Raw genomic sequence first — 288358 nt, 5'->3', positions numbered from 1 at the left:
TAAGCATTGTTTCTATAGATTATAGATTAAGTAAAAGTATTCCTTACGGGAAACAAAGGGATGGGTTTGGCTAGTTATCTGCAGCAGGAGCATGTCCTTAAGGCACAGATCACTCATGCTATTGTTTGTGGTTTAAGAACACCTTTAAGCGGTTTTCCACCCTGGGTGGGCCAGGTGTTCCTTGCCCTCCTTCCGGTAAACCCACAACCTTCCAGCGTGGGCGTCATGCCCATCACAAACATGTCACAATGCTGTAGAGATTTTGTTTATGGACAGTTTTGGGGCCAGTTTATGGCCAGATTTTGGGGGACCTGTTCCCAACACCAATGACTAACAATAAAGGATGCAATAATACTTCAAAACATGCATTGCCTACTTTGGCCAGTTTAAGCAATTTATGTAATTACAACTGTGTATATTTTAACACATTATAAAAAGAACAGATAAAACTTACTTTTTATGTTTTACTCCAATTTTATGTTCATTGAAATAAAAGCAACATTCTGATGAAAACACTCAAAGACAATGTGTTGAAAATTGTGTTTATACTGTAATAAAAATGAATAGGTTATCATGCCTTTCATAAATTTTTGTTTCTAGAAATTCAAGAGGGATGAGTTTGTTAAGGACATATTTGATGGTGCTAGTGTTTTTTGTGTGTGTTTCTTTGGCAAATGTATACTGAAAAAAAGAGACAGATATTGCAGGGAAAGAGAGAAGAAATAGGGATGAACAAAATTAATTTGAAGGTCAAATGATATATCTAAGTTACCCAGCACTTATTTTAGTAGCTGATTCATGCTCAATATAGTCGGCTGTTCACCCACACAACTCTGAGAAATGAGAATAGTGAATAGAATAGCTCCATAAGCTGGCAGAGACAGATGAAGAGGGTTATTAAGCAAAAACCTTTAGGAAACCTACATAGGTCTATCATTGTGCGCTAGATAGGGGTTACCTGAAATAATGACTTTAGCATTCTTCCTCTTTTGAAAATTATTTTATTTTTGCAGTTCGAGGCATTGCTGGTCGAGATCTATGAAAAAAGACTCATGATGTGATAAACATACATTTTATTAATGCTCATTTAAAAATATTAACATAGACTATCCCTACTATCATATTCTGTTAAATGAGACAAATACGGGTGATATCTCATTTATCCTCTTTCAGTAACCTAGCAACCTAGTAACCTCTGATCACAAAAGAAGCAAATTCAATCACATATTTTCCAACATCTGCCTTGGGTCTAGCATTGTAGGATTCAGGGTAGGGATAGAGTTGAGGCAGGAGAGAGGAAGCATACTCCTGACAGGCCTAAGAATATAGCATTTTTTAAAAAGTTAACTTGAAGCTACTTATAATAAAAATTCCAAATACTGTAAAATGCAAACTATTAAATTAAGAGAAGGCATAAAATATTCAAGAAACAATAAAATGCTAAAATTGAACTTTTGGAGCTAGATGCAGTTGGAAATCATAGAAAATCAAGATAAATGTACACTGGGGATATAATCCTGTTTTAGACGGGTGACTATGTTTTTGAATTGATATAATAATTCATTTTGTTAAATAGGTTACTTGGATTGCTGCTATTGTTATTATAAACTAAGTGTTTTTAACATTGTTTCACTGTTTGCAAAGACTAAAGGAAGAGGAATATGGATTGAGAAAAGATGGAAAGCAGGATGAGTGAGCTAAGGTGAGAAGTGGATTCAGGATTCTTGTAGCGCAAGCTAAAGGTTTTTATTCTAGATTCAAATCACATTGAGTAAGATAATCAGATGATGAAGTTGGTGTTTTAGCTTTTATTTTTCCCTGAAGCTCTTTGTTCATGATACAGCTCGAGCCCTTGTCATGTTACACTTTTTTTTTTTCTTTTTTTTGTTTTTTGAGACAGGGTCTCCATTTGTCACCTAGGCTGGAGTGCAGTGGCGTGACAATGGCTCACTGAAACCTCTGCCTCCAGGGCTCAAGTAATCCTCCCACCTCAGCCTCCTGAGTAGCTAGGACCACCATTGCATGCCACCACACCCAGCTAATTTTTGTATTTTTGGTAGAGAAGACAGGGTTTCATCATGTTGGCCAGGCTAGTATTGAACTCTTGGCCTCAAGTGATCTGCCGGTTTCAGCCTCCCAAAGTGCTGGGATTACAGGCATGAGCCACCGCACCCAGCCTATGTTACGCTTTTTTGTTCAGGGACGCGGAAGTGTTGTTCCTCTGTGTCCCACCTCTACACTGAATTGTGAGCTACGGAGTGTCAAATAGCACATCTTATTTCTGCATGGATCCCAGTTTCTTAACAACATGTTTGGTCTGTCGTAGATGCTCAATTCCTGGCTTAGGGGGTAAGTCAGATAAAAGCTGGCTAGTAAGTTCTGTCTATTTCTACAATGGATTTAGGTGGATTGGTGGTGGCATTGGGAAAAATCCAATGGTAACCCAATAAATCAAGAGTTACAAATGATATACTAAGGAGAGCCATTTGCTTTCATTTTAATGAGCTCTCAAATATTGAATAAGGAGATCTGTGGTGTGATAAAGAAAATGTCACATGTGCTGCCCATGTTAATTAGTGTCTACCCTACCCACTTTTCATGGGTGGACTGGCCTATCAAAACATTATCACACTGACTACCTTTTCTTAATTTAGCAAAATTTTTATTGTAACTCCTTTACAAGTGAGACAACAAAAGCACTGTTTCTCTATACACTTTGGGTCCTTCTTAAACATGGTTTTAAAAAATCTTACAATAACTTTGAGAAAATTGTTATTAATCTCAACTGAAGACAACTAGAACTCAGAGAGGTTTCGAAACATGTCTAAAGTCTTACATGTGGTAAATTGTAAAGCTAGGATTTGAATCTGTGTTTGTTTTAACATCACGTTCCTACTCTTCCACACCATCTGCCAAGGAAGAAATGATATCTGCAAGGATCACCAGTGGCTGAGTCTGATCCCTATCCTCAAGCACCAGAATGCACCATCCCTGTGGAGAGTCTGTTGCCTGCTTAGGGAACAGCAGGAACACTTCATAGCAGACTTTGGAGGGTGACTGTGAGGTATGATTGATAATCCCTCTCATTCTCTATGGGGAAATGCGTTGCTTGTTCAGACCTCAGCAAGATCTTAGGAAACCTGGTTTTTCACTGAAGGAGCTTGCATATTGCTGTTGCTCACATTTCCTTGTCAGAGTTTATGAGAATTTTCAATACAACAAAGGCCAGAGTTCCTGTCCACAAAGCAGATTACAATCTATCAGTGTGAGAGGGACAATGCAGCTGGTGCGGCACAGACTCGGTCCTTATTCATAAACACTTTGCTGGCCTTCAAGCACTTGTTACCGACAGCAGGGCATGTTTATACAGCTCCTTCCAAAAATAAAATTGAAGGAAAAAAATAAGTAAATTCATAATATAGCACTTTCCCAAACTCAAAAACATAGAGATATTTTTGTTTTGGATTTGGAAACGTTTCCCATTGAGAAATCAGGTCCCAGATACAAGAGAAAAGAATGGATTCTAAGTACAGTAAAAGCTGTGAACCACGGAAAAGAATAAAGTGTCCTCCACAGACAAAGAGAAGCTACGTAGATGATTAGCTTAGGTTTATTTAACTCTAGATTTCTTTATTCTATAACATTCAGGTGCCTGAGTCGTAAAAACACAGGAAGCAATCGAACATTAAATAGTAGATCTAATATTGATCTGAAAATGTGTAATTGACTTGTTTATATGTACATGCTTAAGAAAAGATGCTACAGATTCAAATCAGTTGAACTCATTAGCCCTGTTGACTCACTGGTCAATTAACTGACGTTTTCTCTATTGATGTTTCACTCAATCCTAGACAGAAATAGAGTTCAGTGTTAAAAAAAAAAAATCAATACCTTCCAATGTCACTGAACCAAACTACTCAAATCAGCTTTCTGTTTGTAACTTCACTGATTCTTATTTTTATTTTTCATTATACAAGAAATAAATTTGCCTCGTAATTTTAAAATACAGAAATAAAGAAAATAAAACCAAAATATATTTGATTATACCCAATTTAACTGTCCTCTGCAGAAGGCATCACTATTTGTAGTTTGCTGTGGATCTTTTCAAATTGCGTGCTTTATACATGTTTTGTGTTTTGAATATCTTCATCTTCATAATATATTATTCTGTGACTTGCTTACGTATTCTTAACAACTTATCTTAGAAAACTTTAACCCTTTTAAATGACTGTATGGTCATCTGTATTGTGGGTATACTCTAGTTCATTTTACTATCCTAATAATTAATAGGCATTTAGTTTGTGTCTAATTTTTGCTAGTGCTAATAGTACTACAAGAAAGATCCTTGTAATATCCTATGTCAGAAATTCACAGAAAATCTGATTGTTTAACTTAGCTATAGAAGGTATGTATCATTAACTTAAACTGTAGGATATAGAAAAGTTGTTATAGATAATAATTATAGCTAACTTTTGCTGAGTACTAATTATTTACTAGTTTAAGTTCCTTTCACACATTAACTAATTGGTCTTTAAATGACTGTAAAAGGTAGCTACTATTATTAGCCTTATTTTACATACTGGGAAATTGAGTCATAGAGTGGCTAATTATCTTTGCTAAAAGTCATAAAACTAGTAAATGGTAAAAATGGAGATTTGAACGCACACGAAGCCCTTGTCACTATACTGCTAGCTGTTATGTCGGATTGACCCTCAGTGTGAGTATATAAGGAACTAGTAAAGTAATTTGACACTCTTTTGGGGGAACTTTGGTGTCTACAGTTGGTTTTTGATGGGAAGAGGATCTGTGGGATTCACATGGTGACATTTCACGTATACAAGGAGTGTAAATCAGAAAGGAGCATGAAACTTTAGTCAACCCAGGTGAACAAGATTTATAGAGTGGCTAAGGAAATTAAAATTTTAAAAATATTCATGAATTCCAATGACACAGTTTTATTCTTTACACGTGTGTCCCTGGAAGGTACTTTACCAAACTTACATTTTAAGGATGTGGAGAAACTGGAGTACACCCAGGAGAAAGGAAAAATGAATTAAGTGATAGAAAGTAAGTACTAAGAACAAAAGCCAAGAAAATCAGGCTTGTTCATTCACTCGGTGACTGTTTATTGAGTATTAACCACATACATGGCCCTGTTCCAGATGCAGTGGCAGAAATGAAGTTGAAATGCTTTAAACATGGCATCTCTAGCAATTTGCTTGTTGTACAGCAATGGAGATGAGACTTGAGAATAAATATTGGCAGTATGATGTAGATATTATATAAACAAGATGAACGGATGATATGAAACATTTATGGAACACCTACTTTGTGGTAGACACCATCCAAGGAGTCATCTCATTTTAATTCCCACAAGGAGCCATTTTCACAGCTAAGGAAACAGATGCTCTGTTATTAAATAGCGTGCTAAGACACATGCATAGTAACTTTGATTCAAACTTAGGTCTGCCTCACTCCAAAGCTCAAGTGTTTCTTAGTTCCACTCCCACTCCTAACATTATGTAGAAAAGAGAAGATAACTGGGAAACAATTACTCTTTTAAAGCAAGTGAAGAGTTCTTATAACAGGTCCATAGAACAGAAGGTTATGCCAGAGAGATTTCAGAAGGATACACTGAAGAGCTCTGTGTTAGATGAAAGACACTCTCTAAAGGGAAGTCTCATCCTAAAAAAGCATATGGTTAGGGCTGATATTCGGATGGTATACTCTCAAAGACTTGCATTCCTCATTAAAATATTGAATTACATATTGAGTACTATATACACCACTCGAGTGAAGGGGGTACTAAAATCTCAGAATTCATCACTATATTATTCATTCATGTAACCAAAAACCACTTGCACCCCAAAAGCTATTGAAATAAAAAAAATTTTTAATAAATAAATACCATTTACACTGTCTCTCTCTCTATATATATATGTATATATGTGTATATATACACGTATATAGTGTATATATATACGTGTATATATATACGTATATATATATGTGTGTATATATATATATATATAGAGAGAGAGAGAGAGATCTCCAAACTGCTTGATACGTAACAGCTGTCCTCAGTTCCTTGACTATCTCTCAATACCCCCACTACATTGACCCCATGCCTGGCTTAGCCCCATCCCCTCCCCATTATCCAGCAACAAATGTGCCCTCCAGTATCCTGCTTCAGAGAAACTGCAGAGCCCATTCCAATTGCTGGTGTCCCTGCCTTACCAGTTGTTATCATTTTGAATACTATTCCTGCACATAACCACCTGAACCCCAGGCAGAAGAACTGTCTCATACTCTTGCTTCTGGTCTTTTTCACCTCCATAAACATTATCTTATGTTGCTCAGCAGGCAATTTGTGAGTCTGAATTCCCATTAGGTCCTGAATTCAAGCCACAGAAATTGTATTTTTTGAAACACACATTTTTGTATCATCATTCTGTTCTCCTTTCCATTTCTATTCACATGCCCAAAGAATATTCAGAGTATGGATTCTAATCTTAATGATCCTAAATTTTACCTTAATAGAGTCATATATAAGAGTGATCTGCATAGCCTGAGGGAATCCACTATGACTTAAATCATGAACTATTAATATTTTAGTTTGAAATATACAGAAGACAATAGAAACAATGCCATAAAACATGGAGCATCTTAATGTGCCCAATAAGTACCAAATGTCACATAACTCAGTTTCCCAACTTTTATTTTTTTTAATCCAGTAATAAGGGAAAATGGAAGAACTCTGGGTTTCTCGATAAATATTCAATGAATGATGACTTTCCTCATTAGCTCATATGCCATACATGGAGTATAAGGAATAAAAGAATAGTCTAAGTAGGCGACATGACCAGAAGCAGCCAGTGGAATCCCACAGGGGTTAATTTATTCATCTCTCTTGCCTCTAAGGCCAAGAATCTTTTTTGTAACTCATAAAAGATAAATATTCCCAAAGAGATTGGGGAGGAGAAAGGCAAATTGGCACAATGGAGCCAAAATTTTAACCATTCTGCAGATAGGACTTCTGGAGAATTCAAGAAAGTTTATTGCAGTGTGTTCATGAAAACACATAGCACATGGGTTAGAACACAGGTGTGTTTGCTGGGGCTAGGAAAATCAATGGAAATAAATGCATCTGAACTGAGCTATTAGGCCACCTTGCTAACTTTCTCATATAGAGGAAAACAAATAGTTCTAAATTTCCAGTGCAATCCTGACTCTATTCATGTACAATCACTTTTAGTTACTTTTATCTTGCTCTTACAATACCCTTTAGAATGGGTTATTTGATATTACCTCTTACTCATTAGCTTCCATCTCTGCCTGGCTGCAGAGTGAAATAAACTAAATTACCTGAGCAAGTCAAGACAAAATTGCATAAAACTCAGGAATATAAATGCTGGCTCTACCTGTTCCAGGACACAATGCACTTTCCCTCTGACATAGTATGGAACCTTCTACTTCTCAATTCTGGTTCTCCATATCTCTACCCGATGTGGTAGAAACTATCATTTTGAAATGACTTGTGATTTCTGCTTTTGTAAGCTATTTGGTGGTCCTTTCTATTCTATTCCCCTAATACTCTCACATTCACACGCACATTCATGTAGACACAGAACTCTTTTAACTCTTGTTGCTATCTAGCCTTCTGCTGCCAGTACCTGGTAAAGAATTGTTTCAAGGGAATGTAGAATTAACGAACTCCCTGTTATAGTTCTTGATTTGAACTTTGAATTCAAATTATACATTAACCGGGTGACTTTGGCCAGATATAGAAACCATTTCTTTGTTTGGAGCAACACAATGTGATGACTAGATGAGGCTATTTTAGGCATACAGTCTAGCACAATGCAAGGTACATGGTATTATCCTATAATACTGTCTAGTGCTGCTGTTATTGTCCTACCAACAACAAAACCTTTCATCAAGATGGATATTATATTGTGCATTTAACTTCTCAATAAAACATGAGACAAAAAAAATTATATGTGAAGTTTAAAAGCCCACTGGCTGGGTGCAGTGGCTCATGCCTGTAATCCAGGCACTCTGGAGGCTGAGGCAGGAGGATCACTTGAGCCCAGCAGCTCAAGGCCAACCTGGGAAACACAGGGAGACCCCATGCCCGGGAGGCCAAGGCTGTACTGAGCCATAATTGCACACCGTACTCCAGCCTAGGTGACAGAGTGAGTCTTTATTTTGAAAAATAATAATAAAAATAATTACAGTAAAAAAATTAAAAGCACAATGAAAAGAGTTTGATTTCTAACACAGAGACAACACAGAATCATAGAAGATTATAGCTGGAAGGTAATGTAGATAGAACCTTTCTATTTTTGAGGTGAGAAAATTGAGGCTGTAGATTAAACGAATAAGGATGCTGATTCCTGTATTATTTCAGCTACTACAAAACCAAAATAATCCGCTGCATTCTAACCATCAAGATAGGATGATCTAGAAGAAATGTGACATCCTGAATAGATATCCTTGGCTGCTAGGAAGCTTCTGTCTCATTTTCTCATAGCTGCCTGTCCCTGGCCAGTATGTGTCCAAAGAAAACTAGTTCATTTTAATCTTAGCCAGTGTAAGTCATATCTCAATAAGATAATCAAGACCTATTTTAAAAGTTACATTACATCTGAGGTTTTAAAATGTAAATTACCTTGCATTTAAATTTTAAATCTTAAATTATGTATTTTGTTCATGGCATGGGCAAATTTTATTCCCATTAAGATGTCTACATGGGTAAATGTTTAAATATAAAATCATTTCTGAATTTATTCAAAGATGACCAGTTTTTAGTAGCAGAAAAAGTTGTGTTTCTTTGGAGCACACATGCACATTCTTTATGCATAACCACAGCTCACACATATAGTGTCTTACATAAACATGCATTCACAAGTGTGTATACACATGTGTCCTCGTACATGTGCACACATGCTCACACATTAATACATCCTCACACACACACAGTGATGTATTCAAACACACACACAGTTACACATATTTATGCAGTCATTATATATATATACGTATAATGTCACACACATTTATGCAGTCAAATATGTATATATTTGAGACAGGGTCTCACTCTGTTGCCCAGGCTGGAGTGCAGTGGTGCGATTATGACTCACTGTATCCTTGACATCCCGGGCTCAAGCGATCCTCCTGCCTCAGCCTCCTGAGTAGTTGGGACTACAGGCACATGCACCACACCTGGCTAATTTTTGTATTTTTTGTAGAGATGTGGTTTCACCATATTGCCCAGGTTGGTCTTGAACTCCTGGACTGACTCAAGCAATCTGCCTGCCCCGGCCTCCCGAAGTGCTGGGATTACAGGCATGAGCCACCATGCCCAGTTCATTATATGTTGATTATCCAAGAGCTACTAGGAAACTTAAACCAAATCTATGGTCCATGTCTAACGTTAATACTACATGCTATGGTATTCATTTTTATATTAGTTAACATTATCATTGTTCTTGTCTTTATACTTGATTTTTGGTCTGATTCCTCCTAGTATTTATTATTTTCCTTTTTGTTATGCATCATATTATAAGTTTATCAAGTTCTGTGGAGTAAGACAGTGAATGAATTAATGAAGATCGATAGGGTAGGGCTATAGCACACACAATCTGTCCGACTGCACTTGACTCTTGGTGTTCTGGAAAGATCACTTAATTAGGAGTCACATGTAGCATAAAAGAGTACTGCCTGTCTTCACAAATACAAAGTTAAGGGTCTCTGATTTATAGCATGTCCCCTTCCATCTGCCAATTTATTAGGAGAATCCCTTCCTTTGTTCAATAAACTGTCTTCACAATTAATTATAACCTATAGAACTTAAGTACAAAACAGCTGCTTGTAAATGCACTATAATGAAACAGTTTACTGTCATAAAAATGCTGTTTGAAATGGAATGTGAATATATTTGACAATTTTTTTTTTTTTTTGAGACAGAGTCTCGCTCTGTCGCCCAGGCTGGGGTGCAGTGGCGTGATCTCGGCTCACTGCAAGCCCTGCCTCCTGGGTTCACGCCATTCTCCTGCCTCAGCCTCCCGAGTAGCTGGGACTACAGGCGACCACCACCACGCCTGGCTAATTTTTTTGTATTTTTAGTAGAGACGGGGTTTCACCGTGTTCGCCAGGATGGTCTCGATCTCCTGACCTTGTGATCCGCCCGCCTCGGCCTCCCAAAGTGCTGGGATTACAGGCATGAGCCACTGCGCCCGGCCGACAATATTTTTTTAATAAGTGTGACTCACCTGGACTTTGGCAGTGCAGATTCAGTTGCCTAACTCTCTCAAAAGGGAGTGAGACTACCCCCATCAAGACTCACCATATGGCATTCTGTCCCTGGAGCATCCTAAAATGACAGGGCCCTTACCTCCTTCTTGCCACTGATGTTGTACTTGCTGAGACCTGCCCACAGAATTATTATTTCTCTGTAACAAGAAAACTCAAGACCAGTTTCTAGGAGCCCCAGGGGTTTTCAGAACAGTGTCCACCCTGCTTTCTCATTATCAGTATATGCCCATCTGCCCTAAGTAAAGGAACAAAGTGACCCAGCTCTCTCTGTTCTCTTCATATTCCTCTACTTTTCTTCCTTAGGTCAAGGAAAAAGGTAAGCAGCATTAATTCTTTCTTTTGTTTTTGTCTTAACATAGGAGTCTGTTTTCTCTTCATAAAGACCCATTTATGGGGAATAAAAGAAACCTGATGGATCTACTTTTGAAATCTGAAAAAGAAATAAGTCTTTGATCCAATTAGCACATCCATTAAGTAGCTGAGCAACCTGCAGCAAATCACCAGGACATTCAGGATTGTCATTCCCAAGATTAGTGATCCTCTAGCTAAGCTCTCTTAAATCCCTTCCAGGTTTATTTAAGAATCTGTAACCCTATCCCAGTATCCCGATTCTAATCTAGGCCTTTAGCTTGTAGAGGAAGACAAAAATAATTTCTTTGGAGAGTGTGTCACATGCAACTCTATTCTCAGGAAGGACAAGGGATCTTCCCATTTGAAGTTACACGTCATTTGCTAATGTCTCAACGTACATCCACTGTCAAGAATTACAAAGTGGAGGATTTAAAATAAACCTTAGGAATGACGTCTTCACTCCGCATGTTTCCCAGTGTGAGTCTAAGCTCATTGAGATTTGTCCACTAACTTTTGGGAGATGGCTTAAACACCGGTCTGCACACAGAATCCAAAGAGATAAAAATATGGTCTCTATAGTTCTTCCATGTTTCTGACTTATTTTTCTTTAATTTTGCTTATTTTTCTTTACTGTTAAAAAACACACCATTGCCACTGTTTGATTTAATTATAATTGCTATAAAGGAAGACGACCGCAAACGTGTGACATGCTGTGAGACATTGTCATTAGAGTCTGTTTGAAAGCTATTTTAAATCGTTCACTTTTTGGGAGGGGAATTCAAGATGAGCTTCTTATTGGATGGGCGCCCAAGGTGAAAGACAACATAGGTGATTCCTCACAAAAGAATGAGGGAGCATACCTATTACCAACTCTCAGAAAGCACAGCCTGAGCCTTAGGCATGTTAGAAGTGGGAAGAGAGATCTAGGCCTGGGTTATTCTAGTAATGCAAGGGAAGCGGCTCCATTCTTGTAACTGGACGGGGCCTTGAGACCACTTAGATCTTTATTCAAAGGTCAGCTGCCTTATTCTGCTACTTCCTGCCTCCCATTTCCTTTTTCTTATGGAAGACAAAGCTTAAAACTAAAGGAGTGATTTGAGACTCAGAAAGAAACATGAAAACATATGGCTTACCAAGGCAATGCTTACTCAGTAGCTGGTGATTTTTCCTCAAGTTTAACAGGTCTTTTCACACATATTAGAAAAAGTTTCACATTTTTCCAAAAAAGCAGCAGCAACCTTCCAAGTCTTCGAGTGCTATTGCCTACTCAAGCCTGGGCCGTCTCAGGCTGAAATAGTTGTCTCCTGTTCAGTCTGATGAATGGGCCAGCAGGATGAAACATCCTGGGAGAGAAGTGTGACCAAGAACTCGAATTCTGGAGCACGAGGAGCATAGCTAGTCTTTGTGGCCTGCTCCTATGTGTCTATCACTTTATTCCAAACCCCATGTTAATCCTGAAGGGAGCCAGGAGAACTTTCTGCACATTTGAAGACAAATATGCTGAAATGGAAATCAATCAATTCCTACCCTAGCAACTTGATCACAATTATAGATTTTACACAAAGTCTAGTGAATAAATCTATTTCTTTTTAGAGTGCAATGCCCTGTTGGTGTTTGTTTGATATGAGATGCCATCTAGTCCTTGGATCCTGCTTCCTTATTCCCTGACCTCCTCCTTGAATCTGCCACTGCTTCTTATTTTTCCATGCTATTTTTTGTTAAATTTAAATCTAATTAACTGAATTTTGAAAATATTATAATCATTAAAAGTCACTGAGATTGCCACTTACTGCACTAAGGGGTACCCTAATAGCTATGTGACTGATTTTGAGCAGGGATCAGCAAAGCACAGCTAACTGGCCAAAATCCAGCCCACCTCCTGTTTTTGGATTTCTTGTGAGCAAAGAATGTTTTTACAGTTTTCATTGATTTTTTAAATTAAAATAAGAACAATACTTATTAATATGTAAGAAGTATATGCAATTGAAATATCAATGTACAGAATTAAAACTTATTGAAACACTGTCATCACACTCATTTGTTTAATATTGTCTAAGACTGCCTTTCTGCTACAATAGCAGAATTGAGTAGTTGCAACAGAGACCATATGGACCAAAAAGCCTAAAGTATTTACTATCTTGCTGTATATTAGTCTGTTCTCATACAGCTATAAAGACATACCCGAGACTGGGTAATTTATAAAGAAAGAAGGTTTAATTTTGCTCACTAGTCTGGAGGCTGTACAGGCTTCTGCTTCTGGGGAGCCCTCAGAAAACTTACAATCATGGTGGAAGGCAAAGGGGAAGCCAGGCACATATTCACATGGCCAGTAGGAGAGAGAGAGCAAAGGGGAAGGTGCCACTCACCTTCAAACAACCAGCTCTCATGAGAACTCTATCACTAGACAGCACTAGGGGGACGGTGCTAAACCATTAGAAACAACCCACACGATCCAATCACTACCCACTAGGCCCCACCTCCAACACTGGGATCACAATTCAACATGAGATTTAAGTGGGGACACAGAACCAAACCACATCATGCTGCATTAGGTAGGGTTCTCAAGAGAAACAGAACCAATAGTATATAGATAGATAGGTTGATTGATAGAAATATTTTTTATGAGGAATTAGCTCATATGATTATATGGAGGCTGATAAGTCCCACAATTTGTCATCTGCAAGCTGGAGGTCTGGTGGTGGAGTTCCAGTTCATGTATGAAAGCCTGGAAACCAGGGGAGGCAACAGTGTAAATCCAGGTTCGAGTACTAAAGCTTATAACCGGGAGTGCACATGTTTGGAGGAAGGAGAAGATGGATGTCCCGGCTCAGACAAAGAGCTAATTTGTCTTTCCTCCACCTTTTAGACTTTTTCAGGCCCTCAAGGGATTGGATCATGCCCACCCACATTGGTGACTGTGGTCTTCTTTACATAGTCTACCAATTCAAATGCTAAACTTTTTCAGAAGCATTCTCATAGACACACTTGAAATGTAATGTTTAACCAGGAATTTGGGTATTCCCTAGCCCAGTAAGTTGACACATAAAATTAACCATTACCTTTGTCCTTTATAGAACAAGTTTATTGGTCACTGGTTTATAGATTCACCTATATTTAACTATGTGAGTTGAATACTTCTCAAAAATAAGGGTGTTAAGAACCTGCAGGATTAATGGAATTTAAAGTTACAGTTTGCTTCAGCTCTCGGGTTCTCTCATAATTCTCAGGTGTCTCTGGAGAAAAGCTGAGTTTTGCATTCAGAAATGTATTGTGCAAAAAAAGACACATGGAGTTCCAAGACATGCTGTATCATCTGCCGATGCCTGGGAGTTGAATAGAAAGGGCATGATCATATGTATACTTTGAGGCCAGAATATCTTTGCTCTAAAAAATTGAGTAAAGTCTTGGTTGAGGACATTAACAGTAGAAATGTGTGTATCTCTCCTTATGGTATACGGATTCCTCTGAAAAACATTGTGCTTAAAATGATTGTTTTTAGCGAATTAAGTAATAACTTTTATGAAGCAGAGAATCTATGTATTTAGGTTTCTTCTTTTTGCATTTTGTAGACTGTATTGTCTCATGTTGCACAACAAATTATTACAAACTTAGCAACTTAAAACAACACCCGTTTATTATTTCACATTTATGCATAGCTTAGCTGGTCCTCAGCTTCAAGGTCTCAAAAGGCTCCAATCAGCGTTTTTGCTGGGGCTGCAGTTTAATTCCAAGGTTCATTCGGAGAGGGATCCCATTCCGTGCACATGTGGTTGTTGGCAAAATTCAGTCACTTGTTGAGGGTGGACAGTGGGCCTCAGTTTTTGCAGGCTATTGGCTAGAGGTTACCCTCATTTCTTTCTTGTGTGAGTTTCTCTGTAGGGTAGCTTAAAATATAGCAGCTTCCTTTATTGAAGCTAGTAGTGAATACAGTCTTCTAGCAAGACAACTTATAAATCAGCTTAAATACTATAATTTTGGAAGTGATAGCCCATCACCTTTGCTGTGTACTATTATAAGCAAATCACAGGTTCCCCTCACATTTAAGGGGAAGGGGATATGAAGTGGGTATAGTACCAAGAGTGGGAATAACTAGGAACCACTTTAAAAACTGTCCACAACATAAATGAAAATTAGTTTTGCTTCTGACCAGAGATGTTCTTGATGAGAGGTATAAAAATGTGAGAATTATAAGAGAAGTTCCAAGGAGAACTATTGATTTTTATTTCTCCCTTGTTTGATTAAAATTAGCCTTTGTCAATTTTTAAACATTAAAAATCAAGGACTTTTCTTAAGGTGTTAAAATTTTCCTGACTTTATTTATTTATTTATTTATTTGTTTGTTTGTTTGAGACAGAATCGCTCTGTCACCCAGTCTGGAGTGCAGTGGTGTGAGCTCGGCTCACTGAAACCTCTGCCTCCTGGGTTCAAGTGATTCTCCTGCCTCAGCCTCCCAAGTAGCTGGGACTACAGGTATCCACCACGTCTGGCTAATTTTTGTATTTTTAGTAGAGGCGGGGTTTCACCATCTTGGCCAGGCCAGTCTCGAGCTCCTGACCTCAAGTGATCCACCCACCTCGGCCTCCCAAAGTGCTGGGATTACAGGCCTGACTGGCTTTAATCTGTTCTCCTTAGTTCCCTCATCACACCATGGTACATCCTTCTATCCCAGCATTAACACAGTGATTGCTAAACATCAACTGGCACATCTAGCTCCCTCATTATATTCTGAATTCTTTGGGGGCAGAGTCTTCAAGTTGATCGTTGTGACCCTGCAGGGCAAAAAATAAACCCTCAATAAATGCTTGCCGAATGTTTGAATGAATGAACCAATAAATGAATTTAATTTTCCACATACCTTTTTCTCTTTAATCCAAACTTTACAATAGCCTAGTATGATGTAAATAATAATTCACTTATATATTTATTTTATGTATTCATCATATAAATTTACATATACTTTTCCAAATACTGTATACACATCACATTTGTATTTGCAAATATGCAAATATTATGGAAACATTCTTATTTCCAAATATTGCAAAATCTGGAGTTTCCGGAGATTTCACAGGGCCAGAAGTTAAAACCATAAATTTAAATTCCTTATTTTTTCTCCTAGAGCTGGAACCTGATTGTTGACCTTATCTTTGAACTGCTAGCCAACTGATCTGGATTACAAAGATCATGTATGTCAAGCCACATGTTCGTCTCTAATATGTGGTATAAAGAAATAGGGAAGGACATGTGGTCACAGAGTTCTTTGATGGTGATGGGGGTGGGAAGGGTTGAAGCATTTGTGTTTTTCATAGTTAGAATCCAGAAAGTTCTGAAATGAACAAAAAATAAATTTGTTTTAGCAGCTTCTCCGCTGGGGTAAGGAATGCTGATTCTTAAAAGAACTTGGGAGAGAATGTTTTGGTGAACTTGTATACTGTACCATAAATATTTTTGCTAAAATTATAGAATTGTCTGTTTCCTTTCAAATTGCATCAGGATCCAGGCAAGACCAATGAGTTTTTAATGTGGAAATTTCATGCACACGTTTCAGCTTCTTCCTTTTCTTTTTCAACTTTGCCAAGTTGTTTTATGTTTAGTAAAGACTGATTTATCAGTGCTTTTTTGGCCTACCTGATGTGTTATGCAACTCTTTACCAAATTCAGGGATACAACCATCAGTTTGCAAGCTTGCTTTGTTGTAGCCCAAAAGAGCTTTAATAGATTCGGGCTGATTTATTTACCATGCTGAACAATTTTTGCATAGCCTAAAGCCTGATTCTTCTCTTCCATTTCTTCTTTGAAATTACAGAAAAAATTAATGAGACACAGTCACAGTCTGACTTGTTCTGTTCCTCAGGGTGCAGAATAAACAGATTCTGATCTGCTGCTGTTTGGAAACTGCAAAATGATAGAAATTCCTATTTTGGGTGACTGGAGAGGGGAAGCTCTTGAAGCATGATTTTTTTTTTTTTCTTTCCAGTAAAGTGTGAGTAAGACAGAAAAGAGAACACAGCAGAACAATCTGCAAAAAGTAAATATATTCCTCTTTGGTAACCGTAAATAGCAGAGGAAGATGTTGAGAGGCACTGGTGCTTTTAAGTGGAAGGCACTGCAACCAGGGTCACTATGCCTGGCTTCCACACGGTGGTATACCTTCTGTGGAGAGACTTCAGATGTGGTTTCAATTCTGATGAAGGTAGCTGACAAGAATGCTTGTTGGGTCAACATCTCAGTGATGTATCTATCCTCTTCTTCTCTCTGAGCATTGCCAAGAATAGGATCCAGGTCAGCACTGGAGAAAGCGTTTGCTCCAAGTTCTCATCAAACAGAATTTCCACTTGTTCTCCAAACAATAAATCCTGAAAGGAACATCTCGCATGCACTTTAGTTTACTGAGATGACTGTTCAGCGGCACACATCGTTGCCTGGCATCATTGCAACATGAGCTATATTTATAATCCAATGTTTCATCTAATGTTCAATAGCACATGGTGAGTCAAGAACCTCCTAATGTTAGTGAGAAGAAATATAAAGTTATAAACCCAGACTAATAAATAAGGCATCATTTTGGGGGTGTTATGGGCTGAATTGTGTCCCTGCAAAATTCCTATGTTGAAGTCCTAATTCTCAATATCTCGGAAGGTAACTATATTTGGAGGCAGAGTCTTGAAATAGGTAATCAAGGTTAAATGAGGTCGTTAGCGTGGGCACTAATCTATTATGATTGGTATCTTTATTAGAAGAGAGATGAGGACGCAGAAAATACAGGTGAAGGGACAACTATGTGAGGACACAATGAGAAGATGGCCATCTTCTAGCCATGGCAAGAGGCCTCAGAAGAAGCTGACCCTATGACACCTCAGTCTCAGACATCTAGCCTCCAGAATTCAGAGGAAATTAATTTCTGCTCCTTAAACCACCCAGTCTGTAGTAGTTTGTTATCCCAGTCCTAGCAAACTGATATGGGAAGTAAGTCTTCTAGTGAAGTTACCTTCCTCAGGCAAAATTACTTGTTCTGTGTGAGATTCCAGTTAGATCTCATCGTGCCATGTGGCTTTAGTTTTTCCTATAGTTGCCATTTATTTGTTTAAGTGACTTGACGCATATGATTTTCCTTGACTTTCTGCTGTTTGTCCTGGCATCAAGAAGACTGCATACTGACTCTTCAATGGGTAGAAGAAAGCATTCACAAGCCAGCCATGGTGGCTCATGTCTGTAATCTCAGCACTTTGTGAAGCCGAGGTGGGTGGATGCATTGAGCCAGGGAGATGGAGGTTGCAGTGAGCCAAGATCATGCCAGCCTGGGCTATGGGCCTGGCTAAGGGGGGTGGGGGGAGAGGAGAGAGAGAGAGAGGGAGAGAGAGAGAGGGGGGAAGGAAGGAAGAAAGGAAGGAAGGAAGGAGAGAGAAAGAAAAGGAAGGAAGGAAGGAAATGAAAGGAAAGAAAGAAAGAAAGAAAGAAAGAAAGAAAGAAAGAAAGAAAGAAAGAAAGAAAGAAAGAAAAAAGAAAGAAAGAAAGAAAGAAAGAAAGAAAGAAAGGCAGGAAGGCGGCAGGCAGGAAGGCAGGAAGGGAGGAAGGAAGAAGGGAAGAAAGGAAGAAAGGGAGAAAGAGAAAGAAAGAATTAACAAAAAGATCCACAGGACAATTTTCTTAGAGGGGATTATATTGATGAAAATAATACCAATTCAGGTGGAAAATAACCATTGTTTTAGGACCTACATGGATATGCTAAATCATATTACCTAAGACCCCATGCTCCTAAAAGAAGATGGCTACTTGTCCTATAGTGGAAAAAGCAATAAACTGGAAGTAAGTAGCTTACGTGAAATTTCTTTAACTCTCTGAAGTACCATACAAATGCAGCTCACTCTTTCCCATGGGAGTCTGTGCATTGACCTTGGGATGTAAGTGGGATTTGCTTTATTATTTTCTTCTTCTTTTTTTTTTTTTTTTTTTTTTTTTTTTTTTTTTTTTGAGACGGAGTCTCGCTCTGTCGCCCAGGCTGGAGTGCAGTGGCGCAGTCTCGGCTCACTGCAACCTCTGCTTCCCAGGTTCAAGCAATTCTCCTGTCTCAGCCTCCCAAGTAGCTGGGATTACAGGTGCACGATGCAATACCTGGCTAATTTTTTGTATTTTAGTGGAGACAGGGTTTCACCGTGTTGCCCAGCCAAGGAGACAACAATTTTAAGTATTTAAGGGATTTGTAAACTAAGTACAGTCATGCATTGCTTAATGACAAAGATGCATTCTGAGAAATGCATTGTTAGGTGATTTTATCGTTGTGTGAACATCATAGAGTGTACTTACACAAATCTGTATGTCATAACCTCCTACACACCTAGGCTGTATAGTATGGCCTGTTGCTTTTAGCTTACAAATGGTAATCAGCATTCAGCATGTTACTGTACTGAATACTGTAGGCAATTGTAATACAATGGCAACTATTTATGTATGTAAACAGAGAAAAATTAGAGTAGAAGTATGGCATTATAATCTTATGGAACTTCATTGTATATGTGGTTTGTGGTTGACTGAAATGTTATGTGACACATGACTGTTTTTGAACCTCAGACTCAGGTCTTCTGACTTGAAGGTATATACATTTCCCATCTCTCCACAATAACTCTGTACATTCAGTATATTCAGTGGGGGAAATGCATTAAAAGCACATAGCATATGCCTATCATATAGTAAATGATCAGTAATATTAGGTGAAATTAATATCGTTATTATAGTAAAAGTTTCAATTAATAAGCCAGATATTTGCTAAGCATTAGTCAGCCTTAGTTCATTTATTACTTAATGAGGGGTCTTAATTCTTTTGTTAGATAGTCTTGATAAAAATATTAGAAAAATACACTCACCTATTTTATTGGAGTACAATATCATATGAGTAATTTTTATTTTATTACATTCATTAGTTATAATTCAATTTATAAATCTGCACAGTAAAATATGTCATTATGGAAAAGTATGAGGTGGTTTGAACCTCTTGTGACTAAGAGTTCTATCTGAAATAAGTAGTTTGATTTAAAAAAATAGCAAATATTCTGTAGGCACTGTGTAACCAATGAAATTTGAGGGGATTAATTTTTTTTACATTTAATGAGCATGTATTAGGATCTTATTATGTGCCCCAACCTATAATAGGCATTAGAAAATTGCATAAAAATAATATTTGAGGAAGGTGAATGTGGAGCAATGAGAAATATACATGGAAGGAAAAGATAAAAAGAAATCATTATGAGGTGTCATCTCATTCACGTTTAACATTAGTGTGGTCATAAAATAGCTAACATTTTGCCAATTACCTATGAAGCATCACAAACAAAGGTTATTATGAAAAGACCTAAAATTTTGGTATATAGCAAAAATATTACAAGATCATACAAAAGCATTGTTTAACAGCTTGCTTAAGGGTTATCTGATATTCCAGGGAATATACATGTGCTTGACTTACTCTTTGTTACTGCTTATGTTCTGCATTCTGTAATGTCAAATGTCAACTTGTAAAGAATTGAAAAGATGCAAATATTTTTGTTCTGTAGTCCAGATAGCCTCGAATGCTACCGTTTTCTTCCCCTTTACGATAATCAGTTCTGTATCTAATGTTGCCATCTTACTGCAGCCTCTTTTTCCTCCACTAGTAATATATTTGACAATGTCTCACAGTCTCATTTGAATGAGCATATCATTCCACTGGTTCCCTTATTAGTGATCTAAAGAGACCTAACATTGCTCACTGTTATGCTCTGTTGGACGAGAGCCATGTTTTTAACATTTCGAAAATTATACTTTGTAAATATATATTAGCCTTTCGGAAACTGACTCTACTGATAAATATAATAGCCCCTTTTGTACAGCTTTGGTGAACGTAAAGCAAATCATCTGAAGTCACAAAATTAGGTGACTTAATGGAATATTATAGTACATATCTTTTATTTTTCTCTGCCCAAAGGTGATTATTCTCCCTCCTTGATTTTCCTATGGGGAACCTCTTTCAACCACTTTGATTTATACTGTTTGGAAGAGGCTAACCCTATGCTGCACCTTTCTCCTTAGCCACTAAGGGCTTTACTGCCCAAATTACAACGTTCGAGCATTGCTATGAATGAAGAACAATCTCAGTGTTTATCTCCATGCCAAGTGTCTTCTAGTTACTTTAGAAGGAACGCAAAAGATAGAGCACATGTGTAGTTGAAAACTCTGTGAAAGAATACCAAAATCTAGGACAAGAGTGCTATTCATAGATGTTCTCAAAGCTTCAGTTCTTATCAAGCTGCAAGATACTGGGTTGCAACAACTCTGCCTATATATGCTTGTTTATACCAATTGTGAACAACTCCTTCATTTCCTGGTTTTCACTGCCTGTACCATAGAAGCCTAAGTCCTACTCAATAGAACAGACAGTATAGAACAGTTCCCCTCCTACCACCATCACTATGATTCTCCTGTTTGCCTGAAAGCTTACCCAAACCAGAACCTCTTCCTCTTAACCCATTACTAAGCAAAAGACAGACAGACAACAACTCTCTTTAACTGAAATAGTCCCTATTAGTTCTGGCCTGCAAAATATGCCTTTATGATAATCAAGTGAAATAAGAAATGAGCTATCACATACAGACATTGTATTACTGATTTTCCCTCTGCCTTCATGGATAGTATTGATTTGGGCTGTTTTAGTCAGTATTGAATATGGAATTAATGGCTAAATACTGTATCAGTAGGCTGGATTATGTTACATTGCACTGCAAGCAGGAAGACTGATAACATGTATTTTGTATTCAGGGATCGGGATGTGCTTCAGATCTAACATCTCTGTTCTACTGTGGTCTCCTGAAATTATGATCCCAAGCCTCTGGATATGATAAGAGGTGTGTTTGAGCTGGAGTGAGGAATGAGGAATGAATGTGGCAGCTAGGGCGGCTGAAGGATTACGTCTGCCTCTCTGCCTATTTTTTTTTTTTTTTTTTTTTGAGACGGAGTCTCTCTCTGTCGCCCAGGGTGGAGTGCAGTGGCATGATCTCGGCTCACTGCAACTTCTGCCTCCTGGGTTCAAGCAATTCTCTGCCTCAGCCTCCTGAGGAGCTGGGTTTACAGGTGCCTGCCACCACTCCTGGCTAATTTTTGTATTTTTAGTAGAGATGAGGTTTCACCATCTTGGCCAGGCTGGTCTTGAACTCCTGGACTCGTGATCCACCCGCCTTGGCCTCCCAAAGTGCTGGGATCATAGGTGTGAGCCACCGTGCCCGGCCACCTCTGCCTATTTTATTAGCAATAGCCTGAAATTGCTAGATGAAAAGTGGATGATGAAGATACCTCCAACTTCTTCACATCCTTAAATCCAACAGCCTTTCATAACCATCTCACTGAGGCCCTTTATTCCTCCACAAATGTGAAAGATGGCCGGAGATTTTGGGTGCTCAAAGGAGAGCATTAAGCCAAATGCATTCATAAACCACTTGAAATGCAATTTTTAGCCCCTCTACTAGAAAACTTTATTTAATACCTAGTTTTCTACATAAAGAGTGACTATTTTGAAGAATGGTGTTTGGTGAGCATATCGTGCAATAGAAATCTTGTTTGAATTTCAATGCATTTGTATAACAGCTCGTTTTAAATATTTGTCAGATAATTCCAATATCAGTGTTATCTCAGTGGTGGCCTCTGTTAATTATCTCTTTCCATTTTAGTTGAGATTTTCCTAATTTGAATATGCTTATTAATTTTTGATCATATGCTTGTCATTTTGAATATTATGTAATGAGATGTTGGGTCTATTTTTATTCTTGTGAAAAATGTTGATTGTTGTTTTCTTTTAGTAAGCAATTAACCTGGATAGGTTCAAGCAGAAAATTCTAATCCTCTGTCTACAAACTGTAGTTATGAAGTCAATTTGAGTTTCAAAGTCTTTGCCTTATGATTTGGATATGTCCTATGTGTGTGGTGGCCTTTCTCTTGGTTCACTTCTCAAAGTGATATATGACTTGAATAAGATCTATGAAATCACAGGTCAGAGTTATCCCAGGAGTTTATAAACAGTTTTATGAGGTCACTTTTCTGAGCTCTAACGTCTCTGTGATCTCCTTGGTAATTTTTTTTCTTTTTTTCACTGAGGCTCATCTTTTCAGTCCTCCGCCCAGAAAGCTGGGCTTTAATTCCCGTGTTCTTTTATGCACTTTCATGATTGCCTCCACACTGGTTCTAAAAGGTGGGACAATACATTGAAAGAGAGAGAGAGAAATACAAAGGGAGGTTCCCCACCCCTTTGGGATCACAGCCTGCTAATCAGAGTAAAAGATCCCTCCCTAGAATTTTGGCTCTTTCTTGCCCCCAGTAGATTAACATTGGATTGCTTTTGGACTGAAGGGTGAAAGAATGAAGAAAAAATAAATAAATAAAAATAAACAAATAGGATTTACTGTATTATCTTTCATTAACAATTCTCTTTCCCTTTCCTAAAGCAGAACTGGAATTCTTTTCCTCCAGCTCTCCCTGTCTGTGCCAACGTCCATTCTGGTTTTGAGGTTGTATTGCATTCAGGTTGGGGATTGGAGAAAAAATTGTATACTCACCATAGGTTCGGTGATATATTGAATTCTTATCTTTCCCCACAATTTACCTTCTTCTATTGACTTTCTGTAGTTTTTAAATAACTTCTCCATGCACTTGGTCAGTTCAGGGTTCGTAGTTGCATTAAGTGTAAGAAACAGAGTGTTGTGTAGTTACTACAATTTACCTGGAAGCAGAAACTTAGTTGAGATTTAAATATATTTCTAATTATTGTGTGGATAGAGGGGTTGATTTTTTAAAATTTAATATTGTACTAAGTGTTTACAGTGGAGCAGCTTAGTTTATACTAGTCATATACACATTGGTGATCTTGATCTATATTACACAGCTATGAGAGATGGAATATGGCATGCACTGCCAGTGCCACACCTGTATAACCTTAGCACAATTGAGGTTTTACTGAGAATTACTTTATAACCTTACCTTACTGTTATTATAAACACTTAAGACTCTGCTCAAAGGTAACCTGGGAGTGTCAGAAAGTGAATGGTCCAGAATCAGTCATGAGACAATAATAAAAGTTAGGGCATGAATATCCCTCATCCCCTATTTCTTAGGGTTGGGAAGGGTAGTTCTAAAGTATTCTAAACCAGATTTTAAGAGTTCCTCAGTAAGATCAAACTCGAACCACCTATGGTGGTAACTAGCTGAATAATGTACACTTTATTGGTTTCCTTTATTTCTCTGTCTAATTATCTCTCCTACTAGTGTTTCCCGAGAATGCATCCCAAATCAACTGGTTATATTACATTGGGGAATTCAAACTATCAATTATCCATATTGGTTAGACTATTCAATCAATTTGAATAGGATTTTTAAAGGAAATTTTCCATATGAGTTGAAATCAAATTTTAATTGCATTATGAATTGCTTCAATACAATAATTGAGTAATCTTTTAGAAAAATAGGAAAATTCTTTCTTTATAGAGCTTAAGAGTTCTCAGTGACAAGATTTTCATAGATAATATACGACATAATTTCATTTTTATCAGAGAACAAACACATATATCTTCAAATATTTATATTCAGGCATGTAATCTAGTGTATACATATAGTGGTCATATACCAATAGATTGATAAGAAAAGTAGCTGGTCCAGTGATTCATACCTGTAATCCCAGCAACTCGGGAGGCTGAGACTGGAGGATCTCTTGAGGTCAGGAGATTGAGACCAGCCTGGACAATATAGAGATACCCCATCTCTAAAAAAAATTTGAAAACTTAGCTAGGCATTGTGGTGCATGTCTACAGTCCCAGCTGCTTGGGAGGCTGAGGCAGGGAGATCCTTTGAGCCCAGGAGTTTGAGGCTGCAGTGAGCCATGATCACACCACTGCACTCCAGCCTAGGGAACAGAGCAAGACCTAGACTCTAAAAAATAAACAAACAACAAGAAAAACTATTTGCTAAAGGTGTATTAATTGTAGAATTCTCATTTGGCATAAAAGTACCCCAAATTTGATTCTAAACCAGTCACAACCTAGTTACAAAATAGTACTGTGCGGTGGAGAATCTAATGGTTTAGGAGTCAGACACCCTTTTTACTAGTGTGTTCTTGGGCATGTTACTTTACTTCTCTAGTATTCATTTTATTCACGTATAATGCCAGGGTGTTGAACTTAAAACAAAATTTCTTAGTCTATGGTCCATGGATTTCTAGTGGTCTTATGCATAGATTTCCATTAGTGAACTGCTGAAATTAGTGGATATGGAAATGTTTGCAACCTCCAAAAGCTTCTAACTGCTAGAATTACTCAACATGTTAACATTCTTTTATTCTGTGAGTCTATCTAAAGACACAAAAGACATTCTTTTCTCAAAGTTATCCAGAAACAATAATTAGGGCAGAATATTTTTGATAAAAGTATACACAATGAATAAGACTGTAGAAAAAAAAAGCCAAGAGAATGAAGAGAATGTAAAGTTAAAAAAGGACATTTAAAGTCATGAAACATATTCTTATGAATACTCATTTATGTAAGATGACTTTGGAAAGAGATGTTTTAAAGCAGTTTTTAGGTGACAGTTGTTTAGACAGTTGTTAGGTGACTCAGCCGCAGACAAAAGAATACTCCAAAGATATATTATTTTTTGCTAATGAGTGAATAGTGAGTAAAGTAGTTAAAATGATCACATCTGCAAAATATTCTAGGTGCAAGGACAGAGAAAATGAGTAAATAGCATTAGTGAAATAGTCAAACAAAAAGATAATCCGTGCAGACAGGACAACCACTATAATGGCTTAAGAAGGGAACAGGCACCCCACATGTGAGAAAGAAGGCTAATATGGTCAGGATAGGCAGTGTAAAAAATATGAGAGGTGGACAGGAGCTGGACCACATAGAACCCTGCAATTCAGGATTTTATTCCAACTCCCATTAGGGAATCTGTTTAGAGTATTTTAAGGCAAGGAATGAAATGCTCAGATGTTTAAAAGCTCACTCTGGATGTTGTATGAAAAAAAATGATAACTCCTTATTTTTTTATTCAATTATGATTGATTGAGTGTATATCTTATGTCATACATTGTGTTAGGTGTTCGGAATGAAAGGATGAATGAGTTCTTAAGAGGTTCTTAGTCAGAGGGACAAAGCAGATGCGTAATTATATCATTACTATTTAGGATGATAAAGGCTATTTGAAATATGTAAATAATTAGCTCCCAAATCAATTCCTTCTTCAATGATTTGTGTATGTGTTAGCCATGTTCCTAACATCAGAATCATCTTTGCTTTTACAAATATTCAGCAGTATATCAGAATAGGATGTGGGCTGGGATTTAGGGAGGAGAAGATAAAACAAAGAAAGGAAGGGCACAGACTCATTCGCTCCATTTCCTTCTTTCTGAAGCATGAGCATGGAAGTTTACAAGTCCATTACATCTTATCTAAAACAGAAGTAGTAGCGAAATAGAAAGAGTAGTAGCAGTATTAGTACTATTTGTCATAATAATAGGATTAGTACTAATAATCACTTGTTCATTTGCATGGTACTGTGCAGTTATATGCTTTTATGCACAGCCTTTTTTATTATCCTTTTTTATTCTCAATACTACATGGTGTAATAATAAGATAAGATATTTTTACTATCTCTATTTCATGACTGAAAAAACAGACATGGAAGAGTTATTTCAGTAGATTTCAAATTGTTTAAATGACAACCCAGGGTAAGGAACGCATTTTACTTTGTGACACAGAAAACACACATCTATGTATTTGGAGGCAATGCCTGCAAAATTATCTTAAGGGCTTGATTCTGGCTCACGGGTGCCAAATATCAGGGACTTTTGCTAAGTTTGTGAACCTCAAGAAATGTACCCAAATTCAAGTGCATGTGTATATGTGCACACACAGATATGTAAAATTCAATTTTATTTTTAAAAAATTTATGTGCTTAAATCAGTCACAATATTCCATTTATGTGACTCATTAGTTAATAATGACTGTATTAGTTAATGAGTTAATGTTAAATAAAATCTTTGACATGCATTTATATTTATATAGATGTTAACTTTTTGACATTTTGAAAATTATTTGTTGACAGATTCTGTTTTAATTAACACTGTCATAAGCATGAATATAGAACAACTTCTTCAAATAAAGGAAAATAAAGAACTGGCTTAACATAATGGCTTTCACAAATTAAGGGCTACTTCTAATCAATAACATTTGGCCATAGGACCATAAATGGAACCAGATAATTAGCTTTGCTAGTAGTCCTTTTTGACAGGCCTTACCACATGTTCCTTGTAGGTCATAGATTACATAGAGAATCTTTCCACAAACACCTGCTCATCTTAGACGTCACACATTCCATTGGCTGCCCTGAGATGCAGGGGAATTTTTATTTATAAAGGTTATGATAATTTTCCTTTCTACTCTAGAGCTAACAACTCTACCCTGCCAAATGGTCATAAATATTTCCAAAAGGTTATGTGTACCTCTTAGTCTTATAACCAGCATCCCTGCTTTCACCATTGCCATCTATATTCAATTTCCATAGAAGAGTAACTTTTTAAAAACAAATATAATCATGAACCTCCAAAGCTTCCCTATACACTTAGAATAAAATAATGACTCATAAAGCCCTACATGATCTGACTCCCGCCTACCTCTGACTTCATAGACTTCCCATTGCTCATATTTCAATCACAACAGCTTGTTTCTCTCTCTAACACCCTTACCCCAGTGTTAGGGGCTTTGTCCCAGCTGCTCCAATTACAAACAAAGCTGTGCCATCATTTTCATGGAAGTTTCTTTCTTATCATTCCAGCCTGCATTGGTGTCCTATTGCTGCTGTAACAAATTATCACAAACTCAGTGGCTTAAAACAATGCAAATTTACCATTTTACATTTCTATAGGTTATAAACCAGACACAGGTCTTGCTGGCCAAAATATAGGTATCAGCAGAGCTACATTCCTTTCTGGAGTCTCTAGAGAAGAATCTATTTCCTGACTTTTCACAGCTTCTAGAGGCCACCCACATTCCTTGGCTGACGGTCCCCTTCCTCCACCTTCAAAGCCAATTTAGTTGTATCTCTCCCATCCTCTCCCACAGTCACATTTCTCTCTGAAAGCGAGGGAATGAGAAACCTCTGCTGATTTCAAGAAGGCATGTGATTAGATTGGACCCACATGAATAACCCACGATACGCTCCCTAGCTCAAGGTGCTTATTTTGATGGCATCTGCAAATATCCTTTTGCCATGTAAAGTAACGTATTCTCAACTTCCAAAGATTAGGATGTGTCCGTTTTAAGGTGGGGTGAAGCATCACTGTCCTGCCCACCACATGGATGGAGTCCACATTTTCATCTCTTCAAAGAGACATTTCCTGACAATCACTGTGATTGCCACTGAATCACTCCTTACAGTATTGCTCTGTTTAATCTGACCAGCGCTTTTACTGCCTGATGTTTTATTGATTTTTTTTATTGTCTACCTCCCTTGGCCAGAATATTAGTTCTTCTAGAATAAGAAGTTCATATGTCATACTTACCGATGTGTCTCCAGCGTCTGAAATGCCAATTGCATAGTAAGCTCAACTGATAATTGAAGAACATGCAAGTCTTCACTTCATAGTATAGTTATGAGATTTACAAAAAATAGCATAAAAACAAAGCAACAGTAGCAATAATAGAAGTCAATTCTTGCAACCTAGGAATTCACCACTGACTTCAGCATAGTAGGCTTTGTTCAGTGACCTGGTACATGGCAATTGTAACTAGTATTCACTGCCTTTCATAAGGCAGGAAATGTAATCCTTATTTGACAGAGGAGGATTCTTAAGTAAATCAAGAGGTTAAGAGTATTTTTTCAATATTTCAAAGTCAATAAATGGAGGAGTTGGGATTCTGCATTCAGGCATCGAATTACAAAACCCAAGAAATTAACCAGTAAGGCACAAATATATTGCTGGAGAGAGAAGAGTTTGTCTTTGTAAACTTCAAAACACATTACTTGGTTCTTGTTTGGTGAGTGAAGAATGTTTGTCTGTATATTGGCCTACTTGAATATGAGGCTGAATATGAGACTGACGGATTTTGGGGTTGGGTTTGGTTTGTGTGTGTGTGTATGTAATAGCTTTATTTACTTGTCAATGATGTGAACTAATTGTTTACTGAATTAGATAACAGCTTTTAAGTACTGGAAAATATTTTTGTTTTTGTGCTAGCTGTAGTATAACAGCTACAGGAACAACACTTATGATAGTTTACATTATTAACATTTCTGCTATTATTTTCTTAAATCTGGGAAATCAACAAAACAATAAACCAAATACAGATTTTTTAGTGTTTGCTAATTTTCTTGGGTGATTTATTGCTACCAATGTGGCATCACTGAACATGGCGTCGTGAAAGGGTATGTAAAGCAGCACACTCTTCTTGTGTTTCTTGATGATACAACTAGTTTAATCAAGAAGGCTGCATTTGATTCTGTAATAGACACACTGTAATCCTAAGCATTTTCATGCTCATGTTTAACAGATTTTTCCACCCCTTTTGTGATACTATGTAATGATGCTTGTTTTATAGCTTGTACTAGAAATGTTTCTTTCTTGTGTAACCATCAATTTCATATTGAATGGGTGAGCCTTAACAGTTTTTCAGATAAGTATTACTCAAAATGTTTTGTTCTTTATAGAATAAAAGCCTTATGACATTGTGAAGGATTATAGATAGTGTAGGTTACTGTCACTAGGAAACAGGTGAGTAAAGGAAGAAGAGGCTCGAGGCAATAAGTAGGATTAAGAGTTGTTTGTTTTTAAGAGAGAAAGAGTGGATGTGTTGATTGATAGGTTGTTTGAGTAGTTAGAAAGTGCCAGTGAAGATTTGAAGACATGGGAAAGACAGAAGAAAATTGTTGTAGACATATATAGAAATGGAATAAGGTAAAAAAAAATGGAATAAACTTTTAATGGAAGACTTAAGTTATATAAAAGATGTATAAGAGTACTATTATGTATGTTAAAGGAGTCATGAAGAATAGCAATACTTATAATTTGAAAAAGAGGCAATCAGTTTGATCGTGAATTTTCTTCAGCAGCCCAATATTACCAAATAGAAAAACAGTAAAAACAGAATTTTTCATTTCTAAAGTAAATCAAGAGAGTAGGAATACTTTTTCAACATTTCAAAGTCAATAATAAATAAACATTTATTTAGCTCTTGCTTTGTATTAACACTGGGTTAGCTACTAAGAATTTAAAGACAAATATGGCATGGCCTCTGCCTTGGGGATCAGCTCGGGGAGCAAGCAAGCACACAGACATGGACACCACAAAGTGAGGAAAACCACAAAGGGGAGAATTTTCCACCTTCAATGACTTCAGGGTACTTCCCTAGGGGTCTTGGAACATATCACCCATGGATAAGGGAGGACTAGGATGCATATTTTAAATCCTTACTCTTCACTTTCCAGCTAGTGAAAATTACTTTACCCCTGAAGCTTATTCATCTATTCCTGAAAAAGAGATGACAATAACATTCCCTTCATGCTAAGTACTTATCCCGGTGCCTGGTAGTTAATTTGCACTCTGGGATTGTTAGGTAATATTTATAATTTACAAAGGAGGTCAGCAGAGAGCCAGTGAGAATTGTAGAGCCATATAAGGGAAAGAGCATAGAAGAGAATTGGTGGCTAAGAGTGTTCTGCATCGTGGAATAGAAGAATACTTTAAGAAAGAGATAACATGGGCCAGAATTGAGTAATGCCACTTAGAATGTGGCTGAGTGGGAGGTTGGAAGAAATATTTTGGAGACAGAAGCAACAGGACTTGGCAAATGGATAGTGTGGGCATGTGAGGGAGGGGGGATGATATCTCCAGGCTTTGAACCTCTGTGACTAGAATGGTGATGCCATTGGCAAAAGTAATATTAATACATTTAAGAGAACGTTCAAGCTGAAAAAGGGTCATGGAGAATCAGGGTTTGCTTTTGTTGAAAATGTGGTCACTTGTTAATGCTGGTCAAATATTCAAGTGGAGATACCCTGTGGACAGTTGGAAGGGTGAGTGAAGACCAAAGATTAAGCAGTGTGGCAAAGACCAGCTGATGCTCCCCAGTTCCAGCTGCTCCTCCTTGTTGCTCAGAAAGAGCACACTTGCCAGCATTCTTTGCACCATTTGCAGCCATGTGACCAGGTTGGCCAAGGAATGGGTGCAGAGGCAAGGTACAGCATTTCCAGAGCTGTAGTTAAAACTTATGCATCATTCTACTTTCTCCTTCCTGCACAATTCACATGATTGGAAGTGAAGTATATTGAGAAACCAAAGTCCGACAAAGGAAGCAGCTCATATCCCTGAATCACATTCAGGGGCATTGCCAACTTCAGTACTGGACTGTGATAGAAGCAAACAAACAAACAAGAAACAAGTTTTTCTTTCTTCAAGTCAATGATATTTGGAGGTTTATTTCTACCTAGCCTACTATGACTAAGAAAACAGTCAATTTTAGAGACCTACATTAGAACTACCTTCTAATCAACTATACTACTTCCCAAATAAAAATGTGTGTGCTGGCTGTGTGTGAATTATCTGGTAGCGTGTGGGAGGTCTTTTAGAAATAAATATTCCTGGGTCCCAAACTGGACATGCTGGTTTAGAAGCCCCAGTGAGAGGCCCTGAAATTTTATTAAGAAGCAATCTAGGTGATTCTTCTCTAAGAAAATAATGGAAGTAATTAACTGGAGCAGATTATCAAGAGGGAGAAAATAGGAGTAAAAGTAAGGGCCAAACTAATGACTTTGAAGAATACCTGCTTTTTTGTGATGAAAGGAGGAAATGAGCTAGAGATAATTTTTAAAAATTAAGAAGTCAATAAGGAAAGTGGAAGATAAGAGAAAATTTTAACACTTATATGTGATTGACGATGTCAAATATTTTACCTGAGTGCTTCTCAAACAATAATGTGTATAAGAATGACTTGGGTAGTTTGTTAAACTACAGATTCTAATTCTGTAGGCCAGAGGTAAGTCTAGAGAGTCTACATTTCTCCAGAGCTCCTAGTTGGCAATAATGATCTGGTCCACAGACCACACCTTCAGTAGGAAGACTTTAGAACAATTGATAAGGATTAACAAAGAATGAGCTGTTGGATTTTTTTTTTTTTTACTAGGATGCCAGTGGTGATTGTTAAAAATGAGGGTTTTTTCAGGAGGTGGAGCTTGCAGTGAGCTGAGATCGTGCCACTGCACTCCAGCCTGGACAGTGTGAGAGTCTGTCTCAAAAAAAAAAAAGAAAAAAAAAGGTTTTTTTATTTTTGTTTTTGTTTTCTTTAAGGCAGTAAAGGAAGAAGCCAGATGGCATGGATTAAAGGTGTGGGTAATGATGAAATTGAGGCATTTATTATAGACTATATTTTCTTGAAAATTGAGACGAAAGAGAAAAGAAACAAAAAGAATCACAAAACGGCAGCAGGGTTGTGAACAGAAAAAATATTTAATTCAAAGAATATTGTGGAATGAGATAAACTAGTACCTGCTAATAAAAAGTTAATAAAGTATATTACACATTTACCATTTATTGCTTTGAAAGATATAGAATATATTTTACTTCCCTTAACAAAGTTAAAGATCAATCAATAATATTCCCCCTTATATTATAAAGACCTTAAACTATTTATTGTCTTATATTCATCTCAAATATCATTGTTTTCTAGCACTTTATTTCAACATTGCTTTCCTTAACCTATCAAATTACTTACTGTTGTTTTATGTGCACTTTGGCTTAGATTTACCCACATGTTTACCATCTCTTTTCTCAGCATGTTGTCTTGGTAATTGGTTATTTCCAGGTGGATGCATTATCCTTCTTCCTAAGTAGTCTTGCTACTTGAAATGTGGTGGTTGGGTTGGGTCAACAGTATGGGTATCACCTGGGAGCTCAGTGGAAATGCAAAAATATCACAACCTAGATCTATTGAATCTAGAAACTATGGCTTGGCATGGTGGATCACTCCTGTAACCCCAGCGCTTTGGGAGGCCAAGGCAGATGATCCCTTGAGGCCAGGAGTTCAAGACCAGCCTGGGCAAGATAGTGAGACACACTCCCCCCAACACACATACAAAATAAAAAATTTATCCAGGCATGGTGGTGTGTGCCTGTAGTCTTCACTACTTGGAAGGCTAAGGCAAGAGGATTGCTTGAGCCCAAGACTTTGAATGGCAGTAAGCTATGATAGTGCCACTGAATTCCCACCTGGGTGACAGAACAAGATCCTTTCTCTAAAAACAAACAAAGAAACAAACTCCCACATTAACGAGATCACTAGGTGACTTACAGCCATGAAACTTTGAGAAATCCTAGGTGGGACCTGAGATACTGCATTTCTAACACCATTCAGATAATGTCCATGCTGCTGGTCTTGGTCCAAGAGACACAGCTTGCAGCAAGTCTTGAGGGTCATTTAGTATCATTTGCTAGTAGTAAATAATGTCAGACTTTGATGTTTGAAAAAATCTTTATGTTTATCTTGGAGTTAGTGCTTAATGGGACATGATATTTGAGGTTGAGAGTTTTTATTTATTTATTTCATTTTAGAGATAGTCCTCTTCTGATCTGTTGAGAAATTTTCTTTCTTTTTTTTTTTTTTTTTTTCAAGATGGAGTCTTGCTCTGTCACCCAGGCTGGAGTGCAATGGCATGATCTCAGCTTCGCTGCAACCTCTGCCTTCTGGGTCCAAGTGATTCTCCTGCCTGAGCCTCCCAAGTAGCTGGGATTACAGGTATGCATCAACATGCCTGGCTAATTTTTTTATTTTTATTAGAGACAGGGTTTCACCATATTGGCCAGGCTGGTCTCAAACTCCTTACCTCAAGTGACCCTCCCACCTTGGCCTACCAAAGTGCTGGGATTACAACTGTGAGCCACTGTACTGGGCTGAGAAATTTTCTATTCATATGATTAACCTTCCTTGTGGGTAACCTCTGTTTTTCTCTCTTGATGTTCTCTTTATCTTTGAGATTTTGTTTCCTTACTAATCATTTAATAGTGAATTTCTTTTTATTTATATTGCTTCAAATCTACTGTGATTCTAGAATCTAAAATTTGGTCTGTAAACAATTCTGAAATGTTCTTATTTATTTTCTAGGTGAATATTGCCTTCCCCATGTTTTTCCTATTCTCTCCTTTTAGAATTTCTTTTAAACATTTCTTATATCTTATATAAGATATCTTATATCTTATATAAGATCCTTAGTATCTCCTAATCTCTCTTTTGTATTTTATACAGTTTGCCTGTATGTATTGCATTATAAATAATTTCTTGAGATTTACTTTCTGGTTCACTAATTCTCTCTTCAGCTGTGCCTTATTATGTGTTTAAAATTTATATTGAGTTTAGTTCTTATTATTAAATACCTATGTTTTCCATTTCTCTCTATGCGTATCTTCTTAGTTTTTTTCAATGTTATCATGTTCTGTTTTACCTATTTTAGAACCTTGTATTTTTTTCTCAAATAATTTTGAATGTATTTACGTTTTAGTCTGCATTCATTATTTCCTCTACTAAAGGTTTTTGGAAGTCTAATACGTTCTTTATGCAAGATCTTGCCTGTGGTGACTTGTTTCCTTGAGCAGTATTTAAACTTTAATGTACACAGTTTACCCTTGACCACTACAAGCTTGAACTCTGTGGGTCAACTTAATACAGTGAGTTCTTTTTTCAACCAAATGTGGATAAAAAATACAGCATTCAAAAGATGAGAAACCCATACAGAGAGCCAACTTTTAATATCCACAGCTTCCACAGGGCTGACTGTGGGACTTGCGTATTCATGGACTTGGGTACGTTGAGGTCTAGAAACCAGTGTTTCAGTGTACCAACAGATGATTGTAGTTCAATTATGCAGCATCTCATGAAAGTGAGTATTTTGATTCAGTAGGTCTAGGGGAAGTCCTAGATTCTTAATTTCTAACAAGCTCTCAATTGATGCTAATGCTGCTGATCCATATGTCATTCTTCCAGTAGCAAGCTCTAGAGTTTTTGTTTTTCTATTATTTACTTACTTAGCTTGAAAGAGATTCATGTTGGAGAATTTATTTGTGACCTGAATTTAAAACCCTTCTGAAGAATGTTTTAACCTCTGTCAGGGGCATTAACCTGGGACTGTTGTGTGTATATCCACGTCCACATGCTGATTCTTTTTTTTTTCTTTTTTTTTGGCTTGTGGTTTCTAGGAGCTTTCAAGTAGTATAAATTTGGATGCCAAATTTGCATTAGAGTTAGGTAATTGTTATCAGCTCTCAGAGGAGAGTTTTCTCTGTCCCTTTTCCTCCAATCTAGGGCCAATATGAGAAAGCAAGATGCTGTGCCATATCCCTTTGCTGGTGGTCAGACTCTTTCTATTGTACTCTCTCAGTGAAGGTGTAATCCTTCAAAGATTTTATTTGAGGGTGTCAGGCCGAACTCCCCACTTTGTATGGACCCAAGGACTTCTCTTCCAATTTATTCATTAAACCCAAGTTCTCAGGACATCCCAACAGTAAGTAGAGGCTTATTCTATGGGTTCTAGATTTCCTTTCATTTCTGACTTCTGGTTATGTTTCTTATGTTTTGTCTAGTATTCCTAGATGTTTCATATTGAAATGCATTGTATTTGAAGATATCTGATATTCAGTATCATTGGAATATAAAACTTTTAAACATTTTGGAAGGATTTCTAAATAAAATAGAATTTTTTAAATATATATATGTCTAATATTAATGGTTAAAAATCCTAAGAATCTGGAAGGTCTCAATTCTAAGGGACTCCTAAATAGATAGAATTTTACTTTATTTAGGTTTTTGTTAACTAAACTTTACCATTATTACACTGAATTTTTCCCTTTTTTAACCAGTTGTGTTGGCGTAGTATAGACACAGCCTGAATCATTGTGAGGAATGGAAATTGGGTTTGACTCTATAAAAAGCCAAAAAAAAAAAAAAAAAGAGATTTGATGCCATGGAGACTGGTGATATTTTCTCTCTCTCCTAGGGAGAGATTCAACCAAAGTGATGAACAAATTTAATTTAAAATTACTAAACCCAACTACAGGTATATCAACTGTGGGCATTTGCAAATGTGTCTGGCTCTGGTAACTAAGATACTCTTGAAGAGATTATTCTACCAATGCTTTATTCTAATTTCATGAAAATGAACAGGTTAGTAAAGCAATAGGCACTTTCTCATCTCTTCAGATGCTTTAATTTTTCTTAAATTGTTTTGCAAAAAATAAAATTAAACAAAGTATAAGCAAGAAAGTGCCCCTGAACTTGAAATACCTTGGGCAATCATGAATGTGGAATATGCTGGGATCCAGGCCCATAGAAAAGAAGAAACCTGGGTCCAAGTGATCTAGAAGCTTGGGAGAATAAAATGGATTTAGAGGTTCATGCCTCAGATTGTTTCTAGAATGTCCAGTGTTGTGCTCAAAAGAGACCTTAGACCCAAGGATAATTCAAGTAATCTTTGGTAACAAAGCAGAATAGAAAGGCTGAGAGAGCTACTCTCCAGAAAGAAGAAAAAGTATTAGTAGGAAGGCCATGCTAAGAGTGACAATTTGAAATACAAAAAACAGGATACATCCAAGGTAATTGAGTATTTATGCCTGAATTTCAGGGATGAGCTCATGGAATAGAGATGATACAGTTGAGAAGTTCAATGTGAAAGCTCTAGAGGTAGTCTAACTGGCTTCAAATTCCATTTTCACCACTTATATGTGTGATATTGCACAATTCATTTAACTTGGCTAAATCTCAGTTTCTCCATCTGCAAAAGAGAGGTAATAAACCTTACAGAGTTGTAGAAATAATTAAGTAAGATCATAACACAAAGTGCTTAGCAAAGTGCCTGGTGTCTCGTATGTGCACAAATATAATTTTATTTATTTATTTTTTTGAGACAGGGTTTCACCCTGTCACTCAGGTTGGAGTGCAGTGGCACAGCCAAGACTCTCTGCAGCCTCAACCTTTCTGGGCTCATCAAGTATAATTTAAAATGATGATAATGATAATGGTGGCAGTGCTGGTAGCATTATGGTCTAGCTAGGGTCTGACCAAGAAAGCTGGGGATAAGATATAGCTGTAGTTGTTTGGTTGTCCATTCATTCATTTAATCATTCATCAACATTTAATACATACCAGATACTGTGCTAGGTATCTGGAATTTGGAAACAAACCCCAGGCACAGTTTTACAGACTTGGCAATGGAGCAAAGAAGAATGTATTACAAATGGAAGGCTTTATTACTAGGCACCACTCCTCACTGGTGTAACCTACTCAATCCACCAACTGTAAGGCTACTGTTAGATCACACACGGTATTAAGACTGGATCCACTAATACATTTCCTCACTTGTTACAACTGACTTGGAAATGAAGCAAAGGTTGGTAGCAGTGACAGCAATGTATGGCAGCGGGAAACAGTACTGAAGTCTGAAATAGCTGTGGCTAATTCTGGATTACTCGGTCTTCTCCAGGAGCCCGACTCTTCATAAAGCATATGCTGGTACTACAAAAAAATGCCCCATAGTGTCTTGGAGTCTCATGTTTATGGTTGAGTGTTGGTTTGACCACATTCCAGTTTTAGAAACTTTAGCTTATGAATTATCCTCCCTGATCTTCAGTTCTTTTATTCTATTCAGGACTGTGAAGTTAGCTGAGCTAATTGAACAGTATACAGAAGAGTGGATAACAGTGGATGTGCTGAGTATTTCCACATCCAATCTCTACTGTCTTTTACCTAATCCATATGAATACTGAATCAAAGGGCTTCCTTGCCTCTGATTTCTAGTTGATTTTGGCTAGGAGGAGGCACAGGATGGTTGAGAGGAGGATGATATCAGAATAGTTATCTCTCTACACATTTCATATGGACTATGTCTTTTTAATAAAGTTCATAGTTCCTATCAAAGGTCCTCTCAGTGTAGCTCTCTCAAAATTCGTACAATCGTTTCATTCCTGCATCCCTAAGGTAGTTATGTTTTACCTCTCTCCCTAGCTCCAGGTACTGAAGTATCTTTTGCCATAGATTCTGACCCTATATACATCTTTGTAATAGTCCCTTTGTGAATGCACTCCAAATTCCCTCATTTATGTTTGCCTCTTGTTTCTTGCCATCTTCTTGACCTCACCATATGGCTCTGCCAGTTCAGTCGGGATTTATATTTGCTTCCCTCTCTTACTAGCCATGTGAACTTTGGCAAATTAATTAACCTTTCTTGCCTCAATTCCCTATCTATTGTTTTGAGCTAAGGATCATTGTGAGGATTATATGGAGCATAATAAGAATTTTGTACATGATAATTATTGAGAGGTGTGAACCATTTTGACAGATCTCAACTACTCTGCACCTGGAAGATTAGCTAATGACAACAATTTTATTTAAACCTAGATTGGTGCCCCACTTGCTATTATGGGGGAATTGGGAAAGAATTATTTTGCAAAAGAAAATAATATCCGATTTTAAAATAAATTAAAATTGACACAAACATTTTTGGTAGCCAGCCTCCAAAGTGACCTCCAGAGATTCTCATCCCCTAGTCTTCATGCCTTCCTGCAGTTCCCTCCCATGTTGAATAGGGTTTGTCTGTGAAATCGGTAGGATATTACAGATGATTTGTGAATTTGAAGTCTGGTCATAAAAGACATGGTGGCTTCTATGCTTGCTTTTCTTTGGATCACCCTTTCAGAGGGATGTCAGGTGCCATGTCATGAGAACACACAAGCAGCCTTATGAAGAAGTCCAAGTGGCAAGGAAATAAGTCCTCTTGCCAATAGCCAGTACCAGCCTCCCAGCATGTGAGTGAGCTATCCCAGGCTTCGGCCCCAGCCAAGCCTTCAGATGACTGCAGATGCTGCGACATCTCGACTGCGCCATCATGAGAGACCCTAAACCAGAATCATCCATCCAAATCAGTCAATTCCTGATCTGCCAGACCATGTGAGATAATAAATATGTATTGATACCTTAAGCCACTATGTGTTTATTAATTTATTATACAACAATAAATAATTATGTCCTCTGTATTTGAATGTATCTGTTGAATACTCAGGAATCTGTGATTTTAAAAGGCAAAGCCACGAACTTTGATAATAGTTAATTTTAAATTCCTGAATCATATGGGAATTAAGCCACAATGATCTATTATCCTAATGAGGAAAATAAGCATGGTTTTTCTTTCTCACTCTTGAGTAATAAAATACTTCATCTCGGTCCGAGTTTATTGAGTCTGCCTGTAGTCATAAAACAGCTTCCACTATTACCCCGGAGATCCCCTTTTGTAAAGTAGTAATTCTTGGCCACAGCAAAGCTACATGATGAGTTTAGTATTGTTTTACATTTCCTCATATTCTCTACTGTTTCAGTACTACATTTATTTTATTGTACTATGTAATAATTTTCATTAATGTTTAAACTTTCAGTGACGTGTGCTTCTAATCCTGTCGTGCTCTTACACACAGCTTAGACAAAGCCTATTTATTTGGCCTCTATAATTTATCCTTTAATCTTCATTTATAAATCAGTTGGTTCATCTTCTTTCCTGGTTATTCCAGTTCTTTGAACTCATTCCAACTCTATCAGGAGAAAAGGAGTTCCCTACTGAGAAATGTAGTTTGACCACAACTTTATCTCAGCAATGCACTGAATACTCATTTGTAATAGCTTTCACTTATTTTGCAAGGCAAAGCAACTCCTAAGAATAAGAAATATTTGTATTTTTTTTAAAAACGTATTACTTCTTGTGAAAATGTGCTTCAGTAAAACATGATTGGGCTACCAAATGTTCGAGTTATTGAAAGGTAGCTCCCACCTAGAACTGAAAATTGCTGTTTATGTGCCAGTGAAAAATCAAAAGTAAAAGGTAAACAAAAATAATCAGTTCCCTATGACTACAAGTTTTAATTTTATGGTATCTGTTCTATGGAAGATTTCCTCCAAACATTTACTTCAAAGCTATTTTCCACAAAAAAAAATTTCTTCTAGTATTTTTGTCAAAGATTCTAAGCACGTGGCTTACCAGTATATATTACCTTTGCATTGCTCCACAAACACATATTTTGTTCAGGCAATTTACATCATTTTGTTTTATTCGAAATAGTATGGCTTCATAGCAAAGTGATTTGGAATTCAGGAGCCCTGAGCTTTCATATCTTCATTCTGTTTTTGTTTTGTCTTTTGGGGGTTTTGGAGGTAAATTGTTATTTTATACTGGAAAACAAATATACAACTTGGAATGGATTTGAGGCAAATTCTGCCATAAGCAGATTTTCTTTAAGTGCCTAAACAAAGTTTAAAAAGCAAGTAACAATAAAGCAAAATGTTTCTGGTATAGGACCAGTAATATATATAAAAAAAGTGTATGAGTACCTGGATAATACACCCCTTTTGCAATAGTGCAAGTTTTAGGTACATATTGTTGACTGTCAATTGTGTACAGAGTTACAACTCCACACTTCAACAACAACATGCTGCAGTTTCTAAAGAAAACTAAAAAAAAAAGGCACAACCCAGATGTTTCCCCTTTGACCAACTCCATCTAAGTTTAGCTGTGCAGAAGGGCTTAGATATATCTAGAGTAAGCCACATGTAACATGTTACTTGATCAATTTTCTAAAATAAGTTTTCAGAACAATGACAACAATGACAAGTAAGATAAGAGAAGAAAACATGGAGGAACGGAGTCCTAGTTACTATGCATGCATTTTTTTGACAGTAGGAAGAAACCTTTTAGAGATAAATTATAAACAAAGAAAAAGGAAAATAAACAATTTTGTACAAGAAATGTAACATATTCTGTATAAGGTCTTCACTTCGCTGTCATCGTTTGTACAAACTCTTCCTAGTTTACCTGACCATCACCATCAATACCTGCTTCCCTGATCATTTCATCAACCTTGTCATCTGTTAGCTTCTCTCCAGGGTTTGTCATCACATGGCAAAGTTCTGCTGCACTGATATAGCCATTGCCATCCTTATCAAACACAAGGAATGCTTCTCTAATTTCTTCTTCACTTTGTGTGTCTTTCATTTTTCTTGCCATCATTGTCAGAAATTCAGGAGAGTCCGTTCTATTACCATCAGCATCTACTTCATTAATCATGTCTGGTAACCCTGCTTTCATGGGATTCTACCCAAGAGACCTCATTATCGTTTCCACTTCCTTTGTTGTTATAGTTCCATCATTGTCTCTGTCAAATAGGGAAAAAGCTTCTATGAATTCTGGAATCTGCTCTTCAGTCAGTTTGGTCTGCTATGCTGCAAGTCCTACCGGTTTCCGAGACGTGACCACACAACCACTCCCATATCTTCATTCTCACCAATGAAATCTCTACCCTGGGGCATGTCATTTGCCTTCTGTTCTCTTCAACGTGTTCATAACTAAAATGAAAATGTACCCACTCTTCCTTTCTCAAGGAAATACTGTCGGGAAAATGTAAGACATCTTATCTACACATAAATATTCTTTAAAAAATATAAATACAGTATACTATAAAGTACATTTATAACATATATAAATATACTTTAAATATAATGACAGTTTTCTAATAGTCTAAAATAAGTCAATGATGTTGAAATAAAATCCAGTTATATACAAAGGTCACTTACATTACAATAGAGATAGTTGAGATTAGAATATTAGGAGAAAATAAAGATTAACACACATGTTCAGGTAGATTAACCTTCATGTTCTCATGGTGGATATTTATTAGGCTATAATACTAGGCTGAAGTATCTCAAATTCATATCCTTTTACACAAGAGCATAATTTTATATAACAAGATGAATACAAGAGGTTAAAATAACATGTCTTTGTCATGGTGAGCATTCCACTTCAAAGTTATAAATCTGCATCCATCCTAAGAACATGGTTCCTTAGCTCAGAGAATTCTCCCTGTCCCCATCCAGTGGGGACACTTCGGCATGCTAAACTGAGTCAGTGCTTTCAGGGTGACCTGTGAGACACACAGACAGCAAGTGAAATAACTGCCATTCTGAACTCACAAGCCTTCTAGAAAATGTGTTGTATTCTCTGAGCTCAATGTCTCCTATTTAAAAATAGTACAGGCAAAATAGATTTTTGGTCTCATAATCACATGAGATAACACATGTAAATCTTTACACATCGTGTCTAGAACAGAATAAGTCTCAATACATAATGCTAGTAAGAATCATTGATTTTCTCATGTAAAGACCAGCCTTTCTATAAAATACTGAAAAATAATAAACTAATAGGAAATATCATTTCTTATGGACAACTATGCAGTCATTAACATAGGAAATATTTTTAGTAGGATCAATATGTACCTCCCACTAGTATAATTCTTGTAACTGTCCTTTAAAATCACTTATATCAACCACAACTTGTCACTTTTCTCTTGTTTAGTTTCTCTTGTTTAGTCCACTGCTAAGAGAGACTAAACTAAAATAGAACATTAATATTTTTATATTTTATGTATTATTTTTTAACTCATAATTTCAAGCTTGGTTCTCAAAGGGTTAGAAACAAGTTAGAAACATAGGGGAATAAAACAAAGCAAAAGGAAGAAAAAAAAAACAAAAAAGCCCAAGATATAGATAGGTCTGTACTTAATAGGAGAAGATAAAATGAAACCAGATGGAGATTTTATACCTCTATTTTTGTTTCACTTCATGAAGCAGATAACTTAAAACATGTTTTTCAACATTGGTCTCTTTATCTTCTCTGTCACCTTCCACCAAAATGTTAGACTGGCAAAGGTTCTGTGTGTACCTCCTCCTTTATCACCCTTTGCTTTAGAGAAACGTATGCTTTTATGACCAAGCTCTGAAATGATCACTGAAAGAAGCTGGGTAAATATTTTCAAGATAAGCCTGGAGATCTTACTGTCTCTAAATCATCAACAGACAAAAGGGAGAGAGAGAGAGAGTTTCCTATTCAAACATGTTGCTCAAGAGCTAATGGGAGTATTATTATGATTGATAGGCCAGAATCTTTGTCTTTAGGGAAAGTAGCAGGAACACTTAATGGGATAGGAACTGACCAATATTTACACTGGAGGTGAAGCCACATTTTATTTCATCTGGGGTCAAATATTACTGAATGTGAAATACATTCCTCAGATGAATGTTGCCCTCTCTTCACCCCAGCCAGGGTGTCTGAGATTCCCATGAACTCTTGCAATCAATCTCCATTTGTAATACTCCCAAGATTCAAAGTTTAGCAACTAAGGAGGATTACACGGCTGCTTCATTCTAAGGTGGGTGGATACCAAACTATAGGTAAATAAAGCTTATTACTCAAACTCTAAAAGCAGTGAATATTCTAAGTCGCGTCCCAACCACATGAGTGCACAATGCCTGTTAAAGTAAAATGTAAAATGGTCTCTTCATAAATCAATATATTGGGCTGAATATTTCAGACTTAACATAATACAAATATGATTCTGCCAGTAATGGTTGTGACTGGATAAAAAAATAAGGTGTTGTTTATACAACTATTTTAGCTATTAAGTAGGAGATGATTTTATTTTACTTTCATATTCTGATATTTAAAACAGAAGTTTCAGATCGATAACACTGTCAGCAACTTCTTTTCTTATCTGGTTTGTGACACCTTTAGTACATTAAAGTGAAAAGAACCAGGCAATCCTTGAGATTAAACAGAAAGAGCTTTTTATTCAGGGTTTGCTTTGGAAGACCCCTCAAGGCTAAATCCTTACTTTCAGTTTGAGAATCCGTCACTGTAAGTAAAGGAATGGAAACCTCCTCAGGCTAATGATGCTATCATGTTTACACCAGGATTGAAGATCAGCACCAAAGTGTCGTCTATTCTCCTTTCAGCCTCAGCTTCTTTGCTTCCCATTTTTAAAAAAACCACTCCAATCAGGGTTTTGTTTTTGCCGTTCCACCCAAACTGCTCTTATCATTGTCATCCATGACTTCTGTACTATATGCTGTGGCCAATTATTTTATTTGATACAGTTGATCACTTCTTTCCCCTGGATTTCCAGGACATTATATTCACATAGTTTTATCTTTCTGGGATTTTCCAGTGGTGTTTGCTTATTCCTCCTCATCTTCCCAACCTGTAAATATAGGCAAGCTCAGGGGATCAGACTTTGGACTTCTTTTCTGTCTACACTCACTCACTTAGAAATGCTGATGACGCATAAATGTATACCCCAGCCAAGACTTCCCCATAGACATCTCAACTCATACTTCCAGCTACCTATCTGAAGTCTTCACCTAGACGCATAATGGGAGTCTCAAATTAAAAATGTCTAGAATTGCTCAAGACTTAAATGTAAAATCCAAAACCATAAAAACCCTAGAAGAAAACCTAAGCAATACCATTCAGGACATAGGCATGGGCAAAGACTTGATGATGGAAACACCAAAAGCAATTGCAACAAAAGCCAAAATGGACAAGTAGAATCTAATTAAACTAAAGAGCTTCTCCACAGCAAAAGAAACTAGCATCAGAGTGAACAGGCAACCTACAGAATGGGAGAAAAATTTTGCAATCTATCCATCTGACAAAGGTCTAATATCCAGAATCTACAAGGAACTTAAACAAATTTACAAGAAAAAAAAACATCAAAAAGTGGGTGAAGGATATGAACAGACACTACTCAAAAGAAGACATTTATGCAGCCAACAAGCATATGAAAAAAAGCACATCATCACTGGTCATTAGAGACACACAAATCAAAACCACGAAGAGATACCATCTCACGCCAGTCAGAATGGCAATCATTAAAACGTCAGGAAACAATAGATGCTGGCGAGGCTGTGGAGAAATAGGAACGCTTTTACACTGTAGGTGGGAATTAAATTAGTTCAACCATTGTGGAAGACAGTGTGGCGATTCCTCAGGGATCTAGAACCAGAAATACCATCTGACCCAGCAATCCCATTACTGGGTATATACCCAAAGTAATATAAATCACTCCGCTAGAAAGACACAAGCACACATACGTTTATTGCAGCAATATTGACAATAGCAATGACATGAAACCAACACAAATGCCCATCAATGATAGACTGGATACAGAAATATGGTCCATATACACCATGGAATACTATGCAGTCATAAAAGAGAATGAGATCATGTCTTTTGCAGGGACATGGATGAAGCTGGAAGCCATCATCCTCAGCAAACTAACACAGGAACAGGAAACCAAACACTGGAATTCTCACTCATAAGTGGGAGTTGAACAGTGAAAACACATGGACACAGCGGGAGGGGAACAACACACCCCGGGGCCTGTTGGGGGGTGGGGGCAATGGGAGCGAGAGCATTAGGACAAATATTTAATGCATACAGGGCTTAAAATCTAGATGATGGGTTGATAGATGCAGCAAACCACCATGGCACAGGTATACCTATGTAACAAACCTGCACATTCTGCACATGTATCCTAGAACTTAAAGTAAAATTTTAAAAAAAGAATGTCTAGAAACTTCTGATCTTGTATTCAAAATCTTTCCTACTTCAGTTAATGACAAGTCTCCCTTTGCTTTCATCTAAATATCATGGACTCATTCTTGACTCCTCTCTTTATCCTATATCTCATGTCTAATGGCAAATATTGTTGGCTCCAACTACAAAATGTTCCACTGACTCTGAGTGCTTTTGACCATCTCCATGGTCATCACTGTAGCCATTGACCACTATCTTTCTGGTTTCTGCAAGAGGCCACTCTTTCTGATCTCCCTACTTCCTCTGTTTCTACTTTACAGACTTCTCCAAACTGCAGCCAAAAACATCTTGAAAAAATATGTTTGACTGTGTCGTTCCATATTAATACGTTAGTTTATGCTCTTGCTTTTCCATCCCTTGAAACTTTATGATCTCGTGGAACTTAGATAGTCATATAGGTGACTCAACTGTAGTCTCAAAGTCCACTGACTTTTTAATATTCTAAGTTCCTCCCTTCTTCAAAACACTTACCTTCATCGCAGCATCTTGTGATGCTTCACTTGAAATAGTCTTATTAACTCTGATTCTTTAAACTCCAATACTATTCTTCTTAATTAACAACATTCAACTTTCATTCAACAAACATTTTTTTAAACATTAACAATCTTAACCCTCGGAGATACAACAACGTTCTTAAAAGGTAAGTCTCTGCTTTCATGGAGCAAATTTCCCAGTGGAGGGAGACACAATTATCTAAAATAATATCTTTGCAAAACTGTATAATTAAAAACTGAGATAAGTAAGAAGAGAGTAAAATATAGGGTGCTATGAAAACTTGCAGCAGAATAACTAAACATAGTCTGGAGTGTAAGGGAAGAATTCCAGATTAAGTCATGTATTAGTTAGGGTTCTCTAGAGGGACAGAACTAATGGGACATATATATATACATGAACTTGGAGTCTGATGTTCAAGGGCAGGAAGAATCCAGCATGGGAGAAAGATGCTGGATTCCCCTACTGGGAAGCTAGGCTAGTCTCTCTTTTCACATTTTTCTGCCTGCTTATATTTTAGTTGTGCTGACAGCTGATTAGATTGTGCCCACCCAGGTTAATGGTGGGTTCGACTTTCCCAGCCCACTGACTCAAATGTTATGGGTCTACCTTTTCCAACCCACTGACTCAAATGTTAATCTCTTTTGGCAACACCCTCACAGAAACACCCAGGATCAATTCTTTGTATCCTTCAACAATCAAGTTGACATTCAGTATTGAGTATCACAAGTTATTATTGAATTGAATACAGGATGAGAAAGAGTTAACCAGATAAAAATTATTTGCAGGGAAGAGGGTATCCTCACTCAGAGAACAATGTTGATGAAACCTCTCTCCTCTGGAACATCATGGTCACCAAGAATGGGAAGAGAATCTGGAAACTGTGCAGGAGCACTTGAGGCTTCCTTTCACAGTTTCATAGTTTAACATTTTCCTTTAGGCTGATGAACTTCGCTTTTCTTATAAATCAGTTCTGCTGGCAATGAATTCTACCAGCTTTTCATGCCTAGAAAATCTTTATATTTGTCTTCATTTTTGAAGAATTCATTTTACTAGATATAGGATTCTATGTTGATAGCTATCTTTGCTTTTTGTTGCTCTTCCAACACCTGAAAGATGACAGGTCTTTGTCTCCTGGCTATCATTGTTTCTGTTGAGAAATCAGCAGTCTTTCCTACCATTGTTGTCCTGTATATAATGTGTCTTCTTCCCCTTACTGAATGCCTTTAAGATTTGTCTGCCATAGTACCTTCTTTTTTTTTTTTTTTTTTTTACAAATTTGTTTATGATGGGCATTGCTGTGGTTTTCCTTCCATTTATTCCATGTGGGGAAAGCTGTTGCTTTCCTGAATCTGCTAGTTTATATATTTTTAGCAGATTTGGAAATATTTTCATTGCTATTTCATCAAGTACCTTTTCAGCCCTAAATATCTCTTTCTGGTACTCTGATTATATGTGCATTGGGTTATTTGATATTGATTATTTTGATATTGTCATATGGGCCACTGAGCCACGGTTCAGTGTTTTTGCCAGGTATAGATATAGATATAAATATAGATATTTCTCTTTGTACTTTCGCCTGGATAGTTTTTATTTTTCTAAAGTTTACTGATTTTTTTCAATAGGGTGATTTTTATTATGTAAAAGCTAAACCAAGGAAAGCAAAAGCAAAGCAAAACTCTGATGTACTTCTGGAATCATAAAATTCAGTCACTAATTCAACTAATTCTTTCACATTTTATTCCAACCATATGTATTATCCCTTAGAAAAAATCTTTCCCTGAAATGTAAACCCATATATATTTGGTTTAAATGTTACTTTACAAATTGGGGAGCGGGATAAATATCATAGTACTTTAGTTTTTCAGTTTGTTTGTTTACTTTTTTCTCAATATGTTCATTATAAAAATTTAGAAGATAGAGAAGGGCAAATAAATTGCAATCTAATTACAAAGAAACTATCCACTTAGAATATTTTATTTAAATATAAATAATATAAAATTTATCATTTTAATCATTTTTAAGTGTAAAGCTCTATGTCATTAAGTATATTCATAATGTTGTACAAATATTATCACTATCCACCTTCAAAACTTTTTCATCATTTACAGTTGAAACTCCAATGTCATTAAACACTAACTTCCTGTTGCCCCCTCTGCCCGGTCCCTGGACACCACCATTTCACTTTCTGTCTCCATGAACTTGACAAGTCTCTATAGCTCATTTAGGTGGAATTATGCAATATTTGTACTTTTGTGACTGATTTATTTCACTTAGCATAATGTCTTCAAAGTTTATCCATGCTGTAAATATGTTAGAATTTCATTCCTTTTTAAGGCTAATATTCCATTATATGTATATACCACATTTTGTTTATCCATTCATCCACTGATGAACTCTTTGGTTGCTTCCACCTTTTGGCTATTATGAATAATGTCATAATAAACACGTGTGCAAATATCTGTTCAAGTCCATGCTCTTGTTTCTTTTTAGTATATACTCAGAAATTACTGGCTAATGTGATTTAATTCTACGTTTAAATTTTTGAGAAATCAAGCTTACTTATCTTTTTTTCTGCAGTTTCTAAACAACTGTGCAATATAGTGAATTTTTCACTCCAATACCATATTTTGAAGTTCTAAAGGTTTCATGTTTCTTTTTTTATAATTTCCATTTTATCGATTGTCTCATTTTTCCTGCATTGTTGTTATATTTACTTTAAAATTATTTAGCATATCTATAATTGTACTTTTAAAGCATTTGATTTTTAGTTTTATTGTCTAATTTCTGAATCTGTTTATATTTACTGACTTCTTTTTCTTTGTTAGCATCACATTTACTTGCTTTATTGTAGATTTAATTATTTTGGTTATGATGTTTCTTGCTGTGGTTTTCTTTTTGTTTATCCTGCCTGGGTCGTATTGAGCTTCTGGGACCTGTTAGTTTATATTTTAAAAAAAAATTTACCATTAATATATGATAGACATATGGATGTCAAGTTATTGAGTGTTTGGATTTTGTTCACTCCTTCTTGAATTTTGTTCCAGAGGAGGAGTTAGTTTACGTGCCCATCAGTGTGATTATTTAAAGATTTGCTTTTAAGCTTTGTTAGGGTTCATCTAGAGGTGCCCTTTTCCTAATGAGTGAACTTGCTGGTACATCTACTGAATGTTTATGCTCTTCAACAAGATTTTTCACTCTAGCTAGTAGAAAATTAAAGATCTCATAGCCTTGTCCAAGATTTGGCCATTACAGCTTACAGCTCCCCAGGATCTTTTCTTTACTCAGTAAGTTATTTTTCGCCTAGACTTTTGGAGTATCTTCCTACATGTGTGAACTTACTATTCAGCCAAATACTCGACAGGATGCCTGTGAATATTTTAGGAGCTCCTTCACTACACAGTTCTTTCTTTCTACAGCTGTGCCCCACGAATTCCAGCTGCATCCCTAGCCCTGAACTCCATCCCTCTTTAAGCAAGCCCTTTGTTCTCTAATCGGGCTTCTCCTTCTTGCACTGCACTGCAGAAAATGCCTTCAGGCAGAAAGCTGGGGCCACCCTGGTGGTCATCATTTCCCTTCTCTCAGGGTTCACAGAACGGCTTTACATGATCTAGCGTCTATAATTTCTATAATCCAGCATCTATAACAATCAGATTACCTATAACATCTGTAACAATTGTACAGATTTTGGTCTGGTTTTATGGTTGTTTACAAGGGGAGATTGAATGCAGTGCAGTTACTCCATCATGACCAGAAGCTGGAATCTCTCTGTTTTCATTCTCGGTTTCTATTGTTAGTTTTATAATTCTACTCTCATCTTAAATGTTCTGCAGTGGATTATTTTTGGCCTATTTTTGGCCTTCTCCTCATTTGATTCACTCTCTGGAATGATCTCATCTGCTCCCATGGCCTCAATTTTCGTTAATATTCTAAGGGCCCCTTAAATCTATATCTTCTGGCAAGCTTCTCTTGCCTATAATTCATGATAATCAATCTCCCATTGGACCTTATTATTTAGAAATCCTAAGACATCTCCAAGTCTGCATCCAAAACTGAATTCATCATCTCTTTCCTTAGATGGGCTTTCTTCCTGTATTTTTATTGCAGTGAAGAGAGACACACCATCCATCAGACACAAAAGGAAAAACCTGGGGTTTATTCAAGCCTTCTGTTTCTAAGTTCTTACATCTAATAAGTTACTGATATGGTTTGGCTGTGTCCCCACCCAAATCTCATCTTGAATTGTAGCTCCCACAATTCCCACGTGTCATGGGAGGGACCTGGTGGGAGGTAATTGAATCATTGGGGTGGGTATTTCCCATGCTGTTCTCGTGATACGGAATAAATCTCACAAGATCTGATGGTTTTATAAAGGGGCGTTCCCCTGCACAAGCTTTCTCTTGCCTACCACCATGATTGTGAGACCTCTCCAGCCATGTGGAACTGTAAGTCAATTAAACCTCTTTCCTTTATAAATTACCTAGTGTCAGGTATGTCTTCATTAGCAGCATGAGAACAAATTAATACAGTTACCAACTCCTATAGATTCTACTTATTTAATATTTCTCAAAATCACTTCCCGCTCTCTATCCTCACTGCACTATCAACCTGGATCCGCCTAATTTATCCCATGCGTCACCGCGTTGTTCTACAAGTTTACTCTCATAGAACATTCTCTAAGTTCCAGGCACTGTTCTAAGCAATTTCGCATGTATTCACTCTTCTAATTCTTATAAAATTTTACAGCATTAGTACCATTATTATTACAGAAAAAAAGAACCAGGACACAGAGAGAACTTCTGCAAGGATTGCACAGCTATTATTTAGAACAGCCAGGATAGGCAGTCTTTTCCCCAGTCTTTGATCTTAACTGCTAGGATATACTGCTTCTTAAATTGTTTTTGTTGTTTTGCGTGTGTGTGTGTGTGTGTGTGTGTGTGTGTGTGTTTGCCTTCATTCTATTCATTCTTCACGCTGACTTTTCTGAAGCATGAGTATGATCATTCTTCTCCAATTATAATATTTCACTATATTCTCATTTTGAAGGTAAAATATAACCACTAAATCCTTTATGTACTCTACTTATCCAGGAACAAGAATATCTTCCCTTACTGTCCATTTTTCTTCACTCTAATCTCCTTTCATGACAAAACCACAGTTTGGATATTTAGAGGAAGTATTTCCTCACATCTTCTCCTTTAGCCGTGTATGGGTTTTGAGCTCACATTTCATCTTCCCTAACCCTAAAGGTTTACTGATACTTTACTATTTATCATATTATTTAAATAATCTGCCATACCTTACACTGTCAAAGACCAGGGATGGGTCTTTTACCCTTGTGTTTTATTCCCAAATCTAGCAGAGTTGTTGAAACATTAAGTGCCATTGTAACTTGCCATTAAAGTGAATGAATAACTGAATTAATAAAACAATGCATATAACCAGCTGCACTCATCCTAACTCAAACTTCTCTAAAGACTTAATGTTGCCACTAAGTGAAGCGCTAGAAACAGTGAATGGATCTTCCTTTTAATGAAAAGATGAGTCATCTTCAGTTGAATTGCTTCTAGATTTCCAAATGCCAGTGTCTTGATGCTCCCTGTAGTTGAATGGTATTACATCATTAGTTTTTCTCAGAAAAGCATCTGTAATGATAGAATACTTAAGAGTAACAGTTAGGTTTTCTAGTAGAGAATACTCTTTAAAAATGGAGGAAAAGGAGGTGGCAGAGGTGATTTGAAAGGCAGAGGTCACAAGTTGATTTATCTTTTAGAGTGAAGTTTGGGAAGCAGCCACTAAAGTTCTTCTATTAACATGTGCGTTATCAGGCCGGGCACAGTGGCTCAAACCTGTAATCCCAGCACTTTGGGAAGCAGAGGTGGGAGGATCACCTAAGGTCAGGAGTTCGACACCAGCCTGACCAACATGTGAAACCCCGTCTCTACTAAAAATTCAAAATTAGCTGGGTGTGGTGGTGCATGCCTGTAATCCCAGCTGCTCGGGAGGCTGAGGCATGAGAATCACTTGAAGCCAGGAGGCAGAGGTTGCAGTGAGCCAAGATCGCACCATTGGACTCCAGCCTGGGCAATAAGAGTGAAACCCTGTCAAAAAAAAAAAAAAAAAAAAGTGCATTATCTATCTTCATCAGTCTAAAAAAAAAAAAAAAAAAAAAAAAAAACCCTGGGTGCACAATCCTAAGTCATGGTCTAAAAATCCTTAGATAAAACATGAAGCAGGGTAGACTAGTCTCACAAATCTTTCCCTTTTGACACCTTACCTACACTCTTTCCTATCACCCCATCACTTAACCCCTGGAGTGCAGCATCCCCTCTTCTCTGTTCGTATCCAGGTATGCAGAAAAGTTCAGAAACCGATCTAGCTAAAGAATTAGTAAACTTAAATGTTTTGTGAATCTTATTTTATTTTCTCCCTAGCAGGCAAGATAAGATTCAAGACTATAAATTCTATGAGGCATCATGTTCCTGCAAGGGAAATTCAGCTAACAGGTAACCAAAAGATGTTGCTTCTGCTTACCTTTCTTACATACCTACATTTCTTTCACATACTTCTTTTAAAGTATACTTCCTTAAAAAAATGGGAGAATAACTATCTCTGCTAGAAATTGCCCTGATAAATCCTCTTTTTTAAAATGTATCTATTACCAACAATTTCCTACCATTTATAATAATTTGTTATTAACCTTGTGATTTTATTGGGTATGACACCAGCTTAATGGGGCAGATAAATGGATTTTGTTTGCCAATCCCTATAGTTCAATGTAATTTATTTACAGAGCTGATTTCCCCCTAAAATCTTGATGATTTCCCCTCTGTCTCCAATAACAAGCCACAAAGGGTTCTTTGCTAACATCCTGTCCATGGCTGGATTCAACACATTGGCTTTTGCTCTTTCCCATCCTTTGTGGACATAGTAAAATACACAATCAGTCAGTAGCCACAGGAGAGGCTTCATATAGATAATTTTGAAAAAGAAGGTTGGGCCAGCAGCAAACCAAGCCAAATGGCTGTAAATTCACTCAGCATCCTATATGGCATCAGTCTCAATTCCACACCTGCTAGTAAAAGTCCAGTGAAATGCGCTACATCATGTAGCCATATCTTTACTCACACTTGGATCCAATCTTCTTGATATATGATAGTCTCTCTCTGTCTCTATGGCTCTGTCTGTCTGCTTCTGTCTCTCTCCCTCTCTGTTTCTCTTTCTCTGTCTCTGTGTATGTGTATTTGTGTCTGTCTCTCTTTCTCTCTTTTTCTTTCTCATCTATGTCTCTGTCTCTTTCTCATGCGTACACACACACGCGCTCACACACACAGACACACACTCATCATTGTCTCCTTCTTGTTCTTTCCACAAAACACAAGGTTTCATGTTAGATCTGCCATTTGGCAATGTGCTGTACTCCTTTACCTTTTCCTCCTTTTCTAAGCTTGCTAATGATTGTGAAATGATTACAGTTATGAAACTTTAATCATCATTAATCTAATCCAAAAAAAGTGAAACAATGTGTGACATGTTACTATCCATCTATGTTGTGGTTACATAAACATAGCTTTTATTAATTTTACAGACCTTATCTCTGCTTTTAGAGTGATTTTTTTTGCCTTCTTATAAATTTATAAAGAACCTGACAAATAAATACAAGTGTGTAAAAATATGCTTTTACTTCTTCTTTCTGACACTGGACAAATGGTTATTTCTTAGGGTGGTTATGTCTTCTCTGATATTTTTAGTGTAATGATTATCTGAGGGAATATACTTACTAGCTTTAATGAAGAGGCAGTTGTTAAATCAAAGGATTTCTACTCTTTATTTGCTAATAGAGCTTTCCCCAGTAGTGGTAGAAAAGGCATTCATGTTTTAGAAAATGCTCAGGATTCTCTCTCATCTGCTCCAAAGAGGAAGAATTGACATTTATCTAGTATCCTTTTTCCAGTTCATTTCTATTTTATTTTCAGAGCTTCTGTGAGCAATTCAGAGCTACTTCAGTCAGTATTCTAAAACCAAACAAACCCAGACCAGCCTGGGAAACATGGAAAAACCCCATCTACACCAAAAATACAAAAATTTAGCTGGGCATAGTGGTGCACACCTGTGGTCCCAGCTACTCAGGAGGCTGAGGTGGGAGGAAGGCATGAGACTGGGAGGTGGAGGCTGCAGTGAGCAGAGATCGCACCACTGCACTCCAACCTGGGTGAAAGAGTAAGACCCTATCTCAAAAAACAAAACTATAAAATGTTATATTTTAAATAATTTTGTGTGTGTGTGTGTGTGTGTGTGCGCGCGCGTGTGTGCGCGCCTCAAACAGAAGCTTTTGATCTGAAGAGCAGATGTGTCTTCATGCACATATATGCTCATTGGGCCAAAAGTCAGGAGATCTGAGTTCTACTGGGAGCTCTACTTTTTTATGTGTGTTTCTGAAAAAAAAAATCCCTTAAATTTCATGTGATGCGGTGTCTCCTCTCTGAAGTGAGGGGGTGGAACTCTTGCTTTTCTTTCATTCCCAAGCTCTTTTATACACAACTCTTCCATGGTTTGACAAGTGTTGGCACATGATATGTTTAAGGCACAGATATCATGTGCTATCCTTTAGTATATAATGTAGAAATATGATGTCTTAAGCCCTGCTCAGTATATTGTGTTAAATCCTTAAAACAAAGTTTATCCAGACTCACCTTACTCCTTCTATTTGAACCCAAAATTATAGGATTGTAAGGCTGCGGAGTTAACTTACTCCTAGCCCTCATTTTGGTCACAAGGTGTAATCTAATCCTCCCAAACTGTGGAATACTGAAAATCACACAAGAGCTGAAAAATGCCAAAACAAACATGTTTTTAACAGATTCAGGGAAAGCAGAAATACAGTGGTGTTTTCCCCAGGAAATTATCTGCACTGTCCAAACCCAGTTACAGCAGGTTTTTTCTGGCCTGGCCTTTTGACCATCAAATGGAACTACTTTGCTCCAGAGAGAATTCTGCAGCGGCCAGCGGGGAGGCTGGGACACATGCAGTGCCCCTTCTCATTCTCCTTGCTGAGTTCTGAGCTCAAGCGATGCTGCAAATTCACTCCGATTCCCCTGTCCAAAGAGTTTCTTAAATGATATTTCCTAGACCACTACAGCAGTTTATAGTCTGTTGTTTTAACAACCGCATCTCCCTTTCCCAGGGTCAAGTGCCTGGTCATAAGGAGAAAATGCCAACATCATTTATTTTATTCCCTGGTTCACTCCTGAGTCACACTGGTGAATGAGATGGAAGTGATTTGGTGCCTAAATAACCATGACTGTTTATATGTGAAGATGTCGTTCACGCAGTGGACAAACCTCAGTCAGAAGATTATTTTCCATGTGCTTATGTAAGTGCGGAGCACATATTTGAAAAATTATTCTGAAAAAAACATTTGAATGGAAACATTATATATATTTAATATTAATATTTAATATTATTTAATATTTAATTATATATATATAAAATAAAGATGACAATGAATACTTGGTTCAGCACATGTATTATTTATTCTGTAGATAGTCCAGAGAACACTTTCAAATGCTGCTTGCTGGCTAGGCACGGTGGCTCAGGCCTGTAATCCCAGCACTTTGGGAGGCTGAGGTGGGCAGATCACTTGATGCCAGAAGTTTGAGACCAGCCTGGCCAATGTGGTGAAACCCCATCTCTACTAAAAATACAAAAATTAGCTGGGCATGGTGGCGCGAGCCTCTAGTCCCAGCTACTTGGGAGGCTGAGGTGGGAGGATCACTTGAACCCTGGAGGTGGGGGTTGTAGTAAGCCGAGAACACACCACTGCACTCCAGCCTGGGTGACAGAGTGAGTCTCTGCCTCAGAAAAAATAAATGCTGCTTGCCTTCTGCCCACTCCTCTGGTTTTTGAACACCACTTTTTCCTCCTCTCTGTCCCTCACCAAGCCTCTCCTGTCTCACTCTATAGCTGGTACATGCCTGGAGAACGCAAATTCACTTCAATATTAACATAATTTGGAAGGCAAACCCAGCACCAAAGCATATGTACTTTATAAGCATGAACAACTTTTGAATTTTCTTCTGTTTGAAATTTTCTCCATCAACGTTCCTCTCTACTTATACAGGTAAATAATGGTTGATGTGGATAAGTGTGTGCATACACATGTGTGTGCATGAAGACAAATTGCATTGTTTAAGACGGCTGTACTGGGAAAGTAACATTTAATACTAGAGTAAACATTTAAACCTATTTAGTAAAACTAGATGTGAAAACATATCTTCCAACGGAGGTTACTCTCTTTTCCCAACCGTTCTACCCAAAAAGATGTCCCAGAGATATTGTCAAAAACATGATCAGATGAATCAATAATTGTCCACATGAATGGTTGAATATATTCTGTAGCAGCTGATGAGAGATCATGTTGGTTTTTACCATGCTCTAGAATATGCCTACCTGTGAGTTTTTTAATTATGAAAGCTAATATCCCAAGGAAATTTCATCTATGAGATGAAATTTTTAGGCAGTTGAACTTGTTCTTGCTGTTTGGGATATGGAAATTAGGCAAAGTCAGGCAACCTACTAAGTTTCCTTCTGTTAACAGAAGAGGGGAAGGTGATGAATTGGGACTGTGTGAAACTTTCTTTGAACACGTCCAAAAATGTATCTAAAGTGAGAAATTGAAGAACCTAGACTGATACTAAATGTAATACATTTATTTCAATGCAGTTGCATCATTGGGAATCTAATTAATCAAAAGAAGTGCACTGAACATTTGATTAAGGGATAAAGGCACGTGCCTAGAGTGGTCCCACCTTGGTTTTGTGTTTCTTTCAATTCTTTGATACCTCTTTCAAGACATCATTCAGCCCTGAGCTGGGCGACCAAACCATATGAGAGCCTGCACTTTCTAGTCATATGATTCTAGAACATGAATGGTAACATTCTTAGAAAACATACATTGATATTGTGATTGCAATAGGATATTGAGCTCAGCAGCCTGTGTTTTTTGTTTTTTTGTTTTGTTTTGTTTTCCTGCATACACTTCTGTAATATCAACTGTAAAAATCAACACACTTTGTACTTGCCAAATGGGAAGTTATCAAGACAGAAGCTGGCATTCTTTTCGGCAGCAAAATACCTTATTCAGACTCAGCTCCGCCACTAAACTGGCCAGGCAGGCTTTCTCCTGGCAGACTCTCAGAAATATCAGTATTCCTTTCTCTCTTCGCTCTCTCAGAACTTCCACTCCCAGGAAGGAAATAACCACGCTATTTGCAAAAGATTAAGATGTTCATTTTACTATGTAAAAGATGTCTCCATGCCATAATTATCATTGTAAAAGAAGTATATAATAAGAATAATAATTTCCTGTTTGTCCCATCAATTGAGATTTTCATGTTCTTTGATAAGTAGGGTGAAGATTTTGCTGAAAAGAAAATGATGTTAATATTAGAGGTTACCAGGAGTGAGACTTGTTTTATTTTAATGCTGTTTATTTTACTTTATCTCTTTCCAATTCTGGCAAGGAAATGAGAAATTGTTGTCTTAAAAATTCAATGTCATATCATTTCAGCTCCATTGGTTTTTGGTAAATAACTTGTTGCTGAAGAGAGAGGTTGCTGGAAGACTCTCAGAGTCAGTTCCATTTTAACCAAGAACTGCTAGCCTTGATGTGGGTTGGATCATTTTTGAGTCTGAGGCTAAATGCCTTCTTGGTTCCTTTTGAAAAAATACTGATTTAAGGGGACTGATATTGTGTCATCACTATTCAACAGCTTAAAATAAACGGTTAAGAATCTGGAAGTGTGGTTGAGCATTGCCTGTGCTGGCATTGTGTAAAAGAAGGAGCTGTATTTAATTTGTATACTTGAATTAAAATGAGATCAAGAATTCTCCAAAGTGTAACCAAACAGAATTGCCTACAGTCTTATTTTGATAACTAAATGATAGATGATTTCTGTTATTATGTTTGCCACATTCTTAATAATACTAATAAATTGTGTGCATTTTGGAAATTTCTTTTGGATTAGGACAATGGAAAGCTCTGCATCTTGCTGCTAATGGTCAGCCTCTAAAAATTCAGAGAGAGGAAGGATCACAATCCATGTGTAGTGTATACAATGTATACAACAGTGCAAAGATGAACTACAAACACCACTCAAGATAAATTATTATATGTTTCCACACTGATCCATGCACTGGTCATTATACATCTGAACTCCTAAAGTAGTGTCATAATCAAGGGGTAATTCTTGAAGATAAATATGGTGTCACCAACCTCAAAAGTGGAATGACCACACAGAGGACTAACTTTTGATTAACTTGAGGAGGCAATTTTTTTTTTTTTTTTTTGAGACGGAGTCTCACTCTGTGGCCAGGCTGGACTGCAGTGGTGAGATCTCAGCTCACTGCAACGTCTGACTCCCTGGTTCAAGCGATTCTCCTGCCTCAGCCTACCGAGTAGCTGGGATTACAGGCGTGCGCCACCACACCCAGTTAATTTTTGTATTTTTAGTAAAGACGGGGTTTCACGGTGTTGGTCAGGATGGTCTCGATCTCCTGACCTCACGATCCACCAGCCTCAGCCTCCCAAAGCGGTAGGATTACAGGCTTAAGCCACTGTGCCTGGCCTAGGAGGCAAATTTTTACCCTCCAGCCTGGGCTTAACTTTACCCAGTGGCCAACTTTTTGAGTCCAGCAGAGAATGATTGATTAAACTTTATAGAGTTTGGAATTTTATAAGAAAATAAACAGGGACCAAGTAAAAGCATACTAATGACTTAAAATAAATTTTCTTCACATTTGAAAAAAAACAAAGCAATATCTATAAGCCTCTTTAGTGACAATGTTTTGTATGAGAGGGAATAATATAATTATATCATATATATTATAATAATATAATTATATCATATATATTATAATAATATAATTATATCATATATATTATAATAATATAATTATATCATATATATTATAATAATATAATATCATATATATTATAATAATATAATTATATCATATATATTATAATAATATAATTATATATATATTCCCCAGCTTAAAAAGTATACATAAAACTCATTCATTATAGTGATCATATTAAACAATTATAGTTGCTTCATCAGACAGTCAAAAGAACAGATTGCTCTCCTTTGTTTCTGAAAAGTTATGTGCCATTATTCTTAGTGATTCTAATAAATTAGACATATGTCAAACTCAGTTTGAGGCAGGTATATGTACTCATACAGGACAATTGCCCTTGAGTTAGTTATCATTGGCTTCCTCTGGGTTTATAAAGGCCAGCTCTCAAAACCACTGACTCATTTCAAAAGAGCATCCCATGTACTCTAATTTAGATTTAGGAAAAAGCAGGAAACCAGTGGTTTTAGTAATTTAGGAGCCATAACAGTTTTCCCAAAGCTGAGCTTAAATTAGATAAGATTGTATTGTCATTATCATCAGCGCCAACAGAAATTCAAACACCACTAATTCATTCCATTAGACTCTTCTACGGTCAATTAAATAAGATCTAATTAGCAGGTGATATTGCGGATTTTATGTGCAAATATACCCAGCCAGACATGGTTTTACAAGTTATATTAAATATTTGAATCGTTGCTAAGTTGCTTATTAGGTACCAGATTTTGGAAACTGCTAGAAGGGGGAGATTAACGTTTTGGAACCATATTCTGAAGACTATACCCAGAGGGCTGTCATAACCAATGTTGTTTTATAAGAGTGTTCATAGATTTGTGCCGCCCTTTGGTGAACCACAGAAGAGAATAAGTCATTGTGTTATGTAATACACAGTGGCTTCAACAAGCCATCAAGACAATTCTTAGAAAGGACCTCAGATTTTTGGTCTTATTGAATAACTCCATGATTGGCACTCAAGAACACAATAAGAATACTGCTACATCCTAGAAGAGAGAAACATAACTATATTCTGAGGCCAAAGATTTTGGTCTACTGGGAAAAAAAACAAAAATCAAGAAACCTCATGTAGTAGTTAAAACATGAATTATTAGAGTCATCCAGGTTTAGGTTCAAATCTCAGTTCTACATGTTTTAAGTAGCGTGATTTTGGTCAAATCACCAAAATTTTCTGATCTTCTGTTTCTGTATCTGTTATATGAAGGTGTTCACAGTACTGGTTTACATTGTTATTGTGAGCATTGAATTAGATGTGTAAAGGACTTAGCACACAATAAGGTGCACTCAATAAATTATAGCTATTATGATTTCTTATTCCCAAGATTCCTGGAATAGAATGTGGCTTTAAAAAAAAAATGAAGAACACTGTATTCCTGCAGAAAGGGAAAAATGGAGATTTTAGTTCATTGTGACTTATTGACCTCCAGGGAATCGTTTACAATTTATGTGGGTATGTTGAAAATGAGAGCTGTGCCAGTCCTCTCAACTCAACAAATTGCGGCTGGTCTAAGCTGGTGCAAAAGGAAGGACTGTTTCCTCTGGTAAGAGTCTTAACTCTATTTAAGATAAGTCTGAGTAAGCATTCTACTTAATAGTCAGTCTTACTAGTTAAATACCAGCTATAAAAATATGTATATAACCCAAAATAAAAGTGTTTGATGTTTGGGCATTATCCTTATCATTTGCAATGACATTCATAGGATGCGTTACGAATTATCACTGCCATAGTTTACACGTGAACCCAGGAAAAGTCTAACTTGCTTATCTTAAAGTTACTTGGTTTTATCATCCATCCTTTATATATTTATTTACTTTGTAGCTTTGCTTGGTTAAAAATGTAAATGAATACAACACAGATTAAGTCTATGGATTTATGAGAATGGATATATCATTAGATTCTTTCCAAAGTGAGTGTTGAGTTAGGTATCTGATGGAATAGAAGGGTCATTCAAGGTAAGGGGCTGACTCAAAGTGTTTCCATAACAAGCCCCAAGTTTTATATTTCATTGTAATGTTAACTGTAGAAGTCAGATGCTAAAGTAATTGCTTATCCCCTTACCCCTCAATCAACCTTGTTTGGCAACATTGTAAAATGAAGCATGCGTATACAAATGATGGACCCCATTGAGATTCCGGTTCAGAAGGAAACAGTCTGCCTCAGCCAATGCCTTTAAGATCTGTGAGGTCAATTTTCTGGGAAATTGAAGAATTGTCTGTGAATTGACATTTGTGTCTAGGCACAAAGCATTTCTGTATAATCAGAATGACTTGTAGAGTAAAGAATAGATGGAGAAGATGGTTCAAAAATGTCAAGAGGATCATAGAAAGTGAAGAAAGTGAATAAACTCCAGAGGGCTACTCCCTGAAAAAGCACATGTATAAGAGAGGTTCATTTTGCAGTGAACAGTCTGACATATAAGACATTAGTATGAACGGAAAGAGTCTAAACTAGACCAAACTCACATAAAGGCATGGTATACCACGTACAGAGTATTTCCTAAAATATAATGAAAGGGACTCATTGGGGATGAAGATATAGTCCATGCAGGTTTGACTATGGCTTATATGTAATAACCCATGCTAAATTCAATTTTAAAAAATCATTCAGAAAACAATTGCAAAAGGCATGGGCCATTTGATTTGATCTTATCAATTTAGAACGTTGACCTAAGTTATTACAAAATGCTGTGCAATAACCTAATGGAAGAATGATATTTCCCCCTCCAATTGAGAGTTAAATATTTTCTAGATTATACTTTATAGGCAAGAATAACATGTATGATGGAAGATGGTAGAAGTATGCATTTCTGACGTAGAAACACATCAGTGGTACTACCCTTAGGTTTGAGAAATACTAATTAGTCTCTGTGCCAAGGTCATACTTTAGAGGACCCAATTCTGTCCCTTGTCTGGATGTACCCTTCCTCATGAAGCAGAGAGAATAAGGGAACAGGCCCTCCTAGGAACTATGCTTCTTTTCTAGACTATATATTCCAGGCATCTAGAATCAGTGAATTTCTTGCCCTAAGAGCTACAGCCTAGTTCTAGGTTAATCCTCCAAGACCATCACCCATGGATATACCCCATAACCCTAGGTCCAGGTAGACCAAGGTAGCTATAATGTATAAGGGTGGAGACGTTGAGGAGTGTAAAAGGATCTTGCACCTTATAGGTGAATAGCTGTAGAGGCACACCTGCAAGTACCCTCACGGTTGCCGCAGAACCAGAAGTAAGAGACACACCAGGTGAGCCTACAGCCAGGCCCTAGGGACTGTCACTTCCTTACTCCTATGTGCTGACGGGAAACTGCAAAGAATCTGAGAATTCTAAATTCGAGCTTGATTATCCACATCGTTAATAAGCTATAAGCTATATTTGTCAAGACAGTTGAATGGAAAAGATTTTATCTAATCATTTTGACTTGGTTTATAATTTAAATATTTAGATATACAGTATATGGCCTTCCATATTCTCACCCTGTATCCCACAGATGTTAGGAAACTGCATTCTTCTTGTTTGCATTTGTCTTTGATCCAAGATAATTGATCGTTGGTGCATTCAGAGGGCAGCTAGACCAAGCAGAAGGCTTTGAGGGACTAGAAAAAGCTCAAAACTTATTCATATCTCTCAAATAAAATACAAGAAAAGGCCAATCTGTTCTTTCAGGATGTATCTAGGCACTGAGGAAACAATATTTTCCAGACCTGTGTCTCCAACTCATCATGTCTATTGACGGTAAGAATAACTATTGATAGGAAGTCAAGCAAAGTTGTATATTTCCAGTAATTTTTTTTCACCTCATCTCTGAAAACCAGAGAGTGATATTTTTGTTGATATAGTCTTCACTGATTTAGTGCCAGAACTCATGAGAACTAGTTTCTGTTGCTGAATTTATTTTAGTTTATGTGGCTGAAAATGCCTTAAGGAGTTTGGGAGATTTTTTTTTTTTTCTGATTTTGAGCATGATACACAAACATTTTAAAGTACTCTTTACATTTGAGGTTGGATGTTAACATAATTTCTCCTATAAGAGTCTTGAAATCTGCATGACTGATGATAATTATTCTTGATGTCACCTTCTGAAATGAAGCAATGGAATCGAGGGGCATGTTATGACAATGGTGATTAATGGTTTTTCCTCTGAGCACTACATCTTGTCTTTATGTTTGCTCTGGCAGGGAAAGATTTAACTGGATAACTCACTTCCCTAGAAGGGTTTTTAGTTTTCAAATGAAAAGAGTAGCCATGAACCTGCCTGTGCATCCATTAATATCTTCAAAACACAGGACCTCCATTTTTGTTTTTCATTGTCTTCCCAATGCACAGTATGCTCAGCACTAATAGGGTTTATAAAACCTGTGTTTTGCCCCACCATTGTGCAGCACCTTAGAATCGTAAGCCTTAATACTGTAGCATGAAGAAGAAAATCAATAATAGCATTGGAAAAATTCCCATCATTTTGCTTGCATTGGATTAAACAGATAATTTAGTTGTTCATAGAAGCACAATCCACACATACCCTGCCTCTTATAAATCTGAGACTCAATAATAGAGGTACTATGAGTGAGTATCTGACTCTTCCGCAATTAAGATAATACTAACATCTCATACTAATTTTTGCCTCGTGGTTCAAAATGTGGACTTTGCACATGTTGATTTGTCAAAAGTGGGCTTATTCTCTTCCCTTTGTCAAAGTGGAGATAAATCCTTATTTTGATTCCTCTGTTTGCCCCCAAAAGACAGCCGAGTTTTGATAGCGACTCTGCCAAAATGCACTCCCATCTGTAAAATAAATTGGGAAATTTTTTTCTTGTAAGTCTTATTAAAGAGAAGCATTGAAATATTTAAGGACTTTCAAAAAAATAAACAGTCTAGGTTACTTTGTTCTACGCTTTCATCTGTTTCAACTAGATTAACTTTAAGCTCTATAAGAAAAGTATTTGCCTGCTTCCTAGTTCTAAAACTTTGTAAATATTTGCTAATCTTTGTTGAATAAATCATTTAACTTTCAGCTGAATTAATAGTTGCTGACCATTTATACAAGATATTGGCAACTTTTTTCTTTAAAGGACCAGGCAGTAAATGTTTTAGGTTTTGTGGGCTACATGTGGTCTCTGGCCACAACTACTTAACTACAGCATTGTAGCTTGATAACAGCCGTGGATACCGTGTAAACACATGCATATGGCTGTGTTTCAATAAAATATTATTTGTAAAAACAAGAAATTAGTTTCCAGACTCCTGATATATAAACCTGTAAAACCATAAGAATGAATACTTTATGATCCTTGACTATCTCACTCATAAATTGGATCAAGAACTTTTTAGAACAGTATCCTGAGGCGTATATAATCCTCAGCAATGGCCACTTGAGGGATTTTTTTGAGAAAATAAACATGTTTTCCAATGGATTATATCTAAACTATATAGCCCATAAGGGTAACAACTGTCCAGAAAGCAACACATTTTTCAGTAAAATGTTAATTATTATTAACGATACCCAATTCTAGATGCTGTGCTAAGTTCTTTGCAAGCTTTAATCTGTTAAAAACCCAGCAAGAATTCCATTGGATGATTTTATTAGCTCATACCACACCCTGATACCAAGTAATATCTCAATAAACTATGATTTTTGACTCTTTCATAAAAAGAACTCCATCTGAAAATAGACAAAGTTGGATGAAAATAATACCCTTTTTCTTTTTACTGTATAACGGTATCAACTTGATAACATAACAAAAAGAGGAAGTTAAAGTGAAATTTTCAGTCTGGATACTTGTTGTCACATAAAGGATCTTTTACTCAACTCTTCATCAAAAAAGTAAGAGAAAGAGAAAGAAGGAAGGAGGGAAGGAAGGAAGGGAGAGAGGGAGAGAGAGAGAATGAAGGAGGGAAGGAAGGAAGGGAGAGAGGGAGAGAGAGAGAAAGAAAAAGGGAAAGAGAGAAAGAAAGGAAAGAAAGAAAAGGAAGAAAGAAAAAAAGAAAAGAGAGAAAGCAAGGAAGTTCTATGAGCAAAACTGTTTACTGGGGGCATTTTGAGACAGGTGGGTTGGGGGATAAAAAGAATATAGTTAAGTAGCTCTCCATATTTAAGCCATTTATAAAAAGCTATATTACAAACAAAAATATGTTTGGTGGAGTAGACTGGAGTTACTTGCATCTGAATGGCACTGGGAAACAACTTTTTCATATATCATATTAATGTAATCATTATAATGTGATTGATGGCAATAGAATATTACATGAAGCTATACAAGAGTGCTATTTTATTTAAAAAAACAAAACACTGAACTGGTCTGAAGTAAGGACAAACTGTCCAAAAATACTGAGAAAGTAACCTAACACATGTTATTCAATGGATTAATACATTAGAAGAACACTACCAATTACTGAAAAGTGAACTAAGTTGAATAGATAGAGCAAATACAAAAATTTTCCATGTGAATCACATGTTTATTTAGAACAATTGTCATTTCAAATGGTTTGTAATCTCTAGGATTTAAGGGATCTGCTTTTATGTGTCTCATCTAAATTTCATGTATTAGCTGATGAAACACGGAGGCCTTTTCATAAAGATATTTGTTTTATCCCTTCTTGAACTTGAATGGGAGAGCATCAATACCAAATTTATCCCCTTTTGAATTTGAATGGGAGAGCATCAATACAAAATTTCACTTTCTTTCTTAGATACCTGCTAACAAATGAGCTTCTTTACCTTTGGATGTAAATAGCTTTCCTGAAGAAATTCTAGTTTAAGAATAACTGAAAGCCAAAGACCATGTCAGTGCTGTGAGCTGAAGGAATGGAGAAGTCTTTTCAGTTTAAAACAAAGTTTGGTGAAGAAGGTTTCAGAGGCATCAATTTGGCAATTGCATTGGCTTCAAAGCAAAATCACAAATTTGAGTTAACTATCACACCTTTCATTTTGGAGCAAAACTGAAGTCTGTATAATTCAGAAAATAGGTGTTTATCAAAATCGACTTTTCAAAATTGTTTTTATGTGTCTCTCAGGTTTTATACATACACATAATATTATTCTGGGTTTTATACATGAACATATATAGTAAAATAATAAGTATGAAAGTTAGATCCAACTTTAGCCAAAGGAATTCTTTGATCTAACTTACTAGGCCTTATCTTGCTATTTCTTACAAACCGGAAACTGGATCTCAGTATAAGTTATAGTTAAAACAATAAATAAATAAATAAGTCATTTACATATGTTAGGAACTCAACTATCATTTTTGGTTAATTTGTTGATTTTAATAAATCCTCTGAAGTAATTTGAACCTCATCTAGGTAAGATATTTACTGAAACATTGTGAATCACTTACCGTAATTAATTTAGGAATTTATTTATGTCTTCCTATGTCAACAGGCAAGTCTGGGGAACAGAGAAAGCCATTTTTTTCCCTATACAGTTATTTGAATAATGTTGTATTTTGTGTTTCTTCGTCAGAGTAGAAAAGTGGGGCATGCTAAGAGAAAGAGTATGAGGTAGCCAGCTCAAAGCTCATTTTTTTTCCCCTCAGCCAGACTGAAATATGCACAAATGTGCCTGTTTCTTTTCTCATCTGAACTTTGAAGGCTGACCTTACAGAGCTAGGGAATTACGGACACCACAAAGAATCAGGTAATAAAGCGAAGAGTGTCTGGGTGGTGTACACACACTTAAAAAAAGAACGTGTCACAATAGGAAGAAAATAAAGAAATGTCTTATAGGCATTTCTATTTTTAAATGATGTCGCACTGTGCCATATAATGAAAGATCTTCAGAACACATAAAATTAGTCATAATGGAAACTCCTTTTATTGAATGGCATGGAAAATGGCCTGGGGCTACTACAGAATAGGCGTAGTCACATGTTATCAGACTGCATTGCTGTCAGCTTATCCAAAATCCAGTATTCAGAGCTGACTTTAACTCTCATAAATCACATTGCAAAAATATTTTCAGGAATTAGCACAAATCATCTTATTGAAATAAAAATGCACCAGCCATAAAAATAATCAAATACCCAATCAATGTTACAATGCAGAGGGGTTTCTTGCCATGTTCCTTTTAAGCAATGGGTTCCTCCAGGGTATTGAAAACGAGTCCTCAATTAATGAACACATACAAGTTTATCCTGTAAAATACATGCAAATGCACAATATTTTTGGTAGAGTGATGAGATTCAGAAGTTTAAAAATTTAAACAAATTTTGATGATAAATTTTAACTGTTGATATTTTGTCATATTTCTTCAAGATCAGAGAGCTTGTTTAGATAAAACTTTACCAGCCACTGTAAGGAACCATACATACAAGCACTGAGTCCCACCCTTAAAAATCTTATGCTCCAATAAAAGAAACAGAAAATATATCATTTAATACACACACAGTGTCACATTCATATACACCTTAGAACATAGACAAAAGAAAATAATTACAAACCGGAAACTGGATTTCAGTTTAAGTTAGAGTTAAAACAATGAATAAATAAGTCATTTACATATGGGAGGAACTCAAGTATCATTTTTGGTTAATTTGTTGATTTTAATAAATCCTCCCAATAGCATCCCAATATAAATATCTGAAGATAAATATATTTCACATGCTGAGAAGCCACTACATTCATGGAAACCTTGATATTATGTAACACTTATTACATTTCTTATTTTAATTATAAAATGTTATAATTTATTAATTCATCTTGATAACAAACTATATTAGTCCATTTTCATACCGCTATGACGAAATATGCAAGATCAGGTACTTCATAAAGAAAAAGAGGTTTAGTGGACTCACAGTACCACATGGCTGGGGAGTCCTCACAATCATGGCTGAGGGTGAAGGAGGAGTAAAGGCATGTCTTATATGACAGCAAGCAAGAGAGCCTGTGCAGGGGAACTGCGCTTTATTAAACCATCAGATCTTGTGAGACTTATTCACTGTCATGAGGATGGCACAGGAAAAACCCACCTCTCAATGATTCAATTACCTCCCACCAGGACCCTCCCATGACACGTGGGGATTATGGGCGCTAAAAGTCAAGTTGAGATTTGGGTGAGGACACAGCCAAAACATATCATTCAACCTCTGGCCCCTCTCAATTCTCATGTCTTCACATTTCAAAACCAATCATGCCTTCCCAACCGTCCCCCAAAGTCTTAACTCATTTCCGCCTTAACTCAAAAGTCCAAGTCCAAAGTCGGATCTGAGACAAGGCAAGTCTCTTCCACCTATGAGCCTGTAAACTCAAAAACAAGTTAGTTACTTCCTAGATAAAATGGGGATACAGGCATTGGATAAATACACCCATTCCAAATGGAAGAAATTGGCCAAAACAAAGGGGCTACAGGCCTCATGCAAGTCCAAAGTCCAGCAGGCAGCCAAATCTTAAAGATCAGAAATGATCTCCTTTGACTCCATGTCTCACATCCAGGTCACACCGATGCGAGAGGTGGGCTCCCACAGCCTTGGGAAGCTCCGCCCCTGTGGCTTTGCGGGTACAGCCTCCCTCCCGGCTGCTTTCATAGGCTGATGTTGAGTGTCTGCCACTTTTCCAGGTGCATAGTACAAGCTCTCAGTGGATCTACCATTCTGGGGTTTCTGGAGGATGGTGGCCATCTTCCCACAGCTCCACTAGGCAGTACTCCAGTGGGGACTCTGTGTGCTCCCACCACACATTTTCCTTCTGCACTACCCTAGCAGGAGATTCTCTATGAGGGCTCTGCCCCTGCAGCACTCCTCTGCCTGGACATCCAGGCATTTCTATACATCCTCTGAAATCTAGGCGGAGGTTCCCAAACCTCAATTCTTGACTTCTGTGCACCTGTAGGTTCCATGCCACATGTAAGCTGTCAAGGCTTAGGGCTTGCCCTTCCTGAAGCCAATGGCCTGTGCTGTACCTTGGCCCCTTTTAGCCATGGCTGGAGCTGCTGGGATGCAGGGCACCAAGTCCTGAGACTGCACAAAGCAGCAAGGCCCTGGACTCAGCCCAGGAAACCATTTTTGCCTCCTACGCCTTTGGGCCTGTGATAGGAGGGGCTGCTGGACATGCCCTGGAGACATTTTCCTCATTGTCTTAGTGATTAGCTTTTAGATCCTGGTTTATGCAAGTTTCTGCTGCTGCCTTGAATTTCTCCTCAAAAATGTTTTTTTTCTTTTCTACTGCATAATCAGGCTGCAAATTTTCCAAACTTTTATGCTGCTTCCTCTTGAACACTGCTGCTTAGAACTTTCTTTCAATAGACACCCTAAATCATCTCTCTCAAGTTCAAAGTTCCACAGATCTTTAGGGTGGGACAAAAGGTCACCAGTCTCTTTGCACAGCAAAAGCGACCTTTACTTCCATCCCCAAGAAGCTCCTCATCTCCATCTGAGACCGCCTCAGCCTGGAATTTATTGTCCATATCACTATCAGCATTTTGATCAAAGCCATTCAACAAGCCTCTAAGAAGTTCCAAACTTTCCCACATTTTCCTATCTTCCTCTGAGCCCTCCAAACTGTTCCAATCTCTACCTGTTACTCAGTTCCAAAGTTGCTTCCACATTTTTGGGTGTCTTTACAGCAGCACCCCACCCTACTGTTACCAATTTACTGTATTAGTCCACTTTCATACTGCTATGAAGAAATACCCAAGAGTGACCGGGCACGGTGGCTCACGCCTGTAATTCCAGGACTTTGGGAGGCCGAGGCAGGTGGATCCTGAGGTCAGGAGATCGAGACCATCCTGGCTAACACGGTGAAACCCCATCTCTACTAAAAATACAAAAAATTAGCCGGGTGTGGTGGTGGGTGCCTGTAGTCCCAGCTACTCGGACGGCTGAGGCAGGAGAATGGCATGAACCCGGGAGGCGGAAGGCGGAGCTTGCAGTGAGCCGAGATTGCACCACTGCACTCTAGCCTGGGTGACAGAGTGAGACTCCATCTTAAAAAAAAAAAATACCCAAGAGTGGGTAATTTATAAAGAAAACTGGGTTTAATGGACTCACAGTTCCACATGGCTGAGGAGGCCTCACAATCATGGCTGAAGGCGAAGGAGGAGCAAAGGCACTTCTTACATTGCAGCAGGCAAGAGAGTGTGTACAGAGGAACTGTCCTTTATAAAGCCCTCAGACCTTATGAGACTTATTCACTATCAGTAGAACGGCATGGAAAAAACCTGTCCCCAAGATTCAATTACCTCCCACCAGGTTGCTCTGAGGACACGCGGGCATTATGGGAGCTACAATTCAAGATGAGATTTGGGTGGAGATGCAGCCAAACCGTATCACAAACTGTTTTGAGAATTCTATACATTGAGTCCTCAAGTGAATTTAAAGTAGTGATTCAGGTCACCACAGCTGCTGCACTTTATGAATCTTTGTCTTTCCTTACTTCAAATTAATAGAATACAGCAAGATCAAAGATGAGCTGGAGCTTTCACTGTCACTATGTGAAGAAAGACTTTTAAAGAGGGAATCCTTAGGGCAAGCAAAGGTTTCATGTACTATTTTGGGCCTGCAAAGCTGATGGAGCCTTCCAAAGTCCATTGCTTTTTAAGCTGTGCTTGTGTACCATGAGTGGGAAACAGACATTGCCTGGAATAAATGTGGGTGGTGGGGGGGCCAGTGGGAAGTGTATAATTATAATAATTATAAAGGCGTTTGAAGAAGGCTTCCAAAATTGGCAACCCAGAAATTGTGACATTTGTATTTGACTGGTCATAAAACAAGAAACCAATGAACTCTACTACAATTTACCAGTTGCCTGAATCTTGCTACATTTTCATTATCACAATGGCTTTTAGCATTTGCTAGAGAGATTATTAAATATTTGTCTAGATGATACAATGGCAAATTCAGAAATAAATGATTCATAACCATTCAGTGTAGCAAAGTACTTATGAGCTCAGTCTCTAGTATGCTATATATCCCTACAATACTTAACTAGTGTCTGTCTGTAGTCGAATTCCTACATTCAACCTTTTCACCTGTAAGAAATTTAAAAAGCTTTAATATCATATGGTGTATTCAGTTATTAATGTAAAATGTAAATTACTGTAAAATGACGATAATAAAAGTAGCTAATTCATGCCGTTATTCTAAGGATTAAATGTGAAAATACATGTAATATATTTGACAAGGATCAATAAATATTAATCATTATTTTTAATTTTATTTATAATATTGCCATAACCACTACTATTCAGTGCAATTGATTTATGTACATCTCTGACAGCAAATAAATTTTCTTCTTTTTTTTTTTTTTTTGAGACAGAGTCTTGCTCTATCGCCTAGGCTGGAGTCCAGTGGCGTGATCTCAGCTCACTGCAACCTCCGCCCACCGAGTTCAAGCAGTTCTTTGCCTCAGCCTCCCTAGTAGCTGGGATTACAGGTGCCTGCCACCACGCCTGGCTAATTTTTGTATTTTTAGTAGAGACGAGGTTTCACCATGTTGGCCAGGCTGGTCTCGAACTCCTGACCTCTTGATCCACCCACCTCAGCCTCCCAAAGTGCTGCGATTACAGTCGTGAGCCACCGAGCCCAGCCGGAAATAAATTTTCTTATACGGAAATCCGGTTCCTTGAATTTTTCTCCCATTAATTTTAATGTAGTGCCTCAGGGTTTATATAAATAAATAAAACCAATCTTGTACATGGTGCATTTGGTTATTAACATGCCCCTGGTGCAACTTTTTTGTTTTGGTTCTGCTCTAGGATATCCTCAAACTTAAATACAAAGAGAGAGAGAGAGTGTGTCAGAGGCAAATGGGGAGAGACAGAGAGAGAGAGAGAGAGAGAGACAGTGAGAGAGAGGAGGAGAGAAAGAAAAGGAATAAAGAGAGAGAAGAAGAGAAGCAGGAAGGGAAGAAGAGGGAGAGGAGAGGCTTTCTATTTTACTATTCTCTTATGTTTTCTAGATATGTCTACATTCTTTAAATATCCTTCCATTGACATGATCCCTTCATTATTCTGTTCAGTTTTTTTCTGACGGTATTTTAATTTTTTGCTGCACCTCTTGGAGATGTTACCCTGTACAAGAGAATTACCCTGTACAGAAACAATTTTCCCAGGTGTTCTAAAGTGTTTAAAAATAACTGTGGAGCATGGCCAAGAGCCTGAGAAGGGAGTAATCAGTTGTCAAATCTGGTCATTGTTGTCCTAGCTGTAGAAGTGTTTCTTTTCCAGTCTCTTTGTGCATGGTCATTTTTTCTCTTTAAACGTAAATTATTAAATTTGTTTGCCATGAAAGTTTAATGGGAAATTACATAAAAATTTGTTGTTTGTTTGCAGGGAGGGAGAGATTTTTTTCTTTTAATGTTAGGAACAAGAGCTCCCAGAATGGTGAGGTGTTGAAATGCATATAAGTAAGTAGGTAATGTGGATAAAGTTTGATCGATAGGTTTGCGCATGTGTTTAAAATAAAGAGAAATAGCAAAGTTCTTGGATAACTTATTATGTCAATTTAGTAGTCAGGAAAATTCCAAGAATGATGTAAAAGAAGTGTGAAGAAACTTTAATTTCTGCTATTTAAGGGGGTAATTTATGTCAAAAATTGTTTTAATTTATTAGAATACAGAACATTGCAGAGATATGAAATTAGGCAATGTTAAATTATCAGATTCCCACATACAAGGGAAATGAGGTGATATTATACTTCCTAAGTAGTTTTTGCACTCAATAATTACTGCTCAGTTAAAATGCAAAGTTTAAAATGATATTAAAGTACAATCTAATTTTTTAAACATTATTATTAATAATTTTATGATAATATTTATGTGTATATAGATTCAAAATCAGAGTCATACACCACACTTTTAGGTTACAGTTTTTAGAAGCTGTTTATAGAGGACTTTTCTAGTCCATGCTAGGTTTTTCTGTAATGTTTAAATAGCATATAATGAATGCACTGTATAACACTTGTGTAATCTGAAGAAAATAAAACAGCTAATACATTAAGTGCATGATTAGTCTAGATTTGTAAAACAATGATTTTTTTTCATTAAACTTAGTATTTATCAAAGGAATAATAATCTAAATTCTGAACTATATTATTACATACAGTCCAAATCTCTTAACCATTAAGCTAAGTTAAGCACCAAGGTGCTTAACTATGAAGTGCTGCTATTCCATCAGAGAATAAACACATCCCCAAAGACCATGGCTTGTGTGTAGCCTCAATATTTGGAACCGATTTAGCCACATCAAAGCCAATTTGTTCAGAAAGAAAAACGTTACCCCCCAAGCTGTGGACTTTCAACTCTTGAGCTCTGCCCCAGGAAATACCCTGGGCAACCGAAAGATATAAGGACACCTGGTCTCCAAGCAACCTGAGTTCCATTTAGCTTGTAGCTTCATAAAGCTTAATGAGAACTGGCTATCTCCTCCACGTTGGGAGAGACTAGGTTCAATGAGAACAGGGTGTTCTGGTTTTTGCACTATGTGAATGAAGAGATTGTAAAGCTGTGTGACTCTGAGCAGCTGCCTGAATCAAGCATTGTGGTTCAAAGGAAACTTCTGGTTACCACATTCTGTGGCTATATGGTTTAATGAAGAATAAACCTTAGAAGGCTGATATCCTACTAACTCCTTTGAAGCATTTTCATTAGTCTGAAATTCTACTGATGCGTGTGCCCTGATGACTGTCATTTATTTCAGGGGCATAGCAGAGTGCTGAAGTTGGCAAGGCCATGGATTCAAGAGCTGCGCTGTCTAGCTTCAAGTCCTGGCCTGTGTGAAACCTTAAGCAAGTTACTGAAACTCTCTACAACTAAGTTTTCTTCCTCTATTAGGTGGGAATACTAATAGTACTTATTTCATGAGTTTCCATGAAGATTAAATGAGTTGATCTTTGTAAAACACTTACAACAGAACCTTGAATATAAGTACTATATCAGTGTTTGTTAAATTTAAACAATTACTCATCGTAACTGTTCCAGGCATTGCTGTGTATCCTGAATATCGGGCGCCATTTCTCAGTTTTCAAATAGTGCTATTTTTTAAATTTAGAAAATGTTCTGTGGGGGTGCAAATGAAGAGCCAATTCATTCTACTCAAGGAAGTAAGGAAAATGATTTCAGTAGAGCTAGCATGAATTTCCCAGCATGAATGAAAGGTAAGGGAGGGGCCTTCAGTCAGAACAATCAACATATACAAATGCAGGGACACATGAAAGCACCCATTATAGTTGAAGAAATAGAAAAAATGTTGGAGCACAAACAGAACGGAGGTGAGTGAAGGTGGATTAGTGATAACTTTTGGGATTTATTATGTGGTGATGAGCAGACGCTGAAGGTTTTGTTAAGTAGGAGAGTGGCAGCAGCAGATTTATGTTAAAGAAAATAAAGCTGGCAGCCACAGGGGGAAAATGTGCTGGTTGGAGCAGGGCAGGAGGCAGAAAGAACCTGGAGGAAGTGGCTAAGGTGAGATATGAGAGTCTCTATTCAGACAGTGACAGTGGGAGTGAAGGCAGTGAAGATTCTTGAGATGATTTGGACGTGAAGCTGATAAAATGTAATGACTGGGTGTCGAGGCAGAAGGAAGAATTAAGAATGAATTACAGTTTTAATAGACAATCTGGGAGTCTCCACAAACCACTGCAGTCTTCTTCTGTAGACTCCCAGGTTTTTCATTAAAACAGGAATTCATCTTCAAAGTCATGTTCATACTTTCAGGTACCACCCTTAAAAGACTAACTGTAGATTAACATCATTTCCCTAGACAAGAACAAATTTTGCTCAGTGGCTTCAGCTCTTCTTAAAATATGTCCCATATTTGTAACTACCTCTTTGCCTTTGCCTAATTGCACTGTGGCTTTGTCTTCCTTCCTTGCTATATATCGTATATTACTATGCTTCTGTTGGTTGAAAAGCAGTCCACAGCTTTAATAAATCATTTAGTGCTCTGATTACAAAATTGAGAGTTTCAGACAGAGAATAAATATTAATTGCATATCACTGAGGACACCCTAAGTCTTTATTTATTTCCAATAATGGTAGCATGTGAATCATTATAAAATCTGTAAAATACATACAGTTTTAATGAAGAGCATAGAATTATTCATGACCCCTTTTTCCAGAGATTAGCACTGTCAACATTTTGCTATATTTTTAGAAGAATCTCACACAAACACACACTCACACATAATATATTGTATCTGATATTATATTTTAATAATTTTAATTATAGAACTAACTCAGATCTGTTTTCTCTTTTTGCTCATATGAAGAATTGTGAGGACATTTGAATTGTGTTTATGTACCAGACTACAAAGTACAGAGTCTAAGACTGGTGAAATCATATCCTAAATATAGTTGTCTTGTGAGAGGGCTGGAATAAATAACTGCATTGTAGCTCTGCCCTATAACTCTTCTTGGAAGCTCTGTGTTTAAAGAGTAAAAAAGGCCAAGAGTGCTAGATGAACAGATGATACTAGCTACCTAACGACAAACAGTTACTTGGAACATGAGGTTCTGTCTACACAATCATGTTTTGCAAAGTGAAAATTGTGTATGACTTCCTACAATAATCTAAATATGTAGATGCAACTAATTTCTTACTGTATTAACTAGCGGAAAAACTTAAAACCTTTCAGGATTTTAGTCATTGGGGCTTGAGATTTCCAGAGAACATAAAAAAGAAAAATCAAGCCATGCCTTTGATGCAAATTCTATAGCAATAATGCAAACATAATATTCCTGGGTTGGACAGAATCCATGGAAAACAAAAAGAGAGGAACAGATTGCTATAATTAAGGGTGCTAATATTCTGGTCATTTTAATTCACAGGATCTGGATCTGGTTTGGTTTGGATAAGAAGGTGAAAAGTAGTAATATTGCTTTAAATCTTAATACTTCACTGCTGGAAGATGATACTTCCTCTTTCTTTAATGCAAACTTCTTTACAGGCAAAATATGACACGTTCATTTTTTATTGCAATAAATAAACCCTTATAGGACCAGCCACAGTGGCTCACTCCTGAATCCAAGCACTTTGGGAGGCCAAGGTAGGTGGATCGCTTGAGCCCAGGAGTTTGAGACCAGCCTGAGCAACATGGCGAAATCTCGTGTCCATGAAAATACAAAACATGAGCCAGGCATGGTAGTGTGTGCCTGTAGTCCTAGCTACCATGGAGGCTGAGTTGGGAGGATCACTTGAGCCTGGGAGGTTAAGGCTGCAGTGAGTCATGATCGTGCCACTGTACTCCAGCCTGGGCAACAGAGTGAGATCCTGTCTCAAAAACAAAACAACAACAAAAACAAACCCTTATGCTCACAGTTCAAAGAGTCTCGTTTGCTACCAAATTGGAAACTGTGGTAAGCCCATGACTTCTGTAGGTTTTGGAATACCATAGTTTTAAAATGATATGTATAATCTGAGGGAAAAAGTTGATATACCTATAAATATTTGTTTATAAAAATAGATATTATACTTCATTTAACATTTGAGAAATAAGTCACATGAGGCCAGGCGCAGTGGCTCAAGCCTGTAATGCCAGCACTTTGGGAGGCCAAGGCGGGCAGATCACTTGAGGTTAGGAGTTTGAGACCAGCCTGGCCAACATGGTGAAACCCTGTCTCTATCAAAAATACAAAAATTAGCCGGGAATGGTGGTGCATGCCTGTAATCCCAGCTACCTAGGAGGCTGAGGCAGGAGAATCGCTTGAACCTGGGAGGCAGAGATTGCAGTGAGCCAAGATCGTGCCACTGCACTCCATCCTGGGTGACACAGTGACATTCCATCTCAAACAAAACAAAACAAAGAAATAAGTCACATAAGTCACATTGTTGAGCCCAGAATGCCAGACATATTCTGAGACGTGTGACTAGAACAAAGCAGGAGATGGCAGGCCCCTGAGGTACCCCCAGTTACCCTTGGGTGGGTCCTCCATGTTTTTCCTAATGCCTCTTTCCAGTTAACCTCTCTTCATTAAATTACATCAAAAGCACAGGTTTTTCCCACATGAGATTATGTAGGGGAAGTTTAAATTAGAAACTTTTAAATTTGTGCAACTGGATTAGAAATTTCACAATACGAGTCTTACCTCTAAATACTTCTTGTTTCTGGTAAGGCTAGAACTTGTCTTTCTTGCCACATTTTGGCACTTCCAGTATTCAATAGAACCAGGAAGTGTAACTGAATATGAAAACAGGGTAGAACAGAAAGAGAAAGAAACATGGAACATAATTTCTGATCGTTGATGTAACTTCGCCCAGGGGCATGGGCAGATGTTTGAGTAAATTCTGACATTCTGTGATCTCGGGAACTCCATATCTGCCTTAGAATATGAGTATGAAAATACTGTGATATGTCTAATAAAGAATTTGACTCTGGGGAAGGTAGGCTCATACTCAATTTAAAGACAGTCCTTTTGCTAAAAAGTAAAGCATTCAATTATATGGATACTGCTAGAAATACATGCAAGCATCTTTATATTTGTTTCTCATAAATAAACTAATAATATGTAGGCGAATGTTTGATAATGTATGTCTGACCTAAAAACACCTTTTTGACTGGTTTGGAGCTTTTCAGTTGCTACAATAGATACTCTGAATGACCTGAAAGAGTTTGGTCCATGTTACAATTTCTTCCCCCTTTCCACAATATATGGCTTTCCCAGGAAAAAATTTCTCGTAAGGATCCACTGTTTTTTATTTGTTGTTGTAAATTTTGGCTGGAAGAATCAGACAATGGCATACCACGGCTGGGGAGAATTCATCCAAAACCTCCCTGCTTAGGGACCCAAGAAGGCTATTAAAGAAAGGCTTAGAAATTTCAGCAACATAGCTCTGGGGCAGTGCACCTTTCCAATGACATTTTCACTAATGTGTTGCCATCTTCCATTTTCCCAGGATATAGTTTCCTTCATGTCTGCATGAGGTTAGGAAAAAAGACAAGGTGCTACCAAAAAAAAAAAAAAAAAAAGAGTTTATGTTTCTATAGCATCTGTTTATGACAGTGTATATAAATAAGAAGAGTTTCCACCCCAGTACAGGACAAGGAAAAATACATCTTTTTAGGAGTTGGCTTTCTGCAAGTGCCACTAAATGAAAGACCGTGGGGGTGGAGCCGAATATAAATGCAATGTCAGAACAAAAAAGAACCACCTACAAAAATCTTTCCTTAAAAAGCATCCATTCCTAAAGAAGATGCATGGCATGTAGGCTCACACACAGATTTACTACCTACCCAACCCAAAGTGGCCTCTGACAATGGCTTCTTCGAGAGAGAATTTTAAAACTTGAGGGTTTTCTTTTGTTGTTGTTAAAAAAAAAAAAAAAAGCAAATTACATGACTCTTAGATATTTTTTGCCAGTCTAAATATTTAATAGGAGTTGGCATGGCAGGGCATGTCATACTACTCCTAAGGTGATGCATTTTTGCAGAACAATTTATTTGAGAATCAACGTTCAGCAAGACAAGATTAATTCCTAAGACCCTCAGCTGTTAAGAAGGGCATCAATCATTCTGCATGTTTATTTATATTAACATCTTGAAATAGATATTGTTTTTGTTTTGCACACATATATAAATATTTAAAAATATGACTACACATATGCATAGGCATATGTGAGTATAGTAATATTTTTGAATGCATGGGTGTGCGAATTGGATGGGATGCTTTTCCATTTACAGGCTCCATGGCAATGGATGCAGGAGTATACCATCCCTGGCTCCCTGGCAATAAATATTAGAAATACCTTCCATGGTTGTGGCTTCCAAAAACATCTTCACATATCCCCAAACACTTCCTGGAGAATGGTAACGTCCTGGTTGAGAACTGTTCCATGAACCACTGACAAGCAAGTTGCAGACTGTTTCATTTTGAAGTACAGGTATCTTGAAGCTGGCTTCACTGCTTACAGCATTGTCTCTGTGTCCAGGGGAGGTTTGCAGAGAATTTCTCCATCAGAGAAAAAAAAGTTCAAGTTCGAATTATGGTAAAACTATAAAAAAACAAACTGGAACCTCAAACTTCAACCTAGATAGATGACCCTTCCTTTTTCGGTATTATGTTTTGACGTTTAATGAATTATTTCAAACATTTTAGAAATGTTAGATTTTACTTTCTAAATTTTGTAGATTTCAAATTTCTTTAATGTGGTTTAAAAAATACTCTTCCATTGTATTCTGGGAAAGACAGACACAGAAAATATTAATAAATTAGGGTTGTCTAAAATGGGAGAAATTAGAACCCCTACAATGTAGCAAGCATTGTATTAGATGCTTTGTATAAATTTTTTCTTTGTATCCACATACCAGCCCTGCGTGGCGGATGCTATTATCACCATTTTACACATGAGAAAACTAAGCCAAACGAAGTTTAGGAAACGCTATAAAGTATTAGTAAGCTCTATGTCACTTTTAGAATGCATGGGTTTAAAAGTTAAAGTGTTTCTAACTTTGACACCAATAAAAATATTTATTTTGACACTAATTAAAATGTAAATACATATTCTCCTATCACATTCTCATGGCATCCAAAGATAGCCCCTTCACTGAAATTAGATTTGCTTCGGTTATTTTTAATGATTGCTCAAAAAAGTGTGAAAGAGAAATTATATCTGTTGACTATTCTAGGGCTTTTCAGGAGACTTAGACTATTGCTGTATGTCCTGTGAGTTAAAGATAGAACACAATGTACTATTCTGGCCCAGATGTAGATACACCCAGAATATCACATGGACTCTAGATGTTTGGTAGAAAAACCAAAAAAGGAACAGACTGCATCTATATGTGGCAAGAGTGTAAACACGGTAAAAAGGAAGGGTAAATGATGGACAGCCACTTGCTTGTCACTGCCTGCTCTCCCTCCTCCTTCCCTCCTTTTTTCTTCCCTTCTGTCAATCATTCAAGGAATATTTACTGAGCACCTAGTTAATATCAGGCTTTGTGGTAGTGTCAGTTTGCCCTCTCCCACAAAAGGTTTCCTACTCAGATCATTTTCTCAAATAATCTTTGTCTTCTCTCTGCTCTGGGAGCATGACCTTAGTTTTTCTGATCTTCTCTCTCTGGTCTATCACAAGTTCTGTGCTCCATAAGTACTTTATTGTTAGTTTTATTTTCATTAGTCTGATTTTGAGAACTGCAAAGAGAATCGCTGACTTTCTGCTTATCCTCCGCTACCTCCCTTAAGACCTTCCTCTGAGTTAGAATGTTAAGTCTTGGGAAATGGGCTCGGGTGCCCTTTCTCCCTGCTTTTGTGATACTCTGTGGCTGGAAATGGGGCTCTAGAATTAAGTGAATATGTGATTTTTCCCTTAGTCAGCTAGTACCTCTACATTTTGATTTGCTAAGAAAATGGTCATAGGTTGGGCGTTTGATTTTATGGCTTTTAGGAAGCAAAAAAAATCAGCGACCTTGCTTGAGATCAAGATATAACTTGCTTTTAATGGCCTTCTGCAGAATGATCCTTCTTTCTTTGTGTCTGGCAGATACTCATCACTGTCACTGTCACAGCTGTGTTCATCTTTTCATTTCACTGGGCAAGGTTTTTTGTTTTTTTTTTCTTGTTAATTTTGTTGTTTGGGGTGTCTTGTGAGAGACTGCCACATAAAAGTGTTTTACGCTGCCATTCCTTTGAAAAACACCGATTAGGCAGATTAAATAGATGTAGAGTTATTTATTGCACTTAAATGTTACCCAAGGTAACTGTTCCGCTGCCTATTTACACACAGTAGAATAAACCTAATGACTTAAATACCAGTGTATTAATGAAGCCCTGCTGAGCTGCATACAGCTATAAGAATTATAAGTCTCAACCTAAGAATGTTAAGGGTTCAGCTAATATATTGTCTGCCCTGAATTTAATAGGCGTAAACTGAAGAATATAAAAAAAAAGTTATTTAAACTAAAAATAAAAATGTGTGCAAAACAATTCATTACATATTTCTTAAAGGTTATTAGCCTTTCAGTGATTAATTCTGGCAATTATTTTTAACTTTGTGAACATCAACTTCATAAAAACAGCTGCACTATACATTGGAATTGCAATGCATGTAACATCTCCACTTAGCTGGTGTTTGTAGCTGGTGTTTGAAAGTTTCTTTTGTATGTGTCCTGTGATACTGTGTAATTTATTTATTCCTAGAGACTTTTAAATTGACTTCTGAAGATTGTTTCCTGTATTTATTGTGTCTCCTTTGATTTAAACAAATAATTGTCAATTGTATAACTCACCAATTGCCACAAATTATTTTGAGGGCCAGATATATACACATACGGAAAGTGAGAGTTATTATAGAAGTTTGGTAATAATAATTTTTTTCAAAGAAGACTATACCTTGTAGGACAAGAAAACAAGAAGATCAGGGACTCACAATACAATGCAAAAAATTAAACATGGATCATTATCAACCCAGATAAATTGCAAATAAGAGAATTATCATTTCCCCCATTTAGTGTAGACACACATAGCGGTTCTATACAGTATAACATAGTGGATAGGATTAACTGGAGTCAAAAAGATCTGGGTTAAATCATGGCTCTGCCACTCAGTAACAATTTAATTTTAAGCAGGTTTCTTAACATCTCTCTGACTCAGTTTCTTTATGCAAAATGGTAGTGGTAATGCTTACTTTAAAGGTTTTGTTAAGGATTAAATGAGACTATATTGTATGTAAAATGCTTATAATAGTGTGTGGCACATAGCAAAGTTGTTTTTATTTCATTGCTGTTGCTGTTATAAAAGTTATTTGACTAGGCTGGGCGCGGTGGCTCACACTTTTAATCCCAGCACTTTGGGAGGCCGAGGTGGGTGGATCACGAGGTCAGGAGATCGAGACCATCCTGGCTAACACGGTGAAACGCCGTCTCTACTAAAAATACAAAAAATTAGCCCTGAGTAGTGGCGGGCACCCGTAGTCCCAGCTACTCTGGAGGGTGAGGCAGGAGAATGGCGTGAACCCGGGAGGCGGAGCTTGCAGTGAGCCGAAATCGCACCACTGCACTCCAGCCTGGGCAACAGAGCGAGACTCCATCTCAAAAAAAAAAAAAAAGTTATTTGATTAAATACAGGAAAAGAATAAAAATTATAGTTACCAAAAAGTAGTAAAAGTATTATATGACTATATTTAAATGTACATCCACGTGAGAGGTAACCCTTCATTCTGGGCACCGTAAATAAAGGTATATATATATGAAGACAGGAATAAACAAGGTGAAGCCAATTATTAAAATTTGTGGAAGGCCTAATTTTTGAGTCCTTCATGATTTTATATTCAAACTTTAAAATCACCTAGACTCAAGCCACTGTTAAAATTTAACTGACATTGCACATACATAAATTCAAGTTGTAGTTTTTGTAACAAAGCTTTGTCTTTACCCTGAAATCAGTATTTATTATTTGTTGAATTATTTTTATAAAATAGCCAAAATTATTTAGTTCTCAGTGATTGTTCTACTCACTAAAGAGCAAATGGTCAGGAGTACTTAAAATTCACAACCATGTTACTGACCATACTTTTTCAAAGATCATGGTGGCCCCTTTCACAAGTGATGTTTTTATTACAGTTTCTTCAGATATTATCCAGAATTATCCTGAACAATTTAACCTTTCCTGTAATTCTTTAAAAGGAAGACATAAAGTTAACAAGATTGCCGAATGCTGGGTTGGTGGCCTTGAGTATTCATTTTCCTTGGCATTAAAAATATTTATGTTTAATTACTTCACTAACTCATTATCTGGTGAATATAGTAGATGAAGTTTATTTAGTTAATGTGTATCTTTATCCTAAGATACAATGAATTGTGTAACACGAGACAGTTTAGATTCATTTGGTTTAATTAAGGTAGTCAGGGTCCTTATAAATAGGGCCTGAAATAATGACTCACACTTTCTAATGGTTTCTAGATTACCATAGGTTATTTAAAAATTGCTTTAAAGTCCTTAGGGTACATTGCTTACTAATTATGGATGTCAAATGATAATCGTGTTTAGTAGAAACCTTAGGTAATTTCATTAAATCATGGAATTAACAAATCCCTGTTTGAACATTTGTATACTGTTGGTGGGAATGCTAACTATTTCATCCACCGTGGAAAGCACTTCGTTCCTCAAGGAACTTAAAATAGAACTACCATTCAACCCAGCAATCCCACTACTGAGTATATACCTGAAGGAAAATAAGTCATTCTGTCATAAGGAACACATGGACTTACGTGTTCATTGCAGTGCAATTCACAATAGCAATAGCAAAAACAAATGGAATCAACCTAAATGCCCATCGACGGTTGATTGGATAAAGAAAATGGGGTACATATACACCATAGAATACTATGCAGCTATAAAAAAAAGAATGAAATCATGCCCTTGGTAGCAACATGGATGGAGCTGGAGGAGATTAAGCAACAAAACGCAAGAATAGAAAATCAAATACCACATATTCTCACCTATAAGTGGGAGCTAAATATTGGACTCGCATGATTGTAAAGATGGGAACGATGGACACTGGGGGTCACTAGACAGAAGATGGTAGGAGGCGGGTATGGGCTGAAGAAGCACCTGTTGAGTTCTATGCTTATGGCCTAGGAGATGAGATTGGTAGGGACCCAAGCCTCAGAGTCACACAGTCTACCCATGTAACAAACCTGCACGTGTGCCTTTCAATCTATAAGAAAAGTTGAAATTAAAAAAAAATTCCTTTTCCATTCTTAGGTGAAAATATATGTGACGACATCAAGTAGACCTTTTTCATCCAAGACTGTCATAGGGAAGAACGTGATAGGGAAATTGTTGAAGACAGAATGGAAAATAACACAGACATTAACAGAGCTAATTTTAAGTAGTGTTTCTGTGTATATGTGAGTGCGTAAAGCATGTGTATAGCATGAAAAGTTGGGAAACACATTTGGTGATTCCCAGGAGCAGTCAGACTAGGAGGCTTTTTAGGTACCAACAGGCAAGAGTTCCCAACTCAGCCCTAGTGGTCATTTTCAACAAAATCTGAATAGAAGCACTCACTGGGTGAGGAAGACCACTGAAAATACATGCCATACATCTAAGATATTATTAATGGCATAATTTTAATTTCATCTCTTGAAAATTGTATCATTCTTACAGAATGAGTTTGAAGATGTTTCCAATTGCTGAAACAAGTAGGAAGAAAGAATATGACTGAGTTGGTCTTACATGAAAGAAAGAAGAATTTCTAAAGGTTTTTTTTGTTTTTTTAGGCCCTATAGAATTAATCTGTTACATTTACCATCCTGGAACTTCCTCCCAGAGCCCCAGGGAAACTTTTGTCTGCACATAAGTCTAGATATTAAATAAAACATGCGCCCAGGTATTCTCTTAATCCTTTTAGACCGAGAATCTCAATTTCTTCTATAGCTTTCCAAGAATCCAAGGTTTTTTGTTTTCTTTTCTAAACATCCTACTTTTTATTGTATTTAATAATTCTTTGTCTTCTTCAAACAGAATTTTCAAACAAACTTAAAATGAATCAGAGAATCAGGGCTGGTTCTGGAGAATTGTGGGGTTGATAAAACTTGTCTTGGTCTTTCCTACCGCCTACTAAGTTACCTTCTGCTTCTGTTTGCAGAACATTTGCTGTTGGTTACTGTAAACCTCTGAGTATGGAAATAATGCAGTTCGTGCCAAAAATGAAAGTGTCAAAGGAGCGACTTATGGTCTGGAAGCCATTCAAAAATATCGAAGAGATAGATTCTTCAATGGTGTGAAAGAGGTATAACCTCACAAGATGTTTCTCAGGATCTGGGGTCAGGCGAGGGATTGATGTGTCCCTAGAAAAAAATGTCCATACCAAGCATGGCAGACCAATGGCAATGACCAGTCTCTCTGCCTGGCAGTTGCTTCATTCATGGCAGATGGAAGGTGAGAGACTAGAAGGAGGTAATTTCTCCTTGGTCATTCTCACTTCTGGGAAGGGCTTCACATCAAAACATTCTCTCAGCAGGTTTCACGGTGGATCACCCTGGTTTATGTTCTTCTTCTTACTTTTGACTGTTGGGCATATGGAGGAGTACCTTAAAGACCTTCAGTACAGAACCCCACCTAGCCGACAAAACTCATGGAATAGATGTACTCCTGAAACTGTTATAGCAGTTTAATAACTCAGTTGACAGAAAACCCACAGGACAGACAAAAGGAAGTTTTGCAACTGACCAGTTTAGTTGCCTTATATCATGCTTACTCTTTGTAGCATAGACTTAAATTGTATGGCAAGAATGTAGTTGGAATGAGTAGAATTCGTGGATTTTAGCATTGCAGGATTCTTTATTTTTTTGTTTGTTTGTTTGTTTCTTTTGTTTTGTTTGTTTTTTGAGATGGAATCTCGCTCTGTCACCCAGGCTGGAGTGCAGTGGCACGATCTTGGCTCACTGCAACCTCCACCTCCCAGGTTCAAGCAATTCTCCTGCCTCAGCCTCCCGAATAGCTGGGATTACAGGTGTGCACCACCATGCCCAGCTAATTTTTGTATTTTTAATAGATATAGGGTTTCACCATGCTGGCCAGGCTGGTCTTGAACTCCTGACCTCGTGATCCACCCACCTTGGCCTCCCAAAGTGCTGGGATTACAGGCATGAGCCACCACACCCGGCCAGCATTGCATGATTCTATGGAGCTGGAAGGTTGAGGAAATCCTACAGTGGAGGATTCATGGCTGCATAAGTCAGAGGGAATTCAACTGGCTATACTTCCTTGTAATAAACATATGAAAATGCCTGCTTTTGGCTGCTGTATACATCAGCTGTGGGCAGTGATTAACTCCTGGCCTCCTCTACTTCCACTCATGCCGTAAGAGGAGGGGAGAAAGAATCTTTACCAGCTATAAAGTAAGACATATAAAACAAGGCTAACAAAGCACTGTGTGTCAAGTTGCAGCAGGAGTGATGGCAAATACATGGGAATGAGTCAATGTCGGATTAAAACAAAGAATGTAATTCATGGAAACCTCTCCAATGTGCATGTTGGGATGTGCTAAACCGTTGACTTGAGTGGATTTGTAGCAGCATGTGAAGGTGATTTACATAAATGTGAGCTCATGCCCAGAACACAGATGTGACTTGCAAGTTTACAACCCTGGGATCATGGAAGCTGCACACAAAAGCAAACACAATTGATAGTAAACAAAACATTACTCCTTTTGACTCTTGTTAAATATTTAGTGAACTCCAATACTATGCTGCTGGGATGAGACTTGAATTAGTTGGCCCCACTAGTTGAATTTCTCTTAAGGGCAAAGCCTGTGCCCCCACCCTTACCTGAGAGTGAAAAGATTATGTTGTTGCAAATGAGGCTTGTAACTTGGATTCAACTCAAATGGAAGAGTTCAGGAATGTAGACAAAAATAGCAAGTTGAATCAATCTGCCTTCTAGAAGCCTATTTGGTGTGTCCACCTATAAATGACCTGCCCACACCTCAAAAATCAAAGTATAATTGTTCCTCTTCAGTTCACTCTTCTCTCCTGACTCTGTTTCTTAATTCAACCGTGCTGTGATTTTTCCAGCCACCTTCTCTCTTCCCATGATTTAAACAGTTGCTGAGTCATAAACATTTCTCTTCTGCCATGTCTCTGGAATTGATCATTGCCTTTCCTTTCTAAAGTCTTTCTTACCCCTCATCTGAAATATTGCCATAGGCTCCTAATTGATCATCCCATTTCCTGGGATTTTATTCCTTTAATCAGTTCTATGTTTTGTGTGGGGGTTTTTTGTTGTTGTTGTTGTTTATTTTATTTTATTTTATTTTATTTTATTTATTTTTTGAGATAGGGTCTCCGTCTGTCGCTTAGGTTGGAGTCCAGTGGTGCAATCCTAGCTCACTGCAGCCTTGACTCCTGGGCTCAGGTGATCCCTTTGCTTCAATCCCCTAAGTAGCTGGGACCACAGTTGTGCACCACTATTCCTGGCTAATTTTTGTAATTTTTTGTAGAGATGGAGTTTTCCTGTGTTGCCCACGCCAGTCTGAAACACCTGGGCTCAAGTGATCCACCCACTTCAGCCTCCCAAAGTGCTAGAATTACAGGTGTGAGCCACTGTGCCCAGCCATCTCTATGTATTTGACACTTAAGTTTCCCACAAGGCACTATGGTTATTAGAAAAAAAAAAAAAAAAAAACTTCAGTCGTTGCTCAGAACCTTCTATTTCTGGTAACTTTTCCTTGGCCTACCATTTAAAATCTGCAAGCTACTTTTCCAGTTGCATTCCCCATTAACGTCTAAATTTAGCTTCCCTGGAACAGGGTTTCTCAAGGAGGCACTATTTCCATATTGGACTAGACAATTTTTTGTTGTTGGGGTCTGTTCTGTGCATTGCAGAAAGTTTAGCAGTATCTCTGGTCTCTAGCCACTAGATGCCAAGAGCACCAACTGCCCAGTTGTGACAAACAAAATTATCTTCAAACATTGTGAAATGTTCCCAGGGGGCAAAATTCCTGCCCTAGACAAAATGGGTTTCTTGTGGTTATCAAGATATGCTTTAGGTTTCTTATGTCTACATGTGTGTTTGTAGTGGGCCATTTGCTTGGAAGGTCTTCCCTACCACATCTACCTATTAAAGTCATATCCATCATTTGTGGTTTAACACAAGGCTCCTTATTACCAAAGTCCTCTCATTGTTTTAACCACTGTCCCTTAATACAAGTGGTTTCCTTTGGAATGACATAACATTTTACATATTTCTTTTTATTTATTTACTTCTGTATTTACTTTGGGGTTTTCTGGTTTTTTGTTTTTCATCTTTTATTTTAGAATTGGGGTACATGTGCAGGTTTGTTACAAAGGTATATTTCATGATGCTGGGGTTTGGTATACGAATGGATCTGTCACTTATGTAGTGAGCATAATACCCAATAGGTAGTTTTTCAACCTTTGCCCTCCTCCCTTCCTCCCCTCTTGTATTCCCCTGTGTCTGTTGTTCCCATCTTTATGCCCAACACTTTACATGGTTCTTAAAACATTTATCTTAATTTTTACATTTTTCTTTTAATTTGGCTGCTAAAAAATTAAACACAGAAGCAAAGTTCTGGCCTTTATTTAAATGTATAAATATTTATAGCCTGACTTACGTAAGCTACTCTATATTTTGCTTGAACTTTACTTTCTCTCTTTTTTTTTTTTTTTTTTTTTGCCCCTAACAAGCCTATTGGATCTTCTTGTATGAAATTTTTATGGGTATATAAGTACTAAAGTAATAGTCCTTATGTAATTAGCTCAAAGTTATCTCACTGATAAATGCAATTATATGATGCTCTCTTTTATCAAATGTGATAGAAAATAAACCACAGCCTCTTTAGAGAAAGAAAAGAACATACACAAAAACTAGAGCTGGCTGGATCTTAGGAGCCATCTGGTCCTTCATCGTCCCCTTTACTTGAGGTAACGGGAATAGGAATATTGGAAGGACAAATGGCTTTCCCCAGGTGGTAGATCCAGTCTCTTACCCACGGGGCCTGCTCAGAATTTGTTGCATTAGACTAGTTGTTCCTCATGTGGGGTCTTCAGACCAGCATCATATGCACAGCTTAGAAACTTATTCGAAATACAAATCCTCAGGCCCATCCCCAATGTACTGAGTAATGCCAGCGCTTTGGGAGGCCGAGGCAGGTGGATCACGAGGTCAGGAGATCGAGACTACCCTGGCTAACACGGTGAAACCCCATCTCTACTAAAAATACAAAAAATTAGCTGGGCGTGGTGGTGGGCACCTGTAGTCCCAGCTACTCAGGAGGCTGAGGCAGGAGAATGGCGTGAACCCGGGAGGTAGAGCTTGCAGTGAGCCAACATTGCGCCACTGCACTCCAGCCTGGGTGACAGAGCGAGACTCTGTCTCAAAAAACAAAACAAAACAAAAACAAAAAACAAAAAACCTCTGGGGATAGGGCCCATCTATCTGGGTTTGGTATAGTGTGGGGGTCCTCAAATCTGAGCTTATCAGGAAAATTTGGAGGATCTGTTCATATAGACTGGTTATTTACCACGTGCCATATTTAGTGAAAGTTAAATTGTTGTGGATTCTCAAGACCAGATTGTGAAAGGCAGCTGCACTCAATATCAAATTAACAACCTGACCTATTTCTTGAAATGTAAAACTTAATCCAGAGATCCTCTGTTTAAACAATAAAAATGTTTACTCTAATATGGTAGTTTCTGTTCCATCTTAAGATAGCATAATAAGTTTGCATCAAGTTTAAAATAAAGATCTAAAATTTATTTGATGTTGATTTTTCTCATGTACTACAGGGAGCAGAAATTCTAAGATTAGGAATGTGAAGTCAGGAGAGAGAGTTGAAAGCATGTTAAGCTTTCGTCTTAGTGAAGAAAATAGATATAAATGCTAACAAGTCATAGGCATCTTCAGAATGATTTGTTTTAATACAATGTAAATATAAGACAGCCACTAAAATAAAAAAAAGTGTATTTATAAGCCAGTAAAAGAAAAAATAAAGGCAAATATGTCAATACAGTAATGACTAGGAAAGAAAGAAAGAAGAAAGGAAAATACAAAACATGTCAGTGTTTATAATAATTATAAATGTTCTTCTCAAATTTCATGTTTCTCTTTGTAGAAAATATTAAAATATAAAAATGGCATAGAAACGTAGAAAAATGAAGGAAGACAAAAAAAGTTATACTGGACCAATACCAAGAAAACTGAAATAGCATTACCATATTAACATCTGACAAAAAATAATCTGAGATAAAAAGTAAAAAGAGGGTTATTTTATTTGGTAAAGTTACAATACTCTAATAAGATTTAACAATCATGAACATGGATGTACCTAATAAAATATCAATAAAATATACAGGAAGCAAGTGCCATACAAGTAAAAATAGAATATTAAACCATCATGGTAGAGACTTAAACATACTTACCTCAATACTCAAGAGATTAAACAGATAAAAAGTATTTAAACTTTTGAATATTTGAATTATACAGTTAACAGCCATATAGATATTTAAAATGTGTACCTAACAAAAGGAAATGTACTTTAATTTCAAATAGCCATGACATATTTATTAAAGTTGGCCATTAGATTTTAAATACAATAATATATTTCATATTTTCTGACACAGTTCAATAAAACTAGATAATAAAAATAAAAGGAAAGAGATAGCCTCCTTTCACAAAAATAAAACAAAACAATAAATAAATATCCAACTGGATGTATTAAAATGTTCTTTAAAATAATCTTTGGGCTATTAAACTACTTAGAAATTTTTGAAAACCATGAGAATGCAACGTGCCAACACCTATGATTTTAGTTCAAAATGGTACTCAGATAATATTTTAGAGACTTTAGTGCATTTATTATTGAACAAAAAAGAGTATAGGAAATATCAACTATGTGTTTAACTCAACAATCATGGATAAGAAACAAAAAGTTATATATTTTCATTGTAGAAAATATTAAAATTATAAATAAGTTATTGGAGAAGAAATAAGAATCACCTACAATTATTTTTTTCTTCCCCTGTAATTATGACACATATAATGGACATTATTTTTTTCCTCCCCAGTAATTATAACACATATAATGGACAATAAATAAATCAGGACAAATGCCCCAAATTGTGTGATGTCTCTACAGTTTCAGGGCTGAATTTCTCCTTTGATCTTACCAAAGTCACAAGAGAGACTCAAGAATGAGGACTGTGACAATCGCTATGGTGTGCCTTTAGTTTCATGCATGTACACATAGAAGTTGTGTGTGTGTGTGTGTGTGTGTGTGTGTCTGTGTCTGCATGTGTTATGGTGAAGTGATGGAAAAATTGAACCTCCTCAAACCTCTTTTCAGGAATACTGCTTTCTTTTTAACAGATTTTTGCAAAGGAAAATAAATGATTCATTTTAGCAGATTTGCCAGAAAGATTTCAGTGACATGAATATTTGGTAAAGATTTGGCCTGCAGAATGAAGTGATGAAAACAGCAAGGGAAAAAATATACCTAAAGAAGTAGTAGGAAAAGAATCCCCTGAAGTCCATTGAGGAAAAAACCACCTTGGACACAATGTAAGAAAAAAGGTTTTCTTATATAAGGAATCCTGATAGAAACACTACTAAACCTCTGTCAAACAGCAGGACACTCTGGTTTGGCTAGAAGTTCTGGGAAAGGCCACCTCCTTCCTATTGGAAGGCAGTAGTTTTGTTTTTGGTAAATAAAGTCATTTGGTTCAGCAGAGAGCATCTAAAACACTGAAGGCATTTCTTGTCTGGACATTGATTCTACTAGGATGTAGGCCAGAAGACTACACTCTTCAGAAGAATGAGAATAAGAAGTAACTAGCATGTCCAAACAAGCTGTGAAATCTTATCCCTCCTGCTCCCTGAATAGAGTCCAATGCCCCAAGATAAAGGAAATCCACTCTGTAATCCGATAGGCTTGTTACTGAGCATTTTGCCAAGAACAACACCTTCCCTTCACGTAGTGCCAGGGTCCAGGTGCATAAACTCCAGCCTTATAAACTCAAGTACCAAAAAAAAAAAAAAAAAAAAAAAAAAGAGTGAAACCTCTTGACATTTGATAAAATGTGACTATGGATTTTCTCAGCAAGGATGGAGAAGAGTGTGCTTACATGTACTGCACAAACACTTTACTGGAGGTCTTTTGCCTTGATTGCTAAGGTCAGAGGACAAACATAGAAACTCAAAATTAGGTTACTGTAATTGTTCTCATTCTCTCTCATGCCTCTGAGAGCTCCTTGACAAGCCTACCTTTGAATCTCCAACACCTCTCATAGTTCTAGGCATTGGATGCTTGGTAAGCATTTTTCAAAATGAGAAAAGCCCTTTGTTGTTGTTGCTGCTGTTTGATGGACTTAAGTATTTGGAATTTAGGGTAAAAACTGTCTATATCAGAAAATAAAAAATTGCTACTACAAGTATAAAATAATATATATAGTGCTATATCATTTGTAAAGCACTTTTACATAAACTATTTTCTTTTAAATCTCACAAATTCCGTTTTTATTTTTATTTTCTAGTTTGAGCCAAACAAGGCTCAAAATTTTTAAGGAACTTGGGGAAGGCCGCTTTTTTTCACAGCCATTTCTCTGTAGAAAATGAATGAGCTTGCATATAACATTTTACTAAGTGGAACTAAATATATTTACTACAAAATAAAAAGGGGAGACATCAAACCTGTTGCACAAAACCTGTAGAAGTTCATCTGAGAATTTCTTAGAATTGTAGATTTCCTTAGGAAGAATATATGTTAAATCATATACACACACGTGTGTGTGCACATGTATATAGACATACATATGTACATATATATGTATATATATGATTATATTTAACGTGTATAATCAAAATTATATTTTTTCAAAAGTTGTGCTACCAAACAAAAAAGGTGTCAGTGGTCCAGAGGGCTGGACCAGGAAGTAGGTAGGGAGCTGGACAGAAGTAATATATATTGAGCACTCAATTTCCAAAATCTTGAAAATTAGTAAAATTCTTCTCTAAGAGTTAGAGAGAAAATCAAGGCATGCTGCATCAAAACAGAGATAGGCAGGTCCTTTAAAAGACACAATAACAAAGACAAAAGATGCATGCAATCTAAAGAGAACTTGGAGTATACATAAATATATAAAAATCAACTCAAACATTTAAAAAATTAACTCAAAATGAATTAAAGATTTAAATGTAAAACTCAAAGCTATGAAACTACTAGAAGAAAATACAGGGGAAATGCTTCATAATATTGACCTTGGTATAATTTTTAACAATAAGATCTCAAAGCACAGGCAACAGAACAAAAATAGACAAATGGAATTACATCTAACTAAAAAGCTTTTGCTCAGCAAAGAAAACAATTAATAGAATGAAGAGACAACCTACAGAATGGGAGAAAATATTGGCAAACTTTACATCTGACAAGGGATTAATATTCACTTGTATAAGAAACTGGACAGCAAATATATATGTACTCGAGTTGAGAACCTCAACTCTCCCTCCCTGAGGAGTTTTGGACCGTGTTTTTTAAAAAATCTTTGGCAGGTATAGGGCTGAGAGGCAGGAGGTCACTGATTAGGGCATGGGAGATACAAAATTGGGATACATATATATATCCCAATTAAAAAATGGGCAAAAGATCTTAATAGACTTTTCACAGAAGAAGACATACAAGTGGCCACCAGGTATATGAAAAATACTTAACATCACTAATCATCAGGGAAAGGCAAACCAAGACCACGATGAGATACCACCTCACTCCAGTTAGAATTGCTATTATCAAGAAAAACAAGAGAAAACAAGTGTTGGCGAGTACGTGAAGAAAAGCAAGCACTTACACAATGGTAATGGGACTGTAAAATTAGTACAATCACTACATAAATGGTACAGAATTTCCTCAAAAAATTAAAGATAGAACGACTGTATGATCCTGGGATTCCACTACCGGATATGTATCCAAAAGAAATAAAATCAGTGTGTCTAAGAGATATCTGCATTCCTATGTTTATTGCACAACTATTTACAATAGTCAAGATATGAAATCAACCTAAGTGTCCAACAACAGATGAATGGATAAAGAAAATGTTCACACACAGAAACACACACACCATGTAATACTATTGAACCATTAAAAAAAAAAATGAAATCTTGTCACTTGTGGCAGCATGGATGGACCTGGAGGGCATCATGTTTAGTGAAATAAGCCAGACATGGAAATACAAATACTGCATGATTTCACATATGTGGAATCTAAAATAAAAGTAACATCATAGAAGCAGCAAGTAGAAGAGTGTTTACCAGAGACTAGGGAGGGGTTAGTAGGGGTAGGGGAGGATAGGGAGAGATTGATCGGTGGGTACAAAGTTACAATTAGATAGGAGAAATAAGTTCTGGTGTCCAATGCCCAGTAGGATGGCTATGGTTAAGAGTAAAGTATTGTATATTGCAACATAGCTAGAAGGTGTTATAGGGCTGCCATGTTCAAGGGCTCATCGAGCAGTAACAATTCAATACGTCGAAACAGCGGGAGTTGCCGCAGAGAAAGAATTTAATAATCACAGGGGCATCCAAATGAGGAGATAGGAGAGAACCTCAACTCTGCCTCCTTGAGGAGATTTGGACTGTGTTTTTTAAGAAAAGTTTGGCACGTATGGGGCTGAGAAGCAGGAGGTCACTGATTAGGGCATGGGAGATAAAATCATAAATATGTAGAAACTGCCTTGTTGCACTTAGTTCCTCGGAGAGTTCTTCAGACTGTCTGGTGTCAGTGGATCCTTAGAATGCAAGATCTGGAAAACATCTCTTAATGGAGAATCTGAGGTTTCTTAACATTAAAGACGTTGTCTGTAGAAGCCAGGAGCTTGTGATGCGGCTACGTGAATTTTAAGTAGTAGGAAGCGAGAAAGAAGTAGGCTCTAGGGAAACCTGATTAATGCTTAGCCCTGCTTCTACTCAAAGCTTATGCTTTTGGTAAGAAAACTGACAATTTAGTTTTATTAATTTTATGAGGACAGTTTTAGGGCTAGGCTTTTAAATGTTCTCATCACAAAGAAATATTAAATACATGAGGTGATGTATAAGCTAATTACCCTGTTTCGATCATTATACAACGTAGATATTTATTGAAACACCAAATTGTACTCCATACTTATGTACAATGACAATGTATCGATTTAACAATTAAGAAAATAAAGATCAAGGAATCAAAAAAAAAGAAAAAAAGATAGGATGAAATCTCTGGAAAAGGTAAACTTACTTTGTCAGTGGTTTCCTGGGGCCAAGGGTGGGACTGATAGGGGAGGATTCTCTGAATTAGGGTACAAAATAAATTTGGAAGATGATGGTAATGACTGTGGTAATAGTTACAAGAATATATACATTTATCCAAAGCATAGAAATGTACACTTAAATAAGTGCATTTTATTGCATGTAAAATATACCATAAAGAGATAATTATATAAAAAAATCACAGATGAAACAAGAGAAAGATTTCCAGACCTCTGAAATGTAACTTCAAATGGACTGTGTATATTCACTTATGTAAGTAAAGAATGTTTTAATTAAAAGGGAACAGAGAATGATGATACTAGTCGGCCTTGGAAGTATCTGAAAGAAGAATCCCACAAGCTAAAATGAATAGTGCTGATCCAAGCATTGTTCAGGGCAAGAGAGTTCCATCTGATGATTCAACATGACCAGTTCTTTAGTCTGATTCCCAGTTGAGTTAGATGAAAGATGCTGTCTTTGTTTGCTAACATCCTACAATCCTACGATTAATTCACGTGACTTCTCCTTGCTCTATTCCCAACCACCATGAAAAATTCACAGACAGTGAACATACACTGACTGTAGTCTTCAAGTGTGTGGTTCCTTTAGCATTCATACTTCTCATTGTAAATAAATATTTTAAGTCCATACATCTGGCTCCTAGGGCCAGATGTGCTGATGGAATCAGACTTTTGAGCTTTTGAGACTGGAGGCAAATGCTGGACTGTGTTATTTAAACTTTATTACTTTATGCATCTTAGTGGCACAGTTATTGTATAATTTTTCTTTAATCTGTGGCATTTTAAAGCTGACCATTTCTAACAACAAGGGCCTTGCTAACCACAGGGTCCCTTGTTTTGCCCAGCACCTTATTGGATTTCAAAAGGTAAAAAGAGTAAATCTCACTCTTGGTGGTGAGAGATAAGAGAACGAAATCCCTGTAGAAATCCAACTTGCAAGATAAGTTTGATGTTTCACGTGGAGGGTGTGCAGAGAACCCCTCTTCTGTCTTCCATATAAAATTTTCTATAAAACCAACATTTCTTAATAATGCATTTTCATGTTATTTTGGAAAAACTCTAAGAGGAGTTGAGTTTTCATCGTGGGTTGATGTGAGGCAAAAACCAAAAACAATCAACAATAAAACAAAACAAAACACCAGAAACAATACATCTGAACTCAAAGCCAGGAAGAGGACACGGCTGACATTTAAAGCTATATTTGAGGAAACTCCTTTTGTGGTTGTTATGTACCTCTAGGTAAAAAGATCTGGAAATTCTAGATTCATTTAAGTAAAATTTTCCAACCTTAAACAGCCAAGGACGTTCTTCAGTTCCATTATTTTTCTTTCTTTTTTTGCTTGCAAGCATGTAACTGGTTTCAGTAGGCATTTAAGAAACATGGCCAGTCTAGTTTTACAAACAGCACTAGCTGAACCAGCCACATTTTTTACCTGCAGGCTGCCAGCTTTCCAAAAAGGGAAAAATCCTTTCATATTTTACTTATACAAAAGACTTATTTGCCTTGCAGAAAGTCTCAGTCTCGGGTTCTCATGTGTAGTCCTCCAAATCAAGAGAACAGACAAGGCATATTCACGAAGAACACATAGGATTGCATTTTTGCTCATTGGACACACCTTGTACCTTTGCATTTTCCTTTTTAAGTAAATTCTATATTGCACTCAACTTCATGCAAATCACTAGCAGGAAGTAGGAACCTAAGAGCAAGTACATTTCAAATCATGCCAGGATTCATGCAGGTTCAGGATTGCCCTGTTTCACTAAAGGATACTAGAAAGAAGATGTGTCATTTTCTTCCAGCAAATTTAACCCATCAGCCCTTCAGGAAGGTGTAAAGACCAGAGGTAGACCCTCTAAATTCTGAACAATTTCCCCCAGGTGAACACTGCAATGGGACCACTGTTGAGGTACTCTCCTCCCATCCTGCTCTATTGTGAAACTAGCTGTTTATTGCAAGTAGCAACAGGATTTCTTTAAAAAAGGATTTTGTTGCCCTTCTCCACTAATTGCTTTTTTGGCATTCTCCTGTCCACCTCTTTTTATTATCCTGCAAAATGATCATAAACCTATACGATGTTTTAGACTACAAATGCCAAAAGGCAGAGCAATTTCAGTAAGCCCTGGTGAACCCAGATGGCCCGATATGAAGATCCCCTGGAAATAGACTTTGTTATAAAAGACTCCACATGCAGACGTCAAATGTGAACCAGGGAAAGATAGAAATGCAGAAAGTCTCGCTCCCCTGTCTTGGTAAATCTGGGCCTCATTTCAATTAAAGCTGAAGTGAAGACTCCTCCTTGAATGGTTCAAATGCCTCGAAATGGAAGGGAGAGGTGAGCTGTAGACTGAGGCAAAAGTACATACTGTATTTATAATCGAACACAGCTTTTTATATAATTACATCCTTGTGCACTTTTTATTTTTGGTTCTTAAACAAAGTCACTCAGATGAAATTAAAGAGTGTGCAGGAGAAGGTGCTTCTCTGCTTCTTCCAGTTTCTATGGCAACTCGGGGGCATCTTATTCAGCTGCCTCATTGACTGAGTGTGCCCAAGTGATGCTGGCTGCCACTTCAGCTCCTCCCTGGAAAAGGCAGGGAGGAGTGCTTTGTTGACCTTATGGCCACCAAAAGAACTCATGATAGGACTGAAGAAAACCTCTGACATGTTCATTCAACTTTCCCTCATTTTGTCATATATGGTTGCCATCTGACAGTGCTTTTGCCGAGAGTGTTTTGTTAGAAATGTGTGTATACTTGCCTTTGAAATTTCTCTCTTGGTAAATAATCTGTTTTTATGAGAAAGTTCCTAATGTAAAGGAACCTCCTATATACTATTCGACGAGACACTCTGTTTGCAGGACCAAATGAAGAGCTGCTTAACTGGGACTTTAGATGTAAAACTGTATTAGCAAAAATGTAAAAAAACAAAATCCAAGTAAAATGACAAAGGCTGAGACTTGATTCATTTGTTTGTTGTACTAGATTGAATGTTTGCCAAGGGATGTCTTTCTGTCCATGTGTCAGGACTGGGGAAATGCTGAGGCGAAGATGATTCACAGAACTAATCGCAGCAGAATACGGGGTCAGAGCAGTCATTTAGCAGGAGGGAGGGAAAGAACAGGGTTCACCGGAGCAAAGTCCTTACAAAACCAACTTAAACTGTAAGAAGAAACACTTTCAAATTTTAGGTTAAACATTGCATTAGGTAACCATGCTTTATTATTGTAACTTTATTAAGAGTCACTTGTGAGCACTACTAATTACAGCAACAACAAACAGAGTGGCAGGCAAATGATAGAGAATTACAAATGTGTGGGAAGAAGGAAGAAAAGAGGAGAGAAGGGAAGCGGAAGGTAGGAAGAGAAGGAGGGAAGGAAGGAGGAAAGAAGAAGCAAGGGAAGAGAAAAAAAGGAAGGAAGGAAGAAGGAAGGGAGGGAGGGAGGGAGGGGAGGGGAGAGGGAGGGGGAGGGGAGGGGAGAGGGAGGGGGAGGGGAGGGGAAGGGAGGAAGAGAAGGAAGGGAAACAAGGAAACAGGGAAGGAAGGAAGAAGGGAGGGAAGGAGGGAGAGAGGGAGGAAGGAAGGAAAGGATGGAGGAAGGAGAACATACATGCTATTTTTGAAATGTCTCTGGCATTGGAGTTTCTCTATGCTTAATTTTCTCACATTTCCCTAAACCAAGAAATTGTCATAACATTTTTACCTCACAATTCCATAATTTTCATAGCAGTAGAAGCTTGCTTGGGTGTGTATGTTTGTTGTCAGAAAGCAGTCTATCAAAACCAAACCAAATATATACAAACATTTAATTTTTCCTTGAGGGACTGTTTTACCTATAGAATTTCCATTGTAAGAGTAAAAAAATATAGATTATAAAGTGATGTCTTCTGATTATGACTGTGTGTCTATACAAGTATTATGTTTGTAAATAGTTGTTTTTTAACTAAGTTGATTTTAAGGTTACTGTTACTGATATATGGCAAATGGTTTCAAGAGAAGTGGCTAGAAGGAGGCTAGGAGGGGAAGAAAATGGTATGTATTATATTTTAAAGGTCTTACATATTTTAATTTTAAGATATTATGAAGTTGAGAAAACAGGTTTGTCTCACCAAACTTCCACATTAATGTGAACGTTTGCAGATAGTTTATCTAGAATTCAAGGGTAAAAATCAAAACAAAAGGTAGAAGTTACCATCATGAATTAGAAAAGAAAGTGAGAGGGAAAGAAAGCGAGAGAGAGAGAGAGAGAGAGAGAGAGAGAAAGGAGTTTTTTAAGCCAGGTAAGATTATTTATAGACATTTGAGATGTCCTTCCAAGTTATCATAGCAGAAGGTTGCTTACTTAATCCAAGTCCACTCTCCCGGTGCAGCATATTTTGTAAAGCCTCCTGGGTCATTTGAGCCAAATCAGAACCATTGACAATTAAACAACCAAACCATCTCACTAATTACATGTTCTTTATAGTCACTCATTGATTGTTTTGTAGGACATGATATTTGCGATCTTAATTATCCAACTTTGTCACTTAAATGTGGTTCTGATTGAGTTCTGGATTTTTCTAAACATAGAATTTAACCTTAACCAAAAAGTTATAAAAAATTTTGTCACAAATAAAATATTTAAATGAGGTGCACTGAAAACGATTCCCAATAGGGTGTTTCAAAAACACTTGAATCCACAGTGACCTCCCTGCAAAGATATTTAATCTTCCAAATGAAGATGTCCACACATGGAGGAAAAGAACAGTGTGTCTGTACAGTGCCTAATAGATCCTAAGTACTCAGTAATTGGTAGTTACTGTTCTATACAAACTTTTTATATCTAAAACCCAGTTACTTTTCTTAGTTTTTAAGACAAAATAAATATATAACCATACCACCCATTTTCTAAGTTGTGACTGATTGGAGACCAAGTCCATAAAGAAAACTCTGAGTGCCCAGTATTACATTATAATCGCTTAACAAATTTTTGGTTGAGTTGAATAGAATTTTCTAAAGTCAAATTCCTTAATGGCCTCAACCTCTCCGAATATAATCTCAAACCTGAAATAAAAAAGATCTCCGAAAATCAGTACAATGAATATAAAACCTGCGCAGAAGCCAGGTCATTTGTGTCTCCTCTGGGCCTTCTGAACCTCCCTGCTATTACGTATGATATTAGTCATAGAGGATTATGTGATATCCTCTCTGATAATCTATATTATATATGATATGACGATATATGATAAACTCATCATATATGCTATGACATATATGATACAATAATCTATATCATAATGGGTTGATCTGATTTATTTGACCCAGAGAATAAGAAGCAGAAAACAAACTAGCACTAGGGGACTTCTGGCAGTGGACAAAATATTAGCTGCTGGTTTCGTGATAAAAAAAGATTAAAAAGCATATCCCATCAGAAAGAGGTGCACATATTAGCTTGAGTCACATAAGGAAATGTTAAATAATATATATCATCTTTTGAATAAGGCAGATAATTGTATAATATTTTAGAAAACCATTCCTCCAAAACAAAAAAAATGCCCTTGAGGTGACAAATTTCAGTTAGTTGGAGAGAGCCACTTCCTAAGTAATTATTCACCATTATTATTCTGTTTAGTAACACTCACGTGCTGCCTCTGGTTTACCTTGCTTCAATTCCTCCCTTGCGAATTCTTATCTACTGGGTCTTCCCCTTTCCCCCAGCCATTCTACTTCTCTACTTTCCAAAGGAGGATGACCAACTCCCCTGGTTTGCCCAGAGCTTTTCCAGTTTCAGCACTGAAAGTCTTGCACGCTAGAAAATCCCTGAGTCCCAGGCAAATCAGGACAGTTGGACACCCAGTTCCTAAGCCAGGCACTCTGATATTCTTATTCTACTTGTGCTTTGCAGGTACTACCTTGTAATTAGATATTTCTCTTTTTATAAAATCATTATAACAACCCTCAGATAGTGACTAATCATTAGGTCACTTAGCTCCATGGTCTGAAATATCCTGAAGAAACACTGAGGTCCTGAAATAAGCTGATCACGGACTTGGTTCTTTACTTCATTTAAAGGACATAGAGCTAGCCATCCTTTATTCATTTATGCATTTATTCACTCACTCAAATTTGGGCAAACAAATACGATTCATTTAATCAGTTTTGCTAGCTTGAAAATGAATATTTCTAGATGGAAATTTGTTTTTTTCTTTGCAAGTATGACCTGGGAAGCTGCTGCTTCTGAAGGCTAGAGCTTGGAGGTCTTGCCTCACTTGTCACTCAAAAGACAGTCCAAGCAAAAGGACTCTGAAATTCCACCCCTGCCTTTTCTTTTTGTATACGTATTTAATAAAATAAAAAATAGAGGCCTGTATAGCATGCAACTCACTGCCTGGCGTTACCATAACCGGTCTGGCTTAATTATCTCAATTGCCCAGAGGATTGTGTTACACCTTTGGCTGCCTACCATGGGCAGAAAGCAAAAGTGTGGATGTGGTCGGGTTCCTGCAGCTTGGTTAGTAACAGAACTTTGTGGTTTCGCCTGGAGACAGACCTAAACAATTCCTTGTTAATTGAAATTAATCTTAAGTTTGAAATTTACCCAAATCCCACAACCAGTGTTTGTAATTACTCTACTCCTTGTAAGTTGTTCTCTCTCACCAAACATTAAATGAGGAATTTAGGAATGAGTTATGAACGAGGCAAGAATTCTGCACTAACGTATGCTGTGCAAACAAAAAGGATGTATTTTCATTACCGAAAAGGATAAAAACTGAAAAGCAGAAAGGTCTTAAATGGTGAAGCTTTTACCAAGAATATGTACAAAAAGAAAGCGCATAGAGTAGTCACAAAAAGCACAGCCTAGTATTGAATGGCCTCAGTTTGAATCTCAGCACTAATAATTCCCATATGTACTTGGACAAGGTGCTTAACCTCTCTGAGCCTTAGTTTCTTCATTTCTTAAATGAGGATAATAATACAGCCTATTCCATAGACTTGCTGTTAAGACTAAATTATTTAGTACTTAGAAAGGACTTAGAGTCATATTTGAAACATAAATAATAATTGCCATATTAGTTAAAGAAAAAAGAGCAAGGTGCAACCCATATTTTAGAATGCAAATTTTCTCCGTATTTCCAACCTTGAGAAACATTTATTTATTTCAAATTTGCCAGAGAAAGTGGCGGGACTACATATCCTTGGTAGCTTTGTGACCTGAAATGATATATAGTTTAATGGATAAAACTAGGTTTAGATGCAGGTAAAACCAGAATCCAAATACTACCTCACTGATTCATTAGCTTTAAAATTCATACTCAGTTTCTTCACCCAAAACAGGGGTCAACACACTACTGGCCATAAGCCAAATCTAGCCCACTGGCTGTAGATGTTAGTAAAATTGTTTTGAAACACAGCCATACCATTTGTTTTCATATTGTCTGTAACTGCTTTCACATTACAAGGCTGAATTTGCATAGTTGAGACAAAGACCCTCTGGTTCATAAAGCCAAAAAATACTTACTGCCTGGCCCTTTACAGAACTTATTTGCCAAGTCTTAGTCTATAATACAAAATAATAATATCCTGATTTGGTTTCTGTGGGAATGAGATAAAAATAATATGTAATGCAAGAACTCTACACATAGTTGAGGCTCGATAAAGAGCAACTACACCTTATCACCCATTAAAGAGAGAAGCAAAATCTAAACTTGATAATATTTTTCTTAGTTTTTTTTTTTTTTTGGCTTGTTTATTGGTCTTTTGTATTCCCTTTCTACCTAGCCTATTCTATCCAAAAACAAAATATGAGCTTGACTTCCTCTAACTTGAATTAAACTAATCTGTCACCCCACTGCACCTGTCTGTTGAGGCCATTTCTATGGCTCTATGCATCTAACCTATCAGGGTTTATGTTCCATTGTTTGGGAACATTTGCTTTATGGTGTTTCTAGAGTAATCATACGGGAAGCCCAAAGATTCTTCCAAGAATTTGTTTTCAATTTTTAATTTTTTTATTTAGAAATAATAAAATAAGACATAATATATAAAAATATGTACAATCCATGGTTTGTGCAGTACAATAGGAAGACTTTAGATACAAAAAGACAGCAAATGGGAAAATAATAACTATCACGATTGTCAATGGCTAGGATTGTTCAACTTGCCAGAGCCCAGAGCGGAAACCCAAAATTACCAGAAAAGAGATTCTACTTTGCTGAGGGTTGGGGATGGGCAGGTAGCTATGCCACACTTTTTTTTTTCCCACCTTAACATTATTAGACACAGAGTGAAAAAGAACTCACTCTACTTCTCAGGACAAGCTTTTGCTTTTACTGAGTGGTTTATTATAAAATATGAAGTGACATTTATTAATTGTAAGGGAAATATGATTTACGGGACAGAACTCATCAAATAAACAGAGTTGAGATAGGAGTGTACTGGTAAGAAAGGAAGTAAAGAGAAGAAAGAATGCATTAACAGAATAAAAACAAAGTAAAACAAACTTTTCTAGGAATTTGGAAATGACAACAGTGCCATAGTGACATCCTTAAAATGTCTGATTCAAGTATACTCTTAGAGGGATAGAAAACTACTCCTTTCTCAATAATCAAAATAGAGTTCACTTTGTCTACATTTTGTTTAAAAATAGGATAACCAGGAATCTATGGCTCCTCCCAAAAATATAGTGCCCTTCCAGATATGGGCAAAAATTCTTTAAAAGGGAATAAATCCGAAGTAAATCCAACAGGGAATCTGCTTGCAATAGAGAAGCAACACACATCTGGGAATCAACCCCAGATATTCATGGTGAGTCCCCTCCGTCTGCATTCTAATGACATGTGTACATTAATTAAGGAGACCCAGTCAATAAGGACAAATATTTTGAAGGTAAAATGCAGCAATCAATGTCGTGCATTACCTGTGTCTTGGCTCTTGACAAAAAAAAAAAAAAAAAAAAAAAAAAAAAAAAAATTGCCATTTAAAGCTTGTAACTGTTAAAACGCTAATAACTAGAAAAAGGTTTCAAATGAACAGTCCATGCTGAAATAAATAACAGAAGAACATAGCAATACGAACCTTATAAGGCTGGTATATATTTGCTAAAACCATGCTAACCGGTAGCATATAGGTACTAGCTCTCAGAAATTACTGCACTGAAATTATACTTTCTATGGCAATTATTTTTCTTTACAGACCTCTATTTACATTTGGCTTTAAATATGAAAATATCTGATAAACTTTATAAAATGTACACTTTAAAAACATAGCTTCTGCAAAATTTTCTTGAAAAAACAAACCTGTGCACCAGAAATTTTATATTTTTTTCTCTTTTTCAGAAATAAGTTGAAAGATTTCCCTCCCTCTTTCTTGCCCCCCCCATACCCACCCCCTTTCAAATTTCTCAAGTCTTTTTAAGTGGCAGCACTGTGTGTTTAGGGGGAGCCTCTTTTGTGGTCACCCCCATTCTCCACTGTATCTTCATTTAATTTACATATCACTGAATACTCTTTGGTTTGATTATTTTCCTTTGCAAAACATCATAATAGCAGCAGCTGAAGCCCTCAATATCCTCTCACTGTCAAGAACCAAATTGTTGCCTCTTCTGTAAGTTTTCTTTACAACTCAATCCCCAATTCCTCCAACTCTTTAAACACCTTCCCAAACCTGCCTTTACATTTGGATCTAAAACAACCACTTGCTTAACATCTCTTTCTTTGTTTCATTGAAAATAACACCTCAGTTTCCCAAGCCATCAAATCTGAAGGCTGAAAACAGCAAAAATTGTCATAGTTTTGCAGGCACGGCATTCAGATATGGCTGTTCAAGAACCAGAGACCATCACAAACATCAGTTTACAAAATACATGATTCTAGAACAAGCTGTTTTTTAATGGCATACAGAGATATAATACCATAAGAGAGTTGATTTTGAGACTCCAATTAAAAAGAAAAGTCAGTAATCCCAGAATTCACAAATAGGGAACTTTAAATTAAAAAAAAAAAAAAAAAGAGTTCCATTATTGAGCTTCAGTGAGAAAAAAAAAATTATGTTTCTAGCAAGGCAGTCAGCCAGGCAGGGGAGGCTTCTGGAAAACAATGTGTCCTTCCTTAGTAACCTGCTCTAGGGCTCCACAGGAGAAAATGCTTAGCTCACATTCAGTCATAAGTATGCACACAGAAAAGGGAAATAGCTGTTTTAGACCATTATCTCCTTTACTTGTGATTATGTTATATTTTTATGGCTCTCATTGACCCTAAAATACTGAGACATTTTCATTACTATCCTCTGCCATAAAAAAGGCAAGTTTCCTCTCCTTCCTAAGCACTTGATCTGAAGTGCTGCATCAAACTGGCTTGTCCACACCTCCCTGTTTCCCTGCTTTGGCATTTGCCGCCCTATCTGACACTGTAGGACTCAATCCAGACAGACTGATCAGAAGAGCAAGTGTGGAGGCCAGGTGTGGCATCTTCCCTAAGGTGAAGGTGGGCTGGTGATGTCCTGACAGTCCAGGCAATAAATTCAGCAGCAAGGGTTTAAACCCATTTATCTTTCATGCTGGATGGCTCAGTTTTGAGAATGCCAGGATGCCAAGGAGGTCCTATGAAGATCTTGTCTTATGAAATGAATTTTGGAATGTGCAAAAGGAAAAGCCCAGAAAAATATAAGAGTACATCACCATCTCGCACACTACACATGAGCCTGGCCAGCACTGCCTAGCAGGAAAGGATAGACGTCGGTATTGTGTGTGTGTGCCCCTTTCTTCTTCTTCCTCTTAAAATAAAAAAGTTACATGAAAGGACAAAATTTTTAAAAGCACTACACTGACTAGACTCGGTGAGTATGATGCTCTATTTTCTGAATAAGGTGCAAAATGAACCGGCGGTTCAAGGTCTTGCTGAGGTTCAAAGTTATTGTCTCTTGATTTCAAGGCAGCCCATGGGGCTTTGTTTTCTTTTAAGTGTAAGCTCCACTGTGCAAAAATATGCATTATCTTTGGTATTTATTTTAGGTAGTTTAACTTAAAATTTGAGATAACCCATTAACATCATGGAGGAAAAGAAAAAAACAACAACCCAGAGGCTACCATTCGGCTAGTGTTACATAATGCCCTTATGTAACAAAGAGAGAGAGAAAAAAAATCAATTCTAGCAAACGAATTACTGGCCTCAAAAAATCAGGCTCTTGTTTTGGCAGTTAATAGCCAAATACTTGCCACTTTGAAGCGCATCATGAGCTTTCAATAAAATTCAACACTGACTTTAAAATTACACAAAAGGAAAACTACACTGCAACAAAAATACACATTTGTGTTCATGTAGTTAGCAGCTTTTCAAAAATTAAGGCAGAGTCTTGCCTTTGTTATGCCATTAAAAACATCCTTGTTCCCTAAAGAGAAGCATTCTGGATAAATCAAATACCCAACCAAGGCTTGCCTGCAAGTTCAAGTTTTGGAAAAACACAAAACAAAACATAAAAACCCATAACTTATTCTACAACATCTATGTGCCATCGGGTCACATGGAGACATGGTTAGTGCTTTATGCTAATCATGGAGCTTACAGTCTTTCTTTGAAACCATTGTGCTTGCCTCAGTCCCTTGTGGCCGCTTGCTTGACCCATCTTGACCAGTACCGTCATCTGTATAACTGTTTTGGGCCTCTGACCAACAGACCGTGTTGTAAAGTAACTATTCCAGAGAAGGAATCAGTCAGTCATATCTCCGACTCTCGCCGTAAGGGCCTGGGCTCTAGAGGTACACTTGCCTGGTTGTGAAGGTCTATGTCAGGGGGCGTGTCCGTACTAGTGCTTTCTGGAACTCCATTTTCACTGTCGTCTTCCTCTTTGCTTGTGAGGGCAACTTCATTTTCATAGCAAAATGAATTTGCATTTGAGAGGATATATTTCTTTTCTGCTAAGTCTCTGGCACTACAAAGGGGAGTGTTGGGGACTTCGTAAGTTTTGTGGAACCTGGAATAGTCCACTTTGTAGTAGTGCTTCTCTTCAAAGAGCACAGGCTCATAGCGGTGGCCCCACAGGATTTCATTTGCTAGATAAGAGCTACGGCACTGTGTCGTCATGGCAGTGGCTTCCACCATGCCTTCCAGTATGACCACGATTTCAAAGTCTGCGTTGTCAATGTCCTGTTTACTCAAATCATATAAAGGACTGTCTTCATCTATTTCATGGACTATAGTGATTGGGGACACCAGAAATATACGATCGATTCCACTGTCAAACCCAACATTGATGTCTATTTGATCCAGAGGGATATACTCCCCTTCAGAAGTAATTCTGGATTTGAGGAGCTGTGCTCGAACATGAGCTTCCACCAAGTGGCTTTTCCGAAGATTGCCCACTCGCCACATCAAACACAGCTTGCCGTCTCTCATGGCAATCACGGCATTGTGACTGAAGACAAGAGTCTCGTTTCTCTTCTTTGGCTTTGCCATCTTGGCCATGACTGCGCCAATGATGAAAGCATCGATGATGCAGCCCACGATTGACTGGAACACCACCATGAAAACAGCAATTGGGCATTCATCCGTGACACATCTGAAACCATAGCCTATGGTTGTCTGGGTCTCAATGGAGAAGAGGAAGGCAGCCGTGAAGCTGTTGACCTCGGACACACAAGCTTTGCCCTCTTTGGATGCATCCAGGTCCCCATGGAGCAGAGCTATCAACCAAAACACACAGCCAAAAAACAGCCATGACAGGACGAAAGCCAGGCAGAAGATAACCAGCATCCACCGCCAGCGAATGTCCACACACGTGGTGAAGATGTCTGCGAGGTACCGTTGCCCCTTCTCACCCACATTGATGAACTGAACATTACAGTGGCCATCTTTCTTCACAAAGCGGCTCCTGCACTGTTGTCGGGTGTGGACTTTACTCTTCCCGTTCCCAAAGCCATTTGCAACTGCCATGGTGGCCAACTTCATACCGTCTTCTTCTGAAGAGACGATGCTGTAGCGGTTGGTTCGCACACTGCCCATCGCTTCTGCTGGGGACTCCAGTGCTTCTGCTTTGGAAAACAGTCTGAGTTTTTGCAAAACGCTTTGGAGAAACAGTTTTGAATGTTCGGTGAAGACACACACACCAAAAAAATGAGGAGAGATGGGTGTCTCTGGGAGCCTTGTGGTTCTACCAAGGTCTGTCTACTGACATGCAGAGTTACTTTAATGACTCAGCTGACATCCAGAGAACATGTCCTGCAAGAAAAGAGAGACTGTGCATTACAAAATAAGCCACTCTTAAAGAATTCTACTGTCTAAGACAATATATCCTAACAAAAACACATAATCAGGTAAAGATAAGTATAATTTACATTAAATTATAAGGTTTTAAATTTCTTTGTATCCTAAGCATGCTTTGTAAAACTTTTATTTAAAAGCATAAAGTCGTTAAACATAGAAGAGTTGTCTGTGACAGTTGTTCAACCAAAATGTCAGGTCAGGTCCCCTTTCCCTTCTTTTTGGCCAGGGATCTAGAATATTCTATTGTTCAGGTCTACCTCTCCCTTCTCTTATTCTCTTCTTCTGCCTGCCCCACTTGCTAGGATCCCTGTTAAGCAGATGAAAGACTGTCTGATTCCAAGGTTTGTCGTAAAATTTTTGGAAAAAGGACATGTTTAGAAAACTTCACGTGGACGCAGCATTGATATCCACTGAGTTGCATGTGCATTACGGGAGAATATTAGAGTCCCTGATGGCAAGGTTGAAATCGGAAGACAGACTATTTTGTTTAAATGATATAACTGAGCAGACCGGATAGGCTGACGAAATGCTAGAGGAAGAAAGTCAGATTCCCACCTACAAATAGAATAGTGAAGTGGATTTTGGAGTAGGCTTGACTGAGTGTGTATCCTGAAAATAGAGGGAACTAGTGGACAAAACCTCCTACGATGGTGAATACTGCCCCTATTGCTTATAATAATCTGAAATGGATCCCAGTTTCTGGATACTGTTTGGGCTTGCTTCATCACTTCTCACACTTTAAGCAACCACTATGCAGAAATGCCTGCTAAGTCTCTATTAGTACAGGTAATTCTGGCTTGAAGACTCTGAAGATGCAGGTTTGCTCTGGGGGATAGAGAGCAATTCTGTTGCCTAGCAATAAGAGCCCTGAAATTCTCCTGAGATGGGGCTGTCATGTGTAATGACAGGCTAGGAAGTAAGCACCGTTGTGCCAAAGGACCAGGTCTTTAGCGGATTGAGATAAGGCAGGAACTCATTTCATGTGAGTCCAGTGCTGTGTTCTCTCAGACAGAGACAACTGTGTAAGGACAGATCATAAATGCCAGTCCGCTTACTTTCACTTCCAGCGCTGTTATTTGGTATAGGTTCCTATGGAGAAGGCACTCACCTTTACTTAATATGTGCAAATAGTAGTTCTCAGTTTTCTCCTATTGCCTCAGTCTTCCCTAGCTAAGAACTATCTATGTACTTCAACTTTCCATCTTCACTCCTAAGAAACTATTTCCCTTGACTAACTAACAAAAAGCTAAGAGAAAGTCTAAGGTGTTTTCTTTACCAAATGTGTAATAACAAAACTAATAAGAGTTAGAACTGAAAAATAAAGCCCATCTTCAACTTTTCATACAACCAAATCCTTCTGCTATATTAAAGGGGGGCAATGAATAACTCATGAAAAGAGTCAGAAATTTGTTGATGCCTGATAATGAAGACTCCACTTTTTCCTTCTCCTCTAAATCCATTAAGATTAAACAGTTAATAGAACCGATATCAGCCAAGCCAGCCGCAAACAAATAAAGCAATCCATTTATGTTGTTTTTGTGCATTCCCTTAAGAAGAGGCAAGGTGCATTGCCTTTGAAAATGCCTTGTTACTGTCTTTTGACTTCTTCTTTATCCAAGTTATTATGCAAGAATGTGCCCCAACACATTTTTCCTGAGATTAGTCATCTTTGAAAATTGCAATGTGTGTTACATTTTGGCAGCTTTTGACACCTAAATGATGCTCAGTTTGAAAGTGCCTTTGAATTACTTTATAAAAAGAAGTTACTGTGCTTTCCTAACCTTCCACCTGCTTCAATGTTTTGTCTGCTTCCCTGTGAAGTTTGCACTTGGACCAAAGAAACAAGAATCCTGCCCCTCGAAGTTCTAGATCCTGTACATGGACAGCATTTTTTAAGCAATTATTTCATCTTAGTTTTCTCACATTACTAAACAGACAGAGACAGCAACAACACCAAACGCAGGTATACGTTTCAAAAAAAGGAGAAGAACTTCATTCAATGAATGCTTTGTATTTTTGAGTTCTGATTGACTTCAGAACTTTGTATTATAAGCTGACACCAAGAAATTCCCTTTTCATGATTCAAAACAATCCTTCCATGTGAGTTACCATTAGGGGCCATGAGTAGACAGTCTCAAATTTCTTCTGACTTATTTCTGTACTCCTTCCAGATTAAAACATAACAACCATATGAAATCTAAAGACTGAATTATGACTTTCCAAAAATCTTGACCCCAGGACATTTGTTTGAATTCCACAAATCACACAATACCAGCTTCCTATGAATAGCTTTCCACATTTAGAATCTTGAAAGTAGCCTGTATTGAGAGACTATTATTGTCTTATTTCCATTGCTAATAACAGAATTTGTTCCACATGTGGAGCATCATTTAGAAATTTTACCATTTCTTCCTGGAAAGAGAAAAAGAGGAGTTTTGGGCTTTTTTTTTTTTTTTTTTTTTTTTTGGCAAAAAGAAAACTTTTGCCACTTTAAATAGATATGCCCCCAAACAGATTTATGTGTGTATGCAGGTGCACACACATATATGTATGCAGACTTTTTGTGGAGCTGATTACATAGCTAAAGTCTAGAACCTGTCAAGGTTTGATGGGGTAACGGTCTTAATATTTCATGGTAAAAATTGCTTTTACTGTTAACCTGCCCACATGCCTGAGCGACTTTAAGCAAGCAGAAAACTTCCTTGCCCGGTCCTCTCACTAGCAATTACCAATTCGTGAGCAGCTGAGAAAAGCTATCATTAAAAAAACAGGGCTTACATGCAACTTTATTTCAAGCATATATTCAAAATAATGTTTGAGATGCAATCAATGAGGAGTAGATGAGAACACTAAGTGATACAAATCCAGAGAATTGAAATTTGATTTGATGAACAATGTGTAAATCTCCCTTCCAGCCAAAATATTTAAGGGTCTAGATGTAAATTTCATGGACACAAATAATCATTTTTATCCAGGCCATAACCCATGATGTAGAAAGTATTTTTGGGAAATTGAGAGGTTACATGTGGTGCTGTTCATGTTAAGACTATTTATAGGCTGAGCCAAAATTAAGCATAAGCAATGGAAAAAAATAGTTCAGCGTTTTAAACTTAGGTAGATGTTAAAGGAGAAAGAGCTATGGATAAATGTAAGGTCAAGGAGATCACATGGTACAAATGGGGGATCTAAATTGCTTTGACTATATAGGTAATACTTCCAATATGGCTTATAAATAACTAAAAAAAAAAATCAAATGAGAGTAAATGTGTCCTGTAATATGGTCATGGTGTGCAATAAATAAGAAAGTTTCTAAGGATAGGAAATAAAGATAGCAAAAGAAAACGTACTGGGCTGAGAGAGAGGTCTGCTAATGAGTGTTTAGAGCAGCTATTCCCCAGCTGACGCCATATAGAACAGCCTGAGTGTGCTCTGGGCACATGTTGCTATGTGAGCACAACTGCTAGGAAAGCAGCCTCTTAGAAGCTCAATAAACATGAGGGAGGAGGAGGGGGAAGTGGGGAGGGGAGGGGGATACCCATCTATCTACGTGTGAGCCCCCTGTCTAACATTTATACTCAACGACACTTGGCTTGTAGCACTGCTCAGCATTTGCATACGCTGAAAAACAGACATGTTTGGTAAATAAAAATATACACTTAAAAAAATCTGAAACACTTAATCTGTGCAGGTAGCTGTTTTCAATCTTTCAGGCTACGCAAAAGTCATACAAGGACGCTACAGCTAACCAGAGATTCTACAACTCAGGAATCCAAAGGATGTAGAAAGACTGTGTTCTTTTATTTTTTTTAAAAGCAAAATTCACATGAGTTTAGATCAAATATTTCTTATGGAGACCAAGAACATTAAAAAATAAAGTGTCATTAAAATATGAGAGAGGAGGAAGCTAAGTAAAATGGCCTTGACCTTATCCTCACCCTTTCCACCATGCTTCAATTAACATCTCTTACCCCTTCTGAGCACCAGGATTTTTCCAGATAATGGCAAATAGAAATGAAACATTTGGAAGTGAGCAGGAAAACGCTAACAAGTGTACAGATAATGTACAGCAGACACACAACATTGGTTGGCGAGAGGAAATCTGGCAGCCTATTGATTATTAATGTGAAAAGAAAACAAATGATAAAACGCAATATGGTTTCTTTGCATATCCGAGGTTTTCAAATAACACCTTATTTCCTAACAGGTAAAATCTGAATTTATGAAAATCGTCGGAATTCACAGCCTTTTATCCTAGTGATCATCCTATGATATCCTTACCCAGACACAGACATTAAACTGCCCATTCCCTATCCCTATTTTTTTTCCAATTGTCATGATGAATCCACGCTATGATGCAATCTTTTTGCAGAATCAAGTCGTTTTGACTATTTTGCTTTCCTAAAACCACACTGTCTTCAAGCCAGGTATTAATACCATTATTACTGAAAATAACAAATTGGTTAGGGGAGAGTGATATGTAATGTGAAAGTTTTGCGATCCTCAGGCTCAAATCCAACTCGGGCTCCCGCTCTTCTTTCAGGAAGGCAACTTTGAGACACTCACTCTGTTTGAAACTCACAGCTATACTTGAAGCAATGACGAAAAAAAAAAAAAGCCAAGGATCAAGAATAGTGCTGAGTCCCAAGCTTTGCCAAGGTTTAAGACCAGGGCTCAAGACGCACCCCCAAACCCGCAACCACGTTTTCTTTCTTTTTTTCCCCACTTAGAGTGAGAACCGAACACAGACGCTCTCGCCCTTGCCTCCAAACCCAGTATCTCGCTACAGCTGGTGCATTGGAAGTTATGAGCACAAACAGATGCTGCAGAGAAATCTGTTTCTATTGCTCAACTGTTCCAAGCATGTCTCAGTATTTTTAGCTCTGGGGATGTTCTGGTGCGCACACAAACTATATAGGCATGATCTGGGACTCCGGAGTGTGGGTGAGCGCTACAGCAGTGTGACAGCTGGGCACCTCTGGAGCAGCGGGGCAGGGTAGGGTAGGGGACGGCGGCCAGAGTCCATTCCCCAGGACACACCGGCAGCGAGCGAAAAGGAAGAAAACACAGCAGCCCTTACCTGTTGCTGGCGCAGGAGCATGGGGACATGGAGTGGAAGTGGGGGGTACAGAGGCATGTAAGATCCAGTGGTTTGTAAAAAGCGAGTGAGCCAAAGCAAACCAGAATTCCCAAGACCCAGCCCGCCGGCGCCGGGAAGGCTGCGCGCTGGCCAGGGCTCCAGTGCGCTCTGCAATATCCTGGGCTCTTTTGAGGCGGTCCGTGCGACACCGGCTCTCCTGGCCCCGCCCCCGGCCGCTGCCGGCCAATCGCAGCGCGCCTGGCCGCGCGGCCGGCCCCGGGAACCGCGGCGGGGAGGGGAGGATGCTGCGAGGCGTTGCCAGCGGAGGGAACCTGCCGCCGCCTCGTCCCCCTCCACCCTCGGAGCCCGGCCGGGGAGTCGGGCCCGGGCCGGGGAGGAGGAAGTTGCGGCCCAGCTGGGACAGCAGCAGGTGGGAAGCTCCGCGCCCGGCTGTTGCGGCTGCCTGATTGCAGCCTGGCCTTGGGCAAAGCTTCCTACTCCGTCTGGAGCCCCACACACTTCCCGGTTCCCCCGCTCTTGGGCCGCTTGCCCTGCGTGCTCCTCGAGGGGCCTGCGAGGTGCCAGCGCCGGGTAGAGACCTTTGCCGCAGGGGCAGGATTGTTCGTCGGTCCCGGCGCGTCTCCCTCTCCACTCCCTCTCTGCCGGAGCCCCTCGGCCCTTCGAAGCCCCCCGCGGAGGCTGCAGCGCCCGGAGAAGCCACTGAGTCAATGGGGCGAGGGACTGGGGCGGGCGCGCAGAGCCCCCAGGATTGAGACGCGCGCAAGTGCGGCCACTGCAGCGCCGCTTGGCTGTTTGTTCTCCCGACTGTTCGCGAATTACTTACAAGGCGCCTAGGCTTCTCCGAAGGGTGGACGGCTCGTTCCCTCTCGCCTTGTCCGCCCTCAGTCTCTCCACCACCGCCCGGCACGCTTTGCTGATCTAAAATCAGAACAATTAGAGAGTAATGATTTTTTTTGGAATAGCAACTCCTACAGACACTCAGATCTGCCCTCGCTTCAGCGCCTCCCAGCCCTCCTTCCCAGCAGCCAGGCGAGAGCGCGCAGACCCCTAAAAAGCAACTTCAGTGTTAACCGGGTCTGGATCCTGGAACTTTATAAACTAATCCGTGTGTGTGTGTGTGTGTGTGTGTGTAAACCGAAGAGTAAGTGCCTATTATTTCTGAGTACTTCGGTGTCCTAACGAAGCTTTGCTCCTAAAGGACAGGATATATTTTAGGAGTCTTTCTTTCCACTGAGTTTTTTAAATGTTTATTTTCTCGAGCGATCAAATGTGTCTTTTGTGCAGTTTATTTAAACCTCGTAAGGCCTCCTTGAGTCGCTGAACTAATTCAGCAAACTAGCTGGTATTGTGGACGGCGCAGTCGGGGTGGATTTTTGTGTGTAGGAGAGGTGAAACTGACAATTCAAGGAAAGGTTCTGTGCGAGTCCCCACCTCCCATCCTCATATCCACACGTGGCCCCTAGGAGGTGCTGGTGAAATATGCTTGCTTAGGTTTCGCAGATCCGCACTTACTCCTGCCTTAACAAGTGTGCCTTTTTTCTTAGCACTGAGCAAGGTACTTAAATTAAAAGGGTGTGCAAGAGATGATGCACTCGGTGTGGCTGCTCTGATAGCCAAATGGCGATGTGGTCCCAGTTAATGTGTTGAGATTATACTGTTCACCAAGCCCTGTTACGAACTCTGTTGCCATGCACGTGGGAATAATGCCTGCCCCAAGGGAGGTCTTCTTTAACATCTATTTAGTCATGTGTTATTTATAAACAGCTTGAATTAATACTGTAAAATAGACGGATGTCTAAGAATCTAGGCTGTAGCCTAAAGCTAAATGAACCTGAGGGTAGACAAGTTCACTCTGTATTAACCAAAGGATAATGAATGAGTTCACCGCTCAGTTCAATAAGCTTCTTCTGAAATATGCTTCCTCCTGGACTTCTAAGAAACAGGCCAAAAGTTTAATTATCCCTTAAAACATGTTAAGCCTAAATAGAAAAAGGAAATTAATCATTTATAGATTTTCTCTTCTTTATTATGATTCAGTTGGTGCATCTGTAGATGGCTAAGAATTTTCCAAACCACGTGAATTCAGAGAGGCAACACTTTTGTTGTTGTTGTTTTTCCAGGTAATGAGCTCGCTTTGAAAACCAGTCACTCGGAAAGGGATGGCATTTTTATGCAACTTGGATTGAAATGGTTTTGCTTTAGTATTCTACTCTAATTAGAAAGAATACACCACAGGCCGAAATAGTTTCATATGATAGGAAAATCTTTAAAGAAAGGAACACAGAGTTATTAGATTATGGTTGGCTGTATAAATTTAGCTGGGCAGCGGGAGGAAGGTCATAATAAATGTATCCTGCTCTCTCTCATCAATTATCAGCAGCACATCCCCCAACATTCTCTCCTCCCAAAGACTGAAGGATGTGCAGCAAAGCTTAGATCTTGAAGGAGAAGGTTCGGGAAAAATTAATGATTTTAATTAGAACTTTCCAATCTAAGTAGAATCATTACCTTAATTAGCTAAATAAGGAAGTATGAAGGATGAAATTTTGCAAATGAAATTTTGTAAATGTATGGTAGCGTAGAATACCCCCATTGCTTCATTTTAAAAAAAGAAAATATAAATGCATTTTAATTAATAAATGACTTTTCATCATGTCCCTATTAGGAAAATTCTGTGTGCCAATGCTTTCAGTGTTTGATTTAATACATCTTTTGAAGTGATGCGTGATGCAGATTTCTGTATTCAGAGTCTATCTTTTTTGGCTGAATCAGGCCTTATTTAGCAAAAATCCCCATTAGTCTTGGACACGAATGCAATTGGGTGTTGGGATCCATCTGTGGATTAAATTTTTCCAAGGAAATGACAATTATGCTCTTACTGATTCTCTCCACGGTAACCACCTATAATATTAGAGCCAAATATTAGTCACAATCTGGATCTGCAGTCAGATTGTGAATAGCTGTGTGACGCAGAAGGTGATTGTTTCACTAGAAGCACAGATCTTTCCTTTGCATTTATATAAAGATCCCCAACAATTAGACATACTTTCAGACTTACATTAACCATGTATATGCAGTTCAAATTCACAATGGTAAAACATCAAACGCTCCTGGCATTTGTATCCACTGGATATTAAAAACCACTTTCTAATCTTCAAAGTAATCATCATTAGCAATAAATAGTAAATAAATCATTGTCAGATTGCCCGGAAATGTAGACAGGCTGAGTTTGCAATCTGCTGCTATGAGAACAAGCCACTTACTGTGGTATTTTAAGGCACTGTATGTAATCTTATTTATTGGAAAACAGTTTTGGCCTTTAGTTTCACTTACTGCATTGATAATATTTAATCTTCATATTTTTAAATTCAGTGAACGTATTTGTTGAAATAACTACGTTGTACTTTGGCTATATGCTAGGTGAGATGAAAGACAGAAGTGTCCTAGCGGGAGTAATTCCTCTTCTTAAGAGTTCAAAATGTCTAACTGAGAAGATGAACAAGGCAGAAGTGAAACATTTAAATGATTAAACAACAATATAAGGCAGCTTATGATTATGCACTAAAATGGATCAAGCAACAAATAAAACGATAATCTTAGATTTTGAAGAATGGAATGAAGCAGGGTAAGACTTTGTAATGGAAGATTTAATACATATGACATATTACTATGTGTAGTGGTATTAAGGATGCTGAGAACACGTCAGAAGATAGGAGTGGCTCCTCATTCAGTTAATTTCTTAAATGCCTGCTATGCCCCAGACCTTTCTATATACAGGTAATCAAGCATATGAATTATAAGTTGTTTCTAAGAATAAATGTCAGTTACATGGAAATGAATGAAAGGAACAGTATGTTTTAGTATAACTTTTGATGATTACTCAATATGATTATAATAAACATAAGCTATTTCATTTTTTACCTGCAATACAGTAGGCCTATCAGGTTACAGTAGAGCCTTTTCTCCTGCATTAAATGACCCTAGACTAAGCTTATTTAAGCCCTTCTGCTTGTTTTCCCTTCTCCATCAATGTGAGCCTTCCGTTCTCATTTTTGCTTCTGATAATGTGCCTTGAATCTGTCAGACTGTCACCATGCTCTGCCTAATTTGTTGATTCTAATCTGTGCTGGGCTGATAAATTATGTAACCAAGGTTGCTAAAGTAATGTACAAGCAAATATGATTTAACATATCTAAAGATGCATTTTTGAAATAGTATGAGCAGATGCTGAATTTGGAGTTACCTTCGCTTGGTCAACCTCCTTTTTGGGTAAAAAAGCTTCAGGATTTGGATTTATGGCATCTATTTTGCTTCTCAGAGCATTTAAATGGCTTAGTCTTTGTATTTGCTGTTATAAATAGCTGAGGAAAACTTCTGAGTAAGTGAGATACCCGCGTGTTTGCAACTATCCATATGTTTATATGTACACATAAAATCATGTACTGATGTATTGAGAAAATATTTCAGTGCTTACTTTATCCGTTTATTATTATGACCTTTATTTTCCATCAAATATGTTAAAACCAAAATCAATAAGTGGGGCTGTTCTTTAAGAAGCTCACACTTCCAGAGCCTCCATGTTATTATTTAGTAAATTACCTATTCTGTCATGCTCTGGAAGACTTCATTTATCTCACATGAGTGAGACAATTACACTCTGAAAATACCATATTCATTTTAGGGCCAGACCCTACATTACTATGTTTCTTGATTCAGTGATTACAATGATCATTTCATCTGTGTTTTCTGGGATACATTAGGTCTCCCAAAGGTAATGAGTTTACAGCCTCGGTTTACCCTCTATAACCACGGATGGCAGTTCCTTAGATCAGGTAGCCTTGCCGTAAGTGCACGTCATTGGTTAGAAGAGGTGCCAGCTGAGAAAACATCAATCATTATGCACAGACTCATCACTGCCACTGGGGAAAGGCAAGCCTTATAACTGGAAGGGTGTAGTATCATCATTTAATCATAGTAATCAAGCAGTAATAAGAAGACTAATAATAAGCTAGCCTCTACGGAGGGTTTTCCAGGAAACAAACACTGCTTTTGTGCTTTACAGGATGTGCTATTCTGATGTTCTGTATTGCACGTACATTTGCATGGGAAAATAATGAAGAGAGGGAAGATAGGAAGGAAGGAGGAAGTAGAGGAGACTAGAAAATATTCATTAGAAACTATTGGTTCTAAAGGAGACACAAACACGTTCAGTAGCCACTAGGGAAAGTGAGACTGCCACCAGCATCCATAGTCACCCTCTACAGCACAGTAAGAAATGCTTTCCAGTGAGAGGTGCCACCATTAGCAAACTGAATCTCATGTTTAAAACACCTGTAAGAATGTCTCTTTGCTTTAGTAATACATCTTTGGAAGATCATGAGAGTCATGCAACTTGACTTTTTCCAGAACTTATAAAAACAAAACAAAAAATTAAAACAAACAACACAAACTTCAGACAGCCAAAACTAATCACTATTGTAGATATTTATGGAATATGCCACAAGCTACGAGGAAAATGCAAAACATATTTTCAGTAACGTCAACAACACTGTAATGATACTCTTTTTTTTTTTTTTTTTTTTTTTTTTTTTTTTTTTTTTTGAGACGGAGTCTCGCTCTGTCGCCCAGGCTGGAGCGCAGTGGCGGGATCTCGGCTCACTGCAAGCTCCGCCTCCCGGGTTCACGCCATTCTCCTGCCTCAGCCTCCCAAGTAGCTGGGACTACAGGCGCCCGCCACTACGCCCGGCTAATTTTTTGTATTTTTAGTAGAGACGGGGTTTCACCGTTTTAGCCGGGATGGTCTCGATCTCCTGACCTCGTGATCCGCCCGCCTCGGCCTCCCAAAGTGCTGGGATTACAGGCGTGAGCCACCGCGCCCGGCCTGTAATGATACTCTTGAAAGAAAATGTACATACTTGAATGTCTAGATTTTCAGATGTGGGCTTTAAGAATTTGTGGGTTTTCCATGGTGTATATGTGCCACATTTTCTTAATCTAGTCTATCATTGTTGGACATTTGGGTTGGTTCCAAGTCTTTGCTATTGTGAATAATGCCGCAATAAACATACGTGTGCATGTGTCTTTATAGCAGCATGATTTATAGTCATTTGGGTATATACCCAGTAATGGGATGGCTGGGTCAAATGGTATTTCTAGTTCTAGATCCCTGAGGAATCGCCACACTGACTTCCATGGAACACTCTGCAGCCATAAAAAATGATGAGTTCATGTCCTTTGTAGGGACATGGATGAAATTGGAAATCATCATTCTCAGTAAACTGTCGCAAGATCAAAAAACCAAACACCGCATATTCTCACCCATAGGTGGGAACTGAACAATGAGATCACATGGACACAGGAAGGGGAATATCACACTCTGGGGACTGTGGTGGGGTGGGGGGAGGGGGGAGGGATAGCATTGGGAGATATACCTAATGCTAGATGACGAGTTAGTGGGTGCAGCGCACCAGCATGGCACGTGTATACATATGTAACTAACCTGCACAATGTGCACATGTACCCTAAAACTTAAAGTATAATAAAAAATAAAAAATAAAAAAAAATAAATTTAAGAATTTGTGGGTTTTTTTAAAGAGTATTTTTTGGTATTTTTAAAAATCATTGCTACAATGATGTATGTCTATTTTGGAAAATGTAAAAGATAAGCATTTGAAAATGTAGAAGAATGTAGATAAATGTGGAAAATAATATAAATTCATATTCCTACCATTGAAAGATAACCATTATAAATACTTTGATATATCTTTCTCCTTTTCCTCTATTTCTGTTTCTATTTTTAAGTCTATGTTTTATAACTTTTAAAAATTAACATATTGGGTTTTTTTTTTTTTTTTAATGATGGGGTCTCACTATATTGACCAGGCTGGTCTCAAACTCCTGACCTCAAGCGATCCTCAAACTCAGCCTCCCAAAGTGCTGGGATTATAGGCATGAGCCACTGCGCCTAGCCTCTGTAATTTTAAGATCAATTGTGTCATACTTTTAGTGCATGAGCATCACACTTTTTATATTATGCAAGCATCTGTCATGCAACTAAAAATTATTTGAAAGTATATATTTTAATGCTCACATATATTTTATGAACTATAATTAATTGTCACCTATCCTTATACCTTTATATTCATTTTTTTTTTGTTTTTTACCCTTATAAGTATGCATTTGCCTGGCCTTGGAGATTTTTTATCTTCATATTTTTCTCCTTTCATTATCGATTTCTAGATGTACAATTACTAGGTCAAAGCTTATGAACTCTTAAAGGTTTTTTTTTTTTCTTTTTTTTAATGCAGTTCTTTCTAACAAAATCTCAATGGATTGAATCTCAAGGATGTTCTAAATTATGTGACTTCACTAGTGGCAGTATTGCCCAGTGGGGAGAGGTTGAGCTTTGGGTCAACTTGACATGTGTTTGCAACCTGCCACTTACTAGTCGTGAAAGATTGTAATAGGAATTAGAAATAATATATGTAAAATGCCTAACACTTTGTGATCAACTAATCAAAGGTATCTTTTTATTCTGTCACTATTGCTACTGCCACTAATGATGATGAGAATGATAAAGTGAATAAATCAAACATGTTAGCTAGGATAATAAGGCATGCATACAATAAGTCTATAAATAAGTAACAGAATTTTCTGTAGTGCTTGAATAAGTGCTAAAGTCATAAATGGAGAGGTAAGCATCTGAGGAACTTAGCAACATATTAGTTCTATATTTGATAGTACAGGTTGGCATGAAACAGAGAAAAAAGTAAAATGGATTTCACAATTGATGATCAGAATTTGAATAAATTCATAAAGGTATTTAAAGAAATATTAAGATTGAACATTAAACTTGGACCAGATTTTAGTCTTTCAAGACAAAGATCTTGAGTTGACACTTGGATTCTTTACACAGGGAGAGATCTACAGATGACTGAGCAGAAGGATAAGATGTGTCAACAAGGCTGTTGGAACATTAATCAAACTGTCATTTCTTCATCCATTGCCTCTGGATGCAGCCCTACCATCTTATCTTTGCTTCCATTTTTGTTTTCTTAATATGATTTCCAACATTCCAATTTTTATTTAAAAGGAAATAGAGATATAGAAATTATGTTCCATCTCTTCATGTGAATGGGACCTATACGTGTGGACTCCTAGCCTGCTGATATCAAATTCAATGTTTATTCCTCTGTTTTCTGCAGAGTATAACTTTTCCTAGCATCTCTGCTCAGACAAATCTAGAAACCTAAAATAAGACCTCTATTTTTCAAAGCCACTTTCTAATTCTCCCCTACATATCCTCCACATTATTTCTTTCCTAACTCTAAAATATATGAAATTTGAATTTTTGCTCCTTATGCAGGACCAAATTCCAAATGCTTGGCTCAATTTTCATGGTTCTCTGTCTAAGAGTTTCTTCCACTTTAAAAATAAATTTGATCAGTATCTACAGGTTTAATTGAATGTTTCCTTTATCATTGACCAGTTTCCATTCTGTAGGCACTTATCCTCAATCGAGATTTAATTTCAGTGTTCCAAGAAATTTATGTTTTAATATTCAATGTCCTAGTGTATAAATTACAAATAAATAAAATTTGTATTGCAACTATGCAAAAATGAAATGCTGTACCCAACTACTACCAATAACATTAGTGATTTATGATAGCACAATAATATTCATAGCATTATGACTATTAAAAGAAAATGCAAGTTTTCAGGTGAAACTTTTAGCTCCATGACAGACTAGCCTGTAGTTATCTGTGTACACAGTTTACAGCTACAAAAACCTACTTTGCTATTTATTGCAGAAAAGTACTCAGTTAAAAGTAAGCGTTGTTCCTTCAGCAAAATATTCACTGACCCAAAACTCTTTGTGACATTTTACAATGCACACAGCCTCATGCAAGTTTAGACAAGTGGATTTATACTGTCTTATGAGTTCCCGCCCCTAATAAATTACCTCATAATGCAAAAGTAACATATCTTTCATAACTATTTTGACAAAAGTTTAAAACACATATGATGAAGTTCAACTTTCAGGAACCAAGGACTGTCAGAAAATATTAGTTTCTACATTATATGTGCATTTAGAAGTTTACTTGAAATCTGCCTTTTATAAAGGAATGGTATGACTAAGTGGAACTGTACATTTTTTTAACTTGATTGCCATTAAAGCAGAAATTATAAGGTTGAAAAAAAATAGGTGCTTAATTAGATTTTTTAATGTACCTATTAGGCTCAAATCCAGACATTTCATCTGCATCATTTGGATTTGAGCTACATACAATTCATTTTAAGTGTTAAATAAATTTAAATGAATTACTATTATAAGCAAATGTTTTCAGAAATTGTTTCTAGGATTAGCGATAGAGCAACTCTGAATTTATATCATAGACTTAAACTATATCACCAGTGTTTCAGCTTCTGATCTTTTTATCAGCAAAGATCTCATTTCAAAACGTGTAGTAATACAAAAGTCTATTCTTTTGTATGGTTTGCATAACTGAGTCACCAAGTTTTAGTAAGGCAGGAACTGACAGTATAAATAAGCTTTTTTTTTTTTGTAATCTGATTGCCATTTCCCTGCATGTAAACAGAAACATGTGAATACTCACATTTTGCCTGTTTAAGTCAACTTGGGAAAAAATTAATTAGGAGAGCCAGCTTTCCCATTTACTGAGGTTAAACCTCTTTTATGTGTTAGCATGTGTAAGAATGCTTTAAAAAAAAACCTTGAAAAATAATATGTCCTACCTATCAAAGTCCAAAGCTATTGCTTTTACTGTATATTATTTTTATATAAAAATACAATGCCTTCTTTGCACAGATTAAGCTAAGGAAGGTATATACTTAATAGTTTAGTTGGCAGAAAGCAAATTCAAAAAGTATATGAACATGCAGGCACACACATACAGACACATGCACATATACAATTATATCTGTTGACCCAATGATGACACATCCAAAAACCTTATCAAAAGATGAAGAGGGCTAAGATTTGATTTGCAGTTGCTTAGTTCTAACAGAAGAGCTGTGGTCAGTTCTAAGACTCTTTCTCATAACCTGCCTTCATGATCTTGATTTTATGGTATTTAGAGTCCAGTTACATTTTGCAATTTAAAAAGTCACCTATTCACTCATTACACACATATTTATTATGCACTAAAATATGAAACATTCAAAATAGACACTGGCAACTCTCAGTATTTTTGAAAAGTAGAACAATCTGTAAAGCTGTAAGGCTAAACAGCTTCAACATGTCAGTAAAACATGAGCTAAGTACACATAATTTAAGCAGTTCCCTTAGACTAAAAGACAATGCACATATTATTTAAATTTTTTTTCAGAAGCAATCTGAACATCTACCTGATCAAAGTATCATTTAGCCCAACAGGTTTAGTCCCCAATGCCGTATCCATAGTTTCAAAATCCAGACAGTATAATGGAAATTTATACAAGTCATTTTAATCCTGGGTTCAAAATGAATCAATGCTCTTCTCTAAGTGAATTAAACAGAAATGAGTTTACTCCTCCCTGTATTCTATCTTCTTTCCTTAAGCATTGCTTGCCTTTGTTCCTTTTTTTTCTCTCCATAGTCCGTACATTATTTCAAGTCCTACATAAAGGGGATTGGGACCCCAAAATAGCCGGTGATCCACGCAGAGTGCTGTGAATTATATTACTACCACGATTTAGCACTGGGTTCATCTCTGAAAATACAGCTCAAGACCTGCATGATTCGAGCCACAGCCTCCGCTGAAAAGCGTTGCCTATCAAAGCAACACACAGAAAAAGCACCAAACATGCCTGATAATATAAAACCAAGCCATACCCCCACAGGGTGAGACAATCCAGTCAGCAAGAAAAAAAAATCATTGTTGGAATTATTTCTCCATAATGGAAAGCAATTCTCTGTGAGTTGAGTTACAGGTCATGACATAAAACCAAAGAAAAAAAGAAAGAGCTCTAAGCATTGACAGATGTTCTGTGCTCGCTCCTGTCTCCTGAACCCCTCCGAGTCTCCATCAGAAGGCAGCCTGACCTGCAGCCCCTTTCAAACAACTTAGAAACTGGAGATCTCTCATACAAAAGGTTTTACCCCTAATTCCACTGAAGACCCCCTCGAACCAAGCAAAAATTTTCTCACAGGAGAATTTAAGAGAGTCTATGGATTCAGGCTCGATTTCATAATTTCCTCTCTGTACAAAAACCAGGGTATTTATTTCTCTTACGTAATTTCCAGGGAATCAGTTCCATGACCTGACTTGTATTCTGTTGGTCTACTGAGGGGACCTTACCGTCAAACAGTCACCCTTGGTGAGAACATACCCAAGGGCTGATATATGACTGCAAAGGAACTTAACAATTCCTGGAAGGAAAAGGGTTAAGAGCCAGTAAAAACAGCATAAATTTACACATGACCTAGTGTGATTACACTTTTATTCTCTTCCTTGGAAGAAACAACAACAATGACAACCTCCATAACTAATGCTTCTGGTCTAAAAAACCTTCTCCCTAAAGGACATGTTTTCACCCACTACCAATGATCTCAACAAATTTCTGGATAGAAAGGACCTATAGACAGAGAGATGTACTTGCCGGTGAGTTTTCTTTCCAAAGGATCTAAAAAGTCCATTCCAGGTCGTGGGAAAATCATCTCAACGATTGGGCTGAAGGGAGCAGCCTTGTGTGATTGGTTTGTGATGGTTCGATTCAAGCTGACAAGTTCTAGAATTATAATTGTTTTGTCCCAATCTTAACTTGCTAAGAAGGGAGATGGCTTAAATAGCCAGAGGCCTTGACTCCAGAAAGAACTGTGAGTAGATAAAAGCTACTGCAGTGGCCTCAGTTAAAAAAAAAAAAAAAAAAAGCTGGCCCTGATACCATTGCCTTCCATGAGGCAGAGTGCTCTGCCTTTTTCTTTGCAAAATATAGGAAGAGGATTGTCTTAAGCAAATGAAAAGTAGTTGGGGACAAATAAAGGACACACATTTGTTTCCTTTTATAGGTGAGATCAAATGCACCAAAGACTAAACGAAGCCAGTGCCTCAGTCCTCTCTGTCCTAGCCCTGCAATAGAGTCATCCCTAGGTGAATAAGCTAGTTACAAACTGAGCTCACAGTATAGGGTTCTCTGGGGCCAGCAGAAAGCGGGCGGAGAAGTGGGTTGCAACCTCTCCCTCCTGCTCATATCTCTTAACAACCCAACAATCTCCTTTCCTCTGTCTTTCCTTTTCCTCTGCTAGGATTTTTTCATCAACTGAAGAACAGGGGCATCTGCTGCCACAGAGAGGAGAAGTTGCTCTTTTGCCTTTGGCCATGGATGTATCAGGGTGGCTGTGTATTCGCCTGGAGAGCCCACAGATGCCACTGACACAGCAGCTGCTCTGACAATAGCCCATCAATGGTACGCTGTTCTCTTTCTCCCCTCTCCTCCTCCTTCCTGCTATCCACACACAAATTCTTCAAGGAAACCCTCTACTATGCTTCTTGACAACAGGGCTGAAATATCTGGAGTAGCAGATACCTTAGAAGGGCCATCTTGGAGACTTTTGAATGCAATTGATGGTATTAGAAGTTCTGATGAAGAACTAACTTAAATGGAAAAGGTAGACATCCAGAGAAAAGTAGACATTTAGAAATAGCATAATTGGAAGATTTTTATTTTAAAAATCCATTCTTAAAGCCGGGCACGGTGGCTCACGCCTGCAATCCCAGCACTTTGGGAGGCTGAGACGGGCGGATCACGAGGTCAGGAGATCGAGACCATCCTGACTAACACGGTGAAACCCCGCCTCTACTAAAAATACAAAAAATTAGCCGGGCTTGGTGGCGGGCGCCTGTAGTCCCAGCAACTCGGGAGGCTGAGGCAGGAGAATGGCGTGAACCCGGGAGGCGGAGCTTGCAGTGAGCCAAGATCGCACCACTGCACTCCAGCCCAGAGGATAGAGCAAGACTCCGTCTCAAAAAATAAATAAATAAATAAATAATAATAATCCATTCTTTAAAAAGACAGCCTCAATTCTTCTGTGTGGAGTGACTTTCCTTACACCATATATATGGGCTTTTCTAAAATGTATCTGTCTCCTTTTATTCATGAAAAACAGTACGAGGAAGAGAATTATTGACGGAAAATTATCTGGGTCAGGAAAACGACCCAGAACCGAGATTTATGCTTTACGAGAGAACATCCTTATATTACTAGACCTGTAGAAAAGAAAACTCTGCACTTTTCTGATATTTTTAAGTGAGGGCACCACATGTTCCCTTCTGGAAAGAATAACAAGGGTGTGTAAACTGTGTCCATAGGCCAAATCAAGCTCACAACTTATACATACAGCTTGTGAACTAAGAATGTTTTTACATTTTTACGGTAGCAAAAAATCAAGAGAGGAATACTGTTTTGTGACATTTAAACGTTTTATGAAATTCAAATATGTGTATTCATGAATAAAGTTTTATTGGGGCACAGCTATGTTCATTCAGTTACAGATTGTCTCTGCTTCCCAGCTGCAACAGCAGAGTTGAGTGGGTGACATAGGGGCTGTATGTGGGCCCAAACAATCTAAAACACTCACTATCTGATCCTTTATTTAAAAAAAAAGTTTGCTGATTGCTGACCTAGAGTAATGCTATGAAACATCAGGCTGAATTGAGTAAAAAGGATGTGAGAACGGTCTCTCATTTTGATTCTTGGAGGCTGAGTAAATTTGACTAAGTTACTTAAATGTTGGTGCTTCCTCATTAAAGTGGAGATAAAATTCAGGGCCAGGTGCAGTGGCTCACGCCTGTAATCCCAGCACTTTGGGAGGCCAAGGCAGGTGGATCACGAGGTCAGGAGTTCAAGACCAGCCTGGCCAAGATGGTGAAACCCCATCTCTACTAAAAATACAAAAATTAGCTGGGTGTGGTATAGGGCACCTGTAATCCCAGCTAGTCGGGAGGCTGAGGCAGAGAATTGCTTGAACCTGGGAGGCAGAGTTTGCGGTGAGCTGAGATCACACCACTGCACTCCAGCTTGGGCGACAGAGCAAGACTCCGTCTCAAAAAAAAAAAAAGAAAAAATTTAGATAGTTTTTTTTAGGATGAACTAAATGATGATTGTAAATATGTACACAAACAATAAATGTGTCTGACTACGGTGACTCATGCCTGTAATCTCAGCACTTTGGGAGGCCAAGGTGGAAGGATCACTCGAGCCCACGAGTTCGAGGCCAGCCTGGGCAACATACAGCAACCCCATCTCTACAAAAAATAGAAAAATTAGCCAGGTTTGGTGGCACATACCTGTAGTCCCAGCTACTCTAGAGGATGAGGCAGGCGGATCACTTGAACCTGGAAGGTCAAGGCCGCAGTGAGCTGTGATCATGCCAGCCAGGGTGACAGACTGAGACCCTGTCTCAAAAGCAAAACAAAACACAACGAAAACCTAATACATGTTATTATTCTTTTTTTTTTTTTTTTTTTTTTTTTTTTGAGACAGAGTCTTGCTCTGTCACCCAGGCTGGAGTGCAGTGGCACAATCTCGGCTCACTGCAAGCTCCGCCTCCCGGGTTCACGCCATTCTCCTGCCTCAGCCTCCCGAGTAGCTGGGACTACAGGCGCCTGCCACCATGCCTGGCTAATTTTTTGTATTTTTAGTAGAGGCGGGGTTTCACCATGTTAGCCATGATGGTCTCAATCTCCTGACCTCGTGATCCACCCACCTTGGCCTCCCAAAGTGCTGGGATTACAGGTGTGAGCCACCGTGCCCGGCCAATACATGTTATTTTCTGTTCAAACTGATTGTAGTTGACATGCTTTGATCAAGTACCCTTACATATTAAGTGGCTTCCAAATGGGTTCATAAAATAGAATTAGAGATATTATTAATATCAGTCAATAAAATCAATGAAGGTGAATGATTCCATGAAGATAAATTTTTGATCTATTTTTCGACACTGTATATTTTCTTGATTTTTGCAAATCTATCACTAGACTGTTGTAAGCCTGCTGTTCCATAGAGGGATAGAGGAGTCTGTGAAGTTTTCAGGCAAATGTTTAACTTTGGGTTGTTTCAACTAAACACATCATGAATTTGATCTCATTGGAGATCATTAAATACTGCATTTAAGAACTCAAAACACCTTGAATATGATCTCATTAGTGATCATTAAATGTTGCACTTAAGAGTACTTAGTGCAAAAGCAATAATTGAAAAAATTGGATTATTTTGCAATAAAAAATTATATCCTGAAAAGTGTTTAAGAACTTCACTTAATTTTGAATGCATATTTTTTTTTTTTTTTTTTTTTTTTTTGAGACGGAGTCTCGCTCTGTCGCCCAGGCTGGAGTGCAGTGGCGCGATCTCGGCTCACTGCAAGCTCCGCCTCCCGGGTTCACGCCATTCTCCTGCCTCAGCCTCCCGAGTAGCTGGGACTACAGGCGCCCGCCACTACGCCCGGCTAATTTTTTGTATTTTTAGTAGAGACGGGGTTTCACCGTGTTAGCCAGGATGGTCTCGATCTCCTGACCTCGTGATCCGCCCGCCTCGGCCTCCCAAAGTGCTGGGATTACAGGCGTGAGCCACCGCGAATGCATATTGTACTATTGTTTGATTTTATTTTTTGATTAAAAATTATATCTGTTTATATCAATGTCTATATTTTTATCTTTTGCTATGTTTGACCTCAGGGCCAGAATTAGGATGAGGTAAGTAAGGCACTACTCTCCTCAGGTATAAAATTTAAGAGGCACCAAAAAGAAAAAAAAAAAAAAACCCACCAGTAATCAAGATAAGTAATACTGTAATGCAATATTTTTTAAATAAAACATGATGCAAAATAACTTACAATAAGCAAAATAGATCATGTGTATGTGTGTATATAGATTAGTTGGAGTTGTCTACAATAGAAAAATTCAAAATAACAATATATTAACCAAATAGACATATTTTTCTCTCATGAAAAAACATTTAGAGATGGGTATTCCATGGCTGATGGGGGCCCCATGGCATTTTGTGAAGGTCAGGCTCCCATGTCTTTGCTCCAGTATTATACACACACACACACAGGCACACACATGTGTATATATAGTTTAACAAGTGACCTAGTTGATGTGATTACAATTTGTTTTTATTTTCTTAAGTTTGTTTTCTATTTTCTCTAAAAATTTGTTATTTCATAATAAGGAACAAAACCTGATACGCTCTATTACTTTACTGATACAAAAGAGATATGATTCCATTTTCATTACCTCTTATGTTTGTTTTTCTTATTAAGACCATGATGCAATTTTGTTCTTTTGTTTAGATGGCTACAAAGAATACTGGGTGAATGCTCTTTCGGGACATGCGGAAGTCATATTTCTCTACTCATTAGGAGAAGAAAATATTTTATCTGTCTAGAAACAACTAAATCATTCATATAATATTTTGATCTTTAGCTATTTAATGAGTGAAAGCAGAAACACTTCTAAACCAACAAAATGCACTAGTGGGAGAGGCTCGGGAAAATTCCCTTGCTGGATTTAATAAGGAAAAATAAAAAGTAGAATGCATATTTTCACCATAATTCATTTTGCAGCTTTTACCACCATGCCTCATAGAAAGCAATTCTTGGTAAACTTTCTCTAGGAACTTAACTACAAAGTCATAAATGACTTGTTCTTACTAGCTATTTCTAAAAATTAATAGAAGTTCATTTATTTCTCCCTGAGCCCCTTTAGACCTACCTTTAAGCCTAATTGAATCTTATTCTGTCAGAGTCAAGTTGTCAGTTTATTTTAATATCAAAAGCTCAGTATTGAACAGGGCTTTTAAAACTTCTGCTCATTTGAATATTTTCTTTAGAAGCAAGAGGAAAAAGCACATCCCATTATTAACTCTCCTGCCCTAGGTTTGTCATTGCACTGTTAATAATATGAAATGCTAAACCCACAGACAGCCCCTGAAAATAAGTGAAAAGCTTCCTGAAAATATTAGTTCTCAGTGAGATCATGGCTGATGGGTTTGTTGACCTGACATTGATTTGTTGTAAAAGTTTTCATAACAGTTGCATAATGGGTGTGCTTCCATAGAGGACAATTAGCCAATCAAATCTGGTGGCAGATGTGGGTAAAAATTTCAGAACAGCTTTGAGGAATCAATTAAAGTAAAACACAACAGAGGGGGAAAAATCAAATATGAAGATGAATGGGATTAAAAAATAATACATGATTGCATTTCATGAGAAATTCTAGGAAGAAAATTTATCAAACATTAAAGATAAATAAAACCGACCCATAAGTTTTGGTGAAATCTTGATTTTCAGAATCTATTCCAATGAAATAGAAACAGTTATGCTAATTACCTCAAACAAAATGGGATTCTTCTGAATCCTTTATATTTTAGGACTAAAGATTTTTATTTAAAAAAAGATTTAGTGGCCAGGCATGGTAGCTCATACCTGTATTCACAGCACTTTGGGAGGCTGAGACAGGTGGATCACTTGAACCCAGGAGTTTGAGAACAACCTGAACCATGCAGTGAGATCTCATCTTTACTAAAAATAATTTTAAAAATGTAGCGAGGTTTGATGGCATGTTCCTGTAGTATTAGCTACTTAAGAGGCTGAGGCAGGAGGATTGCTTGAGCCTGGGAGATCAAGGCTGCAGTGAACAGTGATCATGCCACTGCAGTCCAGCCTTGGCAACACAACGCGATCCCATCTCAAAAATAAAATAAAATAAAATAAAATATAAAATAAAAAGGCATTTAGTGATTATTGAGGTTAAATACTTATCAAAACTCCATGGACAAGTTAATTCATTTCTCTTATCCTGATTTTATTCTCCAAGCAAAAGAGGGAGTTGAACAAGACTTTCCTTAAGGTTCCCTTGTTACTTTTCTCTGTGATCTTTTCGGTACAACTAAAGTGGCAGAAATTTTACCTTATGTCATTTGGCCATCTTAATAATTTGATCTACTAGAAATATGATTGTTAAAATCAATTTTAAGCACTTCTGCATGAATATAAGTCCCCTGGGAGTTATACAATGTGAATGATTATGATACAAGCACAGTTAAATAACAGTTATTAACTTAATTCTCCCTGACCTGGTGTTTTTAGTCATATAACAATGGTCCCCAACATTTTGGCACCAGGGACTGGTTTCATGGAAGACCATTTTTCCACGGACACGAGAGGGGCAGTTGTGGGTGATGGTTTCAGGATGATTCAAGCACATTACACCTATCCCTAAATTCTCATAAGGAACACGTAACCTAGATCCCTTGCCTGCACAGTTCACAATGGGGTTTACACTCCTACGAGAATCAAATGCTGCCCCGATCTGACAGGAAGTGGAGCTCAGGTGGTAATATTCGCTCACCTGCCACTCACATTCTGCTTTGTGGCCCAGTTCGTAACAGGCCACAGGCCATCGACCTGTACTGGGGGTTGGGGATCCCTGTCCTATAACATTCAACATGACATCATTATTTCTTCTGTTTGTTTTTTACGTAGTGACTTTAATCTGATATCTCTTAGGATCCACCCAAAGATGCTGTTACTATTGTTAGTATCATTATAGTTTTCAGTAGAGTATGCCAAACTAAAGACAATTACTTGCTTTCTTCATGGCCAGTAACTGCATATGAATTTAAAAACCGTGTTTCTATCTTTTCAATACAATGTTCTTAACATAGATATGGGTTTCCTTCATACAGGCTCCTGGAAAAACCTAGTAGACTGGCAGCTTTCATTGCAAATAACCAGGAAATAAGAAGATAGTGCATTTTATATTTACAAGAGTGTTTCCTCTGTAAGTATTTGTAAACAAGCATACCAACAAGTTTTTGAGAGCCTCTCTCTTGCTTATACGCTATGATAGCTAATAAAAATCAATGATTTACTGTAGCCACCTGATAAACATCAGCTTTACTGAAAACTAAATATCCCTCATTCACATATTGTATCAAACATCCCTCATTCACATATAGCAATTGAGTTTATGGCAGTCACAAAAAAGTATATTAAGGTAAAGATTTGTTTCCATTGTAAATGCCTTTTTTTCAATACTTTAAAAATATATTGAACACTGTTCATTGGGACAGTAGCTACAATGCATGCTCTAGCATACACCCGCACTCCCCTTTATGAATACTTCATTTGTTCACTAAAAAGCTATTGTCAGACTGGAATCCATTCCATCCCTTTCTCTCATTCTTACTTTTCGTGAAAAATGAACATCTTTATTCTTTGTGTTTTGATTGATTGGAAATAGCCCTATTAGATTTTAGTATTACTTAACTACATGTCCATAATAGTGAATTTTGAAAGCATGAAAAGTAAATTTTAAAATCGAATTTTAGTTCTAAAGGGATATCAAAGAATATATCCCAAAGGAAGGCGGCACTAAATCCATTAAGGAGGCCTGGCATGCTAGCTGTAATCCCAGCACTTTGGGAGACCTGTAATCCCAGCATTTTGGGAGGCCAAGGTAGGAGGATCGCTTGAGCTCATAAATTTGACAATGTAGGGAGACCTTGTCTCTACTTAAAAAAAAAAAAAAAAGAAAGAAAAATTGCTTTTACTCTCACTGCCAAAAGTGGGGGACTGGCTTTAAGGGAAAGAACCAGTTTTGACATTGTACACGAGTGTGTAAGAAAAAACACAGCAAATCCATGGATGGAAAAAGTAAGTAAAATTATTATGAAGATGAACAAATATTTGACTGAAATCTTCATTTCTCAATTGATTGCTATTTAGCTCCAGCATCAACCCACATAGCCAGGTGGCTGCTGTTCTAGGACAATTTTAGTTTAAACAGCTCTTGGTTCTCTAGCTCATGTATTCAGCACTTAGTACCTTCTATTATGTCTTAATATGATATACCAGAAAGGTTGTGAAACAGTACACAGATCCATGGGCTAGGATAAGTGTTTTTGATAGAGTCCCAACCACTTTACCTATTTCCCTTCAACAGTTGTGGTAATATGTGACCAAATAGAAAAAAGGATGAAGAGCTGGCACATTGCAGAGACAGTGGATCCTGCTCTTTGTTATACTTAAGCAGCAAGAGGTTCTTCTTGACCTGTAATGGTGATCTAGCCACGTATTCCCAGATCCTCACAATTAATATTTCAATGGCAGATAAAATTAGTCATCTCTTTTATTGAATTGTGAGTGCATGTGTCATTCACAAAAATGCAACATGTTATATTGGAAAGCTGGATTTTTTTCAATGGATCAGTTCTTGGAAACTAAAGTTTAAAACAAATGTTACAGATGAAGAAAAACATACAGCCATGCTCAGTCTTGTGTTACTTTAAAAGTACAATCTTGGCCGGTGGCTCATACCTGTAGTCCCAGCACTTTGGGAGGCTGAGGCAGGCAGATCACTTGAGCTCAGAAGATCAAGACCAGTCTGGGCAACATAGTGCACCCTGTCTCTGCAAAAAATACAAAAATTAGCTAGGCATAGTGATGCATGCCTGCAGTCCTAGCACTTTGGGAGGCTGAGGTCGGTGGATCGCTTGAGCTCAGGAGTTAGAGACCGGTCTGGGCAACATGGCAAAACACTGTCTCTAAAAAAAAGTATAAAGATCAGCTGGGCATGGTGGCACACACCTGTAGTCCCAGCTATTTGGGAGGCTGAGGTGAGAGATCACTTGAACCTGGGAGGTCGAGGCTGCAGTGAGCCAAGATTACACCACTGCACTCTACCCTGGGTGACAGGGTGATGTCCTGTTTCAATTAAAAAAAAATTAAAAATACAATCCTATTATATTGCCTGACAATCCTGTTTAATGGTCCTAGTCTATTTAATCTCCTAGTCTCTGACATGAGTATTTGAACCTTTCCTGCCTGTATTCAAACCTCTAACGATATCCTGCACTCTCATCTGATTACCTTGCTTCTCATTACACTGAAAAAAAATGGAAGCAGAGTGAACAACTTCAACCTTCAGTTCTCTCTCACCCAACATGAAATCCACCTCTGCGTCTCTACCTGTGCATGCTTTTCCCTTTCTGTGTCTGTAGTTTAGATGAGCTCTCACCATTCCCTCTACTTGTAGACGAGATCCCTTCTCATGTATTCAAGGACTCTGCATCTTTAATTATCCTTTCTCTCCTACATTATCTATTTTTTCCTTAGAGAGGGATCATTCCCATCTGTTCATAAACATACTGAACTACCTCCCACTAACAAAAGAAAGCAAAATACAAAGAAAGAAAGAAAAAAGAAAGCTTCTAATGACCCTGTATCTCCCTCCAGCTATTACTTCATTTGTCTTCCCTCCTTAGCATCAAGACTTTTCAAACATTTTCCCTACTTTCTCATCTCTCATTCTCTATTGAACCCTCTTCAGTTAAGCATTTACCCCAGACATTCTTTCCAAAGTATTTGATGCTTGGTTCTGTCACTGACAATCCATCACCTCTCTCTTCCTTGGATCACATTCTTTATTTGGCTTTTAAGTAACCATTCTTCTCTGCCTTTTCCCTTATGTCTTGCGATCATTTGAATATTGTCCCCTCCAAATCTTATGTTGACATTTGATCACCAATGTTGGTGGCGGGGCCTAATGCCTGGTATTTGGGTGATGGGCGCAGAGTCCTCATGAATAAAATAATGCCCTTCTATTTACCTGTTCATGAGGAATCGGCCCCACGGGGAGTGAGTTCTCACTAAGATCCCATGAGAGCTGGTTGTTAAAAAGAGCCCGGCACCTCCTTCTTGCTCTTTTGCTTTCTCTCTCACCATAGGATCTCTTCATGTGCCAAGTCTCTTCCACCTTCTGCTATGAGTGGAAACAACCTGAGGTCCTCACCAAATGCAGATGGCAGCACTATGCTTCTTGTACAGCCTGCAAAACCGTGAGCCAAATGAACCTCTTTTCTTTATTAATTGCGTAGCCTCAGGTATTTCTTTATAGCAGCACTAAATAAACTAAGACATGCCTCAACCTCACAGTGTTATAGCTAATTTTTGTATTTTTTACAAAATTATAAGACATATATAGTTATTATAAGAAATATATAGTTATATGTCTTATAGCTCTATCTCACAACCTAATTCCCTATCTCCATTTGATTCCTGGGAGGTGTTATTCAAGCCTATGTCATTATCTATCCATTATCTATCTATCTATCTATCTATCTATCTATCTATCTATCTATCATCTACCTATCTACCTACCTACCTATACAGATGGTTTCTAAATGTGCATCTTATGGATCTTTCTTCCACAACTCTAAATTCACATATACAACCTTCTACTCTTTGTCCCCATTTGAGTATAAAATGGGTATCTGACACATAACCTGGCCAAAACTGAATCTTCATTTTTACTGCCACCCCCCCCCAGATTCTCAAATTCTTCTTCGGGGCCTTTGCACTGGTTTAGAATTCTGTTTCTTCAGGTATCCACATGGCTTGCTTTCTCTATTCTGGTTATCTGGGTAAACATTACTCAGAGGCCTCCATTGGCTACCCTACTTAAAATGGCAACTTATCTTTGCACGGGTACGTTTCTTTATTCTTTATTTCATTCCCCTTAATGGTACCTGACATTAAATTGCAGTCATACATTGCTGAGCAATGGTGACGTGTTGTCAGAAATGCATCATTAGGTGATTTTTGTCATTGTGAGAACCTCATAGAGTGTACTTGCTCAAAACTATTAATAGATGATATAGCCTACTATATACTCTGTGATATGGCCTGTTGCTTCTAGGCTACAAACCTATACAGCATGTTACTCTACTGAATACTGTAGGAGTTTGCAACACAATGGCAAGTATTTGTGCATCTCGATACAGAAAAAAAAACATTAAAAATATGGTTTTATAACCTTATGGGACTACCATTGTATGTGTGGTCCATTGATAATTAAACATCATTAGGCTTAGCAGGAGGAAATATATTTGTTTCTTTAATTTCTGTCTCTCCCACTATGTATATATAAATATATATGTATATTTGTATTTTATATTATATATATTGTATATATATTATATATACAATATATATATATTTATATATATTCAAGACAGAGTCTCACTCTGTTGCCCTGGCTGGAGTGCAGTGGCGCTATCTCAGCTCATTGCAACCTCCGCCTCTCAGGTTCGAGCGATTCTCCTGCCTCAGCTTCCCGAGTAGCTGGGATTACAGGCGTGTACCACCAAGCCAAGCTAATTTTCTTTGTACTTTTTAGTAGAGATGGAGTTTCACCATGTTGGCCAGGCTGGTCTCAAACTCCTGCCTTCAGGTGATCTACCCACCTTGGCCTCCCAAAGTGCTGGGATTACAGGCGTGAGCCACCGCGCCTAGCCACTCTCTCACTGTATTTTAAGTTTCATGAGGGAAGTATCTTTTTTTCTATTTAGTTCATTATTACCTTCAAAATGTCTACACATGATCTGACACATGGTATATATGAATGCATGAATTAATGAATTTTATAAAAATCGAGTACTTGTTGAAAATTGTTATGTCACTGGCTGCATTAATTTAAGAGAGAAAGAAATATAAAAGGAAGGAAGACAAAGAAAGAAAAAAGGAAGAAAGGAATAAAGAAGGAAGGAAAGAAAGAAGAGAAAGAGAAAAGAAAAGACAGACTACTAAAAAAGGCATGATTTACATTGGGAATTATTATTCATTGCAATGAACTGTGTGTAAGGATAGAGAAGATATGAATTCCTGTATCAGATCTACTAAATAATTATATGATTATAAGAAAGACACCTTCTTCTTTTGAGCGATTCATTGATAAAGTGGTTAGAAGAGGTACATGGGAGATTCATTTTTAAAATTCTGTGAGCTACATCTGTCACTTATTATACGTATAAATAAGGCAGTATTAGAGCAACTTATGATGGTACAGATTGGAATACTAAAAATGTATATATTTCACAGACAACAAAAATAAAAATAAACACCATATATTGGCCATTTACTCTGTGCTAGATTTTGTCTTAAGGGCTTTTACAATATGTCATGTTTCATTTAATTGTGAGAACAATTTTACGAGGTAAGTACTTTAACCCCTATTTAACAAGCAACTGAGGCTTAGATGCCTGAGGAGTTTCTCTAAGGCCACACCATTAGTAATCCATGGGGCTAGGATTCAAATCTAGATTACCTGACCACCTAGATTTCAATCTAAATTAAATGAGAGAGTGAAACAGACACAGAAAGAGACAGAGAAAGAGAGACTAATATGTAGAGAGTAAGATAAGTAGAAAAAAATCAGAGAAAAGAGAGAAATAGATACATATAAGGTCAAGAAACAAAGAAAACGGAGACAAAGAGGCAGAGAGATGGATGGAGATACTTAAAACCAATACTAGTACGGCAGTATATCTGTGAGAATGCATTATCTTATATACTACTTCTTTCTCTCTCTCTCTCTCTCTCTCCCCCTCCTCCACCCCCATTCTACACACACACACCGCAACATACACCCACAGACACTACTTATAATGACAGAATTATTGAGACTTTCTTGTTTTTAATATTTTTATCTTTAATTAAAAAGAAAAACTACAGCCTTAATCAAATAAGCACTGATGGTATAAGATGGTGGCCATTAAATGTCTGAATTTGTTACAAAATATATTATTTAGTTTCTAGCAGACAGTACTTTATGGGAAGGTGGCTAATCCTACCTTTCTCAGTTCATCACATCTGGATACTGACATAAGCAGGATTTAGAAAACAGAAAAATCCTTTAAACAAATATCACGATTCTTTGAAATGCATATAAATTATGAGATTATAATATACATATTTATAAAGCAAATATTCACTCATGCCATTAAAATCATGTTTATTAAGCTATACCTATACATGCATTAGCGTGATTATTTTAACACAATATTGGTAATCGATACCTACATTTTGGCTGCCTTCCCTTGCAATAAATAGAGTGTTGAATTATTTATTAGATGCTCAACGGATGTCATCCAGAGTTTCATGTCTATATTTGTAGATTGAGAATGGCAGTCTAAAGAAACTACAATTTTATCTTCTAAATATGTAATCCATGTTGAGGTAGCTGGGGGAAATCTAGCACATGGAATCTATACTTAGAACAATGTTATTTGTTGCTTTTCAGTGCCTGCTATTTTCTGACTTGAATGGTGTCCATTATATTTTGTTTATCGGTATTATTGACACCGAGCATTCCAAGTTATTTTTCCAAATATCATTCCATAGCAGTCGGGGATAAATTAAAACTTAATGGATTTACTTCATGGAAAAAACATGTGTTCTCTTGTGACCACAAGGTGGCACAATAGTGACCAAAAATACTCAGCCTCCTAATAGAATTGCAATTACCAGAGGCATTTACATAATTGTTATTATTAATCTTGTTATCACTACAATTATGACATTTCATAATTAAATATCACCCCAACCTTTGGGGAAAAGGCGAAGTGCTTTTGTTTAGTTTTTGTCTTCTTTCTGCCTGCAACATCATTAATATTTTTTTTTCCTCCAATCTCCAGCCCCACCAGGACAAGCAGGTCCACAGAGCTATCATTTTATGTATTATTCAAAGGTTTAAAACAAACAGTAATAACTTAAATAATAAGTTACACTTTTGAAGAAGGATAAACACAAAGTTATATTGTTCAATGGATCTAATGTTGCTCTCCATTCAGTCTTAGTTATTTCATGACCATGCTAACATTTATTTATAATATAAGAATAAAAATACCATTCCAGAAACTTCGGCTTACACTACAGGTTCAAATTTGTCCATTGAAAGTTGCTGTTTTTCTGCATTTCATGCCAGGCACAATATTGGGAAAAGAACCCAGAATAGCCCAGTGTGCCCTGCATTTATTTCATGATGGCTTTGTATTGAGAACAGGCCATCTCTCATCATGTTCAGGAGACTGGGAGACCACTGATGCCTGGGAATCTAGGTGTTGCAATGATGGTGAGCTACACTCATTGGAAAGGTATACAAGAGAAACCACCTTTTCCCCAAGTTAAAATGAAATACAGGCTAGCCAGGTACAGTTTGCCATTCGTCAGACAAATCACCCACCTGAAGATGCACTTCTTTTTATTTTTTATTTATTTATTTATTTGAGACAGAGACTCTCACTGTCACCCAGGCTGGAGTGCTGTGGCGCCATCTCGGCTCACTGCAAGCTCTACCTCCCCGGTTCACCCCACTCTCCTGCCTCAGCCTCCCCAGTAGCTGGGACTACAGGCGCCCGCCACCATGCCTGGCTAATTTTTTGTATTTTTAGTAGAGACGGGGTTTCACCATGTTAGCCAGGATGGTCTCGATCTCCTGACCTCGTGATCTGCCCTCCTAGGCCTCCCAGAGTGCTGGGATTACAGGCGTGAGCCACTGCGCCCGGCCCTGATGCACTCCTTTATAATAACATGAAGGGTTAGTAGCATCCCATAAATGAGCATTTTCCCCCAACTTCCCTAGATTAAGAATTCTGGCATTTTACAAAATAACATGTATGATGATGCCTTTTATTAGTTTATGTCATGAGCGTAAGGTGTCCCCATTAGAATTTTAGTGTTCTACTATGGTTATTACATTTTTCATTATGCTACTTGCTTCCTGCCATTACAATTGTAAAAGCAATATTTTATCTTTTTTGAAATCAAATTTTGTGGTGTTTTTAAATGGCTTCAATTTTCCTGTTTAAAATAGACCCAATTTTAGAAAAGGGCAGTAATAGCAGAACTGAAAACTAAATTCAACAAATATAACTTTAACTGAATTGTCAAATTATTATCATGGGATGTATAAAATGTACATCACAGTGAGTTGTACATTAAAGAAAGATTTTTAAAATTGCACAAAGTATTGTAAAATTGGAACTTTCCAGCTGAATTCAGATGGTACAGTACTTATGAGAATAGAAAATACTGCACTAAAATACATATGTATCTAACCCTGTTCAGTCTGCTATAACAGAATGCCATAAACTGGATGGCTTATCAACAACAGAAATTTAATTCTTAGAGTTCTGGAGACTTGACAGTCCAAGATCAAGGCAGATTCATTGTCTGGTGAGAGTCTACTTTCTGGGTCAGAGGCAGCACCTTCTCACTGTGTTTCCACAGGGTAGAAGGGGTGAGCGGTCTCACACAGGCCTCTTCTAAAAGGGCACTAATTTTTCTTATGAGGCCTCCACCCCCATAAGCTAATCACCTTCCAAAGGCCACACCTCTGGATACCATGGCCTTGGGGGCTTAGGATTTCAACATGGGAATTTGGAGGGGACAGAAACATTTAGACCATAGCAATGTGGCAATGAAATAAAAGCATTGTAAGCCAACAACAAAAAAATCAGGGCTACAAGTAGAGCGAGGAAAAATCAGCACATTTTGTGGCTGTAAAGAACCGTAAAGTAATTTAAAGAACATCCATGTCATCAATGTTCAGAAATAGTGGACCAAGGAGGTTAACTCCCCCAAAACCCACAGCTCATTAATGGCAGCCCTGAGGTGGAAATCAATTTCCCTTGGGAGCAGGAGGAGACTATGATCTCATACATCAACCACATATCAAGATAAAAACATAAGACGTTTTTTAAAATTGTGATAATCAGTAGAGCATTACTATCCTACCGCTAATAATGCTTTTGCTTTCAAATTCCTCTGAAATACCTTGCTATTACTAATATATATGGAAGAAAACAGAGAATATTCATTTACTGAATAACTCCTATCTGCCAGATAGTTAGATGTGTGTCTGTCTATACATACATATATATACATGTATATAAGCATACATACACACATATATATATAGGTATGTTCATATATATGTGTTTGTGTGTAAAGGTATCCTAACATACTCTGCAATTAGCCCATACTATAGTTTGAATGTTTGTTCCTTGTAAAACTCATGTAGAAATTGAATTGCCATTGTAACAGTATTAAGAGGTGAAACCTTTAAGAGGTGAAGAGGCCATGGAGGCTCTGCCTTCATGAGTGGACTAACGCCTTTATCACAGGAGTGGATTCGTTGTAAAAGGGAGACTTTGTCACCTTTCCTCTCTCTCCTTTGCCCTTTCTTGTCTTTCCAACTTCTACCATGGGATGACACAACTAGGAGGCTGTCCCTCAATCTTAGACTTCCCAGCCTCCAGAACCGTGAGCCAATAAATTTCTGTTCATTACAAGTTAATTGGTTGGTGGTATTTTGTTATAAGCAGCACAACATGGACTGAGAGAGCCCACAGGTAAATATGATTAGCTCCACTTACACTCATGAAGAAACTAAGGCTCAATGACAATTAGAAAATTACCAAAGTTCATACAGCTGCCAAGGGGCACACCTTTAAAAAAGGAATTTGAATCCACTTCTGCCTGATTTAGCCATGATCTTACTACAAAAGTATGTCATATTTTAGAGAAAAAGATGAATTGTTCTTCTCCCATCTCAAATGTGCTCAACACACCTGTTCTTTCCCAACATGAGGTGTGGTTCTGTCTTGTGAGCAGTTTTTAGTTCTGTGGGGTCCACTGGCACAGCATAGGCCAGTGAGGTTTTTCGAGTTCAATGAGCAGCAGCTTAGTTGAGTAGTGATATGTTATTTTGGCATGATAAGCCTACTCCTCTCAGGACCCCTCCAATTTAACAGGAACATGTTGAACAGTTTGAAAATAACACATGTTATTATGATATGAAGCAGTTAAGTACTTTTGGAAATGGCTTTAATTTAATGCCCAGTAAGTAGATAATGCAGGAGGATTATCCTGTATTTTATGCAGTTTGATTTTTCCTCTGTTTGTTGCTATTCACTAAGCTTTAGGTGTATCTGAGTAGAGTAGTATTTTATTTTCAAAACTGTATTTTACTGAATGCTCATGCCTCCCACAATGGAAAGGATGTATGATATAAATCATCCAAAGTAATTTTGGTCAGATAGTACGGAAACAATTTACACTTGGATTGGGAATAATTTATATTTCTTCTACTAAAATCGTTGCGTGATTTCTCCTTTTTAATTTTTTGTTTGTTTTTTTGATTAGGTCAATGTTAAAAGTTAAGGAATGTAAATTATGAAACACCAAAAGAGATGAGTTTGCTGCTGGCAGTATTAATTGCCTACACTGTATTAGCATTCATTATGTGCTAGGCATTCTTCTAAGGACCTTATAAATATTTTCTCACTAACCCTTTTAACAATTGTAAGGTGGGTACTGTTATTTTCTTTACTTCACAGTTGAGAAAACTTGGGCCCAGAGAGGTTAAGTAAATTGCCCAAAGTCACACAGTAAGAAAGTAGTAGAACTAGGCTGGGCATGGTGGCTCACGCCTGTAATCCCAGCACTTTGGGAGGCTGAGGCAGGTGGATCACCTGAGGTCAGGAGTTCGAGACCACCCTGGCCAACATGGCAAAACTCCATGTCTACAAAATAAAAAAAAATTAGCTGAGTGTGGTGGCGCACGCTTGTAATCCCAGCTACTTTTAATCCCAGCTACTTTGGAGGCTGAAGTGGTAGAATTGCTTGAACCTGGGAGGTGGAGGTTGCAGTGAGCCAAGATCATGCCACTGCACTCCAGACTGGGTGACAGAGTGAGACTCCATCTCAAAATAATAATAATAATAATAATTAATTTTTTAAAAAAGAAAGAAGAAGAACTAGAATTCAAACTTAAGGCATTTGATTCTTAATTCTGCACCCTTAAATTTGTAGCTTAATACAGAAAGGAAATCTATAGCTAAGGAAACTGAGAATTGGAGACAGCAGCTCAGTTGCTCCAGGTGGCACAGTTAATAAGTGGCTGTATCCAGACCAAATCTGTGTGATTCTCTCAGGTTGGGCTGTTTTCTTCATAGCACTTGTTTCAAGAAGGGAGCACTTCCATTTAATGATAAAAACAAAAACAACAACAAAAAAAAACCCTGTTGCTCCCAAAAAAAACAAAACCAAAAAAAACCCAAAAAAACCTGTTGCTCCTTGTGTTTGCTTATGCTTTAAGGCCGGCCCTGCCAAAAGACTAAACATTTCTGCTTCCAAGGTAAAAGGTTTGGTGGCAATAAATCAGTGTACATAGGTGTGCCTCACTGTACATTAGCATTTCCCTGAAAAGGTGTGAGCTTTTTTTTTTTTATTCAATCGTTGTTTGTGCACATTTTGAAGAAGTTTATCTTCCTTTATCATGACTCTTACCAGCTGCCTCCCACATTTCTTTTTTTTTACCTTTGTTTTCCCAGCTTCTCCAAATACTTTTTTTTTTTTTCCTTTTGAGACAGAGTCTCACCCAGGCCGGAGTGCAGCGGCATGGTCTCGGCTCACTGCAGCCTCCGCTTCCCGGGTTCCAGCGATTCTCCTGCCTTAGCCTCCCAGGTGGCTGGAATTACAGGTGCGTGCCACCACGTCCAGCTAATTTTGTATTTTTTAGTAGAGACAGGGTTTCACCACGTTGGCCAGGCTGGTCTCAAACTCCTGACCTCAGGTCATCCACCCGCCTCAGCCTCCCAAAGTGCTAGGATTACAGGCTGAGCCACCGTGCCCGGCCACTTCTTTAAATACTTAATGATCAATAGCACTTCTAGAAAATACTAGCTTGCTATTTAACAAAGGGTCTCGAAATGATCATTTGCGCTATTTACTGATTAAAAAATAGCAATACTTCAACTTTGGGCAGCATCAGGTCTGCTTATTGCCCCAGGTTGGCCATTGGTAATTGTGTTTTCTTCTTCCGTCCCTCCATGTCTGTCACTCTTTAGGCAGATAACTCCCGAGTTGGAGGTTTCCTCCTACATAAAAAGGGATCTGATGTCCTCCTGATATCCTAAAAATCTTTGGTTCTGGAATTGGCGGCTAGCAGAGGCTAGCTCTGTCCTTAACCCGGCCCCTATGACTAGCCTCCCTTCCCCAGGCCAACTAGTGTCAGAAAGAATCAACCAGCAGCACAATAAATAATTGATCTTCAACATGTGCTTCTAATTCAAATAAAGGGCATTTAACCACAGTGAGTATCGCATGTGACTGAAGTATTTTATGTGGAAAGTTGAAGATTTCTGATAACTTGCTGTAAAGAAGTTTTCACAGTGACTAAATCTCCAGGGGCCCTTTCTGTCTCAAGTTCAGGTTACTTAGACAGTGATTAAAGACCTTTCATTGGCCCCTGTGGTAAATGATAGCATAGAGGAAAAAAAAAAAAAAAACAAAAACCAGCATTCTTTGGCTATGTAATTTAGCAAGACTTAATCTATTTGTTTGAGTTTTCATCCATCAGGCTTGCTGAAATACTTTAAATAATTAACCTGTTTCTCTGCAGCCTGAAGCGTCCCCAGAGTTTCCACTCCAGGCCTGAGATGAGTGATTACCCAGCACAGATTGTCTTATTTATTTGGAAGACTCTCCAGCTCAGTCCAGCTGCTTTTTCTTGGGACAGCAGACAGACCCTGGACATGGTATCCTTTTACGTTACAATATTTACAAAGTAGAATAAATCAATGAGACCCAACAGGAAAAGGCCATAGTTTATTTTATTCATTCTATTTTTGTTTTTTCTACCATCCCTGCTAGGTGCTCAGCAACTCAATCTATTGAATTTCAAAACATGTAGAGGTGTCGACATAAGTCTCAAAACTCTGCACAGAGAATCCCAAACCACAAGCTTGGACATTTCCAAGGAAAGAAGCACAGGGTGGCAGGATGAGGCAAGAGGCTGCTTACTCCAAGCCAAATCTCATGACCCAACCGCATAGTCATAAGAGGAGTGCGTTCAGTTGCTTTAGGAAACCAAGAGCAGTGAAAGAAAACACTTGGGAATTTACTGGTAGATAAGGTTTTTCTGATTGAAGAAAAGGTACAAAGTAATGCAGACCAATGATGGTTTCTGGGCAGCATTATGATTATGTCTTTTTAGGAAAATGCCCCTTCTAGGGGACCTCACTTGCTGTCTGCCCACAGATTTATCTGGACTGAATCTCGGTTACTAGTTTTTGCTTTCAAAGACCTCCTATCTAGGGGAACATTTGAAAGGAATTTACCAAGTGCTTCCCTGCTGCATAATCTGTGTGTTCTGTGTTAACACTAACTTGCATTTTGCATGTGGAGCCAGAAGCTCTCTTCTCGGGAGCCTGGGTCATACTGCTCCTTTAAAAATGAAAGTGAGAGAGAGAGAGAGGCCACGCTGATTTTAGAATTGAGTCAGGGCTTTGTGATTTATAGAGTACGCAGGGTGAATAGGCGTGGTTTCTAGATATCCACAGGCAAGTCTTACCTTAAAAGACACAGGACTTTGCACACGCCTTACAGAACATTCAGAACAGAAGAATCAAGGCTTGTAACTGATGAGACTAATAGATAGAATATATTAAACTGAGTAGAATCTGGTGCCTAAAAATTTACATAAAAGTGGCCCAGAGAATCCACTCAGCACATGTCCTGGCCCACTCAGAAATGATGAAATACAAATATTTAAAGAAAAATCTGGATTCCTTTGTGTGTATTAAAAATCCTCTCAAATATTCTAAATGGATGAAGTTTGGTCTTGGTGAGGGATAGAGGGTCTGAGACAGTATTAGCAGTTTTATTTTTTGCCCAAGTTGTACAGTGCCTGCTTTATCCAGGTTTCTGTGGATTTTATGTTGGGGGGAAGAAAGAAGCAAAAGAGCAGTGGGCCTGGTTAATCCTTTTATCAAGGTCACTCCACCACCAGCATCTCAGAGGGATTTCCAGGCCAAAAGCAATCCTTTGTGTGTGTGTCTTACGATAGTGGCATGTCCTCAACTCCTTTGAAAGTATGAGGTCAGGAGTTCGAGACCAGCCTGGCCAACATGGTGAAACGCTGTCTCTACTAAAAATACAAAAATTAGCTGGGTGTGGTGCAGGCCTGTAATCCCAGCTACTGGGGAGGCTGAGGCAGGACAATGGCTTGAACCTAGGAGGCAGAGGTTGCAGTGAGCTGAGATCATGACACTGCACTCTAGCCTGGGCAACAGAGCAAGACTGTCTCAAAAAAAAAAAAAAAAGAAAGAAAGAAAGAAAAAAGCAAGAAAGAAAGCTAGCTGTTTCCACAGTGATCAACTCCATCAACTGTCATGGACAAGTACAAGTTGGACCTAAGCTGTGCATCGTTTTTTTTTTTTTTAAACCAGGCTTGTTTCCTGGATAATTTCCCTTAGATATATTGCTGTGTCAATTAGAAATCATATTTATTTTCACTTATGAAAAAGACGTCTGGAGATGTGCAATCTAGGGCTGCAGTCTTTCTTACCTTTCTATTTTCCCTTGTAGGGGGTGTCCTTGATTTGCATTCTTACAAGGTGGCTTCAAGAGCATAAGCTACCAAGTTAGAGGTCCAGATGGAGAGAAAGGTGAGCAGGGAGAGGAACAGGGCATGAGCCAGCCAAGTCAGCTTAAAAGCTTTCATAAAAGCCGCACCCATAGATTCCTGCTAACATCTTATGTGCCAGAACTATGCCAGTTAACCCTACCCTCCAGCAACCTGCATCGGGACTGGAAATACAGCTGTATTTTTTTTTTTTATAAACCCGAACACATTGTTTTCCAATTAGGAATTTGTTAGGGAAAAGAAGATGATGGGAGAGTCGATGAAATGGAAATTTAAAAAATCCACCTTACTATGTTATTGTGGGGATTAAATCCATGCATCAATCACTTGATAATACTCACTAATCTGGTGGCACATGAAAATAATATTTTCTTCTCTCTCCTTAGTCTTACTCACTTCTCCAGGGCCCCCTTCAGAAACTATAGCACATGGTAGAGCAATACCTTGATGCCACAATTCATTTTAAATCTATTTAACTTCATTGAATAATTTCATTTTGGGGGAAAAAGTGGATGGCATAAGAAAAAATATTCAACCAACTTCTCGTTATTGGCAGGGCATTTGAAACTAGAATTGCCATTTTACATAGAACCTGCTTGTGATACTTACAGAAGCAACTAATTTTTACTTCAGATATACCTGTTGTACAAGCTGTTAAAAAACCCATAAAAATGCTTTACAATGCTGCCTATGTTCTCTTTCTATGAAGCAGCATTCTTATTTTTGGTGCACTGTACCCAATTCTGACCACATCAGCAAAGAGAACTTATACCACTGAAAATATAGGTATATGCACACAGTTTTTGCATTATTTTAAGATCTTTATTATTAAGTAACTCACTGGGGTTGTCAAAGTATGTTATAAAATTACACAGATAATTAGAGATATATGTTACATAGAAATGCTGATTTTACACTCTCTTCTGAGTACAAGCATTTGATTACAGAGGCTCATAGCACAACAAAATGTATTTCACGGGACACTGATGCCCCTATTCTGATATTGACAAGGCAAACATCAGCGGTAGCAGAGTCAACAAAGCAAAGCAAGATGAAATGAAACTAGATGTAGGTAAAACAAGCTAAAAATATTTTTAAGTGTTTTTGTTTATTGTCATGGTGGCTGTTTTCTACTTACAAGATTGCAGTACTCTAATTTAGCCAAGTAATTGCTGCTGTAAAATCCAAATCTACAGAGCGCACAATTTTTTAAATGGAGTGTGCATTCCTCAAGCAAGACTAAAAACAATCTTACTTGGGTCTCTAATATTAAGCTTCAGAACAGTTTTGCAACTTTTGACCTGAACAAATCTCTTATCCATAAAACAAGAGGAATAAAAGATTGCATACGTGCATTTAAAAAGTAACTTTATTACTCCCAGGTCAAAAAAAAAAAAAAAAGGGAAAAGAAGGAGAAAGGGAAGGATGAGGGGGAGGAGGGAAGAAAGGAAGGAAGAACAAAAAAAGAAAAAAGAAAAGAAAAGAAACAGAAAGGCACTCTATCTACCTATACCTATATATTTTACTTGTATTTCTAATCTTGGACTATGTAATTACTTCATTCACTTGTGTGTTTTAATTTTCATGGAGAGAGAAGAGAAAGAAAGATTTTCCAGAAAAAGCAAAAACTGTGTGTGTGTGTGTCTGGGTGTGTATTTAAATAACATAAACAAATAAAAACAGTGCCACATACTTATTGCCAGTGCAGCAACAATGTAAAACAAAAACAAAACACAAATAATTCTGAATGTTCCTAATATCTCTTTGATTTATAAAGTTTAAAGTGACTCTTTACTCAGTGGATGTGGGCTTAAAGTAATCATGATTAACATTTTAACATGAAAGTAGAGTATACAACTTTATCTCATGTTCTAAAACTTAAGAAATTTCATTGTACTCAGATTATCCACTTACTGTGCATTCAAATCGCTTTAATTGAATTCTATCTCACAAAATCCTTCATTTAAATGGTTGTTCCAAGTTTAATAAAAGAGTTTCTTGCAATCCACAACTCGAGTCATTTGTATCTTGTACAGTAACCAAGACAAGAAGCATACATAACTGCTTCTGGGCACAAATAAATATCTCCCTCCCCACCCTCCCCCCAAAAAGGTTCTATCCTTTCTGTAGCAGCCAAAGTTGCAATCTTTCGGGACCAGCAAGCTAGCAACGGTTTCTCTCCAAGGGTCTGAGAATGTTTATCGCTGCTAACCATCCCCTCACCTCATCTGTATGATCCTGTCCCTTGGTCATGTCCTCGAAGAAGGTGGGACGTGAACATAGAAAGTCCCCTCCTCAGAGAACCTAGCAAGGTCGTGGTTGCCTTGTTTCTGGTCTCCATTTGTTGGAGTCTCCCAGGAACGTTAAGAGAGAAATGCTGCTTTAAATACTGTTAACTTTTCTTCTGCCTCATCGGTTAGAGAAAAAATTGCTTCTAACTCTCACTGATCACTACCTGGGCAAGTAGCAGTGGAATTGGTGGCATGGACAATTTCTTACAGCCACTCGCTATGCTCGCTGAAACCAAGACGGTCCAAGTGGCAAACCTAGTGACTTGAACTGGTGAGCTGATTTCACAGTTACATTTCTCAACGTTACAGCTTACTGAATGCATCTTTTGCATATCTTGGTTAGATATGATACTTTTTATGGTAAATCTTCATTGTATTATCAATGTTGACATGTTTAAAAATGTATTATTTATGCTGTCTTACTTGTCTATTTTTATTTTTATTTATTCCAGCCTCCTTCCTGCCTTCATTCCCCGTTTTTGAATACTACACCTCCAACTGAAGATACAAGCATGTAAGATAATAAAAAAGATAAATTTTAATCAATTAGGCTTAATAGCATTCTTAATACAAAATTGGCGAACAAGAAAAATTTTAATAACTGAGAACTATGGAATTTTTAGATTATCTTTTACCAAGTTTAACTTACTCTACTTACCCAGCATCATCATAAAACATAGCCATAACACTTTCAAAAAAGCCACGTTTACAACGACTTGATTGGCTGAAAGATAAAATGATTCAGTGGTAGCCCTCATAATTGCAATTTAGGACTACATTTGGGATTCTACAGAGATTCTGTTTAAAGTCAGGAGAGCTTTCTGATAAGGTGTTTCCCTATATTCATGTGTGGCGGAAGTGGTGGTCTCCTCAGGGTTTTCACAGCTGCTGACAATGGCAACTGCACTAAATGACCTTCGTCTCGCCTTGGTGTCCGACGTGCAGGATTCTCGAACTGGTGGTGCTTTTTCTATGTGGAGCTGCTGGTCTTTCCAGTCCAATTGCTTGGCACTGCAAAAGGGGGCATATACTTCCACACTTCCTTCAAACTGTAAGCAGTTCACTTTGTAATACTTCCTCTTAACTTCCAAGACATCATTAAACCTATGGCCCCAGAGAATTTCTCGGGGAACATAGGAGCTTCTAGATTGGTGAGATGTTCCAGTGGAATCACCAGTATAGATAAATGTCACCAAAATCTCAAAGTTATCTTTGGCTACTGCTTTGCGGTCAAGGGCATACAGAGGGCTCTCATGGTCAATTTCATGGACAATAGTTACCGGGGTGACCAGGATGATTTGGTCGTTGACTAATTTGAGGTCTTTAAATGCCATCGTCATCCTCCCTTCACTGTCTTCTGTATAGCGGAGAAGTTGGGCTCTAACTGTTCCTTCTACCACGTGGTTTGGCCGAAAATCACCAATGCGCCACATGAGGCAAAGCTTCCCATCTCTCATACCTATAAGTGCAAAGTAGCTGAAACGAATGGTTTGGGCTCTCTTTCGAGCAGTTGCCATTTTGGCCAAGGCAGCTCCAATGATAAAGGTATTTATGATGCAACTTAAGATGGACTGGAGGATCACCATGAGCACGGCCACAGAACATTCTTCAGTAACACAGCGATAACCATATCCTATGGTGGTTTGGGTCTCTAGGGAGAACAAAAAGGCCCCTGTGAAAGAATGGACGTTGTCAACACAAGGTGTGATGTCTGGATCATTTAATAGATCGCCATGATGAAAGGCTATGAGCCAAAAGACAGAGCCAAATATCAACCACGAGAGAATATAAGATAAAGAAAATATCACAAACATATGGCGCCACTTGGTGTCCACAAGAGTGGTGAAGATGTCAACCACATAGCTTCCCCATTCTCCAAAAATGTGCTTGAAGTAGACATTACAGCTGCCATCTTTGTGAAGTAATCGTCTTCTTGCTCTTCTCTTCTCAGCTATAATGTGCTCTGGCGGGTAGCCTGGGTATTTTGCGTCCGCATTGATAATATGATAGCTGCTGCCGTAATAGCTCATTCTTTGCTGTGCCCTTAGGGATCCAGGTGAGTTTTGTAGTAGTAAGAATTCTAGACTTGTTGCTATTTCTTGGTTTGGGTTTTCAGTTAGAACCTAAAAAACAACAACAACAAAAACACACTTTTTAGCTTTCAATGTCCATCTTTATAGCAATTTGCCAAATTTGGAGCAGTGTCATACCATCTAAAATAGCTACGACTTCATCTGAACATTAGGTGCACAGTATTGATTACTCATTTCAGTTTAGAATTTAACCAGTCATTATAGAGGCAAAATATGCAATTAGAGAAAATAACATTTTTATATATGAATAAGGCTTGGGTAAACACTGTGATTATCCCAAATGATGCCTCACTAACTTTTCTGACCTGATATAAAAAAAAATCTGCTTTATTTTTGTAAACTATTCTTGCATGAGGGCATTTAGAAAACAAAGTAATTGCTAATATGAAAAGGCAAAATTCAATTCAGATATGTGTCTAGCAGTCATAAGCTTCCTAACTGTTTAAATCAGGTTTTTCCTTAAAAGAAGGATGCAATAAAGAGTTTCTACTTTCATATCATAATGTAACTTTCATAATTGTTAGTGTAATAGGTAATCCCTCACCTTCAGCACCTGGTGCTTGCTCTCTCTTCCACGGAGGCTTTTCTTCCTTGTATACTTCCCAGGACAAACAGAACTGACAGGAGTACTACTTCACATTAAACTCATTTCCCCCTAACTCCACCTTTAGTCTTGAAAGAAAAGAAAAAAAAATGCATCTTTCTTAACCTCAGTGGACCTAAAACTACTCCCAGGTAAGCTTTCAGAAAGGTGTAAAATTGCCTCTGTCTTTGTCTCATAACATTCATCCTTTTTTTTTTCTTTTCTTTCTTTCTTTTTTTTTTTTTTTGACACTGGCAGCTCTTCTCTTTCCCTCTGAATAGAGTCCCAAAAATTTGCCAAAGTTGCTAATCTCGTTTCCCTCTTAAAGGGAGCACGCTACAATTGAACCCTTCTCTCCGGCTTTTCAGTGTTTTCCTGATACTTTCACGGACATCCTTAGGCAAAATAATTTTTCTCCCTCCAAATTCAGTCTTGAAAACATCAAGGCAGAACATGCAGCTCTTACCATTTTTAGCATCCATGGTATAATAGGCCAAAGGATTTCCCAGCTCAAGTCAAAGTGAAATTTAAAACTGCAACATCAAAATCATCTTGAGTTACTCCTGTGCAAAACAAACAAAAATAAAAGTATTGTAGCCAATTTTAACAGCTTAGTAACTATTAGAATATGTGTTTTTCACAGTCTACCTGTGCTAGATGGGATGAAGGGATTATAACGGGGGACTTTAGGGAATCCTGCCTCTCTATTACATAGAAAATGCAGTATGAATAAATACTATTCCTGACATAAAGACCCCTTGGAACTAACCAGGGAAATTCATCACTAAATATGTGTTCAGCACCTTCTCTGCTGCAAAAGGACAGAAAGAGTTAACTTCCCTCCAGTGAAAAAGAATCAATTTTCTTTTCCTCCAGGGATCAGGCCCACTTTACAATAAACTCTTTGTTTAATGCACCACTTACAAGGATGGACTCCACTTAAAGCCACAAACTCCCGTAAGGCATGTATGGGTTTATCTCTGTCCTCTATCTGCCTGCACTTCACTCACCCATCATCCAGATCAGTTTTGATCTGTTACATCCTCTCGTTTGTCAGCACTTCAACCCAATTTGGGGGGATCCAATTGTATAATTTCAAGATGTGACCTAGGGCTGCGAAAATGCTTACTGGAAGGTCCAATGTAAAATATTTTCACAAATTTTGTCCACAATAGCCACCATGCTTTGGAGGTTTCTATCTGTCTGACTTGTCATTGAACAATATTTTACAAACAGAAGAAGCTGCTGTAGGATTCTCAGTGTCCACCCTCTCAACTGGTCATAGGAGGCATGAGAATGGGATGAAGTATAATCAAAGGTCCATATGATTTCAAATTAAAAAGCAGATATAGAGATACAATTATTTTCTTGTTAAATGTGTCCAACCTAGTTCCTTCAAGGGAACTACACACACGGTGGGAGTCTGAGAGTTAGAAAACACTGTTCATAAATCGAGAGCTACTGTGTGACTCTGCTCTTTTCTTCTGCCAAAAAATAAATAAATAAATAAATAAATAAATAAATAAATAAATAAATAAATGAAAGGTTTTATTTGAAATGGCATTCAGTTGGCATCATTTTGAATTCCAGGGGTACCAGCAACTGCTATACACAAGCCTCTTTCAAAACACCTTCCAAAGTGAATGAATTTTCAATTAATACAAGTTACAAGTGAACAAATTTGAGTGTGTGGAAAATGTATTGTTGAATAATGTAACAATTTGAGAGGTACAAGTTACAACTGAAAATTCGGCCCCAAGCTCACCATGTTTCCTGATGTGGTTCATTATTGTGATCATTAACTTCAACTTAGCCAAAGGCAAGCATTCAGATTCTGTTTAGGTCTATACACTCATCCTTTTCTTGACTCTCCAACGATATAAATAACGCATTTTTTAAAAGACAGTTGTCTTTAGGCCAAATGATCAATTGTAACCAAATAAACCATATCCAATCTGACCCATTTCTCAGCCTACCCAATGAGCAAAGAAGTTTATGGAGGCCTTTTTGTCACACTAACTAGATGAAATATTTATTAGTCTCTTATTTAGTATTTCGTGTTAATTTGAGCTTTTTCCCAACTGTTTACCATTAAATAATCGAGGCTAGCACTTGTTGATTGACTGGAATTTTATATTTAGCATTTGTGTTTCTTAGGATTAAAACTCAGCCTTAAAAGTGCTTCGATGCTTTCGTAATTTTCTTGTCGCCATTAATTCCGCCATGAGAAAGCATTTGCAATGTTCCTACTTTTGTAATTTTTTACATGTTGCTCCGTAGAAACTGATGGTGGCTATTGAAAGACTTTCCACTGGGCCTGGAAGCTGCGGGGTGGAGGGTGAATAACTCCTCCCTTCTCAGGCCCAGTCCCAAGGCTCAAGACCACTTGAGTCAGCAGCCTGCGTCAGCAAGATAGCAGAAGCAGGAAGAGGGCTGCCCGGAAGACACGTACCCGCTGAAGACGGAAAGAGAGGCCGTCCGCGTACTGCGTAGCAGTTACATCAGACTGAGACACTTCCTGTTTACAGGAGACTTTATAAACCCCTGCCGCATACTCATTTGGTGCTGACGCCATTGTAGACCTCAGCCCGTCTGTACCCAGGCGCTCATTAGAACAGCGTGTTGCTCCACACCGCCTTGTGGTGTTTGTTACCGCGCTCTTGGGGTTCGAACCGATACAGCAGGCTTGCAGCTATTTCATTGGTTTAAACTTTTATTTTTTTATTGCAAATGAAAATTACTATCAACTATCATTACAAAGCTGTAGAATATGAAGTTCGAAGGAAAACGCTGAATCAGGTAAGGTCTATTCTGACATATAATAATGACAAAGGTAGTAAAAGCACAGCCGTTTCTTGGCTTAGAAATGACTTAGAGTTCTTTTATAGATGAGGCTAGAGAAGAGAGGCAATGCACTCAGGTTGGTGAAGCGTTTCCATCAACGTTTATTAAATACCCACAGACACTGAGGAAAGCAGCGAGAGACTCCCTGATTTACTTCATCCCACGAGGAGGTCTGAGAGAGGGGAAGTTAGAAGGGTCAGTAACCCCAACCCTGATAACCACTTTTCTCGTATCTTACTCATTGTCTTAAGCTCAGATACAGAAACATTTCTTAATCTACTGTGACCAGTAGGATCTACTTTTAGGCCTCAGCTTTCTAAATCTTTGTATTTAAGGAGAAACTTTTAATAATTTAGTACATTTCAAATAAGCTATAAACACAGCAAGGAACATTCTCAACATAACAAATGCACATCCTGCTTATTTGTCCCCGTTTCCAGTATACAAAAGCGTCTCAATCAGACTCATCCATTTTGAAGCAATTCCTCTGCCATTTTGCCACCTCCTCTCAAATTCAGCGACTTACCAGGTAAACTCCTCTTGTAGATTGCTCTTCAAAGGTAAGCTCATGCCGAGGGTACAACACAGTGGTTAAGACACTGGTGATAAAACTGGATCTTTCCTCTAGCATCTACTTAACATGATATGTTAATATGAAGTGTGTGCTTTGTATACTTTGAGATGCACCACAAAAAAGGTCTAAAATTTCTTCAGAAAACACAATTCTGAATGTCTGTGGTGTTTGAGGTAATGAGTGCCTTCTTTACCATGTAAAGGACCTGAGGTAGTTAACACATGAAGTCATCATTATTCAAGTTGCTTTCCTGACAACTATAAGATGAGATAAGTTTTGGTGGAAATTTGAGAGCTGATGGGGTGGAGAGTAGAAGAGATGGCCTAATTCTGTATGCAGGTCATTGCCTTTGAAGACAGGCTTAGGTGGAGCTCTGAGGGAGGAGGAGGAGGAGACGGGAGGATGGGACCCAGGGTAGATGAAGAGTAGGCCGGTAGAGGAAGGTGCAGTTGGTTGGTACATATGGGTGGGCTTTGGGTGCTGAGGAGCAGAGAGAGAGAGGTATTAAGAGTTAGGACAATGCCAGGCCAAATTAGTCTATGTGGCTATTTTGCTCAAAAACCTGTTTTACAACTTCTTGCCCTTGCCGTAGAATTATGCAGGAGCCTGAGGCCTGGAATCCTCCTAAGACATTCAGACCCGCTTAGGTGGAGCTCTTCATTCGGCCACTGAACTCTTGCTTTACCCAGAACCTACTAGATAACTGTCCACGCTTCTCCAAATACTCCCTGACTCTCTAACTTCAGTTTCTCCTTTGGTGACAAGTCAATGGCATTCTCAGCTTCCCTTCTCATCCCCAGAGCAGGGTGTCCTACACCTTTTCTTCCCTTTCTGATCTCTTCTCCCTCTCAGCTCTAACCCCTAACCCTAATCCTCCATTTTGGTGAATGTGGATTTTACCCCTCTCCTGATATAACTTTACAATTTATCCTCCTGAATCAATTTAAGAAAACCTTGTGCCAGTTTACTATAGAAAGGGGTTATAATATGTTATGAGCAAACAACTAAATGAAAGCTGGAGCTGGGAAGAAATCCAGTGTATCAGCATCACTAGTAACGTTATCTGGAGATCCTGTTTCTAGCCCAGTTTTTCCTTAAGTAGTATCTACATCTGATTATAAATCCTACCTCTCCCCAAATGCTGTTTTATAAAGAAGTAGAAGAAATGTAGAATCTGGGATTACGTTTCTCCATGGTTCTGGATGTCAGGATTGCACCAAAACAATATAAATTATAATTTTAAGTTACCGAGTTTAGAAATCAAATTCCCTTAATATTAGGTTGGTGCAAAACTTAAAATCACAATGATTTTGCACCAATCTAATAAATAGTCTAAAATAAAATGGTTTTCGGTATTGCAGAGAGGGCCCGAATCAGGAGGCGGACCCCAGTTCCAGGTCTGCCCTCAACTTCCTGGGCATCTTGTGGAAATAACTTTTCTCTGAGCCTCATGGTACTAATTCATGAAATAAGGTTATGATACCTATGTCACCAAAGTACTGTGAAGTTTGAATGAGATAATGAATGGGAAGCCACCTTTTAATGTGCCAGGCACACAAGAGTCATTCAATAATTATTGTTTGAATCTGAACCCCATTGTCAAAGGCATTCAAACCAGGGGGACTCCATCTTGGAGTAGGAGCTGGGTAAAATGAAGCTCAGACCTGCTGGGTTTTATTCCCCAGGAGGTTAGGCATTCTTAGTTAACAGGATATTTACAGTTAAGAGAATAAGTTAATCGTGTTTACTGAACAGACCTACGACCTAACAGACCCAGGAAATGTCCTGATGTCCTGATATCTTAAGAACAAAAGCATTCTTAAACTAAGAATCAGTTTCACTTTAAAGATAATAATATAAATTCTTGCAGAAGACTGTAGTTACACAAGAATTAACAATTATTTGTCAAAAGCTCTTGTAGTAAAGCACATCTCCCCCATGATTTTTTTGCTTTGTTATCTTATATATATAAAAGCATTGCACCCAAGGTGGGCATGTTCCTCCTCTTGCTTTTGGGAATGCTCTGCCCCGTCTATAGAGTAGCTATTCTTTATTCTTTCATTCCTCTGTTTTCTATTTTTCTTTTTTTTTTTGAGACGGAAACTTGCTCTGCCTCCAGGCTGGAGCACAGTGGTGCGATCTCGGCTCACTGCAACCTCTACCTCCCGGGTTCAAGCAATTCTCCTGCCTCAGCCTCCCGAGTAGCTGAGACTACAAGTGCCTGCCAGCACGCCCAGCTAATTTCTTTTGTATTTTTAGTAGAGATGGGGTTTCACCATGTTGGCCAGGATGGTCTCGATCTCTTGACCTCGTGATCCACCCTCCTTGGCCTCCCAAAGTGCTGGGATTACAGGCGTGAGCCACGGCACCTGGCCCATTCCTTTGTTTTCTTAATTAACTTTTTTTCACTTTACTCTGTGGACTGGCCCCGAATTCTTTCTTGCGCAAGATCCAAGAACCCTCACTTGGGGTCTGGACCAGGAGCCTTTTCCAGTAACACCATGAGAACTGAGTTTCATCCTCTGTAGAATATCAGAACACTTGCTTTCACTCTCTCAAAGGGTGCTCCACTGGCAGGACACTGGCAGAGAGCCTGTGGTTCCCAGTATATATTTCTATCTAAGCTCAGGAATAGTGCCACTGTTTCCTACCACAAAGCAACCTGGGCCACTTTTCTGTCCTTTCACTAGTTCCTCAAAGCCCCAGGGACAAGGTGACTTTTATTTCTTTCCTCTCCTTTTTTTTTTTTTCTTTGAAACAGGATCTTGCTCTGTCACCTAAGCTGGAGTGCAGTGGCATGATCCGAGCTCACTGCAGCCTTGATCTCATGAGCTGAAGCCATCTTCCCACCTCAGCCTCCCAAGTAAGTAGCTGGGACTGTAGATGTGTGCCACTATGGCTGGCTAATTTTTTATTTATTTTTAGAGATAGGGTCCCGCTGTGTTGCCCAGGCTGGTCTTGAACTCCTGACCTCAAGCAATCCTCCAGCCTCGGCCTCCCAAAGTGTTGGATTACAGATGTGAGCCACTGTGCCCAGCCAACTTTCCTTTCTTTTTACAACCATCACTACATGGGAGATCCCCTGCTCCTTGTTGTCAACACCCATATCTGAACACACACACACAAACACACACCCATCTATTCAACTCAGTTTAAAAATTTTATCACTGCTTACTCCTTTGCTATGTATTACTTTAGGAACGAGCCTAAAGGAGACAGGACTGACAAGATTAGCAAAGTTAACAGGCTAAAGAAATCCACAAGGTGATTATCATGCTTATTCTTTGTCTTAAATTGTGTGTACATGTTTTACTAAGACGGTTCTGAAACTTTCTCTTATTCTTATCTTGAAAATCAGTCTGCCCATCCCTGTCTTGGTTGGATGTTAGCCCAAGTTGCTTAGATTTTTACCTTGAGCTGGATCTGGGTTGGCAAAGAAGTCAGATAACACGAGATCTGATGTTCCTGTAAAAGACCACAGCTCAGCCTCCTTTCATTGTATAAGGAAACCACTTCCCCCAACAGCCTCTACATTCCCCTTGGGAGTAGTTGCTACTAATTATTTTCATTCTTGTTTTCTTTTCATTCAGTTTTTTTTTAAAAAATGAGTTCCTACTATGTGACAGACCCATCCACTTTTAGGCACCGGAAAACAGAATTGCAGTTTACATTGGAGAGGCGGGTATCAACAAACATGAAAACCATACAAAGGAACAATCTCTGATAGCAGTAACTATCATGGAGGACACAAAAGAAAGTGATACTATGGAGAAGGGCCTGGAGCAAGGAGGGAGGTTACTATTGAACCAGGGCCATCCAAGAAGGTTTGGCCTAGGGCCTGACATTCAAGTTCAGAGTGAGCTCTTCATTCCGAGCCTTAGGTTAAAATGCTCTCAACTCAGACCTTGCTCCCTATCTTATTTTGTTTGTTTGAGGTACAGTCACTATCTGGTTGTTAAGTGAGAGCACTATTGATAGGTGTGATTTGGCTGCAGCCTCCCTCTTTCTAAGCTAATTTTAAGACCTGGTTTCCATAAGAAGTTATCATTACAGGAACGCATCTGCATTTTATCATTGAATGCAGGCTTTCCTGATCTCTCACCTGGCTTCACCTGGTTTACATAACAGCCTTTCAACTCATTTATTGCCTCTTTCATCCAGAGCAATCATTTCTAAACCTGAAATGTAAGTATCTCTCCTTCTGCTACCGTGGTTACAGTCCAAGCTCCAGAATGTGGTCTAACAGCAGAATAGTCAAAGGGCAGGAATATGAAGATCAAAGACTTGGATTCTCATTATTATAATTTTTTTTTTTGCCACATCTTAGCTGCATGGAATCAGCATCTGTAAGCCTCATTGTATTTATTGAAATCATGGGGACAATAGTCAATTTGTCTCAAAATGTTTTTATGAGGAATAAATGACATAAAATGAAAGCGCATAATAGCTAGCACCTGGGAAGCTCTCTTTTATTTATAGTCATCCTTATCCCTTAACTTCAATAAATCTCTCTCCTCTGATAGCTTATCATACAGGGCCTTATCTAGTCTGGGAGAGATATATGTCCAAGCTATAATCTGAAAGAGGAAGAGGAATTAACTCAATAAGAAGAGGAAGCAAAAATGTTTCCCAGGCAGAGAAAACAATATTTGCAAAGGCTGCATGACTCATGCAAAGGTTTCTTGCCTCTCGTTTCTGCTCAAATCAGATTCTATCTTCTTATATTTGATGCTATAAGCTAAACTGTTATCTTTTCAATATCTTTTCAAAGGTGCATAGGACATGCTTTCCAAAGACCTGAGTGTGGGCATGGGTTGAAATGAGGGAGAATTGAGGCTAGAAAGAGAGAGCCAGAGCATAGAATATCTCGTAGGTAAAGATTTGGATATTTCTCCCAAGAACAGTGAAAGCTGTTGAAATATCTGAACCAAGGGCATTGCATGATAACTTTTGCATTTGAACAAGATCATGCCGGCTGTCCATTGGAAAATCAGTTGGGGGAAATTTAAGAGCAGAAGGAGGGAGGTAAACCAGAAAGCTGTTTCAACAATGAGGTAAGAGATGATCATGACTGGGATTAGGATGAGGCCAGAGAAGGTATCAGAAGCCACCTCTCATTACAGTGCTTTCTCACCCTTCATGTGCGGCAGGGCCACATGATCTAGGAGTGGCCAATCAGAACTTCACGAACTAGGCTGAATCTTGAGGAAGCGACGCAGAGTTACTGACTCCTGTTATTTAAGGGAATGGCAGGCAGTCAAGAGGCCAGTGGTGAGGTGGTGTACATCTAGGTGTTGAAAGAGAGAGGCAAGTCACAGCTCCCTACGAGGCAGTCTCTGAGACAGGATTGTTATTTTGCCTTTCCTCTTGTTTCTGCTCAAATCAGATTGTATCTTCTTATATTTGATGCTATAAGCCAAACTGTTATCTTTCCAATAATGTTTTCTTCTGCTGGTGTTAACCAGGGATAATTTCTGTTGCTTGAACAATATCAACAACAAAAATCAGTGAAAATTTAATTACATGTACCTTTTTAAAAAGTATTCTGGCCAGGCGTGGTGACTCACGCCTGTAATTCCAGCACTTTGGGAGGCCAAGGTGGGTGGATCATCTGAGGTCAGGAGTACGAGACCAGCCTGGCCAACATGGTGAAACCACATCTCTACTAAAAAAAGTAAAAAAAATTAGCTGGGCGTGGTGGCGGGTGCCTGTAATCCCAGCTACTTGGGAGACTGAGGCAGGAGAATGGTGTGAACCTGCGAGGTGGAGCTTGCAGTGAGCCGAGATAGTGCTACTGCACTCCAGCCTGGGTAACACAGCAAGACTCCTTCTCAAAAAAAAAAAAAAGTATCCGATATGCAAGCATATGGTCTCATGACTCTCCCTTAAATCATCATGTCAACTACCAGCAAGCCCTTTAGTTCACTTCTAAGTAGATATTAAATCTACTCAATTCTCACTGTTGTCAAAACCACTGTCTTCAGTAGGCCATGGCAACAACTTCCTAAGAGGTCTCCTATTTTTGCCCTTCCTACACGTCAGTCTATTTTCTATTCTTTTCTTTTGAGACAGAGTCTTGCTCTGTTGCCCAGGCTGGAGTGCAGTGGCATAATTTTGGCACACTGCAACCTCTGCCTAACAGATTCAAGGAATTCTCATACCTCAACCTCGTAGCTGGGACAACAGGCATGTGCCACCACACTCAGCTAATTTTTTGTATTTTTTTTTTCAGTAGAGAAATGTCTAAGCAGCAAAATGTTCACTAGGGGTTTCACTATGTTGGCCAAGCTGGTCTTGAACTCATGGCCTCAAGTGATCTGCTGGCCTCAGCCTCCCAAAGTGCTCGGATTACAGGTGTGACCCACTACACGCAGCCCTCTTTTAAAACAAAGCCAAAACATGTCACTCTTTGCTTAAAACTCTCCAGTTTCTTTCCATTGCAATTAGAATAATTTGCATAATCTGTATGGTAAGCAGATTGATACATCTAACATCTGGCCCTCTCTCTAAAGTATTTCCTACTACTCTTCTCACCGTTCTGTGATAGGTAGAGATCTTCACCGTATCTTCCTTTTTCACTAACAAACACTGGGGTCAGAAAACTGCAGCCTGAGGGCCAAATCTGAGTATTGAGTTGTTTCTGTAAATGAAGTTTTATTGGAATACAGCCAGACCATTGTTTAAGGTCTGCGGCTACATATTGTTCCTGAAAATGTTCAGGAAATGCCACCCCAAAATATGCCACTTTGGTAGCTGATTACATTAAACTGGAGTTTCTGTGGGACAACAGATGCAGGCAGAGTCTTTCTCTGGGATCCTCTTATCTGCCTAGGGACAGATCCTCCAAAAAGAACTTCTTAATTGTCATTGATACCCCTGCCATCCTCCAGTTTTATCAACCAGAGATTAACTCATATCCCAGAAGGGGTAAGTGGAAGTTCATGCCACACCCAGACAAACTTTGTCACAGACTGTCACCTCTTCTTCTATGGACCCCATCATCTTTCCCCCAAATCATTTATACCCCCTAACTTGTCTGCATCCCCACTCTCTTCTCCCTTATAAAGAGGGGGTAATAAGCTTTTAAGTCTAACTGGTTTCTTGAGTATTCACTTTTCTTTCCTATAAAAGAAAATGCACTTGATAAATGCATATACACTTTCTCCTGTTAATCTGTGATACAGTTTGGATATCTATCCCTGCCCAAATCTCATGTTGAGTTGTAATCCCTAATGCTGAAGGTGGGGTTGCCGTGGGGCCAGGTGGTTTGGATCATGCAGACAGATCTCTCATGGCTTGGTGCTGTCTTCATGACCACGACCAGTTCTTGCAAGGTCTGGTCATATAAAAGTGTGTGGCATCTCTCTTTCCCCCCAGACACTTCTCTCTCTCTTTTGCTTACTTCTGCTTTCACCATGTGGAGTGCTTGCTCTCCCTTCACCTTTCTCCATGATTGTAAACTTTCTGAGGCAACCCCAGAAGCAGAAGCGGGCACTATGCTTACTGTCCAGTCTGCATAACCGTGAGCCAATTAAACTTCTTTTCTTTATAAATTACCCAGTCTCAGGTATTTATAGCAATGCAAAAAGAACCTAATATAGAAAATTGGTACTGAGAGTGGGGCATTGCTACAAAGACACGTGAAAATGCGAAAGTGGCTTTGAAACTGAATGACAGACAGAGGGTGGAAGAGTTTGGAGGACTCAGAAGAAGACAGAAAGATGAGGGAAAGTTTGGAATTGCTTAGTGTTACATGGTTGTGACTAAAATGCCAATAGTGATACAGAAAATGAAGTCCAGGCTGACACGGTCTCAGATGGAAATGAGGAACTTATTGGGAACTGGAGCAAAGGTGACTCATGCATGAACTTGGCTGCATTGTGCCTCTGCCCTAGGGATCTGTGGAAGTGTGAACTTCATAGTGATAATTTAGGTATCTGGTAGAAGAAATTTCTAAGCAGCAAATTGTTCAAGATATACCAGGGCTGCTTCTAACTGCCTATGTTCAGAGGCAAGAGCAAAGAAATGACCTAAATTTGGAACTTATATTTAAAAGGGAAGCAGAGTGTAAAAGTTTGGAAAATTTGCAGCCTGGCCACATGGCAAAAAAGGAAAGGCTTTTTGGGGAGCCAAATTCAAGCAGGCTGTGGAGCAACCACTTGCTAGAGATATGTGCATAACTAAAAGGGAGCCAAGTGCTAATATCCAGCACAATGGGAAAAGGCCTCAAAGGAATTTTAGAAATCTTCTAGAAAACCCCTCCCATCACAGGCCCAAAGGTCTAGGAGAAAATAGTGGTTTTGTGGGCAGGGCCTAGGGCCCTGTTGCTTTGTGCAGACTTGGGACACTGCTCCCTGCATCCAGGTCACTCCAGCTCCAGCCTTAGCTCAAAGGGCCCCAGACACAGCTTGCTTGAGTTGCTGCTTCAGAGAGTGCAAGCCATAATCCTCGGTGACTTCTATGTGGTGTTAAGCCTGCAGGTCCATGGAATGCAAGAGTTATGAGGCTTGGTAGCCTCTTACTTGATTTCAGAGGCTGTATGGGAAAGCTTGGGTGCCCAGACAGAAGCCTGCTGCAGGGGTGGAGCCTCCACAGAGAACCTCTACTAGGGAAGGGCAGAGGGGAAACATGGGTGGGAGCCCACCTACACAGTCCCCACTGGGGCACTGCCTAGTGGAGATGTGACAAAGGGTCACCATCCTCCAGACACCAGAAGAGTAGATCCACCAGCAACTTCTACCTTGCACATGGAAAAGCTACATGCATTCAACAACCTGTGACAGCAGTCTCAGGGACTAAACCCTGTAAAGCCACAGACGTGGAACTGCCCAAGGCCTTGTGAACCTAACCCCTTGCACCAGCGTGCTCTGGATGTGGGCCATGGAGTCAAAGGAGATTATTTTGGAGCATTAAGATTTTATGACTGCCCTGCTAAGTTTTAAACTTGTGTGGGGCCTGTAGAGCTTTTATTTTGACTAATTTCTTCCTTTTGGAATGGGAATGTTTATCCAACGCCTGTTTGTACAATGCCCCTATTGTATCTTGGAAGTAACTAACCTGTCATAGGTGGAAGGGATTTGCCTTGTCTCAGATAAGACTTCAGACTTTTGAGTTAATGCTAGAATAAGTTAAGACTTTTGGGAATTTGGGGGAAGGAATGATTGTATTTTGCAATGGGAGAAGGACATAAAATTTGGGGTGGTCCAGGGCAGAATAATATAGTTTGGGTATTTGTCCCCACCCAAATCTCATGTTGAAATGTATTCCCCAGTGCTGGAGGGGGACCTGGTGGGAGGTGTTTTGTGTTTTCATCATGGGGGCGCATCTCTCATGGCTTGGTGCTGTCTTTACGATTGTGAGTTTTTATGAGATCTAGTCATTTAAAAATGGTGGCACCTCCCTCCTCAATTCTCTCTCTCACTTGCTCCTGCTTTCACCATGTGATGTGCCTGCTCCCCCTTCACTTTCCACCATTTTGTAAGTTTCCTGAGGCCTCCCCAGAAGCAGGTGCTGGCATTATGCTTCCTGGAGAACCTGCAGAACTATGACCCAATTAAACATCTTTTCTTTTTTTTCAGCATTTATTTGTTTATTTATTTATTTTTCTTTTTTTAAATGATACATTAAGTTCTTGGATACATGTGCAGAACATGCAGGTTTGTTACATAGGTATATATGTGCCATGGTGGTTTGCTGCACCCATGAACCCGTAATCTACATTAGGTATTTCTCCTAATGCTATCCCTTCCCTAGCCCCCGAACCCCCGACAGGCCCCAGTGTGTGATGTTCCCCTCTCTGTGTCCCTGTGTTATTGTTTTCTTTAAAACAGGTTTAAATCACCTAGGTTTTAAATTACCCAGTCTCAGATATTTATAGCAATGTAAGAATGGACTGATAAAATCTGCCTCTTGTCAGCTTATTTTATAGACTCAAGTTCTGAACAATCATAAGTTCTACTGAATTACTGAACTTGAGGCTAGAGGGAAAGTCTTCCCTCCCCTACATCACACAAACTTACAAAGTTGAGTAGCTGCATCAGAGGCCATGTGGTCCACAAAGCTTAAAATATTTACTACCTTAAATATTATCCTAGTTTCTTTGAGTCTTTACAGAAGAGTTTGCCACACCCTGCTCTAAAGCCCAAGGATGTTTCTGCTACTGATTAACTTTTTTGTTGATTAGATTGTTCTGTGAAATAAATTGTAAGCTCCACGAGGGCCATGCTTGTCTTATTTACCACTGTATCCCTAACAGCTAAAGCAATATGTGATATATAGGCACTTACTAATTATATTTTGAAGAAATAGATGAATAAATAATTGAATAATACAAAGATGATATTTATCCTCAAGGAAATTTCATCACTCATAAGAGAGTTAGTACTCCTAAGACTATAAAAACATCAGTGTTGACAGTTCTCCAAACACCCATTTATCCTACATCTCCCTGTTGCAGATACCAGCTTATAAACAGAAAACACAAAGGTGATACTACTTGTTTTTATGTTATCGTCTTCCTCAGGACTGATAACGGAGTTCAGTATGAAATTTTATATTATTATTATTTTTTCAGCTTTTAAATTCTGGGGTCCATGTCGAAGTTTGTTATTCAGGTATATTGTGTGATGCTGAGGTTTGGTTCAGGTATATTGTGTGATGCTGAGGTTTGGTGTGATGCTGAGGTTAGTTTTCCAAACCTTGAAGCCCTGCCCGCTCTCCCTTCTAGTAGTCCTCGGTGTCTGTTGTTGCCATGTTTATGTTCATGAGTATCCAATGTTTAGCTTCCACTTTTAAGTGAGAACATGCAGTATTTGGTTTTCTGCTCCTGTGTTAATTCACTTAGGATAATGGCCTTCAGCTACGTAAATGTTGCTGCAAAGGACATTATTTTGTTCTTTTTTATGGCTGTGTAGTATTCCATAGTGTATATTGACCACATTTTCTTTATCCAGTCCACCATTGATGGGCACTTAGGTTGATTCTATGCCTTTGCTATTGTGAATGGTGCCTTTATCAACATGTGAGTGCATGAGACTTTTGGTGAATGATTTGTTTTCTTTTGAATATATACCCAGTAACAGGATTGTTGGTTTGAATAGTAGTTCTGTTTTAAGTTCTTTGAGAAATCTCCAAACTGCTTTCCACGGTGGCTGAACTAATTTACATTCCCACCAACACTGTATAAGCACTCCCTTTTCTCCGCAGCCTCGCTAACATCTGTTGTTTTTAAAGTTATTAATAATGGCTATTCTCACTGGTGTGAGATGGTATCTCATTGTGGTTTAGATTTGCGTTTCTCTGATGCTTAGTGATAGTGAGCATTTTTTCATGTTTGTTGACTGCTTGTATGTCTTCTTTTGAAAAGTGTCTGTTTGTGTAAAAGTGTTTAATTAAATTTGTTAAGGCTATAATTGAATTACTAGAAATGTGACTCCCCCAATATTAATGTGTTATTATATTGTCACTTTAAAGATATATTCAAATGTATACATTTAATTTGAACTATTTCTGGAGGTAAGCTAGCTATGTGTGACAATAGTCTATGAATCTGGTACAACCTCCAATGCAGCAATTCCGTTCTCAGCAATTTTTTTCTAAAGAAATTATTACGGATGAATACAAAGACACGACTACATTGGAGGGCTATTTGTAGTGACAAAATCTGGATGTGAATTAGCTATTTTATAAATGAGAGGTTGATTTCATAGGTAATGGTACAATCATATGATTACTCTATAGCCATTAAAAGTAATGGAGTAGAAGAGTGACGGGAAAAAAATGTGGGCCTTTTAAATGAAAGTAAAAACAGGGCTATAAAAACTCTCATACAATAAAATTTTTTAAGTTTAAATATATTTAAAAATGGAGAAAAAACAGAATCATATACAACAAAATGTTAATTTTGATGTGATTAGTTTTCCCTTTTTTCTTCTATTCACATACTTATATTCTCTAAAATTTAACAGTAAACATGCATGACTTTTGCAGAAAGAAAAAAGGTGTTTTCAGTTAATACTTTGAAGAATATTAATTCTGAGGCTTTGTAAAGGGGAAACAAATCAATAGCAATCTAAAAGCATTTATTAGACTTTTTAAAAGGCAGCTATAAATAGCCCAGCAAGGCAGACAGTCGTACAGACATTTAAAGTCAGCCATCGATGCTGTAATTTTTGCTGGAACAATTTACAAAAACAAATATAGTGACATTTAATTCATCTAAGTAAAACCAGATCTCATTTAAAACAAGGAGGTGGGAGGGAGAAGAGGGAGTCAGATCACATTTGGCCACTGGAGAGCAATTGGAGAAATCATGAAAACAGTGGGTAACAAATCAGGGATGAAGCAGAGTTAGCATTAAATGGGCACCAAATGCATTTCCCCTTTTTGGTGCCTCCTTTTGTCTCTTTCCCATTCCAAACCATATTAAACTGTTAATACCTTTATTTCTTGGCTTGTGTAACAATGTCTGTTTTAACAATCTTTCTTTTATCTTAATATTTTCAATAACTTTGGAAAGAAAATGTTAAAAATTGTGCTATTCTGCAACTTTCCTACTTTGAGGTCTCTATTGCTAGATGTACAAAACTCAAGTAAATGGTCCTTTAAATGAATGAGTTCTGAGGAGGGCAATTATGTATTCATGATGCAGGTTTGCCTAAATAGCTGTCCCCAGCTATTTAGGCATAACCTCAAGCTACATATTCATAACCTCCAACACCTCATGTAGATATCCCTACAAGCAGTATAGTATAGTGGTGTTTTTTAAAGTGTAGTCAACTATTTTCTTTCAGATTCTAAGAGAACATCTTGCACTTGTAGATTCTTGAGTTTCACCCCAATCCTGATTTGATTGGTCCTCAATTGATTCTTATGCATTTTGAAGATTGAGACCTTAAGTTTCAAAAATTGAGACCTAGATTCTGATACATAAGGATTTAAGTTTAAGTACCTGCTTGATTGCTAGTAAGACTGTGCACGTTTGCACCAACTAATCGACGTCTTTGAGCCTCTGTTTGCCCATCTGAAAATGCACATCAGTGGATTGCTATGAGGATAAAAAGAAGCTGTGTTTCTAAACCTCCTTTCATACTAGGTGGTATTGTTTAGTTTTTAATCACAGTGCATGTAGCTATGACTACAGTCTTAGCCAAACCAAATAACGAATGGAAAGTGGAATTATCTTATGTAGATTAATATCATCTTTCAAGTGTAGACCCAAATGGGGAGAGAGTTAACTGGCATTTTTTTCCCCCGCCATTAATTATAAAATTGGCAATTTCCCAGACTTGTTTCAGAATTCTGTTTTAGCATCTAATTGCCTTGACCTTCATTACCTTCAAGGAGACATGATAGAACTGCCCAGAGGAACTACAAGTATTGCTAAGAATAGAAGTCATTTTGTACTAGTTACCTGCTTTGTGTTTCTCAACAGAATGATAACACTCTCCATGGTGTTTCTGAATGCCAGGTTACCTATGACTAATCTTTAGTAGCTCCCATGTAGTTTTGTATGGGAGCTGCTTTGGTTGAACCTAACTGTGCATTTCAAAACAAATGTAATTTGTGGAAGGCATATGTGTCATGACTTTTGACCTTCTCAAAATTTGGCATTTACGGTATGCCAACAGAAATCCAACTCCTGTCTCTCTGTTGCTATTTTCCCATTTGTGAGTACTGCCTGCAAACTGTCCTCTTTGGCAATTTACAGAGAGTCTATTTATTAGTCTATTCAATCTGCTGGGAATCACTGAACTCACAGATGTGATTTACTCGTAGACCAGAAACTCCCTGGATAGTGTCTACAACTTCTTTGACCTTTAAGTGATTGGGTTTCTGTTTTAAGCTGTTGCAATGAAAATTCAGGACATCTTTATTGGAAAGGAAAATAAAGTAAGTGTTATTGGCTGATGTCTCAATTCCCATTTTCCCTGTGGATATAGATAAATTAAGAAGGCCTTAAAATATAAGACAAAAGATCTTCCTAGGAAGATCCAGATAGATAGCATCTTGAGACAATACCTTAAGCTATATGTTGCTTGTCACATGAGATTAACTTTCTATTAGTGTGTGCCTTCTCAAGGCCTCTTAGCAGGGAAGCATTACCACTTACTACAGATAATAGAAGATTTAGAGAGCTGACAGGAGTTAGTGTATTTGATAGAATCTTGAATTTCCATGTTTTTTTTAATACTTTCTCTTCCAATCACACTTTTTATCTCCATGATAGTGCTATAGAAGAATAACGAATCATCCTGTCCTGATTTGGAAGGTTGGAATTTTATTATCTATGAATGTCTACACACACAGCGGCAACCCAAGTTAGTAATATTTTCCTTAAAAAGAAAAGTGATACTTTCCCAGTATTTCTCAGTCTGGAATATTCATGTTGATGGGCAACTAAGAACTGAGTTTGGGGAAGATGGGAGCACTTTTCCCTGAAACCATGATGGTAAGGTGTTTAAACCTTCACGGGAAGAGTTTCTGTACCATTCAGCCAAATACACCAATGACAGTAAGGGACTGGAAAAAACTATGGACACATCTTTGTGTATTTTTAAATTCAATCAACATTCAACTATATCTGAAGTATTGTGAAGACTATGATTAAGAATTATGAGCAGTATCACTGCCCTTGAGAAGTTCAGTCTTGCCAAGTAAACCACAGCCCTGCTGTCAGTACAGCTCTTTGAGAATATAGACTTCTATGGTGGAATAATATCAAAGTGAGAAAGACGCTGCTAGATCCAAAAGAAAGGTGACTAGGGTTAAGACTTTTCCCAGCATTTAAGGAACAAAGATGCTTCCCTGGTATTTGGCTTGGGTGGTTACTTCTTGATTTTCTAGGCGAATGAAGGAAGTTGGTGCCATAGATAAGCCATAAAAGGAAAATAGTGAGAAATCAATTTGCATTTGACTTGGAATAAATTATTTGCTTTGAAAAGAATGCCCCATTAAAACTGATTTTTTGTTCCCTTGAAATCAAGCTATCAGATGAGAAAGATGTAACCAAGGAAAACATTCTGGGTTGTTGAGCAGAAGGAAGTTTAGGAATTTTAATTTTAATTCCTTGGGCTAATTCATCCGGCAGATAATCTGCCTATGAAAATTTGAGTGGTGCTTGCATTGAACAAGTAGGTTTCCTGCATCCAGAACAAAATTATTTCTTAGCCAAGAATGTGTATGGTATGGCTACATGGAGAAAGATTTCCAATATGTATTTAAAAATCAATAATTTTAGATACTGATTTAATTAAATATTATTTATAACAATTTTAACTGTAGACCACATGGTCTTGTTTTATTTGAGGTTGATTAGAGAAGGGGACAGGGATGAGATGAATATTTTCTCTGGTAATAAAATTACCTTTTGCTTTAACTTAATCAAAATGCCATTTTGTACACATAAATGATAGATAATATTTATGAAAAGATCATTCAACTGATGGGTTTGGGAGTACTGCAGAACTTTAAAACATAACTGGAAGGATTATACTATAAACCAACACTATTTTTTTTTTTCATTCATAGAGTTCAAGACAAGGGAAAGAAATACTGGCATTTTAGCTGAGAATTATAAACATCATTGGCATTTGAACTCCCAAATCTCATGTAATTTTCCCCTAGAAACATAGACTGGATGCCCTCATTAAAAAAAAAAAAAATTAGAAACCAGTCCTCAAAGACAGATTGTCAACAACTTGTGAATATGCCCATGCCAGCTCCCTTATCCAGAAACATTTACGAGAGAAGACATAATAGGCTGAAGGAATATTTGTCCTGTTATTCATATTTGGCCAAATGTCGCTAAAACCTTGTGAAAACCAAAAGGAGTGCAAGGCCCTGCCCATCAACCCCTAGCCCTCCAGGACTCATACTTGGTTCTCGGGTTCTTGGTCCCAGGGGCACCTGAGTGTGGCAACACATCATCTATGCTGTGCCATCAAGCAAAGGGGGTCTCCACTTCCTCTCCTGAGCAGGACCACTCTGATGTATATTCTTCTCATTTGAATCAAAGAATGTTCTTTGTATGAAAGCAACACATTGAGATTGGTGACCGTATTAGTTAGTTTTCACACTGCTGATAAAGACATACCTGAGACTGGGTAATTTATATACAGAAAAAGAGGTTTAATGGGCTCACAGTTCCACGTGGCTGGGGAGGTCTCATAATCATGGTGGAAGGCTAAAGGCACTTCTTACTTGGCAGCAGCAAGAGAGAATGAGAGCCAAGCAAAAGGGGTTTCCCCTTATAAAACCATCAGCTCTCGTGAGACTTACTACCATGGGAACAGTATGGGGGAAACTACCCCATGATTCAATTATCTCCCATCTGGTCCCTCCCACACACATGGGAATTATGGGAGCTACAACTGAAGATGAGATTTGGGTGGGGACACAGCCAAACCATATCAGTGACCTTGCCTGTCTGCGAGCATATGTACCCCATTCCTTTCCCCAAAGATATTTTACTACCAGTTTAATAGAACAGCACTAATCAAAATCTCAGCTATCCAAGCAGTAATGGCCAGGAAGTCTAATAGTGCAACCAAGTATTCAGCGTGGTACAACTTTGAAGGTCCAGCCCGCAGACAATCTATGATGCTAATCAAGGTTTTTCTGTGTGCTCCCCACTTCTGCTTTTAGTGACACGTTCCCCTTAGCCCAGCTCCATCTCCTCTTTTTGGGGCTCAGTGCTGTGTCACTCTCCCATAATCCTAATAGCCATCTTGAAAAGCAGGTTGTATTATATCTTTTGTGTTTTGCAAATTATATCTTTTGTGTTTTGCAAATTAACAAGCTAAGCAAAAAAACTAGCATTGCAACCCAGATCTCTGTAACTGGTGTGAGTGGTGCATAATGGTTAATGTCACACTCATACCCTCAGATGTGTATATCTTTTGTATACAGCTTGAACCATGTTTTCTAGAATTGAGGAGATTATATCCTATTCCCTGCAACTCCAGACACCAGGGTTGTAGTGAACTATTTCAGCATCTGAAGTGATTTTTAATTTTTCCTGAGATGCATCTACTCACTCTCCTTATAATATCAGCCCTTGATATACACACTGGGGGACACAAGTACAAGTATCAAGTGACTGTAGCAGACCTCCACCAGACCAAACCATTAAGAATCTAAAACATCGGCAAGGAAAGAGGTCAAAGGAAGCTGAGACATGGGAGGGGTGCTCTGAGTGAGAGCTAATTGAGTGATGCCTTTTCATGCAGAAGAATGTTTCCAGTTGTGGGATTACGTGGCCAGTGGGTAGACTGGAGGGAAGGCTTGTTGTCTTCAGACACCCTTTGGAATGAAGCCAAAGTGTTTTAACACAAAAGGAAAAACAATCCAGTGTGGGTGATGTCACAGGGCATCCTGAGGAAAGCAGCAAGCATGAAGCTTCCTACTGCGTGGATCCAAAGTACACAGGATTATCTTGGCATTAATTCCTTCTGCAGCCAGAAGCTGGACTCTTACTGAAGAACTAGCTCTCATCATAAAGACTGGATGCCGGAAATGAGTTTGTGTGTGTGTGTGTGTGTGCGCGCACGAAGTGTGTAGGTGTGTAAGTCTGGTTCCTGACCTGAGAGAGATCAACATTCCAGTCTCCTCGTAGGCTCTAGGTTGTCTGTGAAATCACTGTGAAGGACCAAAGGCTGTTTTCACTGGGTAGACAGAAAATCGTCCTGTTCACTTCAAGGACACTATCAAGCTGTGATCAGAACATTTGCCTTTTAATATAATAATGGTGATTATTAGATATGGGAAGGATAGGGGTACAGAAGAGTGACCCAAAACAAAAAAACCCTTTATGTCAGTGGCAGCCCTGCATTAATGAAATGAAGAGACATTCACACCATAACAGGTGACGATGGAGAGTCTGTTTGTCATGTCAAATTAGAGATAAAAGAATGCCTGAGACTGGGAAGCAGAAAAGCACATTTCCATCTTCGTGTCTGGAGAAACTTTACAGGATTAAAGTATGTATTGTCATCACAATGGAGAACTGTTTAAGTAGAAGCAGTGCCTTCCCCTTTGAAGAGGGTATATCTCCTGACATTGTAGGTGCAGATGGCCAGGTTTCTGGGTCTTTTAGCCTTGGGAGATCCTTGCTGATGGAATACAGCTTTCACAGCTCCATGCTAGCAGATTGTGGGGCTGGGAGCTGAGAGGATCATCCCAGTGGCAGGGAGCAGTTATTTAGGGAGAAGATAGTAAATCTTCAACTAAGTATTATTAGATCTGACACATGTGGATTCAAAGGCAATGTAGTGGCCAGACTTCTAAGGTCGAAAGCCAAGAGTTTAGGATTGCCCACTGGAGTGTGGCATTTTCTGTTCTTGGGACGCATCCAGCTATGACTGTGAAAGGACGGAAATTCAGTTGAGCTGCTGGAACAGGGAGTAAAGAGGGGCAGGGCTTATTTAATCAGCTTAACAGGCCCCCAGTGAGAGAACAGGGGGAAGAGAAAGAGGGGAAAACCCAGTGTTGGGGAAGTTAGGAAAAGGGATAATAGGCAGTATGTAGATATTTATGTAGCTAAGAAGTCTGCATCAAATAGGTATGGCAAAAAAAAGTAACAGATCCAGATATGGAGCTGGGGTTTAGGACCTCCAAACTGAGAGAGGATAATCAGATAACAATTATCAGCCAGAGAGAAACACTTCTTACATGCCAGGCATTTTATGCCCATGAAATATGTTTAATTCTCCCAGTTACCCTGAGAACAAGGGATCAATATTATCCCCTTTTTAAAGATAAAGAATTGAATCTTAACTAGTTTGGGATATTTATTCAGGGTCACAGGATAATACATGTTGGGGAAAAAAAGCCATGAGAAATTTATCTCATTTTATTACTAAAGTTTTAAGCCTTAATAATAAAAGGAACTGTTGGACATGGAATCAGAGTGATGGTGGCTATTTGGACCTGAACTCAGGAAAAGACAACACTCAGTCACTAGGACTGGAGCACAGGTTCAGAGCAGAACTCACTGCAAGAAATGCTCGCTAAGTCACCTGAGATGAGTTTTAGAGCCACTCACTTAGGAGTTCTAGGAATGACCCATCCCACGGCCCAGAGCAGAAGGACGTGCGTGTGGAATCAAATGCCCTCAGCTCTAGGGATTGGAGAAACTCACAAGCAGGGAAATTTAGGCAACTGATTATACTAAACAGTTATCAATGTCAAGCTCAGAGGGCTAGCAAAAACGGGCAAGGAGAAAGGGAGGGAGGAAGGTGAATGGGGTTAAAAATATATCTTTCCCAGAAAATCAAGGCAAAGATTCAACAAAAATAGTTTTCTAGCCACAGAGAATTCCCAGTGGAAGTAGTGAATGCTGGTTTATTGGGAGATATTTCACATCTGAAATGTAATGTTTGATTCCTGGTACCTCTTTTGTTTAATAGAGGTCACTATAGTGATGAAGGAGTGGAACAGGACCCTCCTTCAAAAGTGACAGTGGTAGAAGAAGCCACTGGGACACGGCCACTTTAAAGCAGATATGTTGATGTGGTCATTTATAGATATCAACATGCAAAATGACTGATTTGTCTTTTAAACTATGCACACACAAAAGAATGTCCCTAGCCTTAACTTTCATCTTGACCCTCATTACCCCTCATGTCAGCCCATCCCAACATACCTTCCCTGACCTCAACTGCGTGACTGACCAGCAGAGATTGGGCTCACCAGACGGGCAAGGCCCAGGGTGGAATGTGGATGTCTGAAATCAGGAAAAAGAAAAAACAGAGAAGAAACTATTAAAGGTGATATATACTCGCATATTCAAAGCTTTTATTGAACACCAGCTATGTTCCCTGTACTGTGATCTAGGTATGCTGAGATAGTCAAAACATGGCCCTGGCTGCAATTGGTTCACACCCTTGAATGCAGTTACGAATACTCTGTATTCATGCAGTAGAGACAGGGGCCCTGCTCTATGGTGCTACAAAGGGCGGGGCTAGAATCTGCTTATGAATTTTACAGGGATGTAGATTTAATGTCTGTATCATGAAGAATGTTTTTATTGTTAGTACCTTACAACAGAAGCAATCTACTGAGTGTTAACTCTGAATTTGGATAATCAACTTGAAGAATTTAAGGAAGAGCTTCATGAGTTTGCTAGGTGGTTGAACTAGAAAACTCTGAAGTTCTCTTTTAACATTAGTATTTAAAGGTTTTATGTTATGCCATTTTCTTATTAACTGGTAAATAGCACTCCAATTTTATGAGATAAACAGTGGTGAAAGTCTTTCCAAGAAGATTGGAAATAAACAGTGTCAGACTTCATCTTCTCAGTAAAGTCAAAAGACTTGAGTCTTCTAATTTTTTTTTTAAAAAAATTGTGAGCCATATTTGTCATGCCAACAGGACAGATCATCCTGACCCATGTTTTGGTACTGTCTGTGCCTTTGCTCATTGCATTGACTTCTTAATTTTAGCTGACCTGTTTTCATTTTCATTCTGTAATTCTGCATAGGGCTCAAAGAAAACAAAACACTCAGACTGGATCAAGGATCTTCTAAGCAACAATGAAAAAAAAATACAACTCAGCAGAATGGCTACAAGGGTAGTCTCTAAGGATAGATGTTTCTGTTTCTTACTCTTGTGTTTCAGGGTGCCCCTGAATCTACTGTGATGTTGGGTGTGTTGCATCTTGAAGGTGACCCAAGCTCAGGTTTTGATGATATGGCTTATTAGGTTCTTATCATGACTTGTGATTCCAGATGAATTATTAAGTGATGCAAACAAAACAGTACCTTTACTTTCATCACTTAGATTTGATTTTTGAGTCAGTCTAGTTTCTGTTTGAATCTCGTCTCCAACATTTGCCTATGTGAACTCAGAGCAGTTATTTTACCTCTGTGTTCTCTGTCTTTTTAAAAGGACAATTATAAGAATTTAACCAGATAGCATTGTAAAATACTAGGTATCTCATAAATGTCAGTAGTTTTTGCCTGAAGCCTAAGCTCTCAAGCAAAATAGGAACTTCTGCTTTGGCTGATTTGAGGCAGCTACTGTAACAATGGTAGAAGAAACCATCAGGAAAAAGCCACTTTAAAGCAGATATTCTGAGGCCTATTAAGGGGGTGGCCTATTAAGAGGCCACCTCTTAATAAAGATCAAAATGAACATTATTCGTCTCTGTTAAACTATGCACGCACAAAAGAATGTCTCTTGCCATAACTTTCTTCTCGACCCCCATGACTCCTCATGCCAGCCCATCCCAACATACCTTCCCTCACCTCAGCTGCATGGCTGACCTGCAGAGATTGGGCTTACCAGACAGGCAAGGTCCAGGGTGGAATGTGGATGTCTGAAAGCTGAAGATTAAATATTGCAGGTCAGAAAACCATGGCAGAAGCAGGTCAGGGCTGGTATTAGTTGTCAGAGGCAGCTTTGATATTGCAACTGTATCCCATCTTCCTCATCACAAAATTGCAATTGGCTTGTGTTTTCTTAACTTGAGAGCAAAACATGTATCTTTGGAATTGCACCACTTGGTATATTACTGAGAGCTTAGCTATTAACCCCCTATCACTCTCTCTATCAGTTTCTCTCCTCTCTAAAATGGAGCTAACAATAATTGTCTCCATTTACTCTGTGCTCCTTGTGTGTCAGGTACACAATTATCAAATGAAATTAAATAATATCTAAGATATAGATACTAGTAAAGGCTTTTGAAAAGGAGGCAGAGAGAAGCTTAGTAATTTGGGGGAAGGTCACACTGCCAATGCGTAGCCAATTTGGTCTCTACCTTGCAGATTGTAGACTTTCAGAACTTCTAATCTTTTTTAAAAAAAATAATTTTGAGCCATATTTGTCAGGCCAACGAGACAGATCATCCTGACTCATGTTTTGGTATTATCTGTGCCTTTACTCCTTGCATTGACTTCTTAATTTTAGCTGACCTGTTTTCATTTTCATTTTGTAATTCTGCATATGGCTCAATGATAACAAAACACTCAGACTGGATCAAGGATTTTCTGAGCAACAATTAGAAAAAATACCCGCACTCCATCTGAATTCTCAGGATTATTTCAAGATTCATGGGAAATTTTTTAAAAGGCAGGGGAGGGATTTTAAACAGAAAAGCTTAACATGTTTCATAAGTAAGTCATTTATGGCTAAACCCATGGCCAGGCATCTATACTGTCTTAGAATTTTCACATGGATAAGCTGCCTTCCTTCAACTTGTGCCACTTCTTCTAGTGAAATGGAAACCTGAAGGCATGGAATGTAGTAGGTGTTATTTACTCCATAGCAACAGTCCAGATTACAAATTGAAAGAAAGCAATGAGCAGAAGAAAAACATTAAAAGTTCGAAAGCCCCGTGCTTTTATACTTAGTCAGATTTCAATGCTTGAAGGGCTTATTATTTATTGAAGTTACCTTTTAGCAGTTGTTTTTCTAAAGAGTCTTTACGGCATTTCTGTCTATATTTTTAGTTGTGAAGATGTAATTCCAAATTGATGTCAACGTATTTTATTACACAGTTTCAAATTTGCGATGCTACTTTGCTGTCACTTTGCAACAGTGGAAGAGTGACAAAGACATACAAAAAAGATGGTTTTATGAATGACTGTTTTCCACAGGAAATGAAAGATTCACCTCTTCCACGTTGCTCCACGTCAGTAAGTTATGTCAGCTGGCTAAGTCATCATCCTTTTAGTCTCCCTCTGTCTCTGAATGTTACTTCCCTTAATGGATCTGCAAATGGCACTGACATTTTTAATCTGTTTGGCTCAGCATTCCCCAGAGATATATGAGAGAAAGAAAACCTATTCCCAGCCATAGAGCATGCCTCCATAAAGCATGACTGCTGAGCCAAAAAAAGCATCATAAAGATGCATATTAGCGGGGATACATGCAAAAAGGATGAGCTTAAAAGAGCCGACAAGCAATTAGTTCAAGCTTGGAACACTTTTAATCCACAACACGATCTTACCTTAGTGAAAGATGATGAAGTGCAGATCTGAACCCCATGTCCTTTTCATCTTGTAAGAGCACCGTAGCTGAGCATCTCAGGGCCCTTTTCTCTTGGCCCTGTTAGTACCCTTCTGAAGCTGTCAGCACCTACCGCCATGGAGATGAGAAACCCCACAGGAGAATCTCTCTCTTCTTTGCCTTTCCGGATACATTCACCACAGACAAAGGCCACTGAGTTCTCAGCTTCGCTCTAGTGAATCGACACTTTCTTTAACTGGTTCCCATGCCTACGCATAGTAGATAGTCTTGCCAATGGTGGCGGACAGAAAACAAGAACCAAGAATAGCCTTCTTCCATGCCTATTTACATCTTTGTTTTCTGATCAAACCTCTGGAAGCTTATATAATAATAAAAATCTTTCCATATCACAAAAGTGGCCACACATTACCCCTAAATTTCTTATTGTCCTGGAAGGCTGCATTTTCTCTTACTGACACCTCTAGGTCTTGTACAACCTCTTCCAAGTGTGTGCTTCTTAAGTGTAGGTGCTCTGTGATTGTGACAGCAAAGATTTTTCTATGCAAATGCACACTTTGTCTGACTATGTAACCCTATACCTATGGCAAACAGCATCTTGCCCAACATCATTTCATTTGGGTTTCAAGGAAGCGTATGCCCCCAGAAAGACTATCAGCCACCTCAGTAGTGACTCCAAGGACAAAGTTTAGATGTTCTTTCAACATGCTGGTCTTGTTTTGCTGTTTGTTCATTTGCTTCCTCTAAATTTCAGATTAGAGAGGGAGCAAGTTTCTTGTAAAGAAGCATTACTTGCCAGGTGCAGTGGCTCATTCCTGTAATTCCAGCACTTTGAGGGGCTGAGGCAGGAGGATGGTTTCAGCTCAGAAGTTTAAGACCAACCTGGGCAATGTAGTGAAACCTCATCTCTACTAAAAATAAAAAATAAATTAGCTGGGCACAGTAGCATGTGCCTGTAGTCCCAGCTATCTGGGATGCTGAGGTAGGAGGATCGCCTGGGATGCTGAGGTGGGAGGATCACTTGAACCCAGGAGATCGAGGCTGCAAGTTTGCTAGGATGACACCACTGAACTCCAGCCCAGGTGACAGAATGAAATCCTGTCTCAAAAAAAAAAAAAAAAGATAATAAAATAAAAATGAACCATTACCCAATAAATAGCACAGTAAATACTTGTGCTGTTTACTCAGATAATGGAGCTGGTAGAAAAGGAGTTTTGGAGTGAGGAAATCAATAATTGGTGTTTTATTGTGCAAAATTTGATATGCTTTCTGACAGCCAAATGAACATGTCAAGGAGACAATATATTAGTCTGGAGCTCAGGGGAGAATTTCAGAATGGAAATATAAGATTGGAAGTTATCAGTGTACATAGAGTAATTGCAACCATGAACATGGATGAAACAATACAAGAGTCAGAGTAGTTAGAAAGGAGAAGGATTCCAATGACGAAGGCCTGGGACAGCCTAATTTAAGTCTGGGAAAATGAGGAGGCTATAACTAAGAAGACTGAGAAAAAGAATTGCTTGAAGTAGGAGGAAAAATTGTGACATGTGATACGAAGTAAAGAAAGTGTTACAAGCAAAAGGCAGTGTGGTCGGGCATAGTGTCTCACCCCTGTAATCCTAGCACTTTGGGAGACTAAGGCGAGAGGATTGCTTGAGCCCAGGAGTTCGTGACCAGCCTGGGCAAAATAGTGAGACGCTGTCTTGACAAAAAAATATATATATATGTGTGTGTATATATATATATATATATATATATACACACACACATATATGCATATTATATACACATATACACATAAATATATATATACACATAAATATATAATACACATATATATACACAAAAATATATATACACATATATATTTATATACACATAAATATATATTAAATAAATTATATATATTATATACACATATAAATATATATATTAAATATATATATATAATATACATAAGCTGGATGATGGTGCACACATGTAGTCCCAGCTACTTGAGTGCCTAAGGTGGCAGGATCACTTGAGCCCAGGAGGTCAAGGCTACAGTGAGCCCTGGTCATGCCACTGCCCTCCAGCCAGAGCGGCAGAGTGAGACCCTGTCTCAAAAAAAAGGAAAGGAAAAAGAAAAAGTCAGTGATCATGTGTGTTAGATATTAACAATCAGTCAGGATAAGGACAAGAATTGACCATTGGATTTAGCAGTGTGATGTCACTGGTGACCTTGATGAAAGATGTCACAACAGAGTTTTGGAGATAAATGCCTGATTTGACTAGGGACGAGTAAAAACGGTGACAGGAAGTGTTGAAAGCATGCAGAAAGCCTACAGAGAGTTCCGCTGTCAAATGGGGTAGAAAAATGTGGTGATGGATGGGAAAGGATGTGGAGGTCCAAGTGGGGTTAATTTTTCAGGGAAATGGTTATTTGTTTTGTTTTAATTTTTCACATAAGATTTTGCCAACTGATTTTTTTAGTTAAGTAAATGTCCTGCAATTACTCTTGTGTGTCATTGCTATTAAAAATAACTACTTGTGCAGGTAGCGGTGGCTCACGCCTGTAATCCTAGCTCTTTGGGAGGCTGAGGCGGGCAGATCACGAGGTCAGGAGTTGGAGACCAGCCTGGCCAATATGGTGAAACCCCGTCTCTACTAAAGATACAAAAATTAGCCAGGCGTGGTGGCGCATGCCTGTAGTCCCAGCTACTCGGGAGGCTGAGACAGAAGAATTGCTTGAACCGGGGAGGCAGAGGTTGTAGTGAACTAAGATTGTGCCACTGCACTCCAGCCTGGGCAACAGAGAGAGACTCCATCTCAAAAAAAAAAAAAAAAAAAAAAAAAAAAAAGTACTTTTGGTGAACAAGAAGAAAGAAGAAGGTGTCCTGATTGGTCTCGTAGTTTCATTGTAAAATCATGGGGAGAGAATGGAATACTATTTTGAATCAGCCACTGGGTCCTTTGTGCATGTGATGTTACTAACCACTGGCTTCAACTAATCAGGTGAAAATGAATAATTCAATCAACTCTTTTCCATCTTTTTCTCTCATTTTTTCCACATCATGTAAAATACTTCACTTAATTCTTAAATCATTGCTTTTATAATCATATAAAACAACATAAACTATAGAAAATATAAATTCTGTGATAATACTTTTCAGTAAACGTTAACTAAAATGTCCTAAAATCCACAATTTAATTGTAATCTAATTCTAAATTACTTGTTCACTAAGAACATTGCTTGGTGTACAGTGAATGCTTAATACTTAAATCTTTAAAAAAATGGATGAGTGGCTAAATAACATAACACTAAAGAAATCTGCAAGTATTGGTAGCGGGCACCTGTAATCCCAGCTACTCGGGAAGCTGAGGCAGGAGAATTGTTTGAACCTGGGAGGTGGAGTTTGCAGTGAGCTGAGATGGTGCCACTGCACTCCAGCCTGGGTGACAGAGCGAGACTCTTTCTCAAAAAAAAAGAAATCTGCAATTATAATCGTTTATCTCAAGAATGATATTAGCATTAAGGCTATGTTATAGGTCTGAGTCTTTTACAAATCAAAAGCAAACATGAAACACCAGATGGTTAAATTGAGTCTACTTAACCTAGCAGATTGATATGTTAATGTAGCTAGAGACAGATAGATATAATTTTTATATACATATAGTTTTCATATAGCTTTTGCAGTACTATTGAGAAAGTACCTAAATTGTTCTGAACGGAATCATTTTAAATGCACAGAATATCCTAGATCTGGGTTTCTCAACCTCAATATTTAGGGCCAGAAAATTCTTTGTTGTGGGAAGATGACCTGTGGTTATGGCATTTAGTTTAACAGCATCCCTAAACTCTTCCCACTAGATGCCAGTATGACCCCAAACCCCAGTAGAGACATCCAAAAATGTGACCAGACATTGCCAGATGTCCCTTGGTGAGCAAAGTCACTCCAGGTTGAAAATCATTCTCTAGACTCAAATAACCAAGTAGACAAGTTTTATTCTTAGTTAGCAGAATGTATAATAGACTGTGGATTCACAAAATATATAAATAGCATTTCTTTCCTAAAATACAGTGAAGGTGAATGATTTAAGGAGGCAGTAAACGTGTAAAATGTGAACAAAAGGAAGCAATGTTTGTAACACCGAATTTGCTCTGTAGCAAAGTTTATGAAAATATAAACGTATAAGTAGAAAGCTGGACTTCTGGAAAAATGCGTAGGGATAAAGCACATTTTCATGGAGGAAGGAGTGCAAGTATTGGTTTTTCGGAGAATCATGTTAAAATTGGTTTAATTTCTTACCTTTAAAGTGAGAGGCAACACAGCAGTTAAGAATTGAGATAAAGTGCCAGTCTGCCAGTTAGAATCCTGTGTCTCACTATTTTAACACTCTGTGCCTCAATCCCCCATTCTGTAAAAGGAAGATAATAGAAATATATTAGCTCTTAGCAGAAGTAAATGAATTCATATTTGTAAAGCACTTAAAACAGTACCAGGCAAAAATAAATGTCATCTAAGTGTTTGTTAAGTCTGATTGGGAGAATATAAAGAAAGGTGTACATAGTTTGGTGAGTGAGAGTAATGTTTTTCGGGTGGTGAAAAGACAAACAGAAAATAAGAAGTACTGGAGTAAATTCCAGTACTGAAGACACGGGCAGAGAAGTATCAGGTAAGATGGAAGATCCACAAATGAAAGGCGTTGATCTTGGAGAAAAGCTGTACCACTATTCTTCTGATAGTCCGTATAATAATCAAACTAATCCAGTAATTTGAAATAGAGAAAACAATTGTCTGACTTATATGTAATACCACGTAGGCATTAGGAAATGAATACAATTTTTAAGTTTTACCGATTTTTCTTATCCAACTGAAAATTTTAAGTTGTTCTGTACAGCCTCAGCCCCTGCTGAAATCCTGCCTTCAGATAGACCCAAACAAACTTCACAGGTGCCATTTTTGCCGGCCTGAGGGCTTCCTGTTATTCTAACTGCCTGGTTACCATAGGATATAGAGGAAGTGTCTGAAGTTCTCACTGCTAAACGGACTTTCCTCCTGTAGATCTCTCACACTACTTATGATTCTAAAGTTATTTGAATCCCTCTGATGTATTTTCCTTTCTTTGACCAAACCGTGCTGAAGTGAAATTGATTATCCTAATAGATTTCAAAATCTGAAATCACAAATAAATCAGTGATGGGTTGGCTAACATGTAGTTCCTCTCAAATTAGTGATCATCATATCATTTTAAAACTTAACAGTGAGGCTTAATAAGGATTTTGGTTTGGGTCACTTTTTTGTGTGAATTTGAGCGAATTATTTTTTTCTTCTCCTTGTATCTACTCCCAAACACACATAGCACCAGGCAAAGACCCTCTGAGGATTGCCAAAATGACTGAGTGAAGAAATGCCATGAGAAAGATTCAACCCACAATATGAATCATGAGAAAGGCATTAACACCCAAGCATTTATTGCCCCAGCTCCTCCACAACACCCCTCAAGATGGCTGTCCGTCTCTACTTGACTGTTTTCGTGGACTAAGACCTCATTCACCCCTAAATGCATTCTATTCCTATTTTATGATGACTAGACCTTACCCATGAGGAAGTCCTTCCTTAAACTCAGATAAAAATGTGTCTCCCTATAGCTTTCACAAGATCTTCCTGTCCTCATGCTGTCCCCTGAAGCTCTGCAAAACAAGTCTCGTACTACTTCCAGGAGCCTGTTCTTCACATAAAGATAAACATTTTGTAGTTGCTTCTTTACCTTCTAACCCAGTCTTCATTTCTTGCAGTGAAAAATCTCCATTATATTATTTTCCTTGATATCTATAGTGATTGTTGAATCTGTCACTTTTGACAGAGAAAAGGGTGGGGACAAAAGTGAAAATCATGGGTCAGAAGTACAACTGGCATCAATCAATACTGCTGTGATATATGGTCAACTTATTCATAGGAAGCAGAGTGCTGGTGCATTTTAACTGCCTCTCTGGAGGAAATCAAAGGACTGATTTGTAGAGTTTTTCATTTCTGTGGTGTAAATACTCCACGCATGGCTGATGTCAGGTCACTGATATGAGGCTTCAGAATGTGGATTTGATAAGAGGTGTAAACAGTTAGCTCTTGTGAGCTAGTGGGAGCTGGCTCAGGCACTTAGAATTTGCTCAACACCTGGTTGTTCTTTGAATGTCTTTAAAAAATGTTATATATTTTAATTCATAATTATTGAGGTGCCGTTTGACCAGCCCCATATCAGTCCAGATTCTGTTCAAAATTCTACTTCAAAGGTTCCATTCCACTCAAAATTCAACTTCAAAGCTACTATGAGTGGAGGAAATACATAAAGTCATAGAAAAAGCTTCTAGCTTCTAATATTTGAGTCAGAAAAAAATTAATCTTCGATGACAGTGCTAGAAATAAAATTGGGGAAAGCCCGTATATCAGTGTACATTATAATTTAATAATATCTATATGCACACACACACGTAATACAATTATTATATGCCACTAGGCCATAAAGGTTTTTTTTTTTTTTAATCAAAGGGAAAAGAAAGAAGATTTCAACTGCTGTCTTGTTAAGAGGCATATGGCAAAAATGATTTATCTTAAATTTTTAAATTGTTTTCCTATAACTCAGCATTTAAGTCCTTATGATAAATTAATAAAATGTTATGAATATTCAAGTTAGAACTGTACTCATGAATAAAATTATTTTTATGTTTAGCCTTTTCCACACTTGATTGACTCCTAAATTCTTCAAAGCACGAATATGTTTGCTTTTGTTCTCCAGTGAATCCATTCTGCAGTAGTTACTTGTTGAGTCACATTTCCCCAAGGGTGCAATTTACACCCTTACTCTATTCATACTGAACCAAACTCGTTGAGACAAACTGTGTTCACACTGAATGAGAGTTACTAGGAAAATTTTTTTTAAATTATTACTTGGCTGCATCCTGGGATCTAAAATGGGGAGAAGTATGAGGTAGAGCTGGAGTGGTAAGCAGCATCTGGTAATTCATGTTAAAGAATTTGTATTATTCTAGGAAAGCATTAAAGAGCTTTGATCAGGAGACTAACACAATCTGATTAGCATAAAGATAAAACACTGAAGATCTGTATTTAAGATTCTGGCTCTAGTGTTGAGAACAGATTGGTCAGACAAGTGAGGAGGAGGTCATAACCTAGGAAACAGATTCAAGAGGGACTTGGAAGTCAGAATCAACAATAATTAGAAATCCATAATGAAGGAAAGAGAAGAAAATGGAGGTGAAGGAGCAGAGTAGAAGGATGGGAAAGAGTCAAGGTTCTTTGCAAGGAAAGAGTGGATACAGATGCAATCAGGTCTATGGATGGTAGACAAGAAGTTTGTGATTTTATTTTCCCTGTTAAATAGGGGTAGTGGGTAAAGGAGACAAGAGTAGAGATTTGAAGAGAACAGAAAATATTTGAAATAGTCACTGTAGAAAAATTGAAAACTATGCTATATGGGGCTGCGATGAGGGCCTGTTCTTAGTCACATTTCCTTGAGAATCTAATAGAATATGTATGTTTTTAAAAAGCATTCCTGGTGCTCCTGATGGAGCTCTTATTTCTCCATCCTCCTGCTCCTGACCTCCTCCTCTAATTTCTACTGAAACTCACCAAACAATATAAACACTTTTTGATTTAAAATTTTTAATAAGGTAACTCATTCCATTCTTGGTTCCTAGTTAGACCCCTAAATGGCCTTTCTAACAAAAACAGTGACATTCTCACAAAATATTTGCTCCAAAAATGTTTGCTAGAAACTTCCCAGGACAAATCCTGACAAGAGTGGGGAGACGGGGGCGCATGGGTTGTGCCATTGACATGTCCTTTGTGTGGATCCCCGTAATGCAGTGAACGAACAAACCTCCCAGTGAGGTCATGTCTCGTTTGGGGTTGAACGGCTAACTCTGTATCTGTGATCACATTAACAAAAGTGCACATAAAATGCCCAGGAATTTTTCCTTTGTGTGATTATGAAATAAAACTTACACAATATCGTGTCTGCAAAATGAGCATTTCACCATGGAGATTTCTTTGATTGTAATAGGGTTCAAAAGAGAATAGAGAAAATTTAATATGTTAGGACATGTTACCTCTTCAGTTGGCTGTGTCACGTACCTTTCTGCACTTCTGAAGTATCATATTTTAAATGTAGGTTGGTCTACACTCTAAACAATAAAGTTTATATCCAAAAACCCTGACCAAGTTACTAGCTGTAACTTGCTTTACCAGTAGAAGCTGTTGAGAACACTGAGGCAGAAACTCTAATATCCATTCACGCTCGCTCTGAGATGCTTGATTCTCAATAAAGGAGAAGGTTGTTATCACCTGATTATGAAGAGAATGACTTAATTCTTCACCCCACTTAATGTACATATTGTCACATCAATAGTACAAAAGATTGTTAATTTAGAAATATAGGCACCTATTATGATGTAATAATAATGATAGTTATTATTTATTGAATAAGCATTACATATTGGAACTTTGGTAATTGTCTTACAGAAATTATCCTTTAATTCTCAAACAACTTTAGAAGGTAGGTGCTAATGTTACTATAAAAATTTTTAAATAAATTAAAAATTAAATAAGTTCATAATACTTTTCCATGCTTACAAGTTGAATAAAAGGTATTGGCAGAATTTCAATGGAAACAATCTTATATGAGAGACCACATATTTCTCAGTGAATAAGGGCAAAATGGACCTAAGAAAATAGAGCCAATTTGAACTATCCACAGGCAAATGTCATATGACCTCTAAGTAGTTCCACAAAGAAAACAACCACCCAAATCAGACTGTATGCAGGACACTCACAAGCAGTGAGGCTTTTGCTGAAATGGACTGGAAAAAGGATTGAGTAGGCTGGGTGCGGTGGCTCATGCCTGTAATCCCAGCACTTTGGGAGACCCAGGTGGGCGGATCACGAGGTCAGGAGATCAAGACCATCCTGGCTAACACAGCGAAACCCCGTCTCTACTCAAAAATACAAAAAATTAGCCAGACATGGTGGTGGGCGCCTGTAGTCCCAGCTACTCGGGAGGCTGAGGCAGGAGAATGGTGTGAACCCGGGAGGCGGAGCTTGCAGTGAGCCGAGATAGTGCCACTGCACTACAGCCTGGGTGACAGAGCAAGACTCCATCTCAAAAAAAAAAAAAAAAAAAAAAAAAAAAAAGGATTAAGTAATATAAAATGCCAAATTATCACAGATTTGAGCTAGATCAAAGGGATCTTGACCCAAGTTTGAATCAGTTTCAACATTTTTTTTGGTACCACATTTGATATCCAGTGGCCCTAAATGATTTCCTAAATCTGGGCAGGGCTAATCTTGCCATTTAAAAGATTCTGTATAGAGATCCTAATAAAGATTGTGGAAATAAACAACGATCATCTGAACCAGAACAAGCAGAAATTATTTATCCAGAGCTTGCAAGGAAGACAGGCACGATCACTTTTGTTTGCCAGAGACTCACAGGCAGGCAGAGGAGTGGAAAATCTTTATAGTAGAAAGAGTAGAAAAGCTTCACGTTTGCCCTGATCAAAAGCTGTTGGCTGAGGAAGCTGGAGGTAGGCTATGTGGAAGCCGGGCTTCCTCTATAAATGGTTTGAGGAGCACATTTTCTTTTTCTGGTTGGTTCTAGGTTAGAAGTGAAGGCAAGCATAAGGAAAGCTGAGAGTCATTGACCAAGTTCTGACCATTTTGGGCCAAATGGCTACAAAGGTTATGATTGGGCTTCCTGGGCTGGTTCCTGCAGAGATTATGGTCAAAGTTGTTTTGTCTTACATGGTCTGGCCAGTATTTATTTGTATATTCAGCATCTCAAGATAAAAAACATAGTATGGTGGTAAATGCTACGTGGGACAGCAGCTTTACACAAACATGTTTCTTAAGCCTATAGCCCACACCAATACTTATAAATTGAGCTATTTGTGAATTAAACAAACAAAAGTAAATTATTCATATGCTCACATAAGTTGAATCAAGAAAATAATATCTAATTGCTTTTTTTTAGGGAAGCTTGGTTTTCTTAGAAGTCTGTCTGTTAGCCAATATATGAAAGGTTGATTGATTTAATTATAATTGAATCTGTCTGAACTTAATAAAACCTACTGTGACAAATGCTCAGTGATGACTGGTGATGATTTTCTGTGGACAAATTCTACGGCCTTGCAAGATAGGATTTGGAGAGCAAGAGTTCCTGCCGTTTCTCAGGACTGGTTAACTCTAGCCAGTAAGATGTGTCATGTTCTTGGAAACATGATTTGCCTACAGTGCAATTTACTTTCAAGTGTAATTCTATGTAGCGTCCTAAATTGTTTCAAACCTGCGGGGGACAGTGGTATAATAAATTTCAGCCCTATCAAATCTACCACCTCGAATTTGTTTAATCACAAAAAATTAAGAAAATATATGTTATTCCCCCCACCTTTCACCTCATTGACTAATAAATAAGTGCAATGGATGGTTACAATAATTTAAATACCTCACCTTCCCATCCTTTCATTCTAGATAATCTCTGTAGATAAAATACATACTTTTATTAATTGTTAGCAGTTCAAGTTCTTTCAACTTTTACAATTTCTCAAATTTCTAATTGCAACACTTACTACTGTTTTCTTCATGTAGATGTTTTCTCTTGTAGAAAGATACAATTGATATTCCCACCTTTCCAACTTCCCTTACCCTCCAAAGCTTGAAACTATTGCTATTCCTGCCATGAAAATAAAGACCTAAAGACAGTCTTGGCCAAAATAGTTGAGACAGTTATTCCATGGAGACAATTCTTGAAGGTTACTTTTATTTTCACTTTGAGTTTTTCCAAAGCCTTAAGTAAATGCAAATGTCACAATTGTTATTTCTCTTTAGGCTGTGAATTCTGGAAAATATAAAGGAAGCTTCAGAACACAGGGCTGTCTGGGGCACAAGAGACATTATGGAAGAAAACCTGAGTCATGAGCCATTGCATCAATACCAAATCGCAATTTAAACCAAGTTTATAGGATAAATATTTTTGACAATGCTTCATGTCTTTCACCTTTCCTAATCCATCATTAATTATTCCCCTTATTTGCCCTTTTTATTTGTTTTTTTTTTCCTTACTCCTTGTGAAACATGTTCTATTTTTTGTTATCTGTACTAAGATCGCCTGCTTGCTGACACCTAACCATATTCCAATAGTTATGGCAAATTACAGAATAATTGGCCAAGCCTCTTGAAAAGAATGAAAGATTTAAATAATAAGTAGAAAAATAAGTGCTTCCATGTGGTATTATCTTACCTCCCAATAATGGCCATAAGAAACTAAAAGCACAGTAAAAGAAAGAATTATTAGTAAGAAAATGAAAACAAAGCCCTCCTTCATTTCACTATGTTTCTCTACCCTTTTATAAGGAAAGCATGGAATCTCCTGGAGTCTCTCATTTTCTTGTCATCACTATCTATTATGGGTTAAATTGTGTCCCAGAAAAAGAAATTTTGAAGTTCTAACTCCTAGTACCTGCAAATGAGACCTGATTTGGAAATAGGGTCTTTGCAGATGTAATCAAGTTATGATAAAGTCATTAGAGTGGGCCCGGATCCAATACGACTGGTGTCCTTACAGGAGATCTGGACACAGACACACACACACAGAAGAATTCAGGTGAAGATGAATTGCACTGCTACAAGGAAGGAAAGCCCGGGGCTAGCAGAAGCTAAAAGTGGAAAGGGGACATTCTCCCTTAGAGGCTTCAGAAGGAGCAAGGCCCTCCCAACACTACACCTTGGCTCAGACTTCTAGCCTCTTGAACTGTGAGAAAATACATTTCTGTTGTTTTATGCCACCCAGTTTGCAATGCTTTGTCAAAGCAGCCTTAGACAAATAATACTATAGAGCATCCACACTTGCGTCCAAAAGGTTATTTCACCTTTTTCAGATTTTCTTCCATTTCTTCCTTTCTGAGGAATCTTTTACTAACTTTCAACCTTTGCAAATTGATGGACGTGTTGGTTATATTTTATGTGTCAGCTTGACTGGCGAAGGGTTGGCCAGATAGCTGGTAAAACATTACTTCTGGGTGTGTCTGTGAGGATGTCTGGCATTTGAGATTAGCATTTGAGTCAGTAGACTGAGTAAAGAATGCCCTCGCTAATGTGGGGGGCATCATGCAATCTGCTGAGGGTCTGGATGGAACAAAATGGTGGAGGAAGGACAAACATCTTTTCCTTTTTCTGGAGATGGGGCATCCATATTCTTCCCTCAGCCATCAGAGCTTCAGGTTTTTGGACCTTTGGACTTTAAATAAAATTTATACCATTGGCTTCCAAAATTCTCAGACCTTCTTAATCAGACTGAATTTCAGCACAGTTTTTCTAGTTCTCCAGCTGCAGATGGCATATTGTGGGACTTCTTAGCCTGCATAATTGAATAAGTCAGTTTTCATTATGAATCTCATCTATCTATCTATCTATCTATCTATCTATCTATCTATCTATCTATATCTATCATCTATCTATATCTATCTATATCTATCTGTCTATGTATCTATCTATCTATCTATCTATCTATCTATCTATTGGTTCTGTTTCTCTAGAGAACCTTGACTAATACAATGGACTAGTACATATTTCAGTTATTTCGAACTGTAAAACCAACTGCCTCTTACATAACTCATGCTCTGAGTTTGTTTTTCAGAAATGCTATTCTTAGGTTGTAAAACATCCCATGGTCAGGAAGTGATAAAAATCTTAAAATGTTGTTCTTTGACTTCACATGGTATCTACAGATCCATATTTTCTTGGAGGAAGGTAAACTTGCATATATGGTTTATTCCATAATTGTAAATATACAGGCTAAAAGTAGAAAACACTTATGTAAAAGATGTGATTTGAGTCATTTTGATCCTATATGGAAACTAAGACTCATAAAACAATAAAAACACAATGAAAAACAAAATTAGGAACTTGCTATGGTTCATTCCAATGTGCTTTTAGGTAGATGTTTTAGGTTTCTGTTATTTATAATGCAAAACAAATTTTAGCCTTTTTGGTGTTGTGTAGCATTCTTTTTTCTGTGTTAAGAATGAGGCTTAGCTTACACAATGCAAATAACCACAACCCCCCTCCAACCCAATAAATTACAGCTCTCACCCAAGCTGTCACAGGACATGGAATGTTAACATTTACTTGCATAGACTGATGAACTCCACACTCCCCGATTAAATGTAAATATTGCCCTGGAAATAAGTAAGGGAGAGGTGACTCTTGATAAAGTACATCAGGATGATTCAAGGGTATGTATTCAGTTCAAGCAAAGCAGCCCTTAAGTGTCTAATGAAGCCCTACCTAGGTAATAGCAAGAAACTAAAGGCTTATCTGGGAAAACAGCAGAAAACTATATTCTGCAACCAGTAGAATAGATGCCATGGAAACATCAGAGGAGTGGTGTGTGTGTGTGTGTGTATGTGTACTGGGGGATAAGGTGGGGTGCTGAGTGGAAGGAGCACCCCAAACAAATACTGCATGTTTACTTGTTTGCAGCAAATCCTATTAAGGAGAAAATCCCATTATTTATCATTCCTAAGCCTAAATTTTGATTCTTTGACCCCTGTAAATGCGTACTATTCCATAGGCCTCTCCTGCACTGTGTTGGAGGAGGGTAGCTGGTTGTTAGCAAATTTATGATGTATAAGACGTGATTGTAGTCCACAGGAAGTTAGTAAGCTATTTAGAAGGCAAGATATAACAAACAGGAAATTATCTTATCACTTAAGTTGTGTTTTGACTTCAATTTTATTTTAGTTAACAGTCAAATGAGTGGGAAATGGTGACAGATGATGGTCAAATGAGTAGGAGAGGAAGTAGACAGCATGAGTGAGTTCTGAGGAGGACCTACTCATGATTGGTGTAATTCTTCTGAAAAGGTGTTGTGTAAAGGGTAGATTGGGCTATCACTTTGAAAGATATGCTTAGATGGATGAAAGTCAAGTAGGGGAGAACTTAACATTCTCCAGATGGGAGAAAGAAACAAGGCATTTTTGTAAAGTGGGAAGGCTGGAGTCATATAAGAGAAGTGGAGGCAGAGAAGGCCAAAAGATCAAGCTGAGTCAAAACTGGGAAAACATTCACCGGTTAGGCTAAGGATTTTGAATCTTTGTTTCATAGCCACAAATGTCCTAAAGAATACTTCTGGACAATGTTTTTGTTACATTGCTGGCAACTGAGCTAAACAAAATGGTTGACACTTTTTCAGGTGATCTAAGTGGGTTAGCGGTATTGTGAGTGGGTTAGCGGTATTGTGAGTGGGTTAGCGGTATTGTGAGTGGGTTAGCCATATTGTGAGTGGGTTAGCGGTATTGTGAGTGGGTTAGCCGTATTGTGAGTGGGTTAGCGGTATTGTGAGTGGGTTAGCGGTATTGTGCACTATTTCATATATCCCTGCTAACCCGGGTAGATAAATCAAAAATTACTGAAGAGAAACTATAGAGCCTGATCATCCAAAATGATACTCTTGGGTTTTTCAATGTCTATCGTATGAACTTACTAAATGCACCCAATGAATTGGCAACACATTCTGTAAGTAGGACTCTGTGCCAGAATGAGGCTCATAATTCAGGCTAGAAAAGAAAAGTACCTGGGAAAATAAAGTCCAAGTGTTTCCATTGACCTCAATTACCCAAATAATGTGTGCAATGTTATCCAGCCAAAATGTAACAAAGGTGATCTGTTTTCTACTAGCTAAAGGTTTGTGAGATGACAGTGTTTTTAGGTCAGCTTTTCTCCTTATCTTAGAGTTTTCAAGCCTGTAGAATTTTCTTTAAAGGGAAAAACAAAAAACCCAGAACAATTACCCCCATTCAATCACAAAATCACCACCATCAGCCTTTCCATCCCTGTCCCTTTGGACAGAAGCAGAAACAGCCAGTTCTGCCTAGATTCCAGTTGCCCTGTTTTACCAGCACAATTACTTTGGCAGGAAGATAAGTAAGTGATTAAATCTGGGGTGGAGGCTAAAAAAATTAATGCTTGGGCAAATGATTTAACAGTGTCCTTGAGGTGCAGTGAGACAGTTGAGGCTGGATGGAAGTGGACTACACCAGTTTCCCTGTCGAGATCCCCTCTTTCAAAGCAGCAGTGCATAATTTAAACTTAGACCTGCAGTGGTGGAAGCAGTTATTACCACGGTTACAAAGTGTTAGCAGGATCGGCCTTTATCTTGAGTGTGATATAATTAGAGATTCTAAACAGAGTTAGTCAGAGGTGTGTGTTCTCTGTAAATACTGGAGTAACTAACTTTTAATCTTTTTATGTACATATAAATTTGATAAACAGAGATGTGGTAACCTTTTGAAAAAATGTCACTTGCGGTTGTAAGTCTAGTTTATAGCTAAATGTTTTCCCTCCTTCCCAGCAAGTTAAGATTATTTAATAGAGTGCCCTCGGGTTATAGACTACAGCAACTATGGAAACCCTGTAGTTTTATGCTTCAGTAACTGCAGGCATTATGTTTTTTTCACTGCCTCCCTCAAGTCACAGATTCCACCTTTGGGAACTATTAAAACATACAAACAAACAAACAAAAATTTTAAATGGTTTTGGGTGATGTTTTTCAACTTCAGGAATCTGGAAATGCTGAGAGTTAAATAAAAGTAAACATACTTATTCCCTCTTTTCTAGTAATTAAAACTCATATGCAAATTATGCAAGACTCTTAAATTAATTTAAAAATAAAAACTTACGGGGCCAACTGAAGTGGCTTAGACCCCAAAATTCCTGCTGTAGAACAGTCCTCAGAAAAAGAGTGAAATAAATGAGGATAGCGTGGCCCCAAGCATACGGCATGGTACCTGGCACAGAGTTGATACGTAACAACTACTGTATGAATTGAAACCATTTATAGGTTCAGGAAGAGGACATATAGGGATCAGAAGAAGAAATTGGCTTGATTTGCCTGTTTGTATTCCTGTGTTACATACAGCAACGTAGGACCAAAGTAGCCGGTTACAAAATGAGAAAAGCAAAAGAAAGAAAACTTTCACACGTTCTGGTGGAAACGAGACTAAAAACCTTTTCTCATTAAGTTTTAAAATCGAATTTGACTTTTTAAAAGTCAATTTTAAATTCAATTTTAAATTGAATTGACTTTTTAAACTGAGGACTTTTATATTACCAAGCCATATTAGATCTACATATTTTAAGTCATTCAAGCCATAGGACTAAAATCGGCCACTAGGCAAAACTATTGTGGTATAATGGTCAGAATCACATAAATAAACAGGTCATGCCACCTCCTTAATTTTTTTCCTAAGTTTCCTAGTTAGAAAAAAAAAAATCACTTGGCCTTATTTGATTTCTTTTCAATGGCAGCCACTAACCATTTTGAATATAGCCAAAGTGTACCATAAGTTACCCAAAAGAGGTAACTTTTCTTTCCATAGAGGACAAAATTTAATGAATAATTTGGAATTAACCCTGGTGACAAGCTTTAATCCCCTGGGAATGTTACCATTTCTAAAGTGCCTGTTATGAGTTGGTTGTTTCAATTTCATTGCCCCAATATCCCTAAGACAGGGGTCCTCAACCCCCAGGCCAGGGACCGGGACCAGTCCATGGCCTGTTAGGAACCGGGCCGCACAGCAGGCGGTGAACAGCAACAGCAGACATCCAGCATTACCATCTGAGCTCCTCCGCCTGCTGGATCAGCGGCAGCATTAGAGTCTCATAGAAGCACGAATCCTATTGTGAACTGCACATCCGAGGGATCTAGGTTGTGCGCTCCTTATGAGAATCTAACTAATGCCTGATGATCTGAGATGGAACAGTTTCATATCCCCTCTCTCCTCCATCCGTGAAAAAAATCGTCTTCTACAAAACCAGTATCTGGTGCCAAAAGGGTTGGAAACCGCTGCCCTAAAAGCTCTGTATCACAGCTATCGTTGATCCAATTTGAAAAGAAAACAGTTTTGTGGTGGTGAGGTGCCTTGGCCTAGACTACTGGTTTTCAAACTTTTTTCTTTTTCTTTTACTTTTTTTTTTTTTTTTTTTTGAGACAGAGTCTTGCTCTGTCGCCCAGGCTGCAGTGCAGTGGCGTGGCGCTATCTCGGCTTCACTGCAAACTCCACCTCCCAGGTTCAAGCGATTCACCTGTTCTAGCGTTTGACATTTCCTTTTACGTAATTGCAACTTCTAAACTAAAGATCAGATCATACACTGGCATATTTTTCTTATTCTTGTTTTATTCATTGTTGGTACTTTTCTGATTTGATTCCTCATGAAAATAACAAACAACATTTGTGGTAGCACTTTGGAACTTAAGCCTTTTACATCGTCACATTTTATTATTTATTTATTTATTTATTTTGAGACAGAGTCTCAGTCTGTCATCCAGGCTGGAGTGCAGTGGTGCAATCTCGGCCCACCACAACCTCTGCCTCCCGGGTTCAAGCGATTCTCCTGTCTCAACCTCCCGAATAGCTGGAATTACAGGCGCCTGCCACCACAACCGGCTAATTTTATTTTTGTATTTTTAGTAGAGAACGGGTTTCACCATGTTGGCCAGGCTGATCTCGAATTCTTGACCTCAAATGATCCGCCCACCTTGGCCTCCCAAAGTGCTGGGATTATAGGTGTGAGCTACCGCGCCTGGCCTCCTTAAGATTTTTCTATGACAGAAGTAAAAGAGGAAAGAGGACACTGTAGTGGTTGGATGGTAAATGAAAGAAAAACAGAGGCCAGAATTGAAACCCTGGAATTTGAGTTTCCCTATCTGTCTTACACTAACATCACTTAATTTACCTGAGTCTTAGTATTCCTATTGCCATAATAAGAATTCTACTACCACTTCCTCTCACTACTCTCACAGAGTTGTTTTAAAGATAATGTCTATAATCCCAGCTCTTTGGGAGGCCGAAGCAGGCGGATCACCTGAGGTTGGGAGTTCAAAACCAGCCTGACCAACATGGAGAAACCCTGTCTCTACTAAAAATACAAAAAAAAAAAAAAGTAGCTAGGTGTGGTGGCAGGTGCCTGTAATCCCAGCTACTCGGGGGGCTGAGGCAGGAGAATATCTTGAACCCGGGAGGTGGAGCTTGCAGTGAGCTGAGATTGCACCATTGCACTCCAGCCTGGGTGACAGAGTGAGACTCTGTCTTGAAATAAATAAATAAATAATAAAATGTGACAATTGATGTAAAAGGCTTAACTTCCAAAGTACTACCACAAATGTTGTTTGTTATTTTCATCAGGAATCAAATCAGAAATTGTACCAACAATGCACAAAACAAGAATAACAAAAATATGCCAGTGTATGATCTGATCTTTAGTTTAAAAGCTGCAATTACGTAAAAGGAAATGCCAAACACTAAAATGAAGTTTATAAGGACCTTCAGAAGCCCAGTCATCCTCAACATGAATGTACTAATCGTTTCTTGGATAGGAAAACTGCCAATTTTTTTCCCAACTTAAATAGTAAACATCCTATTTCTTCAAGAGGCATTCTTCCATGGATGTTGAAAAAAATGATGAATAAATAACCATTTTTGTAAAATAATTTCTTGATCTGTAAACAATCTTAACAGCTTTTTGTCTTAAGCAGTGCAGTTTTCTTTTATTCACAGAACACTGAACATATTTTACCTTTAAAAATACACTTTTCTTGTGCTCACCTCTGGCTTTTGTTTGATAGTCTCTCTGAAAATACACGTTTGACTTCATTAGTAATATGTGTTCTGAACCAAGGAAATACAGAATTTACTATGCAATAAATGGCAAACAAAATATTTTAGTGGATGACTTCAGATCATTGTTACTCTTCATTAACTAATTGTAATAAAAAATAAAAGTTAAGATTGCTTCACTTTCTCACAAAAATTCTCATTGTAAGTATTTCCATATCAAGAGCAGTATTTCTAACAAATCAATATTTGTATAATATTTATATTATCTTGAATTAATTAAGTAAAGACTTTTTAAACTAAAGAAACCTGTCGAGGCCTATTGGGCTCTAATTTTATTGACATTTTCCCCATCAAATAAATGGTGTCACAGTTGAATATTTGGTATAAAAGGCAGCAAACTTCCATCTGTCGTTGGGACCATAAAGAATGGTTACATTTTCCCCCATCAATAAAACATTACTTTCGTTAGATTTGGTATTATCCTTGCTCAATGGAGTAAAATCTTTATTGATTTTTCTGTTTGTATTTATTGATTTTGAGGGAAATAACAAATTCTTATGCTGGAACATCTAGTGTTCTGCCCATTGAATAAAGTGAAGATATTCTCTGTGGTTTGCTTTTTTTATTCCTTAAATGCTTTGATAGAGAAAGAATAAGCTAGCGGTTGATGTATGAAATAGACTACTTCAATAAAATCAATCATCAGAGGCATAGAGCAGAATTGAGGTGGTAGGGTTTCATTCTCCTTTATTATTTCAATGCCTGAGCATTTCTCAGGATTTCACTTGGAGTTATGTACAAAGGTGTCTTGACTAGTGGGTATGTAATCCAAAGAACGTGTTAATATAACTTAGCATCTCCAGTAATAACACAGATATGAATTTATGGGGAATTGAGGCTCTTTAGAAGACATACACTACTGGTTAAAAGCCCATACCTTTACTACATGACTACATAGTTCAAATCTAGCTATGTCATTTACTGGCTGTGTGACATCAGAACATCCCGACCTTTCAGTGCCTCTGTTTCCTTATCATAAAAATAAAGTCTGTTATGAAGACCGAATCAATATTTTTAAAGCATTTAGAATGGTGCATGGCACAGGTTTAGAACCCTGTGTTGTGAAATTTAAAAATAAATGGAAAATGTAATGTCTGACACATGTTCCTTTGTTATTGGCAGGTGAAAATTGTGTGTCTCCATGTAGTGGTATATGGTCCACGAAAGATTCAGAAATAGTTTCTTTTTGTGACTTTGAGGACAGAACAATTGAGATGTGGAAATAAACCCTTTAACAAGATGATGAGCTCACCTGTCATTGTGACAGTATCTTCATGATACAGAGAAAACATGGAGTCTTTGAAATACACAAAATCTACCCAACTAAGTAGCCTTGAAGGAAGATAAACTGAGGCAGAAGATTAAGATGAAAGCGTTGGCCAAACACAATCTAAGAAAGAAATAGAACAAAAATCTATAGAAGATGGTGCCGATAAACAAGTAGTTTTCACAATAGAGGTTTGGTATAAACATTTGAGGGTTTAATTTTATTATTATTATTATTAGTGATCAAGGAATTTTACTAGTGTTTCTTAACGTATCTGTCATTTTCCTCAGCTTAAAGGAGAGATAAGCTATATGAAAGCGGGGCAAACACCTCTGGCAAGTGGTTGGTGGATTAGCAAAATCAGCATAATTCCATGAGCAAAAGGACTGGGGTTAGTGTAGGGGACGTGGTTGCTATCCATTCAGCACCACCGCTCTACCAGAGGAAATGAAGCAAAGACCAGGGAATCTTACAGAATTCAAACTTATTAAAATGTCTACCATGAATGGATTCCTTTGTGTTTTGCTTTTAAAGATAGAGGTAATCAAACATCAGATAGTCAACATGAGACTCTGAAAAATTGTTAAAAGTTTAACACTTCCAAAGCTCGTTTGTGTGTATTAATCTCATTTTATGTGTGTTAAAGAAGCAAGCCGTTCTATCATAACACGCATCAGGTGGATTATGACTCTCTCCTACCACTTAATGGACTCTTCAATGTCAGGGACAATGTCTCTATCACTTGTTTTTTGTTCTGAATGGACGTGTCAGATGTGGTATATTTGGATTGTACCAATTTAACTAACTGAGACTACGTGTCTCAGAATTCCATTCCCTTCATAGTTTCAGGCCATGGGAGTCATCTTGCATGACTTATGTAAGGTGGAAGTGAACCAGTAGCCATATTCTTTCCACAACAAGTCACTGTAGGGCACAAGGTGCTCAGGCGACCCACGCAGGTTGTCACTGATATACTGGCACACATTATGGATTGGCAGGTGAGCCCACTGTGCCTACACATCCTGCTGGTCTCCTCTTTCAGTTTCTATGGCTCCTGTGTTACAGAGGGAGGGTACTGTGCTGCTGGCCACCCCTGTTATGAAGTTGGAGGCTCGAAAGCCATGGGACACCAACATGGGCTTCATTTCATCTTGGTGGCTTCTAGCTAATCCTCACTGGTTTCAATATTCTATCTTCCTCCACTTCACACCACTATGTCCTTCCAATTGCCTGCCCTACAACTTTAGACTCCAGTGCCAGATACAGGGATGTCAGCTTCACATAGAATATGTGACCAACTGTGTAAAGTCAAATTTTTATGATATATATACAGTCATGTGTCACTTAACAATGAGGATATATTCTGTCAAATGCATCATTAGGCAATTTTGATGTTGTTTTAACATCATAGAGTGTATATACGCAAACCTAGATGGTATAATCTACTACACACCTAGGCTGTATGGTATAGCCTATTACTCCTAAGCTACAAGCCTGTACAGCATGTGACTGTACTGAATGCTGTACATGATTGTAACACAATGGTAAGTATTTGTGTTGTCTAAACATAGAAAATGTACAGTAAAAATATGGCTTTAAAATCTTTTGAGACCACCATCATATATGCACCCCATCGTTGAACAAATTGTCATTGTGCAGCACTTGACTATACACATCCATATGTGTATATGTATGTATATACATACATACACACAATACAGGTTGATCATAACTGTCTATATAGTATATATCTAATACATATATATCATATAGATATGTATTATATATACACACAGTTTTGGACTTCTCCTCACCTGCTACATATATTATAATATATATCTCTTTACATATTATATATATATAATATATATAATCCCAGCTACTTGAGAAGCTGAAGCAAGAGAATTGCTTGAACCTGGGAGGTGGAGGTTGCAGTGAGCTGAGATCGTGCCACTGCACTCTAGCCTGGACAATAGAGCAAGATTCCATCTCAATAATAGATAAATATGTTGTCCAAGTAGTTCTGCTTCTCTAATCAAACCTTGAGTGTTCAAACCTATTAACTGTTTGTTGAGGGAACGTGTAAATGAATGAGGGAAATATTTTTATTTTGTAGATGAAGAAACTGATGGTGGAGAATTACTTACTTTAAAATAATAATAAATGTATAATAATAGGAAGACAGCAGCTCCTGACTTTGGGCCCAGTGTTCTTTCTGCTGATCCACAAATGCCTTTTTTAGTCTACCTTACTTATCTCCTAGTATGTAGAAGAACTGAATCTTTGTAGGTGAATTTCTACTACCATCTTAAGCACTCTATCCAGGTGTGAAAAGACGTTCTGGCCACCTACTCCATAAAGATAGTGGCAGCAAGTTAATACCAATGTATAAAGCACAGGGAATGGGCAACTTCAGAAGAGGGGAGAGCCTCGACAAGCAATTGTCATGTTTTTGGTGTTAGTTGTAGTTCCATTTCTTGGAAATACCTACCTTACCTCTGAACCAAGGGTCTTTGATAAGTAGGAAAACACTAATTAGCTTCTCCTATCTCTTCTCTGCTCTCCACATGTTCAATTAAATTCTCCTCTCTCTAGAATCAGTCCCAGGTAACTGGGAAGGAGTTCAGTATTAGAATTATAGTTTCAAGTGGTTTGGGGGCCTAGAAATGGACACTAAAAACATTCTCCCATCTAAGTTACTCTCTAGGTCATACTCCTGTATTCCATTTTACCCCCTGCCACTCTGCTTTTATCTTCACACCGAAAACCCTACACTCTGAACACTGAACTTCTCACATTTCCCCAAATCTGTTAGGCTCTTTATAACTAGGCAGACAACTTTTCTTCCTTCTAGCTAAAACCTGAATACTGTATTACTTCCACAGTAAAGCTTCCCTTGATCTCCCAGGCACAGTTGTTTTTTCTGTCAGTGTCCTCCTTTGCTAGACTTTGACTTTCCCAATGTCAGGGAGCTGATGGACTAATCTTTACATGCCTAGTGACCAACAGAACGAGTCACTGCACATCAACCAAGAAGAAAGGAAAGAACATTTGTTCAATTCATGAAGCCAAAGTGTAAAAGACAACAACCTTCTGTTTACTGAGTGGCAGCATGGTCACTGAATGCTATTATTTTCATGTCTAAAATAACCAGGTCCACAATGTTGTATTAATGGCATAGCAATTATCATGGTATTACTTTGTGAATAATTAATACAGACACTTATTTACACACACACACACACACACACACACACAGAGCATGGTGACTCTTAACAAGTAACATCTCAAGGACACAATTTTGGACTTCTCCTTCTCACCTCTTAACTCTGCTCGCTCTATACCCCTGTGCTTCTGTTGCACAAGCTGCCCTAACAGAGCACAACCAAATTCCATACACAACTCGAGAAACAGTGCCCACTGTTTGCAACAGCAAAAACAGGGATGAGCTGACACAATAGTGCAGAGACACACGAACAATATTCTGCCTATAGAAATATAATGCATAAAAACTTTGCCCTGATTTCTATTGTACTTGATTCCTGCATGTGGAAAGTGCATTTTGCTTCTGTTTGGTTTTGTTTGGGTCTGTCTGTGATTTGCTTTGTTCAGTTTTTTCTCTCTGAATGTTTCTTTAGCTTTTAACTTCTAAGTGCAAATGGCCTAATCTTATCTTCAGCTCAATACTGTTATCTAATACAGTTAAATAAAATTTTAGTCATGAGGAAATGAAACCACCTCCTATTCCCATAAAGCCTAAATTTAAATGTGTGTAAATCATGTCTTAGATAATTTGTTCAAATTAGCCACTCCACGTTCTCCTTGGGCGTGAGATCGAACCACCCACAAATTGGCTCAATTCTGATCCAAATGAAAGGCAAGTTACAAAATAAAGAGCATTCTTGATATGACAATCCTGGTGCATAACTCATCATCTCTAATATTCTGGAAACTTCCCAAATTTTGGTTGCAAGTCTGGGAAGGATTTTACTTTCTCAATAAAATAAACAAATAGAACTCAATAACATATTACAAGAACACTAACAGGTCAGCTAAGAACCGAATTCATTCATCAGATATGGCTAAGTGTGTCTTGCACTTGCTGGCTGGTGAGAGCTATTAAGCCCTAGTTTAGCAGACCTCCTGTGCTGTCTTCAGTATAGGAAAATCTTGAATCGGAGATCTAGCGAACAATTTTGAGGTCCAGCCATTAGGCCAGGCACCTTGTTTTGTGAGCTTACTTTAGATTATTTTCCCGAAGTAGAGACAGAATGTCCTGAATTACCCATTGTTTGGCTCAGCCTCACATGAGATGAGGAGAGCACATAGTTGTGAAAAGACTGGCCAAGTTTGTGGGTTAGTAGATATTTTTCTGGGGCAGAGCCAACTAACTAATCAAGTAGTAACCAAACCCAGGAATTTTCCCTCACAAAATTCATCCTTTAATAGTACTTCTCAAAATTTTCCATTAAAAAAAATAAACCTTACAAAGCAGAAGATAAATGAGTACATTACCCCTATTACTACCCCAAGTCCAGGGGTATTTGAGGCTATAAGACAAATGACTGGGCCCGAGCTCAAAATATTCCACGGTCTTATGATAGTTTTTCTTTTAGTCTTAAATATAAAAATATATTTATTGTTGGATATATAGTCATACCTGCATTATGAAAATAATTTTAAAGTGTTTATCCATAAAATTACTCAGTTCTTTTACTCCCCGTCCAAATTGTTGAGTGAAATTAATACTTCTAAAAGGTATACGATGTTAATCACATGGTTTCTCAGAGATCTTGGTATGTTGCTACTACTGTAAACACAGTTATTCAGAGGTAGGACTCATACATATGAACTACATGAAAACATGGAGGAAATTATGTAACAGCCAAAATATATGATATGGATAGTGATTTTAATGGAAGAGGAAGCAATGTCATTAGAAGGTTGGACTGTCACTGTCAGTGTCTCAGAAATAACTTACTCTTTACCTCAATTTAAAAAAATCTTTTTCTCTTTAACCAAGTTGCATTACAAAAAAGCTATAGCATTAACAATGCTGTACTGCCAGATGTGGTTGCTCACGCCTGTAATCCCAGCACTTTGGGAGGCCGAAGTGGGTGGATTACTTGAGGCTAGGAGTTCGAGACCAGCCTGGCCAACATGGTGAAACCCCATCTCTACTAAAAATACAAAAAATAGCCAGGCATGGTGGTGGGTGCCTGTAATCCCAGCTACTTGGGAAGCGGAGGCAAGAGAATTGCTTGAACCTGGGAGGCGGAGGTTGCAGTGGGCCGAGATCATGCCACTGCCCTCTAGCCTAGGCAATAGAGTGAGACTCCATCTAAAAACATAAAAATAAATAATAAAATAAAAATGCTGTACTAAATTAATGGATGCTTCTATATGCAAATGATGGTATTTTTAGGCAGATCCATTTTATGAAATTTAATATTTATATGATTACTAAAGTATGATTCTTAATTTCTTTTAGAGAAATGGAAGCTTGAAACATATAATGTCTAATAACTGGATGGCAAAAGACAATCAGGATGAAGTTGGATTCTGTTATTGTGATGTTTAATTTTATATGTCAACTTGGCTAGGCTATGGTACCCAGTTGTTTGATCAAACACCTGTCTGGATATTGCTAGGAAGATACATATTAGATGTGAGGAACATTTCTCATCTGTAGACTTTGAGAAAAGCAGATTATTATCCTCCATAATGTAGGTGGGCCTTATCTAATCAGTTGCAACCCTTAAGAGCAAAAGCCAAGATTTCCTGGGAAAGGAGTTCTGCTTCAAAAATGTAACATACAAATGCCATCCAAGTTTCCTATTCTGGCATACTCTGCAGATTTGAACTCAATACTGCAATGTCAACTCTTACTAGAATTTCTACCAGCCCGCCCTACAGATTTCATACTTGCCAGCCACCATAATCGCTTGAGCCAATTCCTTAAGATCTCTCTGTGTTTTTCTCCCTCTTGCTCTCCTGTATCCTGTTTCTTCTGCTTCTCTAGAGATCCTTGACTAATAACCAAACGGTAGTAGAAAAAAAGACCATTTTAAGAGAACTGTCTGAGTTCTCTTAAGAGTGAGTTTCTGACAGTGGAAAATCGTGTAATAGAGTTCATAGTGAAAATGATATTTCAGTGTCTAAAAGTTCTGAATTCCACAAGCACACGCAGGACAATATTAACCTGCCTCAAACTTGGCTATCATCCCTCTTGCCTTCCTGGAAAAAAGTGTGATTGGTTGGTGTGCTAATTGTACGTTATGTTATGATGGTGCTGGACCATTGCATGGCTCTTAATTATTTACAGACATGCCTTTTTCTGCCAGGCTGGGGGCAGGGACCAGATCTTTGTTATCTTTGTCCCCAGACTGTCCGGTACAGTGGTACTTAATAAATGTTTATTGATTGCATGAGAACATGCCTCTGATTTAAAATGGGATACAACAAAAAATTAAAATTTACCAAAACAAGAGTGTTTTTGGTCATGTTTGCTAGAACACACATTTTTCTTAAAATAAAAAAGATAACTGAATATTTGTTTCTCAGTTAAAAGGAGAGCAAATCTTACAAAATACAATCTGAAGCCATGTAACCATTTGGAGTCTCTAAAGCTATTTTCATATAAGGAAAATAAAATTAGGAATGGAGGTGATCTTTTTGGAACATGTTAAGGTAAAAATCACCTTTTTTTTATGCGGAGTTGTTGGATAAATCTAATTTGGGACTGTTTTTTCCCCAGATGATTGACTTTTTAAAATTTTCTTATACACCTGTCAGCAGTTTCAGATCTAGTTTTAGGAGGGGGAGAATGTGGAGCCATGGCAACTGGGAAAAGTTGCATTTAATAGTGAGAAGCCTCTATTAGAATGTTATGTTTTGCATCCAGATCCTTGATTTCAGAGTAGAACTTTCTGGAACAAGGTGAGGAAAAAAATCTGATCCTATCTTTTTCATTTAAAAGCAGCTATACAAAAAAATAAAGTCATCCACCCCTTGTGTTTAACAGAGTGAAATAACTACAAAGCCTAGGGTCCATAGGCCCTAAAGCATGATGATAAAAATAGTTCTCCTCCCAGTCTGCAGAAGCTAACCAGCTAAGAAAGCAAAATGTAACTGTCTTTGTATAGGAAAGCATTCTTCATGCAATGCATTTCAGATAAACTATCTTTTTTTTTTTTCTGAATCTGGGCCCTTGGGCCTGAAAAATTTAACCAAGAACCAGCTATTTGAGTTTACTTTCATTTCCCATAGACATCTCAGAAGATGAGCCCTTATTACCATGGTTTCCAGCAAAGGGGCCATTTGGAGATGCCAAAGCTGATGGATGGACTCACTAAAATGCAAGAAAAAACAAACAAACAAAAAAAAAAAACACAGCCTAACCAGGAAAGAGGCATTTGGAGAAAGACTTCTAATTCTGTTTACTGTCCATGAAATCTACTTTTACTTAGATTTCTTAATTTCCTGTCTCTTGACAACATCTGGTTTGAGCTACAGAGGGCCTGGCTTCTGTGTTGAGATTTGTGTTTCCCTTACAAGTTTCATGTTGGTGAGCATATTGTTAGCCTCAGCACAGCCTTGATGTTCAGAAACCTTTTTATTTACTCCATTGGGTACACTGGAGGAGCCTAACTTCATTTGCTCTCATGCTTATGCTAATTCTGCTCATTCTCACATCTATATTTTGTTCACTTGTATCATCAGCCTGTCATCCGCAATACTCCTCACTGTCTCTCCACTTATCTAAATCTACGCTTCCCATGGTCTTTTCTAACATCTCAAAAACCTTCTCTGACACTTGTAGCTTGCAGAATCGTATCTGTCTTGGTAAATATTATGGCACATCTACAGGACCTCATGTATTCCCTGCTACTCCCACTCCTGCAATTTTGCTTCAGCCACACTGGCCTCTTTGCTGTTTTGTTAACTCGCCAGGCACACCTCAGCCTTAGGGCTGTTCCATCTGCCTGAACTGCTCTTCTCCAAGGATTCTACGTTGCTCACTTCCTTGCCACCTCCAGGTCTTTGGCTAAATATCACCCCCTTAGTGAAGACTTCTTTGACAGTTCCATTTATAAATGGAAAATGGTGGGAGGTAGCTTTGAAGATGGCTCCCAATGATCTTCTTATGCTGGAACTCAAGTTCTTGTATGAGGACAAGTGGTAGGTTTTACTAATTTAACAAAGAAAATACCTGTATTATTTCGGTGCCAAATATTTACTTTCAATGCCCTTTATATATTTTGCCTCAAACTATACTTTTTTTCCATTTCTAATTTTCAATTAATTTATATCCAGGTCTTAGCTTGTACTCACCACTAATCTATATAATAGAAGAAACATATATTTTTCAATATCCTTGAAGACTCTTGTTCTCTCTCATGCTGAAATTCTTGTTGAGAAAAATGCATTAAAATAGAATATTGAATTCCTCTCCCAAAGCAGTCTTTTCTTGCAGTTTCAAAGGTTGTCAGTCTTGTTGTATATGAGACTAATAATCTTAGATTTATCACAATTATCGTGTTCTAAAAATAAACAAGCAGGATTACATCTCTAAGTTACTCAGGCTCTCTTTCTCTTTCTCTCTCTTTTGATTTGAATTGAACTCTGGACCTTGTTCACTTTTAAATTCTTTTTGGCTGAATTTCAGGAATTCCTTAAATGTATTCTGCAAAACAGCTGTGGTTTGGGTACTTCATGTTCCTTTATTGGTTAAAATCTGACATAAAGAGTGGCTAGTCTACATTTCCCATACTAAAGTAACAAAGGTGCATTCATACATTTTTTTCTTCTTCAGGATCTGGCTCTTACTAGCCATAAGAGTAATATTTAGCAGAAATACTCCAATACTCTTTTTCTAAAGACCATTCAGTCCATGTAATACACATGATCAAAATTCATCTGGCTTATAGAAATGTTATTGTTTACTACCTAAATATACCAACAAGGAAAACTGTTCAATTATATATGTCAGAGAATTCGTGGCATCCAGAGAGCAAAGTTTTACAAGCTCACACTTTTCTGACTAAATACTCAAAACAAAATTTTAAGATTTTTAAATGATAAGAAAAAAAAAAAAGCTTTAGAGGGATTAAGGTGAAAACAAAAGGAGAAAATTCTTCACTTTCAATTTATGTTAAAATAAATCTAGAAAAAATAGATCTCTTATTTCCTTTCAATGATTATAGACAACTATAAAAAAAAGTTAACGTGTATTTTCTCTGAGCTTTTTAAGAGGGGGGTATAAAATACATATTTTTCAATATTTGCAATTATATGTTCATAAGTGCATACAGGATGCAAAAATCTGGTTTTGAAAGACATTGCAGAATACTCCATGTGGTATGAATATAATAAAGCCACTTTTAGACATTTACAAATATAATAGCAGGCAAGGGCTGTTTAACAGACTCTGTAAACACCAATGTGAGACTACTTTTAACCAAAGCTTCAAAATAACTTAAGGAATATGACACACTGTTTGATTCCTACTTAAAGCACTTGGATAAAAAATTAAATTATCTTAATTGCATTTAATTGATCATTAATATTTACGTTTGCTGGAAACAGAGTGTTGCTGCTCCCCAAACACAGATGCCAGCAAGAGCAAAACATAGGCTGAATGACATTGTATCCATAGCAATAATAGCACTTACCTTTATTCACTCTCCCCACAGAGAATCTATGAGCTAGGTGCTTTCAGCTGGGCAATGGTAGAGAATGCTCTTTAGTTAATAATAAAGGAAAGAAAAGCTCCAGACACCAAGAACCTGGGTTAACCATTGACACCGGTTTGTTCCTACAGTTCCTCCCTGGGAATCTACATAGGTAGCCCCTGGCGTCTTATCAAGCAAGCCATAGCCAGTCAGCTGTGGCAGTGATTACGTCACCACCTCTGTACCTCTGGAGGAGGTACAGTGTGAAGGTCACCCAAGTATATCCTGACTAAGTTTTTACTTGATCAGGGATACAAAGGAGGAAGATTTGCTGGGCCAGAACTATGCTCAACAATGCCTGTAAGTGACTCAAATATTTACAGACAGGATTGTTGAGAGACGACCTATGGAAATGCTCCTGCTAGTTTTCAGACTCTGTTGGAATAGTACAAATAAATCCCTTTCATCAGAACTCTTTGTCTACATCTTAACAGCTGAGGATTGGGATTGCATGCTGACGAAAAGCGAGACAGGATAATGACAGGTAGCTAAGCATCCATTCAGTCTTTTATTTACCAAACCTTTAATGATTATTTTTCCTGTGCTGCCTAGTTCCAAAGAACATGAGTTCACAGTTGATTAGCCCTCTGACTAATCAACATGGATGGCAGAAATTGGGGTTGGAAAGTCTTCCTTTCCTCAACCCCAGGAATCAGAGCTCGAGCCTGAGATGGTGAATACAATGCAGGCTGTGGTATAGGTTTTGCCTGGCATTGAGTCCTAATGGGTTAAATAAAATGGTGAGGTGATCCCGTGGTCAGTGCTCTCCAGGAGGTAGAAAAGTGAGTGATCAGGGAAGAGGTAGACTTATAATGCTAGAATCAAGAGAAAGATCCAGAAAATGTGAAAAGCAGCCATGGGGAACTAAACAAATAGCAACCCTAGGCTCTTCAGAACCTGGGGGAGTTGTGTCCAGGAATGCTCAATAGAAGTGTTATGCTAGCAAGGAATTAGTTTTTCCTTTGCTTCACAGAGCGGTGGCAGCCAGGGGATCTAGGGAACCACATCAGGCTTGGTTAACACTGCAAATTTAAGAGGCCTTTTCTAGGTTCTGACAATCGTTGCTGTTTGACGGTTGTTAGAGTTTTGTTTCCATTTTTAAAAGCATGAACACTTGAGGAAGTGGACTTCTATGTTGGCACCGCCACTTACTAGCTGTGTGACACTGAGAAACTGCTTAACCTTTCTGCAACTCCATTTTCTCAACTGTCAAATGGGGATGATAATAGCAACAACGACAACACCTACCACAGATAGATAATTCGTGTTCCAAACTCATAGCTGTCACTAAGGTATACATATTCTGATAGGAAGACCTATTTTGCAATCTGTTACACAATATCTGCAGAAGAGTTTGAACTCTCCAAGGGACCTATCTTTTCATTCATCCATAAATCTCAGGTAAGCAGTGAATGCAGAGGTTGCCTTTTCTGTTAAAAAAAAAAATTGAAGACTAAACAAATGCCTACATTTCCATAACAATTGCAGCAACTCTCATTGTGGTTTATCCATGATGTTGTTCAATATTATCACTTAATGCTGCTCAATTACTGCCTTGTTTGAAAGCAGAGCACACTTTGTTAGAGTTCTATCTCAAAAGACTTAAAAAAAACACACACGCAAAAATGGACAGGACTCCATCTGCTCTGCAAATACAATTTCAGGAAAGGTGATTTTATGTGGGTGAGCATTTAGATTGATCTGAGAAGACGAGGCATCTAAACACAGCGTAAAAACAGACCATGGAGAAGAGCAAGACGGGAGGCAAGATGGGGAAACTAGATGGATTCCCAACTCCAGCTGAGTCAGATCGCCATTGCGTGGCTTCATTCCTTTGTTTGAAGTAAATTCCCAGAATATCAGACACACCCATACTCACATGTAAGTAGAAAAACACTTTCTAAAGCCAAATAAATAAAAATGATATCTGGATTGGCTTTTCTGTTACATGTCTCTGCCTCCTCAGTCTACCTTAACTGATAATTAACTTCATTGAAGTTCAACTTTTGTGAACTTTAATCCTCCCCCAAACAGAAAGACAAACTGAGGCAAGTTGAGGAGGCATGTTCAAGATTTGTCAAATTACAAGAATTTGTTACTTGAATGTAAGTGATAAATAATTATCTCTTTCAAAAATCTGTAATGTATTGCTGTTCTGTGATTTTAGTATTGGCCTAAGAGGAAGTTACATTGTACAAAGGGGTTACTTGTTAGAGAGAACACTCTAGCTCCGTCACTGGAAGACTGTGGCTTGCTTCCAGTTTTTGTAAGGACTCCCAGCTAAGAATGGTTTTTACAATGATAAATAGCGGGGGAAAAGTAAAAGAAAACTAATATTTGTGACATGAAAATGATGTGAAATTCACATTTCTATGTCTGTAAATCATGTTTATTGGTAAATATGCCTATCCCTATTTTTTTACTTACTGTCAATGAAGGCATCATATTACACAACAGAATTCAGTGACCTTCAAGACCTCAACAGAGACTGTGGTCCTTAAAGCCTAAAATATTTTGTATCTGGCCCTTTACAGAAAAAAAAAACAAAAACAAAACTAGCTAAGCCGTAAAATTTACTCTTCTCCAAAAGTAATGTTCCTCTTTTCTGATTAATGATTTTCCTCTCACGGTTAAGTCCAAGTCAACTGCATTTCTATGACTTAAAATCCTATCTTTCCTTCAATATTCCTTTTACTAAGTCTTTCCTTGCCTACTATAAATATCAATAAATAGTTTATTTCAAAATTAATAATAATAAAAGAATAATACTCTTTAAAGGCACGATGTTTTTCAATCTATATATTTTAGCTTTTAGTTGCATGTCTTATTTCCTCTACTAAATTCTAAATATTTGTGGTTAGGAACTTACTGAATCTTACTCATCTTTTTTTTTTTAATTTTTAATTTTTGTGTGTTTTCAGATGGGGTTTTCCTATGTTGTCCAGGCTGGTCTCAAACTCCTGGACTCAGGCAATCCTCCCGCCTCAGCCTCCGAAGTAGCTGGGACTATAGGCATGTGTCATTGTGCTTGACTCCCTCATTCATCTTTGAGTCCAACCAAGTGACTAACAGAAAGCTAGAATTCAGTACTGATACTAATACTAATACTGAGGGATGAATGCTTTTCTGAATTAAGCAAACAAGCATATTAGGAAAATAAAACTGTTTGTCTTTTAAAGGTTTCTTTACCTTTTTCTTCAGTTTACTTTCTTAATGAGCTTCCCTATCACTGTCCATCGTCCATCTCTCCTGAGTCGCAAGACCCTCTTGCTGCCCAGATACTGCAGCATTACTAGGTTGTGCCTGAGTTGTCCTCTCGCTTCATAATCCCAGTTCTCAAAATGTTCCTCTGAAGTGTCTCAATCACTTGAAGAGCTCAGTGTGTTTTATTGTGTTTGAAACCCTCCAGACTATATGGAATCAGAGGCAGAAGGAAAAGGGGGGAAAAGAGCCAACTTGAATTTTCTTCCTCAAGGAGCAATTTTCTTAAGATTGAAATGAAAATTCCCACTCAGCATTTTCCTAAGATGATGCACTGCACTTCAACAATTATTTAAATAAAATGGATGAAATTGGCTGTCTCATTTGAATGAATCTGATACATTGAATCATGCTAATAGATGAAAAACTACATTATCTCTCCCAGAGTGGGGAAAATGGAAAGAACACCTTAAAAAAATCTTTCCTGGATGTTAAAGTTATATAGGTTTATTGTAGATACTATGAATAAGAGTGCAAAGAGGGCAATAAAAAATAATCACAAGTCTCAATTTTCTTTGGTCAAATTATTTCCAGTCATTTTCTCTACTGTCTTAAGATAAAGTTGAGATTCGGTCAGATTTACAATTTTGAATCTTGCTTTTTAACCTTAGTCAAGGAGCTCTTGTCTGAATGCAAAGGAATGCATTTCTAACCATGGAATTCCCAACATTGCAGGAGATTTGAGTGAAGCAGATCTTTTAGAGCATGTGTACTGGCTTTTTAGTACTCCAATCACAGCCGCGTTGACTGATATGATCTACGCTATGTTATGGGGATTACTTGAAACCATACCTTGAGAGAGCTTTATAAACTATCATGTATCCACCAGATGTGACCCAACATTTGAAGGGCATCCTCAAGCATTAGGTAAATTCTATTCTTCTGCAAGAAGTGCTTGTAAATTGAAAAGTTATCCTTCTCAAAAAAAAAAATGCTTTCCAGGGGAAGAGTAATTGCATCAAAGATAATTGATTTCATTTCAAAACATGCCCTCATTTTAAAGACTAGTTTGCTCTTATTAATTCTTTTTCTATCCAAGGAGAGATTTCAAATAATTACTTGGATACTTCAAGCCCCAAACTCCTAACTGGCTTCATTACCACATTGATTATGTTATTGGGAGATATTTGAAGGAGATTAATCTGCCTTTATCATGTCCTCAGTTCTTCACTTTTCATAGGAAACATAATCCTTTTCTTCCCAACTTGTGCTCTTTCAAACCTCAGGAATGAATTGCAAAAATGAATGTCCTTATTGCCTCACTCCCTTCCAAGATAGCTTTTTCTGATGCTTTCCTTCCCCCTAAAATAAGAATTAAAAGTGATATTTCTTTTGACAGCTGGTAACTAATCCCACCTTAGCAGGAAGGAGAACAGGAAGCCAGCAGAGGAATTTTCCATTCCTGTCTCTTTTAATTTTTCCCCACATCAGGTATTTTTCAAAATCTAGACATTTCCAATGAGTCTGTATATCTTCTTGTTTTGTCTACCAGAGTCACGTGTTCTTTAACTTCTGCGCTGATGAGAAACCTGACTGAGTTTATGTTTGTATTTGGAGGAGGGAGAAATTGAGAACTTTTGAATCTCCAAAGGGCATATAATTGAAATGTGATGCCTTTGCTTATGCAAACGGGCTTTTTTCCTTTTGTAAAGATAAAGTTCACACAGCTAGTCCATCAAACCACAAATCAGAATGTCTCATGTTGTAACAAGAGCTACAACTTTGACTCCTACAAAAAGTCTCTTTTGGCCTGCCTGGCTGCCTTTCTCTATTCCTTTCCCTTCTCTCTCCCTCCCTTTTTTTTTCTCCCTCTCATTCCTTCCTTTTTGTCTTCTGTTTAATTTAAGGACTCTGTATTTTACTATCTACTCCAAGCCCTCCAAAATGCATATAAGGTGCAGAAGATAAAGAAAAAATAATTAACTCAAATTTGTTTCTCCAAGGAGCAATTCAGTTCAGCATTTTCAAAAAAACAATGTATTCAAAATTTTAATGAGGATTTTTTTAAATGAAGAAATTAGCTTTCTGGAGCTAATGGCTTGCACAAAAAGTGACCAAAAGGTATTTATGTAACTTGATGTCATTTCAAATTAAATAATGTATCTAAGATGATGTCTATTGTAACATGGTAAGTTACATATACTAATGACATCTCTCTAAAACTGAAGTAGACTTTTTCTGAAATGTGTATCTGGCCCATATATGGCACATATTTGCCTGGAAGACAGTAGGTGAGAGGGGAGGGGTGGAGAAGTAAGGAGTAAGTTAGAAGGAGTAAGTTAATGAGTGCTGGAAATAGCTGGTAGAGGGAGAGCTAAGCAGAAGGAAATGGAATAAAACGCCCTTATGTTATTTAATAGCTGACAAAAGTAAGCAAAAGAGGAGAAACAGGGAGTCACAGAGAGTTCTGAGTTTTCTTTATCTGAGTATGCAGGGGTACTTATTCTGAAGATTTTTCACTTCTTGAGAAGGAAATTCTTCAATGGCATCAATTAGGTAGAAGCAGCCAAGTATAGGGGCAACATCACTAGAGAAAAATCAGAAAATGGGATTCTACTGCGAACAGAACTAACCAGATGTGTGACCCTTGTCAAGACACTATTTCTTTGGATCTTAGTTTTCTAGTGTGCAAAATAAAATGGTTGGATGCCCTCTATTATCTCTTCTAGATGTACAGTTGTTTTCTTTCTTTTCTGCATATTACAACGAAACGAAACTACATAAATAAGGACATAGATTTTGTCTTATTTTTCTTCCACACCGAATACTCAAAGTTTGGCACAGGTCTCAGCCCATAACATGTGATCAATAAATATATATTTAAGGAATGAATGAATCTATGTAGGATGTTATATTTATACAAAGGCAAAAAGACTGATACATTGTTTCTTTTTTAAAAAGATTAATATGGCCATTTGAATATTTAGCATAGGTGGTTGAATTGGATTCATGTAGACATAGTCTATTTGACACCAAAAAAACATAGTCACGCTTACATAGTCTTATAATTTCATTTGCTATTGCCCAAATATAAGTGTTCTCATTAATTATTACTCTTCAAAATGGAACAGTTGGGTACATTTTTGTACATCTTCATCTCATTGTCATCTATACAGGTTGCTAATATTACATTGATTAAAATATAGATCTAGGTAGGCTAAAATGAAGAGAGTTACTGTTCAGATTTTACAAGCTCAGAAATCCTGAATTTGGTTTTGAATTTGTATAGTGCTGCATGGAGATAAAATACAACTTCAATTTTCTTTTTTTCTTTCATTTTTTTTTCTTAGCCCCCAACAAATTGACTGGCTATATTTATAATGCTCAGTTGTTTCAATATCTTGTAAACCACAATCCAACTTAGGAAAGAACATACTTCATGTTTTAACTATTTACTTTGATTTATACGTGAGACAAAAAAATGAATGAGCCAAATTTAACAAAATTGTGTAGACCACTGCATACAATTATTCTAGAGAATTAATTTATTTTGCATTTATGGTTTCCTTTATCCTAATCTCTGCATTTCAAAAAACATAATACACTCTGTCACACACATGAACACACACATACACACACACACCTCACACACTACTATTTCAGATATATGCATACTAGGATTGGTAGAAAGATAAGAGGTTAGGTACATGTACCTTTAATTCACATTAAAACATTAAAATCTTTGCAAATGTGTTTATATAATGCTAAAATAACAGGATGGCAAATTAAAATTTTTTATTTAGCATTTGATTTACATGTTATGAAATATGTAAATATTTAGTACTCTGTAAACTAAACACCTGGGTGATAAATTATTTACATCTAATAAAGATGCTTTAATGTTATATCAAATGGGCTATGTATTATCTAATCCCAAGCCTAAACCACTACCATTTAAAAATTTAATGAAAATGAATTGGATATGAAAACGGTTCAATCTATGTTATAGAATAAAACTATAATAGACAAAATAGTACCCTCAAAGATTATGTTTAATATTATCCCAAACAGGTAAATAAAATACATGTGTTTTAGTGATTTACAAAACAGGTCTTTTAAAGTAAATTTAGAACAAATAAAATCAATGGTTTATCCACAAAGTATTTTAAAAAGGTCAGTGTTAGAGATCATTACATTTCTAATACTGAATTTAGAATGGGGTTTAAATGAATTTATTTTCTCCTCTTATGCAAATTGATATCTCTGTGGAGGGAGGGGTGATAGAAGAAAAAACACCACAGCGCATGCATGTGTGTGTGATGTGCGCATGTGTCTGCTTTAGCTGAAAAACGAAGGAACTAATTAAATAACACTCCCGTTGGTTAAAGGAATAGAGTGTTCTTGAGCAGGTAAAATGTTGGCCTTTATCGAAAGTGAGAAACAGGACTGTTGGCCCTGCATTTCTGATTCCTGAGCCCACCAATTTTTCTTTGCCTGCTCACAGAGCAGAAAGCCATATAGTGTTCTAGCAGAACAGAACATGAAAGATTAACCCTGTCCTTCCACTTGAACCAATTTTCGCAAAATGGAATCTAGTGGAAACACACACACACACACACACGGCTCCCCAAATGCACATCGAAAAGTAATCCATTTTTCACTCATCAGATAACAACACTTAATGATTGGGTAACTCAGCTTCATTCCCTATGGCCTTAATGAAAAGGCCAGTTCATTGCATTAGGAAATCAGTGAGATGAATTGTAATGAAGAACTGTGAAATTCTGCCAGGATTTAGCAAAGGCCATGAATAGCCCAGCTTAAAAGTTGAATTTCTTGTTTTCCTTCCTGTGTGGCTCTCTTTGAAAAGACAAGAAAATGGTACATTTGGTCTTCGGAAAATCCATCACAGAGTACGAGGCACTGCCAACTGGTTAGGTTCATCCTAGGTAAACAAAACCGTGGAGGCATTAGGAATACAATGACCAGAGGACACATTTGAAAATAAAGACAAAGTAGCATGTTGAGATTTTCTTGCTACTGTAGTAGAGAAGAGATCTTATTTCATAGAAAATAACACCTGCAGGGCTCAGAGTCCTGGCACATTAAAGTGTTTGGTGCCTCGTGTGCTTGTCACCCATGTGTTCTTTTCTGCCATCACACTGCTCACAGTGAGCTATGCCATTAGTTCCACTATAACGTGACATAGTGGTTCTGAAACTCACCATACGATGCATGATCTACAACAAAAATCACAGGACTTTCAACCAAACAGAATTGGGAGCATAACACTCAAAAATGTCACCAGAAGTACATTTTTTAAACAGATAAGGACCTTGGCTAAGCATGGTGGCTCACGCCTGTAATTCCAGCACTTTGAGAGGCTGAGGCGGGCGGATCACGAGGTCAGGAGATCGAGACCATCCTGGCTAACACGGTGAAACCCCGTCTCTACTAAAAATACAAAAAATCAGCTGGGCGAGGTGGCGGGCGCCTGTAGTCCCAGCTACTTGGGAGGCTGAGGCAGGATAATGGTGTGAATCCCGGGGGCGGAGCCTGCAGTGAGCCGAGATAGTGCCACTGCACTCCAGCCTGGGCGACAGAGAGACTCTGTCTCAAAAAAAAAAAAAAAAAAAAAGTCACAGGACTTTCAACAAAATAGAATTGGGAGCATAGGAGCATACCACTCAAAAATGTTACCGGAAGTGCATTTTTTAAAAAGATAAGGACCTTGGCTAAGCATGGTGGCTCACGCCTGTAATCCCAGCACTTTGAGAGGCTGAGGTGGGAGGATCACTTGAGGCCAGGAGTTTGAGACCAGCCTGGGCAACATAGTGAGTCCCCATCTCTACAAAACATAAAAAATTTAGCTGGGCATGGTGGTGCCTGTGGTCCCAGCTGCTTGAGAGGTTGAAGTGGGAGGAGCCCTTGAGCCCAGGAGCTTGAGGCTGCAGTGAGCTAAGATCTTATCACTGCACTCCAGCTTAGGGAACACAGTGAGACTTTTCCTTTTAAAAATTCAAAATAAAGTAATAAATATGATAATAAATAATAAAAAATAAGAACCCAAGGAAAAGGGTAGCATAGTTTTGCACATGGTCATTGTTAAGAAATGCATAGATACTGTAATAAATATGACATTTTGCCTTGAAAAACCTGAAGTTTACTCAAAACCTGAAGTTTACTCATGGAAGTGGGCACTGGAAGAAATGTTTGCTGTTTTTTAGTTGTCCTGAAGTTGTCTGAAATCTGATGGAAATTTGTAACACCAGGATGGGTGAGCTTATACCACACTGTGAACTGAGGTGGCTGGGAGATGATTGATTTTCTGCGTGTATTCTTACATAGATCAATTGACCTGGGTGCAGATTTTATTGCATTTACCTAGTGTTTCTCAGAGGCAAAATTTCACATTGGTACATAGAAAGTTGGCTCAAATTTTATGCTATGCTCAAGCAGACACATGTTCAAATTGTTCCCTCATATGTCAAGTGAATTGGAAGTAATTTGCATTAAAAAAAGTCATATCATATCAGCTCACCACTGTTGCACTCCAGGAAATTTATCTTACCCTTGAAACATTCTTTCCTTTTTGTTCATCTCAAGTTAGATTTTGTTGTGGTGGTGGTGGTTCTTGTGTTTTAGGCTTTTTTTCCTCAATTCTGTGGCACTAGCTCACTTACATAAAACACCCAAAGTAAATGCTTTTCAATATATCGCATCTGGTTTTTCAGCAATGTGCAGATTTAGAATCTTCTCTGTCTAGGAATCTCACTTTTCCTAAGTATTTTACAAGGATCCAATGTATATATAAAATAACAGGAACACCCACACCATACTTGGCCTCTTTTTCGTCATGTTTTTAATGCTAACCAAAGAAAACAACTTATAAAACATGCACACACGTATGTACATTATAGATCTTCTTGTAAACATCCCTTCTATGATTAAATTGATTCCTGAGGAATTGGCTAAGATAACCAGTACCAAAGTTCATTTTCAAAACTTCCTGTGTCCCTGAAAATGTTTTGTGTTAATAATATGCATTAGTTTTATAGCCACTTAAGATCTCTTTTATGTCAAAGCAGAAACAGAGAGCCAAGATTAAAACAAGGAGAAAATTCCAACACCTCTGTAGAATCAAACGAACATCGACTTTTGAAAATAAAAGCAGAGTTTTGAAAGACCCACTAATAGATTCAGTCTCTTGATGTTTTATCCCAAGGCCTACAGACAGAAAGCAACGGGAAGCTGTACCATCCAGGGACAGAACCCATGAACTGACCTGGACAGGATGATAAATGAGGAACAGGGGAAAAAGTCAGGGCTAGGATCTCTCTCTCACACACACAGACACACACAAAAACAGAGGAAACAAATTCTCAATGTTAATAAACTTCCCAAACAAGGTTACTTTGCCATTTTTAAAAAAAGAAAATAAGGCTGGGTGCGGTGGCTCACGCCTGTAATCCCAGCAATTTGGGAGGCCGAGGCGGCAGGATCACCTGAGGTCGGAGTTCAAGACCAGTCTGACCAACATGGAGAAACCCTGTCTCTATTAAAAATGCAAAATTATCTGGGCATGGTGGCACATGCCTGTAATCCCAGCTACTCTGAGGCAGGAGACTGAGGCAGGAGAATCGCTTGAACCCGGGAGGAGGAGGTTGCAGTGAGCCCAGATCTCTCCATTGCACTCCAGCGTGGGGAGAAAGAGCAACATTCCATCTCAAAGAACAAAAAAAAAAAAAAAAAAAAGAAAGAAAGAAAAAGAAAAGAAAAGAAAAAACGTTTAAAACTTCACGACATTTAGGAATTTTTTTAAAAAAATATGAACCAGTAAATATCTATCTATCAGCCACCCCTGGTCTTTCCTGGGGAACTTTGCTTGTCCTGCCAAATAAGTATAGTATGTAAATGCGATATTTGCTTTCTAGAATTAAAAGGAAATTGGTATATATTTCATACAGGGAGACAAGATTTCATTGATGTCTTACCTATATTCTTTGAAAACAAATGTTTCCATTCCCTTATGAAAGCAATATATTTTGCTTTGTCAGAATGACACAATTCAGTTTCATAAACCATAGATGGCTAGAGAGTCACTTTTCTTTTTTTCTTGAATACTAGAAATTATTAAAACATGAAATTTGATTGTTGAGTAACTATTGCAAATATCCCAAGATTGCTCATGAGCTTTCTAAAGTTTTAGGCAGACAAGGGGAATATATATATATATATTTATATATATATATTTATATATATATATATATTTTTAAATCAGATTCTTTTTAAAATGGGAACTCAAATTACCAATGCCCTTATTGGGTTCCTGTTGTCATATGGTACATGAGACACTTTGTCTCATATGATTGTAATTACCAACATAACCAAGCTATTAGAGTACTGCATCATGGCCGGCCTCTAACATAGCTTAAGGTGATTTATTTAAAAAAAAAAAAAAAAAGAAAGAAACAAAGAAAGAAACAAGAAAAAGAAAGAAAAGAAAGAAAGGAAAAAAGAAAGAAAGAAAGAAAGAAAAAGAAAGAAAGAAAGAAAGAAAGAAAGAAAGAAAGAAAGAAGCAAGCAAGTGAGCTACAGATAAATGAGCTATAGGGATTCCAGAGGCAGAAACTTTGAATTGTATGGTGTATTCGATCTGGCAGCCTGGTCTGAATCCCACTCATTTGGCCCAGCTCAGATATCAGTAATTGGAGGAGACCAAAAAACAGTGTAATCAGCCCAAAGTACTCATGTCTCATCAGTTCTAAGCTTGTGACAGGTGACATGTGTATAGATCCTTGGGACAGAAGGTGCAAGAAATAAGAAGAGCCTAGTGGTGAGAAAAGCCAACTGAAACTCCTAAATATGAGTACAAGTTGTTTGAGTAAAAAAGGTGGAAAAAAAGAAATAGCATACAACTGTTGAAGGTATTTATATTCAGTAGTTCTTATTTCTACTTTAATAGTTTCTTTTTATTTGTTTAATTAGACACGCGTGTTGTTGCTAATCACTAATTTTCCCACTCCTCATGCTCAGCTTCAGGTAATAAGTAAGGCATCTAATCCGCAAGCTCTATCTCTACTGAGTTCTTGGTTGGATACTGTGACCTCAAATGATTTGCTTATTGCTACTACCTAAAACCTGCTGATGCTCCACCTACAGCTGGGCATGGTGGCTCACGCCTGTAATCCCAGCACTTTGAGAGACCAAGGTGGGAGGACTGCTATATAGCTCAGGAGTTCAGGACCAGCATAGGCAACATAGCAAGTCCTCATCTCTCCTACTTTTTTTTTCTTTTTTTTTTTTGAGACGGGATCTCTGTTGGTCAGGCTGAAGTGCAGAGGCATGATCATAGCTCACAGCTCACTGCAGCCTCAGCCTCCTAGGCTCAGGTGATCCTCCCAGCTCAGCCTCCTATCTACTAAAAATTTTTTTTTCACTCCTTTATTTCATTCTTTTTTTTTTTTTTTTTTTTTTTGAGACAGAGTGTCACTCTGTTGCCCAGGCTGGAGTGCAGTGGCACAATCTTGGTTCATTGCAAGCTCCGCCTCACTGGTTCACGCCATTCTCCTGCCTCAGCCTCCCAAGTAGCTGGGACTACAGGTGCCTGCCACCACGCCCGGCTAATTTTTTGTATTTTTAGTGGAGACAGGGTTTCACCATGTTAGCCAGGATGGTCTTGATCTCCTGACCTTGTGGTCTCCCCGCCTCGGACTCTCAAAGTGCTGGGATTACAGACTTGAGCCACCGTGCCAGGCCTACTAAAAATTTTTAAAATGAGCTAGGCTTGGTAGCACATACCTGCAGTCCCAGCTACTCAAAAGGCTGATGCTGGAGGATCACTTGAGCCTGGGAGATTGAGGCTACAGTGAGCTATGATCGCATCACAGCACTTCAACCTGGGTGGCAGAGTGAGACTCTGTAGAAAAAAAAAAAAAAGAAAAGAAAAAGAAAGGAATAAATTTCTAGTATATTTTTGTCACCAAATTTTGGGTCAGTGCCTCACTTCCAATTACGTCGGTCCCATAGCCAGCCTATCATTGGCTTTCTGTACTTTCATGTGGGCCTGTTGGGGGAAAACAAAATTTCAGCGTGGTTGGGGAACACAGATTGAGTGCCCGATACATAGCCAGTCCTTTAAATAGATCAATATTTTCTTTGATATGAAAATCAATGTATTAATGAATTTGTCAAAACCAAACTGTTGAATCATCTGAACATGCTTGTGTTTATGAAAGCACCAAATCCATGCATCATGACATAACAGGAAACAAACTGCTACCATTTCCCCCAAATTAATCAGAAATTGACAAAACAGCTTCACTGATAACCATTTTCCTTGCCTGTCTCTGTGGAGAAGACAATGTGTAGAGGGAACCAGGCATTTTGCCTCTGGGGCACATAATTATATGTGATGATGATTCGTTCTACCTGATACATGGACTGAACCTTCCCATCATCCAGTCAGTTGTACTAGGATGAAATTAAAATATGAAAATAATGGTATACAATTTGTTTTGTAAAATATGAACATATAACTCTTGTGGGGATCTTTTATGAAACAAAAGGTAATCTGGATAATATTATTAAATCTCATCAACCAGTTGACACTTCTGTGTTTTAGAAGGTATCTAAATAAGATGGTTGCCATGAGAAAACAGTAGGTCCTTATTAAATTAAACAAAATTGAACTGGATAATATTGACAAGAAGTCACAAATTGATTACATACTTTGAAAACACCCATCTTAAAATGGAGAGATCTAGCCTGTGGTCTCATCTTTGCCACTTACTCATCTGTGAGCTTGAAATGCCATTTAACTTCCCTTAGTCTCAATTTTTCATGTGTAAAATTAAGATGATTAAGTCAAACCTAAGATTCTTTTCAGCCTAGAAATTCTATGATTTTTGGATAGGTCCCTGTTCTGTTTCTATAATTTATTTGCAATTTGTCTATAGGATTAAGTTAGAAATTTAGACACTTCCCCTATTTCCTTTGCCTTTTTTAAAACATACAACCCAATTATCTATCATATGATTCCTAGTTTTTGGATTTGAATGAAATAAGCAAATTATTTTACCTTAAACGTGACTTTAAATTTTATTTCTGATTTCAGTAATATTGCTGGCCCGTGATATGCTAATCAGCCCTGCCTCTGATAATGGTGCTACAAATCTGCACCTTGTTCAGGCACAGAATTTTTCTCTCCAACCAATACTGATGAAGTGAGTTCAGAGTGTTTTGGGTTTGAGTACAAGCAATTTTACATAGAGTATGTAATCTATATATGGAGCCTGCTCCCTTATTTCCTCCCAGGGTGGAATTGGATGGTGATGGTGGTATTCAGAGCTATGGAAAATGAGTGTTGCTATAAAAAAAAATAGAGGAGGAAACTGTCAGAGAAATGCATCTTTCCTGGCACCTGGATCATGCTCATTTTTGTTCGTAACCCTTTTGTTGGGTTTATCAGTGGACAAAGAAAAGTTGTTCCAAACAACCAGATGGCAAATCCTAAGCTCAGTGAAACCTGAGAGCTGTTTGAACGAGTGCCACATGCACCAAAGAGGCAGTGCCAAAAACAGATGGAAATTCCTCAAACCACATCTATGTGTTAGACAGGGGTTATATGTGTGTGTGTGTGTATATATATATATGTGTGTATATATATGTGTGTGTATATATATATGGTCTTCCATCCAACTTCCAAAAAGCAGTACTTGCTCTGTCTGTACAAGGTATTAGTATCTCTGTATTTCAAACCAGTCTCAGTGGGACTCAAAGATGAATAGGACAGAGTCACTAAACCACAGAATTGCTAAAAAGTGTCACCTTCATCTTCTTTATTGCCTTTATTGGTAAGATGGGGTATCCACTCTCTAGGAAGCAGAGTACTCTTCCCCACTGATAATTCTAACAATTACACTAATTCTTCCTAATAATGCTAAGTGTAACATGAACTCACCATCAAGCCTAGTATAACAAGGAAAATAATAATAATCCTGTCATCGTTCTTTTGTCACTTTAGTTAAATGACCATTCAGAAGTAATGAACCTTCTCATAATATATTTGGGTTGTCTTTGTGCTGGGTATTTCTTAAGGGAAAGCTTATTTCATGACAAGGAAATAGAAACTAGGTTTGTTCTGCAGGTCTTTATTTTTTCCTAAAATAGATACAAAAACAGTACTGCCACTTAGTTGAAAGAGAGTCAGTGGGAGAAAATTCCACAAGGAAACTATCGTGTTGCGCTATTAATAGCAGCTATCTCCTATGTAGCATTTGCTCAGTGCCAGGCAGAGTGCTACGTGCCTTACATGTGTTATCTTGTTTAATCCTTCTAACCTTCTTTGCGAGTAAATACAAAATCATCACTCCCATTTTCCAAATACAAATATTAGCCTGAAAAAGTTAACCTCAAAGTCACACAGGTAGTAAGGGTGCCAGGTTATCTTCATCAGTGTTCTCCCTCCCACTCCCATCCTTTTGCATATGGTACCTGGGGCAGACTAGAAATGACCTTGTCAGTGTCCTTAATCTAAGTAAGAAATGTACTCTGGAATTCAATTTTTTTTTCGGTGTTCTGCAAGGAAGAAAATGCACATTGGCAGAGCCCAGCTATTGACTGAATGTTAATTTTCCTAGGTGTTGCAATTATTTCGAAAGGAAGTAGGAGCCAAACTTCCTTTAAGTCTCATCTTCACCATGAGTGGGCCAAGGTGTTGTGTTAGTCATTCTTCTTCCTTCAACTCTCACCATTTCATTAAAAACCTTTCTTTTCCTCTGGGTGTTGGAACAAGGCTTACATTGTCACCGAAGTAATCTGCAAGGTTGTCACGAGAAAACACCAAGCTCTCTTGAAATAAGCAAGCTTACTGGAGGTCACACAGGGCACTTCATTCATTTCCTGGAACAACTTTGAGCCGTTGAAGCTGATACTGATCTGGAAGTGCCTGGATGTTCTGAACATCCAAACCACAGTATCACTGTAAAAAAAAGAAAGTCACGAACTAGTTCTATGGGATTACCCTAATGGCACTTTCATTTGACACTATAAAGAACAGGTTGAAATTTAACAACTCGAGAAGATCTCAGTAAAGACAAAGAATTATAAGGTTGGAAAGGGATGTTCACTCTCCCTTCAAAATCTGCAGGAAAAGTTGCCCAGCTTCATTTGTTCATTAACTATATTTTAATGTTAACAATTCTGTATAGTGACTTCCCCAGAGGGTTACTTCCAGTCAAACAATGTCAATTATAAATTTTAAATCTCACGAGACTGTTTACTTTAGCATTCAATTACCCAAGCTATGTTACTTAATGTTTTTTTAATTTTTATTTATTTATTTATTTATTTATTTATTTATTATTTTTTTTTTTTTTTGAGATGGAGTCTCACTCTGTCGCCCAGGCTGGAGTGCAGCGGCAGGATCTTGGCTCACTGCAAGCCCCGCCTCCCCTGGTTCACGCCATTCTCCTGCCTCAGCCTCCCGAGTAGCTGGGACTTACGGCACCCGCCACCACGCCCAGCTAATTTTTTGTATTTTTAGTAGAGACGGGATTTCACCGTGTTAGCCAGGATGGTCTCGATCTCCTGACCTCGTGATCCGCCTGCCTCAGCCTCCCAAAGTGCTGGGATTACAGGCGTGAGCCACTGCGCCCGCCTATGTTATTGAACTCATGGGTAAAATAACTAAATTTCATGGGCGAAAAAAATCAGGATTTATGTTCCAGGCAAATATGTTTCTGATTTATGAGTTCATTTCCAAATAAACCACATTTAATTATCCCTTTGATGAACTGATTTTATTTAAAAAAACATGAGGGAATGTAGGCAAACTGCCATAGAAAACCTGATTTCATGGTAATGGGGCATCTATCCTAAGCATGAAACAAAAATAACTGTCACCATTTTGAAAAACCTTAAAGGCTTAGCAACCTCAATATTCTACTATTTTTATTTATTTAAAAAAATTTTTAATTTATCAATTTTTTTTCAAGACAGTTTTGCTCTTGTTGCCCAGGCTGGAATGCATTGGTGCAATGTCAGCTCACTGCAACCTCTGCCTCCGGGGTTCAAGCGATTCTCCTGCCTCAGCCTCCCGAGTAGCTGGGATTACAGGCATGTGCCACTAGGTCTGGCTAATTTTGTATGTTTTAGTAAAGACGGAGTTTCACCATGTTGGTCGGGCTGGTCTCGAACTCCTGACCTCAGGCGATCCACACACCTTTGCCTCCCAAAGTGCTGGGATTACGAGGATGAGCCACCATGCCCAGCTTTTAATTGAGTTAAAAGATATGATAATATTTTTAACTTTAGCTACTAGTTACAATATTTTGAAACCCATGCAAGTTTGCTTTGAAAACACAAAGGATTCTCATGTATTAACCCATTAACACACATAAGTCCACTTAGAATTTTTTTTTTCAAATTCTGTCTACATAATCTATTTTCTATTATTCAGGATCATCAGTGTGGAATGTTAAAAGCCAAAGAATTAGATTTTAGAATTGGAGTTAGAGTTAGAATTTTGTCACATCTAGTAGGCATAATCCAGTGTAATCCAGTTTCACTCCAAATTCTTTTCGATTTTGTCGTCTACTTTCTTGCAGTACTTTGGTCCATGGAATTTCAGGAAGGTGGGTTTTCACAAATCATCAGGAGGGAGAAAAAGCCTGGAGGACCAACAGAACGAAATCTGCTCTATCCTAGAAAAACTGTCCTCTTTCTCTTTTTCTTTCTTGTCTTTATCTTCTCCCGGCCCTGTGATCCCTTCTAAATTTCCCAAAAGGCTGGCTGAGGTCTAGATAGAATTGCAAAACACACACACACAACAGCGGCCAGTGAGGTGGGAATGTCCACACCTTAAACCTTACAAGAATCGTTTATAATAAGAATAGATACTTACAGATTTGAAAGAAAGTTTGTTGTTAAACTGTTGAGTCATTTCCAGAAGTCAGACTTTATTTTATTTTATTTTATTACTTCTACATCACTGAATTAATTTAATCTACCTGAGACCAGAACTCATGAAGATTCGAGGTCTGTAGTCTCACACCACCTACTGTTCCCTGGTTTTACGTTTCCAAGGCTCAGCTGCTCCACACTGCTCCAGTCTCAGTTAAAATGAAACGTTAGTCAGAGGGGCTAGAACACATCTGTAGTATGAAAATATTTGGACAAAAATTTGGACAAGGTACTGTGTATCTCTTACATATAGATTAGTTTGTTTGCCTAATTGTAGAAGTCTAAAGCCTGGAATCATTAAATATACTGTACCAGTCACTTACTAGAGACCCATGCATCTTTCATGAACTTACTCCTGCTTCTTCCCAGGCAAAATGTGCTTCCAGAGCACATTGTTCAGGCTCAAGTATCCCATTTGTAACTACAAATTCTGATGATTTATTTGCATATCTCTCTTCCCCCATCATACTATGAACTCCTCAAGGTCCTGTCTTTATCATCTTGGTATCTACCACCCACCCTCCTGTCTCTCTAACTCTTCGTGGTAACTGAGATGAAACAGGTGCTCAATATGTACTTCTTAAATAAATACAAAAACAAATGAATAAAGGACCTTTGGTTGTCCTTCCTGTGAACTAATACTTTGTTCTTAAGACAAAATTGAGCATATGTTATTTTGCAAGTACAGCTGGCCCTCTGTATCCATGGGTTGTGCATGCATAGATTCAACCAACCTCAGAGCAAAAATATTAAAACAAAATAAAATACAAAACAAATGAAAATACAACAAAATAATAAAAATGAAAAACAACACAGTATAACATCTATTTATATGGCATTTCCATTGTAAGTAATCCAGAGATGATTTTTAAAAAACGTGGGAGGATGTGTGTAGGCTATATGTAAGTAATATGCCATTTTATGGGTGACTTGGATCCTGAAATTTTAAAGTCACCAAGGGCCCTGGAACCAATCTTCCATAGATACCAAGAGATGACTGTATCCTTTCTCAGAAAGTGGGCAGGCATCGTGAGATATAAATTCCTTCCTCAGTCTGATTCTGTTTAATCTTTTTACTATGCTGTGAAGACAAAGCTATAAGCTTCTCATTTGCTGAAGGCAAGCCTGCTTTCCTTTGACTGCATTTTGCAGCCTGCCCTCAGCTCTTCAATTACTCCCATCACACAAAAACACAACTTCATACTTCGGCATGGTTACATCACTGCCAGAGAATCCTCATTTTTCCAGTCTGTTAAAAATGACATTTATTCTTTATTGATTCTATTCAAGATTAATATGCTTTGAAGGCCTATTATGTTGCTCTTGGGACTCAGAAAAATAAAATGACGTCTCAATCAATGGTTGGTTGTGGCGATTAGATACCTTCCAAGACTTTAAAAGAATTAAATGAACACCAACTTTTCTTTAGAATCTTGGCTGATATATCTTAAATAAAGTTTCCTCTTGCAGCCATGATTTTGTGGTAGGATTAAAATGATCAAACTGAATAGTCTGAATTTTGAAAATCAATCACTCCTGTTTGTGCAAGAATTCCAAGGAAGGAAAAATGCTGCAGAGATCAGAGGGCTCATGGTAAGAGAGAAAAGTCCACAGATCCAGTTTCAAAGATCCACCCCCACTATAAGTGTGATACTCAGCAACAAGACACCTGCTTCTGGGGAAGAAACAGGCTTTTAGAGAGTCAGCTGAAAAAGAGGAGCAAAGCCCCAAAACGAAATTGCCTTTGCACCTTTAAGGCTTAAGTAGTAACTGGGAGTTTTTAAGTGTCTTTGACAACATTGAGTGGAGGGATATTATGAAGTTACATTTTCAATTTTCTCCAGTTGCAAAAGAAAATGTAACAGCTGAATCCTAAGTCAGGGCTACAGTATTGCCAACAGAGGACGAAAGAAATCTAAAGGATTTTGCTTCTCTGCATGACCCAGCGATTCCAACAGTGAAAAGTTAGAATGGTAAATTTCCTAACAGCTGAAGCCTCTGGCAGAGTAAAGGCAACACCTGACTGATACGTTATCTTCCTACCGAGGCTCTGCATGTAAGGAAAAATTTCAAGTATTTGCTCAGGTAAGTGAGTCTCTCAGACTGAGAGAGAGCTATACATCTCAGGACTTTTAACTCCAGAAATATTTTTAAAAGTAAGAAACACTTTTAGAGGTTTAAGAGAGGTGGGCTACCTGAGCTCTGTTTCTTACCAGCACGACAACATCACCAGATCTTCTGCAATATTAAGATGAAAATATATTAAGATAAAAGATATTATTATCTGAGAGGCACTGGAACAATCACAGACTCCATCATTTGGTGGCTAGTAATGGTAAATTTACCACCACCACCACCACCACCAACAAAAACAAACAAAACAGCTTCATAGACCTCTCTTACTTGGGTTGGTGTATTATTCTCTGACTGCTTAAATGCTAATACATTCATCTTTTTAAAATCTCTCCCGTAAAGTTCATCTGTAACAGAACGGATAAGTGTAACACAGTGAGTCTTCAGCATTCATGGTAAACTCTAAGGGTTGATACTGATGAGAAACTTACCAAAAATTATGGGAAGAGTCTTTTGATGAAGTAAAATTTGAGCTTTTAATTCAAGTATTCAATTAAATTTAGCTTGTAAATTAAGAATAATTGGGACTTTAAGGTTTTTAGGTGGAACTTCAGGTCATGTTTCTGTTGATTTAACAAATGACATAGAAACTCTTATTTTTCAAATACATTTTCCCTCCTGGGTCTCTAGCTCTTTAAGAATTAACTGTTTTAAATGATCTAGTCTTCATACTTGCAGACAGAGACTTAGCTCTAATAATATGATTAATTAGTTTCTCTATCAGATAATAACATGAAAAATATTAGAATCAGGAAATAAACTCCAAAGACTAATCATTTAAAGATATAATAAGATATATACTATATATAATAATCCTGTCATTAGATGGACCTCTCATTTTAAAACATAATAAAATGTGTAGTTTAAAAACCTAAAATCAGCCCTATGAAACGTGTTAGAAGCTTGGAAGTTGCCACAAGTCAAAGTGAAACTGCCTTTGCAAAAAATCATAAGTGAGGAAATTATGTCGGTGAAACAGACCTAACTGACCCCTTCTTCCTTCTAACCTTGAAACTGTGTTTGTTCATTCCGGGGTGTAGGCCAAACTAGCCTTGGGAAGGAATTTATAGTTTAAACTCTGAAATAAAATTGATAACAGTCCTTTCCTGAAAAACCCTTTCTTGCCTGGGGACCAGTCTGCCTTTGTAGGACTAATAAATTAGCTACAAGATTAGAAATTACGGTTTAGGGGCCATGCAGCCTCTGACTGCAAGAGTCTGAACCTTCCCAAAATCGCTCCTGGGAATAACATCACTATGGTAAAACCTAAGATCAGTGTTTAAGATATTTACAGACCCTGCGTTCTGATATAGCACATGACATCACTCAGATGACGCCACTCAGACTGATAATACAGCTCAGCCAGTTCTGCGATCCCACCCAGGAATGAATGTAAGCCAGCAAGAACTCACTTCGACCCCCTATGATTTTACCTTCAACCCAACCAATTAGCACTCCTCACTTTCCAAGCCCATACCCGACAAACTATCCTTAAAAACTCTGATCTGGGAGACTGATTTGAGTAATAATAAAACTCCGATCTCCCACACAGCTGACTCTGCTTGAATTACTCTCTCTCCATTGCAATTCCCCTGTCTGGATAAGCTGGCCCTGTCTAGGCAGCAGGCAAGGTGAACACTTGATTACAAAAGGATGAAGAAACTGAAGAATCAACAACTCTTAGATCGATCAGAGAAGCGAGGGCACAGGGCAAACCACTGCCTCCAAAACTGGGTAAGTCAAGAGGTGAATTAAAAAAAAAATCACAGCTTATTAGAACAGAAACCTCCAAGGGAATCAGTTTTGAGTAGGAAAACCTGAGCTGTAATTGATGAATTTCTGGAGGTCAGTGTAAACAAGTCCAAGGATTAAAAACTCCAGGGAGATCCAGTCCTGGAGTAGGTGGTTGAGGGGAGGAGAGACACACTTTTGAATTTTGCCTCCAGGAGTTGCACCAAGTTCTCACAGTAAATATTGGCAAAAAAATTTTAAAAATTAAAAATCCCCTTATGCTTCTGGCAGAGGAAGGGGAAAGGAGGCATTTTGACATACACTAGAGAGCATTCTTGTCTTCTTAATAAGATATCTCATCAGGAGAAACTAGTTAACTAGTTAACTCATATACTGGGAGAAAATTTTTGCCAAAGACCTATCTGATAAAGAACTATTATTCAATTATATACAAAGAACTCTTAAATCTCAACAATAAGAAAACAAACAATCCAATTGAAAAAATAAGCCAAAGACTTAACAGCCTCCTTACCAAAGAAGATATACAGATGGCAAATAAGCATATGAAAAAATACTCCATATCATATGTCATCAGAGAAATGCAAATTTAAGCAATAATTTGATACCACTATATACTTATTAGAATGATCAAAATCCAGAATACTGACATTAAATGCTGGGGAAACTGTGGAGCAACAGGATCTCTGATTTATTGCTGGTGCCAATACAAAATGGTACAGCCACTTTGGAAGACAGATCGGTGGTTTCTTATAAAACTAAACATACTCTGACCATATAATCCTGCAATTGAGCCCCTTGGTATTTACCCAAAGGGGATGAAAACTTACGTCACACAAGAATCTGTACTCAAATGTTTATAGTAGCTTTATTGATAATTTCTAAAAATTCAAAGCAACCAAGATGTCCTTCAGTAGGTGAATGGATAAAAATATCTGTGGTACATCTAGACAATAAAATATTATTAAGCACTAGAAAGAAATGGGCTTTCAAATCATACTAAAAGGTGGAGGAAACTTAAATGCATATTAGTAAGTAAAAGAAACTAATCTGAAAATTCTACGTACTGCGTGACTCCAGCTATATAAGATTTTGGAAAACAGAAGAAAGATCAGTGTTTTCCAGGAGTTAGGGGAAGGGAAGTATGAATAGGCAAAGCACAGGGTAGTTTTAAGGCAGTGAAACAACTCTACATGATACTGTAATAATGGATAGATGTCATTATAAATTTGTCCAAACCCATAGAATGTATAACACCAAGTGTGAATCCTAATGTAAAGTATGGACTTTGACTGATAGTGATATGTCAGTGTAGGTTCATCAGTTATAGCAGATGTACCCCTCTGGTAGGGATGTTTGATAACACGAGATGCTATGTATGTTTGAGGGCAGCAGATATACAGGAAATCTGTGTACCTCCCACTTAATTTTGCTACAAACCTAAAATGGTTCTAAAAACTAAAGACCATCCAAAAAAACAAAAACAAAAAACGAATCATTCATGATGGCTTCTGTACTCAAAGGAAAACAGCAAAAGTGTAAAATGTTAGTGTTATAGATGAATGTTAAATGCATAGGTTGTCAGAGAGACTTTCAAGTGTCATTTCTTCTCTATGAGCTCAGTTTCCTCATGTTTTGAGTGTAGAAGTTGGTTCAAAATGATCTTTAATTGCGACATAGCTCAACCTGAAGCAATTAATTACGAAAATGAATACTCAGAAACAAACGTTATTAATATTTATTCCAAAGACAATACTACAGCCACTATACTTCAGACAGAAGCATCTAGACCAAAGCCGATAGCACTAATTTAATACGATAGAAAAGGAAATCTTCTTTGGTATTATTGCAAAAAATTTAAGTTTTTACTTACCTACTCACAGGCTTAAAGTTTCTTGCTTCAGCACTTTCTTTAAGTTTCTCTTGTTATCTCTGGCTCAGAAAAGTACTTTTTCTGCTCCGGTTAATCTCTGTTATCCCCTTTTATCAGAATCTTGGTCTGATATCCAGTCCAGTTGGTCTCTTAGGACACTTAGATATCTGTGAAATTCTAAAGCTGATATTATGCTGACATAATGTTCAACAAACATTCTCTCCTTCAGCCAAACCACATTATCACCAAATATTTGGGGAGAAACACACATGAGATAGACGCATTCAAGGAAACAACATCAAAGCATCCATTACTTAATCTTTGTCTTGCCCTGGAGATTCACACCCTTTTTCCCAACACAGGCAGCCTCTGAGCTTCAAGTTGACTTATGACTTGACAATGTGGATTTTACAGAGTCCAAGACTCAAGAAGAATCACAGATGATGTCTTCCACATCTTGATACCCCTTAACAAACACATAATGCACATTGCCATTTTACACTCCTGTGAAACTCTTATCCATCTTTTTTGTGCCTCACACAAGTTTCATCAGCAACTCATCTGGAAGTCTTGCCTGCATATCATAGCTGTTAATCATATGCCAACTCTTTGCTCTTAACATACTTTTATTTTACACCTGCAATATTATAATGTAATTACATTTATGCAGGTTTGTGCCTCCTCACAGACTGGAAGAATCTCGATGATAGGACCTATGGCTGAGTCTTTGTCTAAATCCTTCATAGAACCTATTAGAATGTCTGGCAAATAGGAGGTCCAGATAAAATATTTTTAGAGCTATTAAATGCATTAAAATGTGAATTAAGCAACAGATCCCTCTACTTAGAAGAACCTTCAAAGGCTAAGAGGTAATTTGCCTTTAATCCCTCCAGCAATGCTGCATTATCCACCCAGCATTAGCATTGAGCACCTCTATGTATTACTAGTTCTTTTAGTGGTGTAGAAAACCACAAAAATTTATTGAAAAATAGAAAAAAGAATCAGAAAAATGCAGATGCACATTATGTCCCAGGGGATGTGAAGAATGCTCATTATTACACATGTCAACTCTCAGGTTATTTCGTAAGTGTCATTCACTTCTGATCCAAGTTTAAGTAACAGTAATCCAAAATTAAGTAACCAAATTTAAGTATGGGAAATTGACAACATGACTGCAAAATTCAAATAAAAGAATAAATCTATTAGGATGTCTAAGAAAAACATGGGGAATTAGAGTCATGCAAGTGAGTTGAATTATTGGGTGCTAAAGTATTATAAAGTCATAACAAATAAGTCAATGATGAAGAAGCCAGATTATACCGGCAGATACCTCTAAGACTAGGTTTCCCTGAAGCAAATTCTAAAAAGTGGAATAGGAAAATATTTGATAAAGATCACAGTGCCCACTAATGAGAAAGGAATGTATATTCAATAACAATTATTGCAGTAGTTGCCTAGCTATTAATTATTATTATTGGTTTTTTTTTTGAGACAAGAGTCTCCCTTTGTTGCCCAGGCCAGAGTGCAGTGGTGTGATCTTGACTCACTGCAACCTCCACCTCCCAGATTGTTCAAGCAATTCTAGCGCCTCAGCCTCTGGAGAAGCTGGGATTACAAGCACATGCGACCATGCCCGGCTAATTTTTTGTATTTTTATAGAGACAGAGTTTCGCCATGTTGCCCAAGCCGGTCTTGAACACTTGAGCTCAGGCAATCCAACTGCCTTGGCTTCCCAAAGTGCTAGGATTACAGGCATGAGCTACCATGTCCATCCAGTAATTGACTAGCTATTTAGAAAATAAACCAGTTTAGACACTGTCTCTATACTATACACCAAAATAACATCCAAAGAAATTTTTCAAATTAAACCATAATAAAGTTCAAATAAAATAGAGGTAAAAGTGTATTTGATCACCAGATAGGTAGTGACCATTTAAGCGATGACGGAAATGTACCTTCACTACCATTCTCATAGGTAGTATTTATTGAACATTTTCTGTGTGCTAGGTAATGTGTAAAGTGATTTCTTTATATGCTATTCTCATTGGGTTCTCAAAGCAAGAACGTGATGTAGATACTCTTAGTGACTCCATTTTAGCAATGTGGAAGTTGAGGCACAGGGAGTTTTAGTAACTTGCGAAAGGTCACACAGCCAGAAAGTGGAAGAATTACGGTGTGAACCTGGACCGTCTGATTCTAGAAATTGTGCTCTTAAATTTTTACCATCTAAAATATGTACGGTGGAAATAAAATTGGAGAGGAAAAGATAAAATGATGAGAGAAAAAACAGACAAATGGGCCAAGATAGAAATAAAAATATTAAAATAGAAATACGAAAGGAAAATAAATGTAAAAAATGTTGAATTTTTGTAACCTGTCATGTGCACGCAAACCTAATACATTGAGATATCTTTTTTTAAAAAACCGTAAAATTCATGCAGCATTTTTGTTTACTTGTTTTCCTTTACAAATGATTGTACTTAGAACAAGTGAGATCTTAGGGAGGGATTACTTAGGCATTGCCAAACTGCTTTCCAGAAATGACACACCAATTTACATGCCCAAGTGGCAAAAGAATTAAAAGGCTTAAAAATATTTATAGCTTTTGACCTAGAAATTCCACTTCTAGGAAACTATTCTAAGGATAGTTTTGGAAATGCAGACGAAGTCTTAACCATAGAGATGTTTGTTGAAATTTTTTATTAGAATAGAGAAATTTTGGGAATCATCTAAATCCCCAGCAATAAGAAAATAGTTGAGTACATTACACTTATACTATAGCAGAGAGGTTGGCAAACTATGGTCTGTGGGCCAAAGTCCAGACCATTGAATATTTATCTATTTTTACCTGCTTTTGTGAATAAAGTTTTATACAAACACAGCCCTGTTCTTTCATTTATATATGGTCTATGGTTGCTTTCATGATTCAAGGTGAGAGTTGACTAGTTGCTGCAGAGATTGTATAGCTTGCAAAGACTAAATTATTTATTATCTGGACCTCTACAGAAAAATTTTGCTGATCCCTGTTGTAGCCAGCCAGTTATATTTTTTTATTTTTTTAAAAAAAGTTTAATGGCAAGGATCAAATGTGAAACTTGTAACCTTAAATGAAATAGAAACCTATTTATTCTGATCTATTAACACAATGATTACTTCGTGATAATGATGCCAATAGGTGTGGTACAAAAACATTGGTATTTCACAATAGCCAATTTTACAAGGTAGTGGGTTTATATTATGACTGTAAACTCACTTAAGCTCAAATATCTTTTTTGGTAATTTTTTTCTTAGTACTAACACTTCTGACAATGTGTATCATATCTTTTTGCCTCTACACAACCAGTACTGCACAAACATTCATCTGTGATAACTTATGAAATTTAAATATCCAAAGGCCAGCAAAGCTACTGCCAATATGATGTCATTTATTTTATTAAGGACGACTTTTTTGCCCAGCTGACTTCTTGATCCAATGACCATCCTTTTTCGTGGTGCATCAAATTCTGAAATTAGCTGACTGACCTATTGGGTAACCATTGCCTGGAAAATTAGGTCACTGTACCACTATGTCTGTTTTTGGGATCTTAAGAAATTACAAAGATGACGGTAGACCGTCCCTAGTTGCTCCACCTTTTAAAACAAACAATGCCTTCCAGCTAATAAATCAGCAGGAAGGAGCTGACAGGACAGGGATCTGTGTTCACTTCTCTAAGTTGTTTTTGTCTGGTTCAGAAATCATTAGCACCTGATACTAGTTTCAGTGTTCACCCAATGGGAAGGGAAAGGGGTAATTCCCAGGCCAGGTTTCTGTCAGACGGGAGACAATTCAATGCAGACAATACTTTGAAGATAAAAAGACTTGCAAACTTCCTTTTTTTTTCTTTTTTAATATAAGACAGGATCTTGCTATGTTGCCCAGGCTGGTCTTGAATTCTTGGGCTCGTGCAATCCTCCCAACTCCTTAGCCTCTCAATTAGCTGGGATTATAGGCACTGGCCACCACGCCTGGCTCTATGGCTTGCAAACTTTCAAATACTATGCACCAGTACCTTAACAGAATTGCTAATGTAGTTGTCATAGTAGCTCCATAGTAGAAACAACAGCAAAACTTTCAATAACAATAATTAATTATTAATTACTTTTTAAAAATTGGAGAAAATAGTATTGTACCAAACAGTAAAGAAGTCAAACTAGAATTTCTATTAAAGAATTGCCTCTTTCAGGAGGTGCCTGTATTATTCACAATTGCTTCCTATTAACTGAACTAGGAAACAAGAAATCAAAATTGGCTCTGAATTCAACTATTTCTGTAATAATACAAAATATAGCCATCATATTTGGGAACAGATATTACATTTTATTTGTTTAGGTGATTGGATATGAACAATACTGAATGTTTAACTTATGGTTTATTTACTTGTTTTTTTTTTTAAATAAGCATACGGTCTATCCTTCCTTTAAATGTTTTTTCTGTACTTAATGTGCTACAAATACGTGTATGGCAAATCCAGAAAGTAAGAAATTACAACCTTATTTGTTAGGAAATTCAAAGTCCAGAGAGAGATAACAAGTAACAGAACAGGAAAATGAGGACAATAAGTGAAAACTTGGCTGTATAACCAAAAGCTAAGAGGAGAGGTGGGGAAAAGTTTACACAGGTAACTTAAGGTGGTTCTTGAGGACAAAAGAAGAATTCTTTGGGTAGTCAGGGTAAGAGAGGTCATTTCAGGTAGAGAGAAACCATGTGAAAAAGCATAAAGCACAAAATGGCTCCGAGTAGCCAGATTCTGTGGGAACTGTGAGAGGCTTCAAAGAAAGCCTGGAGGTATATGAAATGCAGGATCGCAAAGAGCTCTATGTGCCGAGATAAGGAGACTGGATTTATCCTCCAGGTAGTGGAAAGCTGATTACATTTTTTTTCTAACATTTTAGAAGTATCAATCAGGCAACACTGGAGAGGATGGATTAAAAGTTCAGAGGAGAATCAGGGGCAGAGGCTGGTAGGATGTCACGGCAATAAGAGAGAAGAGAGATGATAAAGCTTATTATTGTAATGAGCAGAAGAGCAATTATATGAAATATTTAGAATAGCAGTGGCCAATAGAATTCTAACGAAAGCCACATATGTAAGTTTTAATTTGCTATTAACCACATTGAGAAAGTAAAACAAAGTGTATGCAATTAATTTTAATAAAGCATTTTATTTAACCTAATAGACATAAAATATTGTCATCTTAACATGTAATTGATACAAAAATCTTCTGTGAGATATTGTACATTCTTTTTAGGTGCTAATTTTTCAAAAATCCAGTGTATACTTTTAACTAAAATCCAGTGTATAGTTTAAACCAAAATCCAGCGTATAGTTTAAACTAAAATCCAGTGTATAGTTTAAACTAAAATCCAGTGTATACTTTAAACTAAAATCCAGCGTATAGTTTAAACTAAAATCCAGCGTATAGTTTAAACTAAAATCCAGTGTATAGTTTAAACTAAAATCCAGTGTATAGTTTAAACTAAAATCCAGTGTATAGTTTAAACTTAGAGTGTTATCTCAATTTTGGCTAGCCACGTTTCAAATGCTCAATCACCACGTTAGTGACTGCCATTTTGGACAGTGCAGATTTAGAAAATAGAATCTGCAAGACACAATGGTCAATTGGATAAATGATGATAATAAAAGAACAATATCTACCATTCATTGAGTACTAAATATGAGACAGGGATAATAATCATATATTATCTCATTTACACTCATACAATCCTGTCAGGTAGGATTTTTTTGACACCATAACAGGCTTAAAGAGATTAACTAGATGAAAATCACATAACTTGTAGTGACAAAATTTGAACCAAGGTCTGTGGAATGGGATAGCTCAGACTCTTAACCACTAGACAATACTGCCTTTGAATACTTATAAAAGTGGAAAGAGGAATTGAGGTTGATTCTGATCATGCTAGCATGAAAAAGCTGATTGATAGATAATTATACCACTTACGGCTATTGCTGTTAAGGGAGAAATCACAGGTGTAAAAGAGGAAGATAATGAGCTGGTTTTAGAGTTGTTGACTGAAAAATATTATTTCCCCCTACTGTTTGTTTATTGTCTGTTGAGCCAAACTAGAGTATAAAATCTCTGAGTACAGATATTATTGTCTGTTTGTTATTGTTGTATGACAAGTGCCTAGAATAGTGGCAAGCATTCTGTCGGTATGAAAAAAATGTTAAATAAATAAATAGATGTCTGGATAGATGGATAGATGAATTAATATCCATAAGATACCACTAATAAGAAAATTGGTGAAAATTTCAGGTAGGAAATAAAGATTTAGGAATGACCATATTTACGAGATAGTTAAACATGGGATATTGACTGAGATCTCACATAAAAAACATAAATACTGAGAAGAAAAGGGAACCATGGTGGATGTTAACCCAAGTGGGTTTTGGAGAAAAATGAAAGTGGAGAAGGAAACCAGGAAATACAATTCAGAGAAGTAGAGTAAATAAAGGAAACAATCATATTGAGAAACTCAAGAGAGGTGAGAATTTCAGAAGAAGGGAATATGCCTCCATGTCCAATAAAGAATCAATGTCAACTCTATAGAGATTGTGGTGAGTCCATTGGGTTTGGCAAGATGAAGTTTATTGGCTGCTTCATAAGGCTTGTTTTGCTGGAAAAGAAAGAATAAGAAACAGGTTGCTCCTGGTTGAAGAACTAACTGAAGTCTGACAATTGAGAGAATGAATAAAGATGCTTGACTGTGCATTGCTTTTTATAATGACTGATTGGAAGCAAAACAATTTCAAAAATAGGAGATTGGTTAAATAAAGTACACCCTTATTAGTGAAGCCGATATAATTCTTGTAAGCTTCTACTCAGGTATACAAAGAAGTTGCTTTATTTTTTCAACCCAATTTTTTTCTTTTACAATAAGAAAGCAATCCATTCTGGAAATTCCCCTTCCTCACCCGTGCAGTCATTTCTAAGTTACTGAATTCTTCAGTAAAATAGGGTGATGGGAGAGAGAGAGAGGAGAAGGATAAGGCAACTGGTCATTGGTTGGCATCTGTGGGTATATGATCCATGGGTTTATTATTCAGCCTTACTCTTGGCTGTGGTTGTCTCTTTTCCCTTCGTTATTGAGATGTCCACATGCTTGTCTGGTCCTGAATGCTGCCACTGCAGATTTCTCATGTGATGTGCCCTTGGCTCAGGTTCCCTTCATTTTGGCCAATACATTTTTGTTCATCTTACACCCACATCCCTTACAAAAGCATAGAATAGTGTGACCCTTCTCCCAGAGCAGTCTGCAGCCACAGACGTCCTGGGACTGCACCAGACTCTCTCTGCCTCACTTTTATTGCTGCTCAACTCTTATTATGGCGGTGTTGGAAATTTGGGAATGCCAAGCCCAATTGCTCTCTATTCTCAGATCATATCATTTAGAGATTATCTTCCCTACCCCCTAGGTTTAGTATGAAAGGGGCATAACACAAGCCTACTTATTTCCAACTCTCATCCCTTGCTTATAAGATCCTAGTTATGGGCGGGCGCGGTGGCTCACGCCTGTAATTCCAGCACTTTGGGAGGCCGAGGCAGGCAGATCACTTGGGGTAGGGAGTTTGAGGCCAGCCTGACCAACACGGAGGAACCCCGTCTCTACTAAAAAAAATACAAAATTAGCCGGGTATGGTGACGCATGCCTGTAATCCCAGCTACTCAGGAGGCTGAGGCAGGAGAATCGCTTGAACCCGGGAGGCGGAGGTTGTGGTGAGCTGTGATCACGCCATTGCACACCAGCCTAGGCAAAAAAAGTGAAACTCTGTCTCACACCAAAAAAAAAAAAAAAAAAAAAAAAAAAAAGATCCTAGTTATGGTGACCATGAACACTACTCACAGTTATAGCATAAAATTTTCAACACCAGATTCCTGAAATACTCATAAACTCAACATTTCCTTTCTATTATCTCTAGTTCCTCTACTTTGAGTTATGAAAGTGTCTTTTTAAAATGCTACCCATGCTTCTTCAGTAACACATTTAGGTTAAGAATATTAAGTCTGGTATATATGGAGAGACTGAGAAGGAGGTAGTGATGAGCAGGTGCAAGGGTAGGAGATGGTGTCAGGGAGGGAGTACAGGAGGAAACACATTAGTTAATACTTCAAAATATTATTCAGCTACACCATGGAATACAATTTAGCCACTAGCAATGGCATTGTAGATTGAAATGCAATGTAACTGAACTATCTTCAAAATATTAAAAATGAAATATTTATATTATAAAATAACGTGAACAGTATAGATCCATTTTATGATTCCAAAGTACCTTTATGCATAGAGGTATCCTAGAAATATATAAAAGTTGGTAACAATGATCATCTCTAGTTATTAATATATGGTTGTGCCTTCCAACTTCTTCTCTCTATTCCTGTATCTCTCTCTTCTATGACTATTCTATTTCTTAACTTTATATAATGAGCATGTTTTCCTTTGCAATAAAAACATCCTCAGTTTTCATTTTTTTCAAAGCTGTGGAGGGCAGAAGAGTGATAGGTAGTAGCTGGAAGGAGATGCAAGGTCAAAGGAGGGTTTGTTTGGAATTGCAGAAGTTTGTTCATGTTTATAACTGAAAGGAAGGAGCCAGTAGAGAAGGAAAGGCTGAAGATATGGAGAAAAAGGGGGTCATTGTTGGGGCAAGGTCTTAAAGAAAAACAGAGGGTATGCAATGTAGGATCAAGAGTACAACTGGAAGGATTGCTGTCATCCCAAAAAGAAACACTTCTTTCTTTAAGAGAGAGAGAAAAAAGATGTATTTGTATACCTAAATATTTATAGGAGAGCAGAAACAGGACTAGGGAGAGTATGAGGAAGCCATGCGAGAGTTCATCCTCCTGGGCATGAGGGTGGGCCTCTCTACAAAGGGCTTGAGACAAATAGCTTGCCAGAGCTTCTATGAGAATAGAAGAACTCATTGAAGACAAGCAAATCATTGCCCTAATTGCCCAATGATACTGAATGAGCAGTTGAAGTAGGGCCTATACTTTTTAAAGGCACCAAGCCACACATTTGTAAAATTTTCTCTGGCTGTGCTCAAAGATCTGAGTACAGGAGCAGAAATAGATTCAGGATCCAAATTTTCAGGGCAGAGTGATTCCAATAAATGGGGGGAAAGGGTTCGAGTTTGTCAGGAGGCTTCATAAATTTTGTAATAGCCAAATAATATATTTGAAGCCCTTGAAAAATGAAAAGCCAAGAGACAGCTCAAAATTATTTTTGTCTTCTGTTTCAATCACTGAGGTCACCTCTCTTTAGAATCATGAAAGTGAACAATAAATAACCAACTCCTTTTTCTAAACGATCTTCTCTGGGAAGCACAAAAGCAGATTCTTGCTTTTCAAAGAAAACAATCATCTTTTCTAGGAATTTTGGACCTCAGAGTAATCCATAAAATAGTTATTGCAATACATTGGCTTCTTATTATTCTTAGGATTCCTTCTCTCAGCATCAAAGGAAGAAACCTCCAGATCAGGTTATGACCTTCCTAATCAGAAAGAACAATGTCTTCCTTTGCAGTAGATGCTTATAAGTCTTCCACCACACTTTCCTGTGGCCTATTGTAATTTTCACATATCATAATCTCTCCGTAATCCTGCCTTTCTAATAGGGGTTTCAGTTTTATCTTCTCAGAGAGAACAACACAATCTAAGAGCTATCTAATTCTTTAGCTTTTGCATTTTTCCCTTCTTAGTATTGGAGCCATTCCAGAAAACAGCTCTAGTCAAAAGGACTATTTACGTCTATCGTCGGACATTATTATTGAGGAAAAACAACTGCACGCAGATGTTGCAGTACTTTTCACGGGCATAGAAATGATCATGATGAAAAAGCGCTGTTTCAAAGATATGAACGGACGTGAAGAAACCCATAAACCCAGGTTTAAATTCAGGAGCAGGCTTTACTTTCTCTTATTCATAGTAAGCCCTGTTGAAAAATTGGAAACAATACTTTACATCACTTATTATTTACACAATTCTTTCCCCAAGTATTCAATGATTTTCTACTGCCTGTCTCTATCAATCAAACTTTAGTCTGCATGCAGAATGTGGGTGATTCACTGGCCCCTGCTTTTAACCTCTCAGGCTATTTTTCAAACCCTTGGAACCAGCTAAGCAGCTTTGCTCATGATTCCTCAAACAGGTCTCAAGTAATACTGCTCAACACCTTTGCTCTTTCTGATGGCTCTCCCTACCCACTCTCCACTTACCCTCTTAGTCAATGCAAGACCACCTTCTCTAGGGACCTCTGCAATTCGCCATCTTCTGTGGTCACTGGTTTCTCTGCACAATTTGAACATAGAACCCTCTGGGACCCTTGTAAAAATACACATTCCCAAATGGTGGTTACCAGAGGCTCGCGCTGATAAGATGGATAGAGAGGTGCTAGTCAAAGGCTACAGCATTTCAATTAGGAGGAATAAGTTCAAGACATGTATTGTACAACATGGTGCCTATAGTAAATAACAATACGTTGTATTCTTGAAAATTGCTTAGAGTACATTTTAAGTGTTCTCAAACCCCCCAAAATGACATGTGAAGTGATGCATATGTTAATTAGCTCAATTGAGTCATTCCACAATGTATTTCAAAAAACTTGTTGGTCATGATAAATATATGCAACTTTTACCTCTCTAGTAGAATAGACAAATAAAATGAATTAAAAAAAAATGAAACAACCTAGTAACCATATATTAAAAAAAAATTCCCAGAATCTCATGACTGACACATCTGTCTATAGTCCAGAGTGCTTCCTCAACTTCAATGTGCTTATGAATCATACAGGAAAATTACTAAATATGCGATTCTGATTCACTAGGTCTTTGACGGGTCTGGCAATCCAACACTTCTAACAAGTTTCCAGGCAATGCCAATGCTGTTGGTCCTCAGTTCACACTGAATAGCAAGGGGATAGTGTAAGACTAGGGAAGTTGTATTATTATTTCTTTTCCAAACAATTTTGATGCAACCAGCCTAGGAACAGTTAATCAATATGCATTTAGGAACTACCACTCCCTACTCTTCTGGCTGTCAGCATGTGCTCCCCTGCTCTATTGCAGTAATTTATCTATGTATATGTTTGACTTGTATCCTCCGCTGTCCTGCAAATTGGTGAAAAGTTCAAGGATATTTGATATCCCTTTGGACTTCTCCATTGAGCAGAATGTCCATAGAGTCAATGGCCAATTAATATATGTTAAAAGAAAATGAATGATAAATTATCGGATAGAAAGTGACTTCAGGCCATGCTCCGTGGCTCATGCCTGAAATCCCAGCACTTTGGGAGGCCGAGGTGAGCGGATCGCCTGAGGTCAGGAGTTTGAGACCCGCTTGAGGTCAGGAGTTTGAGACTAGCCTGACCAACATGGTGAAACCCCGTCTCTACTGAAAATACAAAAATTAGCCAGGTGTGGTGGCGGGTGCCTGTAATCCCAGCTACTCAGGAGGCTGAGGCAGGAGAATTGCTTGAACCGGGGAGGCGGAGGTTGCAGTGAGCTGAGATCGTGCCACTGCACTCCAGTCTGGACAACAGAGCAAGAATCTGTCTGGGGAAAAAAAAAAAAAAAGAAGAAGAAGGACAGTGACTTCAAAGAGGCTGCTATAATAAATGCAGAGTGAAAATGAGAAATGATTTTAAATTTGAGATTTTATTTGAATTTTAACATAGGCTGCTTCCATTAAGTATGAAAGGATGTCCACAGAGTCAATGGCTAATTGAAAGGATACATATTAAAATCCATGGTTCGGCCTCTAGGGTGACACTTCCCAATGTTTCCTGCCATATTTATTATTAATCTGGTCTTGGATCTGTCTTAATTACAAGGTGTCTTGTTTTCTTCTTCTCACACCTGATTTCAGGATGCTGAGGTCAAACGCTCTGCTTTTCAAGTTCCCTGCATTACACTGTACCTTGTTTTGAACACCTGAAATGCATAAAATCTAGGGTTAACATGGATTTTATGTTGTCCTCTGGGGCAGGAAAATATAAAACCTGAGCTCCAGGAATTGCATATTTCCTGTTTTTATTGGTCATAAAGCTTTCATAGTGGGGCAGGTGGCACAAACAGAGACAAAATCGACTAAATCCTAGCAAGTCTCTTTCCCAGATGAGGGCTAGCCTCTCCCTCCATACAAAACCTTATTAAGACACCTGCACAGAAAACCTACTGCAGTACTCAAGCCCATTTTAAGCATGCAATTCAATGGCTTTTAGTAAAGTACCTAGTGGTGGTACATCTGTCTCACTATAATCCAGATTTATAATGTTTCAATCATCACAATAAGATCCCTCAGGCCCCTTCATAGTTAATGCCTGTTTCCACCTCAATTCCAGGTAACCACTAATCTATTTTCTGTCTCTATAGATTTGTATTCTCAGGACTTTGCACACAAGTGGAATCATACTATTACATGATATTTTGTACCTGGCTTATTTCACTTAGCATAATGCATTCAAGGTTCACCCACGTAATAGCCCGAAACAGTGCTTTATCTTATTATTGCTGAATAGTATTTCATTGTATGAAAATACCACATTTTATTTCTCCCTTCACTAATTAATGGAGATTTGAGTTGGCTCCACTTTTTGTCTATTATGAATAATGCTGCTATGAACATGCATGTATATGTTTTGGTGTGGACATATGTTTTCATTTCTTGGGTAGAATTTCATTTCTGGGTTATATGATAAATTTGTTTCACTGATTAAGAAACTGCCAAAGTGTTTTCCAAAATGGCTATACCATTTTACATTTCTCTTAGCAGTGCGTGAGGCTTCTGTTTCTCTGCATCCTCAACAACTGTTATTGTCTACTTTTTTGTTATCACCATCCTTGTGGATGTGAGATAGAACCTCATTGTGGCTTAAACTTGCATTTCCCTAATGACTAAGATATTGGGCAATTTTTTTTATGTGCTTACTGATCATTCGTATATCTTCTTTGCTGAAAAGTTTCAATAGTTACTTTCTTTTTAATGTAAAAGTGTCATAATGGTTCTTATTTCAACTGATTTCATTTATATGTGGATGACAACGTAAAACGTGCAAAGACCAACCATTCTCCAAATAGAAAAGGGCTGAATAGGCTGGGCACTGTGGCTTATGCCTGTATTCCCATCACTTTCGGAGGCCGAGGTGGGTGGATCAGCTGAGGTCAGGAGTTCAAGACCAGCCTGACCAACATGGTGAAACTCTGTCTCTACTAAAAGTACAAAAAACTAGCTGGCCGTGGTAGTGCATGCCTGTAATCCCAGCTACTAGGGAGGCTGAGACAGGAGAATCACTTGAACCGGGGAGGTGGAGGTTGCAGTGAGCCGAGATTGCACCATTGCACCCTAGCCTGGGTGACAAGAGCAAAATTCTGTCTCAAAAAAAAAAAAAAGGCTGAATAATATTAGTAGTAGATATAACAATAAATACATTTTAGGAAATGTATGCTTCATGTTATAGTATGCAATAAAAATGTTTTATTAACACAAAAGTTTTCCATTAATTAACTTGAATTTCAATTGACACAGTTCAGTTTTTTTTTCTTTTTCTTAACTCTCTTTGCCACTCCTCAGTCCTACCCACTATAAACCTAAATACCATGGTAAGCTATTACAGCATTGGGAACAGATGGTGAAGTTTTCCATAAAAGAGAAAGGGAAACAGACCTGTCTGAAGCAAGGTAAGTAAACACAGAGCACATGAATGGTGAGAACGAAAATAGAGTGTTAAGTATAAATTAAAAATAGAAAGCATGATTACTCAACTTGCTTTGGGAAAAAAATCTTTTTAGAAAATGGCTAATAGAAAGTGTGCGTAAATCAAAAAATGTTTAAAAGTCTTTGGAACATGGCCATACAACATTATTGGGGACAATAAGTAAAACATTCAGCAACAGTAAAACAGAGTAGAAGAAATTATCTAGATAATTTAGTAACAATTCACACTTTTATAAGGGAATGCTTTTTGTCTTATTTTGTCTTTATGACAATAAAAAAAGCTGTTGACATAAGTCAAACAAGAGGATAATTATTATTCTCTTTTCCAGTTCTATTTTATGTATAGTCACAAATAGTAAAAGGAAGCCAGACTTTCTTCTTCTTCTTTGAGTTTCTTCTATTAATAAAAAGAGAAAATACGGAGTAATCACTATTGTTACCTACAATACAGGTTATTGCCTTGAACTGAGCCAGAAGACTCTTAGTTTGCTTGTTGCTGTTGTTATTGTTGTGGCTTTTGTTCTTTATTTGTTTCTCTGATTTAATATCCATATTTTGGAAAAAATACATAAGGCTTACTTTAATTTCCATATCCTCTTCACAAAATAGAACAGAAAGTGTAAAGTCTTCTCTTTGTGATGGAAGAATGTTTTTTCAATCTTTGAATTCATGTGTTGTCTTTGGAAAGAACTTCTGTTACTCTTCTAATCACCAATTTAGATAATCACAGGCTTTGTGGAGTGACTATATATACATGTCATGTGTGAACAGCATTAAATGATGGTTATTACTAATAACACCTTACCTTTGTGGGGTTTCCAATGTATAATACTTTAATATACATTGCCTCACATAATAATATATACCTCACAGTATAATTAGGGGAGTTATTATACCCACTTACAGATTTAATAATTGAGACTCACAGAACTTAACTAGCCAAAGAAATACAACCAGTAAGCAAGGATGCCCAGCCTTAAACTTGGCTTCATCTGGTTCCAAATGCTGCACACTTTCAAGATATAACTTTCAGTTCACAGCTAGAAGAGTTCTTCAGAAGAGGCATTAGAATAATAAATCAATATTAATTACTTATTTTAATAATTTACATTTGCATAAATAAGTTATTACATTTCTAAGAGGTACACATAGAGAAACATTTCTTATAGATGTTTCTTTTCATTAAAATCTTAGCGGTGAACAGAATATTTTGAAGCAAAAAATCTAGAAAGACAGAATAAGAGTTAATATTTGTATCTCCCAAGAACCAACCTGCCTTGCTCCAATTCCTTTGTTTATATCAGTATTTTATTTCTCTCTGGGAACATGCAAATGAAAAGTGACTACAAGCATACAGGAAATGCAGATGAATAGCTTACCCGTGAAACCCAGACACGGTGTATAGGCCTTGAAATTCCACCATTTGGCTTATTTAGTTTTGTCTTATTGGAGGCAGTGTTCTCAATTCCATTCTTGGCCACACCACTTTTATCTATGAGTGAGACCCACATGAACAGAGAGACCACAAAACAAGGTAAATTTCTTGGGCAGAAGCCGCCTTCACCATACTCTAGTAGGACCAGTTCTAGCTAATTACTTTAGAATTCTTCCCCCTGGCAGCAGACAAGGGAAGTGAGGAAGGACTGGATACAACTGGAAAATAGTCTGGCTGGCTTTAGGATACGAGTCCAAGGTCAACCTTTCATATACCCTTTGGGGTAAAGCCCACCCACTCAATTTTCAGGTGAGATGATGAAGGGTCCACTTCATCCCTTGAGCCATGGAGATGGTGGTAGTGTGGCAGAACAGGAGGAGCTCAAACAGCCTTAAGCTTATGAACCTCATGACTCCTTACTTAACCTCAGCCTTGCCTTAGAAGGTAGTTGTAGCCGGGCGCAGTGGCTCATGCCTGTAATCCCAGCACTTTGGGAGGCCGAGGTGGGCGGATCACAAGGTCAGGAGATGGAGACCATCCTGGCTAACACGGTGAAACCCCGTCTCTACTAAAAATACAAAAAATTAGCCGGGCGTGGTGGCGGGCGCCTGTAGTCCCAGCTGCTGGGGAGGCTGAGGCAGGAGAGTGGCGTGAACCCGGGAGGCGGAGCTTGCAGTGAGCCGAGATCACGCCACTGCACTCCAGCCTGGGCGACAGAGCGAGACTCCGTCTCAGAAAAAAAAAAAAGAAGGTAGCTGTAAAGATCAAATGGGAATATTCTTTGTGCAGTGACAGGCACACTCTCATTAAATTCCTTTTCTATGTAAAAACCAGGTGTAGCATAAAAGCTCAAGTATGGTACATTTGAAAGGGAATAAGAAAGGAGGAAAAGAAAGGAGATAGAAGAGGCAGTTACAATGATACAAAAGTTGGTGTTTCAGAGAACTCATTGATAAACATACATTATATATATATAAGTATACGTTATATATATATATATATATATATATATATATATATATATATATAAAAAATTTGGTATAACTTTCAGAGGGAGTATCAAGGCCTGCATAAGCACATGATTTAGTTCTTGCTAATATTCTTACTTCACCTTGTAACACTCACCCTCCTTGTCCGAACACCTTGCCTTTTCTTGGAAGAGGATATTACTTAGGGCAGCAAGTTCAACGATTTTTCTATCCAGAAAATTCTGCTGTCACTTATCCACATGATGTTACTCTCACTAAACCTATATCTGATTTTATATCATGCAGCACCTCCTTAGAACAACTTCTTTGGCCACCTATTTAAAATAGAAATTCCTGATTTCACTGGCAGTGTCTTATTCTTCTCCTTGTCTCATGCTTTCCAATGCACTTACAATGACCTGATAAAATATATTTACATTATAACATTTTTATATTTTTTATATATGTATATATATTTGTCCATTTGTTTATTATGTCTCCACTCCCATCTTCTCCATGTTACCCTAATATTCCAGGACTGGAAAAGAACATTGTCTTGTTTATTTCTGTATCTATAGACCCTAGAATAATGCCTTGCACATAGTAGACACTCAATAAATACTTGCTGAGTGAATGAACAAATATTTACTTCTTCATTTCAGACTCAAAACTAGGAAAACTGTGCATTTCAACGAGCCTAAACCATACAATGTAATGAAATATAAGTTAATTCCACATACGTAATGCATCTTGCAAGCCTTACTTAAAAGCAATTTCATGAAGTTATGTAAATATGTACAAGGGAATGCAATGCCTTATCATTGGCCATGAAATCCTGGCAGAAAACTAACATTGTGTTTCCATGTTGAAGGCCTTCCTGTGTGGTCACCAGCTTCTATGTTATCAGTTCATAGGAGTCTACACCTTTTTCCTTTGAGTCACTTCCTATGAGCGCACATTTGATTACGGTAATTAAAGAAAACGTCTTCCTATGTGAAATAAGGTGTGAGAAAACAATCAAAAAAGTAAAATGGTGAGAACATTTCTCTGAGCAAAAGCAATTTCCCCTTTGAAAGTGTTCTCTATTATGGTCTCTGTGGAGGCATCTATTTTCAGTTTATTACTTCTCAATGATGAAGAACAAACTCATCTCAAGGAACTAAAATATCAAGATAAGTCACAAAGGTCACAGTTGGTAGTCCTTGTCAATCAAAATTCATAAGGTGCAATTCCATTAAAATAAACTCACAAGAGTAACTTCCAGAGAGCTAGTAAGTTTCTTTGGGAAGAAGACTGCTCCTCCTGTATTGTATTACATTAACAGCATGACATATAAAAAAGACATCTTCCAGAATAACATATAAAAAAGACATCTTCCAAGGTTCCTAATGTATTTCTTTGCAGAATTTAGTTTATAAGATACTGAGGATTCTACATCCAGTATCTCCAGAAACTTATGTAATTTCCAAATGGCTCTTTTTACTCGGAATTATGTTCGATCATTTAACACACAGTTTGAACCTTTGTTATGTACATTACACTGTGCATGGTTACATTTTAATTATAGTGTTAAAAATCAAGAACCTTTGCATACAAATCACTGTGTCAGGTGTGACTAAAAAAAACAATGATGATCAAGGTATGGTTTCCTACTTCAAAGGGTACCCAACTTAAGTGGTATGGACCATCAAAATACATATTATCTAGATAGCAAGAAAGCATAATAATATTACCAGGAAGTGGATGATAAAAGAAAATGAATGCCTCAGATGCAATTGGCTAGAAAAACAGGGAGAAGAGGAGGAGATACTACTTTCAGGCTATGGCAGGTAAATGGCTTATCTTGGTCACCATCCCAATTGAGGGTGGAGGGAAAATAATTTCTTTGCCCTTTGATCCCACTTGGCTCACATTAGCAAAACCATAAACTACTCTAGTTACTATCTCTAGAAAGCTTTCCCATCTGAGCACATATTGCTTTGGGCACACAAATGATACTATTTAGCAGTAGATGCATATGTGATAAATTACTTTTATAAGCTTTCATATGAGAGAACTTAGTTATTCTCTACCTTTTTCATCCATCAATAAGAATAGTACCTGTAAATGGGATGCATTACTAGATTCTGAAAGAAGCTAATGTTTGTGTTTGGTTAGTGTTGACTGCTTGCTCAAAGGGATTAAACGTGAAAGTACCTCAAGAAATAATGATATGCAAAAGTATGTTTCCATCCCCATTTTGTGGGAAGAAAAATGGTAAAGAAGCATCAGTCACACTTTGTGTCTTTGTGAGAAACAAAGAGTATAAAATCTGATTTCCCAGCATCTAAACATCCTTTGAATATGAGGCGAAATCCTTTGATAAGCAAGACAAGCACATCATTTATCATCTAAACCTGAATACATTTTGGAATAAAGGGAGCATTATTCATCATTACTCCTGAACAATGGGCTAAAATCATGGCTATTACCACAAACCAAGATTTGTGGCTACTCAAAGGATAGGTAGAGGTTGATGTGGTTTGGCTCTGTGTCCCTACCCAAATTTCACCTTGATTTGTAATAATCCCCACATGTCAATAGTGGGATCAGGTGGAGATAATTGAATCATGAGGGCGGTTTCCCCCATGAGGTTCTCATGATAGTGAGTAAGTTCTCAGGAGATCTGATGGTTTTTTAAGGGGCTTTTCTCCCTTTGTTTGGCACTTCTTTCTCCTACCATCATGTGAAGAAGGACATGTTTGCTTCCCATTCTGCCATGATTGCAAGGTTCCTAAGGCCTCCCCAGCCACACTGAACTGTGAGTCAATTAAAACTCTTTTCTTTATAAATTACCCAGTCTCAGGTATGTCCTTATAGCAGTGTGAGAATAGACTGACACAGAGGTGGAATTACACTTTCTACTATAAAACAAAAGGAGCATAAAGTATATCTTGCCTTTTCCTCTGGTGATATGGTTCGGCTGTGACCCCACCCAAATTTCATTTTGAATTGTAGCTCCCATAATTCCTATGTGTTGTGGAAGGGACATGGTGGGAGATAACGGAATCATGGAGGCAGTTTCCCCCATAATATTCTGGTGGTAGTGAGTAAATCTCATGAGATCTGATGGTTTTATAAAGGGAAACCCCTTTCACTTGGCTCTCATTCTCTCTTGTCTGCCACCATGTAAGATGTGACTTTTGCCTTCTGCCATGATTGTGAGGCCTCTCCAGCCATGTGGAACTGTGAGTCCATCAAACCTCTTTTTCTTTATAAATTACCCAGTCTCAGGTATGTCTGTATCAGCAGCATGAAAACGGCCTAATACATCTGGGAACCTAGACCCTGAACATATTAACAGCTCAACTAATCAGAAGCTGTGGCCTGCATTTGAAACTGAAAAAAAAAGGAAGAGAAGTGAAGGTATAGAGTCAGAATTTTTTCACTGTAATCTGGAGATTCCCAGTGGCATAACAACGAATATTTAGAGACAGTGGATACTGGCAGAGCAGCAGCCAGTGTCCAGGGGTGAAGGCACAAGAGACAGCAATATCAAAGGTTTGTTTGTCAACAGTGATACCATGAAGTCCACTGGGGACTCCTTGGCTGCACCTTTACTTCCTTGATTTCTCCCTGAGTCTGGTTCTCCAGCTTGAATCTGAGAGCTATTATAGATCTGATGAGCAATCCCTTTTCTGCTTAAGTTAACCAGAGTGGGTTTGTTGGTTTCTATTCCAAACAAGAATTCTGACTGGAACTAGTATGTTAGATTCCACAGATGATGATGAAGATGATGATTTTTCTCTTGACCATTTTAAATTGAGTGCCTCACATATTAACTGGGGATTGCACTGACAATATAATAGCATTTCTCTAATGATACCTTTTGGTTTTTAAATACTTTACTAAAAATAAGTATGAATTTTGTAACCTAAATCCTTTCCCTTTCTAGTCTTCTAAAAAAAGAAATCAATAGGGGCATTATGAAAGAAAGAGCCTGAGATATTTTAAGAAGTCACATACTGCTCAGTTGAAATAAAATATTCAGGGCTTTTGAGGCCCTTGTCAAATTATTTACCTTCATTTTTAGATGTAGCAGCTGAAGTACTGAAATAAACAAATATTCATTTGGAAGATTACAGATGGTGAATATTAACTGCTGTGTATATCAAATTTTTAATGGAGCTTTATAATTATAGTTAATGGATTTCATAATTGCTAGGGGCCTAGGGAAACGGAGAAATGTAAAGGATGCTAGAAAGCCAAGGAAGATAAATATTTGTTGGGATGGAGATATATAACACACTCATTGAAGTTTTCTAATTTAGGAGAATATGGAAGGAGAGCATGTGGTCCTTGTCTATGAATTGGAGGTCTCACAATAATAATGCAAAATCCACAACTTTCTACCAGAAGACAATTACCAGAGGACCTCAATTGGACTAGTAAGAGTCAGAACTTCTATCAGTTTGGTTTACGAGTCAGTGAATTACTGGGAACCACCTGATACTGCTGCAAAATGCGTAAGGGGAGCTGGAGCAGTATGAGTGGCCTCTTTTTAAGGAGAATGGAAAGGGAATAGCTCTAGAGCCCTGTAATTAGATTTGATCTGCCTTAGGACACATTCTGCTTATTTGGATGACAGCTTGGGACCCAATTCAACTTCTTGTGAATGGCTATTAAAGATGGGAGACCTAGCAGCTGCCAAGTTATGATCCAAGGTTAATTACCAAGCATTCTTTCCATCACATATCATGTCCAGCACATGGGAAAAAACCTAAACTATAAGACAATATTGCTTTGAGACCCAGGGTGGAAAATTAGGATATAATGAACTTTTGGTACCACTTGTTACTTCCCAATCCATTGAAGCTACATAAGTAGAACTTTTTTTTTTTTCTAAGAGAGTGTTAAGAGTGTAGAATTAGATTGGCTAATGAAAATGAGCTAAAAGAAGCGGAAAAAATGATTTCCTTACTCATGTATCCCTCTAGTTAACTTAAACTCTATTTGAAACAATACATTACCTTACTACATAAATTTTTTGACATAATTAATAGTCACAAAATTTAAATAGAGGATTTGCAACATCCTCCTGGTATTGTCTTGGAGGTGACTAGCTGTACAGAGCAAAAGACAAAGAATAAAGATGGCTGACTAGACACAGCTAGGAAGAGCTTCTTCCATCTAGAGCCATCAGACTCCCAAGCAGACCAGTATACTCCAAATAGAGATCCTTCTGACAGAATGTGCTGAGAGTGAATGAAGAGACAATGCAGACACAGGAGCTGAAGAAGGAGGAAGTTGGGAACCCTGTGTGCAACTGATGAACACCAGAACTCATTCCTGACCCTGAGCCACTCCTAAGGATAGTGGTGAGTGAAATAACTGCAGTGCAACCTACTCTTGCCACAGATCTCCCGTGTCTTGGCTGCAGAGCTTATGACCCCTATGGACAAGTAAGTTGACAGGGAGATCTGCGTGGAGCATCGGCAGAGACAGAGCCTGAGTCTATGCAGAGCCCAGGGGGTTTGGTGTGGAGATAGCTGCAAAGGAAATCAGCAATAGGTGCCTATCCCCCAAGGTTCTCCATACTCCCCCAGCTGGCTCTGACCTTTGCTAACAGTCAGGCCTGCAGACAGCAGGGCTGTGGAACCACAGTGAGTATGATCTATGTTCCCCCTTGTCTGCCAGTCCCTCCCGGAGTCCCTACCTGGAGGCTCCTTTGGGAGTGGACACGCAGTGCAGCCTCCACTGCTCTGCTGGAGCACATTTGCCAGTGACCACTGCCATAGCACTTTTACCAGCAGCCCCCTGCCACCTGCTGGAATGTTTTTTTGTTCCAGCTAGCCCCTGCTATCACACTGGAGCACTTTCATTAGCAGCCCCCAAGGGAGTGCTTTTGTCAGTAGCCTGGGAGCACCTTGGGCCCCCCCACCCCAGCACAGCTACTGCTTGATCTTGAGGGGCCAGAGGACAAAGCTATCAGCCTAGTCCCAGCTGCCTGGATTTAGAGAATGCAACCCAGGAATGTGGAACTGAGCCTTGGCCCTCTGAAGGCATCTAGAAATGAAGCCAATCTACCATACCTCAAGGGAAATGAAGAACATAAAAACAAACAGCCCCACCCAAAGGATATCAACTTAAAAGAATAAAGTTATATTAGTCCTCACAGATAAGAAAGAACCAGCACAAGAACTCAGGCAACTCTAACAGCCAGAGTGTCTTCTTATCTCCAAACAACTACACTAGTTCCCCAGCAATGGTCTTTAACCAGATTGAAATGGCCGAAATGACAGATATAGAATTCAGAATCCAGACAGCAAAGAAACTCAATAAGGTACAGAGGAAGGTTGAAACCCCATCCAAGGGCAACAGTAAAACAATCCAAGAGTTGAAAGATAAAATAGCCATCTTAAGAAAGAACAAAACAACTTCTGGACTTAAACAATTTATTATGGGAATTTCAGAATTCAACTGGAAGCATTAACAACAGAATAGGCCAAGCTAAGGGAAAAATCTCAGAGCTTGAAGACCATTCCTTTGAATCAACACAGGCAGACAAGAATAAAGAAAAAATAATCAGAAAAAGGAAAAAAAGCCTTGATTTAAGAAATGTGAGAGACTGTGTAAAGAGATCAAACATATGACTCATTTGGCATTCATGAAAGAGAAGGAGAAAGAGTAAGCAACTTGGAAAATGCATTTGTGTATATGGTCCATGAAAATGTTCTCAATATCACTAAAGAGGTCAACATGCAAATTCAAAAAATTCAGAAAGCTTTTGTGAGATACTATACAAGACAACCATCCCTGAGGCACATAGTCATCAGATTCACCAAGGTCAACACAAAAGAAAAAATCTTAAAGGCAGCTAGAGCGAAGGGGCATGCCACTTTCAAAGAGAACCCAGTCAGGCTAACAATGGATCTTTCAGCAGAAACCTTACAAGCCAGAAGAGATTGGGGGCCTATTTTCAGCATCTATAAGGAATAGAAATTTAAACCAAGGATTTCATATTCTGCCAATCTAAGCTTCATAAGTGAAGGAGAAATAAAATCCTTTCAGACAAGCAAATGTTAAAGGAATTCATTACCACTAGAACTGCCTGAAAAGAGGTCCTTAAAGGAGTGCTAAACAATGAAATAAATGAAATGAAAGAAAGGTACCTGCCACCAGAAAACTCTTAAGTACATAGCCCATGGACACTATAAAGCAACTACACAATCAAGTCTACTTAACAACCAGCTAATAACACAATGACAGAATCAAATTCTCACTTATCAGTATTAACTTTGAATGTAAATGGAACAATGCCCCATTTTAAGTGGGACATGCCCACTTAAAAGGCATAGAGTGACAAGTTGAAAAAAGAAACAAAACCTTTCTGTCTGCTGTCTTCAAGAGACTCATCTCAGATGTAACGACACTGATAACCTCAAAGTAAAAGATTTCAGAAATATGTGTCATGCAAATTGGAAAAAAGAGCAAGAATTGCTATTTTTATATCAGATATAACAGACTTGAAACCAACAATGATCAAAAAGGACAAAAAAGGGCATTATATAATGATAAAGGGTTCAATTCAACAACATAACTATCCTAAATATATATGCAGTCAAAGTTGTAACACCCAGATTTATAAAACAATTTCCTGGAGACCTATGGAGAGACTTAGATAACCACACAATAATAATGGGAGACTTCAACATCCCACTGACAGGATTAAACAAATTATTGAAGCAGATAATTAATAAAGCTATTCTGGACTTAAACTCAACACTTGAACAATTGGACCTAATAGACACAGAATGCTCTACCAAACCACAAGAGAATATACATTCTTCTTATCTGCACGTGACAGATACTCTAAGATTGACCTCCTGCTTGGCTGTAAAGCAAATCTCAAAGATTCAAAAAAAAAAAAAATAGAAATCATACCAAACATACTCTTGGACCACAGTGCAATAAAACAGAAATCAATAACAAGAAGATATCTCAAAACCATACAATTACATTGAAATTAAACAAGCTGCACCTGAATGACTTTGGATAAATAATAAAACTAAGGTAGAAATCAAAAAGTTCTTTGAAACTAATAAAAACAGAGACACAACACACCAAAATCTTTGGTAGATAGCTAAAGTAGTATTAAGAGGAAAGCTTATAGTGCTCAATGCTTACATCAAGAAGTTGGAAGAATCTCAAATTAACCAACCTAACATTGCATCTGGAAGTACTGGAAAAGCTAGAGCAAACTAACCCCAAAGCTAGCAGAAGAAAAGAAATAACCAAAATCAGAGAAGAACTGAACAAAACTGAGATGAAAAAGTTCATACAAAAAAAATCAACAAAACCAAAAGTTTGTTCTTTGAAAGAATAAACAAGATTAATAGACCATTAGCTAGATTAACACAAAAAAGAGATTCAAATAAGCACAATCAGAAATAACAAAGTGATATTACCACTTCTCCACAGAAATGCAAAAAAGTCCTCAGAGACTATTATAAACTTGTCTATGCAGACAAACTAGAAAGCTGAGACGAAATGAATACATTCCTGGAAACACATAACCTCCCAAGATTTAACCAGGAAGAAATTAAAATCCTGAACAGACCAATAACAAGTTCCAAAATTGAATCAGTAATAAAAACAAACAAATCCCTGGACTAGATGGATTCACAGCTGAATTCTACCAGACATATAAATAACAGCTAGTACCAATTCTACTGAAACTATTTAAAAAAAAAAAAGAAAATAATGAGAAGAAATACCCCCCAACTCATTCTATAAAGCCAGCATTATTCTGACATCAAAACCTAGCATAGATGCAACAAAAATGAAAACTTCAGGCCAATGTCTCTGATAAACAAAGATGTAAAAATTATCAACAAAATACTAGCAAACCAAATCCAGCAGTACCTCAAAAAGTGAATTCACCATGATCAATTAAGCTTTATTCCTGGGATGCAGGACTGATTCAAGCTATGCAAGTTCTTATAGACGCTGGATTTAGACCTTTGTCAGATGCATAGTTTGCAAAAATTTTCTCCCATTCTGTAGGTTGTCTGTGCACTCTGTTGATAGTTTCCTCTACTGTGCAGAAGCTCTTTAACTTTAATTAGATCCTATTTGTCCATTCTTGCTTGTGTTGCAATTGCTTTTGGTGCCTTTGTCATGAAATCTTTGCCATTCCTATGTCTAGAGTGATGTTGCCTAGATTTTCTCCCAGGGTTTTAAAGTTTTGAATTTTACATTTAAGTCTTTAATCTATCTTGAGTTAATTTTTGTACACGGTTTGAGGAAGGAGTCCAGTTTCCATCTTCTGCATATGGCTAACTAGTCATCCCAGCACCATTTATTGAATAGGGAATCCTTCCCCCATTGCTTGTTTCTGTCAGGTTTCTTGAAGATCGGATAGTTGTAGGTGTGTGGCCTTATTTTTTGGTTCTCCATTCTGTTCCATTGGTCTGTGTGTCTGTTTTTGTACCAGTACCATGCCTTTTTTGGTTATTGTAGCTCTGAAGTCTAATATCCAGCATCTGTAAGGAACTTAAACATATTTACATGAAAAAAACCCATCAGAAAGTGGGGAAAGAACAAAGTGAATGAACGCTTTTCAAAAGAAGACAGACATGTGGCCAAGAAACATGAAAAAAAGCTCAACATCACTGGTCATTACAGAAATGGACATCAAAACCACAATGAGATACCATGTCACACCAGTCAGAATGGCTATTATTAATAACAGATGCTGACCAGGTTGTGAAGAAAAAGGAATCCTTATATACTGTTGGTGGGAGTGTAAATTAGTTCAGACATGGTAGAAAGCAGTGTGGCGATTCCTCAAGGAGCTAAAAACAGAACTACCATTCAATCCAACAGTCCCATTACTGGGTCTATGTCCAAGGAATATAAGTCATTCTACCATAAAGACACATACACGTGTATGTTCATTGCAGCACTGTTTACAATAGCAAAGACATGGAATCAACCTAAATGCCCACAGAACTATAAACAGACATATTAGTATAAAACTTCATTTTAAAGAATGATAGAGTACAAACTCTATTTTTATGTGAGTGCCAACATACAATGGGAGAACAATTCTTATTCTGCTTCCAATCACGTGTCCCTGCCTGCAAAGGGGGAGGTTGGTTTGTTTAGTTTTGAATTAGTAGAGTTTTTGTTTTGTTGTTTTGTTTTTTGACACAAGGAAATATACCTCTATTTCTCTTCTCAGTGTTATTGTTCTCATTCTCTCCAGCTCCAGGTAGACAAAGCGTGTATTACAAAAGACAACTGGAACCAACGACATGCCCTAGATTAAAAAAAAAAAAAAAAAAAAAAAAAGATGTCTCTTTTAGATTGAGCCAACAGGGCAGGATTAAAGATTGGAATTAACTAGCGCATTAGGCAACACCAATCAGAAATTGTTTCTCTTATCTCTAAATAAGTCCTAGTTGGAATTCATTTTTGTAGTAGATAGAAATAAAAAAATTGCCACATTGAACCTACAGCTTCAGAACTCCGGCTGATTTATCCACTCAGTCAAGGAAATCACGAGAGACATTGCAAAGTGAGAAATCAGCATGTCTATTCATTGATGTTCAGCAGCCTGGGAAATAATTAGATACTTACCTCAGAAAATAAAGTTGCCTGGACTCTACTGAGACCTGCCAGTCCCTTCCCATTGTACATCATTACAGAGGGCATTGGAGGCCTGTGCTGCTGTATGGAACAGTAGTTGTTTAAATATGCAATATTTCCTTTGCAATCTTTGTGCAACATTTGTGCATTCCTCACCCCTTTCTCCAATGTTCTCAACTTGTATATACAGATTACTATAAGCTTCATTATGAAATCAGATGAGGTTATGCCCTCCAGACAGTACAAAATAATTCCTTTTACAGATAACACTGGAGAATTTCTTTATAAATTTATAAGATTTACTTCATACGATATAAATTAATACAGATGGTTTTTTTCCTCTCACAAAAGAAAATAGTATTAAAACCAGAAAGAGTGTATTTGTTGTTTTCTGTAACTGCAATGTTCTCTGCTTTCAAATAGGATTTCTAATTAAAAGACACAACTCTAGGCCAGTCGCGGTGGCTCACAACTGTAATCCCAGCACTTTGGGAGGCTGAGGCAGGCGGATCACGAGGTCAGGACATCGAGACCATCCTGGTTAACATGGTGAAACCCCGTCTCTACTAAAAATACAAAAAACTAGCCAGGCGCGGTGGCGGGCGCCTGTATTCCCAGCTACTCGGGAGGCTGAGGCGGGAGAATGGCGTGAACCCGGGGGGGCGGAGCTTGTAGTGAGCCGAGATCGCGCCACTGCACTCTGGCCTGGGCGAAAGAGCGAGACTCTGTCTCAAAAAAAAAAAAAAAAAAAAAAAAAGACACAACTCTAAAGAGCTCATTTTAAATACTACTATCTGCTGAAAGCAATGAAATAGGCAGATCAAGCTACCAAGCTGGAAATCCTTCAGTGCTTTTAAGTCTGTTCAATGTGGGGTCAAGTGGATGCTAAAGACCCTGATTTCAGTAAACTGGTTATTTCTGCCAAGGATTACACTTCTTGTCTGGCTCATAGCTCTCTTTCCCGGGGACAGTTATAGGAGACTGATTATTTTCTGAGTGACTGAAATGTTTAGACTTTTATTGTGGCCCACGTAAAATTCTATTACTATCTTAGATAAAAGGATGATGAGTTTTCCATTGGATAAATTCACTACCCTGTGAATTTTATGTAGTATTTTATGTAGTATTACCAATAAAGGATACAACAAAGGTATAGCCTTCAAAATAAAAACTATTTTAAAAGGGAATTTTAAAATGATCCCTAAAAATCTGTTGTTTTAGGACGTGAATCAGCTTAGATCGTTATAGAATAGATTGATCTAGATTGCTCTGTGAAATCTTTACCTTAGACACTCATTTTTACATAACTTCAGAAGTCAACCAGCCCAACTTCTTTATTTTACATGTGAAAAAAACCAGTATCAGGAAGGCAAGCCACCTTACTCAAAGTTAAAGAAAAAAATCCAAACTGTATTTGCATCATCCTTTATCCACATGGCTGCTACCAAAATTCAAATGAGAAATAAGATGAGAATAAATGGTGAGAGAAAGTTCATGAATAAGTTCCATGGGCAGATCAATCTTCTCACTTTGGTTATTCAGTAGAATTTCTCAACATAAAATTAGCTGCTGTTAACTGCATTCTAATTCCTCAGTTCCCTAATTTAGGGAGAAGAAACTGAAAATACATGGTTTCTCAATTCAATTTTGGTGGTAGACGTGTAGTAAATAAAACCAAACTATAAAACATAATGAAGATGACATCTAGCTCTCTGGCATGAATACTTGCAGGTAGCTCTTTGCATGCCATTTAAAGAATCCTAGAATGAGATCTGAGATTAGAGAAAAATGTTTTATGAGAAAATATTCATCGGGAAGGTGTTATTAGGAAGACAAGTTATCAGAATCTGCACCCAAAAAGAATCTGATTTAAGAAATGGATGTGTGAATATTTTTGCAGAAAAGGATTTTTGTTATCTACCATAACTACAGGATTAGCACACAGCAATTTCAAATCAGCCTATGGCTATGATTTTTCTAGGCAAATCATGATTAAATTATAAAGCATTTAATATTAAAACTTGATGGACAAAACTAATGTGAGGAAATTAATCCAGAGCTTCGTTAAAGTCAAGATAGATCACATATATCTTATATCCTTTAGCAACCGTATCTGTCAGTCAGTCACAGATGATTAGACTCATTCAGCTACAGACATTTGGAGCTGGCAGAGACTCAGAGATTAGTCTGGATGGTTTGAACTTATTCACTGCAAAGAGACAAGGAAAGTGGCATATCTGTCAATGGAGCTGCCGTTGAACAGGGCTTGGGAATTACTGCACTGCTAGGAAACAAGGCAACTTTATAAAAGAGAATTAATTATGCCATGATTCATAGTCACTGGCTGTACTATAAATACTTTTATGGAAGTGTTTTTCTTTTCCTTTTTCCTTCCCATTTTTTTTTCCCCAGAAAGCCTGTGTGGATGAATATTGCTTCCAGGAGTCACATAATTACATCTAAAATCATAGAATGTTAGAGCTGGAGGAATCTTTAGAGTTTGCCCAAGGTCCTTCACCAGCATTTTACAGGTGAGGAAACTGGAGCCCGGAAAGATTAAGAAGATTTCTGGAGGTCACAGAGTTAGTTCCTGGCAGGCTGCAAGCTGAATCCCCAAATCCCAAGCAGACCGCATTCCACTACACCTTGTCATTTTCCAGTGTAGGCAAGAGAAAAGCCCTGGACAGGGCACTGTTTCCTACAATTAGACCTCAGCCCCAGTGCCGTCTAATACTGGAGAACCTGAAGAATTTCTCTTCGCAAAGTTCACTGGTATTTCTGATCATTACTTTAATGAGAAGGTATTTTTAGCTTTTCTCCTCCCATGCGCATTCTTCCAACTTGCTTTCAGAGCTGCCAGCTTCAAGCTTACAGGCCACAATAACGTTACTATTTTTCTTTTAATTTAAGAAAATCATTTCAGTAATCCTTTACTGAAGGCCTTAAATGCATAAAGCTTTGTGCATGCAGTTATGAATAAAATGGAACCCCTCTTTCTAAGTAGTTTACAGGCTATTGTAGAATGGAGAATAGTGGGTTTCATCAAGGAAGGTGGTAGCAGAGTCATGTGAGAAGCTAGAATAAATAGGCACTACTGTCAGACCTTATTAAGAATCAGACGGATTCGACCTCAAGGTATTGCTTGCCCACTTCCTAGCTATGAGAGAATGAGCAGCTTACTTAAATGTGTTATGCCTCAATAGCTTCTTCCGTAAAGTGGGGGTAACTAGTAGTTACCCTCTAAGGTTGTCATGGAGATTACACAAGGAAGTGTATGTTCTTGCACAGGGCACATGGTAAAAATGCAATGTGTGGTTGTTATTATTAATACATATATTTTTTGAGACAGAGTCTCACTTTGTGGCTCAGGCTGGAGTGCAATGGCGTGATCTCTGCTCACTGCAGCCTCCACCTCCTGGGTTCAAGTGATTCTCCTGCCTCAGCCTCCTAAGTAGCTAGGATTACAGCCACGCACCACCACTCCCAGCTAATTTTTTTATATTTTTAGTAGAGAAGGGGTTTCACCATGTTGGTCAGGCTGGTCTCGAACTCCTGACCTTGTGATCTGCCTGCCTCAGCCACCCAATATTATTATTAATATTAATTGCGCCTACGTGGAATGCAAAATTAACTGGGAAAAGCACAAGCTGAGACTGGAGCAGAGTAGATGAGGGAGTTACTGACTGTCAGGAAGACAAATAGAGGAGGTGACCTTGAGAAATGCTTAGGATGTCAATGGGTAGAGATGTAGGGGAAACACATTCCAAACAAATTTAAAACACATATCTAGCACCGAGTCGGGACTAGTATGGACACTTTGATCTTAGGACATAAGAGGAACAGAAATAAATGAGGCTAAAAAGGGAGGCTAGGACCAAGATCCAAAGCCACAGAAAGTCTTTTTGTGTCTAGGAACATTTTGCCTAGTTATGAAATTATATCCTTTATTGTTTCGACATTAGAGCTATCTAATCAAATTCCAATTATCTAGCATTCCCCTTATGTACACAGAGATAGCAAAGCCTCAGCCCTTGTTTCCTCATCCCTAATCATGACTGCTCTGACCTAAGATGCCTTGAGATTTACCTGATGCCTGTCGACTTAGGAGCCCAGGATTAAAAAGGATGCTACAAAATGTCACAGTCAAGAATGGTCCGAGGTCACATGATGAGTAAATTGAGTAAATGTAATGTGGTGTCCTGGATGGGATCCTGGAACAGAAAAAGGACATTAGGGGAAAATCCAAAGACATCCGAATAAAGCACAGACTTTAGTTAACATTAAACTATTAATACTGATTCATTAATTGTGGCAGACTTACCATACTAATGTCAGCTATTAAAAATAGGGATAACTGAGTGCATAGCTTATAGGAAGCCTCTGTGTTACTTTCAAGATTTTTTTCTGTAAATCAAAATTTATTCTCAATTTAAAAGTTTACTTTAAAAAGGATGTAGCCTCAGCCTCCCGGGTAGCTGGGATTACAGGCTTTCACCACCATGCCTGGCTAATTTTTGTATTTTTGTATTTTTTTTTTTTTTAGCAGAGATGGGGTTTCACCATGTTGGCCAGGCTGCTCTCGAACTCCTGACCTCAGGTGATCCATCCACCTCGGTCTCCCAAAGTGCTGGGATTACAGGCCTGAGCCACTGTGCCTGGAGAATTGCTTGAACCCAGGAGGCACAAGTTGCAGTGAGCTGAGATCACGCCACTGCACTCCAGCCTGGAGGAAAGAGCTAGACTCCGTCTCGATAAATAAATAAATAAATAAATAAATAAAATAAAAAGCATGTAACATTTGAAAGGGGAAAAATTGTTCCTGGGGAGACTTATATTATCTTCCTTAACTTGCTGGTCTGGTGTATGCTTACCAAAGAAAACCTTCTAAACTACTCTTTCAACTGTTCCTTTTGAAATGACGGATGTTTTAACATGGAGAAAAACACATAAAAATATTTTTAAACATAACTTATTGTGACAAATTATTTGAGTAATCCCTTCATATTTTTTCTTTCAGAAGATTCTTCGATTTAACTGCTCTTAATTACATCCCGTTGCACTGGCCCCATCAAGTTGCTTTAAACAGCCCTTCTAGTCAACAGAGCTGCAGAGAAAAACCTTGGTTGGTTCAGGTCACTAGGATGCAGGTGCAAGTCATAGATATGAGACACTTGTGCATGGGCCACAGTAGAACAGCTTTGGGGATCCTTGGTTGTGGGTTGGAGAGTAGAGAGAAAATGGGAGGTGGGAGAAACATCTCAGTTTTATTAGATAAGTGGTTCTCAACTAGGGGCAATTGCCTGAAACTTAGGAATATCTGGTAAGGTCTGGAGACACTGGGTGGGGGAAGGAGGGAAAACTGCCGCAGGTATCTAGTAGATAGAGACCAGAGATACTGCCAAGACTCTGCAGTGCTCAAGCCAGCCCAGCCCACAGAGAAATTGTATCTAGCCCAGTATGTAAATAGTGCCAAAGTTGAAAAACTTTACATTAGATAGAAGAGGGGAAATCATGCATTTGCTTCCATTTTCTTTTTTTTTTTTCTTTTGAGAGGGAATCTCACTCTGTCACCCAGGCTGGAGTTCAGTGGTGCGATCTCGGCTCACCACAACCTCCATCTCCCGGGTTCAAACGATTCTCCTGCCTCAGCCTCCCGAGTAGCTGGGATAACAGGTGCCCACCACCACGCCTGGCTGATTTTTGTATTTTTAGTAGAGATGGGGTTTCACCATATTGGCCAGGCTGGTCTGGAACTCCTGACCTCAGGTAATCCACCCTCCTGGGCATCCCAAAGTGCTGAGATTATAGCCGTGAGCCACTGTGCCCGGCCTTGCTTCCATTTTCTATCCCCCAAAGACATTAATGACTATCTGAATTTATAAGCAGTTCATATTCTTGCAAATCCTAGTAAAGATGGCTACTCAGCCATTGTTACTATGATCCTCTTGTTAGAGAAAATGCTTGTAGAAGATTGACCTTGGGCCCGTTCTCACATCCTCCTGGTTCATCTTTTACTAGGACCATGGGCAGCCAGCTAGCAGCAGTGTGATCTGACAGCCCCTTTCTTCAGCTGAAACAAGTATCTTTCACTTCTGCCATGGGCCCTCTCTCACATCCACACAGTGAGATGATTATAAAAACATTCCCAGCACCAACACACATGAATCCTGGATGCTCTAGGGAGTTGCTGCTCCATGGGCCAACACTTGAACATGGGAGATGGAAGCTAGTGGATAAATACCCTTTTCTTCTTTCAGATGGGCAATTGTAAGCTGTATTATACCCAGTTGCTTAGAGGAACACTGTAGGGACAGGCAATGGAACTACTGAGCCCAGTGGAGATTAACTTAAGAATGTTCCTATTAATTGACTTCTCTGTTATCCTTGACTCATTTTCCCCAGTTCTCCACTCCTCATATCTGAAGTTGCTTCCAAAAATGAGCTGCCCACACACAGCCCTTGCCCCAGGCTTTGCTCTCTGAGAAACTTAGGCTGAGAACTTGTTCTTTAAGATATTCATCAAATAGTTTCCCCTTGAGTGGTGGATTTGGATTACTACAGATTTCTCAGACTCTCTCAGTCTTGGTTGCAAGTAATAATAATAATAATAATAATAATAATAATAATAAATATTAACAATAACAAAAGTAGTTATTTATGGTAGTTCTCCCTACAGAAAAAGAAATTGAGCTTCATAGTGTTTGAAACTTGCCCTAGTAGAGAGCCAGGATTTGATCCCAGTCGGCCTGAGCTCAAAATTCTTACCACACACAACGGCTAGAAGTTTTCCCAGAAGCAATACAATGTCTTGGTAGAATGTCTAAGAACAAAATATTTTATTCTAAAAAACAACCTTCTTACCATATCCTAATCCACTCAACTTTCATGGATATAATGCGAAGTCTAATGGAAAGGATATTTACCATCATGTTGGAATTTCAAGTGTGGCACATCTATATATAGTTATTGATTATAATTGTAGGACACCAAAGTGGGTTGAAGAGAGAAGAGGTCAATATAGAAAACACTGCACATATGTCTAATGACGGTGTGTATGTGTGTGTTCATGTGCATGTGTATAAATGTGTGTGTGTACGTGTATGTATGTTTGTATGTGTCTGTGTGAGAGACAGAGACAGGGAGGTTTGAACCTCAAGCTCTGAAGCCTAAAGATAAATTATAATTAGTTTTTGTAGCTCACTGCTTTATATTTTCAGAGCTGTCACACTTCATTTGTGAGAACACTCCAGAGCTTCCTCCAGCTGCTGATTCCAAACCAGCTTCACAGTGAGTGAGATTGTACAGACAGAGGAGTGGCTTTGCCTTTACAAAATTATGAAATACCATACCCTTCATAATATAATGGTGGTTATCTACAAATAGGGGTGCTCTTTAATTTGTGTGTGTGTGTGCGTATGATTAAATAGCCACATTTAAGGTTGCCAGGGCACTAGTGTTTGAATCAGGAAACCTAAATGTAACTTTCCTTAATTGTTTATAATATAGCCCTAAATAATAATGAGTGGAGTTAGTTGTAGTGGTAGTAGCAGTAATTACAATAAACAAATGTTCATTGACCATACTTTATGTGTCATTTTGCTAAATGCACTATTTACATTACCTCATTTAAATTACCTCAACAACCTCATGTAGTGAATACTATTATTATCACTATTTATCAGATGAGTTATTAATTAAGTGTAGAGAAGTTAACTTATCCGAAGAGGCATGGCCAACATACAGGATACTCAGGACTCAAATCAGAAGTCTCAATGTCCCTAACTGTTTTTCATTCTGCAGCTCTATAGAACCCTCTGAGCCTCCATTGTCTTACCCATGAAATGGATCTGGTAATACTTTCTCCATGCAGGTGTTCTTGTAGTAAGAATATCTATTTTATGGAAGGTGGAGAGGGGAAAAGTGGTGCCACAGGCTTAACTAGAAACTATTCCTTCGAATCCACAACCCAGTCCACCATTTTAGAGGATCACTTTTAGCAGACAAAAATGTTCATATAAGATAAATTTGAAGCATAGTAGATTATGCTCAAATTAACAACCTTCCTTTATACTTGGGAAAAATTACTCCTAAAGATGACCAAAAAGTCCCTGTGTGTTCTGGCTCCTGCTTTTCTCTCTACTCCATCTCCTTGTTCACTCCATCCAGGCATCCTAGCCTTTTTGATTTTTCTAAACTGTCCCAACCTCAGTCACAGCTCCAGAACTTTAGCATTCACAGGTGTTGGATCTGGGAAGACTTTCAGCAAGGTCAGACAGGTTGAAAATGTTGACATGGAGTTTGTTCTGTTGGCCCCCTCAGATGACCAAGCCCACATAAGTTGTGCACAATACTTCTTCTGAAAAACCTCTTTAGTCTGGTTAATTACCATGTTAGACCTGGGCAAGAAGGGTTGCTGTCCTGAGCCTAAAAGTGTAGAAAGCCTCACTCTGTCCTCCCATCAGCTTCAGTCCCTTCTACAGGGCTAGGAGTCTACAGGATGAAAGGGTCATGCCCTCCTGGTATCCACAACCTCTCCCCTTTAGACCACACTACCTATACCCAAAGGCCTAAGATTTTCTCCTTAAATGTTCCTGAGCCTGCTTCCACGACCTACACAGGCCTCTTCTTTTTCCCTAAATCTGATCTTCAGAGGCTGAGGAGTCACACCACAGGTGTATGCACCCTCTGGGCTCCAGAGATTACCAAGGGGTGGCTGAGAGTAGGATGTGGACAGAGTTTCAATGTATGGACTAGGATATCTACATGAAACGTGGAGGCTTCTTACATTGTAGGAAGGACCCAGGGATGAGAAGAGATTGGGGAACAGGCCTAGGGATAGGGTTAGCTCTCCTTTATGCTGCCATGTGCCAACAAAAAATTTCAAGAAAGGCAAGAATTCTATATTCAAAGCAGGCTTTCCAGGCTGTTATGAAGGCAACGTGTCAAGGTGGGAGAATAGAAAATATTGTATTGACAGTTTGTTAGCTAGATTTATAACTTTTAACTAGATGAGGGTGTGTGGGCCACCATTTGTACTGTCACTATGCAACCCAAAGATGTTTAGGGGAGAGCCTGGGTTCTGTTTACATGCTGTGAATGCCTTTCTTCAATCTTTAAACAAGAGGTTCCCTTTTGTCCTTCAGGTGCCTGGATACATGTTATCTTCTGAGAAAGGCCATCTCTAACCACTCTGTTCTTCCAGTACAAGCAAGCCGCTCCTGGGTCTTATCTCTATTTTATCCACAGAACTCATTTATTTCCTTGCTTTTTATACCTTTATGCCTGAATGGATGTTCCTTGGAAGCAAATTTTCCTTCTTTACTATTTCATTCCTAGTGTCTATAACATAAAATAAGTGTTCCACAAATTCTCGTATGATGAAAGAATAATAGAATATTAATATAATAGATAAATTAATAAAATACGTTCACCTATGTGCACTTTTACCTTAAATAGTAATAATAAGCAGTTTTAACGTGTCTGATGCTTTTCTAATGCCAGTGCACAATGCCTTCCTGTTTATTTTGGGCCTCTTAGGCAGCCAGCTAACTAGGGAGCTCATACCACTAAATGATTATTGTGAGAACGGAGCAGGAAAGACAGGCAGTAGATCCAGGATTCATCCATTTGTATTATGTTAAATACAATGGTAATCACACTATTTTACCCATTCTTCTCCTAGCTCCTTCTGAATCCAAGGCAAATAAACAAACTATGCAAAGAAATCAAACATGACTTCTTCTTGGTCCTATAAGAAGATTGTTCATGCTATGCTTGTTAGAAGAGTTACATGTATACCTATGATCTTCGAAGACTAAAGAAAATATCAAGGAAACGTATTTCAATAATGATATGGTCAAGACATAGAGTTTCTTATATTAATAATACAAAGTTCACTTTCTGAAAAAATGCACATATTGTTTAAGATCGTCACATAGTTTATATATTTTAATCGCTCCATAATTACGGAATTATTTTAAATAATAGCAATAATTATAATTGTAGTATTTAATGTCAATATTTCTACAAATTATATTTAAGTAAATAAGTATATTGTGAAAGGAGAGGGATTCAGGATCAGGGGTATGTTCAAAAATCTATTTGTTTTTGTCATTGTTGAATAAAAATCTCCCATCTCAAAATCTTTGTAAAAGGATATCCATGGAAAAAAGAACCTATTACTTTATTCTCCAGTCAAAATTAAAACTGGTTCACAATGGCCACATCTTCTATTTATACATAAAACACAGCTTTTAACATAGACTAATTTTTGTCTGTTAAAAATGAAATTGAGATTCAGTAAAGATGGATTCAAATTCAATACGTTAAATCTATTGTTTTAAATATACCAGGTCATGTGTGCTCTCTCTTTTCCCTCCAACCCATTTCACTCCCCTTCTTTCTCCTTTTGAACTGCTGACCCGAGTTAGTAGCCAAACATAATAATACAGTGTTTGATTCTCTGGAAACCCATAAAATTACAAACCAGCAACCACTAGGATGTTGGCAGAATTTCTGTGGACAGCAACCAGCATGGTACTTTTTTTCTTTTTGAAATGAAGCAGTACATTGCAATTGTTGATACAGTACCAAGGAAGGGAATAACGTCCACCATATGTCGCCCCCACCACCTAACTCTTTTGACTACTTGAGGTTGGGAGAGAGAATTCATCTATTTAAAACATGAATGCCTTCTCTTTTAGCCTTTACTATTTAAAGATGCCTTTTTTCATTTTTTTTATTTTTATTAAGCAGCAGTGGAGTTTTATACTACTATACTAAGTGCGACAGAAGATAAACATATAAATAAAACATACCACTACATGCCTTCAAGAAAAACAAAATCTAATAAAATCTAAAATCTAATGGGAACTTCAAGTTTTACTGGAAATTAGAGACTCTTTCTTCTCACTGCAACAGGAATATTTGATTAGTCGTACAGCTGCACTCAAATGACAAAAAAAAAAAAAAAGACAAATTTTCAGGTTCCAGAACTAAAGAGGCAACTAAAGTCAGAGAGATAAGTTTATGAATGGATGCACTAGGAACTCCAGAATCTGAGACTAGAGATAGATCATAGAGACTAGAGGCTGATATTTTAATTAATATAGAGGTTGCATGGATCTAGCATTTGATTGAGAATTAGAACTGAGACCCTTACATCAGATAGGTTAGGTCTAGCTTTGACCCACTATAAGACATGTGCTAGATATAACCTAATCAATGGTCTATGAATATGACATTAAAAATGCACATATCTGCCTGTGATCTTCTTAATAGGAGGAGACAATTAAGTTTTTTATTGGAAATAAAACATGTCAGACCAGCACAATATATCAATATGGGGCAAAGTTTATGATACTTACATGGTACTTGTTTCCCCAACGTGAGAAATCAACATACAGACAGGTCACAAGCCCTTGAAATTTCAGGAGCAAACTGCAGAGTAAACTGAAAGCACATACAGTTTCACCGAGAAAAATAAAATATCAACCTCTGCTGAAGGTGCCCACAATAAAAACTGATAAAAGAAACAATACATGAGGTTGGATCAACAAACAGGGATATTAGTATACATAAAATTTGAAGTAATAGAATCATGTAAAAAGACTGTAACACAGATATAAGTCAAATAGTTAAGGATATAAAATAAATAATAAAAACACAAGGACAAAAATAAACAGATTTGGGGAAAGACAGGGAAGTCCAGAATTAAGATATGTGATCAAAGCAAGAAAAAAGATCATTGGACAAATTAAACTGCTGTTGAAATGAGAATTAGTAATCTGGAAAATGGAACTGGGGAAATTATTCGGAATACAGTATAAAGAGAAAAGGAAATTCAGAATATAAAACATTAACAGAAATAAGGACAGAATAAGGAAGTACAAAAATGTCTAATAGAAATTATAACAGGAGAAAGTAGAGAGAACAGAGAATAAAAGAAATATTTAAATGGAGAGTAGCTGGAAATTTTTCAGAATTGCTGGAGATTTTAAATACAGTCAGACATGTGGTTTTAAAAAGAGACTCAGGAACTTTTGAGCCCAGCGGTGGAATGGAATGATATGCCTGAGAATAACAATTAGAAGCTGAGCAAAATGTAAAAAACATTTTGAAGGCACTGTAGAGTGAGGAAACAAGCAGAAAGCAGGGGGCTTTGGATCTTTGAAAGGAGGAAGTCACACTGGGTGAGAGTCCCATTTAATACAGTATCTTCCCTAGAGGGCTTTCTGCATTATGTGTAGTATGAAGTAGCTGAGACTTGTCACACTGCATGCACAATTTAATTCAAGACGAAGTATAAACAAGAATGTAAAAGCTAAATGTAAAACAGCTCTAGAAGAAGACAGAGAATACATTCCCTACCCAGGATAGACAAGACAGGATGCGAAAACATTATGAAGAAAATTGATAAATCAGACTTCATCAAAATTAGAACATCTTCTCTTCAGTGAGCACCAATAAGAAAAATGAAAATGTAAGCCATGGCCCAGGAGAAAATATTTACAATTTATCAATTTGAAAAAAGCACTATATTCAGAATGTATAAAGAACTGCCTGTGGCTATACAGATTTTTCTATTTTGTGTTACATTCGTTTTGGTGGTTTGTATCTTTCAAGGAATTTGTTCATTTCATCTAAGTGTCAGATTGATTGGCATAAAGGTATTCAAGATATTCCATTACTTTTTTTTCCTGGTTGCATTCAATAGCTACACAATACAGTCTTTACAAGGGCAAACTGAATGTTCAAGTGTTTTAGTCCATTGTGTGTTGCTCTACAGGAATACTTCAGACTGGGTAATTTATTTTAAAAAGAGGCTTATTTGGCTGATGGTTCTCCAGATGGTACAAGCATGACACCCGCATCTGCTTGGCTTCTGGTGGAAGTGAGAAGCCAGAAAAGAAGTCAGAAAGGAAGGTTTTACTCATGGCAGAAGGTGAAGGGGAAGCAGGCATGTCTCGTGATGAGAGAGGGAGCAAGAGAGAGATGGGGGCAATCCCAGGCTCTTTTTTAACAACCAGATCTCCCATGAACTCATTACCATGGGGAGGGCACCAAGCCATTCATGAGGGATCAGCCCCAAAGACCAAAACCCCTCCCACCAGGCCCTACCTCCAACATTGGGGATCACATTTCAGCGTGAGATTTGGAAAGGATACACAACATATTTGGAAAGGATACACATCAAAACATATTATGCTCCTGGCCCTCCACATCTCATGTCCTTCTCACATTGCAAAATACAACCATCCATTCTCAACAGCCTCCCAAAATCTTAACTCATTCCAGCATGACTAGAAGCAAGTTCCTTCCATCTATGAGCCTGTAAAGATCAAACACAAGTTATGTACTCCCAAAATAAAATGGTGGCACAGGCATTGGGTAAACATCCTCATTCTAACAGGGATAAATTAGCCAAAAGAAAAAGGCAACAAGCCCTACACAAGTCCAAAACCCAGCAGGGCAGACCCAAAATCGTAAAGCTCCCAAATGATCCTGGACTCCATGTCCCACAACCTGGGTACACTGATCTGCAGGGTGTGCTCCCAAGGCCTTCGTGCAGCTCTGGCCCTGTGGCTTTGATAGGCGCAGCTTATATGGCTGTTTTCAAGGGTTGGAGTCTGGTGCCTGTAGCTTTTCCATGCTGAGGTTGTAAGCTGCTGGTGGCTCTTCAACTGGGGTCTGGAGGACAGTAGCCTTCTTCCCACAGCTCTACTAGGTAGTGCCCCATTGAGGAATCTATCTGGAGGCTGCAACCCCATCTCTCCCCTTGGCATCGCCCTAGTAGAGGCTGTCTGTGGGGGCTCTGCCCCTGTGGCAGGCTTCTGCCTGGGCACCCAGGCTTTTTCCTACCTCCTGTGAGATCTAAATGGAAGCTGCCAAGCCTCTCTTACTCTTGTATTCTGTGCACCTGCAGACTTAACACCATGTGGAAGCCACCAAGGCTTATGGTTTGCACTCTCCAGGGCAGAAGCCTGAGCTGTGTCTAGGGTCTTTAAGCCATAGCTGGAGCTAGAGCAGCAAAGGATGTAGGGAGCAGCCTCTTAAGGTGGTACAGGACAGTGGCATCCCAGGCCTGGCACCTGAAACTATTCTTTCCTCCTAGGCCTCTGGGTCTGTATGGGGAAAAAACTGTCCAAAAGACTTCTGAAACGCCTTCCAGACCTTTTTTCCATTGTCTTGACTATTAGTGCTTGGCTCCCATTCAGTCATGCCAATCTCTTTAGCAAATAGTTGCTCTGCAGTCTGCTTGTGTTCCTCTCCTGAAAATTCTCTTTCCTTCTTTACCATGTGATCGGGCTGCAAATTTTTAAAGCTTTTATGTTCTGCATCCCTTTTAACTAGAAGTTCCAACTTTAAGTCATGTCTTTGCTCCCATGTCTGATCATGGGCTATTAAAAGCAGCTGTGCCACATATTGAATACTTCGCTTTAGAAATTTCTTCCACCAGACACCCTAGGTCATAATTCTTAAGCTTGACCTTCCACAAATCCCTAGAGCATAGATACAATGCAGTCAAGGTCTTTGCTATGCCTTAAGAAGAATGACCTTTATTCCCAGTCCCAATAAATTCCTCATTTCCATCTGAGACCTCCTCAGCCTGGCCTCCGCTGTTCATATTTCTGCCACCATTTTGGTCACAATCACTTAAAAATCTCTAAGAATTTCCAAACTTTCTCTCATCTCCCTGTCTCTGCTTCCACACTTTCAGGTATCTTATAGCAATGCCTCACTCCTCAGTATGAATTTTCTGTTTACTGTTTTGTGTTGCTATAAAGGATATAACTGATACTGGATAATGTATAAAGAAAGGAGGTTTATTTGGCTTGTGGTTCTGCAGGCCATACAAGCACAGAAACTTTATCTGCTCAGCTTCTAGTGAAACCTCAGTAAGCTTTTACTTATGGTGGAAGGCAAAGTGGGGAGCAGGCATCTCACATGATGAGAGAGGGAGCAAGAGATAGGAGAGCTCCTAGACTATTTTTAACAACCAGATCTCATGTGAACTCATTACCATGGGGAAGGCACCGAGCCATTCATGAGGGATCTGGCCCCATAATTCAAAGACATCCCACCAGGGCCCACATCCAACATTAGAGATCACATTTCAACATGAGATTTGGAGGGGACACACATCCAAACCACATCACCAAAATAAACTATATACTGGATCACATGAACCAAACACCATATGCAGGATAATAAAACAAGTCTTAATAACTTTCAAAGGTTTGAAATCATACATTGCATGTTTTTTATCTTTTCTTTTCTTTTCTTTTTTTCTGTTGACAGGCTGGAGTACAGTGGCACGATCTCTGCTTACTGCAACCTCCACCTCCCAAGTTCAAGTGATTCTCCTGCCTCAGCCTCCTGAGTAGCTGGGATTATAGGTGCCTGCCACCATGCCCAGCTAATTTTTTGTATTTTTTAGCAGAGACAGGGTTGGTCTCGAACTCCTGACCTCAAGTGATCTGCCTGCCTCGGCCTCCCAAAGTGCTTTGTATTGCAGGTGTGAGCCACCGTGCCCTACCAATACATTGCATACTCTGTGACAACAATGAAATTAAATTGAAAAGCAATAGTCATAATAACAAAATATCTAGGTATCTAGAAAAATTAAAATATTTGATAATTAATTAATACCCTTCTAAATAACCCATGGATCAAATAAAAAATAGCAAAATTAATTAGAAAATATCTTGAAATAAAAGTAAAGAAGACATATCAAAAATTGAGAGACACAGATAAAGCAGAGTTTAGAGGAAAATGCATGTCCTTAAATAATACCACCTTTTAAGCATTTAATACTTAAAATCAATGCCTAAGAATTTAAAATGATTAAAATCAATAATCTAACTTCCAGCTTACGAAGCTAGAAAAGCAAGAGCCAATACAAGGTAAATAGAAAAAAGAAAATGATAAACATAAGAATGGAATTCAATGAAATAGAAAACAAAAAGGGGAAAAAATAGACAAAGCCAGAAGTTGGCTCTTTGAAAACTGTAATAAAATTAATAAACCTCTAGCTAACCATTTATCTATTTAAACAAAATGAATTTCTAACTAAACATATTCCCATAAAGAAATTTCCTGGCTCAGGTGGCTTTACTTAGCAATTCTGAATAAAGATTTTTTTATGTTCATTCTATGAGAAGTTTCAATATTAAAACAGAAATGTTCTACCCAATTACCCAATTGATTCATAGATTTCAATGCTAGCCCAGCCTACATCCCAACAAATTTTTCTGAGAAGTTGATACACTGATTCTAAAATTTATATGGCCTTCAGAAGAACCTGGAGGAGCAAATATATATATATATATATATATATATATATGTTTAAAAAGTCCAAAGACTTAAATCACCAGATTTTAACTTGTAATATAAAGCTATAATAACTCAGATAACATACTATTAGTATAAAGATACAGATATCAACAAAACAGAACAGAAAGTACAAAAAAATAGATTCATATATGTAGTCAATTGATTTTCTACGAAGGTGTCAAGGTATTTCATCAGAGGATAAGATGATTTTTGTTACAAATTGTGCTGAAACAACTATTTAAAAATTTAAAAAGAAACTCAAGTCTTATCACACATCATATACAAAAACAACTCAAAATAGATAATAGGCCAAAATGTTCAGAACCAAAACTGTAAAATTTCTAGAACAGTTGTTAAACCTCAGTGGTAAGTGCAGAGGTGTCTAATACAAATTTCTATACTATTCTGTAATATTCTGAATATTGAAGCATTCCATTGCATAATTTAACTTCAAAACATTTCTTGTTATCTTCCTTAATTTCTGAGCCAATTTTGGGTATGCCTAGCTTCTTTCTTTCTTAAATAATGTATTCCTCAGGATTCAGCTTTTCTGTCTTACTCTAAAAGTGCTTTTCTTGGAAGATCACAGTCCTTCTCTGGTCTCTCTCTCTCCCCATTTGGTCAAAGACCCTCATACAACTCAGAAATTATTAGCCCTGAACTTCAGATTCATTTTACCTACTTTCAATTGAATATCTTCACCTCAATGACATATGGACAAATAGAATTCATTATAACCTAGTTAATCTAAAAAACATCTTCCTTCATGTCTCCATCTTTTCTATTTTGCTTAATGGCTTTACATGGCTTGGCTTGTCTAGTAACCCAAGAGGTCTCTAGACTTACTTTTCCCTTTTACCACAACATTCAAAGAGTCATCAAATAATGCTGATTTCATCTCCAAGGTTTTCTTGAATATTTTCACCTTTCCCATTTCTGCTGAAATATTAGTTTTCTACCATGCCCTGAATATATACCCTATATGGTCTATTGGGGTCATGTTGCCCCATATATATGAACTGATAATGTATTCTCTGTGCTGCCACTAGATCTATCTTCTGTCACAATCTGATGGTAACCTACTGGTTAGCCATATCTCAGAATACTTCCACACCTAATACACCAGCCTTGCAAAACTACACCCTTATCCACTAAATATGCATTTCATGCTCCAACATGGTGTTCTCTTTATTTTTAAAAAAAGTTTTCTTCCCTTCACTACCTACCAAATATCAATTCACTCTTTTAGCTCTCTGTTCAATTTCTCCTTCATAAAATCTTCCTTGCTTCCTCAGACAGACTGAGCTACTTTCTTTTCTATTCCCATAGTATGTTTTTGTGAATATTTCTAACAATAGTATTTGTCATACTATATCTTCATTACTGCTTGTCTGCCTTTTTGATGGAATTTGAGCTTACCACAGGCAAAACGTAAGTTTTACTTTAAATGATAATTCCTAGCACAGTGCTTGCAGTATAATCAGTACTTAAAATATGTTGAATAAATTTATGTAAATGGATGAATTAAGAAACAGAATAAGTTTTTTTATTGTCCTTCTAAAGTCATCTCTACCTCCAAGTCAAAAATATTGCTTTCCATTAACTTTGAAGATCATTCTCATTGAGATATTTTCACGGATGAAGGTCTTTAAAACTTCAGTTATCATGGAAAAGAGAAGATAATTAACATTTATTTTACCTTCTGTAGACATTCCAGTAAGATAGATGGTTTACCTACATGATCTCATTTCGTCCTCACAGCGGACTTTTAAGATATTGTTAGTTTTCAGAGTAGCTAACTGAATTAGTTAAATCCGGTTTGGTTATGAGTAATAGAAAATATAACAGTGACTTAATCCTCATGCACTTAAGTTCCTTCAATCTTGCAACACTACCATTCTCTACACCTTGGTCCAAACTGATTGTTGCAGCTCCTGAGGGAGGAGAAAAGAAAGGGAAAAGAACATGTCTCTTCCTTCCAGGAAGTTACACCATTGCTTTCATTTATATATCACTGGCCGAACTTTGTTACTGGTGCACACTAACTGCAAAGGAATCTTGGAAGAATTGTCTTATTTAAGATATTTATAATCCTAGCTAAAACTCTGGGGACTTATTTCTAAAGAATAAGGGCAAAAGCTCAGATTTTTCATGGTTAAATTGTAATATCTACCTTGATAATCTGAATCATCTGACTGACTTCAGAACAAATTCCTGAAAGCTGGTGGCCCTTGGTCCTGACCAGTCTTGTCTATTCAGAGGCATCACGTTTTGCTAAGCCCTTTCCTTTTTTGTTCAATAGTGAACATTTATTTTAATTTATATGTTTTTGATGCTTGCGCACTTAGCACATGAAAATATTTATGGGGTCAGAAATAAAGAAAATCAAAACTGTTTGATGTCTGAAAAACCTTGAGTTAATTTCACAACCATTTTTCATCGTCTTTTAAAGCATGAAATCACTCTTTGCTAAGTTTTTTTTTTTTTTCGTTTTTTTAAGTCACAAAATCGAAAAACTCCAATACAGTTTGAGGGCTCCCAAGTGAACTCCCTTAGGATGAGAAAAATTGGTAATTGGCTAAGAAATCCAAATTAAACTTAAATAATTTGCGTTTTATTAAGAAACATTCATTCTTTTTGAATTCCTCACAACAAAGTAAAATAGTGAAATACTCATGGTTCTCATTTGTGTTGTTTTAAATTGCTGTTTTGAAAAATGAAAATCAAAAAGCTAAATCTGGTTAAAATTTCCTCAAACCAGGAAATCCCATCAGGTATCAAATGCAGAAGCCTTACAAAAACCAAGTTTCCTCTCAAGCAAGAGCTTTATGCAATTCTTGCAAGAAAGATGTAAGAAAGACCACTTTATTAGTGTTGAAACAAAGAAATTGGAACGTTGTCCTAATTGCGAACAGACTCCTTAACGTGCCATCAGTTAAGGACAAAATGGAACTGGAGGTCAATGATCTTGTTTTGGTGGTGAATGAGCTGCCTGGGAAGGGTGAGAGAATAGATAACTAACTTTAGGTTGTTTGTATTCTGTCGTCCATTGACTTGCTTACTTTTTTAAAGGGTGACCTACATGGGAAGTGTCTTAACATATTTCATGCAGCATAAAATAAAAGACCTTAATGAAGCCAGTCAACATCCTGGCATTATTTTCAACTTTTTCTTGGCTTAGGATTAACACATCAACCAATGTTACATGTTATCACAGAGAGTGACAATTCTTAATGAATTGGAGGCAGAATAACATATTCGCAATTGGCCAGGTTCAGTGGCTCACGCCTGTAATCCTAGCACTTTGGGAGGCCGAGGCGGGTGGATCACCTGAGGTCAGGAGTTCAAGACCACCCTGATCAATATGGTGAAACCCCATCTCTATTAAAAGTATGAAAAATTAGCCAGGCATGGTGGCGGGCTCCTGTAATCCCAGCTAGTCAGGAGGCTGAGTCAGGAGAATCCCTTGAACCTGGAAGGTGGAGGTTGCAGTGAGCCAAGATCACGCCATTGCACTCCAGCCTGGGCAACAAAAGCTAAACTCTGTCTCAAATACATACACAAACACACACACACACACACGCGCACACACACACACGTATGTATATGTATATATATGTATGTATATATGTACATATATGTATATGTGTGTGTATATATATATTCCCAATAATGCCCATGTCCTAATCTCCAGAATTGGGGAATATGTTACATTACATGACAAAGGGAAATTAAGATAGCAGATGGAATCAAACTGGTTGATCAGCTGATTATCCTGGACTATCCAGGTGTGTTCACCATAATCACAGTGTTCTTAAATATGGACAAGAAAGGCAGAGGAGTCAACATCAGAATGCTGTAATGTGAGAAAGACGACTGGCTGGCCATTGCTGACTTTGAATATGGAAGAGGGTCATAAGCCAAGGAATGCAAAAGGTTGCTAGCAACTGAAAGGCAAGAAGACAGATTAACTCCCATAGCCTCCAGAAAAGAATGCAGCACTGCCAACACCTTGGTTTTAGCTCAGTGAAGCCCACTTCAGACTTCTGACCTACAAAAATATAAGTTAATAGGTTTAGGTTTTTCTAATCCATTAAGTTTGTAGTAATTTGTTACCGCAGCAATAGGAACTTAATGTGTCCTTAATATACCCCCTTAGTGTGTTTTTTTTTTTAAATCAATTCCTGCACAGACTCTCATCTAGGATGGAAAAATGGATTCTTGTCATTCTAAGTCCTTTCTCAAAGGTGTAGAGAACTGCTAACTCCCGTGCACTCAGAATAGTTTTGCCTGGCTAAATAATTGTTAACATATCTGTTACATATTAATAGTTTGTTCCTAAAAGATGGAATGTTCTTACCTAGTGTCCCCCCAGGATCTCACAAGCAGCACTTCTCATTTCTATATATTATCTTCAAATAAACAAATTAATGCTTGTTACCCAAAATTTTATAGCTAACTGAAATTGTCAAGCAGTTCCCAGAATTTCAACTTGTGGAGTACCAAGTGCTTTTGAGTCACAAACTTGAGCAACAACACTGAAAATGACTGAGGCCACCCAGTTGATACTGGGATTTTTTAACACTGCCTTTTTATGCTTTCAAAATCAACTTTAATTACCAGTTGAAATTCAGCCCAATTTGAAAGTGTGCAGTAATTGGTAGGTAAACAAGTCCAAGGTGAAGATTTTTAACTACTGAATGCTATAAATACCAAATTAAAGCTGCTGGGGAGAGGGTGAATTCTATGCATTTAAGCTGATGAATCTCCACCGCCTAGAAAAGTGTTTAGGAATCTGATAAACACTAAATATGTGTTTGTTGACTTAACAAGTGGTCTAACCCTTTTCTCCGGAGACTTGGTGATCTGCTGATCATTATTAAGTTGAAGTGTGAAGCAACTAGAGCTTCTTAGTGGATGTGCAGCAGAAAGTAGGTACATGGCCCAGAGACCAGTGGAAGTACACAAAAAAATACCCACCAAAAGCACTCTATGTGAGGCGGCTATATTTAATGAAGAATCAAGGCCAGAAGAGGTGGCTCATGCCTGTAATCCCAGCACTTTGGGAGGCCGAGAGGCAGGAGGACCACCTAAGCCCGGGAGTTTGAGGCTGCAGTGAGTTGTGATTGTGCTACTGCACTCAGCCTGGGTAACAGAGTGAGACATTATCTCAAAAAAGGAAAAGAGAGAAAGAAAGGAAGGAAGGAAGGAAGGAAGGAAGGAAGGAAGGAAGGAAGGAAGGAAGGAAGGGAAGGAAGGAAGGAAGGGAAGGAAGGAAAATAAATGAAGCCTAGCATTCTGCTGCTCTTCCTAGCATCAACTTCTCCTCAGTTTTCTTAGAAATGATTGTATACATTAGTTGTAGCTATTTTACTGGATTACAATTCCAGTTACATAGTGAAATATTATGGATGAAATCTTTGGTGTTTCTATTTATATATCTTTCTTTATTTTAAAATTTACATATAGTAAAATTCACTCTTTGTGGTGTACAGATCCACGGGATTTGATTCACAATGGTTTCAGCACTCCCCAAAATCCCACACATTCTCCTTTTTCAGTCAACTCGTCCTCCATTCCCAACCCCAGGCAACCATTGATCTGTTCTCCTTCCTCATCATTTTTTTGACATTTCCAGAATGTCATATAAATTGAATTATTCAGTATATGTGTAGCCTCTTGGGTCTATTTTGTTTCACTTAGAAGAAAGCATTTGGGATTCACCCTTGTTGCTTAGTCAATTAATTTAATTGCATGGATATCTCATGGTTTGTTTATCCATTCAACAATTGAAAAACATTTGGATTGTTTCCAGATTTTAGCAGTAATGAATATAGTTGCTGCAACCATTCATGTACAAGTTTTTACTAAATTTTCTTTTTTCTTGGGTAAATACCAAAGAGTAAAATTGCTGGGTCATAGGTAAATGTATGTATGACTCTATAAGAAACTGCCAACCCATTTTCCAAAGTGACTGTACCATTTTGCATTCCCATGAACAACATACAAGAGTTCCTGTTGCTTCACATCCTCACTATTCATTCGTACTATCTTTGTTTTAAGCATTATAATAGATGGATAGTGGTTAGGGCATTTATTTAGAATGTTCCAAGGAAAAATTATTAAGCTGATTCTCAGATGCCTTGCAAGATCACCCAGGCTTGGATTCTGAGAGAAACCACATCTTGAAGGCATATCACAAGTGACTACTTATTGCTCCATACTAATGGTTGTAGCTTTACCATAAACTCTTTTCCAGTCAGTATACAGGCCTTTAGAAGTACTTCCTTATTTTAGTAACAAGTTCAATAAGCACTTAAATGATGATTAAAGTCAAAGATTTGATTCTTTAATAGACAAATAACAATCTCTTTACCCTTTGTCATAGACTTGAAGTCAATTCACTGTTTGCAAATGCATCCTTTTTGGTATCAAGTCCGCAAATAGTTCGTTTAAAAGTCAGGCCATCATTTGGAAAAATGAACTCAAACTTACCATTCTGTTCATAGCAGCATTTTCCTAATACATGAAGCGCAGCAACAATCAAAATGAGAATGATGAAGACTTTAAGAAAATGGAATACTTTTAAAGTGCCACACACTATCACAGGACGTTTAGGATATTTAAATTTCCATCCAACACAGTTCATTTACTACTACCCAGTCAGTGCCACACGAATTACCCTTCTGTTCTTTTTCTTATTAAAGTTATCTCAATTAAGTCGTTTTCTCCAAACTTTGAACTTTTAAGGCAAAAGAGAAAGATAAAATCTGTGGGTTACTTTTGTAACAAGTTATGTTCTTTCCCAGTGAATTTTCCATGACATCTGTTTAGGAAAATCTCAGAAGATACCAAAATGAGATAATGATGGGGTTTTATATTTATCAAAGGCAGCCTTACCCCCATGCACAAATACACTAACTCCCCATTGCATGGCAGCACGCTTTTGTGTGCCCAGAGGCAGAGTCAGTGAAAGGAAACTGGTTCTAAGGAAAAAGATCTTGCTAAATCCTCCTTGTTAAAAGCTGGAGCCATCTGAGCTTGACCTTTCTGATATTTCTATCAAATTGGCCTCCCTTTTGTTTTCAATATACATATATATCAACACATATATATATATACACACGCACATATATACATACATGTATATGTATGTATGCATATATAAATACATATTTTATACACACACACACACATACATACACACACACACACAAACACTTTTACCTTGTTCCGCTTTCAGGTTGAACTTGAGAACACATTTAAGGAAGTTCTCAGCAATAAGATATTTTCAGAGAAGGACTCTTCATGATGCAGGAAAATGAGACTTTATTTTTTATTTATTTATTTATTTATTTATTTAGATGGAGTCTTGCTTTTGTTGCTCAGGCTGGAGTGCAATGGCATGATATTGGCTCACTGCAACCCCCGCCTCCTGTGTTCAAGCAATTCTTCTGCCTCAGCCTCCTGAGTAGCTGGGATTACAGGCACGTGCCACCACGCCAGGCTAATTTTTGTACTTTTAGTAAAGATGGGGTTTTTCATGTTGCCCAGGCTGGTCTTGAACTCCTGACCTCAGGTGATCCACCCGCCTCAGCCTCCCAAAGTGCTGGGATTGCAGGCCACTGCGCCCAGCCGAGACTTTATTTTTGAATGTTTTATAGTTGTTCTCAAGTAGTGCCTGACTCAGGCAGAGGCTTTTGTCACCAGTTACAAACTGCTGAGAACCCTTTAGGTTGAGAGTAGTATAACTGGTACTCTGGGAATCGAATAATTTTAATGATATATGTGCTTTGCTTGCTAGGTTTGTTCAAACGCTACTTAATTTATTATTCAATAGAGAATCTAAAGATCTATAGATCTGTAATCTAAAGAGGGATTATGAAGACACGTAACGTCCATTTCTTTCTTTATAACCACCATAGTAGGAAATTCTTTGATCCTAATTTTAACCATAAATTCTCTGGAAATACAAATAATGCTGGTCACTGGTAATATTTTAAGATGTTTATGTATATATTTCCCTATTTAAGATGAGACTATACCAGAGTCACTTCAGGCTATAAGTTCATCCAGCTCTTACTGAGAATAATGTTCATTTTTTTCCTCAGTCTCTTCTCCACAATATCTGTTCCCCAGGCGCTGCTCTTTTATTTGTTTCTCTCATCTTCTAAGTGTTTTATTTGCTCCTTGACCTTCAGTGTTCTCCTTCCATCAGTAACACCAGCACATCCAAATCTATGCCTCAGGCTGTGACATTTTACCTTCAATTCAGTCTTGAATTCCCAATTGCCTAAAGACCTGAAGATCCGAGTGTTTTGCTGGTACCACAACACTTGTAAAAATGAATTCTCCACCACCTGGCATTAAACCAGCGTCTCCTTCAGATTCATCTCTTCCTACTAAATGATGCTGCATTGGTCCAGACACTCAGATACCCAAGCTCTTGTCTTTTGGACTCCTCTCTCAACATCTATACTCAGGAAATGTCTACACAGAATTTTGTTGTATTTTGTTTTCCCACAATGTATTTTACTTTAATCTTTTCATAGCTGGGTACTCAGTATCATCAGGTGATGTATATTAATTAATCCAGGCATTAAATAAGAGGCTTAATTATGTCAGCACTTGGCAATCCATCCACATTCCAACCAACTTAATGGCTACAAGACAAGTTTGCCAAAATTCTGCTTTAATAGGCTATTTTCCTACCCCCAAACACCAAATAGTTCAATTCAAATAAAGCCTAGAAAGTTCAAAGTCCTAACAACTTTACTCAAGGCTCAATGAAGTTTGACCTGTACTTTTTCAAGGCTTATATCTTGCTACTTCCTTATATGCACCCCACACCCCAGGAAACTTTTGCTTTCAAATCCCCAGCATGCCATATTTTCAGCTGCCATACCTTTGTCTATATTCTGTCCATCTACAATTGTTGTCCAACTTAGTCATCTAATGAAATCTAATCTTTCCCTTTAGAATTTATGCTCCACTTTGATGTACATCGGAATAAACCAAAATGATTGTTAAAAATTCAGATTTTCTTACCCAATCTCAGAATTTTGATTTAATAAGTTAGGGGAAGGACCCAATAATCTATATTTTTAACAAATCCACTTGAGTGATTCTCATACAGATGGTCATGGGACAAAAACATTTGAAAAACATTGTAAGGACCAAAAATATAGACTGTTTAAAGTTTTCTTAGATGTCACTTGTTAAAAACTATTTCATTTTTTTTTTGGAATACATCAAGCATCTTTATTAAATCTAAAAAGAAGTGAATTCACTATCAGACAGTAGCCTGAATTAGCATCTTGATTCCATCCCGAATGAATTAACTAATGTCTGTGATACTCTTTGGTAGTCTGTAGAATGAAGTAAATAATAGTACTCACTTAATAACATTGTTTTAAGTTATGAGAAGCACTTGGCCTGGGTCTGGCACAGAGAAAAAGTTACATATTAGCTATTATTGCATTTCTTACGATAGGTTCCTAGACACAAAAATATTTTTATGGCTTTGGATTATAATCCTGGTCTCCCTTTTCAGTCCCTGTCAAGCATCAGGTTTATTTTTGAACATGCCCTTTCTCCTTAACCAATCATAGAAGTTCCTAAAATGTGGTCATTATGTTTATAGAGTGTGCATTAAAAAAACAAAACTCAGGCCAGGTGCGGTGGCTCATGCCTGTAATCCCAGCATTTTGGGAGGTCGAGGTGGGCAGATGACGAGGTCAGGAGTTCAAGACCAGCCTGGCCAACATAGTGAAACCCCATCTCTACTAAAAATACAAAAATTAGCCGGGTGTGGTGGTGGGCGCCTGTAGCCCCAGCTACTGGGGAGGTTGAGGCAGGAGAATCACTTGAACCCAGGAGGCACAGGTTGCAATGAGCCACGACCACGCCATTGCATGCCAGCCTGGGTGACAGAGTGAGACTCTGCCTCAAAAACAAAGCAAAACAAAACAACACAACACAAAACAAAACAAAAAAAGCTTAATAACTACGTTATTTTATTCTATGTGTATTACCCACACCTATCTCTGAATAAAGTAAATGTTCAATAAATATTTCAAATTAGGTTAATTCAGAAGTTTTATATGTATTTTGAGCAAGTGAAAATTAGGGTATGCATTAGAGAATCTTAAAACTATATGGATCACAGTGATTATGCATGCAAACTTTTTATTTTTGTATGTTACCTTTTCAGAAGAAGAGAATGGAACCCACAGATGTAATGTGATCAATGGTCTGCAGTCAGTTGGTGGCAGATCTAGGTCTGGAACACAAGTCTCTAGCCCATGGGTTCAACCCTGTATTTCTTGTATCTCTGCCACAACTGCTACTAGAACTTGTGATTTCCACCAAGATTTCAAAAATAGGAATTAAAAATTAGTAAAGTTCTCTGAAGATGTTCATAAACAGAACATTCTGTGCACGTGTAATGTCATAAGTAACTAATTGAGTCCTGGTAGAGGTAAGTAGGCAAATGCATTTTCTTCTTTAAAAATTACATAAAACCAAGTGTACAAAGTACAGCTTAAAACCAAGGATCCCTATGAATAGTATCTGAGTTGGGTTCTTACCCTTTTAAAACTCAGAGGAGTAGATTTTCAGGCATGTCATCCTGTGTCCTACTTTTACAGTAGAACAGGAAGTAGACTAACAGAGAGGAACTCTATGGGGCCCATGAGCTGGCAAATAAACAAACAAAATGATTCTATGTCTAGGAATGGTATTCATACTCCAAAGTCCTTGGTCCATCCAGGATATCTTGTGTCTGTAATGTCAAAACTAATAAGAGAAAGGAATGAAGACAAAGTCCAGAAGTCTGACAGCTGCTTATTTCCTATTGGAAGCCATGATAACTCATGCCTGTGTGATTAAAACAAATGGTTGAGACATCTCAATGATATCTTATTGATAAGACAGCAGTGGCCAAATATTGATACCAGAACACAATGAAATAGTCCTATAAACCAGCCATACCAAGATGTCAAAATTATTGATTTAATCCCTTATATTTTCCCATTTGTCAACACTCAATATTGGATACCCAGCCAAATGTCTTTTTGGTTATCTTTAAAAATCAAACGCTTTATACTTCCTTGAGCGTTTGTTCCATAATCTCACATGTTTTTACTTAGATTTTCCTGATAGAGTGCCTATTTTTTAAAATCTTAGCTTTATCCAATATTCATACTTATTTTATCTTTTTCCATCACATTGCAGTAACTCTCCATTAGTGTTGTAATCTTTGCTTCTGCATTGTTGCTTTTCCTACCACAGATGTATATTAAGACATTACTAAATTCAGAAATTAACTCTGAGATCCTGTTGTAAATGTACCCATCTTGCTGCTTTTGACCCCATGCATATCTTTTGGCTAAGAGTAAGAGAGAAAGAAGAAAACCAATGCTCTTCTTCATTCCAGAATAAACAACATTTATAATCCCAGACCTGTGGGAAGCATTTCCAGGAAATATGGATCATCACATTGGCTCTTGTTACCAGAACTGTGCAAGGTAAAGGAAGCCCCTCAAAACACATTGAATTATCAAATGGGAAAAAGGTCACATTTACTGGCGAAGAGTCATTCTTTTCCTCATTCATTCAACAACCATGTTTTGATTATTCCTTATGAACTAACTGCTGTGCTCATAGGACATTAACTCTTTGGGTGGCATATCTGTTAGTGTCCCAGCAAGAAAAAAACAAGACCATATTCAATGGACTTGAGGAAGATTTAATAAAGAAACTATTAGCAAAATTATGGGAAGAGTTCAGAGAAATAAAAAAACAGAGGTAAAAACTAAAACACAGTGGTAGCCTAGGGCTAGTAATGCCCACATTGTTGTTATCCCTAGGCCTAAATAACAAAGGAAGAGAGGTGTTACTGGATCCTGGCAGGAGAGACTCCTGTAGAGGAACTGCCATAAAAAGAAGATAATGCTCAGGAGAGGGACACAGGCAGCCTCAGTTGACCCCGCAGAGAGGGGCTTAGGGGTTAGATAAAGTGACCTTACTCTTTTCTCTTCAATTGTAGGCTCCCATTGGCCGAACACAACTGGATTTCAGAAGACTTAATGGAGACTATACAGGTCAGCCTTCCAGGGTACAGAGCAAGATGGAGAGTGATAGACTAGATACAGAAGAGCAATCCCAAGATAGCTCACTCAGAAGACAACACTCACTCTGACTACCCAACTTCATTGAAACTAAAAGAAACTTCATCTTGCTTTAGAGGAAAATAATCTGGGCCAGATACCCAGTTTGGGCTGATAAATATACTGCTGTGTATATTTTACACTTTGCAGAGATGTGGCAGATACCTAAAATCTGTGTTTAATGAACTGAATAAAAAAATACTCTGATGTAAATATTTAAATTTCAGAGACCTAATAATGAATAGTGTGGTGCACAGACTCTAAGGAAGCCCCCATGATCCCTGCCTCCAGGTATCCATGCCTTTGTGAAATCTGCCCCCATCGAGTGTAGGCAGGATCTGAGACTAGCCTCTAACGAATAAAATTGCAAAGGTAATAGGCTGTCACTACTGTGATTATGTCATTCATATGATAAAGGTGCTGATGTCACTCCTGTGATTATCTTGCATTACATAAAGCTGCCCTGCTAGCAGGCTCATGCTGGAGACTTTCTCTCTTGCTTGCTTTGAAGGAATGACCTGCCTTGTTGTAAGAGGTTTGGGGAGAGAGCCATGTGGCAAGCAACTGCCAGCAGCCTCTTGGAACTCCTGGCTAACAGTCAGCAAAAAGCCAGAAACCTCAGTTTACAACCACAAAATGATGAATCCTGCCAACAACCTGAGTCGGTTTTGCAGTGGATCCATCCCCAGTCAAGCTTTCTGATGAGAATCCAGCTCCAGCCAAGAGCTTTTGCTGTTGTTCTTGTAATTAATTGTGAGTTTTTTTCAGTTTTATGGAGACATAGTTGACAAATTAAATCATAAAAATTTAAAATATATAATGTGATGATCGGATATATAGAGATACTGTGACATGATTACTACAATTAAGTTAATTAACTGTGTTAGGCTATTCTTGCATTTCTGTAAAGAAACAGCTAAAGGCTGGGCATAGTGGCACATGCCTGTAACCCCAACACTTTTGGGAGGCCAAGGTGAGCACATCACTTGAGGTCAGGAGTTCGAGACTAGCCTGGCCAACGTGGTGAAACCCCATCTCTACTAAAAATACAAAAAAAAAATAGCCAGGCATGGTGGTGGGCACATGTAATCCCAGCTACTCGGGAGGGTGAGGCAGCTTTCACTTGAACCTGGGAGGTGGAGGTTGCAGTGAGCTGAGATCGTGTCACACACTCCAGATCAGAGACAGAGTGAGACTCCATCTCAAAAAGAAAAAGAAAAAGAAAAAGAAAAAGAAAATAAATAGCTGAGACTTGGTAATTTACAAAGAAAAGAGTTTTAATTTGCTCACAGTTCTGCAGGCTGTACAAGCATGGCATTGGCATCTGCTCAGCTTCTGGTGAGGCCTCTGGGAGCTTTTACTCAAGGCTGAAGGTAAAGTTGAAACAGGCACATCTCATGGCCAGAGCAGGAGCAAGAGAGACAGTCTGTGTGGGAAGATGCCACACACTTTCAAACAGCCAGATCTTACGAGAAATGAGAACTCATTCACTATCATAAGGACAGTACCAAACACCTCTAGCACTGAGGATCACAATTCAACATGAGATTTGGTGGGAACATATATTCAAAATAACACATCCATCACCTCACATAGTTACTGTGAGTTACCGTGTGTGTGTGTGTGTGTGTGTGTGTGTGGTGAGAACATTTAAGATCTACACTTTTAGCAAATTTCAAGTATAGGATACAGTATTAACTATAATTACCATGCTATACATTAGGCCTGTAGAACTTAGTTATCTCATATCTGACAGTTTGTACCCTGTGACCAACATCTCCTCGTTTCCCCACCCCCCACCCCCTGGCAACCACCATTCTACTTTTTGTTTCTTTGAGTTTGATTTTTTTTAGATTTCACATATAAATGAGATCATACAGTGTTTTTCTTTATCTGCTTGACTTATTTCACTAAGCATAATGCCCTCAAGTTTCATGCATGTTGTTGCAAATGGCAGAATTTCCTTTTTTTTTCAGTCTGGCAGACACCTTGATTCTAGACGGATCCTTTCCAAAAGACCCAGCTAAGCCACACCTAGATCCCCTACCTACTGAACCTGTGAGATAATAAACGTGTCTTAAGTCATAAAGTTTGGTAATTTGTTATGTAACAATAGAAAACTAATATAAATGAGTATTTCATTTTTCCATATTGCATTATTTATTAACCTTTTATAATTAATA

The 288358-nt window shown here is 37.9% G+C and overlaps 2 protein-coding genes, 7 long non-coding RNA genes and 1 pseudogene across 32 annotated transcripts, besides 3 other annotated features; 5 read left to right on the top strand and 5 right to left on the bottom strand.

Annotated features, from left to right (window-relative positions):
- On the bottom strand, positions 39902–41025 carry CALM2P1 (calmodulin 2 pseudogene 1; annotated as a pseudogene).
- Positions 102236–112748, bottom strand: KCNJ2 (potassium inwardly rectifying channel subfamily J member 2). Its single transcript, NM_000891.3, has 2 exons — positions 112579–112748; positions 102236–107456 (listed from the first exon to the last, which is right to left on the bottom strand). Exon 2 carries the CDS (start codon positions 107238–107240, stop codon positions 105957–105959), a length of 1284 nt encoding a protein of 427 aa, NP_000882.1. The 5' UTR covers positions 107241–107456; positions 112579–112748; the 3' UTR covers positions 102236–105956.
- Positions 112693–113152: a silencer, noted in NCBI's record as "silent region_8907". NCBI's record gives its function as "represses an Ori minimal core promoter by ATAC-STARR-seq in GM12878 lymphoblastoid cells {active_cell/tissue: GM12878}" and the evidence as "EXISTENCE:reporter gene assay evidence [ECO:0000049][PMID:35858748]".
- Positions 112878–115319, top strand: KCNJ2-AS1 (KCNJ2 antisense RNA 1). Its single transcript, NR_036534.1, has one exon. It is a non-coding gene; the product is annotated as a KCNJ2 antisense RNA 1 (long non-coding RNA).
- Positions 124035–144043, top strand: LOC105371882 (uncharacterized). Its single transcript, XR_934953.3, has 4 exons — positions 124035–124202; positions 124847–125007; positions 131287–131381; positions 143847–144043. It is a non-coding gene; the product is annotated as an uncharacterized LOC105371882 (long non-coding RNA).
- Positions 144044–146671: 2628 nt separating this feature from the next.
- KCNJ16 (potassium inwardly rectifying channel subfamily J member 16) lies at positions 146672–207055 on the bottom strand. Of its 23 annotated transcripts, none has more exons than XM_017024609.2 (7): positions 206890–207055; positions 181514–181622; positions 177205–177435; positions 175492–175579; positions 173899–173979; positions 151305–151401; positions 146672–150285 (listed from the first exon to the last, which is right to left on the bottom strand). In XM_017024609.2, exons 6-7 carry the CDS (start codon positions 151314–151316, stop codon positions 148936–148938), a joined length of 1362 nt encoding a protein of 453 aa, XP_016880098.1. In that variant the 5' UTR covers positions 151317–151401; positions 173899–173979; positions 175492–175579; positions 177205–177435; positions 181514–181622; positions 206890–207055; the 3' UTR covers positions 146672–148935. The 23 variants fall into 23 exon arrangements, with proteins under 23 accessions (XP_016880098.1, XP_047291909.1, XP_047291908.1 ...); XM_047435953.1 differs by having other exon boundaries at positions 175539–175579; positions 177205–177332; XM_047435952.1 differs by having other exon boundaries at positions 175492–175572; positions 177205–177332.
- Positions 152868–154067: an enhancer, noted in NCBI's record as "BRD4-independent group 4 enhancer chr17:68124354-68125553 (GRCh37/hg19 assembly coordinates)". NCBI's record gives its function as "activates an origin of replication core promoter dependent on BRD2, P300/CBP, MED14 and CDK7 cofactors, and independent of BRD4, by STARR-seq in HCT116 cells {active_cell/tissue: HCT116}" and the evidence as "EXISTENCE:reporter gene assay evidence [ECO:0000049][PMID:35650434]".
- LOC124904052 (uncharacterized) lies at positions 153400–157048 on the top strand. Its single transcript, XR_007065890.1, has 3 exons — positions 153400–153637; positions 154123–154211; positions 157018–157048. It is a non-coding gene; the product is annotated as an uncharacterized LOC124904052 (long non-coding RNA).
- Positions 161735–161784: an enhancer, noted in NCBI's record as "active region_12660". NCBI's record gives its function as "activates an Ori minimal core promoter by ATAC-STARR-seq in GM12878 lymphoblastoid cells {active_cell/tissue: GM12878}" and the evidence as "EXISTENCE:reporter gene assay evidence [ECO:0000049][PMID:35858748]".
- A 417-nt stretch (positions 207056–207472) lies between the features above and the next one.
- On the top strand, positions 207473–286388 carry LOC105371881 (uncharacterized). Its single transcript, XR_934952.3, has 3 exons — positions 207473–209054; positions 285443–285533; positions 286055–286388. It is a non-coding gene; the product is annotated as an uncharacterized LOC105371881 (long non-coding RNA).
- LINC01028 (long intergenic non-protein coding RNA 1028) lies at positions 214185–231009 on the bottom strand. Of its 2 annotated transcripts, NR_104129.1 has the most exons (3): positions 230870–231009; positions 219948–220069; positions 214185–215095 (listed from the first exon to the last, which is right to left on the bottom strand). It is a non-coding gene; the product is annotated as a long intergenic non-protein coding RNA 1028 (long non-coding RNA). The 2 variants fall into 2 exon arrangements; NR_104130.1 differs by lacking the exon at positions 219948–220069.
- On the bottom strand, positions 242558–246101 carry LOC124904053 (uncharacterized). The gene is made up of 2 exons (XR_007065891.1): positions 246015–246101; positions 242558–242852 (listed from the first exon to the last, which is right to left on the bottom strand). It is a non-coding gene; the product is annotated as an uncharacterized LOC124904053 (long non-coding RNA).
- On the top strand, positions 244512–267812 carry LOC112267896 (uncharacterized). Its single transcript, XR_001752989.3, has 5 exons — positions 244512–244598; positions 260083–260201; positions 262688–262817; positions 264888–264957; positions 267353–267812. It is a non-coding gene; the product is annotated as an uncharacterized LOC112267896 (long non-coding RNA).
- Positions 286389–288358: the final 1970 nt, after the last annotated feature.

The sequence above is a fragment of the Homo sapiens genome, chromosome 17 (assembly GCF_000001405.40).
Source record: "Homo sapiens chromosome 17, GRCh38.p14 Primary Assembly".
NCBI classification, from domain to species: domain Eukaryota; kingdom Metazoa; phylum Chordata; class Mammalia; order Primates; family Hominidae; genus Homo; species Homo sapiens.
Note: the sequence above shows the minus strand (reverse complement) of the source record. Positions and strands in the feature narration are given on the sequence as shown.

What these genes read in the sequence shown, in the direction of transcription:
- KCNJ2 (NM_000891.3), bottom strand. Translation starts at nt 107,240, where the DNA reads ATGGGCAGTGTGCGAACCAACCGCTACAGCATCGTCTCTTCAGAAGAA.